At 40.2% G+C, this 249558-nt stretch overlaps 3 protein-coding genes, 1 long non-coding RNA gene and 1 pseudogene across 7 annotated transcripts; 3 read left to right on the top strand and 2 right to left on the bottom strand.

The window, feature by feature from the left end:
* The first annotated feature begins 6187 nt into the window (after positions 1-6187).
* Positions 6188-45617, top strand: PPP2R1B (protein phosphatase 2 scaffold subunit Abeta). Of its 3 annotated transcripts, XM_053924616.1 has the most exons (16): positions 6188-6327; positions 7100-7190; positions 7591-7691; positions 10498-10730; positions 11030-11177; positions 17670-17825; positions 18035-18149; positions 18581-18651; positions 19005-19139; positions 20175-20348; positions 23317-23377; positions 27407-27561; positions 28162-28304; positions 30570-30661; positions 35144-35265; positions 45525-45617. In XM_053924616.1, exons 1-16 carry the CDS (start codon positions 6214-6216, stop codon positions 45615-45617), a joined length of 2004 nt encoding a protein of 667 aa, XP_053780591.1. In that variant the 5' UTR covers positions 6188-6213. The 3 variants fall into 3 exon arrangements, with proteins under 3 accessions (XP_053780591.1, XP_053780590.1, XP_024426554.3); XM_053924615.1 differs by lacking the exons at positions 35144-35265; positions 45525-45617 and adding an exon at positions 31031-33381 and having other exon boundaries at positions 18092-18149; XM_024570786.3 differs by lacking the exons at positions 35144-35265; positions 45525-45617 and adding an exon at positions 31031-33381.
* Positions 42437-167826, bottom strand: SIK2 (salt inducible kinase 2). 2 transcript variants are annotated; one of them, XM_045204055.2, is made up of 16 exons: positions 167563-167826; positions 155239-155355; positions 152436-152499; positions 86638-86799; positions 72205-72329; positions 71753-71876; positions 70157-70377; positions 68450-68602; positions 61361-61525; positions 52309-52537; positions 51530-51814; positions 51221-51384; positions 50379-50489; positions 49585-49676; positions 48344-48978; positions 42437-48258 (listed from the first exon to the last, which is right to left on the bottom strand). In XM_045204055.2, the coding sequence occupies exons 1-15, from the start codon at positions 167695-167697 to the stop codon at positions 48363-48365; spliced, it is 2763 nt and encodes a 920-aa protein (XP_045059990.1). In that variant the 5' UTR covers positions 167698-167826; the 3' UTR covers positions 42437-48258; positions 48344-48362. The 2 variants fall into 2 exon arrangements, with proteins under 2 accessions (XP_045059990.1, XP_024426589.1); XM_024570821.3 differs by having other exon boundaries at positions 42437-48978.
* A 2149-nt stretch (positions 167827-169975) lies between these two features.
* LOC123480804 (uncharacterized) lies at positions 169976-176850 on the top strand. The gene is made up of 3 exons (XR_006656917.1): positions 169976-170435; positions 173808-173909; positions 176634-176850. It is a non-coding gene; the product is annotated as an uncharacterized lncRNA (long non-coding RNA).
* Positions 176851-181457: 4607 nt separating this feature from the next.
* On the bottom strand, positions 181458-188141 carry LOC112314248 (cytochrome b5 pseudogene; annotated as a pseudogene).
* A 19210-nt stretch (positions 188142-207351) lies between these two features.
* Positions 207352-209947, top strand: LOC112314249 (protein scribble homolog). The gene is given in 5 exon segments (XM_071221599.1): positions 207352-207401; positions 207632-208048; positions 208050-208139; positions 208141-208417; positions 209660-209947. Coding segments are annotated over 5 exon segments (1122 nt in total).
* The last annotated feature ends 39611 nt before the right edge of the window (positions 209948-249558 follow it).

The raw sequence follows: 249558 nt of genomic DNA, 5'->3' as shown, positions 1-249558 counted from the left end.
TGGAACATTTTGAGATGTCCTGGGGGTTCTTATGCCTCTCCTCATTTTTCCGAGTTCTTGTTTCTTCATTCTTTTCTGGTTGGATGTTTGTTTCTTCCTTCTGGTCCACACGGTTGATTTGAGTCCCAGTTTCCTTCACAACCACTATTGGTTTCCCTGTACATTTTCCTTTGTTTCTATTTGCATAGGCTTCATTTTTTCATCTACTTTTCGAACAGATTCAACCAATTCTGTGAGCATATTGATAACCAGTGCTTTGAACTGTGCATCCAATAGGTTGGCTATCTCTTCGTCGCTTAGTTGTATTTTTTCTGGAGCTTGGAAGTGTTCTGTCATTTGGGCCATTTTTTTCTCTCTCTTTTTTTTTTTTTTTTTGGTCTTGGTGCTTCTGTTACTTTAAGGGGCGGAGCCTTAGGTGTTCACCGGGGCGGGGTAACGCTGGTCGCTGTGCTGTGATGCTGTATGTGGGGGAGGGGCCGAGAGGGAGCAATGGTGCCTGCCTCGCTCTCCTCCGGATTTCAGTCTTTCACTCTGATACCCACAGTCAATCTGGGCCCCTCTGGTGCTGGTTCCCCAGTGGGTGGGCTTGTGCACACTCTAGGCCCCTGTGGGTCTCTCCAACGACCTCTCCCGTGAGGCTGGGAGTCTCTCCTGCTGCTGCCCCAACCCCCAGGGGCACTTTCAATCAGAGGTTTGAGGCTTTATTTCCCGGAGCTGGAGCCCTGGGTTGTGCAGTCTGCTTCGCTCCCCGTCGTTCGCCCGGTTTATCTGTGTGCGAATGTGGGGCCGTAGGGTGCTATCCACTGCTCTGCCTACCCCGCTCTCCACCACTCTGAGTCCGGCCCTCTCAGTTTATCTGCACAAATGTAGGGTTGTAGGGTCTGCTAGTGCTGGGACTGCCTGCCCCGTTCGTCCCACACTGTGCCAATCTCAGTCCCGCCATGGCCACGTGAGTCCTCTCCACCCCGGTGTCCGTCTCCACCCCTCCTACCGGTCTGGATGAATGTTTATTTTGTATTTCCTTGGTGTTGGACCCCCTTGCCGTTCGATTTTCTGTCAGTTCTGGTTGTGCGAGGAGGCGCAGTGTATCTACCTACGCCGCCATCTTGGTTCTCATGTCGGGATTTTTTTTTTAGGGTTAAAAAAATGTGCATTCTATTTTACAAATATGATATTATACAGCATTTTGGCACTTGCTGTTTAAAATCTTAAGATATTTTAATATTTCCTTTTTAGGGGCAATTATTTCCAAGTATTTTCAGCTTAAATGATATCTTTCAATTTTAAAAAACTGTGTGTATCTCACTTTTCCACTTAACACTCTTAGAAAGGGAGTTTGTTGGGCTGTTTGGCAAGATGCCAGGGGTCTGACCTAAAAACATTGGAATGCATAATAGGTTTCAAAGGCCTGAACTTCTGAGAAAGGTTGCTAAGACTGTTTGATCTGTAGGTTTGTTGTAGCTTAAATCTACCCTTGTGGTTAGAAGTGCTAATTCTGTTCTTGGGGGAGTTGGGGTCCCACACACCGTGAGCTAGGCCTTCAGGTGCTGTGTTTCTGTGTTTGTTTTAGGCACCAGATTCAGTGAGCTCTTGTTAATGAATAACATAACTTCTAACATTTGTGCAGTGTCTTCTGTTTACAAAGAACTTTGCAACCCCCAGAGAGAGAAGTAAGGTAAGAATTACCCCTGTTTTACCAATGAGAAAAACTGGAAGGCCTGGAATCAGGTCTTCTGACTCTAAATCACGCAATCCTTTCATTCTTTCACACTGATCCTCTTGGTTGCCAAAGCTCAATTGATTGGAATGTTTTCTTATCTGCTTCTACTTCCTCAGTAGATAATAACTATTCCTGGCTAATGTTTGAGACCTTACTCTTGTCAGCCACTAATCTAAGCACTGTATATGAATTATTTAATCTTAGAAACCACACTCACAGCCCCACTGTACAGATGCAGAAACCAAGATTCAGAGAGGATAAGTTGTTTGTCCCAAATCACACAACTAGTTGATAGAGCTGGGAGGTCAATCTAGGTCATCCTGACTCTAGTGTATACTCTCTTGACCATTGTATTCACTTCCCTGAATTAGAAATGACTGTCCATTTCTTCGATTGGCTTTTCCCCAGAATTCAAGAATTCAAGCAAAGTTTTGGTCTGGAAATATAGATATGTATGTATACAGTATTCCATACCTATATCATATATAGTATGTATATACATATACTATATATATATTAGCATGGAGGTAGGGGATGAAGCAAGGAGTAGTGATAATACCTGATTATGAGTTCCACAGTTTCTTCTGATTCATTGTGACTCCAGGTAAAGTCTCTTTCTCTCTGTCAGGTATTCTTAGCCATAAAAATGGGATTCAACTTTGGCCACAAAGCAGAAAAGACAAAAAATGTAAAATATTGAGGTGAAATTGAGGGGAAAATATTTGAGTCCCACATTAATGGTGATAATTACTACTTTGTAATGAATTAAATTCAGACCTGATAATCTGCTTACCAGAGTCATCTTACTAAATGGAGATAGTTGGAAAATGCCTGAATGTGCTTATGTCTTCTGTGCTTGAACTGGACCACCCACCGCTTTCCTGATGGTCTTTTCAATGGAACAACACTTCTGGGTCTGCCCTGAGAGAGCCATTTATACACAGGATTCTCTCGTGCGCTGTGAAGGAGAGGCAAGCTCAGTACAAATGAGGCAGTGGCTGGAGAGCACAACAATGATGTCATTCAGCCTTGCTCAGAACTGCCATATTTCTCTGTGGCACTGAGAGCTGTTACAAGCATAGAAGTTGATGGCTGTTGATCCCATCTACCTGTGCTTCTCCACATTCACAGGAACTGGACAAGTCTAACCCTGTCTTCCCTTGATTCACTGAATGAGTGAACTAACTGTATGTGGGTGTCAGAACCCCATGCTTTTGTGCTGAGAATGTCACATTGCTTCCCCTTGGGTTGCCTTAAATCCTTAACCTAATCTCAGCTGTTGCCTCAAGCACCCTCTGGTCATTAGTTTCTTGGGGTGTGTGGGAGAGGCAGAGAGACCACAGGGAGCAATAGGGAAGAGAAGAGGGTATGGAGATAGATCAGTGTCACAGTTCTATACTTGTAGTGCTTAGCTGACTTCCAGGAATCTAGCAAAAGGGGATCATTGTAATCTGGCAAAAATCACAGTCAATCAGGGTGGAGTTGTTTATTGATAAGTAGTCGTGGCTGTCATTTACTCTTTCTGAATGAGACTGTCCCTGAGCAGAAGATGCCTTTTTGTTGACATGGAAATTATTTTTCTAGATGAACTTTTAAAATCAATGACTTTTGAACATCAGTGTATACTAGAATTGCCGGGATGCGTGGTAAAATGTCCCACCCCATTACTGGGGATTCTGATTCACTAGGTCTGGGGTGGAGGCCAGGAATCTGCATTTTAAAACAAGCGTCTTAGGTGATTCAATCAGTGGGCCACACTCCCCAAAGACTGTCTTAGATTTTGTTCCAGTTTCCTTTTGCTCAGCTTTTGAAATGCTGCAGCCTCTTTCAGCTGTCATCTGTTTTAATCACTTTCTTTATTGAAGGATTTATTAGCATCTCCATATTTACTACCTGCTTCATTCTCACATCGTCCTGTACCAGTGAGGAAACCAGAGGTGGTTAGGTCCATTTTACTGGGAGTGAGGGGGTGGGAGCTGGGATTGAGGCATAGAGAGAGGCAGGTCACACTGAGTCACAGACTGAGGTGGGAACTGAAGTTCAGAATTGATGACTCTCAAGCCAGGCAATTTTCTGGGGCCTACTTTCTCAGCTTGTGATTTCATATTTAATCATAGTTATTCCTTAGGTGTCTAATTAATTGTGCTTGGGTAAACAGAGCATATTTGAGTTTTAAACAAAATAGTTTAGCATCAGTGTGGTAATTTTTGTTTAGCATATTGAGGCTCATCTAAGCTTGAGCTAATATCTAGATGATGATATGTATGGAAATGACTTAACGTGCTTCTCTCTGCCCTTAATTATTTCTGAAGACTTTTTACATAAAGTGTAAGGGAACATGTTCCTCTTTCCCATTCCAATATGAATTCTCTCTGATCTTCTAACTGGTTAAGTACTAAATCAAAAAACCTCTTAATCCCCTGTTTCTCAAACTTGAGTAGTATTTGAATCCATTTCTAAAGACAAAAAAAAAAATCTTGAAAACTCTCAGTGTAAATTATTTTTATTACGTTACTTAAATTTATAAAGTAGAAAATGTTTTTCTTTTTAAATCCTAACCTGAGGATATGTTTATTGATTTTAGAGAGGAAGGGGAAGAGAAAGAGAGAAGCATTGATGTGAGAGAGAAACATCCATAGGTAGCTTCCCACAAGCACCCCTCATGGGCATCAGACCGGCAACCTTGGTATGCGCCCTGACTAGGAATTGAACCCACAACACTTTTGGTGCATGGGAAGATGCTCCAACCAACTGAGCCATCTAGCCAGGAAAAAATATAATGTTCTTTTATTTCTAGTTCTCATACAGCTAAAATACCGAAATAGATTTACAAATGAAATCCAAGTGAAACCACAAAACTAATACTATTTATTTTGATATTATAGTGATTTAACATGAAAAATGATGTATTTTGCTGAGATGAAATTATCCCTCATGTTGTGACTATGATATTGCCATCAAAGACTCAGCTTCTTTTGAGTTCAATGGGCCACCAAGTGACCTATGATGCCTCTCTTTTCTCTTACTCTTCTGTTAGTCCCATCATGCCATTTGGCTTTCATTTCATTCATGAAAACAGCATTTTCACTTTAAATCTACCTCTGTTCTTTTCTCATTATCCCAGAACTATAAAAGCAGCACTGAAACACACCTGCAAATGTAGGTACTGAAATAGTGGGGCAACAATGGATTACAAAGTGGTCATTCAAATAATCCAGAATATGCTATGGAAATCCAAAAATTATTGTTAAAATGAAAACAAAATTAAAGAATACATCCATAGACTTAATTTGAGAAATATTTTTCAGGTCCACGGTTTCCAGAACTTTCACTACTATCGAACTACCTATCTAGTTTGTTTCTTCCAGGAACCCCATGTTTGGAGGGAAAAAACCCTCCTAATTGCATTTATTAATAACTTTGCATTTTTATTCATCAGACACACTGAATTTCCATTTTAAAGCTTGTGATCCCCATATATAGTTACCATTCTAAGCTGCTTATAGTCCAAAACAAACAGAAAAGACCGGACATTCTAGTTATCTTGTGCTGTCCTAACAAGGGTAAATAAAAACTTTCCATTAAGTTTTGTAAGAAAGAATTCCATCCCCTCAACTCCTCCCAGTGCTGCCTTGACGACTCTTGGAGATCAGGGAGGCTAGTTTAGCCTTTCTTGTAGAATAGCCACCCCATCCAATTTGGAAGGATTCAAGCTTGCCCTACTTTTGCTTAATTGTTGTACTTCTAAGCATGCTAAAGACCTAAAAAATGGGAGGAAGAAAATACAACAGAAGGCACCATTCCAGTCCCAAACTGAAAAGAAACACCAAAACAAGAGAGCAGCATGTTTTTTAACAGCTTGCATGTAGAAAGCAGAAAAATATTGACTAGGGAGTTTGGACAGCACTGTTCTTCTCTCACCGCCCGCGTTATTTGTCTTACGGAGAAGCCAGATACACAATTCTGGCTCATAGGCCGAAGGAAAGGGTGGAGGGGTTCTTTGGAAGCTTGAGGCTAGTGGGAAAATGAGGCTAGTGGCTCAGGGCCAGGATGAAGGCAGGGGAGGCGCTAATTTTTTTTTCCTCCTGGCCTTGAGCATCCTCTTTGATCCGGTCAGAGAGCACGGATCACTAAAGTAGGTAGGTCCTGACCTCTTCAGACCAACCATGAACCGGAAGAATCCTTGCCCCTGTTTCTTTCGGCAGGGGAGAGGACGTGGGGGCTTCATTCGCTTTCCCAGCCCACCTTTCTTCTGGAGTTCAGGCCTACAGTTCCCGCAACCGCAACCGGGGCCGGGGACAGGCCTCCACCAACCTGGCAGGGCCTCCACTACCCAACCTCCGTGGAGCCTGAACCCCGGCCACAGCCCACCTTGCGTGAGCGCGAGGCGGGGCCAGGGCGCGAGGCGGGGCCAGGGCACGGGGCGGGGCCTGGGCGCGGGGCGGGGCTTGGGCGCGGGGTGGGCGGTGGTGACCAGAAGGAGGAGAAAGAACATGGCGGGCGCGGCGGGGCCTGGTCCTGGCCCAGGGGCAGCTGGCGGAGACGGAGACGATTCGCTATACCCGATCGCGGTTTTAATAGACGAACTCCGCAATGAGGACGTGCAGGTACTGGAGTCTGGCCGGGTAGAGGGGACGGCTCGGTCTGGCGCTTGGTAGGGAAGGATGAAGGCCGGCGTCGAGGTGGGGCAGGTCCGGGGATTGAAAGATCCAGCTCTGGTGGAAACTTGAGGCGGAGGAAGGGAAAGACCGGTGCTCGACCCAGCCCTCCTGGGGATCTCTCCAGCACCCGTCCTCCGACCCGGGCGGTTGTGGGAGAGCTGGCTTCGCATCTGGGCGCATCTTCCGGGAGGTGCGGTGGGCTCCCCGCTTCTGGCGCTGGGCGGGTGGTCCTTGTTGAGGAGCAAGCAGGAAGGTGGCGCGGGGCGGGCGAGGGGCCCTTGGAAGTGGGGGGGAATGAATGCTTTCCTCTCGGCCGGGAAACTGGCCGGGTTTGTTGGGTAGAACTAGGGTGGGATGGCTAAATTAACTAGAGGAGCCGGTGTATCAGCCCTCGTAGAACTTCTCTTTGAAAAGGCAGGAGTTGTAGTCAACCGTTTCCCCAGCTTGCCACCGCCAAAGTTCTCTTTTTAAAATTGTCTCACTTCTTGGATGTTATATTCTCTTTCATTCGTTTCTTTAATGGGCCCTTCAGAGTTTTCTCCTGAGAAATCTTCCTTTGGCTAATGAAGCCATGTTAAACACTGCTCCTGAGTTTCCTCGTAGGATAAAATCTAAATTGAAGGTTTTCCTTATCCTTATCAGTTTGCAACTTTTGCCTTTGGTCTAAATCCCAACTGTTTCTTTAGTTTGTTCTTCTTTTCACTTTCTTTTTTTAAAGCTCCGTCTCAACAGTATTAAGAAGTTATCAACAATTGCTCTAGCACTTGGAGTGGAAAGGACGCGAACTGAACTGCTGCCATTCCTTACAGGTATGTGAATCTTTGTTTAAAGAAAGGCACAGGCATTTCCATTTCCAGTTGCTTTCAAAACTTGGTGTTTTAGAATTTGTTACCCACAGTATTGAGTACTAAATTGAGCCTGATGCTTTTGTGCAAAAGAAGCAGGATGGAGCATATTGTAATGTGATTAGACATATTCAGACATTAACTATTTAGCTAATAGGAGAGTAATTGATATGGCATTATGAGTTTTTAATTCATTCTGTAGAACAGATCCAAGAAGACTGTTGTTGGAGAAGGAAGAAAACACTGTTGGAATAATGAGAGGACCATCTACTTACACATTGATGGAGTGTATTCTTAGTTTTGTTAGAGTGTCTAGCTCTGGGCTAGCTGTCCTTGTTGATGAGTGCTGGTTTGTTATTTCCAGATACAATTTATGATGAAGATGAGGTACTGTTAGCTCTTGCTGAGCAGCTGGGAAATTTCACCGGCCTGGTTGGAGGTCCTGACTTTGCCCACTGTCTGCTGGTGAGTATATTCTGCCTACCCTCCTTTTAGAACTCTTGCAGTGTAAGTGGTTCATTGTTGGGTGCTACGCACATTGCAGCATTTTTTATGCATATTTATTTTTGGAGAGTCCCAATGTTAGCTGTGGAGAGAACAAATAATGTAGGCACTTTGGATTCAAATAACCCATTCTTATTTTTTTCTGGCTATAAATATAAGAACTTCTTCCTCTTGTCTGCCTCTGTAGACTTGTTAGTTTAGAAGTTGGGAGAAGAATGATTTGATTGTTTTTGTTTATGGGTTTTTTTTCCCACTGAAATTGGAAATCTTAATTCCCATCTAGCAATGTCATGACTTTGGAAATGTTTATATACATATATCAGCTTTCTGTCTTTGATTTTAAACATAACCTCTGACTGAATTTGCTGAGTTGTGTTCAATTTGGTTGACAGTTATTAGAGCCTACTGTATCAGGCACTGAAGTTACAATGTTGATGTAGAAGACCACTGTCAATGGAATGAGGTCTCTGTCCTTATGTGTCAACAAATAATTACTGTACAGTGTTAGATGGAAAAATAGAAGCCCATGCAAGGTACACAGGTAATAGAGAGGAGAAGGGGGTTAACCTAGAGTGATGAGGGAAAACCTCTTGGTAGATGATGTCTGAACTAGGTTTTGAAGGGCGACTTCGAATTCAACAGTGGACAAGATAGGGATGTAAGCTTAGAGGCTTAAATATTGTCTATATGATGCTGAGTCTTAATAATTTCTGTCTCTACTTCCAACCTTTCCATGGAACTCCAGATACAGATACGGAAAGATATATATGTATCTACCTGTTTGTCTCTTTCTGTGTCTTCCTGTTATTTTTCTACTTGGATATCAGGCAGGCATTTCAAATTTAACCTGCCTAAAACAGAATTCACTTTTCTCCCTAAAATAGGCCTTTCATGTCATTGTCCCATCTCAGTAAATGGCATCACCACCTACCCAATCGCACAAGCTAAAACCTAGAAGACATTCTTAACTCTTCTTCATTTTCCAGATCTTGGAGATTCCATGTATATTCCAAATTAGTCCAGTTTTTCCATCCCCACTACTACCTAGCTCATCTTTCATCTAGTCTTTGCCCACCACATGATCTGTCCTCTAGATTACTGTGGTAATTTCCTAACTAGTTGCCTTCTACTTGCCTCCTACCCCCACATTTACAAATAACTCTTTACCTCACAGATGGATCACTCCCTGCCATGGCTCTTAGAAGATCATATTCCTACCTTAGCTTGTACCTTAGCTTACAAAGCCTTGCCTTAAGACTGTTGTCCTAGGTATTTTCTCTAATAAAATGTCCTTTTGAGCTTCCTGTGACTGGCTCTCTCTCATTCAGATATCAACTTCAATGTGTCTGCTCAGAGGCCTTCCCTGATCACCCAACCTAGTCACCTCTTACCACATCATCCTACAGTATTTCTCTGCAGAGTACTCATTACCATCTAATTATTTTCTTGATTAGTTGTTGTCTTCCTCCATTATAATATAAACTCCACTAGAGCAAGGTACCTGCCTTCCTGTTTTTTCTCAACTCTCGATGCTAGAATATAACAATAATCCTTTATTGAAAGAGCTTGAACACAGGTTGTGTTGCTGGGGTATAAAGTGTTGGGCTGGCGTAGGCAGGAGTGGTGGTCAGGAGGCTGTAGGAAAATGGCATGGAGAAATGGGCAGAGTTCAGTCCAGAGACAACTCATATGCATTTCTCAGGAATTGGGCCTTATCCTGTAGTAGTGATAGAGGTTATACAATGATACTGCATAGAGAAGGTCAGAAGGGCAGATCATGAAGGACTTTTTCAAGTAAGAAAGCAGTATCTTTTCAAAGGGTTTTTGAAATCCCTCTTATGAAAGCTGAGTTCTACTTTTGTGTATCAAACAATTTTTGAAATGGATTAGTAAGTAGACGTGCTTCTTTCCTTTGACCTATTATAGTTGTTTCACTCTTTTGGTTAGTTTTACATCTGGCTTTTGTAGAACTGACCTAAATTTAGCTCATGGCATATGTTGAATCTGCCTGACCAAATACAAACCCAGAAAGGACGAGGTTCAGAGAACGAGCCACTTCACTTTTTACTGGCCGGTGCCACTTATGGATCTTAGACCAGAACAACCCTTTGGTCTTTTTTGTTTCTAAAGCTGCAAGCAAGGAGTACTACCATGTCTACACTCCTTACTTAATTGTTTCGTTAGAAACCCCTGCTGTATGTCTGGCTCATGGAAAGACTCTGGATGTATTCTGAAAAAAGTGATTTTGTACTGAGCTCTTATAAGTTGGATAAGGTAGTAGTGTAGGGCCAGTGGATAAGGGCTGCTTACATCTCTAGGAATGGTAGATGCCAAAGGCAGTGGACTCAGTGGTCTGATGAGATGTCATTGTGTTATTGTGGTGCCCAGTGTTGGTCACGTTTTTGCACTTACTCTTGAGGAAATATGCATGATCCTGTCTAAATTTGGCTAAGTATCTTTTAAACCTAGTGATTCAGCTCACAATAAATACTAAATACTGTGTTGAGTCTCTTCCACTGTGTCATTTGTAGACACCATCTGGGCATTACCATCTGGGACATGAGATCTTGGCTGTCCTACAGAAGTCGTGTCTTCAGGTTGGACACACCATATGTTATCACTGTGTGAACTGAAAGTAACCATTTGGTGTGATGTAGCTAACATTCTGGTTACATGTACCACCTCCCTTCAGTCACTTTAAAAGGTGATAATCTGTAGATAACCTGATTCAGTAAGTGTTCTTTGGTTTTCCTTTTGGTCTATTCAGCCTCCTTTGGAAAGTCTGGCGACCGTGGAAGAGACTGTGGTTCGCGACAAGGCTGTGGAGTCCCTGAGGCAGATATCCCAGGAGCACACTCCTGTTGCTCTGGAAGCTCATTTTGTTCCTCTGGTGAAACGCCTAGCGAGTGGGGATTGGTTCACTTCTCGCACATCTGCATGTGGTTTGTTCAGCGTTTGCTATCCCAGGGCTTCAAATGCTGTCAAAGCAGAAATTAGACAGTAAGATATGGTATTTTTTTAGTTGTTTGGGATTATTGGGAACTCATAGCTGATAATTTACATAGTACCCTGTTACCAGTGAGTGGCTGATATCAGAATAATAGGATTAATGACATCAATTTTTATTGTCCAGCTGAATACACCAATATTTTATCTTTATTTCTTTCATGATTAGAAGCCTAATCACAATGTTTGGAAGAGGAAACCTCTAAAATACCTTGCTGTGTGTGTGTTTTGTTTGGGGTTGTTTAATCAGTGGTATTTGACAGGAAGTACCTTCATTATTTTATTTGCTCCAGGCACTTCCGTTCCTTGTGCTCAGATGACACACCAATGGTACGCCGAGCTGCTGCTTCCAAATTGGGCGAATTTGCAAAAGTTTTAGAATTAGACAGTGTGAAAAGTGAGATTGTTCCATTGTTCACTAATCTAGCTTCAGATGAACAGGTAAGTTAACTCCATATTTAGAGTACACATATATGTTCCTCTCCTAGTATTTTAAGAATTTCTTTGGGGAGTTTGGTTCTCATGTTAGGATTATTTTTGTAAAATTAATACTTAATTCTGGCATTCATGAAATTTAATATGACCCATTTCAGTGTCTTTATATTTCTTTCTTAACCAGACCATGATTTTCTCTTCTATTGGCATTTGTTATACAAGGGGGAAGCCAGAGGAAATGGGATCTATAATTAAGAAAATCAAGGGTTGTGGTTGGGTAGAGGTGGAAGAGGGTATAGGGGGGATAAATGGTAATGGGAAAGTAAAAATTAAAAATTTAAAACAAAGGAAGGACAAAACTGCATTAAGGGGTAATGTACCTTTGCCCATGGAAGTCAGGATTGTCATATTGGGAGGGTAATGTTTCTTGGAATTTTTTACTTGCAGATAAACAAGCATAATATGTGTTAGGAAAGCTGTTTGACCCTTTGCTCCTCTGTGTGAGTGTATAGGATGATCTCACATAATAGCAGTTTTCAACCCAAGGATCTAGATCTCTTATTGTAGAAATAATAGTAACAACAACAACAACAACAACAAAAGCAGCAGCAGCAGCAAGCACCTAAATAAAGTATGTAATCGTTCTTAGCCTGTGTGAAGTGGTTTATATATATAAGGTAGTTCAGTTCTTACAACAGGTGCATGAGGTAGATACCTCATTTTACATTTTAGGAAACAGGCTCAGAATATTGAAGTAACTTGCTCAAGATTGCCTAGTTAGTGGTGGTGAAGTTGGGATTAGAATCTAGGCAGTTTGGCTCCCGAGTTCATGGCCTTCACAGTGAGGCTGTCCTGTTCTCTGTACGGTGCTTCAGAGGATCAGACCCCAGAGTTCTGTACTATAGCCAGAGTCCTTTTGGGGTTTAATTTGCCTGGTGTCTGCCCTAGAATCATTGCATGTGAACAGGACCAACAGCACCAGGCACATACTGATGAGTCTCATTTTTAGACTCTAAATCTAGAGATGGTAAATTTTACTTCCAAAATGATTTTTAAAAATTATTAAATAACATAGAAAACAGCACAATCTATACAAGTCAATGAATTATTATAAGGTAATGTCATCTTGTAACTGCAGTCTATGAAAGGTAACAGAACTTTGACAGCCACTACCCTAGCCAGAGGCCCTCAACACAACACCCCCTTCACTCCCCACTCGCCACCCCCTTAAAACTAACACTTTACTTTTACTTTTATGGTAACTACACCCTCCTCTGCATTTTTTATTACTCAAATATTATAGTTTAAAACATCACTGTCCACCTGAACTGTAGTGTATACTACCTATTAATTTTAAGTTTTCTAGTAACCACATTTTAAAAAAGTAAAAGAACAGGTGAAAATAATTGTAACGATATATTATATTTAACCCAATATACCCAAATAATTGTCATTATTATTAGCCACTTTTCAGGTGTGGACAGTGGTTACCACATTGCACAGCAGATTTAGGGTCCTCGTTTGGGATTTTGTTGATTATATTTCCTATAGGATAATGTAATATTTTCTTTGTCCTCTGCATTTCCTGCAAAATGGTAGATGAATCTAGAGTTGGGGGTTTGCAAACTTTTTCTATAAAGGACCAGATAGTAAATACAGGGGTGGGCAAAAGTAGGTTTACAGTTGTACTGTGCTGTTCTTTTGAGTTAATAAAACTATTGTAATAATAACCTGCATGTGGTTTTCCATATGAACAACTGTAAACCTCTTTTTGCTCACCTCTGTGTTTTAGGCTTTGTGGGCCAGATAGTCTCTGTTGTTAACTACTCAGCTCTGCTGTTGTAGCACAAAAACACCATAATATGTAAGCTACTGGGCAGTGTTCCAGTAAAACTTTATTTATACAACCTAGCTTTGTCCTAGATTTAGCTGGTGCTTGTCCTACCTCTGATCTAGAGGCTCAGTGAGATTTAGGTTTGATGTTCTTGGGGCAGTAAGATCACTTCATAGTGTGGTGTACTTTTCATCAAGAGGCATGTAATGTCTGGTGGTATTAGCAGCAATTGATGCTGAAAAATATTAAGTGCTTAGTTGTAATAATGTGTATGTGAATTCCTTCCAACCACTGTTAGAATTGATGGTTCTGGCTTACTCATTTGTTAAAAGATAATCAAGCACTTCCTACAAATCAGACAGTGTTCTAGTGTTGGGATTCACTGTTAATTAAGGCATATAAGGACCTTACTGTCATGGAGTTTACAGATAAATAAGCAAAATATCAGGGATAAATGCTATGATGAAAATAGAGTAGGATAATATAATTGGGAGTGATTATAGGGTATTTCTCTAGACCGGCAAGTCAGAGAAGGCCTGTGAAGAGGTGACATAAACTTGAGACGTGAAAGAAAAATGCCAACCATGCCCTTTCCTAGAATGTTAGAGCTCTAGGAAAAGAGAATTCCAGTAAGAGAGGACACATGTGGGTAGTGGTCCTGTGGTAGGGACATAGTGGGTGAGGGGAACTGTGGTAAGAGATGAGGTTGGAGAAGATAGGCAGGGACCTGATCATGGAGGGCCTTTAAGGCAGGGTATAGAGTTGGGTTTTCTTTTCTAGGTGCAATGAGAATACACCTAGATTTTAAGCAGAGGTATGACTTGATGTAATTTACATTTTTAAAAGATCATTCTGGCTTCTTTGAATGATTCTAAGTACAATTCTAACTTTGAATTGTAAAGTTAGGGGGTAAGAGTAGAAACAGGAAGACCAGTTGGGAGGCTTGTTTAATAATCTAGGTAAGATACGATGATGAACTAGGGATATATAGTGAAGATGGAGAGAACCTGGAGATAGGTTTGGAGAGTTAGCAGAGACATGATTGGGTTGGGTGAGGGGAAGAGGCATCAAGAAGATCATGATTTTTGGTGTGAGCAACTGGGTGGGTGGTGGTGTCATTGCTGAGATGGAGAAAATTTGGGGAGGGGCAGGTGTAGGGGAGAAAATCAGTTCTGGAAGAGAAGTAATCGATTAGTTTAACAAATATATATTTGTGTATTTTTCCATAGATGATAGTAGTCCCTTGATTTGGCATCATTTTTGGAATCCAAAAATACCTATAGCTACCACCAAGAACCTAGTTCTGCCTTTTTTAGCCTGTTTATTTGGATAGAGGAGTGTCTTGGGCATATAGTAAGTTATTGTTGATCTATAGTTTTAAAAATTTGTAATATTTTGGAAAGTTTGAGTCACTTATTTTTATATGTGTGCATATATAAACACATATGTATGGTTTTTATATATATAAAAGTACGTAGTTAGGTATAAAATTTTGTCCTGTTTCTCCTGGGTGCTAATATGTTTACATACTTTCACTTTCTGCTTATATATTTATGACTGCCAAGTTTATAGTGTCAACCCCTAATTTCTCATTGACTTGTCTAGTGTATTTCCATTTACTCAAAGGACATAGAGGTATCACATTGACATTTGGCAGTTTACATTTGGAAAGCTGAGTTCATTAGTCCCTTATCTTTCTAATTTTTTCCTGCTGTGCTTTTCTAGGTTTGGCTACCTCAAAGTTATTTTGTTCTTGATCTTCAACTTTTAAATACAACTTTTTAAAAATATATACTGTTTTTTTTTTCTATATTTCTTTCCAAATCATCATCTTATGCCTAAATCCTATTATTGCCACTCCAAATTAAGTATAGACTTCCCCTACCATCTGAAAGTAGAGCATTCCTGTGAAACCTTTTGCGAGCTGAAATGACGTAAACTTAAAGCAAAGAAGAAATTACCTTAGGGATACATCTTACTAACACATGCACAGAGTAAATCAAGATAAAACACAGATGCACATAGAAACAGCTCAAATCTGGCATCTCGATGCTGAGTATGGTTCATGGGAAGGAGCTTGTGGTGCAGTGTGCTCCAAGTGCGCTGCCTCTATGACGGCTCACGCAAAACAAATGCCAAGTGCCATTTCAGCTTTACACCTTTTTTTGTAAAAGCAAAAGTCTTGGACTTCCGGCCAAGATGGAGGCGTAGGTAGACATACTGTGCCTCCTTGCACAACAACAATTTTAAAACAAAAATCAACCAGAACTGACAAAATCGAACTGTATGGAAGTCTGACAACCAAGGAAATAAAGAAGAAACATTCATCCAGACCGGTAGAAGGGGTGGAGATGGGCAGCCGGGGCAGAGAGGACTCAGGGCAAGGTGGTGGCTGGAGGACCCAGCGAGGTGACGGATTGTGGAATGGAGCAGGCCAGGCTGCAGCTTGCAGACCCTACAAGGTGGTGGCTGGCAGACTCTGCGGCCCCACATTCGTGTATAGATAGACCCGGAGGAACAGCAGGGGAGCGAAGCAGACCACACTACCCAGGGCTCCAGCGTGGGGAAATAAAGCCTCAAACCTCTGATTGAAAACACCCCTGGGGGTTGAGGCGGCAGCAGGAGAAACTCCCAGCCTCACAGGAGAGGTAGTTGGAGAGACCCACAGGGGCCTAGAGCATGCACAAGCCCATCCACTTGGGAATCAGCACCAGAGGGGCCCAGCCTGATTGTGCGTAGCGGAGGGAGTAACTGAAATCTGACAGAGAGTGGAGCAAGCGCCAATGCTCCCTCTCAGCCTCTCCCCCACGTCCAGCGTCACAGCACAGCAACGAGCGTTACCCCACCCCAGTGGACACCTAAGGCTCCACCCTTTTACGTAACAGGCACATCAAGACAAAAAAAGGGCCCAAATGAAAGAACAGATCAAAGCTCCAGAAATAATTCAACTAAGCAACGAACAGATAGCCAACCTACCAGATGCACAGTTCAAAACACTGGTAATCAAGAAGCTCACAGAATTGGTTGAATTTGGTTGAAAACTAGATGAAAAAATGAAGGCTATGCCAAGAGAAACAAAAGAAAATGTACAGGGAACCAATAGTGATGGGAAGGAAACTGGGAATCAAATCAATGGTGTGGACCAGAAGGAAGAAAGAAACATCCAACCAGAAAAGAATGAAGAAACAAGAATTCGGAAAAATGAGGAGAGGCTTAGGAACCTCCAGGACATCTTGAAATGTTCCAACATCCGAATTATAGGGGTGCCAGAAGGAGAAGAGGAAGAACAAAAAATTGAAAACTTATTTGAACAAATAATGAAGGAGAACTTCCCCATTGTGGCAAAGGAAATAGACTTCTGGGAAGTCCAGGAAGCTCAGAGTCCCAAAGAAGATGGACCCAAGGAGGAACACACCAAGACACATTATAATTACATTAGCCAAGATGAAACAGAAGGAGAGAATCTTAGAAGCAGCAAGAGAAAAGGACACAGTTACCTACAAAGGGGTTCCCATAAGACTGTCAGCTGATTTCTCCAAAGAGACCTTACAGGCAAGAAGGGGCTGGAAAGAAGCATTTGAAGTCATGAAAGGCAAGGACCTACATCCAAGATTTCTCTATCCAGCAAAGCTATCATTTAGAATGGAAGGGAAGATAAAGTGCTTCTCAGATAGGGTCAAGTTAAAGGAGTTCATCATCACCAAGCCCTTACTATATGAAATGTTAAAGGGATTTATCTAAGAAAAAGAAGATAAAAAATATGAACAAGAAAAATGCCAGCAAACTCACAGTTATTAACATCCATACCTAAAACAAAAACAAAAGCAAACTAATCAAACAACTAGAACAGAAACAGAACCACAGAAATGGAGATCACAGGGAGGGTTATCAACAGGGGAGTGGGAGGTGGGGATGGGGGGGAAAGGTACAGAGAATAAGTAGCATAGATGATAGGTGGAAAATAGACAGGGGGAGGGTAAGAATAGTGTAGGAAATGTAGAAGCCAAAGAACTTACAAGTATGACCCATGGACATGAACTATAGCGGGGGGAATGTGGGAGGGAGGGAGTGGGCAGGATGGAGTGGAGTGAAGGGGGGGACATGGGACAACTGTAATAGCATAATAAATATACTTTTTTTAAAAATCCTTTTCAGATTTCTTTCGGATAGAGAAAACACATTAATCTCGGCCTTTCGTAAAAGCAAAGTTGTATAAATAAACTTCTGAAAAGTGGGGTTACCTATATTTTGAAAACTGAGCTTTCCAATGATTCCTCACCCTTATCTCTTACTGTGTCCTGGTCTGGTATAAACTTGTTCAAGCATAGTTTTTATTTTCATCTCTCAACTTCTTACTATAGGGAGGCTTTGAAGACATTAAAATGTTCCTTTTTCTACTTTAGATTTTCATTTAATTTTTCTTAACAAAAACTCTGAAGTAGCCAATGTAATTAGTTTGCTGTTTACTCATATAATAAATTTCTACTTTGATAGCTTTGATATATCATCCTAGGCAAAGGGAGTAGCTGTTCCAAGACGTAGAATCATGAAGCTGCATGTAGTATGGTTTGTTTGTTTATTTGTTTTTTAATGACACAAGCAGCGCACGTCACCCTGTGACTGTCAGTAAATACTGTCTAATGGAGAGATATTTTTTCCTTTAGGATTCAGTGCGCCTGCTGGCTGTGGAAGCTTGTGTCAGTATTGCCCAGTTACTGTCTCAGGATGACCTGGAGGTTTTGGTGATGCCTGCACTTCGACAAGCAGCGGAAGATAAATCTTGGCGAGTTCGCTATATGGTAGCTGACAAATTTTCAGAGGTAAAGTTATTGCACTGACATTTTTTTAAGTAGTAAAGAAGAAAACCAAGAAACCCAGAAATTTGTTGTCATACCAAAAGTTTCTGAATTAATTCTTATGAATGAGAAGTGTTTGTGGTGAAAATGTATACCTGAAGGTTGTGCTATTGTTTTGTTCATGTTGATTATTTTGTTAGTATGCATTAAAACCTGCACAAACTCTGTTATAGCTCCAGAAAGCTGTGGGTCCTAAAATCACCCTAAATGACCTCATCCCCGCCTTTCAGAACCTACTTAAAGACTGTGAAGCTGAAGTCCGAGCAGCTGCTGCCCATAAAGTAAAAGGTTAAAGAGTCAATTTATGTTGCAGTATGGGTCGTTTATTTTGGTACATTTTTTTATGTCAGTGAATTATGTATGTTCTTTGTTCTAGACTGTGTTTACAAATAAGTAGAGATGATTTCATGGTGTGAAAATGTTACATTATCATATAAAGCTACTCCCATTGTATTTAAAACCAAACAGCCATTACCTTGTGTATGTAAAAAAAAAAAAAAAAAAAGGTTTTTCAGGGTGGATTAGTGGGACACAGTGGTTTATAGATGGACAAAAAAGTCCATGTAGAATAAGAGCCATTTTTCCTTCTTGGAGATTATTTGCTTAAGCGTAAGATATGATTCAACTTGAACTGTTGATAAAATTGGTTAAATTTCTTCATTTGGCTAGTTGTAAATGGCTCTATGTGAGCATTATTTTTTTCTATTTCTATCTTTTAGAACTTTGTGAGAACTTGCCCATTGTGGGAAGAGAAACCATAATTATGAATCAAGTTCTGCCCTATATAAAGGTAAACCTAACTTTAGTTTACTTTTGGTTTTACTTTGCCCTATGTGAGGGCAAGCCTTACCTTGGTTTTTTTGTTTGTTTATTTTACCTTAAGCTCTTTGAGTTTAAAGGTGGACAAGGAATGAATGGGATAGATGTGTTAATGTGGACATTGTTATGTATCACTTATTAGTGCGTTATCAATTGTAAAATGCTCTTCGGTGCATAGGTTTATGTTTTCTGACAGATGATCTGAGGAAACTATCAACTAACAATATTGAAATAATTTGTCTTTTTAAATTCGTTGGGAAATGTTACTGAAATTTCTGTTTGTCTTGCAAAAAGGAAAGCCTTTTAATTTTGATTTTATTTTAGGAATTAGTATCTGATACAAATCAACACGTCAAATCAGCTCTAGCTTCTGTAATTATGGGATTATCTACCATTTTGGGCAAAGAGAATACCATTGAACATCTTCTACCTCTTTTTTTAGCTCAGTTAAAGGATGAGGTGAGTCTGGCTATAAATTCTGTTGCTTGATAGTCAGTGGTTTGGTTTGGTTTTGGTTTGGGGTTTCACTAAAATAGAACCCAAAACAGGGATGATAGAATTTTAAAAAGTAACTTACTTAAAACCAGTGACAGTCCTTGCATTTGAGTATGGGTTGCAAGTTCCCCAGAAAATGGGCACAAGGAGCCATTGATACAGACGTGAAAAATGCCTGTGCATTTTCCTTACCTGATTCTTGCTGATAGGCATTGGTGTCATCTCTTTAAACTTAATGTATCTTTGTTTTAAAAGTTTCTTTCATTTAAATTTAAATAGAATATCAACATTATACTGATAGCTAACACTTACTGAGTAAAACTATATGCCAGGCATGACCATAAATGCTTTGGCATGTGTTATTACATGTATCCTAACAGCAGTCTTATGAGGTAGGTCTTCTTATCCCCATTTTACAGATGAAGAAGCTGAGGCACAGAGACACAAAATAACTCACCCATGGTCTTTTGGCAGATTCAGGATTTGAATGCATGTAATTTGATTTCAGAGCCAGTGCTCTTTACCATCCAATAGACTGTTTATTGAGAATTCTGGTTAAGAACAGTTACATTTTTATCCTTTGAATTATTCGTGTACTTAGTATTCAGTATGTCTTCCAAGACTATACTTCTTTTTTACCGGAGTCAATACTTTCTTATTTTAAACTTAATGGCACTTTTTAAAAAATACTTTATTTATTTACTTTTAGAGAAAGGGGAAGGGAGGGAGAAAGAGGAGGAGAGAAACATTGATGTGCAAGAGATAACATAGATCAATTGCCTCTCGCACACCCTCAACTGGGGCCCTGGCCCGTGCCTTGTGCCTTGAATAGGAATTGAACTGGTGACCTTTCGGTTCGCAGGCTGGCACTCAGTTCACTGAGCCAAGGCTCTTATTTTAAACCTTAGTTAGCAGTTTTTATCTCATCATGACAGTAGGGAAATATTGGGCAGAGAACTTGATTTTTATATGTGTTCTTTGGGGTTTATATTCTTGCAGTGTCCTGAAGTTCGTTTGAATATCATCTCCAATTTGGATTGTGTAAATGAAGTGATTGGAATCCGTCAGCTCTCCCAATCTCTTCTTCCTGCCATAGTGGAATTGGCTGAAGATGCCAAGTGGAGGGTCCGGCTGGCCATCATTGAGTACATGCCACTGCTGGCTGGTCAGCTGGTGAGTATGGTGCCCCATGAAGTGAAGGGTAGATCAAATAGTAGAGCGGATTTACCATGGCAAGTCAGAGGCCCCAGTAACTTGTATGATTATGTTCATTTAGATGCATCTAAGTATGGTAGGTCCTAGTTGCCTGTAGGATGGCTTTTATTTTCCTTAGTGTGTTAACTTCTAACAAAAAGGAATTATAGAAACACATTTTGCCTCATTTCACCTCACCACTATCTAAAAGCAAAGCCATAGAAGAATATAATGTTTCCTGGTATAGAACATGTGTTTTGTGTTATTTAATGTCTCTGTGATTCTTGCTCAGAGCAGCTTCCCCGTTTGCCTGTATGCTGAGCAGTATGTCCCTGGTTACTGCTTTTTCTGCATTCTGGTTAAAGGAGGTTGAAGAATCAGGCTTGACAAGGAGTATTGAAGTTTTTAATGCTGGTAATTTGGCCTTAGTCCACATTATCAAACTGTCTGTCACTCTTTGAGTTTCATTATTTTTACTTTAACTGTTATCATGTTAATTGAAATTTCAATGCTGTATTTTATTGCCACGACTTTTCCTTTCTTCCGTATGTGCACTAGACAGTTGCAGGTTTGCTATACCCTTATCCTGTGGGGAGTGTGTATCGCACAGCGTGTTGTGACTGTTGAAAACTAGTTGGGAAAATAGACAAGTGGTATCTTTTAGGGTAGGGACTGTGTTCAGTGTTTTATTTGCAGTGCCTGCTATAGTGTCTGACATTCATTAGGCACTGGTTTGTTGATTGTTAAATAAATGAATACCTGAGTATTTTTTGAGGAAGCTCATAATATCATGTCAATTTATAGCTAACATAATTGCAGTTTGTTTCCTCTCTTCCACCCCACTTCCATTCCTTTCAGATAGTAGCATATGGGATTTGTTTTTTACTTTCTTGGACCCCTGACTTTGTATTGCTAATTTTGATCTATTTAATTTATGAAATGCATCTTATGTTTTGGCATCATATGTCTTATGAAATTTGAAGTGTCCCAGTCTTCAAAATGGATGTCGGAAATATTAGTATATAGCTAAAAGGGTCAGGTGAACCCTGGCCGGGTAGCTTGGTTAGAGTGTTGTCCCAATACACCAAGGTTGCAGGTTCGATCCCAGGTCAGGACACATACAAGAAACAACCAATGAATGCATAAATAAGTGGAGTGACAAATCGATGTTTCTTTCTCCCTCTCTCTCTCTCTTTTCCTCCCTCTTCCTCTGTCTCTTAAAAAAATAAATCAAAAATAAATAAAAGGGCCAGGCAAGGTCATCTTGTCACCTTTTTTTCCTCTGTTACTCCCAAGTGCTGAGGGTCATCTTCTGTTCTTCACTGGTGACTGTCATGGATCAATCACCTCTCTAGAATGAAAGGCAGCAGTGGCTAACTGGTTGGCTAAAGACTGAAAAATCTGTCCAGAAGGGAGGGTGAATTTTAGTACTATTTTTTTAATCTCTGTTTCTCTAAGATGTGGGAGGTCAGTAAAGGTTGGTGGCTCTGTGGAGGACTGTGGAAGCAAGTAGATGATAGCTGGCTGACTCACACCTTTTAGTCAGGGGTACAGCATTGGTCATGAACATCTTGTTAATACAACTTCAACGTCTTGTTAGTATTATATATTTTATTTTTATTTTTTATCTGTAAAGATTTTTGCATTAGGTAGTCATTTTTAAAATTCTTTCAAGACTTTCCAGATGGCCTGGCTTATGGGCCATGCTGAATAAATGTAAAGTTAAAACACAAAAATTAGGAAATAAAAGTTAAGATTCAAGAAAAAGCCATAATGTGAGATGAAAAAGAAATCTTTGAGTGCTGACATAGTGACCTAAGTGTATGCTGTAAACCTGTTCATGATCTATTATTATTATAAAGCCACTTTTTGTTAAATCACTGCTCTCAGATTACTGAAACTGTATTACATCTCTTTATTTAAAATATATAATCACTGTTCAGGAACTTCTTGGATCCAAAGACCCCAAAAGGGAGGCACCAGGAAAGCATGTGTCACAGCGTTCTCCCACATGGTACAGAATTCCCCCGGTGACAGGTCTGTGCGAATCAGCTCTAGGAGCTGCCTCCACCCTGTGCTGGAGTGGCCACCTGTTGACAGGAAGAGCAAAACTGGGAGAGCCAGTATAGTTCCATCTGTGCCTCTGTGCTGGGCCACGTCACCTGTAGTGTTATGCCGCTTTATTCTCCCGCTGCTCCTCCCGTCATCTTAGAAATACTCTATTTAATTGGGAATATCTCTGTGTTAATATTACTTTTTTCATTCTTAATGATTTATTATGATCTTAACCAAAAGGAAAAAATTTGAGAATGATTAACATTGACAATGAAGTACAAACTGATAGTTAAAAAATAGGCAGGCATTGGGACATAAAGTACAGCAAAGGAAATGTAGTCACTGATATTGTAATAACTGTGTATGGTGTCAGATGGGTCCTGGAAATATTGGGGGGAACACTTTGTAACGCATGATTGTCTAACCACTGTGCTGTACACCTGAAACTAATATAAAATAATAATGAATGTAAACTATAACTTAAAAAAAATTTAACTAAAAAGATAAAGAAAAAAAATCTTATTGACAGGTATTTTCCTGGGTAATTCAGTGTTAGAAATAATGTAGATATTGCTTGGCATACTGTCCGTGCTATATTCTTTCTCCTTATCTGCACTATTGTATCTGGCTCCTGGCCACCCGATTCTCATCCACTTAGCAGAGCCGGGGCCATCTCACTTATGCTTTCTTTGTTTATGATTTCTGTCCAATAAAATAGATTTACAATTTGTAAATCAAACCCCATGGTTTCCTTTTCTGGCTGGTTCATGAATTCAGCTTATTTGGAAGCAAGTATTTATTAGATTTCAGATCACTTCGGTGTACTATGACTAGACCATCTTGATTTCTAAACTTTGGAGAAGTGTATTAACGCAGTCATCTGTTTCCATAGGGTGTGGAATTCTTTGATGAAAAGCTGAATTCTTTGTGTATGGCGTGGCTTGTGGACCATGGTAAGTAAATAAGTTAAAAACAGGTTATTATGGAATGTTCATGTTTTTGCATATATCCCATTTTGCTTATGTATTTATTTTTTAGAAATGAATCCTAATCTGATCAGATACTTTGCCTTCCTAGTGTAGGGATGAAGAAAGACTGATTAAAATCCAGGTAGCTTCCTCTGAACACAACAAGTTGGACATTTCTATTTTCTACCAATATTTTTCTATCTTAAACTTTATTTTCTACATAAATTATCTCTCTGCCCTGTTTCTTAGTCATTCTATTACATTATTTTCATACCATCTCTTTTACACAAATGTGCACTTCTTTCTTATCTCATGGTCTTCTGCTTGGCGATGCCATCTCGGTTGGACAGGGCGTGCAATCAGATGAAAGGCCCATGGGGAAGAAATGGCTCCTTGGCTTGAGTGACATACAGAAGGAGATACACAGTGGCATAGTAAGGAATCAGAGAGGGAGATGTCGGCTGTGAGCTAAGACACAGAGGGCCTAGACTTCTGGTTTTGGTGAAAGACAAGCTTACTGCCTATACCCTTGGCTGCTTGCTGCCACAATAAGAGAGGGTGAACTGTGAGCTGAGGGAGGGGTCAGATGGGACAGCATTTAGAAAATAGGTTTCTCAATACTTTAACTTCTCTTTGCATTTATAATATAATTCACAAAATCCTTTTCTTCAAATGCCACAAACTGTTACAGATGAAACCTGGTGCTGCTGCTTGTCAAAATGTACAAGACAATTGATATTCTGTATAAAACCATTTTACATATTAATTTGTTAGCAGTTGACTTTTTGACAAGGCCTCAGGACCATGTGTCTCCTTTTGTCTTCCAGGAAGTGGTGGGAGGGAAGGGTGCCTTCTGTACCAGTAAGGTCCAGTGTACTAATCAGGCCCCAGATCCAGACTGGCATCTTCAGTGCCGTCTGAAACCTGTTTAGGCCCCGGGCCATGGGAGTTCATAACATAATGTCCTATGAACTTCAGTTCCTATTTTGGTGGATATGGTAGGCATTCTCTTTGAGTTCCGTAGCATCCTATGTGTACTTTATGTATTGGGTGTATCTCTGTTCTTCTGTGGCTACTTATGTCTGGGTATTTGGGAGGAGTGGGAATATTTATATCTGCTTAGATATGTAGGTGGTTTTGTTAAGGGCATATTCGGATCATATGAGAGGTTAGTCACATAGTTAAGAGTGTGAAGAGGAGTGGTTGGAAAACATGTGCAAATCTGGTAAAGGGATATATACGTAGATAATTTCATTGTCTTCAGACTAGATTTTGAAGACTATTTCTTTTTTTCTTATCCTTTAAAGTTACCTTTTTATAGCCTTTTTTCTTTTTAAATGAAATTTAAGTATGGCAAATCATAGTGTTTATGTTACTTCTGGTATATATAACATTAGGAAGAATGACATATCCCAGAAGATTCTATACTTTCTTTGAAAGCTGGCTTTCTACATTTATTTTGAGGAACTTTCAAAGTCCTAATGTTCTATAAAGAATTAGATTCCCAACACCCTTTCTATGTAGGATTGCTTGAAGTAACTTATTCCTTCCTTTTTTCCCTCTGATATTTTTTCTTCCAATTTGGGGGTAGGAGGACCTTGTTTGTTTCTTTGTTTGTTTGAATGGCAGTATACTAAAGTGGGCATCGTTTGAACCAGTGAAATGTCAGCTTTGAAATTGGTCTGTACTTAGTTAATCACATGGAATTTTTGTTGTTTTGTTTTTACATTTTAGATAACTACTATGTATTATTGATCCCTGATCAATGAATTCTTTGGAACTTTTTTCCTCATTATTAAACTGCTAAAAGAATACTGTGAAAATCCCAGAGAAATATAAGGAAGAAAATATCACTCATATCTATTCTTGTGGTTGAGTGGACAATATTGATGGGGGAGGAATTTAGAAGGAGAATGTATTTTTAAACAAATTGTAAATTTAATAAATTTATTTTGAATAAATTATATATGGGCAGGATTTAAGAAGGGGAAATTATTTTGTATAGGCAAGGGGAAAAAATATCAACGTTAGCATGTATAGACTGTGGTAGACGTTTAGAGGGACCTTGCAATTCAGGCAGACCTTGAGGGACGGAAGGAGAGAGGCAAAACAAGGAGAGAAGTCAGGCAGAACTGTGCAGTGGTTTTCTTTTTTTGGCAGTAAGATTGAGGGGAGCTAAGAACATTGTAGGCATCTGGCCAAGTAGAGTTGAGTGCAGTTAGGAAAGTGCAGAATCTTCTGGGGCATGTCATTCTCACTAATGTTAAATATATATCAGAAATAATGTAAATACTTTTTTCTAAAAAGGAATTTCTTTGCTATGATTTGCCATACTTAAGATTCATTTAAAAAGAAAAAAAAATTAGGCCATGAAAAGGTAACATTAAAGGATAAGAAAAAAGAAATAGTCTTCACAAGTGTGTGTGCTGTCTTTGGTTTCCCTGGTGGTGAGATCCCTTCCTATGGTAAGGGCATTAGGAGAAATACCAAACAAATTGAAAAACGGAATAGCAGAAGACGACATCTGTGCTGTGGTTAGCTCCGCCTTTGGGGAGGCGGTGTGGAGGGTGGTTGTGCCAAAGACAAAGACTATGTGCATGTGAAGGGAGAGAATTTGAATTGTGGATAAAACAGTTGACTTGAACTTCTGAGAGAATGCTTCTAGATATTACTGACAGGTTGATTCTCCTACAGACTTCGGTCAAGTGTGTGTTGGTGATGCGTAGTTTCTTGGCTGTGATCTCTTGCCTGTTTTTATTAATGGCGTTGCCTAAAGGGCTCTATGGACTGGTACGAGTTGGCTGTTTCCTGTCTGGAAGCTTTATATAAATTTTCCAGGATTGGGGCTGTGGCTTAGCTATTCTTGCTTATCCTATCACCTAGGTGGGTTGGGCCTACCTGGAGAGAAAAGGAAGAGGAATCAGTACACAGCACCCTAGATTTGTTCTCCAAGTCCCAATTTTGACCTGTATTGGACCTGTGAGATCAAGTAAGCAGCAGCCCTGTCTGTGTTCAATGCTGTATATAGCAACCAGTTGTTGAGAAGATTGTGGCTTTGGCCTTTATTATCTAGTTTTATGATGTATTTGATAAATGATCTTTTAGGGTATTAAATGTTATGGTGGGTAATTTACAGAAGACATTTGGCACGGCTCGACATAAACCTTTTTAAGGGAAAATGGGCAAGATGGTCTGAAATTTTTATTTGCTATTATGTAGGTGACCACAGTGGCCTCTAAACTACCTCCTCGTTGTCTCTCTCCCCTCAGTTGTTCTCCCCATGGCTGGAAGGGTCTTGTCAAAATACCACACTGGTCAGTGGGTGACAACTTTGCTTTAAAAACCCATCTTTCCCCCCCCTCCCCCCACAACATTTCAATGTAGCTTTCAAGATGTTCTGTGTTTTTGGTCTACCCTAACTGTCCAACCTCACGTTTTCCCAGATTGCAGTTCTGTCCTTTATGCCCTAGGTCATTTTTTTTTACCCTTTCCAGGAATTACCATCCTCTTCTCTCTCCTTACACAAATCCTGTCTAATCTACAAGGCCCAGGATAAGGCCTCTCTTCCCCAAAGCCTTTTAGACCTTTCTGTTCTCTCTTCTTTAAACTCCTCCAGCCCTCAGGATTGTTACTACACAATTTCATACTTTATTATAATCAGTCTTTAACATGCGACTTCTTGGAGTACCTTAGTGTATGGCCTTGAGGGGAAGTATCCTATGTATTCCTTCTGTAACATATACTACGTAGTAGGCGGTCATATTTATTAACTAATTAATGGTGCTTATAACAAGCTCCTTTTTCCTTGGACATATTCTACATTTTGAAACTGTAGTAAAACCAAATCAGTGTTGTTATGAGTTGTAGCTGAGCACGTTTGCCAGTGCGGTGTGGCTAAATTTGGAGTGCGTTTGCAGAACTTTGTGTTTGGTTCATCTTTGATGGTGGCGTAAGTAGACTAGCTTATGCTTTCCATGTACGCAGCGTGATAGTGTGCTCTTCCCCTCTCTGCAGTGTACGCCATTCGTGAAGCTGCCACCAACAACCTCATGAAACTGGTGCAGAAGTTTGGTACAGAGTGGGCCCAAAATACCATTGTTCCCAAAGTGTTAGTAATGGCCGATGACCCTAACTATTTGCATAGAATGACCACTTTATTCTGCATTAATGTAAGTGTTGCGTGGCTGTTACTGCTAAGCTCAGGTGTCGAAGCACTTTATTCAGGGCTCTGTTTCTAAATTCTGAATGTATGTGTTTTCTATTTGGAATATATATACATACACACACACATATATATGGATGCACGTGTATATTTTTTTAAAAGACTTTATTTTTAGAGAAGGGGAAGGGAGGGAGAAAGAGAGGGAGACAAACATCGATATGCCAGGGAAACATTGATTGGTTGCCTCTCACATGCCCCCAGCCAGGGCCGTGGCCGGCGACCCAGGCATGTGCCCCCCGGGAATTGAATCTGCAACCTTTTGGTTTGCGGGGTGACACTCAACCCACTGAACCACACCTGTCAGGGCTGAAATACATATTTATACTGATTAATTTGGATAGTTAAGAGGTGAGAAAAAATGTCAGTTTTTCAATTTATGTTAAAATTTACAGTAGTGTTGTCAGTTGAGAATTCTAATCTAATTCTGGGATTTTCTTTTTTTTTTTTTTTGATGCTGCTTTGTATCCATTTAGTGCTCAAATTCAAACATTTTGGGATATTTAAAAATAAAAGTATTTAAAATGTGCCCTCTTATTTCCTTTTCTAGGCATTGTCTGAAGCCTGCGGTCAGGAAATAACCACTAAGCAGATGCTGCCCATTGTATTGAAAATGGCAGGAGACCAAGTGGCAAACGTCCGTTTCAACGTGGCCAAATCTCTACAGAAAATTGGACCAATTCTAGATACTGAGTAAGATTTTTATTTTTTTTTATTTTTGTTGCATTACAGTTGATATTGGTATGTGAGATATCTGAAATTTTATTGCCTATGTTTTGTGCTAGGACTTGCTTGGTATCACGACTTGTATTTAAGTCTTTTATTCATTTTCAGTCTATTCTGGTATATGGTGTAAGTTGGTGGTCTAGTTTCAATTACTTCTTGCATGTACCAGTCCAGTTCCCCCAACACCAGTTTTTCCCCTTTGCCCTCCTCTGCCTAGCCTACTCCCCGCTCCCATAGTCAGTCCCTACACCATTGTCCATGTCCATGGGTGGGTCATTCATACATGTTCTTTGACTAGTCTCTGCCCCTTCATCCCATCCTTATCCCCTGCCTGTCTCCCCTCTGGCCTCTCTCAGTCTGTTCCATGTTTCCATGTCTCTGGTTCTGTTTTGCTTGTTTGTTTGTTTTGTTCATTAGATTCCTCTTATAGGTGAGATCATATGATATTTGTCTTTCACCAGCTGGCTTATTTCACTTAGCATAGTATCTCCATTTCCATCCATGCTGTTGCAAAAGGTAGGAGCTCCTCCTTTCTGCTGCGTAGTAGTCCATCGTGTAAATGTACCACAGCTTTTTGATCCACTCATATACTGATGGGCACTTAAGCTGTTTCTAGCACTTGGCTATTGTAAATAATGCTGCTATGAACATTGGGGTGCATAGGTTCTTTTCATTTGGTGATTCAGGATTCTTAGGTTATACTCCCAGCAGTGGAATTGCTGGGTCAGAAGACAGTTCCATTTTTAATTTTTTTGAGGAAATTCCAAACTGTTTTCCACAGTGGCTGCACCAGTCTTTGTTCCCACCAACAGTGCACTAGGGTTCCCTTTTCTCTGCATCCTGGCCAGCACTTGTTTGCTGATTTGTTTATGATGGCCATTATGTCTGGTGTGAGGTGGTTTCTCACTGTGGTTTTAATTTGCATCTCTGTGATGGCTAGTGATGCTGAGCATCTTTTCATATGTCTCTGGGCCCTCTGTATGTTCCCCTTGGGTCTGTTCCGGTCCTTTGTCCATTTTTTAATTGGTTTGTTTGTCTTCCTGGTATTTAGTCATATACATTCTGTATATATTTTGGAGATTAAATCCTTGCCCGATGTATCACTGGCAAATATGTTCTCCCATACAGTGAGTTCTCTTCATTTTGCTGATGTTTTCTTTAGCCATGCAGAAGCTTTTTATTTTGATGAAGCCCCATTTGTTTATTTTTTTTCTTTTATTTCCCTTGCCCTAATGGATGTATTCGCAAAAATATTGGTATGTAGGATATCTGAAATTTTACTGCCTATGTTTTCTGCTAGGACTTGATTGGTGTCACTACTTGTATTTAAGTCTTTTATCCATTTTGACTTTATTCTGGTATATGGTATAAGATGGTGGTCTAGTTTCATTTACTTTTTGCATGTACCAGTCCAGTTCCCCCAACACCATTTATTGAAGAGACTATTTTTACTCCATTTTATGCTCATGTGCCCTTTGTCAAATATTACTTGACCATATTGATGTGGGTTTATTTCTGGGCTCTTTGTTCTGTTCATTGATCTCTGTGTCCGTTTTTGTGCCAGTACCAGACTGTTTCAATTACAGTGGCCTTGTAATATAGTTTGATGTCAGGTATTGTGATCCCTCCTGCTTTGTTCTTTCTCAAGACTGCTGAGGCTATTCAGGGTCTTTTTTGGCTCCATATAAATTTTTAGAATATTTATTCTAGATCAGTGAAATATGCCATTGGAATTTTAATAGGAATTGCATTGAATCTGTACATACTGAGTAGGATTTTATGTTATTCTTTTTTGTGTGTCTGAATTTTTTTCTTTGCTTAATCCCTTTACCTTTTTCACCCAACTCCCAATCCACTTTCCTTCGGACAGTTGTCAGTGAATATTATTCTCTTTTTAAAAGTAGATTTGAATTTTTACCTTATAGTGGGGCGTAATAACTAAAAATAAATCAGGGATTTTACACTTTACCTAAGGTGTAGGTTTGTTTAAAGAAAATAATAAAGTAGCGTATCTAAGTTTGTAGGGTGTCCACTCATATATGTGTACATCATTGTCCGAAGCTATTTCTGCTGAGAACTTCAGATATTATTTTAGTACTTGTCAAACCTATAGGTATTTTAAAATATTTCTTTTTATTTTAAACTTTAAAAATTACCTTAGAGCATATATACTGTAGTGCGTTTTTCTGACCCAGAAGACTGCCTTTCACAGATAATACTGTTCGATTTTAGTGCTTTGCAGGTGGAAGTTAAGCCGGTACTGCAGAAGTTAGGCCAAGATCAAGACATGGATGTCAAATACTTCGCACAGGAAGCTATAAGTGGTATGTCCTTCTGTATTCTGCCTTGCGGCTTTTGCTTGGTTGACAGGGGTGAGTGATGTTAAGTGGGCAGGGCGATAAGCATGTGGGAGGCAGGGAGGGTGCTGGTGCCCTCTTCTTGGCCCACCATTGAGCAGGCTGTTTTCTCAGTTCCATGTCTAGGCTGGGCAGGAATGTGATTCTTCCTGGTAAGGATAGTTTTTCATTTAGATTTTAAAGGGTAACTTTTTGGTTAGCCTGACAGAGAAGAGAAGCCACGACGAGAAGTCCCTAGTCTCCTGCTTGTGGATCACCGTTGTCGCACTTAATAGTCACGTAGATGGTTCATGAACTTTCTGTGCCACTAACTTGATTTTGTTTGGAATTTTCCAGTGCTTGCGTTGGCATGATGAGGAACAGGAGGGAAAAGACTTTACTAAATTCTTATCAGAGATTTCTAGTCAATGTGTTCTTACACTGGGTGGAGAAACAGTGAACACCTTCAAGACCTCATCCAAGCAAATGGCAACAGCTTACAAGAAATCAAATTTCAGTGACTTGATTCTTTTCTACAGATGAAATGGGATTGTTTTTACTTGTCTTTCTTGTTGCAATAATTATAAACCATTCTTTTTGTTTGTGACCAACTTGTGACACTCAATACAGTCATTTCTTGATTGTCTCCTAGTGATTTATCCGGCACCATCTGGGCTCCTGCATCCTCGCTGTTTCATCAGGCCCTGGCCACTGAATATTCCTTCCCGGGCCCAGATGGGTTCGGACCCAGATGTGAAGTGGCGTGATTCTCTTGGTGTTTACTTATATATGTGTGTCTCTCCATCATTCCAAAGTTAGGTGTACATGGTTTAGAATAAGTTATTTTACAAACCCTCTATTTGGGAGACACTGAGATTTAACTGTAGAGAAAGGCATATTTTCCTGGATAATGATGGTCTTACATGAAAGGAGAATGTGGAAGCTCAGAGTTCATGTTTGGTTGTTTTGTTTTTATTTCCTTGATTTTGACTGTAATCATGTCACTCAGAAACCTGAAGTGCAGATGTGTCTTGCTGCTAACGTGTGATGTTAAAGTCTGACTGAATTTCCATGGCTTACACCACTGTGACTACATTCAAAAATACTCTCTTCCCCACTCCCTGCCCAAGAAAATTAAATTTTAGTGCTTCCTAATAAGCAGTAGTTCTACTGTGTCTTTGTAAGACTGCAGTTTTGTATTTCTAATGAGTGAAGGAACCACTGGTGTAATACCGAGAGGATTTCCTGCTTTTAACCTCATTCTGCTTCCAGCTGTGATAACATCTGGTCCTTGCTACACTGTGCAGTGTGGCTTTCCAAACTGAAGTTTCCTTACTACGTTTTGGTATGGGTGATGCTGGAGTCTTATCATTTGAAATCTTTGTTTTTCTGCTTTTACAGTAAAACCTCATTAATTCCTCTTGGAACTTAAGATGAGTAAGCCAGAGGAAGGATTTCCTGGAGCAAATCAGTAGTATGTAAGGAAGCCTGTTGGGTCTGAACTACTTAAATAATTTTAAAGCTTTCTTTAAAAAGCACCCTTTTACCAGTTGATACTCCAATTACTGATCACTCTTTTCAATTACATTAAAATAGCTTTCATGAGGATTTTTATGAGGCCACACTGGTTTTTTTTTTAGATGTATTCAGTTTAGTCTTTATCCCTAAAATATATACATTTTTATTTCTTGGAGAATTTAAGTATTTTTCCATTTAAATTTATTTACATTGTCACCTACTCAAACTGGCCTTGTCCCTAATGAATTTTAATTAATGAGGTTTTATTGTAGCTTATTTTTCTTAGTGCTTCCTGCTATGTAGTTTGCTTGTTTCCATTTTAGTTTTGGAATTGTTTCTTTTATTCATACCCTCTTTTAAACCCAGTGAGCCCTGTTCTGTTTTTTGAAGTCCTAAAGATGCCTATAAAACTTTGTACGTTAAACCATTACATAAAGCCACGTTTGAGCAAATTACTTTCAAGTTTGTCTTTCTGTAGAAAAACAGAACATTTTACATCAGAAATTGCCTGCATTTAAAACTGTCAAATTACCTTATAGTAACTTTCAATTTTATTATTTTGGGGGCTAAGAATTAAATGTTTTCCTAAGCAAAATTTTTTTATACATTCTTATTTTATATCTTAAAGTATTATGCTGTACACATTTTAATTTTAGTTTCATGGTTCTTTTTTGTTACCTGTAGGTTATGTTCCTCTTTATTGAATTTTATATTTCAGAGACTGTTGTCTTGATTCTTGAAACACATGTGTACAACTGTTAACTTTACTCTTTGATTGGAAATGTGCTTGGTTTGGGGATAGAGTTTTAAATGCCCTGCTGTCTTCCCTGGGAGCCTTGTGCATTGACCTTGTGCCCTAGGACTGTGGCAAAGGGGAGCCCTTTGCTTTTTCAGACATGGGTCAGGGAGCTCAGCAGGGCCCTGCCTTTTTCGATGACTTCCTAGGGACCTCATTGCTTCCTTATGACTTAAACAGTAGGCGGTCTCATTCGTTTCTGCTCAGAGGACTTGTTTTTAGGCTCATAACTTGGTCATTTTCTCCATGGGTTATCTTGGTTTCACTGGCATGTAAGCTCCAGGAGCTCTGAAAGGGCAGAGATTTTTATCTCTGTTTTGTATTCTGCTGTATCACCAGCACCTGGATCAGTGTCTGGTGTACATAGGTGCTCAATAAAAACGTGTTCAATGCATTCCTACAGTCTGTCCTCTGATGTGTTGCGTTCGTGGAACAAGTCATCAGAGGTGCCAGGCTACGTCTCATTCTGTTGACAAAACGAGAGCAGGTTTTACTGCTCTTAAGAAAAATGCTTTATGTGGCCCTTCTCCAGGACCCTGTCTCAGGCAGCAGTTCATTTGGATTGGTGCGAGTGCCCCCAGCATAGATTGCTGTAATGTTTTCGTCCAAGGCAGTTGACATCAGTTATTTGGTTGATTAGGAAAGCGACGCAGTGACAAACATACAAACCTATCAATAAAAATGTCTCATCAACAATAGAATTCACCTCAGTGTTTCTATAATTTGTATGGGGGTTCACTCCTCACAGACTCGAGAGACCAGATCTTATTTCTATGCTGCCAAGGGGGTGTGAACCTGAAGATGCACCCTGTTTCCTAAGAGTAAACAGGTTAATGTGTGGTTTCTTTTTAAAGATTTTATTCATTTTTATTTTTAGAGGAGAAAGGAAGGAGAAAGCAAGGGAGAAACATCAGTGTGTGGTTGCCTCACATGAGCCCCCTACTGGGGACCTGGCCCACAACCCAGGCATGTGCCCTGACTGGGAATCAAACCAGCGACCCTTTGGTTTGCAGGCTGGCACTCAATCCACTGAGCCACAGCAGCCAGGGCAATGTGTGGTTTCTAACAAGGCCTTATTGAAGTAATAATCAGTCCTCAGCTTAAGGAAATATCAGAGCTTGACCACTGTGGTGTGTGGCCCTGGGGGTCTTTGCTGGACAACTTGCCCTGACTCAAAATAGCAGCCTAACCTTTGAGCTGTCCTGTCCAAGTACTCAAGATAACTCATAGACCTCCAGGGGGAAGAGAAATGTCATTGTTGGCACAATGGCTAAGCTATGGCAATGCTTGCTTGTTGCAATTTTGTTTGTTAATATGTGGTCACTGAGTTGCCCGTCAGGTACTTGTCTGTAGAAACCATGTTGGTGCCATCCCCGTGGAGCGGGCAGGGCAGGGTCGCCAAAACGGGTTGGGTGCCTGTCCTGCCCTTCAACTTTTTACTTAAATTCCTCTGACGCTTTTTTTTCATTTTGATACTCTTATCTTAAAACCTCCTGTTTGTCCACTGCTTGGATATAACCCTGGGAGCGGGGGGATGACCTGTTCCCTCCTTTCCCGTGGTTTAACAGATGCAGTGATTGTAGCCTGATGTCATGTAATTTTCCCTCTTGATTTCCTATTCCTGTTTCCATCCAGTTCCTTGCCCCTCTTTCCTGTTCACTCACATGTCTCCAATACTTTTCTGTACCTAGAACAATCCCTCTTTTCCCCATGAGCCTGTTGTGTCCAGGAAATTGCATAATGTTCAGTTGAGATGGAAATCTGGAGGAGGAAGAGAGCTTAATTATTCATTGGGCAGAAAAGCCAAGTCATTTCTTTCTCCAGAGTTGTTCTTTTAATCTGATAACTATCAGTCCTGAATGGATCCAGGTCTTTTGTGTCTGGTTGGGACTCTGTAGGCTGTCGGTGACTGAGAGGTGACTGAGAGTGGAGAAGCATCCAGCTGGTACTGTAGACTGGGTGGAGTGGCACTTTCCTTGGCTCTTGAGGAAAGCACCTTCAGTAAGGTCCTGGGGTCAACCTGCTTTCTCTGCCCAGGGGCCCCGTGCATCCCCACTCAGTGCTGGAACACCTGAGGGCGTCCTGGCTAGGAAGCAAAGGTGGGCACAGGAGGGGTGTGCCCTGGGGAGAAACAGAGTGCTGCTGTCTGTCTCCAGTGGTGGCCCAAAGGCTGAGGAAGCCAGATCTTCCTGTCAAGGGCAGTGAAGAGCCCAACGCCCCTGGGGCTGACAAGAACCGCTTCCTGAGACCCAGGGGGCCTGGAGAGGACACTGGGAAGGTAAGTGCCAGAGACCCCTTGGGCCTGAGTCCTCCCTTCTCATGGACTTAGGTGTGGGCAGAGGACAGCCAGCAGGGCCTGGTGCTGCCGCAGTCTGTGCAGAGAAGTGGTACCTTTAACCCTGTCCCTTAGAGACAGACAGTCAAGTTTTTAGGGCTAAGAGAGGATACAGAGCAGGGCAAAAGTAGGTTTACAGTTGTTTGTATGGGAAAATAATACAATAATTGTAAATAATGATATAAGAATAAATTTTGCATGCCCATGACTGTAAACCTACTTTTCTCCACTTTGCAATTTTAAAGTCTGTTGCCCTGTTTCTTATCTTTTTTTCTGGGGTGGAGTGGACTTTCCAGAGCTCGGTCATTCCTAAGACTTGAGGTCTCTCCCCTTCTGCCTAGTCAGAGCCAGGGAGGCCCATGCAAAGGCCAGAGGGGTGGTTTGGTAGAGTTGCTTATGGGCTGTTTCCACTTATCTCACAGAATGGAGACAGTTCTTATTTGCTACAGTTCCCCTCAGGTCGTCATTTCCATTCAAGGAGAAAGCCATTCCTGTCAATTTTACTGTGTCCAATATTTTGCAAGCCCCATTTGATACCACTCTGGAGAAGGTGTGCAAAAATTCAAATTTAAGCAAAGTTGGTGCCAGCCACTTGTCCTGGGGCTGTTCCTTAGGAGAGCAACTTAAGACCTGCAGATACATTCAGAAAGCAGTATGAGGCGCTTGGCTGCCTCGTGCTGGGTCCGACTGCATTTAGTTCACGTGGAAGGTAATTGGCATTTTCCCACTGCAGTGGGTTTGCTCGGTGAAGATTTTAATGTCAGAAAGTTTGCCTTCCAATCTGTGACTATTCCTTCATGAGAGAGGAAGGAGGAGAGGAACACTGATTTGTTGCTCCACTTACTGGTGCATTCATTGGTTGATTATTGTATGTGCCCTGACCGGGGATTGAACTCACAACCTTGGTGTATCAGGACGATGCTCTGACCAACTGAGCTACTGGGTCAGGGTGGGCTTTGCCTTATTTTATGTAAACTGAGGCAATGAGAACTTCTGTTGTCCAGGCTCTGAACTGCCAGTTTTTATCCTACAATGTTTCTTTCCTGCGTTGCTATGCACCACTGTCCTGGGACCTGGGATGCCAGGAGGGTCGGGGGTGGGCAGCTCTAGGCTCTCCCTGCAGAGGAAGTGCTGGGGTGAGCTCACAGCCTCAGCCAGCCCCTGGGCCCTGACAGATGCCTGAGGGGGTCAGCCCTTCAAGTCCTCAGTCCGTTTCACAGAACTTGGCCTTAGGGAAGATACCTTGGCTGAAGGAGCAGGAGTAATAGTTGTGTTTTTAGGTCTAAACCACAGACTTCTTGGGAAGAAACAAGTTATGTTTTCCTACAAATTCAGGGTCAGCTGGCCGTGCCGTTAAATGTATGGTGTGCCCCTGACCTGAGCAGGGGATGGGTGAGGCCGCCGCCCCATAACAGACTCACTCAGGTCTGCAGGTGGCCTTGCCATGCCACAAGCAGGGGAAACTGTTAGCTGCCATTCTTTGAGCCTCCAGCCTCAGTGACTGTGTGCAGGCACCTTGTCAAGCATTTGGCAAAACCTCACTTAATCCTCACAAAGACTCCAGGTGGTACAGGTGGTGTCAGCTCCATTTTCAATTGGTTGGAATCATATGCAACATCCAGACCCCTCCCCACAACCTTGTGTCTACTCAGGGGTCTGCCTGCAGCACAGGCCCAGCCTCACTAGGCCTATGAGTCTGCAGTTCATTTAACCCAGAAAAACCCCCTGCCCGTGCAGGGCTCCGCATTTGTTTCCCTTAAGGAAAATGACCTGAGGGTGAGATGGGAAGGGTATTATTGGTTGTTGCCAGGCAGAGCCCTGCGTGTCAGGGGCCAGCAGCCAAGTGAGTGATCCAGGAAGTCATCCAATTGCAAACAAGAAATCATTCTTAACCCCTCAGTCACTGTCTGGTGAATAGCAAACTGGCCCAACTGCCCAAATGGGGTCAGAGCGAGCCCTGGCTGCTCAGAGCCCTGGGGAACTGCCCTTAGTTCTTGGCTGGCCTCAGGCCACTGTGGGAGCCATTCAACCTCCCAGGGCTTGGGCCTGCCTCTTGGTCCAACAGCCAATGGCCCTAACAGGTGGGAACCAGTTCTTTTTGGCAAAAGGTGCCTACTTGGTCCCTCACAGACTGGCCCTCGGTGTCTGCAGAGCCATCTCTGCTCTGGATGTTGCATGTATCTGGGGCATTGTGGGCCCCTCGCATACCCTTGTCAACTTGGGGTCACCTCAGCTGCTCCTTCCTGGCACATGGGACTGTCCTCCTGGACAGTGTTTAGGTTGCTCTCTAATGACAGAGCTGCTGGTAGGCCTCTGTTAGGCAAGGGTTAATAGAGATTTGTTTATTGAATCATGAAGTAGCTGTCACATGATTTTAATCAAAACACCATTTCCCTGACAACAGTGATGTCAGTCTTTGTTATTGCAGGAAGGAGCAGCTGTGAGGGATATTCAGTCTCCATGCTGAGCCCAGGTTTAGAGACTGAAGGTTATGATTGAAAAATTTGTTTTTATTGATTTTAGAGAGGAAGGGGGAGGGGGAGAGCGAGAGAGAAACATCAATTTGTTCCACTTACTTATGCACTCTGGTTGCTTTGTGTGTGTGGCCCGACTAGGGACGGAACTGCAACCTTGGTGCACTGGGGCAGTGCCCTAACCAGCGGGCCGCCCAGCCAGGGTGAGACTGATCAGGGGAAGCATCCAAAAATAATGGCTGCAGTCTCGACTCCTGAGGCCACCCTCCTCTTCCTCTTCTCTTTGTCTGGACGGTCCGAGCCCAGCCCTGCACCCTGAGTCTCCACTGAGGCCTCACCTTCTGCACACTGTGCTCTTTCTACCCTTGTCCTACTTCTGATTTTTCAGTTTTCCTCATTTCCCCGAACTCAGAGCGTCTCTGGGGCCTCTAGGATCTCCAGCCTCTGCCTTCTGACATGTCTCCCCACCTTCCCCCCACCCCCATTAACACTTGCTGGTGAACTGCTGTTACAGCTAGCCTGAGGTGGGGGTCACTCTTCGCTCAGGAATCTTGGCTTCTTTTGGAACCAGATTCCTGGAGGAGGAGGGGCTGCTTGTCCTGTCCTTGTATCCTGAAAGCAGATTAAGGGGGCCTGGGTGCTGCCTGAGAGTCTCCAGGGTAATTCTAAGGAGCTTGGCTATGGCAAAGCCAGAGGATTCGGTCTCTTGAACCTAGAAAGACTATATAGGAGGCCTGGGCCCAAGTGAACTGAGGACCGACAATAGATCAAAGCCCAGGGAGATCAGCAGTGGGCCGGTCATGGCCAGCTGGAGTGGGGTCTGCAGGCTCCAGCCTCCTCTTTGCACCTGTTCCACTGTGGGGCCTTGGGGACCAAGCAGCTGTCTGTGCAGAGGAAGACCCCTAGCCCTAGGCCCCCTGACCCTTCTCTACCCAGGAACAGGGCCTAAAAAGGGGAGACAGATGAAAAAGGCCTCTTTGTATGTGCGACTGGATTCCCACGGATGCTCTTGTGTCTGTGACACCCATGGCTGTTGCTGCCAAGTACTCATCACGGAAAATGAAATCTTGGTTAAAGTTCTGGGGTCTTCACCTGGAACTGGTACTCAGAATAGGACAGCCATCCCTTTTTTTAAAAAATATGTTTATTGACTTTAGAGAGAGAGAAAGGGGGAAGAGTGAGAGTGAGAGAAACGGATTGGTTGCCTCCTGTACGTGCAGCCTAGGTATGTGCTCTGACCAGGAATCGAACCCCCAGCCTTTTGATGTAGCGGAGGATTCTCCAACCAACTGAGCCCTACTGGCCAGGGCAGGACAGCCATTCTTGAGTGAGGGAAGAGATTGTACAGGTGCCGAGCAGCCATTTTGTGTGTGCAGTGTTGGGCCAGTTAAGAGTTAAATGAAAGCAAGACAGGTAGAAGTGAGATACTATATGGCAAGCTGTCAAGGGAAGCTGGGGAGTCTTCTGGGTGCTTTCCGGTTTGAAGGCAGTATTATGTCAGGCTGCATCTGAACCTCGCAGTAAACCTAGAAGTTAAGTCAGCCAGTCTGTGTTTCCAAGGGCTGGGGGCACAGTGAGCCCTTGCAATGATTTGCCCAGGGTAGTGGCGGAGCTGGGAGAGGTGCCAGGGTCAGAGGACTCAGTCAGAGGTTCTTTGCTGCCTCCCTGCCTGTTCTTGGCCGAGAATGGGTGGGCACCACCCTGCCTGGAGGGACTTTCTGGCTGGGGTGGCTGCTCCAGGAGGTGGGCTGGGGAAAGCCAGGCCCTGTTCTCTCAGCCTTGTTCCTGGACAGGCCCTCCTTGCCTCTCCCTTTCATTCCTGGGGCCCCCCCAACCTGCCTGTCCCTGCACCCTCACTGTGCTGGCACAGGGCCCCTGCTAGACATTAGGCGTCCGTAATGACCAGAGGGCAGGTCTAGCGGGTCCCAGACCAGACGGAAGAGTTGGCTGAGGCTGTGAACTCCGGATCCTTCACACTCTATGCTTCCAGGAAAGGCCTTGGGGGCTCTCCCTCGGTTCAGTTGTGTGCCTCTCGCCAGTTGTGTTGTGCTGGTGGCCCTGACAGGGCCTTGGACTCATTCTTGAGGGTCAGAGTGCTCAGCCAGGCCTCCTTGTGCAGCTTCTCTGGCCCCATCCTTCTCTCCTTTTTTGGGGGAATCAGGAGAAAGATTGAGTCAGAAACTCTCAAAGCCTGCCTAGTGGGTAGAGTGACTCAGTTCTTCCTTTGAGACTGAATCCCTAATATCTTCTGGGCCCAGCCAGCCCTTGGGGACTCAGCTGTGGCAGGGGGCTGAGGGGGAGAGTCTGCTTCCCATGGTGCGAAGTCCTCCCTCCTTCTCCCTATCTGGGCTCCTGGCTTGGTGGCTCAGCCCTGCACCCAGTCTGCCCAGGCTTCAGCCTCTGCCCTGAGTCAGTCAGGCCTAGGAAAGTCCCCTAGAAACTGAGACAAAGGGAAGTATCAGTACTCCCTAGAGGCACTGGCAACAACGTGTCTAGAGGAATTTTGCTTCTGGTGCGTTGGGACACGGGGACGTCACAGCAGGAGTAGAGTTGAATGGCTGAAGGCACTTAGCAAGCTCCCCCGTCTGCCTGACTTGGCTTTTGGGTTTGGCCTCAGTGATTTGTGGTCATAGCTTCATCCCGGTTGGGGGCAGATATGCCAATGAGGGCTAGTGACTGAAGTGAGGGTCCAATGCTTTCGCTTCACTTAAGACCTGCATCTGTCTCCTAAGGGACATTGCAGAGTAGGAGCCATGCACAATATCCCCTCCCTTTAGAGCTGCTCAGCCTTTTCGTTTCTGTAAGGTGACACCACAGGCTGGGGCTAAACTGAGAAGGGCAGAGCAGTTGTGTAGCCTGTGCAGGTGATTTATTTTGTAGCCATGTGGCACCCAGGATTCAGTGCACAAAGCCCACAACTTCCTGCCAAGGTGTACTGGGGCTGCAGGCACAACTGGGGGAGTGGGGGAAGGGATGGAGCCTCCCCTCCCTTTCCCAGATCCCCACAGAAGGGACTGGGACACTCGGCAGGGAGGGGCCCTGTGAGAATCAGTAACTGACAAGCACGAGGGGTTGCAGTTGGAGACACTGATGCTCTTCTCAGTCAGGGGTTAGAGACCCCTTACCTCGGGGTCCATGGACGGGCCTGAGGGTGCAGGAACCAACCCCTCCCCTGAAAACATCTGTGAAAAGACAGAAAAGTTGTGCATCTGTGCACATTTCTCACTCAGTAAGAGGGGCCAAAGCTTTCATTAGCGTATAAGAGGGACCTTTGAAACCTCCATCTGGGAACTAGCTGGGTGGAAGGGAGCAGGGGGCCAACAATAGGAGCTGGGGGCACTGTCACTCCCCACCGGGGCAGGGCCTGGCCAGGGTGCCGGAGGTGGGCTCCGGACAGCATCACTGCACCCATGGCACCCCCCAAGTGTGGCACTGCCAGCTCTAGTCCTGCAGCCCTGCCCCCCTTCACCCCCCCCCTGCGCTGAGCCCCTGGTTCTGGAAGGCCACAGAACTGAGGTAGGGTTCCGGAGAAGGTAGAGGTCAGGGGCCCTACTGGCTGCTTTGAGTCCTGGCCAGTCTGCTGGCAGGTCTGTTATTTTTGCCTGTACCCTGGGCACTGGGGTTGTTTTGGGCAATACAAAAATGGAGAAATTTGGTGGGAAGGGGGAAAGTTTGCAAAACATCATTACTGAAATTGAGTGCTTTCCTTGAAAAAAGAAGTGCAACTGAATTTCAGTGTTACTGAATTCTTGGATAGCCGAATGGGGGTGCCAGTTGTTTGGGGGCAGGGCTGAGTGCCAGTAAGGGTGCTAGGCCAGAGCAAGTCTCAGAGAGGCTCCGGCTCTGGCTCGCTTCTTACCCTCGCCATTCCTCCCACTCCCACTGCAGCCTGAAGAGGATCCCTGTCTGTGGCCTCAGTTCCACAGCATGGGCTCAGTTGGAATGGTTTGAGTGAAACCAAATCTTAATTGAATTTGCTGCCAGAAAGTAGGATTTAATACTGCCCTTTCACTCAGGGTCTGGCACTAGAACAAGTCCCACACATATGAGCGTGGCCTCGAATGCCTCAGCAACTGGATTCTTCCAGTACCTGAGGGCACTGAGTTGGCCTGTGTCCCTGTGTGGGGGTCCACAGTATGCCCGTAAGTTGAGGCCTTTTGCAGGCCCCACCAATTTGTCATTATGAGTAAGTAGCAGTGTCTTGCTGGCCGCTCGTTCTCAGCCCTTGCCCTGCATCTTGCTTGTCCTCGGGGAGCCTGACATGTCTGAGCCCTCCCGCAGTGAGGCCCTGGCCAGGCTACCTGTGAGAGTCCAGGAGCATCAGGCAGCACCCAGCCCGCCCTGGCCATGTGCAGGGCTGTGGTCAGCTGTGCCTCTGTCAGTATTCCGCAGCAGCTAACGTGTACTGGGCTATTTCAGAGCCAGGTATTATTTACCCTGCTGACGTCAATGAGAACATGCTATCCGGTGCCCTTTTCTGCAGCCTGAGCTGAGCACCGGGGCTCAGGGAACACAGCCACCTGCCAGGCCTTTAAAAACCCACCCTGGCCCGAAGAGGTGAAGGCCCTGTCTCGCTCGCCTGACATTCATATCACCCAGGCTCTTAGAAAATAAGTTGCTTTTATTGTAATTCAAGAGTGTCGGAAATGTAAAAACAGTATATTTTTCTTGCAGAAAATTGCCCCATTTAAATTAATGTTTGATACAAAGATCATTTATTAAACTGCATTTTAGGCTATTTTCTAACATTGAGTGACAGGTTACATTTTGATTTTTTTCACATTGGAACTATTATGATTTGCACTTAAAATACCAAAGCTATTGAACTCACCATTTATTCCTTAGTCATTAAAAGAAAAAAGCACACAGAAACAAAATAACTACAATTAGATTAACTTTATGAAAAGTAACTCTTACAGACCAAACATCCAGCGAAACCACCCTTCTCCCTTCAGAAATAAGCAAATCATCTTGCCCTTTCTACAAAGTGCAAATATCTCTATCACTTTTATTTCTTAAACTGCAGTCCCAAAAGGGAAGCAATCCTCCTTTCCTGTCTGCTGCTTTTCCCCTTCAGAGGTTTTGGGGGACGCAGATTCTTTTACTAGCAGTCGTGGGACGGTATCACCACTTGAATTTCCCTGATTGAGCAAATTTGAACAGATGGGCATCACACAGCCAGTGTCAAGTCCCAGTGACCTGCACCTGCTAATGTAACGTCACTGCAGTCTGGGGTTCTATTTTTCCAGGATGCTATTATTCTTTTTTTAAAGCTCGCTCTACCTACCCACTTTGCCTCTGAGAGGACAAAGTTTCAAAGTATGTTAATTTTTTTAACCATAAAAGTGTCTGATCTGTACTTTTACTGGAAGGGCCTTAAATGTAAAACATCACACCCTTCCTCAGGACCAGGCTGAGTTTGGTCTCTTCTCCCAGCAGCCCCCTTCCTTGGGGTTGAGTCTGTTGGCCTGTAGGGGTGGGCGGGAAGCTGGGAATCTGGTCCCTCCGAAGTTGAGGAAGAGTGTGCCCTTCTAGCATCTATTTCTGTAGGAAGTTACTGTATTGTGTAACTTGGAAAAACTAGACACGTTTGATGTGAACCTACACTTCTGTAATTAACTGGACAATAGATGCATGGCAGTCCGTGGGGGCTGTCTCTCCCTCAGCCTTGTTCACGGGGGAGCCACCTGGAAGCTGCCGTTGTCCCCTGGAGGCAGCTGTCCAGTGGAGAATAAGGTTGAGGGGACAGTGTCACATTCACCTAGTGCTTAGCCAAGATGGAGGCTTTGCATATCTAGCTGTTGCTCATGAAAAGAATTACCTACCACTGATGATGGGAAAGGACATGCGGTAAAAAGCCAGCAAACCCCAGAGCTTGCGCTGGTTCCCCCCTCGCCAGCATGGTGCCCTCAGACAAGTCAGACTTCCTAGAGCCACGGTTTCCTCAGCTACAAACAATGAGGACTCTGTCTGCCCAACCAATTTCGGAGAACTGTGAGGATTAGAAGAGATTATTGTGAAAGTGCTTGGTAAATTCATGTACTAATATAAGCAATGGCCCCTTTGGGACGGGCAAGCTGAGTATCTGGGCAGGAACCGTCAGAATTCTCACCGGCTGAGTACACAGGCCCTGCTGCTGCCTGTTTCTCAATCTGTGCGGTCTTGTGTGCGCACCTCGGTGAAGTGTGCTGAAATCTGCCCACACGAGATGTGGACATGAGATGGTGCTACAACTAGGGTGGCTATAAACGCCCGCAATCAGCTAGGCTACCTTAGTGGGGGAAATGATAAAACCAGTGTGCGAGGGGCACTGTCAGACCAGGGACTCCGGGCCCAAAAGGAGCTCGGTCCATCCCGCTGCCTCCCCGGAGCCACAGTCTGAAAGGAAGGACCCTGAAACCAGGCCCACAGGCCGGGGAGGACCCCACTGCCGAACCTGTCAGAAGGGATACATAAATTAAAAAAAAAGTTCTCCGGGGCCCAGTTTAGAAACAGAGGCAGACAGTGCTGCTCTCGTCTCCCCACATCACTCTGAAGACAAGCTCTTTCAAAATTTCCAGAAGGAACAAAATGATCAAATACCCCTGCCCGTGCAATGACCCCGACTTACTATCTGTTCTCCAGTATTTACCTTTGATGTCCAGGCACAAAGATACCGAGCGGCTCAGGTGGCTTCAGAGGAGGCAGCAGAGGCTGCACAGTTTATGGTACAGATGCAGCCAAGGTCAGCCCCGCTCAGGGGCGGCCAGCTGGTCCCGGGGACCAGTGTTGTTAAATGACCTTATGCATTGTCTCTGGAGGAGGAGGAATGTGAAAAAGTTACCTGGAGTATGAATTTTCTTTAAAGCAATAGGGGACTTATGAAGTATGACTGTCAGTAGACATAGGTTTTTAAATGTAATCCAGAGCTGAGAACTCTGACCCCAACACAGAACCCGATGTTTCAGGACGTGACTGGGGACCAGAGGGCCCCACCAAGGAAGCCATTCACCGCATCATGTTCACACCTGAGCAGCACACACCTATCGGGCTGCTCCAGGCGCCACAGCCCGGACCCCTGACCAGCTGTGATGGGAGGCTGCTGCTTTTTGCCTCTCCTTACTTTCTGGTTGGCTGCCCAATCACTCTAGCTGAGAAGACACCCTTTTTCCCAGCCTTAGCAATTAGGTGGAATTCTTTTCTGAGTCCCCTCTTTAAGGTACTGCTCACAGTGTGGGGGCAGAGTGGGGGGAGCCCAGGGTCACAATGGGTCCTTTCTGCAGCTCAGCTGGCTGGAGGGCGATACTCCCACAAGCCCCCAGAGACCCCGGGGCCTCTGAGGTTAAGGGTGGACTTTAGTCCCAATCCCAGGCTCCTGCCAGTCCCACCTAACCAACTCAGCACACAGTGTAAACACTCAGGAGCTCTTTATTGCTGAGGAAGAAAGGGACTCTCTCTCTTTCCTAGGAGGCAGCCTGATAGGAAAGGGGTTTCATTCCTATCAGAGCAAGTCCCATTTCCTGCTCCTCCCTTTGTGGGACCCAAGTGTTTCTCATGAAATGATAGTTTAGGGTGGTTGGTGAGCCTTCTGCCCCCCCTCTCTGCTCCCAAAGGAGCAAGGGTGACGCAGGCCTGAGAGGGCAGAGCTGGCGAGGGGGCAGCTAGGGATGGTCAGCTCGCTCACCAGGAGTTTGCAAATGGAACACCCACCCCTTTCTATTGTGTTAACCCGCTCTATTTGCCTTACAGGGACCAGCATATCAGTTGCATGTAAATACTAGAGACACACTTGCCCAACTGGAAACTGCAGAACTAGTGCATTTTTCCCGAAGCAGAGACTAATACCCCTGGATTAAAAAAAGAGCACAAACAAAAAATAAAGTACCACACATATTGCACTTTTTGCCGAATGATGAAATTTTTACCCCACGTTCATTTCACTGAAGTCTCTCCAGAGGATCCTGTTTTACAAGATGATAAAGCTAACGATTATCATACAGTAGTGTACACGCTGCTAATGTGAAACAGACTGGAAAGTCATTTCAAAGTAGCCTCTCACAAAAAAGAGTGGTATTAAGCCTTCTTATTAGTGTTACTTTAGTGTTTGTGAAAACTGCCTGGAAGCTTATACAGGTCACTAATTAGGGGACAGAGCAACACAGATGACCAGACAGGGCTGGGAAAACAGCACCTGACTGACCTGACCTACAGAACCAGTCTCCTCTCACCAGCTCACATGTCAGTAAATACAGATGGTCATGGAATTTATTGATTTCTGCTTGAAATGAGAAAGGCAAATAGGAGCTTACAACACAGGTCCAGCCAGACAGGACACGCTATTCCCCAGGTGAGCATCTGAGCCGCCAGTCTGTCCCTAACGCACGTCTGTCTCCAGGTCCTCTGGACTTCCAGCAACCTCGCTGCCGGCCTCAGTGTCTCGCAGCAGCTCCGAGGCTTCCTGGGCTAAAAGGCGTCGGTCTCATTGGCGCAGGCGTCTAAGCCCATCTGTAATTGTGCCTTCCCGTGACTGCGAAATGAGTGGCCCCCATTTTCAACAGGGAAGGCCTGTAAGTTTCATAGACGTTACAGCACTTCAATAGTATGTTTTGGAAAAACATCTTTCATTCTAAATGAATCAAGCTGTTTTAGAACTAGGTATTTGCAAAGACTTAAAACAGATTAGAGATCTTAATGGAAGGATCTCTTACATGAAGTACCTATTTCACGAAATCATCAATCTTAACCATGAGGAGGAATAAGCAATGCACAGAAGGAGCACAATTCATTCTTCCTGGACTGCCACTGTGTGTTCTCAACTCACAAGGATGAGTCCTCCCCAGCACCCTTTCTGGCTAACACCAGGGTCCAGCCCCCGACAGAGCGCCCCTTCAAAGCGTCCGGGCACCAGGTGTGGGGGGGTGCGGCTGGGAGCAAGCACTGCTCAAGGTACCAACGCTGGTGGGGCCTGGGCTAGGGGGCAGAACAGACCTCCAAGACGGCCCATGCTTCTCGCCTGCCTGGACATGTACTACAAAGAGGAAAGGCAACTCAAAGGTGTTCCTAGATGCAGCATCAATGTTGTATCTGTCTCTCTTCTTTGTGCTTTAAGGAAGATGCTTGTGCTTAATGCATCCATCTGCAGATAGGACAAGCCATTCTGAAGGACAGAAATGGCAGTTTTTGTAAATAATACTGAATTTGTCACACTTGTGTGTTATTGTCCAAGTGACAGATTGCTCCTTCTAGGTACACAGTTGACTAGCTGTAGCATCTATTTTTCACTTACTTTGATGGATGAATTGTAATGATTAAGTTTTACTAGTAATATAATGAGTTTGGCAGATGATTTGCTTAAGTGGTTAACACATCTGTGGTTTTTGAATATTGCTGTTAATACTTTAACATTTAATTACAAGTCAAAACTTTAAGGAAATTAAGAATACAATTCCCACATGGTGGAAAACAAACTCTGAAGTGACTTTGGATTTAGCATTGATATAAATGGAAAACTTGGTTTCTACCGAAAAGAAATAATTAAAGCGTGATCTGGGGGAAAAAGGCACGGCACTACCACTTCACACAGGAGATAAAAGTTCATTTTTCTTTTTCTTAAAATTTCTAAGCCCTATATGAAACTGTCCAAATATACAAAGCTCAATAAACTACTAGCAACATATAGTGTGAAGTCAAAGTAGTTATTACACTTTAAAAGAGCCACTAGGTTCTCTAATGACCACCTGCCCAAACCAGAAGTCTCCACCACTGACTTTGTAGGGAGAGCCCGCCTTCCCCTGGCCCAGGGCTGGTGCTCTTGATGGTTTCTCGAGTTTATTGTCCCCAGTCTCCACTACGGGGTGGGGGGTGGGGGAGGAGGGTGTTCCTACAGGGGACATCTTTGGAGCCAAGGACACTCTGAGTCTGTAACCCAGGGCACCTTCTCAAGAGGTGTGCTGCCTGCTCCCACTTGGAGACGACCGCCACTCTCAGGGGTTAGTACCAGCTGGTGTTCAGTGGCGCTTGAAACAAAGCTCACACCCCAGTGCTTTATGATGGTCTTGGGCACAACTTCATCAGCAGCTTTGAACTTATGCTTCAGTGACAAAGTACAAGTTTATTTCCTGCGCATCCGATTTCATTATGTATCCTCGACTTGCCTTTAAGCAACATGTTGTTCCTAGGCTTCAGTGAAAAATACTGCCTTTCTCCCCATATATAACGGCATGCAGTTTCCCTGCATTTACCAAGGTTTCCCTCGATAACTGGTGTAGTTCTGGATAAAACCTAGGTCTGGATGTCTCCTTATAAAAACACTTGTCGGTGTCTCCCGTGAGAATCTGCTCCACTTGACCCAAGGGCATGAGCATCAGCCTACGACTACGTTCCAGCACTTGCCACAGGAAACTACGGTGGGACAGAGGCAGGAAGAAGCAACATCAGCTTGGCCAGGCCCTCTGCTTCCAGTTGGGCAACTTGATTTTTCCCCCTAGGGAGAGGGCAGGAAAATAAGGTTTAAATGTAAAAGGCTGGAATAAAAATAAAAATACACACCCTTCCTACATTCGACCTGCCTCACTTCCTGTGCTGAGTTCAGTTCACCAGGACATAGCCGCTGTGCTGTGGGTCCACGGCCTCCAGCATTTCACAATCAAAGAGTCCAGGGAACTCAGAGAGGGCTAGAGGGTCGTAGCTGGAGGGTGCCTCCTGCAGTCCTGAGCTCCTGGGACAGTCTGGTGCTGCCACCGCGCTCTGCTGGGCTCCATCCACGGGGTACTGACAGGGAGCGGGATAGTCTGGCTCAGGGGAGACGGTGCCTGGCAGCTCACAAGTCTGATAGGAGAACTGTAAGGGTGCTGGGGCAGCTCCCGACTGCTGTGGTGGCGGAGGCGGTGGAGGTGGTGGCGGCGGCTGCTGCTGTAAGTGTGCCTGAGGGCCTGGTGAGGAGGGCAGGGGCTGCAGCTGCATCTCCTGGTACTGGCTGAGGAAGGGGCTGTACTGCATTTGTTCAGAAGCGGGCTCCAGGACGGGGCTCAGGGGCTGGGCCAGGCTGAACGGTGGAGGCTGCTGTGACGGTGATGGCGTCTCCTGGTGGGCCAGGGGCAGCTGCTGACTTGGCTGTGGGTACGAGCTCTCAGCTATCTGCATCTGGTTAAAGTAGGCCTGCAGCTGAGACTGTTTCTGGAGGAAGAGTCGCTTCTGTTGGAGTCTACATAGGCAAAACCAAAAGAAAGAATTTTAAATCTTCAGTGATGGCACTTTTAATGTGAAGCCTGAATCAGTCACTGGCTTCAGTCCTCTCACTTCTCTTTGTGGGGCCGAAGAAAAAAGTGGGCATAGGAACAAATCCTGTCAGCTTTCTTAAACCTCATCTTATGTTTTGTCCCCTAATTCTGATTGGCCCCTCAGTGCAAGAGTGAACACTATCTCGTTTTCTTTAAGACTCTTGAGTTTTTCTCCCCATGAAGCAGTGAGGCCTGAGGGGCAGGAGTTACTGAGAGGGAGGGTGGAGACTTGTTCCACAGTGTCACCCACTCAGCTGGCTCTAGGTCGCAGATTGTGAAAGCTTAGGTCTACTCTTAACTCAAAGGGGAAACGTGAGAAGAAAGGGAAAACAAAGCACATTTAGAGCTGCTATCCCCTGATTGGCCCATATTCCAAAGACACATTAGTGACCATGTCTTAAAGACTGGCTCATGCGTCAAAAACCTATTTTCCTAGAAGAGGCAAACACCAGAGGGAAAGGACACACACCCAGCCTTCTTAAGTCTTCCACAAAAGAAAGTGACTTCTTTGGTCAAAGACCCTCTCTCACCTGTGTTCCTGCAGCTGCTGTTCAAGGCTCCGTGGTGGTTCTTTACAGTAAAGCTGACAGGTGTTCTGGGCTTTTGACAGAAGGCCGGGCTTCTGCAAGAGCAGAAAACGATATAAGCATGACAGTGCATTACCGCCTGGGATGCAGTCATCAGACTGTACCGCTACCGAGAGGGTGACGCCCAGTGTCCCCTCTACAATCAATGTAGAGAGGGAGCGAGAGGGGACTGATGATTCTTGCTCACTGAGACCCTGGTAGAGCTTTGGGGCCAAGAGCTTTGAGTCAGCAAGCCTGGGCTGTCTCAGCTCTAACCTACCGCAGTTTCCATTTCTAAAAGTCCCCTAGGACTGTGAGGTTCGTGGAGATTTTAAAAACAAGGAGAAAAGTGGGGCTAAATATTGGTAACAAAGGCTGCAGCACCTGCTGATTGAATAGGCACCAACGTAGAGAGCTGATATTAAAAATCTGCAGACTTGAGATTTCCATTTTATTTATTATTCATTATGAAGCATAACATTAGAAGCAAGGAAGCCATGTTTCCCTTTCCTACCCCTCTGTGGTGTTATCCTTTCCTGGGGCCTGAGGACAAACCCACCACTAACATAGAGCATAATGCTAAGTCTGAACATGCTTCTAGAAAGTAGAAGTGCACCATCAAACCTACCTGTCCATAAAGAATCAAACTGCTACCCTAAAAACAAACAAACAAAAAACAAGCAAAAGAGGTTTCTGTTGTGCAGAAAGGCCGTTTCTGGGCCAGCACAGTGAGGTGGAGCAGCAAGGGGAGGCCCCACCTGGAGTCTGTGCTGCAGGTATTGGGCTTCCAGGCTCTGCCGCGGGGACAGCTGAGGGTGCACGCTGGTGGGGAGAGCGGAAACACTTTTCTGCTGCTGAGAGACTTCCTCCTGAGGAGCAAGGGGGTGAAGACATTTTCAATCCATGTAGGAGAAAGTTTTAGTTTTTAGTTGAAGCACCTTGGCAAATGTCCAAGAGGAACTCCAACTCTACAAGACAAAATACTCAAAGCTTTACACACCAGGAGGCTGAGGGTTAATCATCATGCAGAACATCTACTCATGGCTTCCCAGCTGTGAACGATCACCCGGTCAGTACCGGAGCAAAGGCTAGGCCACCAGGCGGTCATTACCTGCATATGGGCAATGCTGTAATATCCTTGATGCACTAAAAATAGTGCTCATAATAAAACTTACTGGATAAATAACAATATTTTCTGTATCTTTAGCATAAATAATCCATTTACAATATTTAATAAAGTGATAGCCCATCGAAAGTAGTGGCAATAATCTTCTCATCTGGGTGAAGTTTATTATTAATTTTTGTGTATGCGCCTGGAGGGTAGGGAGTCCCAGGGAGACTCCGAGAGGTAATTCACACAGAAGCTGCCCTGTGAACCACACACAGCCTGACAGTGTCAAGGCCTCCATGTGGTACTGGTCACCTGGGCCAGTGTGCACAGGTCTAACCTGTCAGTGGTTAAGTGGCAGCAACAAGGAAAGTTTTCCAAAAGAACCTTGTTCCAGGATGGGAGTAAATTCTCTAAATGACAAGATGCATCTTCAGACCAAACACTCCTCACACTCACAGAGCCACCGTGGAAAGGGCCTGGGGCACTCACCTGAGGGCAACTGCTAGCCAGGTCTTGGAGCTGAGGAGCAGCTGATGCCAAGTTCGGGTCTGCCTCTGATCCTATTTGTTCATACAGCAACTGTACTTTGTTCAACTCGAGGATTCCTTTGGTTCTAGCCAGATTCTGAAGGTGTTGTCTAAATGCTACAATTCCTGGGAGAAAGTGCAATGACCAAACAATTTAAATAAAACACAAGGCCTTTTAATGACTATAGGTATGGTATCAACATGGCAACAAACCCCTTCAAATCCTACCAGATAAGCATTTCAAAAGCCAGAAGGGAAAGCAGCCAGTTACCTTGGGTAAGGGAGGTATCTGAAGCCCTGCGGCCCTCTCGGAAGCTCACTGGCGACCTGTTGTGGGCCTCTCTTTTTTGGGAGCTCAGAGCCTGCATGGCTGGGTTGGCAGGCCTCAGGCTTATGAAGGGAGATGTCATGCGAGGTGAAGGCTGGTTGGCTAACATGATGTCCTTAAGGGAAGGGTTGTCCTCCAGAAAGTTCAGGTCCCTCTGAACAGACCCCATATCATACTCAGAGTCCACACTGTCAAGGGAGGGGTTGTCACTCATGGAGAAAATTTTTCCTTTAAGAGAAAACAAACAGATGTGACAATAGCCAATAGCAACTTTTTGAACAGGAGATACAAAGCATAGCCAGCTTGAGTTCCCACAGGTACAATGTCCTTAATCTCCAACACATCTTTTCAGAACCTTTTTACTTGTCAGTGTAATCAGCTTTGAAGTCAGTGGAGAGAACACTACAGAACCTGCACCTGCCAGATCTCTGCCACTCCCAAAGTGCCAGGGTCCCTGAGGAGTCACACAGCACTCATGAAGTCTGGGAGTTCGGGGGCAAACTCAGAGACGACTCACTTAACTCTCTGCAGCTGCTGAGCAGGCCCACTCCTCTGGCCTGCTGAATGCTGTCCATGAAGGAAAGGCAGACTGACTTCCACGGGGGAAATCCTCCATTATGGACTTCATTCTAGGAACTGGTTGGTATCACTGCTATTTCTTAGAGATTGGACTGTGAGTTGATGCTGTGAAAACTTAACCTGTGGCTTAACAGATCCCATACCTGAACCAGGCATCATAAACAGCTGATTGGTCACTTCTGACAGAGTGTGCCGCCTCTGCCCGCTGCGTGTGGACTGGAACGCATCAAAGGCCTGACCGGGATCCTCCTCAGCCTCTCCTTCGGTCTCCAACCCTTCATCGATGGAGGTCTCCATCATGTTGCTGGGCAGCGACTGGCACCCCTTCTTCACCAGGACAGGGGGCACCGGGTCCAGCAGACAGCCGTTGACCTAAACGCCAGTGTGAGAGGAAACGATCAGTTGCTGCTCTGATGAGACATTAGAAAAATCCAAAAGGGAAACAATGTCAACACTTGTGGCAAATTAGAAATTAAGTAAAATATATTAAAAACGTACGTATTTGTTACGAATGACCAATGAAGAGGCAAGACAACTATAGCCCTTGGAGACAGAAGCCCATTATGACCCAAACTAGCACTGCCTCCCAGGATTCTCTGAGTCATCGTTATTACAATAAACAATTTTTTTAGTGGTTTTCACATGAATGGAGGGTATATTAGGTTGAGGCCTATGGGTTGTTTTTTAAAAACAAGGGAAATGAAGAAGGGGGAAGATTTTTAAAAATGCACAGCTCAGAGGTAAGAAAAAGGAGTAGTCACCAGCATTCTTCTAATTTTCAACCATGGAGCACACTGAGGTCCTAGACAGACTTTTATGTTTGTAATTAAGTACCTGCCCATTTGATTTAGTCTTTGGTTCTATGTGCCTGAAGAGTGGAAAAAAGAATTCTTATTATTTTTTAAAAAAGTATTTATTTTTAGAGAGGGAAGGGAGGGAGAGAGAGAAGGAGAGAAACATTGATGTAAGAGAGAAATGACGTGCAAGAGATGTATCGACCAGTTGCCTCTTGCACAGCCCCTCACCTGGGGACCTGGCCTGCAATCCAGGCATGTGCCCTGACTAGGAATTGAACCTGTGACCTTTCGGTTCATGGGCCGGCACTCAATCCACTGCCAGTCAGGGTGAAAAAAGAATTCTTTAAACATGGACTGGTACCCCAAAAAGGATTGAAAAAAGTAATTCAACTGGCAGTCAGTGCCTTATATTCCAGAATAACAAATGACACACCACCCCCAAACCCTGCAGAGATTAATGAGACCAGTGCACTTCATCCTCTCTCCTCCAGCGATTCACACAACACCTATAGTTCCTGCCCCACAGGGTGAGCTCAGCACAGCTCCCGAGTGAGAACTCTGGCCTCAAGCAAGGCAGCTGCCCAGTAAGAAACAGCAGACAACAGGGACTTGTGGTTCCCTGTTCCTCTGGCTGGTAAAAGCCCCAATGAGGAAGCAATTATCCACCTCATTACCTTAACTATTCCCCTGTGGAAATCAATCTTTTTTCTCCTATGAATAGCTGCTCAGAAACAGCCAGTCATCAGATGCTGAGTTCTAAGCAGCACTTTCACCTGGAATACACTCGGTAGAGCTATTGTTTCCTTTGGAAGCAGGCGGAGCACATGTGTGTGAGAGGTGATGTGGGACATCCCTGTGCCAGACACAGGGAACTTTCCTCTTAGGGCAACCAATCTGAAGGTGCTGCAAGGCCCTTTATTTGGAGAGGGAGACTTGGGTGATTCAGATCTTTGTTTGGGGGAAGGGTGGTAATTCCATTAAAACCGTTGAGGGGGCTGCAGCCACTCCGTGGGTGAGGTGGCTAATGCATACAGCATTGTAATGGGAGGAGCGGTCATTTAAAAGCAAGAGGGGCAAATGCTTTCTTTCCAGACAAAGACCAGTCTTCCCTATGGCACCAGCAAGAAAACTCTGAAACCCGGCCAGCAACTCTGACCCTCCCCTTGGCCCTTCCCCAGATAAGTTTTCTTTTTTTTACTACATTTAATACTGGTAGTTTTCTTGGAGGAATGAATGGCTGGCTGTTTGGGAACCTATATTCATACCTCTATGTTCCTTAATTGTCACTAAATACAATTTTCTAAGAGTAGCCAAGGATGATTTAGAAATGAATAAAGCAACAGAAAAAAGACTGTTATTAATTATCTATCTTTACACTTACGTCCTACGTCAAAACCTTATATTTCTTGCAGTAGTCTTACAGCCGTGTCCTTTTTTTCTTTTATAGAGAAAAGTTACCTTTTTCTGAGTATTCATAAAACCTCTCAGTCTCTTTAAATATATAATTTTTCCTCAAATTATCTACTATAAGTTTATCTCCTCATCTAAACTATAAGAGGAATTATTATGTCTTTTATTAAAAAAATGTTTGCTGAATTCAATTTCATCCTGGGACGGGTAGAGAACAACGACTGCCTCTCAGATGAGGTCTGATGATGATGTCAGAAAGCACTGTGGAGCCCTGCTTACAGGTGTGAACACCAAGCTGTGATTTCATTTCCTGAACCAGGTGACAATCCTGCCACTCTTCCTTCTCAATTCACTATACCAGGGAACTTGACATAACAAGAGCCTAAATTCAGCTGTACAGTTTTGTGACTGAAATATTGGGCTGGTCTACCTAGGCTGCTGGAAACACAACCTTTTGCTCTAGGAAATAATGTAAATTGCATTATTTACTAACTGTATTACTAACTGTAAATTGCAATAATTCAAAATACAACAATGGTGAAATGTACATTTTTCTAATACATTGTTTTTGTCTTTCCTTAAAGTTCAGTCAGTCACTTCACTTCTAGTAAGAGACTTCCTATACAGGTGAGATTCGGACTCTGAGACCCATTGATAGCACACGCCTGAGCCTACGACAAGACTGGTATGAGTGGCACAGGACACTGGGTAGACTATTACGGACCAAATGTCTGTGTCTCCCTCTAACCCTGGGGGTGTCTACATTTGGAGATGGGGCCTCCGTGGAAGTGTAGTTAAGTGAGGTCTTAAGGGTGGACATCTGATCTAGTAGGATTAATGTCGTTCTAAGAAGAGACACAAGGAAACTCACACTCCCAACACAAGGAAAGGCCATGGAAGGGCATAGTGAGAAGGTCATGCCCTGTAAGCGAAGAGAGCCCTCCTCAGAAATTAAATTGGCCAAAACTTTGATCTTGGACCATGAGAAAATACATGTCTGTTGTTTAAGCCACCTGCCTGCGGTATTTCATCAAGGAAGCCCAAGTAGACCAATGCATAATACTAGCCTCCTGAGTCTGGAGGCTGGGGAAGTGGCTTATTTAATTTGTACCCAAGTGCCTAGCAAGTTTGTCATATATTGAGGAGGTGCTGTAGGCCCAAACCTCAGCTCTACCTCTTATTAGCAAGTTGCTTAACTTCTACAAAATTCAATTTGTTTCACTCGTAAAATTAGTTGTTTGAGATGATTAACTAAAATAACATATATAAAATAACACAGTACCTTAGGTATTCAGTATATTGTATCTATTATTATTTCTTGATGAAAGAGAATGCTTTATAACAATAAAACATTTTAACGCAAGAGACTAAAACCACAATATTTTCTTATAAAGCATTTTTACCATCTTGAGGCAAGTTAAAATAAACAACCAGCCGAAGAAGGAAAGACCTGCATAACCCCAGTACTAGAAATTTCTCCAAAGGAAATAATCGGAAGCACAGTCAAAGACTTAGACATAAGAATATTCACCTGAAGCACTTAGGAGGATGAAAAAAAATTCTGATGTCCAAAAATAGGAGAGTACAAAGTTAAATGAAGGTACATCTAATACAATATATGACATAGAATAGAATTTTATTTTAAAAAGTCTACCTACTTTCTGAGCCACCCTACACTTACCCACACACTCATCTGTCCGCCGATCTATAGCCCCCCTCAGGAACTCTGTCAAAATAGGCTTATACCTGAGGCAGTGGGATTATGGGTAAGTTAATTTTTTTCTTTATACCTCTCTGAATTTTCCATGCATGAGTGTGATTGGCTTAATTTTTTCCAATTATAAATTAAAAAATTCAAATTCAGAAGTAAAAGTGCGTTTTTTTCCCTTTACAAAAGCTTAGAGTTTGGTGTATATCCTTTTGAGACCTTGTCCTATGTATTGTACTACCTCTATACTAGCAAAAGTTATTAAAAATGTAAATAGGCATGAAATACCTTTACTGCATTTGCATTTTCACAGTTCAGACTCACAGCTCCCTTCTCCTACCCAGCTATGTAGGGGGTAATTTGGAAAATCCAGTTATACTGTAATCCCTAATAAAATATTAAAAGTGACTGAAACGTGTGTGTGTAAAAAATTCATGATTCCCGCCCTGACTGACGTGGGCTGGCTGGGTGTCGTCTCACTATGTGAAATGTCGCCAGTTTGATTCCTGGTCAGGGCATAGGCCTGGGTTGTGGGTTCGGTCCCTGGTCAGGGTGCTTAAAGAGGAAACCAATCAATGTTTCTCTCCCTCTCTTTCTCCCTCCTTTCCCCCTCTCTACAAATAAATAAAATCTTTACAGAATTTTCATAATTCCCAAAGAAACCCTCAAAAGAGAAAGACTGACTCTACAGGATGTGTGCACCTGTCCTCCATCTGACCTCCTTATTACCTAGGGGTCTCAGTCACTACTTAGAGTTGGGTAACTTTCTTAGAAAGGTGCCATTTTTTGGAAGCATTCCAAACCAACATTTCAACACAAACCCAGGATTTTACTGACAGCTTTAAGTTGAGGACTTCGGGGCGGGAAGAAGGGAAATCTCTTGAGATGCACAATACCCGTCACCAATTGATAGTAGAAATGAATGAGCAATATGTGCAGTTAGGAAGCACCTCCTAGAAGACAACAAATGGCTGTTACAGTAGTAAACACAGATGAAGCAATATGAAAAACACAGAACAGTACTTCTGTCTGACAAGTTGGTGCGCGTATGCATTTCCTGGTGGGCCCCACGAAAGAGGTACCAGGGAGGGAAAAGGGTAGGCATTTTTTGTTGACATAAACGAAACGGTCCACAAGTAAGACCAGTGGATGTTCACAGCCTAAGCGCCAAAGCCGCTCAGCTAGTGTGGGTGGCCAGTTCTCAAGTGGCACTGCTCTGCCTACAAACGCAAATACACCATCTAGCTACTTACTATCTATATCTCACAAAATCATTCATTTCCTGTCTGTTTCCTAGTTACGGTAACAATCACAAGCTTTAAAAATAGCTCGCCCTATATAACACATCAGACAGCGCCCAATCTGTATTTCAGGCTGATGCCCTCACAGACAAGATTTTAGCAGACTGCAATTTAGTTTTTTCCAAGGGACTTGTATCTTGAAAATAAATAAATTATGTTGTGCCAATTTATGTCTAAATTTCTGGGTGAGAATGTAGTAGCAGCAGTTTGTGAGATTATCGAACATAGGCAACCACAGGAGAGGAAAGAAAAGACCGTCCGCAGGAAGTGGTGTTCTCAGGGGCATGGCCTCTAGCTCCTTCTGTTCAAAAACTTGGCTTAACACCTGTTTGTGACAGACTCGAATCAAGCTGGACTCATTATTTAGCTTCTGACACAGCTATACATCCAGAGCTCCTGATTTCTGATAATAGTACTCACCCTTCTCATCTTGTAGGCTCAAAATACTACTATCAGTTTGTACTCTCCTCTCTGGACCCTGATACTCTGTCAAGTTTCTCTGTATAATCTCATGTGTCATCCCCTTCTCCCCAGTTGCATGAGCATCACCCTCATTCAGGCTTTCACTGCTTCCCCCCACTGGATGGACACAGGTGCCAGCCTTTGTTGTCCTTGTCATCAGACTCTCCCCTAATGAACGCATTCTGTGTACCCTTCCGGGTTAATTTCTGAAGTACAACATGGATCATAGTGTTTCTTTGGTTAAAAAACTTCAACTGTTTCCTACTATTCTGAAAAAGTCCATTAGAAAAAACTCTCTTGATGATACTGAATATACTCGTATACCTAGAATCCAAGCCTACAGAAAAAGCCTGCAGCCCTGGGCTTGCCATTCAAAGCTAAACTACTCATCTTTATTTCATACAACCCCCCTCACAGCCCCTTTCCTCAGACACACTGAACTACTGTTCTGACTTAGATGGACCTAGGCTTTCCCGATGTCTGCTGTTGCTCAGGTTTTCCCATCTACCCAGGTATCACACCCTAGTTTCCATCCAACCAGATTCTGCACACCTTTCAATTGCCGGCTCTGATAGTTAACCCAAAGACTTTCCTGTTCAAAACAGCCAAAATCAACTCCCCTCTGCTTCCTTCTAGTCTTGCAGCACTTTGATTTAATTTATATTTCTTTAAAGGGCCAATTATTCTATAAACCAATAATGAAGGATTAGAAGGAGAAATTAAGAAAATAATCCATTTACAATTAAATGAAAAAGCGTAAAATACCTAGGAGTAAATTTAAACCAAAGAAGTGAAAGACCTGTACTCTGAAAACTGTAAGAAAGAAATTGCCCTGGCCACGTAGCTCAGCTGGTTAGAGCCTCATCCCATACCCAAGGTTGTGGGTGTGAGCCCCAGCCAGGGTACACACAAAAATCAACCAGTGAGTGCATACATAAGTGGGACAACAAATCTATGTCTCTGTCTCTTTCTCTCCCCACTTCCTCTCTTTCTAAAAGTTAATAAAAATTTTTTTGAAAAAAAAAAAAAAAGAAATTGAAGAGGATACAAATAAATGAAGCATATACCATGCTCATGGATTGAAGAATCAGTACTGTTAAAATGTCCTTACTTCCTAAAGCAATACACAGATTAAATGCTTGGTTAAAATCCCTATTCAAACACCAATGGTGGTCTCAGAATTAGAATAGCTAATCCTAAAAGACCTTGCACAGCCAAAGAAACCTTGAGAAAGAACAAAGGGGTCATGCTCCCTGATTAAAAATATTACAAATCTACAAAAATCAAAACAGTATGGTATGGGCACAAAGACATATATAGATCAATGGAACAGAATTGACAGCCCAGAAGTAAATCCAATAAATAAATAAACTGACTTAATGGTCAATTAATCTATGAAAAGGAGGAAAGGATACACAATGGGATAAAGACAATCTCTTCAATAATAGTGTTGTGAAAGCTGGACACACGAAAAAAATGGAACTGGACCACTTTCTTATACCATAAACAAATATAAAATCAAAATGGGTTAAAGATTCAAATGTAAGATCTGAAAGCATGAAACTACTAGAAGAAAATACAGGCAGTCAACTCTTTGACATTGGTCTCAGCAATATCTTGGATGTGTCACCTCAGGCAAGGACAACGACAACAAAAAATAAAGAAATGGGACTACATCAATTTTAAAAAGTTTCTGCACAGTGAAGGAAACTAACAATAAAAGAAAAGACAACCTACTGAATGGGAAAAGATATTTGCCAGTGATATATCTGATAAGGGGTTACTATCCAAAACATGAAGGAACTAAAACAGTTGAACAGGGGGAAAAAAAAAAAAAAAAAAAAAAGACAATCCAATAAAAAATGGACAAAGTACCGGAGGAGACTCTTCTCCACAGAGGACATACAGATGGCCAAAAGATATACAAATGGATGCCCAACATCGCTAATCATCAGGAAAATGCAAATCGAAACTATAGTGAGATACTACACCTGTCAGAATGGCTATCACTAACAAATCAAGAAATAACAAGTGCTGGTGAGGATGTGGAGAAAAGGGAGCCCTCATGCACTGTTGGTGGGATTGTAAACTAGTGGAGACACTATAGAAAACAGTATGAAGGTTCCCCCAAAAATTACAAATAGAGCTGACATATGACTCAGCAATACTACTTCTGGGTGTGTATCTGAAGAAACCCAAAACACTAATTAAAAAAAATATATATATGCACCCCTATGTTCACTGCAGCATTTACAATAGCCAGGGTATAGTAGTAACCTAAGTGTCCATCAAGAGATGAATGAATAAAGAGAATGTGCTATATATAGACAATGGAGTATTATTCAGCAATAAAAGGAATGACACCTTACCACTTGTGGCAACATGGATGTACCTAGAGGGTATTACGCTAAGTGAAATAAGTCAGACAAAGACAAATACGGTATGATTTCGCTCACATGTGGAATCTGTAAAAATCAAAAGTTCAGAAACAAAACAAAACCAACTCACGGATACAAAGAACAAGCTGATGGTTGCCAAAGGGGAGGCAGCTGGTGGAGGAGTGAAAAGAAAAATAAAGGACCAATTATAGTTTATCAATTTATTCAGTACCCGGCACACTGTCTTTAGTTACGCATCATGTCTTTTCTGCTATACTATAAACTTGGAGGCAGAATACACATCTAACTCAACTTTTTATAACCTAAACAGTTTAAAAAGATAGGAACCCAATATTTATTAAGTACCTAAAATTTGGCTGGAACTTCACATACACTATATTACTTAATCCTCACAACAGTCTTATATTATAGAAAAGAAAACAGAGGTTCGAAGAGGTTAGTCACCTTGCCCAAGTTCACACAGGCTAGTACCGAACAAAGTCTACTTTGAACACACTCCAAGACCTGCCCATTTCTATAGCCTTTGTATATCACATGAGACTAAGTATATACAACACATACTAGAAGTAAATGTCCATTAAATGAGAGAAGCTGTCACCTTCCACTTCCTAAAAGCCACCTTTGTGTAGTGTACCAGGAGAAACTCATCTCCTGTAAGCGGGTCCAAACAGGATAAAAAAGACATTTAACTGACTGAAAAGACAGCTTGTCCTCGTGTGGGGGCAGCATATGCGGTGGAAAAAAGGCCATCAACAAAGCCCAATTTAGCACCATACGTATAGTTTTGTTTTCAGAATTACAGTTTGTGTAAAAATATCCAAAACCTATATGGGATCAAGAAACTTGAAGAGAAAAGTACCTGGATAAGGAGAGAGAGGAAAGATTTTGAAAAGTGCACATGAGGCATGACAAGTTAGGTAACAGTTGTGAGGATAAGACTGGGATGAGAGTCACGTTTGGCCCCGAATACTGCCCTCAGGTTCTTGTGCACAAAAACAACACTCCTGAGTGACTTGAGGAAATGACCAAGTTCAATAAAATCCAAGTACAGCACCTGTGGACCAAACTGAAGTCTCCAGCCAAGCTATGAGCTCAGAGTCTTTCAAACATATTCGTACCTTTGGAGTGTCAACACACTCTTCTTCCATAAATGCTGCTTCCGCCTGACAGCTGGATGCTGGAAATGAAAAGGCTTCCACATTGGAGGCCTGTGGGACGAGGGTAGATCGCATCAGGCGCATGTTCGGTGAATGCGTGGTTACTGGGAAACCCACAGTTTGTGCCTGTAAATATGGTTAAGAATAGAGTGTTTGAGAATATTAATATTTTCTATATTAATATGCAAATTTCTTGGATTAAAATAATTCTTCCTGGTACAATTAAAGGATAAACTGTTATTGGAAATTCCAGAAAAGATTTGATGACATATGTACATGGTACAGGTATTGATTTGAAGCAATCTCAGCAACCAATTAATCTAAGGTAGGTTGTACAGAATTCCATGCCTGTTCCATAATGAGGAACATACATTCACAGAGATGACAAGAAAGCTAGTCTTTTTAAGGAGTCTAAGAATATTCTTTTTTTTTTCTTTTTTTACTTTTTTATAAAAAGATTTTATTTTATTTTTAGACAGAGGGGAAGGGAGAGAGAAAGAGAGAGAGAAAAATTTCAATGCATGGTTGCCTCTTGCATGCCCCCTCCTGGGGACCTGGCCTGCAACCCAGGCATGTGCCCTGACTGGGAACCGAACCGGGCAACCCTTTGGTTCGCAGGCCCGCACTCAATCCACTGAGCTACATCAGTCAGGGGTCTGTTCCGCCACACCAATTCAACAAGTCTATATTGTCTATAATCTTAAATAGATTACCCTGGAAAGATATAAAGAAATGTCCTTGCATCTAGGAGCTCAAAATTGAACCAGGGATAGATACATACACCCACAACTAACTATAATACAAGGTACACTGCAGTCAGTGCTACCTCCCTACCTCCCTACCTAATCTGTTTGTCATTGTGTGTGTGTGTGGGGGGTGGGTTAGATGGCATATATTTCTTCGCAGGGGTATGCGTGAAGAGGAAGAAAAAAGCAACAGCCGTTACTTGGAGGTGACAAGAATGCCCTTCTTTCAAGGAAACACACAGCCTGAACACAGCTTGCTGGCCCAGCGGAAAGAGAGATGCTTATTGTTGAGCAGTTTATGTTCCTGAAGTCGACTTACTATAGGAAGTTCCTGATGGTGTTAAGGCCATTCTTCATATCTCTATTGTTAAGAATGCTAAGTTAACAAGCACTACAAACTCTTCTTTAAAAAAAAATCATTTTAAAAAGAATCTTCCTTTCTGACAGTGGGCAAAGATCGATTTTAAAGATGAATCTGTTGGATAATCCTTTCCTCCCCATCTCTTCAAAACCAGAATAATTTATGAGATGCATTTTGAACATAACAGACATAGTAAAACATCTGAGGGTACAACCATCATACTAGTTTCTAAGAGGCAGAGGAATGGCCTATATTTTTTCTGCCATAATCACTTCAATGTGTATAAGGTGGCAAATTTTAAATTCAAACAAATGGAAAAGGAACAAATAGTATGATGATAGCTTCTCCTCTCCCAAGACCTGGGTTTAATTCCTGGCTCCATCACTTAGTAACAGTGCAAACTTCATTAGGTTACTTAACCCCTCTGAATCTCTTCTTCACCAGTAAAAAAAGGCACAGTACCTATTCCACAGTGCAGTTAAGTGTAAAAGGTAACATGTAAAATCCTTCACTCAGTAATGTTAATTCACCCTTTTCCTTTCTAAAGTCTTAAAATGATCACAAAAATTTAACGTAGGAATTAGACTGCAAAGTGAATCTTTGCGATCTACACACTTTTGTTTTCAGACACTAGCTAATGGTTGCCAGTTAAAATTTCAGGTTGATGGTTTTCCACAAGGGGGAGATATGTTAGAAATACACTTGTAGTTGAATATATTTTGAGTATGTTTAGAATATACTTGATATTTGGTATTCCAGTATCATTGGGTATAATGCATGAGATAAAGAATGAAATAGCAATAGCTAAGTATTGGATTATTATATGGATGGTAAAAACAGAAAAAAATACATTGCATACTATTCTGAGTATAATAAAGAAATAGCTTTTCTTATACCATCATTCAGCAGGCTTATATCTTGGGTCACTGTTGAGACTAAATAACTTTTTTTTCCTTTCAAGTATTTCTTTCAAGTCAGTGGAAAAGGGGGGTCAGCTGGCATGCGAAGAGTGCTTTGATCTTAAGTGCAGTACTTTTAAACTGTTTTTAACTGCAGAACATTTCATTGTCAGCGAAGTGAAGAGTTGCTGTATCAATGCAAGTTCAAGAACCTTCTCTACTAAACACAATTTGAAATGTTTTGTTGTTTTTTGTATGTTTAGAATACTGAAATGTTTTTGAACTTAAATAAACAATATTATATTAAACACACACACACACACAAGTCCAGGGAGCAGAGTCCCAAACAAGATAAACCAAACCCAAAGAAGCCCACATCAAAACACATCATAATTAAAATGGGAAAGGTTAAAGACAAAGAGAGAATCTTAAAAGCAGTAAGAGAAAGACAGTTACCTACAAGGGAGCTCCCATAAGACTGTCAGCTGATTTCTCAACAGAAAAGAAATATTTCAGGCCAGAAGGGACTGACACGAAATATTCAAAGAGAGGAAAAGCAAGGACCTATAATCAAGACTTACTGTACCCAGCAAGGCTATCATTTAGAACTGAAGGGGAAATAAAGAATGTCCCAGATAAGAAAAAGTTAAAGGAGTTTATTACCACCAAACCAATATTAAAAGAAATGTTAAAGTGACTTTCTTAGGAAAAAGACAGGAAAAAAAGGGGGGACATAATTATAAAGAATAAAATGGCAATAAATACATAACTTTCAATAATCACTCAGTTTTTTTCTGTCACTTCCAGTTTTTATTTTTATTTTTAAATATATTTTATTGATTATGCTATTGCAACTGTCCCAATTTTCCTCACTTTGCCCCCTTCCATGGCTTAAATGCTCCATTCAAAAACACAGGGTAGCGGCCTTGGCTGCTGTGGATCAGTGGACTGAGTGCCGGCCTATGAACCAAAGGGTTGCAGGTTCGATTCCCAGTCAGGACACATGCCTGGGTTGTGGGGCCAGGTCCCCAGCTGGGGGTGTATGAGAGGCAACCACACATTGATGTTTCTCTCCCTTTTTTCTCCCTCCTTTACCCTCTCTCTAAAAATAAATAAATAAAATCTTAAAAAAAATAGGGTAGCTGAATGGATAAGAAAAAAAGAGCCATATAAATGCTGTCTACAAGTGTGAAAGACACATAGACTGAAAGTAAATGGATGAAAAAGATACTTCATGCAAATAAAAACAAAAAAACAAGCTGGGGTAGCAATACTTATGTCAGAAAAAATAGACTTTAAAATGAAGGACACCTGTCAAAAAAGACAAAGAAGGACATTACATAATGATAAAAGGATCAATCCAACAAGAGGATATAGCCCTTGTAAACATTAATGCACCAAATACAGGAGCACCTAACTATATAAAGCATATCTTGATGGGCATAAAGAGAAAAATCAACAGAGATACAGTCAATACAGTGATAGGAGAAATTAACAACCCAACCGACATCAATGGATAGATCTTCCAGACAGAAAATCAACAAGGAGACAGCGGCCTTAAATGACCCGTTAGACCAGACAGATTTGATATTCTCAGAGCATTTCACTCTGAAGCAGCAGAATATGTTTTTTTTCAAGTGCACATGAGACATTTTCTAGGACAGACCACATGTTAGGACACAAAACAACTCCCAATAAATTTAAGAAGACTGATATCAAAACAAACATCTTCTCCAACCACAATGGTATGAAACTAGAAATTATTCACCAAAAAACAAACAGAAAAACAAATAAACAAAACAACAATAAAAAAACACCATGAAACATACACAAACACATGGAGGCAAAATAACATGTTACTAAACAATGAATTTGTTAACAGTGAAATCAAGGACGAAATCAAGATACTTTGAGGCAAACAGAAATGGAAACACAGCAACCTAAAATCTATGGGACACAGCAAAAGCAGTCCTAACAGGAAAATTCGGAGCAATTTAAAAATTCATAGCAAATTTAGGCCTAGTTCAAGAAACAAGAAAAATTTCAAATAAACATTCTAACTTCACACTTAATGGAACTTAAAGAATAACAAAGCCCAAGCTGAGTAGAAAGAAGGAAACAGTAAAGATTGGAGTACAAATACATGACACAGAGAATGAAAAAAACAAGATCAATGAACAATGAAAAAAACAAGATCAAGATACAAAAGATCAATGAAACCAAGGGCTTGTTTTTTGGATAAACAAGACTGACAAACCTTTAACCAGACTCATCAAGAAAAAAAAAAAAGAGAACCCAAATAAAATTAGAAATGAAAGATGAGAAATAACAACTGATATCACAGAAACACAAAGGATTGTAAGAAAATCATTATACACAACTATATGCCAACAAACTGGACAACCTGGGTGAAATGGATAAATTCTTAGAAACATACAGTCTTCCCAAACTGAATCAGGAAGAATCAGAACACCTGCACAGACCGCTTACAACTAATGAAATTGAAGCAGTAATCAAAACCTCCAAGCAAATAAAAGTCCAGGACCAGCTGGCTTCACAGGTGAATTGTACCAAACACTAACGGAAGGACACCTACTCTTCCAAAAAACTGAAGAGGAGGAAAGACGCCTAAGAACTTTTTACACGGCCAGCATTATCCTAGTTCCTAAACCAGACAAAGACACTTCAGAAAAAGAAAATTATAGGCTAATATCCCTGATGAACATAGATGTAAAAATCCTCAACAAAATATTAGCAAACTGAATTCAAGAATACATTAAAAAGATCATACACTATAATCCAGTGGGATTTATTTCTGGGATGTGAGGCTGGTACAGTATCTGCAAGTCAATTAATGTGATATACTGCAAATAATCCAACAATTTATACGCAACCATAAAACACCTTAAATAGCCACAGCAATCTTGAGAAAGAAGAACAAAATTGGAGTTCTCATGCTACCTCACATCAAACTATTCTAAAAGGCGATAATAATCAAAGAGCATGGTGGCAGCATAAAAACAAATGTATAAATCATTGGAACAGAATACAGCACCCAGAAATAAACCCACACCTATATGGCCAATTCATACATGACAAAGGAGGCAAGAACATACAAGGAGGCAAAGATACTCTTTTCAGCAATTGGTGTTCGGAAAATTGGACAGACACATGCAAAAAAATGAAAAGACCACCTTCTTACACCATATGTAAGCATAAACTCAAAATGAATTAAAGACTGAAAACCATAAAACTCTTTAATCAGGCATCACTCTTCGCAAAATTTTTTCCTGATATATCTCCTTGGGCAAAGGAAACACACACAAAAAATAAACAAATGGGACTACATCAAAATAAAAAGTTATTTTCCAGTAAAGGAAACCATCAACAAAATGAAAAGATAACCCACTGAATAGATGATATTTGCCAATCATACATCTGATGAGGGGTTAATATGCAAAATTTATAAAGAACTCACACAACTTGACACCAAAAACACCCCCAAATAATCCAATTAAAAAATGGGCAAAGGTCCTGAACAGACATTGCTCCAAAGAGGACAGACAGACAGATGGTCAACAGACATATGAAAAGATGCTCAACATTACTTATCATTAGAGAAATGCAAATTAAACCACAATGAGATATCAGCTCACACCTGTCATCAATAAACAAGTGCTGGCAAGGGTGTGGAGAAAAAGGAAGCCTTGTGCACTGTTGGCAGGAAATGCAGATTGGTGGAAAACAGTATGGAGGTTCTTCAAAAAAATTAAAAATGGATCTACTGTATGACCCAGCAATTCTACTTCTGGGTATATATCTGAAGAAACCCAAAACACTAATTCAAAAGAATGTATGAACTCATATGTTCATTTCAGCATTATTTACAATAGTCAAAGTGTGAAAGAAAACTGAAGTAAGTGCCCATAGATGAGTGGATAAAAAAGTGGTGGTACTTATATACAATGGAGTATTACATGGTCATAAAAAAGAATGAAATCTTACCATTTGTGATTGTATGGATGGACCTAGAGGGCATTATGCTAATAAGTAAAATAAATCAGTCAGAGAAAGACAAATACCAAATGATTTCAGTTACAGGTGGAATCTAAGAACAAAATGAATGAACAAACAAAACTGAAACAGATTCATAGACACTGAGAGCAGACTAATGGTTGCCAGAGGGGAGGGGGATTGGGTGAAAAAGATGAAGGGATTAAGAAGTACAAATTCGTAGTTAAAATACAGTTATAGGGATATAAAGTACAGCATAGGAAATATAGTAAATAATATGTAACAACTGTGTATGGTGCCAGACAGGTACTGGAAATATCGGGGGGGGGGGGGCACTTTGTAAAGTATATGATTGTCTAACCACTATGCTGTACACCTGAAACTAATACAAAGTAATACTGAATATAAACTGTAATTCAAAAATTAAAACAACAACAAAATCTTGCCATCTGTAACATGGATGAACCGAGACAGTATTGTGCTGAGTGAAATAAATCAGAGACAGACAAATGCCATAATGCATCACTTATATGTGGAATCTAAAAAACAAAATAAATGAACAAGCAGAACAGAAACAGGCTCACAGATACAGAGAACGTTTTGATCATTTCTACATGGTAAGGGGTAGGGTAAAAAGGTGAGGGGATTTAGAAGTACTAATTGGTGATTACGGACGGTCATGGGGACGTGAAGTACAGTATAGGGAATACAGTCGCTAATACTGTAATAACTATGTATGGTGTCAGGTCAGCAGTAGATTTATTGGGGTGACCCTCTGTAAGTTATACAATGTCTAATCATGGGCTGTACATCTGAAACTAATATAATATTGTATGTCAACTATAATTGCAAAAAAATAGGAAGGCGCTAAAACATTTGAAAAATCTCGTGAATGACAGGTAGAAACTTTAGGGAAAAACAGAGCACAGAGGATGAAATCCTAACCCTTTGTACTACAAGATGAAAAATGTGTCAACCACATGTGAATAGGCACATGCACAGATAAGACTATTGGCTAATGGGGTGTTACCTTAGCAACGGTTTGTTCAGCGATGGTGCTGGGCCGCCGCTGGCGGGCATCGAGCCTCTGCTCCACAGGAAAACTGCTCCTGTGTGATTTCAGGCGTTCCACCAACAAGTAATAAATGGCAGCGAAGTGATTGTAGCTCTTGTTCTGCAAAGACTGAAAAGAGAAAACAAGTGCTGCAGGCCAAGAACCATAAAAACCAATTCAACGATCTATACCTTCCTAAAAAAAGATGGAAGAAATCACGTGTTCTTAAAAGTAGGAATAACAAAGTATGTCTCAAAACGAAAGCTGTTCCAGCGTTTAGAATGACAGATCATTTCGAGTTTCTAGTATTAATTATACAGAGCGTGATACCTTTAAATGACTTGACCGGCCCTTTGACATTAATCAGATCCATTTATTTTTCTGCATTCAGAGAAAATGCCATCACTTCTCACGCAGACACTCCCCAATGCTGTCATATAGTCCCATCTCATAGTTGTAACTAAGGGGTAGTAAGGTCAGTTAGCAACCTGAGCTCAGAGGCTCTAATTCCACAGCTTCAACACAAGTCCAAACCACTGCAAACTGAAGTGAGTGATTAAGGTCTTTGGGGAACTTTCTGTGATTATTTTGGGCCAGGGAATGACACTTGGAGGCTAGATTGAGAGACACTGTGTCTCTGTTCTTAGGCAATTTTTTCCTCTTGTTTTTGCAGTCCTGCCCTCTTGAAACCTTGAAAATAAAGTTGCCTCCCAATTTTTCACATCTCTCATTGGCCAGATTTCCCAGGGTACTAATGAAACAGAGAAACAATTGCTTCTTTGGCTTCTACTTCCACCTGACAGGCTGCTTGTGTGCCGTGCAGTGTAGCTCGGAGGCAGAGCGCTCTCAGCAAAAATCCCAGGCCAGAGGGCCTGTGCTCACAGCTGCCATTCTGTGTGTACTTCATGGACAAGTACAGAAAAACATCACTGGGTGTATGATGAGCAAAGTGGAAAGCCAATCTTGTTTCACTTACAGCTACAAGGAAGGAAAAGGCAGCGCAGTTTGGAGCACTTAATATTCACAAGGGAACATTTAATATTCTTTCTTGTTATGGTTTTTATTTTTAACTATGGTGGAGGTATTAAAATATGTATATTTTGTGAGTATGCTAACCATTAAAGAAATACATAAAGGTGATGAGAAATTTTTCAGGTTCAAGACCTTCTCAGTTTTATGGCCCATAATGCTTCCATATTAGGAATCTACCTGTTTCTGCCTTCTCAGCTTCTCCAGTTCACAAGCTAAATCCAACTGGCTCTCCTAAACCTGAGGCCTACCATTCTTGTTTTCTGCTCAGCCCTCAGCCTTCTTCTTTAGCTGCATACTTAATGTTCTGTATAATCTAATTTATTATCTATATGAAACTTTATGTTTCATCTTAGAGGAAATTTGCTACTTTGTATTTGTCAAGCTTCCATCTTTGTCTTTTCTCAGTCCTATGTAAACACTTCCTGCTGAATTTTTTGCCAGATGGGCCAAAGGCAGAAATTTATACATCGTACAAAAGCAGAAACAAAAAAAGTCTGACATACTCTTTAAGGTCAACTGAACAGTATGCCTAGGTGCTGGGGATGGCCGTGCTGAAATACCAGGATGACAGGTATCATAAGCATAAAATTTCAAGTTACAGAGTACAACAGAATCCTAAAATATTTTTAGTCAAATATCTGATCACTTTACCTCAATGGTTTTCTGTTGATCTATTCCAAGGCTGTGCATCAGTCGCAGAACCTGTTCATTAAACTCCCCAATGGATGGCTCATTTTCTTGTCCTTGTGAATAGAGAACAGGTCTCTGTACAGGAACTTCTATGAGCATCCATTTATGCTCCTTGATCTGAGCTATGGTTAGCCGTTTGGATGGGTCTAAGACCAACATTCTTCGAATAAGGTGCTCGCAATCTATGGAAAACACAATGTTACAGAAGTCACGTAAATCACCTTGCACTTCAGGGTGTTTGCTTGATTCATGTGACTTTGTACAATGGCATTAATCTTTGTATCCTCCACAATGCCCGCTGGCAAGAAGAAGGTCAAATGAATAAATGCATACATGAAGGCTACTTAATATTTGTCAAGTTCACATGGTCAATGTTGACACACAAAATTAACCATTACTGTGAATGAATACTTAAAAAAAAACAACAGGAGGTTGGAAGTCTCTCCAACCTGTGCTAAATGAACCTTTCTACTGAATTCATCAACTGAAAAAATGTCTAGATACAGACTTAGATTTCCATTAAAGAAAAAAAAAAGCCTTCTTCCTAGAATAAGCAGATAATAAATGGATCCTCAGTCACGTCTAAAGCTGATATACTAAGGCTGTGTAAGTGAGGCAAGAGCTCTCCAGTGGACTGCTGCTTTCTCCTTATCGGTGCGGCCGGGGACAATGTACGCGGAACATTGCTTACTTCTGAGTACACTAACACAACTGCCCTGCTGAAACTCTGGGCACTAGCTTATCCCCTCAGCTGACATCACTTTCTTTACCACGGCATAAGCTAACCTTAGGTCACTTGCTATGTGCCAGGCACCATGTTAAGTGCTTTTATAGAGATTAGTTTAATTAATCCTCACAACACCCTTATTAGGAACTATGGTTATTTCTATTTTACAGATTAGGGAAATTGAAGCAGAGAGGAAATATAACTTGCCAAGGTCAGACCACCAGTTAAATGGTGAACTTAGGACTTAAACCTGGCAGTCTGGCTCCAAAATCTACACTCTTAACTACTGGAGTATTATTTCTACTGTTAGTAGGAACAAAAGACTTAAGAATGATAACCAAAAGCTAATCTAAATAGTAAACCTAACTGCTGCCTATGTTATAACCCAATATAAGACCTGTAGGGTTTATGGCAGTTCATCTGAATTCAATGGTTTTACCAATGGTTTTAAAATTTAATTAAAAAGTTTTAATCTTGCAACTTCCTGCCAAAAGATATGGGAAAATCCATTTCAAACTTAGAGCAAAACGGTTGTGAATCTGTTTGTACGAAGAGCTCCTCTAAGTCTAAAATAAGCCTGGGACATTTATAGACTGAGAGTAAATGGGAAGACTTGCTGTTCTTAATCTGGGGAGCTTTCTGTTTTCAGTTAGGGAGGCTGGAACTTTTCTCACCTACATGGAGGGGGCTGCTTATTTCTATGGCTTTTAAAGTAACTCAGTCACTATACTTAGCACCCAAACCCTCAGAAACAAGGAAGCTTTGCCTAGGCATTTCATTTGGAGCACAAATTCTGTATAGCACAATCAGTAAGATGAACAGGTGGTTACCTTCTGACATGAAGTATGGAATCCGGAATCTTCCTTCCAAAACCCTTTGCCTCAAAATAGGAAGAGTTGGCCCATCGAAAGGCAGAGCCCCACAGACAAGGACATAAAGAACGACTCCCATGCTCTGGGGAAGGAAACAACTAGGTCATTTTTCTAGCAAGGACTTCAAATACTTTGTTTTCCTAGATATCCCCATGGCTCTTAAAATGCTACAGATTAAAAAATTCCTGTTTGAATCTACTATTTTCTTAAATTTGGAAAAAAATGAAACTCTGGTTACTACAATAAAGTATCCTACAATAAATATCAAAAGACTTGAATTTAATTATAGTCCAGTGGACAGGAAAGGTACGAACTATACTTGTGTGTAGATACCACGAGCTTCAAAGATGGGCCAGAGCACCAAATGTTATCATTATGCATGCACTTAACACAGCAGAGCAGAGAAATACCCAAATATCCAGCTGTGGTCCTTCATACTGCTGCCCTTCGAAGACTTCGGGGGCTGCGTAAGGGGGGCTGCCGCACCAGGTTGCCAGCAGTTCACCGCTCTTAAAGAAATTTCCGAAACCGAAATCTATTGGAATAGAAATAGATGTTATTTTCATCTATGGTCTCAAACTATGTTGCATTTCTCTGTAACATATTTTATAATATGCTATGTTAATAATGTTACTACTATTTACTTTGTGAGCAATGGAATGACATCTATGTTGTGATGTTTCCTTAGCACTTAGCATAATGACAAGCAGATATTAATTTAAGCATTCAAAACTATTTCTTGAATGAATCAAGTTTTCTTCTCATAGAGAATCAGTAAGAGATTAGAAAAAGACTTTAAATAATGTCTTTAAGGCTTAAAGAAAATCCACTGGTGTGGACAACCAACTTGTATTTGATAATCTTAGAATTTTAATTACTCTATGATTAAGTTATTTGTCTTATATGGTCTATAAGAAAAGAATCAAATGAGTAAAACTCTAAGGTATTTACCTCAATACAACCAAGTGATTGGCTGCCCTTACAGCCATTATCCCGGGGTAGCAAAATAGATAACCTTTTAAGGTAACTGAGTACAGTGTTTCCTAAGTAACAGCTTGCTGAGTGTTGGCCCATACATTCCTGATTTAGGCAGATACCTATCCAAATAGCTCATTAACTGTAGTGGCTATATGGCCCAGTCACAGGCCACTGATCACCAGTATTTACTCATTTAGGGAATGCAGTGGCATTATATTTCAGAACAGCTAATGGCCTTCTCCTATTAGTTGTACTGAATCTACAGCTTTAATATATGGCATGTACTCTGGAAATATTATACTCAGATGCCTTCAATATGCATACAAATTGTAGCAGAATTCAGTGGCCTTTTGGTATAAATGCTAAGTCTTCTCATGTTCTTACTGAAGAAACAAATCCCTATTATTTTGTCAGTTATAGTCACACTGTTTGTTACAGCACTCTCTTCACTGGAGAACACTCCCTTAGTGATAGGAATTGGCTCTGTACCCAGCTAGTGCACAGCCCTGATTGGATAGTGAGCTTTTAAGAGGTGCCCCCAGGGACTGGATCAAGTCTCCAGTGCCAGACTGACTAGCTGTGTGACTCTGGATCAGTCTTTGTGAGCCCAAGTTTCCCCATCTGTGAAGCTGAAATATTAAATGCATGCAGCCAGCAGGCTGTTGTGGGAATCCAATGAGTTAACATAAACTCACAGTCTATTCACACCTTGAGACTCTGGACAGTCCAGTCCGCACCTTAGGCTGAAGCATTCTCTCAGGAAGCTGATGTAAGAGCTGGTGGCGAGCAGGAGTAACAGTGACAATAGTCACGATCCCCAACACTACAGCTTCATGGCAGAGTACAAACTACGAAGTTAGGGAGAACTGGAGCTGATCTCCCATTTTGCCACTTCCTAGCTGTAGGTCTTCTAGGTAAATTATTGGACTTCCCTGAACAGTGGTTTCTGTATCTATAAAGGTGGGGATAACCCACCTACCCAGTTAGAATTCTGTGAGGATGAAATGAGATTAAGCAAGTAAAATTCCTGGAACATATGAGAAATGTCAGCTCCCTTCAGTTTCTGTGAAGCATCACTACCAACTATTGTCTTTCAAAGAGAAAGTTCCTGAGAAAATATACAAGAAGGGTAGGAAAAGTATAGGAAAGCTTAAGGGTTCCAAACAGAAAAGAGGGTACACGTGGGGAAAGCCTTGGACACACTCTAAACCTGGTGGAACAACACTTCGGTCTGTCCTTGGCATCCAGCAGTACAAGGCAATGAGTTTCTCCCCTCACAGTGTGACTGTGCCTCCGTCCTACACTCTGATTCCCCAAAGAGCTGTCAGAGAGGCCTTCTCTTCTCAATTCCACCTCTATGACTAACCACTCATGATACATCATATGTACATATTGATATGTTTCTAATTTTCTAGAAATCCTGTATTCTCAAATGAGTCAAGAACTAGATGTTCAAATAACATTTCGAGAGAAAAATGTTAACTTCACTCACACAGAAAAGCACAAGAAGCTATGGATGTGTGTTTGGAGATCCTGAAATAGGTCCAATAATTGCTGTACTTTAAATCATAATCACAGGATGAGTTTTAGCACATGAAAGTAAGTTGAGGATACGCTCCAAACAGCATTGTACAGTTTTACCATCTCTAACAGCCAATACGGAACTCCTTCATTCTGGACGTCCCTGGACTCTGGTGGAAGGAACTCAAGGAAAGACTGGGACAGGCCTGTCAGGAATGCAGCTGGGCCTCTTTATTGCCCAAGCTCACTCACTGGTACATGTCATAGGCATGAAGAGAACAAGAGCGAGGAAAGCATCATGTGCCTATGGCAACCCAGTCTCAACCTTGGTTTTACATGTCTAGGATGAAGAAAGTGTCCTGTTAACTTTTAAGAAGTGATACTAAGATGATTTTTACTTCTTTTTTTCCCATCAATGTGTGGTTGCCTCTCATGCGCCCTCTACTGGGGACCTGGCCCACAACCCAGGCATGTGCCTAGACTGGGACTTGAACCAGCTACCCTTTGGTTCACAGAATGTTGCTCAATCCACAGAGCCACACCAGCTAGGGCTGTTTTAGATTTTTACTTCTATTTCCTGTAAATAACTAAAGAAAACAGGAACTTGAGCCTGTAGAAACAATAAAACACCAAAAGATAATCAGGTTCATAAAGGCTATTATTAAAGGCATATATGCAGATATCTTCTATAACCTTGCCAAAGCACTTAACATTGTAATCAATCATCTAATATAACAGTTAAGGAAGACTGGAGTCAGGCAGATTTGGAAGAAAATCCTGGGTTTTCCAGTTGGCTGTGTGATCTTGGGTAAATTACTTAACTTCTTGAAGTCTTGGTTTCCTCATTGCAAAATGGGGATAATACCTACGCTTCATAAAGTCACTGTGAGTAACTTACTGTATATTATGCCACTTCTATAAGTAGATATAGATAATGCTTGAGCTACTCAATAGAAGAATAGTAATTCTTCCTCTTATTGTTTTACTTATCCGCCTCCTCCATCAGACTAAACTCCTTGAAAGCAGAGAGGGGAAATGATATATGTCTGAACTCCCAGCACTTAGCACGCTTTCTGTGGACAGCAGCCGTTCAAAAAGGTTTCTGAATGAATACGTTGTCATTGTCTCTTTTAGAAGTGCTTCCTATGTGTCAGAAACTTATCTGAGCTCTCTGAAGATGATTTCTTCTTAATAACTAACTCTATTTGGTATCTTTATTTTAGGAGAAAGTGAGGGTAGAAAGTTAAGGACCTTGCTAGAGGCTATGCTAAGCTGTAGGACTGGAATCGAAACCAAGCCCTCACTGTTAACCATCACCTTTATGTCCTTCTCTGGCACAATGGTATGTAGCTGCTTTTGAGCAAGTTAATAATGGTAAGGTTTAAGAAGTGGCAATGGAAAAGCACTTAAAAATAAAAGCCTTTTTATTTCTTCACAGGAATCTGGATGATTTGTTTCATTCAGTCTGCAGCTTTCTGCCTAAAAGCATACAGAAAAAGGAAGGATGAGCAGGAGGGATGAAATATGAAATGGCACAGCTAGGCAGGATTTGCTTCTTACCACCATGTATTCAAATGGAATGCATTAATGTCTCATCCTACAGACCAAAATCAGCGCATCCTTTCATTAAACATTGGAGTGTGTGTATGTTATCAACCACTGTACGAACACCGAAGAGAGCCTAACCACAACCAAGGAGGATAAAAGACACTCCATTTTCATCTGAGTTTTGGAAGGCATTATGAAAACAATCACTTGAACAAGCATTCTTCTTCCTGCTAGACCCAGGCTCAGCCTGGCCTCGCTGGGAAGGAAACATCCTTCTAGCTTAATTTCTTCTGTAATGCTCTGATCTGCAAGTTAATACCTACAACGAGGGCTGCTATGTGCCTCAGGCATTTTGTTTCCTGTTTCTCTGTCACAAAATTTGTGTCGTGTAATGTTGAATTCACTTTGGTATTATTTAACTTTCAATTCTGAAATACTTTTAGACTTACAGAAGAGCTACAACAATAAAAGAAAATTCCCTATGCCCTTTGCCCAGCTTCCCTTAATGCTAACATTTTATATAACTATAGTAGTTCAATTATCAAAACTAGGAAAGTAGCATTGATTCAATACTATCAACAAACCATGGATTTCACCAATTTCTCTTACTAATGTCCCTTTTGAGTTCAGGATTTCACAATGCATTTAGTTATCATGTCTTCTACAATTTCTAACAGTTCCTCAGTCTTTCCTTCCGTGACAACGAATAGTAATACAGGTCAGGTACATTGTAGATTGTCCCTCAGTTTGCGTTCGGCTGACGTTTTCTCATGATCAGACTGAGACTGTGAATTTTTGGAAGAACATCACAGAGGTGAGGTGCTCTTCCTGGGCATATCATCGGGGGTGCGTGGTATTATGTCTAATTATTGGTGGGGTTAGCTTTAATCTCCTAATTAAGATGGTGTCTATCGGGCTGCCCCACTATAAAGTTACTGCTTTTCCCTCTGTAATCAATATTTTAGAAAAATACATTGAGACTATACATATTCTGTTTCCCCTTAGACTTTCGCCGACTTATTTAAATTGCATTCGTTAGCAGATCTTGATTGCGGCAGTGATTACTGCAGTGTCCTAATGGTGAGCTCCTTTCCCCAATTCCTTCTACACTTATTAATTACAATTCTTCAGGAAAGAGTTGTCTCTTCTTCCCCTTTTATTTATTAAATCATTTACTTATTACTTATAACACTGTCATATTAATATGTCATGAATATTTCTTTTATTGCTTGGGCTGTAATTCAATACCAGTTATATTGTTATTTATTTTGATGTTCAAATAGTTCCAGCTTTGGCCTTTAGGAGCTAATTCAGGCTGGCTCCTATATCCTTTCAACATGCCCCATCTTTTTAAAAATTTCATTTTAAGTATTTCCTTATTTTTTGACACCAGATGACATTCTAGGTTCATTTTATATTTTTCCTGCCCCAGCCAGGAAATCAACCACTTTTCCAAAAGGGCCCAGGTTCCTTTTAACAGAGGAATTGTATTTAGAAACCAAGACTAGGACTTACATGCGCTCATTACAACGGGAATGAGCAAACAGCCAGGAAATACATGTATGAATGCTACTTCATGCGCGCATACATGCTTACATTTATTTTTGTACCTACTATATGTATATGTATTTTTAAAAATCCTTCAGTTCATACTGATACTTTTCATACCAATCCAGGTTTCAGTCTAGCATTATTTTAATACTATTTCTATTCCCACAGGATTGAGCAACTCTGAAAAAGTTTTGAAAGTATAAATAAGTGAGGAAGAAAAAAGTTAGGGAAAGCTCCCTGCAGGTGGAATGAGGAAGTAGGAATGGACATCCTGTAAACTGAAGGGTCGTGGCTTCGATTCCTGGGTCAGGGCACATGCCTAGGTTGTGGGTTTGGTCCCCACTCGGGGGGTGTGTGAGAGGCAACCAACTGATGTTTCTCTCCCTCTCTCTCTCCTTCCCTTCCCCCTTCTCTAAGCATGTCCTTGGGAAAGGATAAAAAAAAAGTTTCTTTCCTCTGTAGTAATTTGTTATTTGGGTAAGAGTAACTGTTTGAATTCTCCCTCAAATTGTTACCAATAGACAGTCTGTCCAGAGACTGGGGAGTCCGTCCCACTGGCCAAGATGGCAGCAGCGGGGAGGTTCTTAAACTGAGAGCACAGAGAGCTGGAAAAATCAATGGATAGGGCACTCACTGGTGCCAAAAGCCAGCAAGATAATTAGACAGAGAAAACTCTTCCCCCCACTTAGGTACCAGATTGGGGGGTGGGACCAGGGCAAGATAAGCACATGCGCCATAGAAGTCAAAATGGCACAGGGGGCGATGCTGGATCAGAGAAGCCACCCAAAGAGTGTGAAAGGTTGGGAAGTTGATTGGTCATTTTGAGAAAGCTCCTGGCCCATCCCACACCCAAGCTAATATAATCGCTGGGGAATAGAGGCTCCTGACTCTCTGGCTGGTGATCTGCATTCTCACCTTGCTCTTGCCTCTTTGCTTCAGGAGGAAGCGCCTCCCTCTCTGTCTGAGGAGAGAGCTCTCCCCAACCCCTCCAACCTGGGATGCCCTCACCAGTGCTTAGCACACTCTCCTGGGAGTACGCAAACTTGTAGCCCTAGGAGCCACATTGTCCATGGCCCGCCAGCTCCACATGCAGGCTCCAGGACAGAGCCTGAAAGAACAGCAGCCAGGAATAAGCTAAGCTGCCTGGATGGGGATGACTATGACTGCTTGTCAGCCACCTGCAGGTTCCTAAGGACTGTACTTTAAAATGGAGCAGAAACTCTGGGCACTGGCATTTGTCTTGGTCTTGCTGAGGATGGCTGGACTTTTTCCATGGCAGAAAGAGGCTTTGAACGGGAATTATCCCAGGTTGCACAGCACCCGAATAAAACCTACTTCCTTCTGCACCACCATCTGCCTTGTGAGTTTGGCTTCTGTGGTGACAGGCAGCTGAAACTCCGTTTTTGTTTGGTTATAATATCGCACCTTGAATTTGTCAGATCAACCAAATTTAAAATATTTCTTGAACATAGAAGGAAGAAGACAAATCTTCCTAAAAAATCTCTTAGCTTCTCAATTTTAAGCAAGTTCAATCTGAAATCATAAGTTTTAGAGACAACTTATTATGTCCTTCAACATGGTCTAATAAAATCCAAATACATTTATGTCATGCCTACTCTGGGCTAAGCATTACACACCTGGCATTTCTGCATTTATTATCTCACTTAATCATAATGACAGCCCTGTGAGGTATGACGGTCCTTACCTTACCAAGGAGGGAACTGAAGCTCAAAGTGGTTAACTGACCTGCCCAAGTATCTATAGCTCCAAGTGGCTTAGCCAGTATTCAAATACAGTCCTTTGAACTCCAAGCCAGGTGTTCTTTTTCACTGTATCACAGATGTTCCAAGAATACCACGAATACCATGAGTCAGAGATATTTAATCTAACTTTAAATAGGAAGCAAAGCTGTCATAAACCCAGGAAAAATCCTTTACATCAAATAGAGAGATTTTCTAATTTATCCCTCTGCCAGCAGACCTTGACAAGTGAGCACTTTCTCTTCTTTACACTATTGATGCTAAGAAACAGCACCCTAATAAGTGAAGGGGAACAATTAGCATGTACACGAAGTAAATGCAAGAAATACATGCCGAGACTCAGTTCAGGAATCTGTATTCATTTTAAGAATGCATGACGCGTTCAACCGAGATATCTTGTCCTTTTCACGTGAAGATGACCCGCACTCCCGTCCCTGTGACACGAGGCATGCACGCCAAGGTTCCCTCCAACAGTAACTCTGAGGTGTCTTTATATTGCCATGTTCGTTCACCTGAGTCCTGTGTGGCCTACAATGTTTATGAAAGAGAGGGTTTGGGGTAGAGTATTTAACCACAAAAAAGGTAAATTACTGTTGACTGACTCTCATGGAAATCAACTTGGCCTCAAAAGTTGAATCCTCTAATTACCTCTTACCTAAATAACTAAGCAGTAACAGACTATGAATATATTTGAAAACAGTTCTAGAACTGCTATTATGTTTTCTGTGTTATATTTTGAAAGTGACTGGTTAACCTGTACCTTCCTGATAACAAAGACCGATTATTATTAGTTGTCACCATTAAATTACACGAATTATCAGTGCTCAAACACCATTAGCAAAGGGCCAGAGTTTTAGGAACAACAGGGCCTTGTACAGACTGAATAAGCTGCTTGCAATGCTTACTGTCTGATGGGAATCAAGCATATTAAAGAATTCTGTGGTGTGTTGGAGTCAAGTAGATCAAACATTAGCATGCATACGAACCATCTGGGGAACCTGCTAAAATGCAGATTCTGATGCAGTAGGTGTAGGGTTCGGCTTGAGATTCTGCATTTCTTACTTTCTTTCTTTCTTTTTTTTAAAGATTTTTATAATTTACTTTTAGAGAGAGGGGAAGCGAGGGAGAGAAACACTGATGTGAGAGAGAAACATCAATCAGTTGCCTCTTCCACATGCCCTGACTGGGGACCGAACCTTCAACCCAGGTACGTGCCCTGACCGGGAATTGAACTGGTGATCTTTTGCTTTGTGGGTGTATGCTCCAGCCAACTGAGCCACACGGGTCAGAGAGCAATTCTGCATTCCTACCGAGTTCCAAAGGGATGGTCATTTTGCTTGTCCCCAAACCACAGTTTGATTAGTCAGGAAACAGAGAATAAGACAGAGGCTTTGAAAAAGATATAGAATATGTTAAACAGTTCGTCACTGTTTATTGTTGCAAAATAATTACTAAATACTTTCAGAATTTTTATTCAAATGACAGACCAGTTATAAGAAGTCATTAGGTAAACTGTCAAACTCATTTTTTAGAAAAGGAAAAAAGCAAGAAGGGGCTGGAAAGAAATATTCAAAGTCATGAAAGGCAAGGACCTACATCCAAGATTACTCTATCCAGCAAAGCTATCATTTAGAATGGAAGGGCAGATAAAGTGTTTCCCAGATAAGGTCAGGTTCAAGGAATTCATCATCACTAAGCCCTTATTATGTGAAATGTTAAAGGGACTTATCTAGAAAAAAGAAGATGATCAAAAACGAACAAAATGACAAAAGACTCACAACTATCAACAACAGAACCTAAAAAAACAAAAACAAAAATGAACTAAGCAAACAATGAGAACCAGAACGGATTCACAGAAATGGAGATCACATGGGGGGTTATCAGTGGGGAGGGGGAGGGGAGAGAGAGGGGGAAAAGGTACAGGGAGTAAGTAGCATAAATGGTAGGTACAAAATAGACAGGGGAAGGTTAAAAATAGTGTGGGAAATAGAGAAGCCAAAGAACTTATATGTATGATCCATGGACATGAACTAAGGTGGGGGAATGATGGTAGAAGGGGGAGTACAGGGTAGAGGGGGAGAAAAGGGGAGAAAAAAAATAGGACAAATATAATAGCATAATTAATAAAATACATTTAATAAAAAGGAAAAAAGCAAACAAAACATTGAAAACTAGTCTTTCAAGCTAAGAAAAGGTAAACAATTTCTCTAGCAATGAATACAGCCAAGGCAAGTTTTAAACTCCAGCAGTGTGTTATACTATTTAATTTGTAATTTAAAAAATCCTCCTACAGAGCAGCAGATGGCTTTAGGGTTAAATTTATCTTTGTTTCCAAAATTACCAGTAGAATTCAGATATGCAGTCTCACTGAAGAGTTACACATCCTTTGAATTATAATAGGAGTGAAGAAGACAATTAAGAGGAAACGAAAGACAGGCGAGTGGTAGAGTTGAAGCTGACCCATTGCACAAACTGAACGGCCGTCAGCCAACGCTGACATCAATGCAGACTTTGTTGCCAACCCGCAAGAAAAGGCCAGCTTCACAGTTGGCTTCCAAACACCAGTCATTCCCTCGCTACCTGACATAAGGGCACAAAAACAATACAGCTAAGATAAAACGTGATCTTGCTGACCAGTATGAGACATCTATTTGTCCAATGAGAGAGTTTAGTGAGCTAAGAAGCAAATAAATTATCTTACTTGGCCCCAAATGGAGTTAGGGATCAGAGATGGGGTAGGGTAGGGGGTTAGGTAGTTTCTTTTCTATAACAAAAGAAAATGAAACAAAACCCTATGAGCTCTCTTCCATATTCTAGGCTTAATGTGCTGCTAAGGCTATGTAGGCTTGAAGGATAAAGACCAGGTCTCATTGTGCTTGCTGAGGCAAAACTGTTTTTACATTTTACCTAATACCAGTGGCAAGAGGATAACAAACGGAAGACTGCTAATAAATACTTTACCAATGAAATCTGTCTCAGTCTCCCCTACTCTTTTTTGGGTCCAGGGCACAGAACTGGAGTTTGACACACAGAAACCCTGTCTCAAGGTATTCTAGTGAGCAGGAAGACTGTTAGAGGCAATACTGGGGGATGTCTGGCCACTCAGAGATCACGGGTCAACTCAGGAAGCACTGGTCTTTGGCTAAGGACAAGGGACTTGCGATGCACAGGTCAGATTAATGAGACTCATTACACATTACTAATGACACTGAAGGTCCCTCAGGAAAAAAACTAATTTGCATCAAGCAGAGATAATTTAGAATATAAATGATAAACTTCCCCTTTTCCTGTGGGATTTGTATTAACAAGACTTTAAGGACCTGATAATTGAAAAGATATACATGGTGAGGGGGGTTATCAAAAATTTCAGGATTTGTTTCACATGGAATCAATTATACATTGAATACAAATAACAACTACTTTAATTGAGTGTTATATGGTTCCAGTAAGAATTTATTTAACAATTAAATAACACTATGTACCAGTGGCTGTTCCAAGTATATTACAAATATTAACCAGTAACCACTATGAGATACGAACTTCCATCATTCCCTCCTTACAAATAAGGAAAATGAGGATAGACATTAGGTAATATGTCCAAGGTCACGCAGCTAGTAAGTGCCAGAACCAGGATTCAAACCCAGATGGCCTAGCTCTAGAGCTCACACTCTTACCTACTACCCTCACTGTCTCTAACATTATCACTAATCCCCACAATGTTCCCAAAGAACAGAGTAATCTCTGCCTAACAGATATGGAAATCTAGGCTCAGTGAGGTTGAGTAATCAGCCCAAGGTCACACAGCCAGAATTTGCACCTGAACTGTCTGATATCAAACTCCACATTCTTTTTGTGAAGCCTTGTTTGAACTGTGATATTTTTGCAAACTTCCTCTAAATAATTCATACATTGGTATCCTTATCTACGTATTTATTGTAAACATCTCAGATTAGGAAAGCTAAAGAATAAAACTAAATGTCCTTTATCTGTTTATTCTCAACATTACACCTAAATAATCATAGCAAAAATAGCTAGGAGGAAACAGTACTTCAATTACTAATACTAATGAAAGCCAGTATTTCTTTGCATTCTGCCCTTTACTCTGGATGTCCTCTCGTATTTTGCAAAGGCTGGAGGGCTCATGATTGAGGCAATGAGCACACACAGGTGTGGATGAGCGCATGGCTCATCAGTGTCTGATGTCTTCACCCACTGGGAGAGCATAAATTAGATGCTGATTTCAAAGCCATGTTTCTGTATTTATTAAAATGAACTGTCATTTTCTATTTTCTAAATAGAGACATTTTAATTTAAACTGAGTTTTGGTTTGCACTTCTCTTCGGTTTCAATATATAAGATGGCTAAAACAGTTCATTTATCCAGCTCATTTAGGAATTAAAAATATCTTCATAAGTAGAATAAAGTATAATTTAAGGGAATAATTTTATATTTTATTCTGGTTCTTGCAATTTTTCCATGTAGCCCCATCTTTCCTAGTTGTGTTCAGATTTCTTAAAATTCAGGAAGAATCCTCTGAAATCAGAAGATGTTTTTAAAGGGAAGCAGGGCCATAACAAAGTTATAAAATCTATGCATAAAAATAAATATCCCAGAGAAATTCTTTAACAGCTAAAGAATTTAGAACACATCTAGGCTTTTTATGGCATACAGAACCCTTCCTGTTCTGGCTCTGCCTACCTGTGCAGACTGTCTTCCTAGCACTTCTCACTGGCACCTACGTCCCTCCGGCTCCATGCTGTAGTGTCCCTACATCCTGAGTTTTCTGGCCTGTCTGCCTTTGCACATCTGCTTGGAGCTGTTCTCCGTACCTCACCCCCTCGACCGCTTCTCACCCTATTGCACTGATGTCTTCTTAAGCAAGTCTTAGCCTTGCTTAAGAAGAAGTCTAACATTTTCTTCCAGGCAGAGTTAGTCTTTCTCCTGCCTTTACAACAATTACCTTTTTGTGTTTTATTTATTTGAAGGTCTGGTTCTGGATTAATTCCTTGAGGTAAGAGCAGAATTGAGCTTTTTTGCATTGCTGTTGTTCTGTCTTGAAATATTTGCATCTCCAGGACTTAGCTCAGGAGCACAGTAGATGCTTAATAAACATTTACTGAAATTTGGGTAAATGGTGGTGAGGATGATAGAAAAAATGTGGGCAAGCAGGTATTTGAATGCTTAGATGCACTGTGTGTGTGTTTATACTTGGGAGGTGTAAAATCAAGGACACCAAATGTAGCAACACAGAAGGATGGAACCCAAAATTTGGTGAGTGAATAAGCCCTGCGGGGTAACCGACAGTAATGCTTGGACCTGACAGCGTGGTTTAGAGGAAGAAACACAGACACTGGTCAGAGACACACAGGTTTGAATTCCAGGTCTGCTTCCTATTATCTGAGTTACCTTGGCAAGTTATTTAATCTTTTTGTATTTCAGCTTTCTCATCTAAAAACTGGCAAGAGCGATGAAGCTCCTAGGGTTGCTGTGAAGATTCAATGGTACAAATACCTAGCAGGGTCTCTGAAAATAGTGAAGGCTCAATAAATGTTAATGGTCATACTAGCCTAGCCAGAGAGCACAACTTTAGGTCTCAGACATTCCACCTGTTTTCTAGATAAAAATGAGGACTTGAAGTTCAGATACTGAAAAACAAAAATAAAAACAGCAAAAGCACACAAAAAATTAGCCCTCTCATAATGACACTGACAACATACTGGGTTTACCTACCCATATGATAGTAGACATATAGCCAGGCAAAACCGAGTATATTTTGTTCCTAAGGTTCTTTGGTTCTATTGGACATTTTCTTTTGAGAAGTTAGTGACAGAGCACTTTGGAATTCCTAAAGCACATGACTCACACCTCTAACCTTTCTCTGCCTCAAAATACTCCCAACACTCCTCTGAGGCACTGTCCTGTGAATTGCTTGTTTTGGTGATAAATGAATGTAAAGGTGAAGCAGGGGTTCCCTTTCTTTCTATAGAGTGAAGGACTTAAAAAAAAACAAGAGTGCTCTCTGAAGAGGGCAATTTCAGGGCAGCGGATGTTTTTAAAGAGAAGTAAACAAAAATTCCAGTGACCTTCATGCATTACAGAAGGTTGGCAAAAAGGAGCGAAATGAATGAAACCAAATGGAAAGGCCAAAAGAAGGAAGGAAAAAAACCCCACAAATGGAAGAAGTGAACACATAAGAAACTAGGGAAGTACTAATACAGTGAATTGCATTTTCAAAACAAAAATGACAGGTCAATATAAATCTTTATATATATAACGGGAATATAATAATTTAACTTTGTCTTATTCAGGCAATACCATTATTTAAAAAAAAAAAATCACAGACTACAGAATAGAAAATCCATTACCTCCCTGTAACACTGGCATTTAAAATTACTAAAATCAAAGTAAATGAAAGTTAAAGCAGAGTAAGCGAAAATTATTTACTTTCTACAAAATGCTCAGGACAGAAACTAATGGGAAATGGTGCAGAAATAAACCTATTAAATGAACAAATCAGAGGCTTTCTTTTTTCCTCAGAGGCTTTTAACTTACATTTTATAATCCAAGGAATTGTTTCCTCTCTAAACTTTCTCCAATGAATATCCAACCTAACTAGCCAAGCAATAATTTCTCGGTTAGCTCCTCTCATCTGGATGTCTCTCTGTTCCTCTTTCCTAAGCCAAGAAGAAAACACCAGTACCTACAATTTTGCTAAACTTCTGTTTCATTCCCCTTACCTTCTTCAAAACCTTAACCAAAATAAACCCCTCTCCATCCAACCCCTAGAACCTCTACTGCTGCTGCCCTAGTTCAGACCCACATTTTCTTTATCGGACTATTGCATTAGATTCCTTATTAATCTTCCTGTCTTTAGTCTTATCCACATCTCCCACCTGACTTTGCTTTCAGAGAGAGACATCTTTCTAATATGCAAATCTCATTGTCATCCCAGTTCTACCCGTCCCCACCCTAAAATTTTCAGTAAGTTAGACTCCCTATGACCTGCGGAATAAACTCTGAAATCTTTTTTATGGCACTCGAGACCCTACATACTCTGATCTTCGCCTACCTGCTCTTCCTGTATCAATCTACACTCCTCCTTTTCTCTGTTCCTGTCTGTAACCTTGCTGCAGCCGCCAGCCACAATTAGGCGCAGGGTACAGTGCCAGCAACCAGCACTGCTGCTCTAGACCTACCAGTCCCGCTCCAACAGCACAGCCCCGGAAATGGACATGGACACAAATCAGGCGAAGATACAAATGAGACACCAGCTGTAGTTCTGCCACTGTGCACATTAATAACGAATCGATTTCCCATATATTGCACCTAGATCTAAGGAAGTGAATAAAATGCACTTGTTTTTTGAGAAAGCTTGATGTCTTCAGTAGATATGCTCCCAAATCTCGGCCTGTAGTTCTGTTTCTGCAAAAACCTAGCAAAATGGCTCACAACTGATCATGTTAGAGCCAGCTGCATCCCAGTTACCTGCTATTTTGATATTCATGTTGTTATCCAGCAGGAGATTTTCAGCTTTGAGGTCCCGGTGCACAATCTTCCGACCGTGACAATAATCAACAGCAGACAGGATTTGCCAGAATTTGCGCCTGGCCTCAGACTCATTTAACCGGCCATGATTAGCAAGATAGTCTGTAAAAGAAGAGAGAATTTAGAATACTTACCAAAATAAAATGACCCCACTATTAGGATTCAGACTTTTTTTTTCTCAGAAAGCTTTTATAATGACTAAAGATTGTTCAAATAACATGCTGTTTTTCAAGTACCTTGCCTTAAGAAAAGTAATTCCAATCACATTTCTCTAGAGTCCAGAAAAACAAAGAGAGTCCAAGACCAGACAAGAGCAAGTGGCATAATATTCACAATACAACTCAAAAGGTCTTTTTTAAAAATATATTTATTGATTATGCTATTACAGTTGTCCCATTCCCCCCCCACTCCACTCCATCCTGCCCACCCTCCTCCCTCCCACATTCCCCCCCCATAGTTCATGTCCATGGGTCATACTTATAAGTTCTTTGGCTTCTACATTTCCTACACTATTCTTACCCTCCCCCTGTCTATTTTCCACCTATCATCTATGCTACTTATTCTCTGTATCTTTCCCCCCCTTTCCCCCTCCCACTCCCTTATTGACAACCCTCATGTTCTAGTTGTTTGCCTAGTTTGCTCTCGTTTTTGTTTTATGTGTGGTCATTAATAACTGTGAGTTTGCTGTCATTTTTACTGTTCCTATTTTTGATCTTCTTTTTCTTAGGTAACTCCCTTTAACATTTCATATAATAAGGGCTTGGTGATGATGAGCTTCTTTAACTTGACCTTATCTGAGAAGCACTTTATGTTCCCTTCCATTCTAAGTGATAGCTTTGCTGGATACAGTAATCTTGGATGTAGGTCCTTGCGTTTAATCTTGGGTAATGGAATTATGATGTGCCTTGGTGTGTTCCTCCTTGGGTCCAGCTTCTTTGGGACTCTCTGAGCTTCCTGGACTTCCCGGAAGTCTATTTCCTTTGCCAGATTAGGGAAGTTCCCCTTCATTATTTGTTCAAGTAAGTTTTCAATTTTTTGTTCTTCCTCTTCTCCTTCTGGCACCCCTATGATTCAGATGTTGGAGAGTTTAAAGTTGTCCCTGAGGTTCCTAAGCCTCTCCTCATTTTTTTTGCATTTTTGTTTCTTCATTCTGTTCTGGTTGAAAGTTTGTTTCTTCCTTCTGGTCCACACCATTGATTTGAGTCCCAGTTTCCTTCTCATCACTATTGGTTCCCTGTACATTTTCCTTTGTTTCTCTTAGCATAGGCTTCATTTTTTCATCTGTTTTTCGAACAGATTCAACCAAGTCTGTGAGCATCTTGATAACCAGTGTTTTGAACTGTGCATCCAATAGGCTGGCTATCTCTTCCTCACTTAGTTGTATTTTTTCTGGAGCTTTGAAGTGTTCTGTCATTTGGGCCATTTTTTTGTTTGTTTGTTTGTCTTGGCGAGTCTGTTACTTTAAGGGGAGGAGCCTTAGGTGTTCACCGGGGCGGGGTAATGCTGGACGCTGTACCTGGGGGAGGGGCCGAGTGGGAGCAATGGTGCCCGCCTCACTCCTCCGGCTTTCAATCTTTCACTCTGATACCCACAATCAAACTGGGCCACTCTGGTGCTGGCTCCCGAGCAAGTGGGCCTGTGCACATTCTAGGCCCCTGTGGGTCTCTCCAACGACCTCTCCCGTGAGGCTGGGAGTCTCTCCTGCTGCCGCCCTAACCCCCAGGGGCGCTTTCAATCAGAGGTTTGAGGCTTTATTTCCCCGAGCTGGAGCCCTGTTGCGTGGTCTGCTTCGCTCCCCGACGTTCGTCAGGTTTATCTGTGTGCGAATGTGGTGCCGCAGGGTGCTACCCGCTGCTCTGCCTGCCCCGTTCTCCGCCACTCTGAGTCCGGCCCTCTGGGTTTATCTGTGCGAATGTGGGGCCGCAGGGTCTGCTAGTGCTCGGACTGCCTGCGCCATTTGTCCCACACTCCGCCAGTCTCAGTCCCGCCACAGCCACGAGAGTCCTCTCCACCCCGGTGCCCGTCTCTGCCCCTCCTACCAGTCTGGATGAATGTTTATTTTCTATTTCCTTGGTGTTGGACCCCCTTGCTGTTCGATTCTCTGTCAGTTCTGGTTGTGCGAGGAGGCGCAGTGTGTCTACCTACGCCGCCGTCTTGGTTCTCCTCAAAAGGTCTTTTGTGCCCAAGAACTCCCTCTGTTCTTTCTTGAAATGTACTGAATATTGAATATTCCTAACCACATTTAAAAATTAAAATTTATGTAAGACAAAGAACAGGAATCAATTCTCTGACACTCCATCACACAAGAGTTCTTTTTTTAAAAAAATCATTTTTATGTAGTTATTATACAAACCACCTGTAACATGAGATATGATGGTTCCTGGAAGTAGCTTAAATAATTCACACTCTGTTCTTTTTTTTGTTGTTGTTAATTATAATATATTGTATTGATTATGCTATTACAGTTGTCCCCTTTTCTCTTCCCTTTATTCCCTTCCACCCTACACTCACCCTTCCACCATCATTCTCCCACCTTAGTTCATGTCCATGAATCATGCATATAAGGTCTTTGGCTTCTCCATTTCCTATACTATTCTTACCCTCCCCCTGTCTATTTTGTACCTACCATTTATGCTATTTACTCCCTGTAACTTTTCCCCCTCTCTCCTCCCTCCCCCTCCCTGCTGATAACCCACTATGTGATCTCTATTTCTGTGAATCTGTTCTGGTTCTCACTGTTCACTTAGTTCATTTTTGTTTTTTGTTTTTTTAGGTTCTGTTGTTGATAGATGTGAGTCTTTTGTCATTTTACTGTTCGTTTTTGATCATCTTCTTTTTCTAGATAAGTCCCTTTAACATTTCATATAATAAGGGCTTAGTGATGATGAACTCCTTGAATCTGACCTTATCTGGGAAACACTTTATCTGCCCTTCCATTCTAAATGATAGCTTTGCTGGATAGAGTAATCTTGGATGTAGGTCCTTGCCTTTCATGACTTTGAATACTTCTCTCCAGCCCCTTCTTGTCTGTAAAGTTTCTTGTGAGAAATCAGCTGATAGTTTTATGGGGACTTCTTCATAGGTAACTGTCTCTTTTTCTCTTGCTGCTTCTAAGATTCTCGCCTTATCTTTAATCTTGGGTAATGTAATTATGATGTGCCTTGGTGTGGGCTTCCTTGGGTTCAACTTCTTTGGGACTTTCTGAACTTCCTGGAAGTCTATTTCCTTTGCCAGATTAGGGAAGTTCTCCTTCATTATGTTTTGAAATAAGTTTTCAATTTCTTGCTCTTCCTCTTCTCCTTCTGGCACCCCTATGATTCAGATGTTGGAGAGTTTAAAGTTGTCCCTGAGGTTCCTAAGCCTCTCCTCATTTTTTTTGCATTTTTGTTTCTTCATTCTGTTCTGGTTGAAAGTTTATTTCTTCCTTCTGCTCCAAATTGTTGATTTGTGTCATGGTTTCCTTCCCTTCACTGTTGGTTCCCTGTACACTTCTCTTCATTTCACTTTGCATAGCCTTCACTTCTTCCTCTATTTTACAACCATACTCAACCATTTTTGTGAGCATCCTGATTACCAGTGTTTGAACTCTGCATCTGATAGGTTGGCTATTTCTTCATTGTTTAACTGTATTTTTTCTGGAGTTTTGATCTGTTCTTTCATTTGAGCCTTATTTTTTGTTTTGGCATGCCTGCTACATAGTAAGGGACAGAGCCTTAGGTATTTGCCAGGGTAGGGCAACCCACTTTGCTGTGTGTGGCACTGCTTGTGGGGACGGGTCTGAGAGGGAACAATACCGCTTGCTCTGCTCTCAGCTGGCTTTTTCCCTGCTTCCCACAAGCAAATTGGGCCCTTTTGGAGCAGATACCCAGGTGGGTGGGTTTGTGTATGTTCTATGACCCTGTGGGTCTCTCCAAGGAACTCTCCTATGAGGCTGGGAGTTTCTCCTGGCACCTCAACCCTCACAGTTTTTTTCAGTCACAGGTTTTGAGGCTTTATTTCCCCCAAGCTGGAACCCTGGGCTGCACGATCTTTCTCACTACCCCATAGTTCCTTCCAGTTTATCAGCAAACAAATGTGGGACCACCCACTCCACTAGCCACCGCCTTGCCGCAAGTCTTCTGCACTGTGGCTGCCCATCTCTGCCCTTCCTACGGGTCTGGATGAATGTTTCTTCTTTAACTCCTTGGTTGTTGGATTTTCATACAGTTCGATTTTCTGGCAGTTCTGGTTATTTATTTATTTATTTTTAAAAAATTTGTTGTTATCCTTTTTTGGTTGTGTGAGAAGGCAAAGTGTATCTCCCTATGCCTCCATCTTGGCTGGAAGTCCACACTCTGTTCTTTTATTCAATGGAGTAATGAAGATCTACCCAAGAATATGGAGACTTGTTCTCGAAACCAAGCACCCTTATGATAGACAATGTTCTCAAAACATATATATACTTTGCAAGATACTTTAGCTACCTTTGTGCAATGTTATAATCTCTATTAAATCAGTTTACCTGAAAATTAATTCTGCATGTTTATATAAATTTAATAAAACTAAATATTCAACTCATACAAGTTTCACCTGAAGATCATAAGGCCTTTGAAATGATCTTTTGAGGGAAAGGGCAAAGTAAATCATGACAGCTTTTCTATTTAATTATTTTCCCAAGTAAGGAAGTGTACAGGTGAATCTATAATCACAGTCACCTTCACACATTTTCTGCTCCAGGCTATGAGGTTTTACTAGTTTTCATATTCCATGCCTTTGGCTCATGTCATCCTCGAATCTACTATAAAGTTTACTGAAGTATGTACAGCCCTTTACAGTTTATAAAGCATGTTCATATTATGGTATCTGACTCAATCTTCCTAAAAACGCCTCTATAACTATTAGTCTAATTCCCATTATTTATTTATTTATTTTTATTGTATATTATTTTAAAGATTTCCTTCATTTATTTCTAGGGAAGGGAAGGGAGGGAGAAAGGGAAATAAACATCAATGTGTGGTTGCCTCTCATGCACCCCCCACCAGGGACCTGGCCTGCAACCCAGGCATGTGTCCTGACTAGGAATTGAACCGGTGACCCTTTGGTTCGCAGACCAGCATTCAATCCACTGAGCCACACCAGCCAGGGCTATACGTTATTTTTTTACTGTATTTTTCCATTACTATTTATTCCCATATAGTCCTCCACCTCCACCCATCCTCCTTCCCCCACACCACAAGGTTGTCCCTGTCCACGAGTTCTCTCTCTTTTTTGCTCTATCCCTCCACCCACTTAAAGCTCCCCTCTAATTCCTATTTTATATTTGAGGAAACTGATGATCAGAGGAAGTAAGTAATCTGGCAGAATTCATTTATTTAGTAAGTGAATGGCTGATGTAGAATTAGTAGCTTTGAAAATTTTTTTACTACATCAAGCTGCTTCTTTATAAGACTCCTCCTGAAATCCTAACCACCCTTTCAAAACCCTCCTCAAATGCCACTTTGATCTTAAACAGCCCCTCATCACTTCGAATAGAAATCACTTCAAATCTCTTCTCTGAACTCCTTGACACTTATAACATACTGCCTCACACTTTAATTATTCACATCCATATCATAAATATCCCAGCATGTGTTCCTGTCTGGATACATACATGGCCCTAGTTCTAACACAATCTGCTTTAGAAAATAAAAGATGCCTTCATTAAAGCTTTCTGAGGATAGGGATCATATCACTTTCCTCTGAACTCCCCACAATGCTTCCACTATGTACAGAACATCTTAGGTGGAGTATTTAAATACTTAAGTACTTAAGATTTTATCATAGATGTTATCATGAACCTTTCCATAACAGCAGTATCAAATTGTGGCATAGCAGTGTTACATTCTACAAGTTATAGCCTTTTAATTTAAGTGGACATTTAGTATATTGTTTTATATCTGCTATAATCACAAACTGAGAGATAATCAATTCATCACATCTTCCCTTTGCCTTTACAGAGGCCACTTCCCTTTGCCTTTACAGTAGCCATTCATAATTCTGAAAGGGAAAAAGGATCACTTAAGAACAAATATGCAAACTTTTCAGTGAAAATGTACAAACTACATTTAAGTAAACTGGCAAGTGGACAGTGTGCTTCCTATTCATAAGAGTAAACCCGAACCTCCTTCTATACTGGATGAACTGGGAAATCCATAAGGAAGTTTTGGACCTTTGGGGCAAACATAAATTAATGGGGGGAATGCAATGTTTTCGGTGGAGGAATCTCTTTTGGCTAGTGAGGCTTTTTCCTACAATTTCACACCACATGCTATTTAAATTGTATCACTAAGTTAGGCAGTTATTTCATAGACAAATGATTTGCTTCCCAGACAGACAAAATTTCTTCCTGTTGAAAATGCTGAGTCAGTATGAATAAGTGGAAAAGATTTTTAAGATTTTGGCAAAACAGAGAGACCTAACAGATCTGATGTGATCAGATCAGGTTAATACATACGGACAAAGAACCCAAACTGTCTCCTACAAAATGAGTCCTGGGAAGCACACATGAATCTATAGCAATTGGTATTTGTTTGAAGCAATCAGTCAAAAACAGGTACCACCACAGTCAAGGGAAAAGAAAAGCTTTAAAGTTTGGCAAGAAGGGTACTGTCTGAAAAACAAAGGCATGGTGCATCCCAAACTAAAACTGCCATGTAAAGTCACAGTCGTCACATGTCAACAAATATACAGCACGCAGTGTGAGAAAAATGGTGACATTTGCATTCCAGAGATCGAGAGACCAACTATTTAAAGAAGTGGTATTTTCACACCTTAAGCAAAAATCTAAGTGAGTATTACGGCTTATCTATTATCTTCCCCATTCTTTAGGATTTCTGCAGGGTAGGCATCCTCCAAAACTATATCATCTGCTGAGAAATCAGCAACAGAAGTAACTGAGGCAAAATCCTGTCTACAAATAAAATCGGTTTAGGTATACATCATCCTCTGTGAAGGGCACGGTTATCAATCCAAGCTCAAGTTAATAAACAAGGACCTCAAGTTAGGATGCAAAAAGCACACTCATCTTTCACTTTAAATTCTTAATTATTATAGGAGAAACTTATGAGTGTCATAGCCCTTCTCTACACTAATTGACTATGTGTGTATTTTCGATGAAATAATATGATTTCCAAAGTTTTTCCCTATGCTTGCATTTTTACTGACTGCTAAGTAAAATGTAATTTTATGCTTGTAGAATTTTATAACAAAACTTTTTTTTAATCCTCACCTGAGGATATGTTTATTTATTTTAGAGAGAGATGAAGGGGGTAGGGGAGAGAGAAACACTAATGTGAGAGAGAAACATTGACTGGTTTCCTCACACATGTGCCCCGACTGGGGATCGAACCCACAGCCTTTTGGTGTATGGGATGATGCTCCACTCAACTGAGCCACCCAGCCAGGGCACAAAACTTTTAAGGTTATGTTTTGTATGTCCTTTTGATTTTCTGGTAACTGGTTTTCATTGTACATTACATTACAAAAGTCATGGTCTGTGACAGATTGGACAATTAAAAAATTGGTCTTTCAATACTGGTAAGTTTGAGAAATACTGGTATACACAAATAAGCAATTACAATATGCTGTGACAAAGGCTAGAACAGAAATAAATATATCCTAATAAACATATTATTTTTGCAGACCATTTTAAATTTTCTTTTTTTAATGAAAGTCTCAAATATATATGAAAGTAGAGAAAATGGTATATAGAATCCCTGAGATTCAGGAGTTCTCAACATTTTGCCATACTGCATCATTTATCCTTTTTTCCTTTTAATTCCTTTTTTTGCTGTAGTAACCTGAAGAAAATCTTGGCATAATTTTGTTTCACCCTACTTTTGTATGCATCTCTCTAAAAACACACACACACATTTTCTTACATAACCACAATACTATTATCACACCTAACACAATCAACAATTTCTTAATTTCATCTAATACACAGTCTGAATTCAAATTTCCTTAGTTGGCTATTGGAATCAGGACCCAAATAAGATGTACATTTCCTAATTATTTTGTCTTTGGAATCCTTTTATTCTGGAACAGTTCCTTACCCCTTTCCTCCCCACTCCTTTTCCAGTGCCACCGACTTGTTGAAGAAACTGGATTGGCCATCCTAAACTCTAAATTTGTTCTTTCCTTCCTCATAATATCATTTAACTTATTCTTCTATCACCTGTATTTCTGATTAATCGGAATTCAAGTATAAAGAATAGAATAGATTCAGGTTTAATTTTTGGGGGGAGGGTGGCAAGAATATGTCACAGGCACATCTATGAGGAAGAATGTAAAATCTGGTTCTCCCACTTTAGGAATGCCAAGATTGGTCAGTGAAGTCTAGGAATGATAGACCTATCCTTCAATTAAAGAGTCTCATCACTCTTTCTCCTAATGTGATTCTACAGCTCAAGTATACATCATAACTTTTAGAGGGCTTGTTAAAGCAGATTACGGGGACCTACCTCCAGAATTTCTGACACATAAGTAGGTGTTGGAAAGGGCGTGAATTTATATATTTTTTAAAAGTTACCCAGGTGATGCTTAAAACGCTGGAACAGGGGCCACACTGTGAGAATCACAGGACGGACTTTAGTATTCATTAGTGGTCATACCTGAATCAATTACTTCACTAGGTGTTGCAAAATTGTGATTTTTCTAATTTTTTTATTCCAGCCACATTAGATGAAACTTTTCTATAAAAAAGAGCTTTTTTTCATCAGTTAGGGCTATTTAGTTATCCTGAAATACAACTACAACAGGTGAGGAAGAATAAATGCTTAAATCTTCCTCCCTAAGAACTAATTTTCAGAGTAAGGGGTTGGTACGCTGGCTACCTCCAATGGGATCTTTTAGGATTTTATGTGTTTTTTTTAAGACTTTTTTCCACCTATATTTAGTTTTCTTTTTTCTCCCTCTTGTGTGATTCTCTTAACTATCAAAATGAGTGCATGGATTCTTACGTATTCAGTTTTAATCAGTTATTATACTTTATTGATGCTCAAAATTTTCCATCTTTCACCAGTGGAAACCCCTTTGCAATGTTTTTGTTTTTTAATATGACCACAGAAATATTCAGTACCTTTATTGCTTTCCAATATAATAAAAATGTCTCGTGCTTATCTTTAATACTTCCTGCCTTAAACCTGGAATCAGTCATTTCTCCAGGAAGCCTCGGTTCTTTTTACTGGGATTGGTACCTAGGTGCTTGGGTGCTTTTTAGTTAATGGGGTGGTACTGCTTCTAAGTCTTTTCAGGATTAGAGCTAGGAAATAAGTACTTAAAAATTTTTTTATGTATTTATTTTTAGAGAGAGGGGAAGGGAAGGAGAAAGAGAGAGAGAGAGAGAAACATGAATGTGTGGTTGCCTCTCACGTATAGCCCCCACTGGGGACCTGGCCTGCAATCCAGGCATGTGCCCTGACTGGGAATTGAACCAGCGACCCTTTGGTTTGTAGGCCTGCACTCAATCCACTGAGCTACACCAGGCAGGGCAGAAATAAGTACTTTTAAAGAGAAAAATAACAATGAATTCATTCCATGTCAAATTTAAAGTTATAGGAATTACTTTTCTTTGGTTTTGTATTTGCGTTTCTTTTTCTCTTACATAAGAGATCCTGGTTCTTAACATTAACATATATTACTTGTTTTATACCACAATTGTTATGAAATATATTAAAAATAGCTATACTAATATTACTATGAATAATAAAATTACTGGATGAAGTTTAAAAGTTAACATTTCTTTGCAATTCTTTTAATGTTGAGATTATACTGTCCTAACAACACACAGTCCAAATACAATGTTTTAAAATTACTTGAAAAGCTATCTCTATGTGGTGTGTTGCCAGAATGATATACTACATTTATGTTTGTTTTTAAATATTAAGGATTATTTTCTTTTTCCTGTTTAACTTTATTTTTGAATATGTAAAACACTTAGCTAATGTTTAATGTGACACCAAAGTTAAAACTATGTGACATCACAAAGTCCAAGAAGTCTGTTCCCATCCCCTGCCGAAAGATAACTTTATTAATTTTTGGTTGACCCTTTCTGTGTTTCATTTTATATGTGAAAATATGTATATATAATTGTATTCTCCCTACTTCTTATAACAACATTTATCCTTTTTTCTCTCCAAATCATAGCAGTACACAGAAATCTTCCACACTTCTTTTATATTACTGCAGACATTACAAGTTAGTAGCATGGTGCTAAGAATAAAGGCTCCAGAGTCAGGCTAGCCTGGGTTCAAATTCTGTCTTAGTACTTGTTAACTATATGACCTTGAGCAAATTACGTAACCTCCACAAACCTACATCTGTTAACCTAAAAATGGAGATAATAATGGAAGCCACCTCACAAAGTTATGTGAAAACTAAATGGAAAAAGAAATTGAAAAATAAAACAAACAAACAAACCCAAAACCTCTTCATGGTGCCTGCCACATATGAGATCAAAAATGTTAGCTGCTGTAATTTCAACCATGATAATTACTGTTCTCATTCCACTGTCAGAAGCTGACTCAGGCTGCCTCCTTTCCTAACTACCACTGATCCACGAGGCCCTAATAATATGGTTTCTATGGGTCACACTCCATTGAAATTGCTTTAAAGTCACCAGTAACGTCCCTAGTCTGAAGCCAATTACCTTTTCTCAGGTCTCACCTTTTATGACCTTCTATTACATTTTACACTTAATTGGTTTTCAAAATAAACATCTTTTCCATTGATTCTGTGTTTATCTAGTTTTCCTCCATCTCCTTCACTAACTGGCTCTTCTTTCTCACCTAACCACATAAAACTACAATAGTATAGTTCTGGGCCTTAGATCTTCTTTTTGTAAACTCCTTCCCTTATAGAATAAATCTAAGTTATCATCTTCTTGTGGATAACCTCCGATCTGCCTTATTTTGAGCTGGATGATGCAGTTCTCTTTCATACTCTCTAATGTACTGCCAGTCTCCTGGGTGACTCTTTAATCAGTCAAGGCATGTCTTACCACTGGTTTGGGGTCTGCTGCTCACAGATTATATTGAGAATCTAATGAAAACTGTATTTACATACAAACACACATATAAAATTTGACAGGCAATTTCCAGGGGGGTCTATAAAATCTTAGGTTTAATCGAGGTTAAGAAATTCTGCCTTGGGGGATTTCATTCATTGATTAGAACTTTTATAAAAATAAATTCCAGATTTACCAAGTGCATTTTGCCTTTCAATAGTTCTCACTGGTACATCTACACAGTTTCTTCTTTTGCTGCTGCAGTGTTATCAAGACTGAGCTCATTGTTCTTTTTATAAACTTCATTACCTATCTTAAGTCACTATAACTAACATCTTAGTCACTTAACCTCAAAAATTCAAGAGTCATCTTCTACCAAACCCTAAATTAAGTATAGTGGAAGCACCAATACACAGGTTTCAAGTTATATAAAGTTTTATATGGTAAAACTAATAAGTGTTTTCATGCTGTATTTATAGGTGTTGATTTCACAGCACAATGCCTAACATATAATAAATGCTCAGTAAATGTTAGCTGCTATCATCATCATCACCACCATCGTCACCTACACCAGCACCTGTGACATTCCTTCTCTCCCCCCAGGGATAAGGGGCAGCTTTCCCAGCATCTTATCAAAGTGGAGAAACCCAGCCAGTTGTGTTTCCTTAAGTTTCAGGGATATCAGAATCTTTGAATGAGTATCTTTAAGCTTAATAGTCTTTAGTTAGAAATTATTAGCATCTCCAAAAGCTGGAGCTGAGTAATAGACCAAAAGATTAATAACTTATGCAATTATTTAGTGTTATGTTAAAATGATTAAATTTATAATTTCATCAATTTGTAATTTGGGAGTAAAAAGGATGATGCCATTTTATTTTATTGTATTTTATTATTCTTTATCCTCACCCAAGGACATGCTTTTGATTTTAGAGAGAGGGGAAGGAAGGGAGAGAAACATTGATGTGAGAGAGAGACACACACACTGATCAGCTGCCTCTCATATGTGTCCCAACCAGGGACAGAACCCACAACCCAGGCATGAGCCCGGACAGGTAATCGAACCTACAACCTTTTGGTTTACAGGACAGTACTACAACCAACTGAGCCACACTGACCAGGACAATGCTATTTTAATATTTTGTGCTTAACTAGCCTTTTAAAAAGGCTAACAAGTAAACAAACAAACAAAACAAAGAACCCCATGCCTCAGATAATTAAATCCTGGTCAAAGGGACCTAATCCACAAATCTGCAAAAACTTCATACTTCTAATCACTAAATTTGATTAGAAATAGTGTTTTTAGGAATATAATCCCTATAAACCTTGAGGCTCCAATAATATTATCAAAATTGGCTCATTTGTCCCCTTCAAAATATTTAGAAGTTCCATTATTTTCAATCTCTAGACTCAAATTTCTACTCATTTTTTCCTCCAACATTTCTTTTTCCTTTAATCAGTATAAAATGTTGCAGTAAAATAAAACTATTTCACTGTAGCTCAGCACTCTGGTCTTTGTCAACTTGGATTGTGCTGGTTCTAATCAATCATTCTTGGATAAAATAAAACAAAGAAAGATCCATTAATAAAATAAAGCCCTGAAAACAGATCCTAGTAAATTAATATCACTTTACACTGTGAACACTAATAAAAATGGATTAGGTATATGATCTATATTAAATTAGGATAACATGAGTTATCCTGATTTTAAGTATTAGATTATAATATTACTTACATTAAATCACATTATACTTGACCTTGAGGCACATTTATAATATGAAACTATACATTTTAAATATTTTGTTTTTCTGTTTGTTTTTATAAGTATGTAATCATTTCAAATTGTGTGCTTGACAAAAATTAAAGGAGACTGTTGTTGCCATATACTCTGGCAATTTAATTGTGCTTTCAGCAATTTTCCTACATGTGACTGCTCACCTCTGTTAGACTCCGAATCAGTTCTCTGAGCTATGTGGAGCTACCGAAGCCACCCACGTCTTCTGAGAAGTGAATGAGTTTTTAGGTATAATACATAGTTTAAAGTGTTGCAAATTATTTATAACTGACTTCTGTGACTATATATTTTCAGCAATAATTAAAAGCAAATATGGTCAAACTTTTCTAATCTTATTTATACCCCTATGTAGAAGCCAATAGGTTGCAATATCTGATGATAGTAACAGATATCAAACAAACAAAAAAGTTTAAAAAGTTTCATATCTTAAAAAAAATACAAAACTAAAATAAATTTCTGATTTCTTTATACCTAAGGAGATTCCAAAAATAAGTCCTACAGTCAAGCCAGATTTGGGATGCTTTTTCTATTTCTCGCTGCTGTGTGACCTTGGACAAGTTATTTAGGTCCCGGATGACTCTGATTTCTCAGTAACAAACCCCAAGTTTTGTTCTTTGTGGGAGGGTTGTACCTTAAACCTCTTCACACATATATTCTAACTTGATGGCAAATAACCCTTTACAACAAGCCATTAACCATTGGCTTCTGTCCATAAACTGTCATTTCTTTACCTTGTTGCAAGAAAATATGCTGCTTGTAGTGTCTAGTAAGAATCTAGTAGTAACACCACAAAGTATATATTAGAAAAAATTTGTATTTCCAATTTTGGAATATTTAATAGGGCAAATCAAGCAAGAAGGTTTATAAAAGTAAACATGTAAGAGAACATGATTTCTGGCTCAGTTTTGAATCAAAATAAAATCAATTACAAAAGAATAAAGAGCACAGTAGTACACACCTGCCTGGACCCTCAACTGTACTGATTCTCTCTAGGTCAGTCTCAGAGCACAACGCTTTCTCCCTCATGGAATCAAATTAGGAAAGAACGTTGAACTCTATTGTGAGTTCAAAGTGTAAGAGTCATCTATTAATTCATTCACTCAACAAATACTTGATGACTTCTTTGTGTTAGTCACTATGCTTGACACTTTGCCCTCATGGAACTTCTATTTGGGCAGAGGCAATGACAATAAATAGAAAAATAAAAATTATAGAGAATAAATGCCAGAGAAACAGGGTGAGCAGCTGGAAAGTATCTGGGGAGGCCACTTTTGACAGGGTGACCAGGAGAAGCCTTTATGAGATGGTACTATTTCAACAGGGGAGAAAAGCGTTCAACGATGTAGCACACGCATGAAACCAAAAGGACACCAAATGAGGCTCACGCATAAAGAGCAAGGAAGAAGAGAAGGCATACGATGAAACTGAATGAGTGGGGGTCAACTCCGGAAGAATACAGAAACCTGAGGAAGGAGTCTGTACTTTAAAATGTTGAGAAACCATTTAATGGTTTTAAGTAGGTGAGAGGCCTGATCTAATTTACATGTTTAAAGCACTTAAAATAATCTGAAACTATGAACTCTATTTTAATAAGCTGTACAATCCCATTAAGCAAAAATTCAAACAAAAGTTTAAGCACCCCTATGGGAATGGTCCTGATAGCTGGTGTGAGAGCCACACGAAGATAAAATTCAGTCCCTAATGCAAACAAATTTACAATACATCTGAGGAAAGAAGGTTAAATAACAAGAACCTTAATCAGCCTTCCAAACGACAATAGAAGAGATGTCACGAGGCAGTACTGGCTTGCAGACATAAGATGAGATACTGTCTGAAGCATCGTAAGCTCTTAATTCCAGAATAGCTTGGTTTTCTTACTGATTTTGATACATGCAGTAACATTTCATTAACTGTCCCAGAACTGTTTTTCAGACAGTGATTTCTTAAAAAAAAAAAAAAAAGGCAAGTGAAAAACCTAGGAAAGTGCCCAGAGTCATATTTAATACTACCAGGTGATGATGTCATCTCGAAGGCATTAAAACATTCCAGCCAATTCCCCAAATAGGTATTTTCATCTTACCTATTTTTATCATCTCTACAGGATCTCAAAATCTGTTGTGAATTATTTCTGAGTAATGACTATGACTGGACTAATAAATGAATCACTCTAAGCTGAACTACTGACGCTGGGTGCTATTTACTCAATTTTTGGTAGTGTTATAATAATATTTATAAATGCAATCTGGTCACACTTCTAACACGTTCTTTACACAAATACACCCAGAGAGCTATTCTGATATGCAAGTATTTCTTAAGAAGGAAAGAAATATAGCCCAAAGAAAAGACCATGGTTTACCAAACCATGCAATTTTTAGGAATTAGGATTGAAGTGCCAAACTTGGTTAATAAGATACTGATGATGAAGGAAGCAAATTTGTTAATTTTTAAAAAATATATTTATTGATTATGCTATTACAGTTGTCCCATTTCTGCCCCTTCACTGAACTCCATCCTGCCCACCCCCTCCCTCCCACATTTCCCCCCCTATAGTTCATGTCCATGGGTCATACTTATAAGTTCTTTGGCTTCTACATTTCCTACACTATTCTTACCCTCCCCCTGTCTATTTTCCACCTATCATTTATGTTATTTATTCTCTGTACCTTTCCCCCTTCTCTCCCCCTCCCAATCCCCTATTGATAACCCTCCATGTGATCTCCATTTCTGTGGTTCTGTTTCTGTTCTAGTTGTTTGCTTAGTTTGCTTTTGTTTTGGTTTTAGGTATGCTTGTTAATAACTGTCAGTTTGCTGTCATTTTTACTGTTCATATTTTTTATCTTCTTTTTCTTAGGTAACTCCCTTTAACATTTCATATAATAAGGGCTTGGTGATGATGAACTCCTTTAACTTGACCTTATCTGAGAAGCACTTTATCTTCCCTTCCATTCTAAATGATAGCTTTGCTGGATAGAGCAATCTTACATGTAGGTCCTTGCCTTTCATGACTTCAAATGCTTCTTTCCAGCCCCTTCTTGCCTGTAAGGTCTCTTTGGAGACATCAGCTGACAGTCTTATGGGAACTCCTCTGTAGGTAACTGTGTCCTTTTCTCTTGCTGCTTCTAAGATTCTCTCCTTCTGTTTCATCTTGGCTAATGGAATTATGATGTGCCTTGGTGTGTTCCTCCTTGGGTCCTGCTTCTTTGGGACTCTCTGAGCTTCCTGGACTTCCTGGAAGTCTATTTCCTTTGCCACAATGGGGAAGTTCTCCTTCATTATTTGTTCAAGTAAGTTTTCAATTTTTTGTTCTTCCTCTTCTCCTTCTGGCACCCCTATAATTCGGATGTCCTGGAGGTTCCTAAGCCTCTCCTCATTTTTCCAAATTCTGGTTTCTTCATTCTTTTCTGGTTGGATGTTTCTTTCTTCCTTCTGGTCCACACCATTGATTTGAGTCCCAGTTTCCTTCCCATCACTATTGGTTCCCTGTACGTTTTCCTTTGTTTCTCTTGGCATAGCCTTCATTTTTTCATCTAGTTTTCAACCAAATTCAACCAATTCTGTGAGCTTCTTGATAACCAGTGTTTTCAACTGTGCATCTGAGAGGTTGGCTATCTGTTTGCTGCTTAGTTGAATTATTTCTGGAGCTTTGAAGTGTTCTGTCATTTGGGCCATTTTTTTTTTTTTGTCTTGGCGCACCTGTTACTTAAAGGGGCGGAGCTTTAGGTGTTCCAGGGGGGTGGGATAACGCTGGTCGCTGTGCTGTGACGTGACGCTGGACGTGGGGGAGGGGCCGAGAGGGAGCAATGGCACCTGCTCCTCTCTGCCAGATCTCAGTCACTCCCTCCGCTACCCACAATCAAATTCGGCCCCTCTGGTGCTGGTTCCCAAGTGGGTGGGCTTGTGCACACTCTAGGCCCCTGTGGGTCTCTCCAACAACCTCTCCTGTGAGGCTGCGAGTCTCTCCTGCTGCTGCTCCAACCCTCACCGGCGTTTTCAATCAGAGGTTTGAGGCTTTATTTCCCCGAGCTGGAGCCCTGGGTTGCTTGGTCTGCTTTGCTCCCCGCCATTTGTTCCGGTTTATCTGTGCGCGAATGTGGGGCCGCAGGGTCTGCTAGTGGTCAGACTGCCTGCCCCTTTTGTCGCCAGTCTGGGTCCCACCACGGCCACGCGAGTCCTCTCCGCCCCGGTGCCCGTCTCTGCCCCTGCTACCGGTCTGGATGTATGTTTCTTTTTTATCTACTTGGTGTCGGACTTCCCTGCCGTTTGATTTTCTGTCAGTTCTGGTTGTGCGAGGAGGCGCAGTGTGTCTACCTACGCTGCTATCTTGGTTCTCCCAAATTTGTTAATTTTAATATTTTGTTTTTTGGATACTTGTACTTTGAAGATATATTTTTAGCAAATAACTGAGATTTAATACATTGTCATCATTCTCTCATACATCAAAGGGCAAATTTATTTTACTTTTTCACTGAGTTCTTCAGGTGAGTTGAGAGAGGCAAACAATGAAGTCAGGCTGGATTGGTTCATTTAGAAATGGCCAGGGAACTCAAGAGTATAGACTAAGCTATGCTGTGTAAGAACAATTTTTCAATAAAGCTGCAAAAACATTTAGTTAAATGGCAAATCAAGTTTCTCAGGTAAACTAGTTCAGGAAAAGTCAAACCCTTTAGTTTATCAGCCAGTGGCCTGACTATCATGTATGTTTCACTATTACACTAAGTAATAGTGACACTGAGAAGTCACTTGTAGGAGGAAGAAGGATAGCAGTGAAAGGGAAGGGCCAGCTGGAAAAACAAAACAAAACACAACCCAAAACAAGACCTTACCTATTTGCTGCTCAGAAATCAAAAAGGACAGTTAGTTTAGTAACAAACTGACAACATAAGGTTGAAATGTTTCTGTGTAGATCGATTATTGTCTCAATTCTTCACTCTCTCCCTGTAATAGGATTATTTATCCATCCCCTATGTTGCATGACTTTGAAATGCCTCCCCGAAGAACAGGTGGTACACATCCTGCCCTACTGCCTTTGGTCTTGGTCAAGGGGAGTATGTGTGGTCTGACTTGATCTATCTTAATCTCTTGTGTTTCTACCATCTATTATGAGAAGAGCATGCCCAGAATGAGAGCCACGTGGCACAGAAATGAACCTAATGTACAGCTTGAAATATAGCCGTCCCAGGGGATGCACAGACAAAAAGACGTATGTTAATGTAAATCACTGAAAAGCATAGAGTTGTTATATAACATTATCACAGCAAAAATATGACTGATAAAGTTTTCAATATTAGAAAAGAGAGGTTTGCTTAGTTATAAAATGAACTATAATTGCACAAAGAATTCTTTTGAACATTTTTGCCACACAATTTAGATATTTTGTGTTACTTATTACATATATATTTGTATTATTTTTACACACCTGGATGACCTCATTAGATATCAAAACAAACCTTACTGGCTTTGAAGACCAACTGGGTGGGAACTTCTCTTATAGACTGTATTAATTATTGGTTCTATTATGTAAGATGATGTAAAAAAGATTAGTTTGACTTTTCTCAGAAGGAGGTCACTTAATCACTTTTTTCAAGCCAGTTGACCCACAATTTAGCACCTAGACTTTCCCACTGCCTCCTATTTCCAGGAAAAGGGGACAACTTATTAGGCAGGGTTCTGAAGAACAAATTACAAATCAGTTCCAAAGGAAGATAAAATAGACAGAAGGGTTAGCTATGGCTAACTCCTAAGTCAAGGAGTAATGCAAGACAGCTCCAAAACAACATGTACTAATGTTGAAAACTGTGGGCTCTATTCTCCCCTCCTTATGCAAATCACCTAATCTTTCCAGGCCTCAGTTTCTAAATGTAGTTACTATAACTTAATGTAACTTCTAAGATTGCTTTTAAATTCAGTATTAATACTTCAATGGATATCAACTTTGTATAAAAATGTGACTTCAAATTTCCCTTTGGTTTATTTATTAAAATTTTTTATTGTGGTAAAATACAAATAACATAAAATCAATCATATTAACTATGTTTAACTGTACAGTTCTCCCTTAGTTTATTTTTATCTCATTTACTTTCCCTGCAATTTCTGGCACAAAAATTGCTAGGGCACTTATTTTAGATATTGGAGAGAAGTTAAAACGTATGGGGTAAAAGCTCTGAAGCTACTACTCATTCAGCGGTGAGGCTGAGAAGACACAATCCTAAGTGGAAAATGACTGCTAGAAGAAGAAAACAGATCAAATCCCAGAGGTGCACAGGAAAGGGAGAAGATAAATGGTTCCAGTTTGGGCAGTATTCAGGATTTAATACAGTCAAGAAAGCCTGCATCTCTAGTTCTGGTAGTTTTAAAAAACAAGATTTGATTGCTAGTAGTAGTGTGCCAAAACAAGTGACAGGGGTCACTTGGAGTACTAAATAAAAGCAGGAACATAAGGACGCTAAGCATGCAACTAATTAATAAATGTTTCTTTTTAACAACAGAACCCCCACCTCCACCCCGTAAATGCTTACGGAGCATGCTCATTCTAAGAATTTAGTGGTGATGGTCCTGAATAGCAGAGGAACAGGTATAGTCACGCAAAGTTTTCTTCTGTGGCCTTTAAAGGATTAATACTCAACAAACGACATGACTTCAGAGAGCTGGTTTGCAGACCCAACTCTTACATTTACTGATGTCTCTAGGTGGTTTACACGGATGGTTTTATTACAGGTGTGGTTAACCAGGAAAGAGATCTGCATGGGTTTCTAGTCATTACTTTAAGAAAACCAAACACATGATTACCATGACTGTTAAACAAAAGTTTAAAATAAAGCACTCTAAGACACAGTTTGGTAGCTTTCTCACTAATCCCCAAATTTTGTTTAAGTCAGAGTTTAAGCTAATAATGGTTGGATCTGCAATTTGGAAAGTGTCTGCATCCTTACGTCAAAGCTCCACATCCACTGAAGTTAAAACATGGCCCTATGGCTTGACAGACATTAGAATTCCTTGTGCTCCCTCTTGCAGGTGGTGGTGTCTAGATTTCAGAGCAAGAGTTTTCTGACTACCTTGTGGTTGTTGCTTAGTTAGCAGTTTTCAATGGTCTCTGACCTATGTTTCCAATCAATCTTTTCCATCCTCTTTGAGCAGAATAAAGAAAGAATTTAACAGTAAACCCATGCTTTCTAGGAATCTGTTAAGACATGCTAAATATAATCATTGTTCACCCATTATAAGAATGTTAACAATAAAGAATAAATTGATTCCTTTATAATTTTTATTGCACACTTAAAAAATTTCTACTCTATGGTTTGCTAAACACTTTAAGCATAGTCAAAGAATAAGTTTAACAGACTTCATAATACTAGGGCATTGTAGAGCTGTGTAATTCCAAGAAGAGCTCAATCAAGCTAGAGCCTTGGGGAGATTCTGAACTTGCCATATTTTTAATTTAAAGTCCACTGTGTGCTAGTATCACCAACAGTTCAAATAGAATACCTTATACCTCAAATATTTGTGGACCATTAAGCTCTCCTATAAAAAGGATGCCTATTAACTAAACAAATTGGAAGAAGCCAGTGAGATATGTGAATACCTTTGGATTTGATCCTTTGAAATCTACAGAATTAAGCAATCAGTGCCAGCATGGATTTATCATTCCCATGCAGTGTGTTTCTGGTCTTTTGTTTCCTAAAGAAAATTTCATCATACAGATAAATCACAAAGACTTGATTCACAGCATTTTATTCTAGAAGAAAACATACACAGTAAAATCTCAGACATCTCTCGTAGCAATATTTTTGCCAGTTTATTTCCTTGGGCAAAGGAAACAAAGGAAAAACTAAACAAATGGGACAATATAAAACTAAAAAGCTTTCACACAGCAAAATAAACCATCAACAGCATGAAAAGGGAATCCATTAAATGGGAGAACATATTCGCCAATGATACATCTGATAAGGGATTAATTTCTAAAATATATAAAAAACCTATATAACTCAACCCCAGCAAGACAAACAACCCAATTAAAAATGGGCAAAGGACCTGAATAGACACTTCTCCAGAGAAGACATTCAGATGGCCAATAGACATATGAAAAGATGCTCAATGTCACTAATCATCAGAGAGATGCAAATTAAAATTAGGATGAGGAATGGACACATGGAAGAGACAGACAGCTGTCGGGGGCGGGGGGGGGGCGGCTAGATGAAAGAAGGTGAATGGATTAACCAAAAAAATACATACATAACACACAGACACAGACAACAGTGTGGTGATAGCCAGAGGGAAAAGGAGAGTGGGGGTAGGTGAAGGTGCGAAAAGGCAGGTGGGGTAATGGGGATGGAAAGAGACTTTGCTTGGGGCAGTGGGCATACCATGCAGTATACAGATGTTTTATTGAGTTGTACAATTGAAACCTGTATGATTTTGCAAACCCAAGACACCCGAATAAATTCAATTAAAAATTTCACAGCATTTTAAGCTACTATAATTAGGTTGCAGTTTGTACCATGAATGAAATGAAGCTTTATCAAATATGAGCAGCTCCAAAACACACAGATAAAAGGTAGAAAAGATACTTTGGGAACTGAGAACACAGAGCAGGGTTCTGAAGTATAGTCTATGATCATGGAGAAAAGGACAGTTAAGTTCAGATATGATGGCAGGGGATTAAGGAAATGATGCATTCAAATGGCAAACCAAAGTTAAGGTCTAAATAACCATCACGTCATTATGGCTGTTAAATTACCATAACCAGAATACTACAAAGTGACTAACATCTTAACTGCTAGTTTACTAAGAAGTTTTCCAATGCAGTTTATTAGGAATTTTTTGGTGGGCAAACATTTCTAATTTTACATGGAGTCCAAATGAAAAATGGTTTTCTTTACAATCATTTTGATGAGACACAGTAATTCCATAAATCCAGAATATCTCTATGTAGAATTATTAATAGCAACTATATTTCTGAGGATTGTCATGTGTTACATACATAGATTCTGAGAGAAATAAATGTACATATGCAAATATATTTCCTCCTACCTCTCCAAACTCTTACCAGTTTAGGTCTATTACACTCAGAATGAGACCTACCTGGAAGTGAAAAAGACCATGTATGTGACTCATAATAAAGGAGTTAACTGTAATTCTTGCTCTCTTTCAAACTTTTGTTTTATAAACTTCCTTCCGATTTACCTGTCAATGATACATCTTTCCCAATCTTCCCAAATTGGGAAAAGGTCATTCTATTCTTAGAGTTAATCTTGAGACCTCTTTCTCTCTCCACATCCAATCCATCAGCAAACCCTGTCCGCTCTAACTTCAGCATATGTGTATAATCTCACCACTTTTCTTTAAAAAAAAATTTTTTTTATTGTTATTCAATTACAGTTGTATGCCTTTTCTCCCCATCCCTCCACCCCACCCCAGCTGAACCCACTTCCCTCCCCCCCTTGATTTTGTCCATGTGTCTTTTATAGTAGTTCCTGTAATCCCCTCTTCCCACTGTCCCCACCCCACTGCCCCCTGGCTATTGTTAGATTGTTCTTAACTTCAATGTCTCTGGTTATATTTTGTTTGCTTTTTTCTTCTATTGCTTATGTTCCAGTTAAAGATGAGATCATATGGTATTTGTCCCTCACCACCTGGCTTATTTCACTTAGCATAATGCTCTCCAGGTCCATCCATGCTGTTGCAAAGGGTATAAGCTCCTTCTTTCTCTCTGCTGCATAGAATTCCATTGTGTAAATATACCATAGTTTTTGGATCCACTCATTTGCTGATGGGCACTTAGGTTGCTTCTAGTACTTGGCTATTGTAAATCGTGCTGCTATGAACATTGGGATGCACAGGTTCTTTTGGATTGGTGTTTCAGGGTTCTTAGGGTATAATCCCAGCAGCGGAATTGCTGGGTCGAAGGGCAGTTCCATTTTTAGTTTTCTGAGGAAATTCCATACTGTTTTCCACAGTGGCCTCACCAGTCTGCATTCCCACCAACAGTGCACTAGGGTTCCCTTTTCTCCGCATCCTCTCCAACATTTGTTTGTGGATTTGTTTATGTTGGCCACTCTGACTGGTGTGAAATGGTACCTCACTGTGGTTTTAATTTGCATCTCTCTGATGGCTAGTGATGCTGAGCATCTTTTCATATGTCTCTGGGTCCTCTGTATGTCTTCCTTGGAGAAGTGTCTGTTCAAGTCCTTTGCCCATTTTTTAATTGGGTTGTTTGTCTTCCTGGAGTGGAGTCGTGTGAGTTCTTTATATATTTTGGAGATCAGGCCCTTGTCTGAGGTATCATTAGCAAATATGTTTTCCCATACTGTTGGTTCTCTTTGTAATTTGGTGCTGTTTTTAGAATCTCACCACTTTTCTTTATCGTCATCATTCCTCCTCTAGTCTAAGCCACCATTATCCCCTGCCTAAACTATTACAATAGCTTCTTAATTGGTTTTCCTACATTTCTCTTTGCCTCCCCGCCTTCTACTCTTGACACAGTAGCCAGAGCCATCTTTAGAAACATCTTTATGCGTTATGTCAGTCCTCTGCTCAGAACCCACTAATGGCTTCCCGTATCACTTAGAGTAAAAGCCAAGTCCTTACCATGGCTGAACAAAGCCATAAGTGATCTAAAACTAAAACCACCTTTGATTTAGCCAAAAACAGTTGACTCAAATGTTATATAATATAAGGGACTTCTGGTCAGGATGGAAGCATAGGTAGACATACTTCACCTCCTTGTGCAACCACAAAAATAATCACAAACCAAATAACACGCAGAATAAATAACATAATAAATAACTCAAAATAAATAACACACAGAACTGACAGAAAATTGAACTGTATGGAAGTCTGACAACCAAGAATTTAAAGAAGCCACAATCATCCAGACAGGTAGGCGGGGTGGAGACGAGAGGGGGCGGAGAGGTGAGGAGACACAGAGCGGAGTGGTGTGGAGAGGCTGCTCTGGTGGAACAGCCCAGGTGGTCCCACATTCGCACACGGTAGATGAAAATCAGGAAGGATACCTTGGGAGTGAGCGGTCCCAGACCCAGGCCAGAACACACAGCCCAGGGTTCCACTGCTGGGAAGATAAATCCCCATAACCTCTGGCTGTAAAAACCGGTGGGGATTGGGCAGCAGAAGAAATTGCTAGATATTCAGGAAACTCTGCTTAAAGGGCCTGCATGATCTTAAAATGTACACAAACACACCCCCTCTGGGATTCAACACCAGGGCAACAGCTGGAAGGGTGCCAGTCACATATGGGGAGTGGGTGAAGTGACTGGAAATGGTGCCAGGTAAACACCCAGAAGCCAGGGCTCCCCTCTTTGAGCCCTCCCCTAACACAGCCACAAAGCAGTGAAGCGGGTTGCTCCACTGTAGCGATTACCTAAGAGTCCACCCCATACAATTTACAGGTACCTTTTACAGGGAATCAAACAGCTCTACCTAATACACAGAAACAAACACAGCGAGGCTGACAAATTGAGGAGATAAAGAAATATGGCCCAACTGAAAGAATAGAACAAACCCCAGAAAAAGAACTAAATGAAATGGAAATAGCTAACTTATCATATGCAGAGTTCAAAACACTGGTGATCAGATGCTCAAAGAACTCATTCAGTGTGGCAACAAAATAAAGAAAGAAGTGAAGATCACACTAAATGAAATAAAGAAAAATCTACAGGGAACCAACAGTGAAGGGAAGGAACCTGGGATTCAAATCAATGATTTGGAACATAAGGAAGAAATAAACTTTCAACCAGAACAGAAAGAAACAAGAATTCAAAAAAAATGAGGATAGTATAACAAGACTTTGGGACATCTCCAAACATGCCAGCATATGAATCATAGGGATGCCAGAAAGCAAAGAGGAAGAGCAAGAAATTGAAAACTTATTTGAAAAAATAATGAAAGAAAATTTTCCTAATTTGGTAAAGGAAATAGACATACAAGTCCAGGAAGCACAGAGTCCCAAACAAGTTGGACCCAAAGAAGACCACACCAAGACATATAATGAAAATGCCAAAGGTTAAAGATAAAGAGAGAATCTTAAAAGCAGCAAGAGAAAAGCAGAGAGCTACCTACAAAAGAGTACTCATAAGACTATCAGCTGATTTCTCGAAAGAAACCTTACAGGCAAGAAGGGACTGGTAAAAAGTATTCCAAGTGATGAAAGGTAAGGACCTACAACCTAGATTACTCTATCTAGCAAAGCTATCATTTAGAATGGAAGGGGAGATAAAGTGCTTCCCAGACAAGGTAAAGCTAAAGGAGTTCATCATCACTAAGCCATTATTACATGAAATGTTAAAGGGACTTATTTAAGAAAAAAAAAAATCAAAACTATGAACATTAGAAAGGCAACCAATTCACAACTATCAACAACTGAATCTAAAAACACATACATACAAACTAAGCAAACAGCCAGAACAGGAACAGAATCATAGGTATGGGGATCATTTGGAGGGTTATTTGCTGGGAGTGGGGAGGGGGAGGATGGGGGAAAACGTACAGGGAATAAGAAGCATAAATGGTAGGTACAAAATAGACGGGGGGATGTTAAAAATAGTATAAGAAATGGAGAAGCCAAAGAACTTATATGTACGACCCATGGACATGAACTAAGGGGAGGGGATGCTGGAGGGAAGGGGAGTACAGGGAAGAGAGGGGCTAAAGGGGAAAAATTGGGAAAACTGTAATAACATAATCAATAAAATATACTTTCAAAAAAGTTATATAATGGAGTGTGACTGGTCATCACCCAGACCTAAGATACGTACTCAAATTTATCAATGCTGGCTATTAAAGAACCACATTTACAAGTTTGCAAGGATATGTGTAGAAGTAAGCTCAGTGCCAAAACCAAGCAACAATCTAAATGTCTGCCAATAGGGGAATGGTTAAATAATATACAGCATATAATCATATAATAGAATGCTATGAAGCTATTAAAAATGTGATGAATTTTTATGTATTTACATGGAAGGATAGCATTCTCTGTCTGTCTGTCTCTCTCACACACACACACACACAGACACCCCTCACTTTAGTAATTCCAAACTGAATGCAGTTCTTCACATATACTTGCATTTGTACAGGCTGTTCCATCTGAACATGTCCACCTTCTTCACTGTACTGATTTCTACTCATTCTTCAAGACTCGTCTCAGAGTAACATCTTCCTAAGGAAGCATTTCCTGACTCCTCTGGCTGGGTAGGACCGGTGCTTAATGTTTGTTGAGTCCATTAAAGAAAAAATATCTAAATTTTCTATATTCTAAAACCTAGCCTGAAACTTCATTCTAAAAATTAAGTTGTATCTACTCTCTCTTGCCCTCACATCCAACGTAATTTGTATGCCACAAGTTCAACCACTGATCTGGAACTATGGTCTTTCCCTAGTGATCTTAAACAACATCTACTTGGAGATGTATGCAGTGAAGAGTAACTTTTTAAACTGCTTTATTGAGAGATAATTAGCACAGCATACAATTGACCCATTGAAATGACACAACACAATGTTTTCTAACATATTCACAGGGAGAATTATATTATTATTTTTAAATTTTTATTGTTTAATTACAGTTGTCTGCATTTTCTCCCCACTACTCCACCCCACTCCAGCCTACCCCACCTCCCTCCCCCGCCTCCACCCTCCCCTTGATTTTGTCCACGTGTCCTTTATAGTAGTTCCTGAAAACCCCTCTCCCCACTGTCCCCTCCCGACTCCCCTCTGGCTATTGTTAGATTGTTCTTAACTTCAGTGTCTCTGGTTATATTTTGTTTCCTTTTTTCTTGTGTTGATTATGTTCCAGTTAAAGGTGAGCTCATGAGAATTATTTTTTTTAACAACATTACAAACAGTCCCCAAGTCTAGAAACCATGTTTGTGATCACCATGAGATGTAATGCAGAGGTGGTTAAAACAAAGTGAATGTTGCATCTTACATAATTGGCTTAAAATATTTCCTTAAGAAAATCCATCTGGGGACCACATTTTGGGCTTTATAGGAATAGGAAAGAAATCTATACTACTCTCAATCTCCTTAAATGTAAAAAAGGAAAGGCATTTCTAGGGCTCAAAAATATATGTTGAGTGAATAAAATTTCCAACTAGTAAATATTTTCAAATGGTTATCATCTAATTCTTTGTATAAAACATGCTTCAAATGGAACTAATTACTTACTGGTTTCCTTTGTAACTTCCTCAATTCTTATTAATGGCACCAGTATTTCCCTCATAGTCATTTCTGACACCTGACTCTCTCCTTCATTCTATCATATTCTCTATGTTTACTTGTAATTTCATCACTGCAAATCACACTCAGGACCCAATTCCCCTCCACTTATTCCGCCCACGAAACTTTCCTAAGTTAGCCTTTTAAGGTTTTGATGCATGTGGTGTGAATTCAAAATCTGTCTCAGTCCAAACTCAGTTCACAACACAAACTGGCTCTACATCATATTAAAAAAATAATACTTTTATTAAGATAGCCTTTAATAAAAATTTTAAAAGATGCCTCTTGAAGGAGACACAGACATCTGCTACAATCTAGTATCTTTCTCCCTAATATTTATTATTGTTATCCACAACTAAATCTAATTTTCCTTATCTCCAAATTCTGATTAGAATGCTAATGTAACCCTGGAGACTCCCTTTTCATCACATAACTTTCAGGGACTGTATTTATTTTTGGCATCGCAAATCAGCCATTCAAACATTTGCTCTCTCTTTTTCTCTCAGGTAGTGTAAAAAGATAATGAATACGTCTTAGAACTTAACAGAGTGTTAATATGTCATGATTATTCTCTGTGATAAGTTCTATATATTTGTATAAGATTTTTCTGCCCTTTGCTATTATTACACCCAGGATTTACTAGCTGGTGTTTTCTGAAATTTACATTCAAGTCCCTATTTTTGGCTTGATTTGGCATCATAAATGTAGATTGATTAAAAAGTTAGGTGAAGCTTTAACTGAGGCATTAGAAATTTATCAATCTGATGTGAAAACCATGAACGTGCCCTAAGACCAAGGAGAAAGAGAACAACAATGACAATGAAAGTGTTTGGATTTTTTTAGTGCTCTGAAAACAAACAACAAAACGAACCAGATTACTGAAATCAGAGGAGGCCAATCAGCCTGCAACTGTATTTGCAAATGTCTGCTGTTGCTGGCAATAGCCTGAATTTAACTCAGCTTTTATGAATCACCTTTAATACACAGAGCATCTTTTTTATCTTTCAGTTACACATATAAGTGCCTACCAATGAACAATTTTTAGGCAATCCAACCTTCCAACCCCACCACAGATTTTAGTTAATTTTATAATAGGTCAGCAAAAACATCAAGAAGCAATACCATGAGTAGAAGAGTCCTTAGGAGAAAGCACACGTTTCTGAAATTGTGTTCCTCTGTAACATCAATTTAACAAAATCCCCATTGACACTATGATGGCTTTGTGCTTGTTCCGCCAAGACAGACCGAAACTCTCGCCCTGCCAAGATCTCCATGAGGTTGTAGGGAGGCAGAGGTGCCAATCTTTTAAATTTTGGAGATTTCCACAGGAAGCAAACAAGAGTGTTGCTTCAGTATCAATTTCAAGAGCCTTTATCCTGTCTCCTGCGTGCCAGTGCAACAGTTACACTCACATTTCTCTGACCCTGCTCTTTTTTGGAACTCTCCAAGGTTCTGACCCTTATTGGTGGTCTAGTGACCCAGAGAGCAACACTTGAAAAACCAAAGTCCATGGAAAACAAGGTAGGCTCAGTGGTTCTCTGCCACTTCTAAATTTTCATTCTAACACCTTACACCCGCTTTGACGATACTCTGATCATTTCATCCCATCCCTGATCTATACCTGCCTCACAGCACTCCTGGTGCATTTCCAAATCCTATAAAACTCCTATAATGTCTGGATTTACTCATTTCCTCCTTGTTTCAACCATTCTCCCAAGTCCACACTTTTAGAAAAAAACACTTCAATTAATTGTGGGAGAAGAGTCAGATTTAACTTAACATCAGTTTGTTTGGTTAGATTTAGAGACAATGAAACTGGAGAAAAACATTTCTCTCAACACTTTATATATTTTATTCCACTTCTTGTTTTCATGGATTCTCAGAAGCTATATGTTATTCTTTGCTCCCCTACAGGTAAGGTGTTTTTCCTCTGGCTTCTTTCAATATTTTTTCTTTATCTTTGATTTTCTGAAGCTCTAATACAATATGCCTAGGCACAGTTTTTTTGGGGGGCATTTATCCTGCGTGGTGTTCCTCAAGCTTCCTGGATATATGGTTTGGTATTTGATATTAATTTGGGGAAATTCTCAGTTATTATTGTTTCAAATATTGCTTCCATGCCTTGCTTGTCCTTCTCCTCCTTCCCCATTACACCTATTATACCCTTTGCACCTGTCAGTTTTTGGATATTCTGTTCCATTATTTCCACTTATTTCTTTCTTTGCTTTTCAGTTTGGAAGTTTCTACTGACATATCTTCAAGCTCAGAGATTCTTTTTTCAGCCCCGTCCAGTATTAGGAAGTTCACCAAACGCTTTCTTCATTTTTGTTAGTGTTTTTGCTCTCTACCTTAGACTCTTTCTTAGAATTTCCAGCTCTGTTTATATTACTCATTTGTTCTTGCATGTTGTTTATTTTTCCATTAGATAGTCCTTAGCATATTAATCATAGTTGTTTTAAATTTTTACTTTTGATATTCCTAACATCCCTGTCTTATTTAAGTCTGATTTTGATGTTTGTTTTTTTTCTCTTTTTAAAAAGATTTTATTTATTTATTTTTAGAGGGGAAGGGAGGAAGAAAGAGAGGGAGAGAAACATCGATGTGTGGTTGCCTCTCGCACTCCCCCCACCAGGGACCTGACTCACAACCCAGGCATGTGCCCCGACTGGGAATCGAACTAATGACCCCTTGCTTCACGGGCTGGCACTCAGTCCACTGAGCCACACCAGCCAGGGCTGCTTTACTTTTCTTATTAGCACTCTTCACCACTTGCCAATTTGTATATTTTTTTCATTTACTGTATTTCTCCCTCTCTTAGGATGTACATAAGCTCCATGAGAAAAAATTGTGATTTTTTCTTCTCTATCATCTAAATCTACAACAGTGTTTGGCATGCACTGGCTCAATATATATTTGTTGAACTTCTGATCTATGTCATTTTCTTCATACCAAATTATTCCAGTAGCTTCCAAACAGGACTTTCTGCTTCCAGTCTCTCTGTCTCTAATTTATCTACCTACTACTAGATTACTCTTATTAAAACACTGCTTTTATACTGCTATTCTCTGCTCAAGAGCACCTCTCTCTGACCCCAGCAGTTCTTTAGTGTGCTGTCAGATTTAATACATGTTATATGAAACGAGAGACTTGGTGATTAAGAAAGTTTGGAAACTACAGGAATAGAGAAGTTTGTATTATTTTACCACAGACATTCTCAGTCTTTAATTTATGAAGATGCAATGTAAATCTTCTGGAGAAGAATTTAATATTTCTCACTGTTTGCAACTATAGAATGAATCCTTCCTCAAGGAGGAGGTCAAGGACTTAGCGTCTGTGAAACACGTTGTAGGAAACATTGGTCTGTAGAGGTATCTAAGACCATTTTCAAAAGTGGCCACAAGGGCTCTAGGTAAAAGTGAAAGAGTGTAGATGTCTTTGGCGCCCTTCCAGTTTCCTTTCCATTTCCCTCTTCCATACTCTGTGGGTTCTCTTTCCTACCAAGAGAGCTTATTAAGCAAAAACAACTCCCCACTCCTAAACTGCAGGTATATGTACTGGCATATATCTTTGACAAGAAGAGCCTTCTGGGCGTCTAACCTACTTTGGTTTTCCTTTTGATCCATAAATAGTCTTGTTTTTCAATCACAGGCTGTAGTCTCACTCTTTTGTCGGCATACTGTGCCAAGCAAAGAGAGAGTATCACAGTGGATACTTAAGAATTTTTAGTAATATTCTTAATAATTAGTTTGTGCAAATTCAGTAAGATTCAGGCTATGCAAAGTAGATACTCCTTACTGGAAATTAATCCTGAAAACCATATTAGATAATGCAGCTTGGATATTAAATCTCTTAGGTTCAGGTTTTGGAAGGAATGTCTTTACTGATACTATCTCACATGGTATGCTCATTGTGTACAAGGGACTTTCTCTAACTTACATTCCAAACTTTGCAAAAATTTAATGTGACTGAATACTGAAGGTTTTTAATGGCAATAGTAGGAAATACTGTTTCACCGAAATCAATACATTCACTACTGAAAATCTCTGAGGAAGACCTGTGTCTATAAGAACTCAGAAAATGATCCAAAAGAGGTATATACCAGTCATGTTTCAGTATATGTAACTGCCATGCCCCTTTGGGAGAGTCCTCACTCACTGCACAAAATAGCTTTTGTTTTATAATGTGTACGTAGTATATGCTACACCTCCCTCTCTGGGTCATAGCTAACTGGGAAAGGGGCACATACCTGGCCCAAAGATAACTGTAGTAAACTGTCTTTCATCCTGATAGAACTTCAAATTTCTTCAGGTAAAATTCCCACAGTACTTATCATTTTAAAGGAAGAGCTTATACACTGATATATTTGGCCATGTATCTTTGAACAGTAGGACTTTTCTGGGTCCCTATCAATATTGACTGTCATTCCTTCCCACCCTCCAGATATAAGACTTAATTGACCACAAAGGAAAATGTCTTCCATCCCAACTCCAGAAATGAGCCTGATTTCATCTCTGTGTAACCCCATCCCCCTCGCCAGTGAGGTATGTCAGAATGACATATTCTGGTGGCTTCTCCTCCTTACCAACAGAGTTCAGTTTATTAACCCAAAGAAATTTCTAACTGCAAATCTGGCCAATGAAACTTGAGGGGAAATCTAGTCATTTCCAGAATAGATTTTTAAGAAAATTTTTCTCACTCCTATGAAAACGCCACAGGAGGAAAGAAATAGTGGTAGCCATTTTACAAAGGATAAAGCTGATCCTGAGGATGGTAGAGTGAAGAAATGCAAAGAGCCCAGGTTTTTGATGGTAGTATTGAGCCTCCAACCAATCAACCCTAAAGGATGCCATTTTTCTGACTTCCTGTTATGGGAGATACTACATTTCCTCATTTTTCTTCAACCTGAGTCAGGTTTTTATTACTTGTAGCTGAAAGATTATGTAATTTATTACAAAGTATCAGAAATGTACTATGACTTGGATTGAATGAGTTGGGTGAATCAGATTCCCCTTCTTGGGAAACACTAGGGCTGAGAGACAAAGAGGGAAACTGTTGTTTAGTGGCAAGGAACGGAACCAAATGAGTATATGGAAACATGGAACTCACCCTGGTTGAGTGGCTCAGTTGGTTTAAGCGTTATCCCATATACCAAAAGGTTGTGGGTTTGATCCCTAGTCAGGGCACATACCTAGGTTGTGGGTTCAATCCCCGGTTGGGCCTGTATGGGAGGCAACCAATCAAAGTTTCTCTCATCACATTAATGTTTCTTTCTCTCTCTCTCCCCCTCCCTCCTTCTCTCCCTTCCTCTCTCTCTAAAATCAATAAATATATCTTCAGGTAAGGATTAAAAAAAACAAGATAAGACAAAATACGGAACTTGCATTAAGCATTATAAAAAGAATACACAGACAAAGGAAGCCAGCTAGAGGAGAGAACAGGGATAGAGAGATGTGCAGCAAAGAGAACCCATTAGAAAGAACATGACTGTTCCTTTAAGAAAAACATTCTTTTTAGCTTTCCAGACATTCCATGATGCCTAGCTAAGGTTTTCTAACCCCAATATTTCCATGAGATATCTCTGTAGCCTTAAACTGCATTCCCCTTCACAAGAGTTAGGCTGAGTGTGTTCTCTGTTACTTAAGAAGCCCTGTCTTAGGACACGTGAGAGTAGATGGAAAGGGGAAAGTAAAATCAGACTAAAATTGTTAAGAGGTCAAAATAACAAACAAGGGATGAAAGAATGGCTCCAATGATGGTAAAATTTAACAAATGAGGTTATAAAGTAAATAAAAAGTGAACAAAATAATTATGTAATCAGTATCAAACAAATTGGCCACTAAGAGAAAATAAGTCATGCAAGTGCCAGAGATGTTCTATACAAGTCCAGCATCAGGCTTTCAAATACTTCTCTGACACATTTTTACCTTTCATTTATTCTTATGTTTTTGGAAAAGAACGACAAGCCTTGACATTTTCTCTCTGCAACTGCTCTCCCATCTGGTGCCTCTTTCTTCCATTCTCCTGTCCTCCATTCCCCAAATTGAGTCCGGCTAATATTACCCCACGTTAGTCCTGAGTACATTTCACTTGGGTTACTGTAATAATTGTCAAGTTAATCAGCATGGCTCTGGGATCTCCCATGTCCAATATAAATTAATCATTGTAAATCAGAACTCTGAATACATCCCTCCTACTTAAAAAATTCTCAATCTCTCTTTCATGTGTCCGGTATTAAGCCCATATAACCCCTTAGCTTAGTTAGCATACAGAATCTTCATAACATATCATTTTAAACCATCTTTTATGCCCTTACTATCCCTTCCAATTACCACCTCCTCCTGCCATCCAACCTTCTTCCCCTATTTGCTCAGTCAAGCTGACCTGCTCTTCTCTCCATATAAACCTCATCATTTTCTAATTCTGTGCTTCAGCTCATGCAGTTACCTTCATCTGCAACTAAATTCTCTTCTACCCTTGCACATAGCACAAAGGAGTAACAGCTTTTTAGAAATTGCTGTATATTCTAATAAAATCAGTATATGGATGATCAGAGTAGATAGATGCTAAGTCACTTTAAGGACTACTTTACCAAAACAGAAAGATAGAATGTGGCCAAAATCAAGAGTTTTACAGCAAGATCAGCAGCAAACTTAGTACTATCCATAGGTATCTGCCCGAGACCAGATCCCTTCAATAGGTCCTTCAGTTCAACTCTAAAGCCATCTCATTTAAAAAAAAAAAAAAAATCCTGCCTTGCTCTTTAAGTTTTGTTATTGTTATATGAATATGTCTCATGAGTCCAATAGCCTTGAAAGCATATAACCACATCTTACTCAACTTACAGTTCTTTATAGCACAAAGAATAGTGCCTTACAAGTAACAGATGCTCAACAAATATTTGCCTAAATTTATTCTTAGATTATTAGAAAACAAAAGGGACAATGAGGTTTCCCTTTCTATCTTTGGGTAAAATAGTAGGAAAGGCCTTATAAAGGGTTTGTATTTCTCTCAAAAAGAGAATCTGAGTTAGCCAAAATCTAGTTTAGAGTATAAAAACACAATTAAAATGTGTAGTAATATCACACTGAATGAGAAACAGAAGTTTCTGAGAAAAGTTGAGTAGGAAATTCAATGAGAATTGAATTGGGCTACTACCTCAGTAGCAACTCAAGTCAGAGTAGCTTAGCATAATTATTTTATTTGTAATGCCAAAATCAGTAACAGTAAAGATCACGTTATGTGTATGGCATAATACAAAACAAAATTTCAGATTAGACATTTCAAAAATGTTAACAAATGCATTTCAGAAACAAATTGAATAGGTTATTTTGCATTGTAAATAATGTGTCCCTGTTTCTTTCCATTTTGAGTTTCTCTAAAAAAATGTTTTTAAATGGAGACAACTACTACGTCAGTTACTCTAGTGGAATGGTAAATAAAAACTGGTGAGTTGTACATCTGGAGAACGGGCAGCAAACTAGCTTGAAGTCATATAACAACCAGGATACAGTACCCTTACATTAAGGCCTATTAGCGTTTGACTACACTGAACAAAATCATCTGCACGTAAGAGCATTTAGGATATTAAACCTTCCTGGTAAATTGAAAAATAATACATTCTCCAAAAAATGAATACTTTGAACTATTAATAACAGAGAAATGGTTAAAAGCAATATAAATGTTTCTGGCTGACTATCTCTGTTCACCGTAGCACAATCTGAGTTCAAAATAATAATCATTAATGTCAGAGACTCAATTCTCTCAATTCCTTAATAAACATTTACAAAGTATTTGTAATATGCTGTGGGCTACGTACTAAAAATATAAACATAAATAAAAAACTTTTTTTTTTTTTGCCTCCAAGGAGTTCAGTCTAGTAGGGGAGACAGACCTAAGAGCATGTAATTATAAAATGGCAAGAATAGCATTGAGAGATGTGTACAAGCCATTATGAGACCACAGAGAGGTAACCTCTGCTTAAGCTACCTGGGATGAGGGACTCGAGAGAGGTATTTTCAGGCCATCGTTCTCTCAGTAACATCCATCACCACTATCATTATCATCATCAAAAAAAGTCTCTGTACACATAGTCAAAAAAGCAGATCACCCGCATAGATTGTAAGCAGTAGTTAACATAAAAAACAGAAATGAAAAAAATTACTAATATCTCTTGACCTATATAAAAAAGTTTAAAATGTCAGATTTTACTAGTAGATAAGGTGAAAAAGAAAGAAGAAAAGAATTCTAAAATTTAAATGTTTAAGTAAAAAAATCTTTAAAAGCTTCTGTCCCATATATCATTTATCATATAGTGTAAGTATATATATTTATATACAAAAGATCTGAAAAATTGCTGCACTGCAGAATAATATTTTAAGTATTCTGAGTAATTTTTCCCTCAAAGGAACCTGTATTTGGAAATCAGATTTCATACTCATAATTATCCTAAAGGGTTTGCATCTATAGTGAAAAAGTCCTTACCTGGGGAGGGAGATTTCACCTCAGGTAAAATATAAAGTCATATTATCCATGAAGCTTTTGTACTATATTCCTCTAAAAGTATGAAACTGATGGGTGTACAGATTCTTAATAAGACACAACAGATGGACATGTTTAGTGAAACATGGATAAAACTGTGGAGAAGAGGCAGTTGATGACAAGCAGAAAAATTACAAATTTGAAAGCTACTTGAGATGCTTGTCTTAGAATTGTAAAATAACATGTAAAAAAGTTACTTTATGCCAACTCAACATAGCACAATATTAAAGCATTTACCTTTGAAATAACTCATAATTGGATTTTGAATGGATATAACTATAAAGAGCATCAAGTGACAAAATCATACAACTAAGTCAAAAAATAAGTAAAGAGGCAGGTAAATACCTATTTTAGCTAAAACAAGACGACAATGGCCAAATACTATTTGAATAATAACGATTCAAATCTTGAAGCATCTTATATTGCAATGAGTAAAAATCTGCAGCATAGGAGAACATAGAACAATCACAGATTTCAACAAGCAAATGAAATAATGTTTAGAAGAGAAAAGGAAATTAGCTACTCTAATCCTGACAACTAGATTTCTTTTTCTTTTTGTTTTTCCATAAGGATTGTCCCATCATTGGAGCCTCTGAGTTTTTTCTCCCCTTTAAACATGCTTATTTTGTACAAAAAATAAGCACTAAAATAACAGAGCAGAAAGTCCTTTACCAGGGAATAATAAGATCATTGTTATGGAGCAAAAAATATTTACTACCATGTACTTGATCACAATCATACTTTACTTAAATAATTTCTATTTTTACTTTCCCAAAGTTTTTTGTTTCAAATTCTTAACAATGCATCCCATCTTATAACTGACTGTAGAATTCTAAGACACACATGCAGGTGCCAAAGTATAGCTAATCAATAAAATGGAATAAAGCAAAAAGAAATCAGCAGGGCATTCAACTTACATAGTTAAGTTGTAAATGGCAGGTAACACACGAGAGAAACAAAGACAGATACGAGAAGGGAAAAAGAGAATTCTTATTTCAGAAACATCCCAGCTTGCCCCACAGTGATCCTAAAGTTACCAGTGGCACATTTTGGTACTGGCACTGAAACTGGATCAAATCTTTCTGATATGATTCTTTGGCATAAATCTGTTGCTAAAACTGACCATTCCTGACTGTTTTAAGTTCTTAGAAAGCTAATTGTTCAAGGCAATTTGCACACTTATGTCTGTATCCAATCTGATCTCCACCGTGTGAGGAAGACAAGTCTTCATTAGACCAGTGTTAGAAGCTTTTTTCAGAAAATGCCAATATCTTTTCCTATTGCCCTTTTGGTTGGATTTTTTTTTAATCTCCTGCAGTGGGAACAATTCTTCTAGTGCAGAGGAAGGATGGTACCAGGCCTGAGGGACAAGTTTTTAAGCATTTCTGAGTTGAGAAGGAACAATGAAAGGCTACTCACTATATAGTTCCCAGAATCATTCAAGAAATGATAACATTTAAATTCAAGCCTGAAGTTATATTTATAATATATACTGTGACTAAAAGATCTCTAAATTGTCTTTTCAGAAATGAAGTAACAATGTCTCTCTTCCTATTACCTCGACAGTTGGATGGTTTCCCGTCTGTCCTGCTCTTGGGGGAGGGGAAAGGTAGTTGGACCCAGGGATGAAGGTCAAGTTCCTGAGCATTCTGTCAGGATTACCGATCAGGAGGGAAGACAGTCTGCTATGTCTTCCTGGAAATTTTCTTGGGGCAACTGGAAAGACTCAGAATTTCAGGCTGGGTTAAACTTCAATGGTTGGGTCATGGAAGCCAAGTCAGGGCATGAAGCTCCTACTTGGATTGTGGGCCGAGGCAGAAAGGTGATGCTCAAGGCTCTCAAATTGCTAAAAGTTGGCCCCAGAAAGGACTCCAGCCCAGTATGGGCCTTTCAAGAGGTTTTTTTGAGATATTTTGACAATTATTAAGGGTATGTATTAGGGACTAGGCTAAGAGATGGGAACACAACTATAAATGAAGAGGATGTCCAGTCTCGAGGACACAGTTTAAGGAAGGCAAGAGACAGAGGAAATAAAATGTTTCAGCATTATGATACACAGATATGAGCAAGGTGTTAATGGAGCAGGATAAATTAGCACCTAACTCTGTTCAATCTACTGGGAACTTCCTTCTTTTCTAAAGCTCTGTCCTAATCTTTCATTTATACTTCAGAGTCCTCCAGGTCCTCTGCATCACCACCACCTGTTTTCCAGTATTATCAGTCCATATGAACTATTCATACTCCTATGATTTCATAAGCATCACTCCTAATATCAGGAATATTTTTCATCCTCCTACCAATCAGTGTTTATTATTTGTCTTTATCTACCCAAACTACATAGCAATATAGTACAGTACAATGGTTCGTACACTTTAGTGTTCATAAGAATCACACTGAGAAGTTTGTTAAAAATGCAGTCCTGATTCCTGTATTCAAGAAGTATGATTCAGCAGGTTTGGTATAGTACCTAGAAATATTTTTATATAGTTAGCCAGTATAATTTTGAGGTCTGCAGTCTACAACACACACTATTGTAATGGTTAAGAGCATGGGTTTTTAAATCAAGACTCACCTGGGTTTGAATCCTCCCCTTTCCACTTATTTACCATGGGCAAACTTATTTTACCACTGAGTCTCCCTTTGCTCATCTATGAGGATGATGATGACACAACTACCTATGGGACAATGGCTTAAATGGGACAACATGTACAAAGCAGTTAGTTGAGTACCTGGCAGTAAGTGTCAGTTTTGGTTATTAGCATTATTAGCACTAATTTCTTTCTTTTTTTTTTTTTTTTAAATTGTATCAATATTGTTTTCTGAACACACTGGTTAAGTAACTAAAATTCAAGTAGAGGTAAAACAAACAAAAACAAGTAAAAATTATGCAAAAATTAAAAATCATGCCTCTAATCAACCAATACATCAACGAAGAGAAAAAATTTAAAAAACCTAAAACATTCCTTGAGACAAAAAGGAAAATAACCTTACTAAACCTGAGATGCATCATAAATAGTTATTTTAAAATTATTTTATTGTTGTTCAATTACAGTTGTCTTCATTTACCCCCCCCCACCCCAGCCATCCTCACCTCCCTCCCCTGCTTCCACCCCACCTTGGTTTTGTCCATGTGTCCTTTATAGTTGTCCCTGAAAACCCTTCCCCCCACTATCCCCTCCCACCTCCCCTCTGGTTACTGTCAGATTGTTCTAAATTTCAATGTCTCTAGTTATATTTTGCTTGCTTGTTTGTTTGTTTTGTTGATTAGGTTCCAATTAACACTAATTTCAAATTTAGCTTTTCTAGGAAAGGTCATCGGAATCTAGTTGATTCTGTCTCTCCAAGCACTTATATCAGTTAGATGCCCTATTACACAAACTGAAGTTACTCTTATTCACATCTAAGTGGTCCATGTTTTTCATAATAACTTGCTTAAAACTGGAGTGACGAGTCAAGGCAGCCCAAAGTCCCAAGATGGTATTAATGACATGCCATTCTGTTGGGGACCACTCTGTGTGGTATTGGGAATTGTAGCCCCTCGCAAGCCAGGCTTTGAATAAGGGCCTGTAGGTCTTGACCGGAATGCTGGGAATGCTGGGAGGCAGGCATGACCCTGAGCTTTCCCGTGGGAAATCAGGCCTAAAGAATGCATTATACCCCTTGAGGCTTGCTTTGCTTCTATAGCCCTGTTGCCAGGACTCTGTTATCTGAATCCAAAACAGAAGGAGTGAACTCCCAATCTCAGGAACCATGCCTTAATGACCCTCTCTTGGCATCAGCATACCAACAGATCCTGACCTGAGGCAGATCTCTGTGTTTCCTCAATTGTTATCTACAGATAATATCTGTTTTCTGTAATTATGGCTTTTAGACATTGATGAGCTTTGCATGCATGCTATATACCCCTGCACATATCTTTCTCAATAAAAGCCTCAGAAGAAAGGACCTTGGGGCTTTTCTCCTCTGAGAGATTAGCCAGCCTTTTCTTCCCAAGCAGACCTTGCATTGGTAGCCTCACTTCATCCGTGACTCCGGGAGACACTGCGGGACAGGGTCCCCGACACTATCTATCACCAGGATTCTTGGCAAAACCGCAGACTAGGAGATTTGATTTTGGGGCTCTACCAATTTCTATCATTCTTCTCCTGCCCCCATCCCCTCCACAAATGAGTAACCCATTTGACTATAAAGATGTTAAAAAGTTAAATTAATTTTGGCCATAGCTCCTTAGCCACCAATTTCCTGTAGATACAGTGTATTAATGACAAGATTTTAGGTTATATGTGTCTTTTTGTGTTAACTCAGGATTTGATTACATTTACAAATAATAATGTACATATAACTATATATACTACACATACATGTTTGTATATAAACAATATTTATTTCTTTTATTACTGTATGTTCTTCAGTATATATTCAATAAATTGGACAGGATTTTAAAGAAACTGTCTAGATGAGATCTTAGAAGCATTCATGCATCATCTTCACTCATAAAGTCATATGGATACATATCTGTATAACAAGGTGACCTTGGCCTCTTGATACAGAGTTTCATTATATAATGCATTTGGAATTGCAAAATATTTCCATTAAAATGATCAACCCACTAAAAGAAAGCTACAGAGCCTGCAAAGTCACCCTGGCCAGAGTAATAGATTTGCTACTGACAAAGCCAAAATCAGAACTTATTATACTGATACAAATTAATCAAATGGAAATATCTGCCATGTTGTAGGTGTTCAATGCATATCTGTTCAATGAATGAATGTACAAAAAATGGTTGCCTTCACACACATCAACTGGACTACAAAGAAGTTTGTTATTTTATCTTAAAAACACTAAAACTAAAAACAAGCAAGTTTCCCTGTTAAGGCTTATCTAATTTCTACAGATCACTAGATTAATAACTAAAATTTAAAGATTTATTATTTGTTATTTATTTTTAAAGAGAGGGGAAGGAAGGGAGAAAGAGAGAGAAATATTGATGTGCGATGGCTGCCTCCCACATGCCCCCAACTGGGGACCTGGCCCATAACCCAGGCATGTGCCCTCACCAGGAACCCAACCAGAGACCTTTAGGTTTACAGAAGGACACCCAGCCCACTGAGCCACACCGGTCAGAGCTAATAACTCCAATTTAAATTACTTTAATTTTAATTTAGTGAATAAACACCAATATGCCATGCAAAAGATATGAAATATTAAGCATTTCAACAAATATGCAGCAAACTACTACATTTCCGTATGTCCTTGAGGCAAGTTAACAATATTATAAATCTAACTTGAATTCAGAAGTGCTCTTAACAAAAGACAAAGAAGGTCCACTAAAAGCAGTAAAGATCAATTTTATTTTTATATGTAAAATCAAAGATAGAAAACTAAGTTATCCTCTACGCTGAAACTCATAAAGAAGTGGCACTATTTCTAGAAAACTGATGCCTACTGAGACCAGCCATATTACTAGGCAAACATAAAAGTAGAGCTTACTTTGGTTTTAGCTCTATTGAATACAACCTTGCTTTAAGCTTTTTATTTTTACTTTCATTTACCTTATTTAATTTTACAAAAAGCATTTTTCCTATTTTAAACATAAATAACTTAGGTAAAAATAAGCAACTCACTTAATTCAAAGAATTTATATTTTGATGTTGAACTCACTGGAGGTCTAAATAGAAAAAATGTAAGAGGTTAAGAGTGATTCCTTAGGATCAACAACATGCAACATTTTTAGATATTGATGACTAACCTTTACTTTCCTGAAACTAATAATTATACCAACGATTTTACAAATCTACTAGAACACTATATTATTACAAATTCTGTAATACGTATACAATAAATATTTTTAAATGACAGGCAAGAAGCATTTCTGGTTTTTAGGGAAATGCTGGTTTCATAAGAGCTTTTTCTTACTAACTTTCAAGAGAGAGGTAAAAAATCTCAGGGTCTTGCCCTGGCTGGTGTGGCTCAAACGGTTGGAGGGTCGTCCTGTAACCGGATGGTTGTGGGTTTGATTCCCAGTCAGGACACATTCCTAGGCTGCAGTTTGATCCTCGATCCCCAGTCCCAGTGCATACAATATCCAGTCTGGGTGTGTATGGGAGTCAACCAATTGATGCTTCTCTCTGTCTCTTGCATCAATATTTCTCTTTCTCCCTTGCCCTCTCTATAAATCAGGAGTGTCAAAATCATTTTCACCAGTGGCCACATCAGCCTCACGGTTGCCTTCAAAGGGCCTAATGTAATTTTAAGACTGTATAAATGTAACTACTTGACTAGAGGAAATGAGCTTGGCGCTGCTGCCAGGCAGAAAGAAACAAGGTGCCGGGCCGGATAAGACAAGGTGGAGGGCCAGATTCCGGCTGCGGGCCTTGTGTTTGCCACCTGTGATCTATAGAATCATGGTCAAACTATAGTTTCAGGCCTATTGAACTGTTTATAGTTAATGTTGAGAAGATACTACTATATTTGCATGTGCCTTGAATTAGTGTCTATTGGTAAATCACTAAATATTTTTCTGCCTCTTTTCATTCCCTAGATAAACTTCTGGATATACAGAGACTTATGAATGATCATAGAATAGTTATTATTATTTTGAAATAAAAAGAGCTATTCTGGAGAAAAGATCTTGTTAGCTATGAAAAAGTGACATTGAAAAAGTACTAGCAGTACCTTCCCTCTGTAATGCCCTCACCCACATCGGGCCATCAGAAGGACTCCCAGTTACACAAAAACAAAAGCAGGTGTAGATGTTAGAACTATATCTGCATTGTCCCTTGTCATTTATAAAATAGTTACATATGTTGGGTTGGCTAAAAAGTTCATTTGGTTTTTTCCTGTAAGATGGCTCTTAGTAGTGGTTAGTTGTTTTAACTTCATTAGAATCAATTTTGTTAGGTTGTATTATGACAGCTGTTATAATACAGCATGTATTTTTAAAAAAACATCAAAACCAGTGAATTTTTGTGTAGCCATTTTAATACTGAAGATGAAAATACACAATGTTTTGAGCATATTATGCTTTATTATTTCAAGAAAAGTAAAAATGCAATTGGAACTCAAAAAAAGATTTGTACAATGTATGGAGAAGGTGTTGTGACTCATAAAAAGTGTCAAAAGTGGTTTGTGAAGTTTTGTACTGGAGATTTCTCGCCGGGCAATGCTCCATGGTCGTGTAGACCAATTGAAGTTGATGGTGTTCAAATCGAGACTTTGAGAACACTCAACGTTGTTATGCCAACAGGGAACAGTCAACGTACTCAAAATATCCAAATCAATAAAGTCACTGTTAAAATGAAAAATGTGTGTTTTTTTGAGAAAATGTGGGTTTTATGGAGAAAAACCATATGGACTTTTTGTCCAACTTAATAAATAATTTGTTACGTACTCACAATAACGATATTATTTAGAATACAGTGGTTACCAACATAAGTGTGTACTGTATTATTTAGCAGATTCAAAGTCAGAGTAGAGACAGACACACAGAATACGTGCAAGGATCAACAAAATGCTGTACTCACAGATGGAGAGACGAGTGCACATAAAAAGGAATGAAACTGCGACAGGGCTCTCACCAGCTGCAGTATGCTGGAATGCAGCAGGCGCTAAAACTCCGGGATCGACGAGCTACATAACATATCAATTCTAAAATGTGTAGGCTGACAGAATTTAGGGAACAATAAAAAAGTATTCATTTTGCTTACTAAAAATTCAAGAACAAAAACACTGACTGGGAGACCATTTAATTGGCAAAGAAAACATATATTCCAACAATAGGACATACTTGTCATAGCCTCCATGTACTTGGATCTTCTCTGAAAGATCTATACTCTAATACATCTTCTGAACTTAACTGCACAGCTGTCTTGAATTTTTCCAAATGAAAATACACTTACTTCTTCCAATAGCAAAAGCTGTGCATAATAATCATTGTGAACAAAAAGTTGAAACAGAAACACACAAAGTACAAATGAAAGCCTCCTAAGTAAGATGGGCCATGAGGGAGGCATAGGCAGATATGGCTTGCCTCTTCGCACAATCACATCAAAATTACAACTAAAATATATAACAACCATCACTCAGGAATGTCAGAAATCGAGCTGAATGGAAGTCTGACAACTATGGAATTAAGGAAACCACATCCGTCCAGACTGGTAGGAGGCGCAGACCTGGAATGGGCTGGTCCCACACCCACATTTGGGAAGGGCATCTCAGGAGTGAGGAGTCTCAGACCCACACCAGCCCCACCAGTCCAGGATTCTAGTACCAGTAAGAAAAATCCCAACAACTTCTGGCTGCAAAACCCAGTGGGGGGTTGAGTTAGTGGAAGAAACTGCTGGAGTTCCAAGCAGTTTCTTAAAGAACCCACATATGAACTCACCTACTCAGACTCGCTCCTTCGGAGCTCCGGCACCAGGCTATCAGCTTGAAAGACAACAGTAGTATACAGGGAGAAACTGAAGTATCTGGCCTCAAGGCAACCAGAGGCCACTGACCCTTTGCTAAACCCTCCCCCCACAGAGCCTGCAAGCTGGTGCCATATCTGAAACTCCATCAAACTCCATCAACCTGGCTAACACTGTTTGACCTGCATTGGAGATTCCCCGAGGCTCTGCCCCAGCCAATTTACAGCCCACCCAAGCTGCTTTTCCGTAAGAATGGCTCGCCTGGCTCCTAAATCCTATCAAACAGGCAACAGCTGGCTCCACTGAGCCCTAGAGGCAGCCAGATTAGATTCACAGCTTAGCTTCCCCTGGGAATCTCCAAGCCCAGCACAAATAGCAGCCATCTCAGATTGCTTTAGAGTTTAGGCAGGGTGAGTTTAGAGTTTAGGCCCCTTGGCCTGCACCATCTGGGAAACTCCAGGGCCAGTGCCCAGTGGGGAACTACAGACCACATCAGAGCACCACCACCCTGCCCCTGCACAGCTGGACCTCCATGAAGGGTGGAAGTTGGTGGTAAGTGGTCACAACCAGTCCTTGCAGCTGACTGGCCTGAGTAAATCCCTCCCATTGATCTGCCAACAGCAACCAAGGCTCAACTACAACAGGAGGGTGTACTCAGCCCTACACAAAAAGGGCACACCTTGAGTACCTAGCTTGGGTGATAGGAGAGGCTGTGACACTGGACCCTATCCGACACCTACTATATTAGGTCACACTACCAAGACAGGGAGTCATAGCAACTCTACACTAATACATAGAAAGAAACACAGGGAGGCTGCCAAACTGAGGAGACAAAGAAACATGGCCCAAATGAAAGAACAGATCAAAACTCCAGAAAAAGGGCTAAATGAAATGGAGATAAGCAATCTATCAGATGCAGAGTTCAAAACACTGGTTATAAGGATGCTCAAGGAACTTAGTGAACTCCACAGCATAAAAAAGATCCAGTCAGAAATGAAGGATACACTAACTGAAATAAAGAACAATTTACAGGGAAACAACAGTAGAGTGGATGAAGCCAAGAATCAAATCAATGATTTGGAACATAAGGAAGTAAAAAACAACCAATCAGAACAACAAGAAGAAAAAGAATCCAAAAAAATGAGGATAGTATAAGCAGCCTCTGGGACAACCTCAAGAGGTCCAACATTCACATCCTAGGGGTGCCAGAAGAAGAAGAGAAAGAGTAAGAAATTGGAAATCTATCTGAAAAAATAGTGACAGAAAACGTCCCTAATCTAGTGAAGGAAATAGACATGCAAGTCGAGGAAGCACAGAGAGTCACAAACAAGAAGGATGCAAAAAGAGGCCCACTCCAAGACACGTCATAATTAAAATGACAAAGGTTAAAAACAGAGAGAATCTTAAAAGCAGCAAGAGAAAAGCAACTATTTACCAGATGGTTGACAGATGGGAGTGGGAGGGGGGAAAATGGGTGAAAATGTGAGGGGATTAAGAAGTACAAGTAAGTAGTTACAGAAAAGCCACAGGGATGTAAGGTACAGTATAGGAAATGGAGTAGCCAAGGAACTTATACACATGACCCATGGACATGAACAATGGTAGGGGGGATTGCCTGGGGGAGTGAGTGGGGGGGCACTGGGTAGAGGGGGGTAAAAGAGGAAAAATCAGGACCACTGTAATAGCATAATCAATAAAATATATATTTTTTTTAAAAAGAAAGCCTCCTAAGCATCCCATCCCTCAAACCTATCACTATGTAGCTCAATTCATATTTTCTAAATTATCTTATATCTATGAAAATATGTATACATAATAAAATATAAATGTGTATATAAATGTATTTGTAATTTAAGTATATCATATCAATATAAACCAATCATATAAAATGCTTTAAATACTATATAATAAATAGTAGTAATATACTTGAAAACCTAAATGCAATCGTATCACACACACTACTCTGCAATTTACCTTTTCTATCTATTAACAATTTATCTCTTAACTTTACAGATTCCCTAATTCCAAGGGTAATTCTTTTACAGCTACATTTGATTCAGAAAGAGAAATTTCATTTACTAAATGATACAAATAGAATAAATCATTAAGACTCTAGATTATTTTCACCTACAAATCCTAAAGAAAGTAAAATAAAAATGTTTCATTACACAAAAGGAATATTTTGACTGTATCTAACACATAGTTTTGACTAATCGTATCTGACATAAATCTAGTATTCAAATGAAAAAACCTGATTGATGAAAACTTCATTTGTCACATGTCCAGAAGGCAATCTGTAACAAAAGCCTCAATGTTTGGCCAAGCAATTTCACTTCTAATCATTTATGTTATAGAAATAAATAAGAACATGTTCAAAGAGTTAGTTTCAAGGATGTTCATGATAATGTTGCTTAAATAGTAGAAAAAAATATAAATGTCCACCTACAAAGAATTGGTTAAATATATTATGCCATTTTTAACTGATGAACTATTACAGAGTGATTTAAAATAATCTTACAGGAATATATTTATTGGCTTTAAAATAAGATAAACACCTATTATGATTTAATCATTCCATTCCTAGGAATTTAAGAGAAAAGTAAACACAGATTTATACATGAATATTTACAGAAATTTTATTTGTAACAGCCAGAAACTGGAAACAACCCAAACACCCATCAATAGGTGAACGGATGAACACATTGTGGTATATTCAAACAAGGGAGTACAACCCAGCTTTAAAGCAAATAAACTACTACGGCCAAGATGGAGGCATAAGTAGAAACTCTTTGCTTCCTTGAACAACCAAAAGGAGAAAAACAACCAATCTAAAATCAATAAACAACCAGAAGCACCAGAAAATCAAACTGCATGGAACTCTGACAACCAAGGAATTAAAAGAAAAAATCAACCAGAACAACCAGACGAGTAAGGTGAGGACTGTGCAGGCCAGGCAGCTCAGAAAAACCGAGGTGAGGCGGCAGAGTGGGAGGTGGGCTGGCTGAAGGAGAAACTGAGATTCAGAGCTCACTGTGGACTATGGTGGGGGGTTGCCCTGGTGGGAGAAACTCCCAGTCTCACAGCAGAGTCCTTGGAAGATGCCTTAGAGACGAGCAGGTGAGCTGCAATGTTCCCTCTCTGGCCCTTCCCCCCACCCAGGCAGTGTGGCAGCACAGCAAGGAGGGTTGCCCTGCCCCAGTTAAAACGTAAGGCCCTGCCCCCTTACAACTTATCAGGTGCACCAAGACCAAGAAATTGGCCCAAATGAAAGAACAGAGGAAAACCTCAGAGAAAGAACTAAGTGATGAGGAGATAGCCAACCTATCTGATGGAGAATTTAAAGTCCTGGTAACCAAAATGCTCACAGATCTTACTGAGCTTGGTCAAAAAATGAAAAAACAAATTAAAGACACCCAAAATGAAATAAAGCAAAATATTCAGGGAACCAACAGTGATAGGAAGGAAACCAGGAATCAAAGCAACGATTTGGAACAAAAGGAAAATATAAACATCCTACCAGACAAGAATGAAGAAACAAGAATTCAAAAAAGTGAAGAGAGACTTACAAACCCTCTGGGACAACCTGAAATGTTCCAATATCTGAATTACAGGGGTGCCAAAAGGAGAAGAGGAAGACCAAGAAATTGAAAACTTATTTGAACAAATAATGAAGGAAAACTTCCCCCATCTGGCGAAGGAAATAGACTTCCAAGAAGTCCAGGAAGCCCAGAGAGTCCCAAAGAAGTTGGACCCAAAGAGGAACACAACAAGGCACATCATTAAGCTACCCAAGATTAAAGATAAGGAGAGAATCTTAAAAGCAGCAGGAGAAAAGGAGACAGTTACCTACAAAGGAGTTCCCATAAGGCTATCAGCTGATTTCTCAAAAGAAACTTTGCAGGCAAGAAGGGGCTGGAAAGAAGTATTCAAAGTCATGAAAGGCAAGGACCTACATCCAAGATTGCTCTATCCAGCAAAGCTATCATTTAGAATGGAAGGGCAGATAAAGTGCTTCCCAGATAAGGTCAAGTTCAAGGAGTTCATCATCACCAAGCCCTTATTATATGAAATGTTAAAGGGATTTATCTAAGAAAAAGAAGATCAAAACTATGAACAGTAAAGTGACAACAAACTCACAACTATCAACAAATGAGCCTAAAAGAAAAGACAAACGACAAACACAAAAACTAAGCAAACAAGTAGAACAGGAAGAGAATCAGAGAAATGGGCATCACATGGACAGATTTCAGTAGGGAGGGGGAAGGGAGGAATAGGGGGAAAAGGTACAGAGAAGAAGAAGCATAATTAGTAGGCATAAAATGGACAGAGATAAAAAAATACTTAAAAAAAACAAACTACCGATATATGCAATACAGATGAATCTGAAAATAATTATGCTGAGTGAAAGAAAGCAGACAAACATGAGAGTGCGAGTCTGTCAAGAAAAAGTCCGGCCATTGTTAATATAATGAGAGCAGTTTGCGCTATATCAGTGTAACCTGGCAGCCAAAGAGAGTGGACTGGAACGTGCATGTGTGAACAATGACAACTTCACTGCACTAGTCAGTGGGGGCAGTAGATGCCATTGAGTGAGCATGTGTACTGTGTGGCTGTCACAGTCAAAATGACTGAGCAAGGGGAGCAACGAATCTGCATCAAATTTGCACTAAGCTTGAATATTTCTCCACAGAAACTATTCATATGATTAAGAAGGAGGCAGCTATGGGCAACTGGTGATTAGCAGCTTTATCACTACAGCACGCCCACTCCTGCTTCATCACATCTCATGCAGGGTTTTTTTTTGGCAAAACATCAAATTACCCAGGTGACTCAGCCCTCAGAATTCTGGCTTTTCTCAAAACTAAAATCACCTTCAAAAGGGAAGAGATTCCAGACCATCGATGAGATTTAGGAAAATATGATGGGGCAGCTGATGGCGACTGGGAGAACTGTATGCGGTCCCATGGAACCTCTGAAGGGGACTGAGGCTTCATTGTCCTCTGTACAATGTTTCTTGTATTTTCTTCACTAAATGTCTCTATTTTTCATACTGCATGACTGGATATCTTCTGGACAGACCTCATATCCACTATATAATTTAATCTATACAAAATTATAGAATTCTAGAAGCTAATCTATAGTGACAGAAAGCAGATCAGTGGTTGCCTAGGGATGAGGAACGGGTGGGAGGGGAAGACTGCAAAGGGATGTAAGAAAACTTATGGGGGTGGTGGACCCATTCATTATCTTAATTGTGGTGATGGTTTCATGGGTTAATACATATGACTAAATTTTTCAGTTGGAGAGTCTACTTGTATAGTTTACTGACTGTCAACTTTTCCTTCATAAAGCTGTCAGGTAACATGCACACCAATACACCTACCCACCCACTATTCATATGCTATCATCCCACTGTTTTGTTTGAAATATAAAACATAAATGGGGAAATGCCTAAAACATAAACTTGCAGTTTAGTGAAGTATTATACACACACACAGAACCCCTACTAAGGTCAAGGAACAGAACATTTCTAGCTCCCCAGAAGCACCTTCCTCACATTCCCCCTCCTAATCACAGCTTACTTCCTCTATGCAGAGGTAACTCTACATTGACTTTTATGGTATCTCTTTGTCTTTTAAAAATAATTTTATTGTTTAAGTATGTATAGCTTAGTTTTTGCATATTTTTGGATTTTACATAAATAGAATATTTCTGTGTCTGTTTTCTTCTCTCAACACATATTTTTAAGAATCATTTCTAGCGTAGTATGTACCTTTGTTTTCTGTTGCTGTATAGTATTCCATTATGTGAATATATTACAATGTATTTATCTATTTTATGGTTGGTGGACATTTTGGTGTTTCCAGTTTGGGACTATTAAAAACAATACTGTTATGAACATTCTTTTAGGTGCATCTTAGTTTTTGTAAGTACATGAAATAGAGTACAATTTCTAAGTCACAGGATATATATTTTTGACTTTACTTAATAATTTACACACTACCAATAGTATATGAGAGTTCCTATAGCTCCATATCCATGTATCTTCATAGCACTTATTGCTACCTGAAAATTTGTTCACTTTCACTTATTTAATGTCCATTTTTCCCCAGTGTACATTGTAACCTCCATACGAGCAAGGACTTTGCCTACCTTGCCCACTATTTTAGGCCTAGAATCTAGAACAATGACTGGAACAGTGCTTTTCTGGAACAGTGCTTGACACACATCAGAGGCTGACCAAATATTTATTGAATTACTAAATGAATAAATGAAAATTCCAGCCCATTAGTAATTTCAGCCAGGGCTAAGCAGAAAGACAACTGGCCTTGCTCAGTGACTCCCCAAATACTTGTTATATAATAAAAATGGATATATAAATATAATAACTATCATGATTCCAAATATGCAAAACTATACAAAGAATAAAAGTGAAAGAAACCAAACCACAACTTAGAAATATTTGTCTTAGTGGCACTAAAGGGTCTTATTTTCTCTTATCCCCACTTTCCCCTTTTACAGGTTTTCCAAAATTTCTTCAATAAATTTCACTTTTTTTAAAAAAGGTAAAAATATATAATAGTAATAAAAAAGAATGAACTACTGACATATACATATATAATAACAAGGATGAATCTCACAGATAAAAAGGTCAAGTAAAAGAAGTAGACACAAAGGAAGAGTACTCCATTTATCTGAAATTTAGAAACAGGCAGAACTAGTGTGTGGTGACAGAGATAAGACTCGTGGTTACTCCTGTGGCGATACTGATTGGGTGGAAGCACGAGGGAGCTTTCCAGGGTGATGGAAATGTTCTGTGTCCTGTCCTAGGAGATGGTTATTTAAGAGGGTACATATGTAGAAAATTCATCAAGCTATAAACTTGATACTTGTGTACTTTAGTGTACATAAATTATACGTCAATACCAAAAACAGGGAAAAACATGTAAATGAAGAAGAGATAGGAAGAATAAAAATGATTTTTTTATTTCTAACTTTTTGCAACCATGCTAATTGTATTCCAGTTAAAATAAGTAATAGAGGTTCAGAAAGCTTTTAAGGGTGTTAATCAAGAAAGCAGTACTAGATTTGTAAATCAAATTTCTCAGACCATGTGGAAGCAAAGCCTTCTTGTGATAGTTTCTGAGTCTTGTAACTTTCCTCTTCTTCAGAGTCCTTCATTGTTTGCAGCATGAGACACTGTACATTTAAAGTATGTTTGGAAATAAACTAATAGGTAAATGTGTAGCAGAGCTTTTCCCACTCTAAGCAAATGTGAATTTTTTGAAATCTGTAAAAAATAATACTGAAAATGAGATATATGCCACATCTAATATGTTAGAAAACAATTTTCCCTTTTTCGCAGTTCCTGTTGGGAAAATAAGATTTTCTATATTTGACAGTGTGGCAGACACTAAATACAGGGGTGGGCAAATGTAGGTTTCCAGTTGTTCGTATGGTAAGTAATACAATAATTAATAATGAAAGAATAAACTCTGTTTTTCACATACTCACAACTGTAAACCTACTTTTTCCAATCCCTGTATAATGCCTAACCATAATGCTGATGGTTTTTTTTTTTGTCATTCTTCTAAGGTACTGCTTACTTTTTGTGAATCAATAAAATCAATATTCGAAAATTATTAGTCCATTATCACATTCTTACTGAAAAATAAAATCTGTTCATACATTTGTAATGATTGCCTAACCACTCTATATTTAAAAACATAATATACCTTAAAAGTGAACCAAGTCCTACCTAATTCATTCAACTACTGAGTGCCTTCTACGTACCAGACGCTCTACAGCAGGGTGTGAAACTCATTTTCACCAGCGGCCACATCAGCCTCGTGGCTGCCTTCAAAGGGCTGAACGTAATTTTAGGACTGTGTAAATGTCACTACTCCTTATCTAGGGGCAAGGAGCTTGGCGCTGCCGCTGGATAGAACCAAGGTGCCAGCCAGGCTGGATAAAACAAAGTGGAGGGCCGGATTCGGCCCACAGGCCTTGTGTTTGCCACCTGTGCTCTATAGGATACTGTAGATAAAGAAAATGAGTTAGATATGGATCCAGCCATAGAGATCACAGAGGAAGAGAAGAAAGATACATAAACTAGTAATGGTACAACAGTCAAAACCATGAGAATGTGAATGAATTAGCTATAGACTAAACTGACAACTGTGCATAGGATAGATAAGGGAAATACCAGAGGCAACAGAGCATATGCAATGCTAATCGTGATCTAGAAGTTAATGAGGGACTAGATTAGGGTTAAGGCAATAGAAATATAAAATAAAGAGCACAAATGATCTACAACACATAAAATCAAGCTAAAGAGGAAAACCACAGGCTAAGATTCAACATGGATCTTCAGAGGTAATACAGACACAAAAAATGGCGACAGGACTATCAGATGGTCCATGCCCAAAGGCGGAATATGGGAACAGAAGAGGGCCAAGTGGCAATCAACTGCATTTTTAGTTGGAATACCACATTAATTGCAGCTAAATAAAATCATCCCCTGCATAACACCTCTGTCAGTGAGAGAGGGTGTACGACCCCAGGAGGGAGTAATGAACATAAGATCTTAGAAAGACAGGGCAGTGTTCTGGGTGGCTAGTGACCCCTAGAAAGAAAGAAAAGTTAATAATCACCAGTAGATCAGCCACCAAAATATTTAGCTCAGAAATATTTTCTACTTGCTCTTTTACTGTCATGGAAAATTGAGTGAAAATTCCAATGGCAGGTCTTAGCCCTCACCCAAGCAGGCTGCATAAAGAGAGGGAGGAGAGAATCTAGCAATGAATTTCAATTATAAAGATGCATACACAATTAAAGAATGAGCAAACGCTCAAGGAATGGAAATACCATTTAAAGCAGAAAGATCAACAAATGAGTGAACATATCCTAAGAAAGGGTTAAAATATAATCACAATATGATTGTAAAATAACTATGTTAACTTCCACTTCTAATCATAATGTAGTAAGTGGAACCAGATGTACCCTTTATTTAAAACAACTAGAAAACTGGAAAAAATATATAAAACAACTGTGTTCAGACACTGGACAATAGGCAACATAGACTATGATCCCTAAGAGAGGGGAAACGAATGAAGGAGCCCTCCAATCTCCTGGCTTTTGTCCAGAGGCACATTCCAGAGATCTCAAGCAGAACACAGCTAACGTCTTGTTGAGTGGAGGAGACAGAAATGGAGAGTTCAAGAAACCTGAGTTTTCTAAAGATGTGGAACAAAGTTCTGGAGAGGAGGGAGCTAAACAGAAAAAAGAAGTTCACAATTTTTCATGGGGCTGCCATTAAGTCTTTACTGAACACTAAGGCATGTGTGCACAGGATGAAATTCTGTAAGGCTGGGAAAAGAATGACTAAGGTGCTTTGAGCTGAATGGTCTCCAGAGTTCACATGGGGCTGAGAATCATTCAAATTTCCACCAGCCAAAGTGGAGAGTTCTCATTGATCATTCAAGGCATTCAGTAAAAACCTTAAAAGGACCACACCTTAGGGCTAAATTATCTATAGTGTAAAGGTTATACACTAACACCTACCCTATCAAAATTTGAAAGGATCAAACAGAACTATAAATAATTGCCTGATAGAGCTCAACACTCTTTAAAAGAAGACAACAAAATCCAGAAACTTGAAAATGTAAACATCACAATGATAGCATCCAGTAATAATTTTTTTTTAAAAGAAGTATTAGACATACCAAGAAGCGGGAAAATGTAACCTAAAATCCAGGAGAAAAGACAACAGAAACAGACCCAGAAATGACAGATAGAATTATGAGACAATGACATGAAAAGAGTTATTATAACTATGTTCAAATATTTAAAGAAAAACAAAGTGATAAGAAAAAAGGAACATCTAGAGATAAATACATACATTTAATATCATCCCCCCAAGAAGGGGATATAGCACATCTAAGAAAAAGAAAGAGAGAACAGTAAATGGGAAAAGGAATCCAAGAGAACTTGTGATCAAAAAATCTAACTACGGAAATACGAACCTCAACTGACTTGAGAAAACTGAAGCCTCTGTAAAGGAAAATGCCTTTAATCAATATAACTAACAGGAAAACCCCACAAAGACAGGAACTGTTGGCACAAGGAACTCTAAGAGTTGGTGCGAGTAAAGCTAAAACAAGGGTAGTCAGTTGAAATAATTGAATCCCCAGATCTCATCTCTCCTCCTATGTAATTGGGTGAGTGCCCTAACTTCTACTCCAGAAGAAATCAGAGGCTTATTAGTCTCCTGAGAGACTAAAACAGAGAGTTTCTAGATTTAAGGACTCTGGGCATAGTTGAGGACAGGGATAGCACATGGAAAACAGGGGGATTAAGTAAACACCCATATTGGATACTGACATACCTCAGCTTTCCTTACCCAAGAGGCCAAAACTATGGCAAAACCAGGCTTTTACCTTCTGGGTGGAAGACTAGAAGAATCTTCTCCTGGAACTCTATTAACTCAAGAATAAAGGTACAAACATCAGGAATCTCCAATAAAAGAACACAATCGGATCACCCCTACAGTAAAACTCACAGCTGACAAATCCCATCTACTGGCTCTTGGTCTCTTATTCTTAACGAGGAACTGACAACCAAACATGCCCGGTAATCATCTAAAAAAACCTGCTAACATAAACACACAGATTAAAACATACACGCTAACAGAAAACAATCAACTCAGAGGAAAAAAGACACTACATCAAGAGAAAAAAAACATAACAAAATTACTGTTGTCCTCAGAGAGCTAAGACACTGTAAAATCATCACATAAAAATGAGTTATTTTAAAATGAACAATAAGGGAACAAAACTAATTCATAGATATTAAAAATATGATTGCAAAATAAAAGCTGTAGAAAAACCATGAAGTCTCCCAAAAAGTAGCACAAAAAGAAAAAGACATGGAAAAGAGGAGAACTAAAAAAAAAACCAAAAAATTAAAGGGATAGTCCAGGAAGGTCAATATCTGAATAACAGGCATTTGTGAAAGAGAAGATGATGAAAATTAGGGAAGGAAACCATCAACTAAGTAATTCTAGACAATTTCCTAGAACAAAAGGATATGAGTTTCCAGATTAAGCGGGCCCACCAATAGCCCAGCACCATGAAGCAAAGCAGACCTACACCAAGGCACATCATTGTGAAATTTCAGAACACTGGGGACAAAGGAAAAAATCTTACAAGTTCACAGTCAGAAACAATAATTCACAGCAAAGGATCAGGAATTGGATCAGTTTAAGCTTTTCAAAAGTAATCCTGTAAATACAAGACAATAAAACAATGTTTCATTATTCTGAAGAGAAATTATTTCCAACTTAAAATTCTATTCTAAGACCAACTATTAAGTATTAGAGTAAACATGCAAGACCTCAATGCATGTAAGGCCTTAAAAAAATGTACTCTGATGCATTCTTTCTTTGGGTTTCTACACAAATGTAGGCTCTCCTTGACCACCTTTTATAAAGGAACCAATCTTCATTCTCTTCCAGGCTTTCACATCCACCTTCTCTGAAACACTGGCATAATACATTTTCTTTTAATCCTTCTAACATGAAACGTTCTCACTAAAATATAAACTCCAAGAGGGCAAGGACTCTGTGTTCATTGATGTGTTTTGAGCACCTAGGATCATGTCTGGTATACAACAGACCCTCAATACACAATGTATTGCTTTCATAGAAATAAATAATTTATGAAAGTAGACAATGGAGCAATAGCACAATCATCTATTCATGTGTGAGGATAAAATGCAGGCATTTTCAGAAACACAAAGTCTTACTCTGAGATCTCTTTCTGAAAGCAGAAAGAATATTCTCCAAAAGGGGAAGAAAAGATTATTCCCTAATGTGGACTATGGTTTTCTGATTTTATCCTAAGTAGGAAATCCATCCCTCTTACCACCTTAATTAGCAGATAAAATCTATCTCTGGTTCTCCTTTTCCACAAAGAAGTAGCTCCCTCTTAATTAATTCAATCTTATTGAAATTCCTTAATAGTATGAATCACTTAATGGAAATTCATCCTGAGAGAAACAGAAAACACAGACTTCCAAAAGTTTCACATGATAGAATTCGGCTGGGTATGGTTAGGGCCAAGATCAGAACAGCTGATGCTTCTCTCTCCCCCTTCACTTGTAGCCTAGCTGCAGTTCCAGCTGCCAGTCATGGGAGAAGCTCACTGCTCACAGCACAGAATGTCAGCTTTGAACCCCAACAGAGGCAGGCTGCCAATAATCAGTAGGAGATAGCTGAAATTAAAATAGAAGTTAACGGAATAACCGGACTGCTTTTTAAAATGTGTCTAAACAATTAAGGCTTGTTATGCTTACATTTCCAGATATATGAAGCTTAAAAATATATTTAGTCATCCCTGACAAATCCATCTCATTCATCAAATATTCACAAAATTTGTTTCCTGAGATTTACAGACGTCAACTTTTTAGACCTAGAAAATTGACTATGATTTTTTCTATTGCAGTGGACAAGTCATTCATTAATTTTAAATCCAAAGCACTAGTTATAGTATCAAGCACATTACTTAATAAACCCAAACAATCCCCTCATTTTTAGAAGACACTGAGGTTCACAAACATGTGGCTAGCTAGCTCCAGAGGTTTATATTAGACGTTAGAACTAGGACTAGCACACAGATCTCACTCTAGACTTTTCTTTTAACGTCTGACCCAAATCAAACAAAGGTGTGGGGGAGAGCATCAAGAAGACTTTGAATCATGAATCATGCTGGCTCTTTCATGTAGTTACTAGTTTCCCTAAAAGTTAAACCAAAAGATTTACAAATAATGCAATTAGATCTGACCTCTTCAAAGGTAACTATTTTACATGCAGCTAATAAAAATTTAAAAGATCCCAAATTTTATATCCAAGGACAGTCTAATTTAATCTGCATGAATTCAACATCTGCATATCCCTTTGGAAGCATACACGAATTTAATCTTTCTGCACTGACATCTACCATCCTCAGACATGTGAAAGCAACGTTCACCTATACATCTGCATGGTAGATTATGCTCAGTTCCTAAAGCTCGTACAAGGTGTGATGGGAATGTGACTGGAAAGGTATATAGGGGCTGCATTATAATACCAATTCTATACTGAAGGCAGTGGGGAACCACAGAAATATTTTATGTACAAAATTGACAAGAATCAGATCTGCACTTTTAAAAATTATTATGTTTTTTATCCTTACCTGAAGACATTTTTTTCATTGCTTTTTAGAGAGAGAAACATCAATGTGATAGAGAGGCACTGACTGGTGGCCTCCCATATGCACCTGGACCAGGGATCGAACCCTCAACCTAGGTATGTGCCCTCATTGGAAATTGAACCCACAACCTTTTGGTTACAGGATGACGCTCCAACCAACTAATAAGCCACACCAGCCAGGGCAGATCTGCATTTTAGAAAGACCATTTTGACAGTTGGGGTCCCCCTGGCTACATATACCCTGTTACAACATGAAAGATGGTCTAGAAAAGGGGCAAAACTGGAGGCAAAGAAACTTTAGGCTGCTTGGTAAAGTAATTCAAGTGAGAAGTGACGAGGGTCCAAACTAAAGGAATGATGTAACGAACTGGAGAAGTGAGTATGGATTTAAGCAGTACTACAATTGGGACCCTGGTTAAGAATTAAAAACCTAAAGAACTAACACCTAAATTAGAGTCATAGTGGTGTTATAAATGAGTAAAACCCTCAAAGTTTACTTTAACTCATAAAAGGCAAATAAACAACTTTTCTAACATTACCTTCATGCTGTTAAGATAGTAACCAAAGACCACAGAAATTAAACTAGATTCTCCGAGTAACCAAGTGTCTAAAGGTATTTTGGCTAAAACAAAGCCCCTTTATAGTCACCACAGCCAGCATTCTAGTATGTTACTGTTGAAAGGGAAAGACAGGAAATGAATCAATAAACCTCAGGCACATGCTTGGGCTGGAAAGACTCAGTGTATCAAGGAGCAGAAATCTGAAAACAAAGGCCCTGGGTAATTTAATTAACAGGCCGGAAATGGCTGACTGCCGGTTTAATTGTTTGAATAGTGCCCAAATTGTCTGATGAGGTGACCACCCCAAGATTTTTGCACCATTTACTGCCTATTACCACATGGACAACGATGGGAAATAGTTCTAAAGAATGAAGGAATCTTAAATCATTTTTATTAATCATACCTATGGTTCCAAAAGAAAATTTTAGAGTTAAAACCTTATATAGGGGAAGGCCAAAGTGGGTTTATAACTGTTCAAATGGAAAATAATACAACAATTAATGAATAACAATACAAGAATGAACTCTGTGTTTCACATACTCACAACTGTAAACCTGCTTTTGCTCATCCCTGTGTTTATAAATAACCTAAGGCTCTTTTTAGCAAATTCATTTCCCATTACATGTTCCATGCTACCAGGTCAGGAAAATAATACTCTTCAGAGATGAGCACCAAACGCTATACAAAAGCTGGAAAACAAAAATTACTCAGATTAAATGTATATGTCCTTGCCCTGGTCTAGTGGCTCAGTTGCTTGGAGTGTTGTCCTATACACCAAAGGGGTGTGGGTTCGATTCCTGGTCAGGGCGCATACCTAGATTGTGGGTTTGATCCCCTGGTTAGGGCCCATAGGGGAGGCAACTGATTGTTTTTCTCTTACACTGATGTTTCTCTCCCCCCCGCTCTCTCTAAAAGTCGATAAACACATTCTTGAATAAGGATTAAAAGAAAAATAAATGGATATGCCCTTATTTACCATTATACTAGGGCAGCATGGAGCTGGAAGAAAAAATGTTAAGTGTTGGGTGGTAACTACCAGTAAGTACTCAACAACTGCTCAGTATACTAGAGTAAGCCAATTTTCTTCCCTGATTTAGTTTGCATTTCCTCATTCGTGTTTATCTCTGGAAGTGTAAACCAACAGAAGAGTCCTTTCAAAAACTGAACAAAGAAAGGAGCACCTCATTACTTAACCTGGCAGTGTTCTTCTGTTGGTTTCACTAAGTAAATAAGGGGTATTAGGCCAAAGTAGACTATGACATCATTCATTCAACAGGTGTTTATAAAAAGCTGTGTATTATGCTAAGTCCTCAACAGAAGCTTATAGTCTAGTAGAGATAAAAAGATACACATGAAGACTTTAAATAACAATGAAAGGCAGTATATAGAGAAATTCTAAAATGAGTTGTGCAGGAAAGAGAACTACAATGCTCTTATGGGAGGAAATCAGTGTGGACAGAATTAATTGAGAAAGACTATTGAAGAGCTGGAACTTCAGGTAGGCCTCTTAAGAAGGGAAGATTTGAATATGCAGAGAGTAAAGGGCTTTCTAGGTCTCTAGATAAACAGGAGCACAGATATGCAATCAAAAGTATACATTTTCTATTTTGAAAACAAATAGTATGGAGATCAGCCTAGTTAGGGTTTTTGTGATCAGATTAGATTTGGTCATTAGATTTGGTAAGAAGTCCACTGGCCAGTTTCCAAAGTACTGAAGACGGGCTCAGGTGCTTTCTGTGTCCATTATCCATCATAGCGGACAAAACTATTACATGTTTTGTCTATTTGTAGTTTTAATGATAACATTAATGATATCTATCAATTTAACTCAATTCACTGACATGCTTAAGGGGATGCAGGGAGGCCAGAGAATCCTTTGGGTAGAAGAAACAGTACTGTACCAAGTCACTAAGAGAAAAACCTTGTTAAATTCAAAGAACTTTAAGGGGACACATTAAACAGTATAGTGGAGTCGTTAAGAGCTCAGCCTTTGAAGTCAGACTAAGGCTTAAGCCTTGGTTATGCCACTTACAGCCTTCCTTGCTGTGTGATTTGGGCAAACTGTTTAATCTCTGTGCCTCAGTTTCCTCGGTGTAAACCAAGATATTAACAGTCCCTATCTTGTAAGGGTTTTGAGAAGACAAGATAACACAGCATGTATACAGGAGTTAGCATAATGCCCAGCATATTGTAAATGTTCAAGAAATGACAACCTTTAGAGTTATTGTATTTAAGGCCAGGTACATTTGTAGAGGGTAATCATCCTTGCTGGCCTTGTTAAGAATCCTGGACTTTATTCGAAAAAGATTGGAAGCCCTTGAAACAGTCTTAATCAGATTTTTGTTTTTTAAAACATGGCTTATGTAGTACTTCTTATAAGAAACCCCAAAGGACAAATTTACTCCCAAAAAAAGTTTTGTTTTCTTCGAGGGATATGTACCTTTCTTTCTCTGAGATAAAACTCTGCAAATGACTACATATTCTTTCACTGTTACAGCATAAAGCTTAGAGCCATATCTGAAGCTCCTGCGCCCTTACTGCCTGCACACTTGTGTTCCCTTCCCCCACCTTTCGTGATTGTCTGCTACTGTTCCATGTATTTTCTGAATCACTCCTTTATTCTTACTTGTATTTTAGAATTATTGTTTCTGTATCATTCTCCTTCCAAGGTGCGTCAGCCATCTACGGAATAAAACGCAATCTAACTACCAAACAAAAATGAAGGGCATACACAGCACAGCCTCGTATGCCTCAGTCCTGCACTGCAGATGCAGTCCCAGCACGTCGCCCACTCACTCTCTTGCAGTAAACCTAGTCCGATGGAGCAAGAAAACCAGATGGCACAGGAAACCTCTCTCTATACAGAGAGCCGCCGAGGAGAGTGGAAAGACCTAAGGCCCTTCCTGAATTCACGGGGCAGTTAGGGCGGTCAGTGCCAGCCTCAGAAGAGGACCTGCAAGTGTCAAGGTCCTGGGAAGTTATGTACAGAATCAGGTTGGAGTTTTTATTTTATATACAAGAATGTTTTTTTCCTAAATGTACTTCACCTTCATAACCTTCCTGCTCCACTGTTCTATTTCTTCAGCTCATAAAACCACTCCCTTTGTTGCTTCACTTACATCCCTCCTGAACTTGGACCTCACTCACTGTCAGCCATTTCAACTCTCACCTCTTTGGCCACAGGAGTTGCTGTGTCCTTCTGTCCTAGGTGCATCTGTCCTTCTACCATTCCAATCCCCAACCTGGGCCATTCAGATGATCTACTTTTTCTCCTCCTGGGTTGGAAAGCACTGCTGACCGTGAGTAATAAACTCCCTCACTGCTAATCATCAATGCTTTATTCATCCCTTGACTAACATATGAGCACCACCGGCTGCTCTAAACCTTTTCCCTCTCAATACAGTGTCCAATGTACTGCCCCTCCCTGATGTCTCATCTGCTACATTACGGAATGAATCAAATCTGTTCTATGTGAACAAATGCATCTTCGTTCTGTTTCACTCCAAAGTGTCTCTGTAGCAGAGTGCTACTTGGTTTTCAGGATACTACTGCATTCTCTTGGTTGTCTTCTCTGACTCCTTTGTTGGTTTCTCCTCTCTTCCCAAACGTTTAATGTTTGAGTGCCTCAGGGATCAGATACCTTCCCTAATTATACTTACTACCTAGGTGGTGCCCATCTGTCAAAAAATCCCGATTCAACTTTCCAGATGTCGTAAGTCTGACCACTTAGCACTAGATGCGGTACTACTACCCTGGTCTAAGCCATCATCATCTCTTATGTGGACAAAGCCTCCTACCTGGTTTCCCTGTTTCCACCCTAGCTTACTACAATTTATTCTCAACACAGAAGCCAGAAGGGTGCTTTTAAAATGTTAAATTAGAGGCAATCACTTCTGTGTTCAAACACCAATAATGGTTCCCCAATTTTATTCAAGGCAAGAGACAAAGTCCTTCCAATGGCCTGCAAAGCCCCCAAATCTGCCCTCCATTTACCTTTCTGACTTCATCTCCTATTATTCTTCCTCCTTGCTCACTCTTGCTCTTCCCTCATGCTTGCCTCTCTCCAGCTGTACTGACCTCCCTGTTATTCCTTGAAAAGACCAAACATACTGCTGCCTCAGGACCTTTCACTTCCCTCTCCCTGGATTACCCTCTTTCCCCCATAGCTATCTGATTGAGCTTTCTAATCTTTGCTCAAACATCAGTGAGGCCTCCCCGGCCACTCTGCTAAATATTGTAATCAACTTCCCCACCCCTCATGCCCCTTTCCTTGCTTTATTATTTCCACAGCACATATTGCCATAAATATACTATATAATATTATTTTGTTCACTGTCTCTCTTCCCACACTAGTACGTATAGTTTATGAGAACAGGAATTTTTTTCTGATTTCTTTGTTGTGGTATTCTTACTATACAGAATAGTGTATGACACCTGGTTGGTTTTCAATAAAGATTTCCTGAAAGACTGACTGACTGAATGAGTGAGTAAATGTAAAAAAGAAAAGGAAAAAAAGAGAAAGAACAAAAAGAAAGAAGAAAGGGGGAAAAAAAAAAAGAAACTTGTCCAAAGCAATGCAACAATTACTACAGTGTAGCGAGCATTATAAACAATTGTGGTATAGCAGAGTCTGCTTGGCTTCAAAGCCCATACCATTCTATTATAACAATAGTTAAGAAGCTTCTAGTTGAAAGAAATATCTTAAGAATATAAGTAAGCTCAATAAGCAGTATCATAAAAAAGAAAAAAAATAAGTAAAATAGGTAAGCCAACTGTCTTCCTTAAAATACAATTAGAAAATAATTGAATCAAAACTATTTAAACTCGACTGTAAATAATACATTTTTTCAAAACTATAAAGTATATATAATTCCTTCTTTTAAAAATAACTATAATTAAAGATAATTTTTGAGGACTGGAGGCTTCTGTTTTCAAAGGCTTCTGGATGAAGTAATGGGAACTGAATTTACCTTCCTGCCTGAAACACCCCCCTCTTCCAACAAACAAACAAACCAAAAACAGACAAAAATATATAACATTTGTTTATAAAACACTGAATATCAGGCAAAAAAGGAGAGTGATCCTTGGCAGACAGGAGATAAATGAGGTGAGACCAATGAGTGCCTTGAGAAAGTGTGCAGGCCACCACATAGTGAGGGGGAGCCCAGGCTGAGCCAGCAAAGTCCCTGAGTTGAAGAAGACAGAGCTGAGAGTCTAGAAAGAACAAAGCCAATAGAGGCTACAAAACAGAGTACCCCAGAGAAGCGAGAGCTACATGCAAAGAGGACACTGAAGATCTGCACAGGGACCCCCTTCAGTGTTCAGGAGTGTACTGATTTGTACACGTGTGTGAGAAAACTACCTGAGGCCAAAGAAAGAACAGTATGAGAGGATTAGATAGAGTAGTTCCTGGTACCAGGAATAGTGCCTGTTCCTACAGGCCAGGCTAGAAAAAAACCCCAAATCCAGAATTTATGGGGCATTGAGTAACGTACTCCAAAGTGGGAAATAACTAGACTGAGCACTGCTCCAATCATAACCAACCAAACAAACAAAAACCCCCACCCAAATGGATCAAACTGTTTCCAAATAGCTTAACTACATATCAGGACAAAAGTCACGATGTGTTATAGAAATACAAAAATACGTGGCAACCAAAAAGGTAAAACTGACAATATCTGCCATCCAGTCAAAGACTAGCAGGCATGTAAAAAAGCGAGAAAATATAATCAAAACTGAGGAGAAATATCAATAATTTAAAACTGATCCAAAACTGATAGAGATGCCAGAATTAGGAGACATGGACATTAAATTAATACATAACCATTCTCTATGTTCAGAGCCCACTAAAAATGTAGATGTTAAAAAAAGGCCCTAGTCAAGTTTATAGAGCTGAAAATGACAATGTCTGAGATGAAAAAAAAACTGGATGAGATAAATGGCAGATTAGGCATTGTAGAAGAAAGGATTAGTAAATTTAAGACATAGAAATAGCAGCTATCGAAAAAAAATGAAATAAAGAGAAACAGGAATTTTTAAAATAGAAAAGTGCATCAGTGAGCTGTGGGACAATTTCAAGAAGCCTACTATGTGTATAATTGGGGTCTCTGAAGAAGAGGAGAGAGGGGTGAGCCAGAAAAAGAGTTAAGAAAATAATGGCTGAAAAATTTTTGAATTTGATGGAAACTGTATATTCACAAATCCAAGAAGTTCAGTGAACACCAAACATAAGAATCATGAAGAAAACCACACAAAGGCACATCATAATCAAATTGTTAAAATCAGTGGTAAACAGAAAATCTTAAAAGTAGCCAGAGAAAGGACATTGCATACAGAGGAATAAAAAGATGACAGCAGATTTCTTGTCAGAAATAATGCAAATGAGAAGACAGTGGAGCAACATCTTTTAAGTACTGAAGAAAAAAAGTCAACCTACAAATATATACCCAGTATAATATCTTTCAAAAATAGACAAAATAAGATTATTTCAGACATATGAAAGCTGAAAGATTTCATCACCAACTGACCTGTACTCAAGAAATGGTAAAGAAAATCCTTCAAGCAGAAGAAAAATAAAACCAAATGAAATGAATGTATGTATACAAGGGAACACAGAGATGTGGCAATGATAACTCCACTGCTAAATATGTAAGATTCAAAAAAATACTGAAATCTCTTTAAAACATAATTGACTTTTTAAACAAAAATAACAACACTATACTTTATAAAATACATATAAGAGAAAGTATGACAGGGAAAGGCAAAACAGAAGTATATTATTGCAAGGTTCTCATACTATATTGAAGTGCTGCATATTACTTGACGGCAGACTCTAAGTTAAACACCTGTATATGGATGTTCATTGCAATTCACATGTAATAGCCCAAAACTGAAACCAACCCAAATATCTATCAACACATGAATGAATAAGCAAATTGGGGCATATTAATAAAATAGGATCTACTAATAATAGAGAGAAATGACATGTTGATACATACAACGAAATGGATGAATCTTAAAATAATTACACTGGGAGAAAGAAACCAGACATAAGAGCACGTGCTGCATGACTACATTTATAAAGAACTCTGGAAGACACAAACTAATATACTGAGTCGGAAACCAGATCAATGACGGCCTGGTGGTGAGCTGGGCGAGACAGATTACAAAGGGCACACAAAAGCTTTTGAGAATGATGGATATCTTGATGGTGGTGATGGTTTATTCACACACATAAAACTTATCAAATTGTATACCTTAAAATATGTGCAATTTATAAAGTTGTTTAAAAAATAATTTTGGAGTTAAATTTAGGTTAAAAACCAAAAATATTTAGACTACCTACACTCTTTTGGCTCCACAGAACAAAAATAAAAGCTAGAATAAAATATTCATAATTTTTAAGGGTAAGAATGGATCACAGAAACCAACTACTCAAATAATTTATTAGAGGTAAAAGAACAGGGTCCCAGAAAAGTACAGTGACTTGGCCAAGGTCTGACAGCTAGAGTTAAGGGCCTACTACACTGTTTCAGATCCACGATGGCAGGGACCGTGTCACTCAGATTTCCACCATATCCTTTACACCTACTACAATGCCCGGGATATAGTAAGAGCTCAATAAATATTTGTTAAAAAGGAGGGTAAAAATGACAATAAAAGGAAAGGATATCTCCCTTGCAATATGAATGAAAGTTTCTCCCTACAATCGATTCTCCACTCTCTTTAACACAGATGAGAACATTAAGCAGTACCTTTAATATCATAAATATAAGAGAATAAATTACATTTCATATTTTTAGCTTACTGGATATTTTATTATATTCTAATGATTAAAAATGTCTAATTCATGTTACCAACTCTTAAAAAGGGAGAATAGAAAATACTCCATTCATGAAGATTAGTGACATTTTCAAATTTTAAAAAGTTAAGGAAAAGTACTTACCAAAAATTTCTCCATTTTTGGCATATTCTGTCACAAGGTACAACATGTTTTTGGTCTCCATCACCTATTGATAAATAATTCCATATTAGTCTGACAGGAAAGAATTGCAATTTACCACAACATTCTATAGAGTTACTTAGTTTAAAACTACTAATAAAAAGTGTCAAAGTTATGAACAATTCAGAAGCTGGCCAAGTTTACAAGACACAATATCCTGATGTTAATGCTTCGTGAAAAATCCAGATCTTTGCTCTTCCAAGGGTGTCCATGGACCGGCAGCAGGGCACTGCCCAGGGGGTCTGTCAGAAGTGTAGGCTCTCAGCCTCCACCCCAGAGCTCCTGATGCAGAATTTGCATGTTAACAAAATCCCCAGGTGATTATTATGCACATTCAAGTTTGAAAAATATTAATATCGGTAACAGGAGTTGTGAAGATCAACTTTTTACCACCTCTCCCTGACTTTTCTAGCCCTGTGTTATATGGAAGACTGCAATCAAGAAAAGAATCATAAAATACAGCTCAGTTTATCTGGTCTAGAGACTACCTAATCTGGCACAATGTGACAGTCCTCCTACTATAGTTTAATACTGTAACATAGTATTATTATTTTGAAACATTGTTCAAAAGCTTCTTCATTAACTCCACTGCTATATATACTTTTATTTAAATTAGTTTTCCTAGGTTCAGAAAAGAAGTCTGTTATTATCATAAACTTGACTTTTCAAACTAAACTGGACTGGAAGGCAATGAATTTATAGATTCAAAAGGAGTGAATTTTAGATTGCTTCTCTGTAACACTATTGCTTTATGTACTGGCACACGCTAATAGTATAAAATTGAACTTCTATCTATTGAAAAGCTGAAGCAAATTGTCTCTGACATGTAGGTATAGGACTATTGCCTATCAGACCAAAAAACTAAGAGCTACCTATAATTTGTGTCTAAACAAGTCAAACAGTAAATCAGTTTAACTGATTATTTAGTTCAAATAAACACAGAATTATCATGTGCAGCCTGGAGGTTTTAACCTCAGTTTGTCTTACGGTTCATCAGGGACTTCTAGGAATGTGATTATTATCTTGTAAGTATCCTCTTTAGAAAGTAAAAGAAAAAAAAAGCTTAAGGAGAGAAATACTCTGGTATAAATTTGACCTAAGAGGTCCTTTATAGTTTCAGAGTTTCAGGAATTGTTTTGAGCGGCACACCACAGTGTCTCATTTTTAGCTAATGGTAACTCTGATGGTCCCCACACCCTTTTAATTGCAAATTTCTATCAATAATAAGTTGTTTAGCCAAATATAGATATGTGTGTGCATATGCATGCACGTGTGTATATAAATAGATATGTATATGTATTTACGAATATATACATAAAGAGACACAAATTACATACTTGGGCCACTGTATAAATACATTATGTACATTAAAAATGAGCAAAAAGGGAAAAGGACTTATGGACATGGACAATAATGTGGTGATTGTGTGGGGGAGGAGGGTATGAGGGGACTAAATGGTAATGGAAAAAAATACAGTAAGAAAATGCACACAAGAAGATAAATTTAAAAATAAACAGAATTAGAAGTTCTAATATTTTCTTAAACCCCAATGGACACTTATGCTAACCCATTTCAGTGCACACTAGCATTTCAGTGGTAGTACCAGGTGTCTGCGAGGGGGGAAAAAAGGCCCTGACTTATAAACCAAATTCTTTGGTGTATATATACCTACAATCACTGATGCTGAGCTTCTAACATGATGTTAATCAGCTTGCAAAATTTCTGAAAATTAATAATCAGCTCTCAGCAGCCAGTACAGGCTGAGCCCAGCATACCACCAGATGAATACATCATACTTGGGAGATTAAAATCATAGGCTAGCATACTGTAATATTTTAGTTTAAAACTAGTTTCCCGATATAAAATATTCTATGTATTAATGAATAAAAATATTACAAATATTTGGTATTGTGTTACCATTCCTGAACATGAATTACTTTTTAAAATCTGAGAAAATCTTCCTTTTAAAAAACATGGCTTACACTTAAAATGGATACAGTTTCATTTTACAAAACTATATCTTAATAAAGTTGCTTTTTAAAAAATGGTTCATTTACTTTATCTGATAAAACCACCCAAACAAAATATAAGATTTGGCTCCAGGTATTACAAAACATGTCACTAAGTAACATACCATTTTTGGCCTTTGTATTTCTTAAAACAATAACAGTATAGTTTTTAAATAAGTAAAACTCCCATGCCCTCATTAATGGTACCACCACCCAAACCCAGCAGGTTTAAGCACGGTATCACAAATACACAACTCACAGCTTTTCAAATAAATAACTTACAGTCTAAGAGACAACTTAAAATTAAGCTACTAGTAGTTTTTACTTTCCTAATTTTTAATTTAAATATAGAAAAAGATGGGTGTACTCAGCTTAATAAAAGCATGACATTATCCTTTTTTAAAACACTGAAAAAACTGCCCTGGCTGGTGTGGCTCAGTGGATTGAGTGCCGGTCTTTGAACCAAAGAGTCGTAGGTTCAATCCCGAGATCAAGGCACATGCTTGGGTTGCGGGCCAGGTCCCTAATAGGGAGCATGTGAGAGGTAACCACACATTGATGTTTCCCTCTCTTTCTCCCTCCCTTTCCCTCTGTCTAAAAATAAATAAAAATCTTAAAAAAAATCGAAAAAACTAATATAAAAGAGAAATGATGATGCAAAATAGAGAAATGAATGGGACATGCAAAATAAAGAAATGAATGTGAGAAGCATGGAAAGTTGTAGGGCTAAATCATACCTGATAAAGTTTGATTATGTGAGGATGGTCTAACATTTTCATTATTTGTACTTCCCGGTAGATTTTCTCAAGGTTCACAGCATCCAGCTGAGATTTATCTATAATTTTTATCGCCACCTGCAACCCACACACAAATAAATACAATTAGTACACAACGGTTAACATTTTCTAGTTAGAAACTTTTTAATAAATGACATCTGAGACTTTGCCTGTAGGTTCCTACGATGATGATAGCTAGTTTAAATTCAATGCTCATTCGTTCACTCAACAAATATTTCTTAAACATCTACCATGTGTAAGACACGGTGGTAGATTTTGTTTGGGAGTGTCTTCAGTGTGCTATGAAGAATAACCCTGCAGAGGTACTGTAGTGAAACACATTCCTCTTTCAATACTAATGCAATGCCTTTTTACTCTATTTACACATTAAAGAAATAAAATCTCAGCAGTTTCAACTAGTTACCCCACTGCAAAGTACCTATAAATAAATGATCAGCCAAGTAGAGGACAATTTCTACTGTAATAGAATAAAATTTTTCCAGAAAAGTGATAGGTTCCAAAGAATATAGAACTATCTTTTTGGTAAAAAGCTAAATATGAAGTATCAAAATCCATCTACCTGCAAAGATACCAATTGGCTTAAATTTTGTTTTCAAAATCAAAGTGCAAAAACTCAAATGTTAGGAATTATACTAAACTTTGACTTCCTTAAAGGACTGGTTTTTAAAAATGTGGCCTCTGCCTGTCCTACCCAGACTGGAATCCAAACCACTCCAGGGTTCATGACTTGAAGGTGAATAACTAGGTAATCAGAAAGCAACAATCATGTACTTTTCTTTCATGCAACCAAGAGAACCTAACTTCTAAAAATTATTAGATAGTTGGTTGAAAAATAAGCCATCTGATTTAAATAAAATTTTTAAATAGACAACACCCAAATTTAATTATAGTCTCTTAAATGTACTTCGTATTCTATATATGTGTTCTGAACATAGTTCAGTTTTATGTTGTTTGAGGGTAATTTTTAATATCAATGATTGTACATGCTGTAATAGCTCAAGATTCTTAAAAGGTACCCAAGAAGATAGGGCTCAGCTTACCAATTCCCTCAGACTCCTGTTTATATTAGGTTGGCCAAAAAGTCCATATGGTTTTTTCCGTAAAAGACATATTTTTCATTTTCATCAGTAACTTTATTGATTTGGATATTTTGAGTATGTCAGCTATCTCCTTTGTGGTATAATGTTGATTATTCTCAATCAATATCTCAATTTGACTGTTACCAACTTCAACTGGTCTATCCGACCATGGAGCATTGTCCAGTGAGAAATCTCTAGCATGAAACTTCACAAGCTACTTTTGACACATTTCCATCAGTCACAACACCTCCATATTCTGCACGAAGCTTTTCTTTGCATTTCAGTTGTGTTTTTATCTTTCTTGAAATAGTAAAGTATAATATGCCAAAAATATTGCTTATTTTCTTCCATCTTTAATGTTAAAAAGGCTACACAAAAATTCACCCACTTTGATGTTTTCAAAAAAACTTCATGCTTATATGACAGCTGTCACAATACTTATCTAACAAAATTGTTTTTGAATGAAGTTAAAGACAACTAAGTGTTACTAGAGCCATCTTATGGTCAATGCAATACAATTAGTTTTTAATTCTTTCCTTATGGCTACTCTGCCCTTTGCTATCATCTCTATTGTGAGGTTTATTTCTTACCTTTCTCTATTTCTAATTTCCTGTCAAGGCTTGTTTCCTGATTAAATTAACTGCAACCTACAGAAGAACTCAAGTTCCCAAAGAAATCAGATTACTAAATATAATGTATAAAATTAAAATTCTGCCTAAGAAGAAAGGGCATAGCTTCTTTGTTAGGCAGTAAAGTACATGGGCTTTATGGTGCCTATTTTTATTATGTTTGTTAGTATTTTGCTTCTGTAATCAAAATATTCTAGAAAGTAAAAAGTGCTAAACTTTGCTAGAAATGAGCAGTCGTTATCACCTGAGCACAGTATTTTCATTTACTTTGGGTAAAAGTTGGTAGATAAAAAGATAAGTGTATACTTGAATCTCCTCAATATTCCTTAGGAAGGTTCCCATGGGCATATTTGGAAGAAAATGTGTTGCCCTACAATTTCTGGAGTGCATCCAGACGCCAGTAACCCCTCTCCACCAAAAAAGCTTTAAAAACAAAATGGGTCACAACCATCTAATAAATAGAAAAAGAATTGGAGTGAAAAGAATCATGTTTTTTAAAATTGCAGCATGATTACTGTCATTAAGAAAATTTGAATTATATATAATATATTGAGTATTGTGTCTAATGATAAAGAAAAAGTCTGGATATTAAATACCAATTAAAGCAAGGTATTACCAAAGGATAGCTCCTCTTTTATATGCTTTTGGAACCTTGGCTTCAAATAACAAAAAAAGTGAAAAATATATAAATTATCTAATTAAATTTTAACAAGCTATAAACCTCATTTAACTTTTCTTAGCCAAAAAAATCTCAAATGACAAAACATAGTTCCCTTCTCAATTTTACCTTAGGTCACAGACTGCATATATATGGACCACAAGTTTACATGTTTATATTTCTATCATGTTACCCCTTGTTTGTAAGTCTGCTGTAAGATTAGGAAAAGGTAAAGCACTAAAGAAAAACTAAGAGCATATGTTAGCATGCTCCTTGCTTATAATAGTGGGATTAACAAGTAGTCCCCAAAAGTAATGATTCAAATACAATAGTTTATTTCTTGCTCAGGTAGCAAAGCTGGATACGTAAAAAGTTAGTAGGTGGCCCTCCTCCATGAAGGCACACAAGGTTCAAGGAGGCCTACTACCTTTAATGGGTGGCTTCCAGGGTTAACCTGAAGGTTGTCTCCATTCCAGAGAAACAGAAAACTTGGAAGACCCCTCATAAGAGGTTTTTATGGCACACATTATTTGTTTACTCTGTTAATAAGAACTCAGTCACATGACCACACCTAAATGCCAGAAGGGCCAAGAAACAGTCCAGTTTGTAGGTCCAGGAAGAAGAGGAAACAGTGGATTTTGGGTGATCAGCTAGCAGTCCCTGCCATACTCTTCCAGGTAATTTCTTAACAATGGGACTCTTTACCAACTACTTCTCAGACATATAATGATGATGACCTTCACAACTGCACATCACTACTTAACAAAATACTTCAGCATATCTTAACAAAGATTATCTCATCTGTTTCTCAACTTTGTATAGTAAATGTAACAAGCAGTACACCCATGAGTTGATAAAACTGAGTTTCAAAGATACTACATAATTTACAAAGGTCCTAAAGCTGAAGTGAATTAATGGGAAACAACCGCAGGCCTTCTAACTACAAGTTCAATTTTTTCACTATTGAAAGAGCCAATCATTCATTTACTCAACACCTGTTGTGTGCACAGGATTATGCCTGGGATACAAAAAATGAGATCTAATTCTTACCCTGAAGGAACTTAATAGCTCTGTGAGAACAAACAGAACATATTTTGGAAAACAAATTCCATCAACAAAGTTCTGCATTTTGGGATTTCCTCAATGGGGTACAAAAGTCCCAACTCACAAAAGAATTGTATTCCAATAGTTCATTTTGAAACTATGAACTTAAGATTTCTGGGAACTTACTCTCTGCATCTCTTCATTCCAAACATAGTTCCTAAGACAAAATCTGCATGGTAGTAACAAAGTCAAGCAAGGGACTCTGTAAACTGAAGGACCCATTTTTTGTTGTTATTCATCTAAATTACTCAACTTTCTAAATCCCAATTATGCATGCATTATCTTTAAAATAACCTTCAGTGAATTTATTGGAGATAGAAAAATTACTTCTGTGAGGGTTCGAAAGGAAAGTTTCCTATACAAATTTGGAGGGTATATTGGATGAAATGATTACTATCAAGCTAAATCCCATGTAAAGTAGCAACACTGAATATTGTAACCTCAGAAATAGGAAAATGTGAATTAAAAACAAAATACCTAATATGTCCATTATATCTCAACAGATACTATTTTCACTTACAGTATTCACAAAGATCAAAAAATAAACACCCTTGTGAGCTCAGGATCAACCGGATGGTCACTTTTTATGTGTTGCTGCTAGTTGTGTAAAATAGGTTATAATTCTTCTGGAAGGAAACTTGATAATACCAAGAACCTTAAAAACTGTCCATCTCATTTAACCTAATGATTCTACTTCTGATAATTACTTGACGAGATCGGGCACGTTCAGGGGGGTATGGCCGTACACTGATAATTATTTAAAGAAATAATCTGAAATAATGATAAATATTTTTGTGTAAATATATTCAATAGAGTATTATTTATAACATTAAAAATGGAAGCAGTAACTGCGGAATAATTACATAAGTTAGGTTAAGTTTATGACTTAATACAGCTATTGAAGTGGTTTCTTTTAATGGAAAAATGCTTACACTAAAATGTTAAATTAAAAACAGGCTATCAGCACAGTCTTAACAAGAAAAAAGACCAGAAAAAACTAGTTATAAATATAATGAAATGTTATTAGTGGGTGGAAAAAATCATGGATTATTATACATTTTTGTATTATATTTTTCTGTGCATTTTTCTTCAATGAGCATGAATACTTTTCTAATGAGAAAAAAGGAAAAGGAAATGGAGTTATTATATTTATCAAATACGCTAATTTCTCCATCTGTGAAATATTAGTCATTGTCATTTTCTTATTTTCTGAATTCTCTATTAAATGGGTATATCATAAGATTTGAATATTAGTTATGACTATATACATAGAAATGTTTTCAATAATGTTAAGTAAAAACCAATACATATAAAAGTAACAACTATGTAAAAATACAAGTTTGCACAGAAGACCAAGAATTAAATGTAAAAGCAGAAATCAAATAGTGGTTAAGGTGGTAGATAAAAAGAATATTTTCATTTTTCAAAACAATTTAATGGTAATATTACCCTTTTTGAAGTATTACAGAAACAATTATCTCACTTCTCATTAAAGAAATATTCATCTGAAAGAAGCCACACATACAAAAGTGGTTTTGAGGAACTTTATAAGGAAGTTATCCATAAGAGCTATTCTTCTAGTAACCAATCAGGAGGGATTAACATTTTTGCTCTTTCAGGTAACATCTGCTTCAGTGTTATTTACTACTAATTCTACACTGTCCCTCTGAAGTACCAAGCAGACTTATCCTTACCGTACAATTAGATTTCTGAAGTTAAAAAATAAACACACTTCTAAAGTTTATATGTCAAATCACGTGGGGAATCAGAACATTATTTGATTGAAAAGTGAATGTGACTGAGCAGTCTATAATGAAAGGGTTTCTGAGAGTATAAGTCAGTAGTAAAAATGACATGGAGTTCTCTAATTACCTACCCTTTAAGAATAAATAAATTAGTCTCTTTTTCCAATTTAAAATTTGACTTTTACAAATTTATATAATAAAACAAATCCTCATTAAGATTTAATGTGATTATTATAGTGGTAAGTGAAACCAATTGGAGTAAAGGTAAATGTTACTATACTTTTATATGCATAAAAATAGAACTGAGAATTTTTAAGACTATAAAAGAAATGAGTATAAATAATCTCCTATCTTAACAATTATTTAAACAAATCTACAAAAAGAACAACTCAATTAAAAAATGGGCCAGCGCTGGCTGGGCGGCTCAGTGGGTTGGAGCACTGGCCTGCGCACCAAAAGGTTGCAGGCTGACCCCTGGTGGGGGCGCGTACCTACATTACGGGTCCCAGCCCTAGGTTGGGGTGGGTATGGGAGGCAACCAACTGATGTTTCTCTTAAATTGATGTCTCTCTCTCCACCCCACTTCCTCTCTCTCTAAAAATCAACAAACGTATCCTTGGGTGAGGATTAAAAAAAAAAAAAAAACCGAGGGCCCAAGAACAAACAAGCAATTCATAAAAGAAATGTAATTATCGCATGAAACTGTGTAATCAAAATAATCAAAGAAATGCAAATTAGAATATATTATTTTATTCCATCAAACTGGAAAAGATTAAAGAATCATAGTATTGGAAAATATGCATTCTTCCTGGTGAAAATTAGTACTCTTTTTTTGGAAGGTAATTTGGTATCTCATGTCATAAGATACGGATGTAAGGACATATATACATTGATCCATTGATCAACTGAGAGAGGGGAAGGAGATTATTTTAAAGGGGAGGGAGAAAGAGAGGGAGAGAAACATAGATGTGCCAGGGAAACACTCATCAGCTGCCTCTCAGACCCCCAACCAGGGACATGGCCTGCAACCCAGACATGAGCCCGGACTGGAATTGAACCAAAGACGTCTCAGTTTGCAGGACAAGGTCCAACCCAGGGCAGCACATACTTCTTGACCCCAGAATTTCCATTACTACGTTAATACCCTAAGAAAATAATAAGATAGGTACATAAACATGTACATACAAGAATGCCCTCTGAAGTATTATTTTTGAAAGAGAAACAAGAGAAGTAATCTAAATGTTCAATAACAGGAAATTGATAACTATAATACAGATAGTTATATACAAGGATAGTATTTAACCATGCTTTAGGCAGTTTATTTAAAACTTGGGGAAATGTTACTAACACATTAACTTAAAAACACAGATTATATGTATAGATGACATTGATTTTACTATCTATAAAGAGAATATATGTGAATAATTAAGAGGATAAGGACTGAATTGATGGTAGAATTAAGAATGTTTATTTTTTTACTTTTAGCTTTTCAACAATGTCTACAATAAATAAGCAATGTCTACAATTCCTTTTGTTTAACCAACTTTAGCATCATTTTTTAGTTTAATTCATCCAAGATTCATCTCTTAACCTGTTTAAAGCATTTTTAAATGTTTTTTAAAACATATTTTCTGATGACACTCTCAAATGTAATTGCCTTTCTCTTTGAACAATCTCAAACTGGATACACGTGCTGTTTCTCTTTGAAGGGTGAAAATGCATTCTCCACAAATGTTCTGTTTAAAGGAACTTCTACATAAATACCATATGAAAAATATGGAGGTGGAAGGTTGAAGAAGTACTAAGTACACTAAAGAGGAAAGAAAAATATCTTAATGAGTTTCTGGAATCCATTTGGCTCCAAGGAAATGAATCTGTCATCAGTAGTGGGTCACAAATCAAAGGTCATCATGTGAATCCAAGAATCCAGGCCAGTTTCAGTATTTCCAAAAAAAATGTTTTCTTAATTGCCTGATACTGAGATAGAATTTCCCAGTGGAATTAAAATCAGAACACATTAAACTCTGTTAAAGTTTAAAATTTCTACAGAATATGAACATTTACACAACTCTTATTTTGCATGTTTTTCTCCCCCAACTCCTCTAAAAGATCAGAGCACTCTGAACAGAATAATTTGCCAAATATTACCTGCCTGGGTGCCAAGAAACTTAGAGAACAATTTCGAATAAAGCATATGTATTCCATAATAAGTAAAATCTTTATTTCAACAAAGACCATAAACAGGCCTAGATACAAGTATTGGCAAGTAAATTATTTGGTAGCAAATCCTTCTGTTGCACATAGTACAGCCGCTTTTTGAAATCTAGACTATTCACAGGATAAGATCAATACCAAGATTACAAAGAGGAGTCAAAATTTAAAGTAAAATATAGAATTCAATTGTATTAAATAAGCCCTCTTCTTCAAGAAATATTTCAATCAGGGTATAATATACCCTTCGCTTGCTTCTACTGTTGCCCCCAAAATGTAACTTTGATACTTTATTTGGAAAGCTTTAAAAGTACTTATATTTTAAGATAGTAGTTAAAGAGTTATGTCTAAATATAAAAGCCCCCAAATGCAAACAGAAAGCTTTCCAGTGAACCAAAGCAGAGTTCAGAATGTTCTTGCTATCAGTTTTGTGTCCCAGGTTCTTTTAAGGATAAGTCGTCAGCACCTGGATGCCATTTTAATAAGGTAATTTTCAGAACCTCTGTGAAGTATCTTTAATATTCCATGAACCACACGTTTATGTGTTCTTTAGCTAAGTAACACTTAGTTAGCATGATATTGAGGAAAACTCAATCATCTGTCAAAGGTCTGAAAATAGCTAATGATAGTTATCTCTGCATAGTGATATTATGGGTAATTTTCTTCATTTATCTATACTTGAAAATTTCTCAATAAACATGATAAATTTGATAAAAACATTTTACCCTTTAATATAAAAGTAACCTTCTCACTTGGTAATTTTCCTTCTAGGAATTTACCATTTCCTCCTCCCTGAAAAAATTTAAAATGCAGACAAAGAGCTATATATACAAAAATGATTCGCTGACAATTATTTATTTTAAGTCAACACTAGAAACTGTATAATGTTTCTATATATGAAACTGTTAAGTAAAATGGAATTCATCTGTAAGGTAGAACACTGAAGCTACTAAAAATGTTTTATAAAGTTACATATAATAAAAAAAAGTTACATATAATAAGCAAAATGCTCAGGCTGTAAGTGGAAAAAGATATACAATTTATATAGGTATACCTATATGATCACATCTATGGAAAAAATGCATTAAAAAAGATGACTAGAGGGAAATATGCTGTAACGTTAAGAACTATTTATTCCTATTGGTGAAGAAATTATATATGTTTTTGTGTACTATTCTTTATATATTTTCTACATTAAGACTATATTTCTTTAACAGTCAGAAAACAAGAATGTTTAAGGGCACAAATGACTTTTCTGAAATTTTACTTAACAGACAAAAAAAATTAGCCATGTAATCAAAGGAAAAAGTTCTTTGCTAGTATAGTACTACAAAAGAAAACACTACTCAAGGACACTTACAGCATAGCAAACTAGCAACCACTATTGCCTAAAATAGTTTAACAGTTTAAATGCTTTTATTCATTTCCCATTATGAGAATTTCATAAAATTAGCTACTCTAATTCATAAACCACAAACCCATATTACAAAGCTTTTATGAAATATTTTATTAGAAAGCTGGATTCTACCACTACCTGCTTTCCCTTTTGTGTGCAAAATTTACACAGAGGTCTAACATGAGAATACCGCTTCAGATTATGACGTTCTTATATTTCTTAATGTTCACCTATTTGATAGATTAAGCCAAAATGAACATCTCTTTTACCTACTAATTATTTTTTCCTAAAAGGCAAACAGTCTTGGATCTCCCAAACTCTGTAGAAAACATTATTTTTGAATGATACAGAACAAGAGATGGAGAAGAGCCCATTAAAAATAAAAGGGTACATGGATGGGGTGGGGGGGAATGGTGGGGAGAAAATGCAGACAATTGTAATTGAACAACAATAAAATAATTAAAAAAATAAAAGGGTACAATTATTCATGACATTGATGTTTAACCTAAGCACTAAAATTTGCCTTGGTTGCAAATTTGGGAATAAAAGACCTCTAAGCTTTAAAACACACAAACATAGTGATGTTAAAGTACACTATATTGAAAAATCTTTTATACACAGTAATATAATGTTATTTTGCTGATATTGTTCTTTATACATTTTCACTGTAATTACTGTACTGTGTTCAGCAATGAGAACCTAAAATAATCTTTAAAAACTTGCAAGTTTCCACTAGCCATTTTATTTATATTTGAAGTAGTTGTTTTTATTAAAGACATAAAAATACAGTGAATGAACAAATACTTATTTTAAAAAACCCTCATTAATAATAGTATACTTTAAGAAACACTTGTATCTGTGCCCTAGCTCAACAATTCTAAGTCCAAATTACCATAAAAGGACACAGCAACTTTACAAAACTTGAATCTGCAGGAAATTTTCTCTTCCTTAATTACCCTGCAATTTCACTCACCTTTAATATCTCCACTTTAATACCTCCAAATCACACCAAATTACCACAAACACATTCACCTATGTTAAATGCACACTTAAAAAAAATTTTTATCCTCACCTGAAGATTTTTTTAAAAAATTGCCTTTAGAGAGAGGAAGGGAGAGAGAAACATCAATGAGAGGGAGAAGAATCAATTGGTTGCCTTCTGTACCTGAAGTAGGGATCAAACCCTCAACCTAGGTATATGCCCTGACTGGGAATCCAACTAGCAGCCTTTTGGTTACAGGAGGACGCTCCAGCCAACTGAGCCACACTGGCCAGGGCCATACCATTTATTTTTATATCTTATGGAAACCTTTAGAAAAGCACAAAGGAGATGGGCTCTATGGACTAGAAATTTAGCTTTTAAGATTTTATTTTATTTTATTTTTATGCTTTTAAGATTTTAAACACATATACGACACATACAATTCAGGATCTGGGTGCTTTCATCATCTGACCTGTGCCTTCAATGACAAATTGATCTCACTCCATCTGATAGTCAAACCACGATACTACTCCCCAGTGCCCCCTAGTTCTACAAGAAATACCAGTTTAAAACGGACATCTTTTGCACTGTCAAGCTCAACAGAAAGTGTCCGTCACTATTAACCCCACTTAAGCAGTCCTTAAGTAGATATTGTATTACCTAAATTTCACCTAGTAAACAACAGCTGACTTAATTAAATCTCGCTACTAATACCGATAAGAGCTGATGAGACAAAGTGTTATGAACATCATGATGGGTTTGGAATTCAACCATTATTTATATTTGTATATATATCTGTAGGAGCTCTCTGTAACATGCAATTTGTTTGATTCTTAGCCAGCCACTAAGCAAAGACCCATAAAAAATACATATTAAAAATGCCTTCTTTTCACATAATTTAAGGGGAAATGATGTATCAGTAGGCTATGGTTCCTTGGAAGAATGGAACCAATCTCTTCATTTAAAAAAAATGCTGGGATCAGATTAAATAATCTCATTATATCACATTATTTAGCATTACAAACAATCTAAATTGCTAACACTGAGAAATTTGTTGAGAAGAAAACCTATGATCTTGGTCCTGATGCTAAAAAATGTTCTATTTGGGTTACTTCAGGATCAGTAAGGGAGAGTGAAAAATGAAGATGACACAGTAACACATACCCCTTCTTTTTGGAAATGGGCTCCGCAAAACAAAGTTAAGCAAAACTTGTAAGAAAAACAGCTATGAAAATCACTCAAATTTTAAAATGCCCTCTACCATACACTGCTCTTCAGGAAAGTAAAAAGGCCCTATGTTATTCCACAAACTTTAGTACATCCACACTAATATAAAGGAAAAACTGAAAAGGGTGAAAACTGGAAAAAACAAACTGAAAAAGAATGCAATTCCAGAACAACTACAAAGAGGCAGAATGGAGTATGTCAAAAACACAAGGTTTTATTCTAAATAATGGTTTTGTTTATACTGTTTTTTTTCTAAAGTATTTAATTTGCACCTCTAAAAGTAAGAGACCCTGAGAGCAGCTTGAGGCAGTGGAAGGAAAGGGTTGGGGGTGGGTAGGTAAGAACAGAGACTTGTGAGAAAATATGTGCAGTGCATTAGAATGTGCAAAGGAGGTGGGGGTCGATGCTGAATTCACCGTCGGGAAGCAGTTGAGGGCTTTAAGAGTACGGAGCGTTATCTGCTGCGGGTTAAAGATCGCGTATTCACAGCCAGAAGGCACACCTGGTAAAGGGACAACCCAGGATAAGAAAGACCAACCCACCAACCGTGCAAATGCATAGATGACCATTTTAACCAGCTCCATTGTCTGGAGTGTCAAATGAAAATGCCTCAGGCACCAGATCAAGCTAGCATGACACCAAATCAGAGACATTGTCGGGCGAAAGGAGGGAGAGAAGGTGGACAGAGGCCGTCCGCGCATTTTCAGTCATGGGGGTCCCTTCCTCGTGGGGCCGTGGGGGGCGCCGAGGTCAAGGGAAACATGCGATGCCCCATCTCCGGTTTCCGAGCGCAGGCTGTCCCCACCAAAGGGCTGGCGACGTCTCTCACCGCGCAGCCCAGGAGCACCGAGACTTCCCCTCCTACCCCACCCCCAGCTGAACGCAGGGAAGACGCGGAACTTGGGCTCCCGAGCGGAGGCCACAGACCAGGTCACGGCCAGGGTGGAAAGCTCTGGACGAAATTCCGCGTGGCCACTGGGGGTGGCGTAGGGAAGGCAAAGCCCCGGCCGGTCGAGCTTCCAGTGGGACGGCACTGGGGTCCAAGTGACCGGGCCCCAACCCCCTCGGAGCTCACCCATCCCCTGCACCTCCTGGGTCCTCACAGTCCCAGGCCCTCTCGCCTCAGCTAGTGACCCGGCCTCTCGGGTCTCCCCGCTGCAGCCGCCCCTCTCGGTAACCAGTTCCTCTCCCAAACCCTCGCCTCGGACGCTCCAGCCGAGCCCCGGGCCGCACCTCCGTCTTGGTGATCCGGTGCCGCCCCAGCTTCACCACCGCGAAGTTGCCCTTGCCCAGCGTGCCCTCGATGTCGTAGAACCCCACCCGGACCGGCCCGCGCTGCAAGTGCCTCGGGCCATCCGCCATGACCATGCTGGGCCCAGCTGCTAGACACCGCTGACTGGAGCGCGGGCTGGCGGGCGGACTGCGCGGCTGAGCTCCGGCAAACGCCGCTGGGCAAGCTCCTCCGCTTCGTCCGTCCAGCTCTGCAGGGCCCAGCCAGGCGCGCGCCGCTGCTGACGTGCGCCGACGTCAGGGGGCAGCGGCAGGGGGCGGGGGCGGGGGCGGGACCAGGCCTAGATTGGTCACCATGGCGACCGGAGCAGCGCCGATGTCGCGGCGGGAGGGAGGCAGGGTAGAGGCTATGAGGGAAGACAGGGGGGGCCTGAACTTCGCGTTCCTTCCGGGCTCCGGCTCTCTACGCTCTGATTGCCGCTCTGCCAGGGGCGGGGGTGACCCCGGCCTTCCTGGTTCCTCGGCCTCCCAGCGGAAGGCCAAGAGCGAGCCCTGGTGGACGGAGAGGATGGGTGCAGCGACCGGGACCCGTCTGCTGTCTCCTTCCCCCTGCTCCGGCGTTTTCGGCCGAACCCCTGGAACTTCCCGCCAAAACCTCTCACCCGTGTCTACAGGGTGTCCTAAATTTGGCACCGGCAGAGAACTGTGGCTGAGCAATGCATTCCTCACAGGCTCCCTTCTTTCTATCCCTTTCCCATTTTGTTTCCATATAAATGCCTCCACTGTTTGATATTTCTGAGGAATCATGCTGACAGCATCACGGTCACTTACAGATTAACAGAAAGCGTTGAAGAGACCCTAGAGAGCTTAACGCAGGGATCTATAAGCTCAACTGGGCTTCGGAGCCTCAACCCCTCTAAAACGTATGTAAATTTTTGCTTACTTGAGCTTGTCTCTGGGGAGTTGGGGCTATAGTTGTGGTTTTGTTTTTGTTTTGTTTTGTTTTTTATCAGATTTCCAAACGTGTCGTTAACCCCGAAAAGATTAAGAAATATGTACTTATCGATTCCAATTTCTTTTCAGACGAGGAATCAAGCTCCAGGGAATAAAGGGAATTGCCAAGGTCACTCAGGTGATGCTACTACCTAGAGTTAGGACTGCACATCACAACAGTCTTCAATATGGTGACCCAAGGAAACGGTTACAGTGTTACTTAATATTTTGAAATATATTACGTGCCTCCAAATCTTGGTTTCTAAATGCCATTCTCCACTGAACGGAATCAAACTCTTTGGAGAAATGGCTGATTACAAACCAGAGAAAGGGAAAGTATTAAATGCCCTTGAAAATCTTGCGCAAGAAAGCAAGGTTTTCAAAGAATGATGAGGACGTGTCAAAAGGAAATAGGACATGGGGATGTAAAGTACAGCATAATAAATATAGTTAATAATGTAATGAATTGTGCCAGTGGGATACTGGAAGTATCGGGGGAACACTTTGTAAAGTATATGATTGTCTAACCACTGTGCTGTACACCTGAAAGTAATACAAAATAGCTAATGTAAACTGTAACTGAAAAAATTTAAAAATATATAAACACATAGTCTAGGAAAAAGATTAAAAGGATATATCAAAATTAATAATAAACAGTAATTATTTCTGGAAAAAAAGGAAATAGGAGCGAGCTTGACTGTACCTCCACTTAAGTGTGGGACAACTTGAACATCATGAGTGAATAATGATAGAAATGGATTATAATAACGAATTTTTTAAAGAATCTACATTTTATTATTATTATTTTTTTGTTTTATTTTATATTCTTTGTTTAAGATCTACTGGCTGTTGAGCCCTCCATGCTCACTGTTTCTGCCCTTCACTCCCCCAAGCAATACCTTATTCTACTGTGAGTTAAGTTGTTTGCAAAAGTGAGGAGGGAAGTGGTGGGAGGCATTAAAACTGATGATATTTCTGGATTGATGGGAGCAGTTTATTAGGGTTCATCTAACTAGGCCAGAAAGAACTTACATATGTACCCCAGTTTTTAAAAAACTGTTCCCATATATATTTTGCCTGTTAGATTAATGTGTTTTAATTGCTCTGGGGGTTCTTTTGGAACTCTGAGGAAAGCTGCTTACTTACTCAAGAACCACAAAACGCACACAGAGACCCACTAGAGCTAACCAACCCCTTCTTTAAAGTATGTCTTTTGAGCAGAAATTAAGATTCATTTCTATCTGATTATTGTTCTCAGTTAACCAGGCCAACTACCTACTTATACAATCTGGGAGTAAGATTTGATTTGGGGCCAGGATGAAGGAAATGGCCAGGAGAACCAAAATATTTTTGGCACACAAGAGTTCAGTGTGAGTTTGCAGAGTTTTGAGTTTAGAGAAAGGGAAACCAGAGAATGGGGAGAGGTAGTAGGGTCTGTGCCTTGAATATACCTTGCCTGCTTGGAAATGCCACTTGGTGTGCCACTGCGTATCGTGGTAGGCTGTAAATGTAATTCTGAAGAAATACATGTGGACTGTTAGAGTATTGCAAACTTGGAATCCATGAATCAATCCAAAAGATCTATTTCTCACTCTCTGGTTTCAACTCTGTATGTCTCTTCTGTGCTTTTGCTTTAATTAAATATTAGCTAAATACATTTTAACAGTTGTATCATCCAACTCCTGCTTTCCTCTACTCTCTCTCCTTATTTTTCATCTTCTTTCCTCTCCCCCCACTCCCCGCCCTAGCATTTATACACACACCACCACCATCATCACAACCACCCTCAGGAAAAAGAATAGAAGATAAGAGGGAGAAGGAGAAGAAAAGAGAGACTTCATACAATTTCCATCTTTTTCATCTCTGGTTTTAATATCATTGAGGTGAGTGCTGCAATCACCAGATTTCCTATTTGCTTGACCTTTAAAATGTAACACCCCCAGCTAATGCTGTGAGTATAATGCTGTTTACCATTGATTTAAAAATGTTAAGATAATGCTTCAGAAGGCAAAAGGGTATGCACATAGAAATAATTAAGGAAGATTACAAGAGACTGATGTAACAATTAATTCTATAGCATACTTAGGATAAAATGGACTTAGAACAAAAATGTGAAATGAGAATAGTTACCGAAGAGGTAATGAAAGAGTAATTTGAAATGTGAGCCAAGAAAATTTCATGGCTCACAGGGCTGTCTGTACATACTCTGATGAAGCAGAAAGCCCATGAACTTGAAAAACAGGTATGTACCATATGTTTCCTTGATCATGAACAATGTGTACACTTTCACATTTTTATCATCTCTGGACTGAATGAAAGTAAATACACAAGGAGGCTTAGACCTGGATTTAGATTTAGTTCAAATTGAATATTGGTGAATTCTTTATTAGGTAACTTTGCTTAAGAAAAAAAAAAACAGGTTACAAAGCTAGAATGAATACTTTGCTTTTTATATTACAAAAGGCAGAAAGTACATGAGAAAATCAAAATCACAGACTCATGCCATTACAAGTGCTTCTTCGTATTATTAAATATGGGTATTTCTGAAACATGCACTAATTTATCAAGTTAATGATCACGTGGATGCCACTGTGTGTAAGATACTATTATGAAAATAAACTACAGGATTAAGGTAATTTAAAGAAAACTTTAGTTCTTATAAAAGATGGGTAACCATGCCCTGGTTTTAATTCTTTTACATTTAGGTTTAGTTGTGGTGGACCTCCTTTAAATGAAGAACATATGATCCTCTCTAAACTTTGAAAATAATTTCAAAATTTTTGAATGTCTTCCCAGATGACAGATTTTCTTAGGATCTTAAATTTGAAAAGTATCTTAGTGTCATATGAGTTCATCTTCCCATCTGACAGAGGAATCTCTAGACATTTGACAGATGGTGTCAAGCCTTGTTTTACTTGTACAAACGAAGCTCTATGCATCATTACACATCTCACGTGTAGTATATGTGAGACAGTTCCTATCACGAGAAAATGCTTCCTCATACTCACTTCACAGCTGCTTCTTTCTGACTCTTGTCCATAGCTTTGGTTATTTTTCCTGGTGCAAGACATTACATATAAGTAGACACACATCTATGTCATATTCTTTCTTCAGTTCTCCAAGCACAATGTTCCCAAATTCACTGTCAAGCTGGCTGTTAATAGTTTTCTATCCTTTTTTTGTGCTTATCTGGTCTCTGGTTTGTCAGTGTCTTTCTTAAAATATTGTTCCCCAGACTGAATGCAGTAGCCCAGATGTAGTCTAAGGAGTGCTGAATACTGGCCATTGACCAGTCCCTCCTTTGATTCAGACACTTCACTCATTTTAATTCAGCCAAAAATTGTGCTAATTTTCTTCTTAGAAGCCACAGCAGATGATTAAGATTAAGGCCCACTAAAACCCCTGGGTCTTTCAAAATAACAATTATTGTTATCATTTTCTTTTATAAATGGAAATTTTGATAGTTAAAATATTACAGTGTTGATTTTGCTCATTGTTCCAGATAATAGAATCATTTTGATTCTTCACTCTACCATCTATCATGGGAACTAATCTTTAGTTCTCCGAGCCATCCACAAATTCCACCAGCACACCTTCTGTATCTTTATTGTAGTCATTATTTATTTTTTTTAATCATCTCACCTAGTACAAGAGTGTGGCTCATTGTAGTTTCATGACTGGATTGGTATACTGGTAAATAGGGCAAAACCTAGGCCAGATTTTAAAGTTTGCCATTAGACATCTGCCAGGTTGATTTCCAACAATTTATTGGTCAACACTCATTTAATTTGACCTGGTTTTTCATATAACTGTGAGTTCCAGGAAGATAAGTCTATGATGCAGAGATAAGATTTTAAAGAGGGCATGCGATACCAGTGTTTCAACGTACAACATGAGGTACTTTTTTCTCAGTTACTTTCCCTTTAGTTCATTTCTTTATAATACTGGGGTATTCTCCTAATCTCCCTCAACTCCACTGGGTTGTGAACTTTTTTGGGTGAGATCTTAGTCTTTTTTGAAATTCCTAAACTTTTTAGCAGAATGCAAAATACAGTTTTGTTTTTCATTTATTGCATTCATGTGCTAGGCACCATGGTAGACCCCAGGCATGCAAACATGAATAAGGCACAGCCCCTGTCCTTGAGAATTTAAGGTTTAGAGTGGGAGCTCTAAAGTCTGACTGCTTAGGTGTGAGCTGTGGCTCTACTACTTACTAGCAGGTGACCTTAGGAAAGTTGCTTTATCTTTCTCTGTCTCAGTTTCTTATCTGTTAAATAGTGCTAATGGCGCCTACTTCAGAGGATTATCATGAGGAGGATAGACGAATAAACGAATATTATAATGTAAACTGGTGAGAGCTAAGATAAGAGGTTTCCACGGGGATCTCAGAGGAGAGGCAATTAGCTCAATTTAAAGGTTCACATTAGAGGCTTCTAAAACATGAAACTTGAGTGGAATTATAAAGGTATAATAAGAGTTAGCCAGGTGAAAAAAGATTTTATGAGCATTTGAAAGAAACAGCACGAACAATTGTTATGAAGATATGAAGGGTCATGATGTACTCAAGTAACTACCATCAGTTGTGAACGTGGAAACTCAATAATGAGTGTCCACAGATAAAACAGAAAGATATATGGCACCATGTCGTGGAGGTCTTCTTCCCCTTCCAGCCAGACTGCTGCTTCTAAGCCCCCCCGCCTCCTCCCACCAAAGAGAAATTCTGAAGTTGCAGCTTGCTCGGAAGCTGCTGAAGCAATGGATTCCATCTGGCAGTGATGTGATGTGAGGGACGAGAGAGAGATGTCAAAGATTGCTTCCAGGTTTTTGATAGAAGTGAACAAACGCCATCAATTACTGAGAGCTTGCCATGTGCCAATCACTCTTCTGGACACTGAACGTAAAAAGTAGGTGAAATACAGACCCAGCCCTCAAAGAGCATTTAATATATTTTATTCAGACATTTAGTGCTTAATTCTCTAATATATATAAAGATATTGTGAAAGACTATTAAATAACTAGAAATCAATATATATTATATCTGTGTACTGGAACAAAATGAGTTGTGCTAGGAGTGAAATTTCTGCATTGCCATTTACAAGCTCTAGATACACAATTGTAGAACTTGGTGGAGAGATCTAGGCTGAAAATTTAGAGATTGATAGTACTGATAAGTTGATGTCAAGGATGTGGGTGGCAGTGGGACTATCAACAGTGAAGATGACATTTTGGCTATTTATTACCTTCTGCTAATCTAGGAGTCGGTTACAGCTCAGGGAGATAAACCCACAGATTCATGGGAGGCACGGTATTGAATTTTTGCCATTGTGACTCAACTCTGAATGGAATAAACTTTACAAGTAAGTAAATAGTCATTCTTTTCTAATCTTCAGTCTTGGAAAGTGTGTTATATTAGGAAACCCGAAACCTTATTAGCTATTAATTTACTAGTGGACCTGTTCCTTTTGGTTCTGTAGGTATATTCTGGGAGCCCTGAGTATGTAAATTTTGTTTTTTTATATAATTATATCCAATTTTGGTGACTTAATTTTAACCCAGTTTTAGCAGATACTTTTAGATTGGTGAAGTGTGTGTTGAACTTAAATTTCTTATACTTGTAACTATAAAAATTATTTTAAAATTTGCATTTATTTTTGGTTTCCAAGACTGAGGAATATATTTATTTGCTTAGTTCACTGGCCTAAAGATAATAAATACAAAAACAAGCCAATAAATAACTCCCCACTCTCTCCCATGCCCCCCTCAAAAGTTAAGAAGACAGAATCCTATAGCGTTTGTTCAGCATTCACAGAAGTGGGCAAATAAAGAGAAGCATCCCCTCCCTACCAAGGAAGAGAGGCCAGAGCAATAAAAGTAGAATGGAAAGGGAAAAAATATTTTAAAAAATCAAGAGAAAGAAAGTTTAAAGGAGGAAAATTTAAAGAAGGGGGGAGTACTTTCAATCATTGAAAAGATGTCAAGCAAGATAAAGATGAAAAGAATTAATTGGATTTAGGCATGAAGAAATAATTAATGGTCTTTGCAGAGGAATTCAGAATACCCAGGGCAGAAGGCAAACTCGAGTGAGGGGGAAGGAGTGAGGAAAAGTGAGAGTAGACCATTCTTTGAAGAAAGTTTTCAATGAAATACTGAAGATAGAAGGGGGTATAGCATCAGGAGAGGTCTCTGTGTGTGTGCGTTTTAATTGATAGATAGTTGAGCATTTTTAAAAAGAGCTAGAAGAGGGAAAGATTGAAATAGAGATACTCAGAAGTCATCTATAAAGAACATAAAATCTAGACCACAAGGGACTCTATAGTCAGGAGGTGAGATGCCTCCTTTACTTTGATGTGGATGGAGGAAGGAAGCAAGGGCAGCTTTGGATGCAGGTAAGCTGGGACCTTGCAGTATAGGAAGTTCACCCTTGGCATCAGTTTACTCTGTGAAGTTGGAAACAGGTTGTCCACAGTGTGAGAGTAGAGGAATAGGAGGCTTTAGATGACTTGTGAAGGTTTGAAAATCTATGAGAATGGGAGAGGAAATTGATTAGGACACATAGAAAACTTGCTGAGCAATAAGAAGTTCCAAGAAGGTTCAACTGAGGCAGGAAAACTATGAATTGGTAGAAATACCATTTTACATGGTCATGGGACTTTTGCAGCAAGGTTTGGTAGGCTGGATATCATACTGATACAGGGTTGGAGTTTGCTGGGTGGACTCTACAGAATGTCAAAGGGGCAAGGGAGTTGAGGGTTCGGCAAGAAAATTACTGAAAACAAGTACCATGTAGTCTGGATAAGGAAGAGGTAAAAATAAGAAGAGGCAGGGAGACTGACAGGAAAATGAAAGGTTCAAGAGTCTGGAGCATAGATGAGATGAGAGCAGGGCCAAAAAAGATCTTGAGAAGGTGTCATGTCCATGCTGGTATATTTGAGTTAGATATTATTTTAGGTGATGATAAGTCCTCAGAACGGGTGATTAAAGTAAAGAGGAGTTGCCTGCCTCTTCCCCTACTGTATTCCTACTTAGGACAATGCGTGGAACATAATAAATTTTCAATATATGTTTGTTCTAAAAATGAATAAAAGTGCTTTGTTTTCTGCTTTCTAGTATATTATACCAATCCCCCTCTTCCTCACATGGTTCATTAGTTAAATGTAGTTATGGTAAATTCTCAAAAGTACTGTGTGCTCTGAGATTGTATAACATGGGGTCCTGATCTAGTCTGGAGGGTGGGGGTCAAGAAGTTTTCCCAAGGAAGTGATATTTCAGGTGAGATCTGAGAAATCAGTAGGTGTAAGCAAGAGGATGAGATGTGGGGAGAGCCTTACCAGCGAAAGTAAAAGGATTTCTGAATATCTTGAGGTGGAAAGAAGCTGAAAAGGTTGCAACTGAACAACAATGGAGGTAAAAGGATGGGCAGAAGGGATATGCTAGGACTGTATTACATAGGTCCCATAGATACTACATCATGAAGTACATTTTCACCCATTAGACCTGAAAGGGGAAATGCTGACTTATAACTGTTGTTAGCTTATAAGCATTAATAGGAATTATAGTATTATATAAATGTCTGATTCCACACAGTGAAATTTGAAATCTGAAAGATTATATGTGTCTAAATGTTTCTTCCAGCAACTTCCCACTTCCTTTCTACAAAGCCTTATTCCTTCGGATTAAATAAAGCAAATGCGATAGTCTTCCAAAAACCACTATCAAAATGCACTTTGGTTACCTGCTGAAAGTCTCTAGGCCTCCTTCCTCTCTGCTATTCTAATTTTTTCCCATAGCTTCATAATTGGATTAATTAGGTATTTGCATAGGGAAAAGATAAGCATTGATTAATGAAATTCCAAGAAAGCAAGGAACAGCACAGAGACGTTAGGCTGATGATGGGAAAGGGGGCTCAGGTAGGTAAGTACTATAATGGAGATTTTGAATCTTGGTTTGTCCTGGTACAGCTAAGGTCCCAGGGGATACTTGTTTCACAGTTTTGTCTAATATAAACCTATGTAAAATCTCCAATTTTGCCAAGATAGAGAATTACCATGGGCTGGCTGCTGACCCCAAGATCAATCTTGCAGGAACTACAGAAGAAAATCATCATGAAACTAGGAAATAATGGGAAAGAAGAAAAACAGGAAATCCTGAGGAGAGTTAAGCCTGTTTTAAACTGTGCTCTCTCTGTGTGTGTACATCTGAAGGGCAAGAGACTTCTATGGAGATTGTCAACAGAGGTTCAGGCTGCTGGTATAAGCGTCCTCAAGGATAACAATCAGGGAGGAAGGGAAGCTAGAGTGTGGAAAACTGGTGAGGATTGACTGACCTTGATCATTTACTCACTCCCATCTCCCAACTCCCTCCAGCCTTTAGGGCTAGTGAATTGTTAGCTAGGAGTATCTCCTTCTTATGCCTGCTTCTACAAGGATGGTAGGGGGTGGGCCTCATGGTAGGGCCCTGACTTGAAGAATTTCTTGGTGGCATGATATCCAGCCTGAGCAATTAATTATGGTAGACTGGTGCTCAGAACTCTCCACCTTAGGGTTATCTCTTCCCCTCTCCTTGATCTCACTGGATGTTCACCCAGAATGGGCTTTGCCCTTTGGTTTTCTTCCATACCAAATGCTCAGACAGAATAGCTGATGTTATCAGAGAAATTACATGTTCACAGGCTGAAGTAATGAGACATTTCAATGTACAACTACTTCAAAAGAAAGTGAACCACCTGGATTATAGATGCCACCAGAAGCAAATATGTTAAATCTGATGGTTAACAAATATAAAAATAATAAATAACTGATACAGAAATCATAAAAGTCAAGAGGAAATACGAGGCATGAAAAATATGTCATAGTAGAGATAACACAACACATAAGATAGAGTAGACATGGCTAAGGTACAAATTAGTGAGCTGAAAGATGGAGCTCTTTGAGAATGAAGCAGGGAAGAATAAAAAAAAGAATATATAAAATAGATGAAAAAGATTGAATTGGAATACAAATTTCAACTTACAGATAATAGAAGTGTCAGGAAGAGGAAAAAATAAAAATGGACAAGAAGAACTATTTAAAGAAATGGAAATAAATTTCCCAGAATTAAAGAGGAAAGCCATAGCTGGTGTGGCTCAGTGGGTTGAGTGCCAGCCTGTGAACCAGTTAGGGCATGCACCTGGGTTGTGGGCCAGGTCCCTAGTTTGGGGCATGCGACAGGCACACGATGTATCTCCCACACATCAATATTTTTCTCCCTCTCATTCTCCCTCCATTCCCTGTCTCTGAAAATAAATAAAACCTTTAAAAGAAGAGGAAAGACCTCATATTTATTTATGTAGTATTAAACTAGAGCAATAAGAAGAAATGGACCCTAGTAATATTATAATGAAATTAAAGCTTTTACAGGCAAACGTAAAATTCTAGGAGTTTCTAGAGAGAAAGAGCTAATGAAACAAAACTCATCAGGATCTCAGACTTTTCAAGTGCTCTTACTGCCAAGAAGACAATGGTAACATTTTAAAGTATTGAAAATCCAAGAGAACTTTCAGCCTAGATTTATATCCAACTAAATTTTTATTTAAATGTGAGGGTATAATGAAAATATTTTTAGGCATATAAGGCCTCAAAACGTTAGTCACACAAAAACCCACATTGAAAATAGTTTTGGAAAAGGTACTCAAATAAGAAAATCCAGGAAATGGACTTTCAGCTAAGATAGAGGCATAGGTAGACACACTGTGACTCCTTGCACAACCAAAAGAAGGACAACAACAATTTTAAAAACAACCCCCCCCCCCGAATGGCCAGAAAATCTAACTGTATGGAAGTCTGACAACCAAGGAGTTAAAGAAATATTCATCCAGACCTGTAGGAGGGGCGAAGACAGGCAGCTGGGTGGAGAAGACTCATGGCAAGGTGGCAGCTGGTGGACTAAGCAGTGTCACATTTGTGTGTGGATAAACTGGGAGGGACAACTGGGGAGCGAGACAGACCACACAACCCAGGGTTCCAGCTTGGGGAAATGAATCCTTAAAACCTCTGACTGAAAAAAACCTGCAGGGGTTGTGGCAGAGGGAGAAACTCCCAGCCTCACAGGAGAGTTCGTTTGAGAGACCCAAAGGGTTCTAGAATGTACACAAACCCACCCACCTAGGATTCAGCACCAGAAGGGCCCAGTTTGCTTGTGAGTAGTGGAGGAAGTGACTGAAAGCTTCTGAGAGCCTAGCAAGTGCCATTATTCCCTTTTGGATCCCTCTCCACCCTCCCTCCCCCACAGCACCACAAAACAACCACATAGGTTGCCCTACCCTGGCCAGTACCTAAGGCTCCGCCCCTTATTATGTAACAGGTGCAAGGAGACAAAAAAAAACCAAAAAAACCCCCAAAACACCCAAATGAAAGGACAGATCAAAACTCCAGAAAAAATACAACTAAGTGATGAAGAGATAGCCAACCTATCAGGTACACAGTTCAAAACACTGGTAATCAGGATGCTCGCAGAAATGGTTGAGTATGGTCCAAAATAGAGGAAGAAATGAAGGCTATGAAAAGTGAAATAAAGAAAAATGTATAGGGAACCAACAGTGACAGGAAGGAAACCAGGACTCAATAGTTTGGACCAGAAGGAAGAAATAAACATTCCACCAGAACAGAATGAAGAAAGAAGAATTCAAAAAAATCAGGAGAGTCTTAGGAAATTCTGGCACAACTTTAAACATTCCAACATCTGAATCAGAGGTGCCAGAAGGAGAAAAGAAAGACCAAGAAATTGAAAACTTATTTTAAAACATAATGAAGGAGAACTTCCCTAATCTGGCAAAGGAAATAAGACTTCCAGGAAGTCCAGAGAGCTTAGAAAGTCCCAAAGGATTTGGGCCCAAGGAAGCACACACCAAGGCACATCATAATTACATTACTGAAGATTAAAGATAAGGAAAGAATCTTAAAAGCAGCAAGAAAAAAGGAGACAGTTACCTACAAAGGAGTGCTCATAAGACTGTCAGCTGATTTCTCAAAAGAAACCTTGCAGGCAAGAAGGGTCTGGAAATAAGTTTTCAAAGTTATGAAAGGCAAGGACCTACATCCAAGATTGCTCTATCCAGCAAAGCTATCATTTAGATTGGAAGGGCAGATAAAGTGCTTCCCAGATAAGGTCAAGTTAAAGGAGTTCACCATCACCCAGCCCTTATTATATGAAATGTTAAAGGGACTTATCTAAGAAAAGGAAGATCAAAACTGTGAACCGTAAAATGACAACAAACAACCATCAACAAACAAACCTAAAAAAAAAACAAAAACGAACTAAGCACACAATGAGAACAGGAACAGAATCACAGAAATGGAGATCACATGGAGGGTTATCAGCAGGGAGGGGGAGGGAGAATGGGGGAAAAGGTACAGGGAACAAGAAGTATAAATGGTAGGTGGAAAATAGGGGGAGGTTAAGAATAGTGTAAGAAATGTAGAAGCCAAGGAACATACATGTATGACCCATGGACATGAACTAAGGGGAGGGGAATGCAGGTGAGAGGTGGGGATACAGGGTGGAGGGGAATAAAGGGGGTAAAATGGGACAACTGTAATAGCATAATCAATAAATATATTTTATTTATTGTATTTAATTTTAATTTTATTTATTTATTTTTGCTCCAGGCATGTGTTTATTGAGATCTGAATCAAGGATTCCTCTGCAGGGCATTTTCCCATGGGATACAGCACCTGTCCCTATCCCCAACATTGACTCTAGCTGTAACTTTCAGTGACAAAAAAGGCAAAGGGGACACATGTCAATGGTTATAAAAATTTATACTCTGTGATAATAAAACAATCCCTTTCCAATGTGTCAGTGATTTCTGAAGAACTCCGGCACTTGGTGGCAGCCAGCATGCCTGTGGACACTTGCACAATCATAGCTAACTCCTGAGCACTGACGGCCACAGATTCGACCCCAGGCTTCCACAGTGGAAAAGGCAAGGGGCAGAGAAAGTGGTCAAAGGTGAGTGACTCAGTCCTCCTGGCCGCGCCACCATCCCCATGCTCACCACCAACAGCTCAGTGTCTTCAAAACTCAGATTCCAGATGCCCCACCATCTCTTTCAAATGAGTGTTTTAATGGGTTGGGACATCAGCATTTCCTTATAAGAACATACAAACAGTTTTTGCCTCCGAATGAGCGATTTTTAAAATTGAGAACCTATATAACCAAAAATTTGTCCACAATGGTATTTTTGCGCTGGGAGAAGAGACCATTGTAATGTCCTCTCCCGGCTCAGAAGTTTGTCTGCCTGTCTGTTGCTGGTGCTTTTTAATCAAAGAAGAGATGCAGTCTCTTTTCTATGTCCTATAGGCCCTTTTCTCTTTTGACCATCTATTTCAGGAAGAACAATGTTTTAGAAATCCTTACACTATCATTTCCAGGGCCTTTCTTAATTTCCTTGAAAAAGAAACTAAATTGGAAACATACAATACCAAGTTACTCAGCTAGGTATTCCCTTCCTCAGGCCATATAGACCACGTCCACCTGAATGACCAGCCCATTAAACTACTCGCTAAGCAACTGAAGATTTTAAACATTAAAGGCAGTTATATACCCAATCGACAGGCACACATGGTGTTATATTTGAAAAGCCAGACATATTTCTAGAAGATCGTGCCTATGCCTACAGTAACTAAATGACGTAGCCACAGAACAGCAAAATAAAGCTGATGAAGAAAAAAGCACCCCGCGAAAGTTCGAGAGCAGAGAGAAGAGAAGAGTTCCTTTGGGTTTATTTTGTGTCTCGTGTGGGAGGAAGGGAAACAGGCTTGTTAAAATTACTTTTCAGGTGAAGGTTTCTGTCAGTTGAAGCAGTGGACTCGGGTCTCATTCTTCCCGATCCAAAGCTGTCTGTCCTCTCATTGGCTTCTGAGGATGCGTTAGTCTTCCGCCGTGTAGAAGTGGTACATCAGGCCCACAGCCATCGCTGAGACGGCTGGGATGGCCCAGTTGGTCCACCAGCTATAATTAGAGTCAACTGTAGTGATGAGAATATCCGTGGGCTTCTGTATCTTTGCCCTGTCATCTCGATGCACTTCCCCGATGATGTATGTTTTGGACAACTCTCTGGCATCCGTAGAGTGCCCGATGTCCTCGAAGTTCTTGGTAGCATCGTCCCCAGCTTGTTCCCGTAAGACTTCTTCCCCACTGGGATGCTCCTCCAAAAATTTGGTCAAATCGTACACTTTGTTATGCAGGATAAGCCAGGTGCTCTTGCTGTGGTTGTGCTTCTGGATCTCTTCAAAGGTGTAGTACGTGACGGCCTTATCTGACGCCCCAGCCACTTCGGAAGGCAGAGAGCTGCACACCCTACACACACCACTGGAACCGGGCTGAGCACAGCAGGCGTCTCCAAGAGCCAAGGCCGAGGTATCCAATAAATATATTTTTTTAAAAAAGAAAGAAAACCCTGTAAATGATAGTAGAGATGTATGAAGTAAACATAGTCATACACCTGGATAAAGTTTGTTGTTATTTTTCAAAAACTAGCAAGAACCCAACGAAAAGCAAATGAGGAAGTATGTCTACAATAACTTAGACTTAAATGCTACACAGTAGCAAAAGGTGGTGTCTTTAAGTTAGACATTTTAAATATAGAAAAATAAAACAGGATACCTAAACAAAGTAGAGGAAAGGAGATGGCAGATTAATGGGGAATGGAGAAACTCTTCCATAAATGGATTTACTTAAAAAAAAAAAAGTTCTTTCTATGGGAAAAGGATAGCAGGAATACATAAAGGTTTCCTCAAATTAATAAGGAAATTATAAATAATCCAAAAGAAAATGAACAAGAAATAGGAATTTCACAAAGAATAAAACACATATATTGATAAAATATTTTGAGATGGTTAATTATTGATTAGGAAGGGCAAGTTAAAATCACAATGAAATACCAATTTATACCCATTAAATCGGCAAAAACCACAAAGTGTGACAATGCCAAGTCTTGGAGAAGATGTGAGTCAACAGAGTTTCTTATACAAACTCTTGGGAGTGAAAATGGGCATGACCACTTTGGAAAGTTTGTCTTTATCTCAATGTTGAACATTTCTGTATCCTATAACTCAGCAATTCTACTTCTGGGTATACACCCCAGAAAAAGTATATACATTAGGAGACATAAACAAGAATGTTTCCTGCAGCACTTACTGTTCTCTTACTGTTAGTAGGAGAAATACCTAAAACAATCCAAATACTTATTCATAGGAAATGGAAAAGTAAATTGTGGTACCTTTATACAATGGCACATTATATAGCAAAATAAATAGCTACAAGCAAAAATATGAATAATCTGAGCAATATAATCTTTAAAAAAGGAAGTTCCTAAAGATTATATGGAGCTTCCCACTCTATAATATTAAAGAAAGTCAAACAATATAATTTTTGGGAATATAAGCATGTGATAAATCTATAATTTCAAATGCAAACTTTAATAACAACTGCAAGATTCAAAGAAGGGGGAACAGAGGAATAGATTAGGAAGAAGCCCATAGGTGGATGTAAATGGTTCTTAATGTACTAATTCTTGTATTGGGTGATTGTTCATAATTCTTTATATTAATAATAAGAAACAAATCCACAAGTGAGTACATGGTATATATAAACAGGAACAAAGAGGGCCTTGCTTAGACCAATGATGGGAGTGTGTCATGAGTCCAGGATAATCCAATTCTGTGCACTTGGCCGGGAAACAAAGAGCAACAACCACTGCCCACCATGTTTTGCTTTTATTATTAGTTATTAATCCACACAACTATCTTGATTTTGGTTACTAATATAATCCCTTTTTTTACAGATGAATCAAATCTTAGTGAATTAACATAACTTGCTTGAGTCCATGAAGCTAGCGTGTGATATCATCTAGAATTTGAAGTCTCTTGTTGGACTCTATGGCCCATCCCTTAACAACTGGGTTAGGGTCCTGGTTACTAAGGCTATTTCACTCACTACAATACCAACCAAGAGCGGTTGTTCTGCTGAAGGTAACAATATCCAGATATGTGAATGTAAGAATTTGCCTAAAATTTAATTTTTTGCCACACAAGTATGCCGCGGCAAGTTGAGGAATTCGCACATGCGTGTCATAACAGAAAAGCTGTAATAAAATAAAGTCACATATCATGTCATTGAGTAATAAGAATCTGAATGCAAGAAAGCTCAAGTAAGAAATGTCAAACACTATTGGATTAAGAGTAGAATGTAACGAATCACTCTTAATCCAACAGTATGTGACATTTCTTACTTGAGCTTTCTTGTACTCTAACAAGCGAAATAGAAACAGACTCATAGATAAGAGAGCAGGCTGACAGCTCTGAGTGGAGTTTGAGGGGATTGGAGGGATCAAGCAAAAAAACCTCAGAGACAGATGTGGTGACTGCAAGGGGGCGGGGGGTGGGAGGAAGTGGAAGTGGGTATAGAGGGGATAAATGGTCATGGGAAAAAATACAATACATTTTTTTTTTAAAAAGTAATTCATTCCTCTATTCTGCATAATGTTCTTTTTGCAAGAATATAAAGATATAGAGAGAGTGTTCGCGAAACCTTTTCAGTGGTTGTAAATTTGCTCTACACCTAATTTATTCTACTTTGTGACCTCTTTCTGGTTTCTTATTTCTTTAAAGAACACAATTTGAAGCTTATGCCCCCTCTGCTGGTTAGCTACATTTTGTCAGAAATGTCTTTCTAAATAGCATTCATCTACCCCTGTGAGTAAAGATAATTTGATTCTTTTATAGTGCCCTGATTTTTTCTGGAGGGTAGAGTTGATGGTAAGAAAGAGAGAGGAGTATGTATTTTTTGTGAAGAGACAGAATGTCCTCATTAACCTGATTTGTGGGCAGATGCCATATACCGATTTGTACAAAAACTTTGGGGGAAGAATAGTGGAGATATGGAGGTCAGATTGAGAGACAATATCTACAGCCTTTGCTTTACAGCTAAAAAAACCTATTAATTTTCTTCATTCCATCATCAAATTAAATTTATTATGTACTCTCTCAGATGTCTGTCTTTTTGGGTGTGTCTCTACCCCATTTTTTCTGAAGTTGGTGTTCTCTTTTCCTTCCTGTGTTTATGTGCCAAATCCATTCATCAGAGTAAAATGAGGACCTCTGAGGGCAGAAATCACATTTAATTTTCTGTCAGGTTCAACCCCCAATTCCCAAATAGTTTATACCTCATGGTAAACAACAATTATGCTACTTAGCTACCCCTTTCAAATTGCCATGTTAAGAACAGAAAACATCCCTATCCAGCAGCCCAAGGAAATACAAACCAAAAGGATCAAAGAAAATACTGACCACTCCCCAGAAGACTAAATACAGTAATTTTTTGTGCCCATAATCACTGGCCAGAAACATTTCAGGATATGTTGGTTCTAAGATGTGTAAGTTCAATAATCAAGTTCAGAAAACATCTATTAAAATGACTTCCCTTTTCCTACACTCCTGAACCTCCAAATCCTTAAATACTAAAGAAAGTGAAACAATATTTTAAAAAATTCTTTTCAACTCATGTAATACTTGACCATAAAACCTTGATAAAAATAGGAGCAACTCTGAGCCTAAAGAAGTTAGGTACAAAGGCAGTAAGTTTCTGCAGGTGGGGAGCCAGGAGCCCTGGGTTCTGGTCTTGGTTTCACCAGGTTCTAGCTAGTTATTCATTAGATAGCCACTTCAGTTCAGCTTGTGCCTCAGTTTCCTTATATGTAAAGTGGCAATAATCCTATCTACTTTCTATGCTAACTTCACTGGGTAGGCAGGTAATGTCTGGGAAATCACTCTGTAAACTCTTCGTTTCTACGTTCTCTTCTCTGTAGCCTTTCCACAGCAGAGTAGAGGGGGTCATGTCACATTCACTCTTTCTACATCCATATATGTAGATGCATCCATATACTGAAAACGTCCGACTGTCCTTGGTCTGGGGCAAATGAGGCCGGCCCTGGCTTTAGAGGGCCTTCAATATCACGACATACCCCACCTCTGTATCCACTCACTTCATCCCTTGCCCCCAAATTCCTAAAGAGTACATGGCCCCATCTTTCACTTGGATATTCAGCATTGACATAACATGGCCATAAACCGAAATATCTACTTTTTACAAATTCTTACCCAAGGATATACATTTTTTATTGATTTTAGAGAAAGAGGACAGGGGGAGAAAGAGAGAGAGAGAAGAGGAAGAAGAAACATCCATGAGGGAGAGAAACATTGATCACTTGACTCCTTTATAAGCTCCAATGGGGATTAAACCTGCAAGGTAGGTATGTGCCCTGGGGGAGGATTGAACCTGCACCCCTTTGGTGCATGGGATGGCACTACAACCAACTGAGCTACTGGTCGGTGCTAAATATCCACTTTTATAACTAACACTGTGTAAGCCCCAGGAAAACATTTTCCCACATCACTTGCCCTATGTCATCAAAACAGAAGATGGCTGCCTCTGACTGCCATAAAGGTCTGTGGGTTGTGCTCCCCCCAAAGACACTGCTTTCAAGTGTGGAGAGCATTTGAGTGATGGGAGTGCTTAGAAAAAAGACTAATTTACCATTTTTTCAAGTCTTATCCTTCAACAAGAACAAATACAGCTTTCCATATTCAATTATTTATCTCCAGTAGGGCCGAGTTTTACTTCATGTTCACAAATTCAGGGTGGTTCCACAACTGTTGCAAGTGGTGGTTGACGAATATTTTGCAAACTTTCAAGTAATTTATAGTCCTCCTGAATTGTATATGTGAAGATCTAACTAAAACGCTCAGGAAGCATGATGCCAATTCTTTGCTTTGGCAGCTAGAAGGACAATAAATTCTGGAAAAGGAACTGTTTTATTTCCATAAACCATTTAACAACATTTCATTAAAATTTCAAAAATTAAATTAAAAAAGTTTTATTTTATTTTTGTTTATTTATTTTTTGATTTTTCTTTATCTTTTAATCTGCCTATTCTTTAGCCAAATAGCACACAGGCTGTTTTTCAATTCATAATATAGATATGGTGTTCATGAAAATGAATCAAAATTCTATTTGTAACATTTGCTACAATATACTATAATATATTAAATGAAATTAAAATTGAAGTCTGCAAAAATACTTTTGATTTTTCACATTTTTATATTGAAAAAGTTTTTTTTGTTCATGACAATAACTATTACTATATGTACTATGATTTCCCCTTACTTTCTTTTTTTTTAAAGTTTTATTTTAAATGTTGACATTTGTTAATTTTAATTTATATTTTCCTTTTAATTTCAGTAGATGCTTCTGAATATTTTAGAAGAGACATAACTTGTTTGACAATATATAGAAGGAATTTTACATACTTGTTTTTTACATTTAGCTTACATTTTTTATGAATATAACATTTCATATGGTTTGAATACACATGCATTTTAATTTCATATCTTTATTTGCTGGTAAAACAGCAATTATGTGAAAATCTTCATAACAACAGCTTAATTAGTGATTTCGCTAAAGTAAAATTGAGAAAAGCAGTAGCTATTCTGTAACTACTGGTAGAATGAGTAGGTGCAATGGAAATTTAAAAAACATTTAACCACATTTATGAGTATGAATTCTACCCCAGAGCAATAAAAATCTATTATATAAGTGTTTGTCAACGGGGGCTTCTCAAGTGTGGGTTCGAGATGTGCCATGACCGAAGAGGGGGAGGGATTTCTCAAAGTCTTTACTAAGCATGCTGTATCTGCTGTAAAACCAATTTTCCCTTTCATGCTTTTATTTTGATAAGAAAACAGAGTAGGTGGAGACTTAGACAAATATTTTAGGTAAACACAGGACTTTGGAGAAATATTTATTTACTGAAGATTGTGTTAGGCCACTTTCCCAGGGATGTGCATTTATCACGTGATGTGTGTGTGTGTCTAGTGTGCTTTTGGCACCCTTCTCATATTTCAACAGAAAAGTTTAAAGAGCACTGAAAGAGATAATAAACAACTGACTATTGAACAAGATTAATATACTTAGGGAGGGATTGACAGAATCCTTTAAAAATCCTTTATTTGAAGAGGAGTGACGCATTGCACTATGTTGCCAGCTTAATCGATTGTATTTGTGTGTGGCACTAACGAGACCAAGTCATTAATTCTGTTCCTGAGTACACTAGTTAACTGAACTCTTTTTCTTTGCTGAGATGGCCCTAAGTCGGCCAACCTAGTATGTAATTACGTGGCTACTGGCAAAAGTGAAGGAGAGAATATAGAAGGCACAGTACAACCTAAATGTTTTGAAAAAACAACTAAAATTTTTTCCACTAAAACTGGATAAGTAGTGCTTCTTTTTATTTTTAGGTGGGTTTTTTTGAGAGAGAGGGGAAGGGAGGGAGAAAGAGAGGAAAAGAAACATCAATGTGGGAGAGAGAAACGTCCATTAGTTACCTTGCCTAGCCTTCTGGTTCACAGGCTGGCGCTCAGTGCACTGAGCCACACCAGCCAGGGCACGTTGTGCTTCTCACATGCATATCTGTGCTCTGAATCCTCAGTCCCACTGAGGTACTGTGAAATCCTTAGTGAGTTGCATTCTTCTTTCTGCTCCTCTCTGCTGGCCATATTGTCGCAGTTCTGCAACAGAAGAGTGGTCATTACTAGGGAGAAGAGTCATACAAAAAAAGGAAAGAAACAAGAATGTTAGGAGTTAGGTGGCCTAATCCTGGTTCGACCTAGGGAGATAAGTTGTTGTGGAATTTGGAGCAGGTTCGCTGAATTTTGCTAGGTTCCCTTTTTCTCATTTATTATTGAGAGTTTTGGTCATGAGATGATTTGTAAGGTTTCTTCTAATTCTAATGTCCTGGATTCTTTTTGAACAATTTCCTGCAAAGTTCTTTTGTTTTGTAATTCCCTAAAGTGCAAACTTTATGAGATTTTAAAAAAAGGCTTGATCACATAGCTTTCAAGAGTTCTGTTAGGGTCGATATGTTTCCAAGCTTCTCAAAATATAAAGATTATACCTATAATTCTGATTTGAACTGGAAGTATCATTATGGATGAATCAAGTGTATTAAAAAAATTTCCTAGCTCTGCCCATTATAAAGGCCTAGAAACAGAGACCAAACCAGGAGCAACAAGCACTCCTAGCACCCAGATTAAGGTCTCTGTATTCTAGTTTTCTCTAAAAGGATCAAGGCATGTAATGGATGCTGTGGTGTGTCACCCAGATCCCCCTTTCAGGATGAAGGTCTCATTCTCCCTGATGCTGGGAACACCGGTGGCTTCTGGTTCTCTGTAGAGTCACTATCTAGTCATTGCCCTAACCAGGATTTCTCAACAGCAGCACCACTGTTATTTGGACTGGATAATTCCTTGTTGTTGAGGGCTTTCCTGTGCATTAGATGTCTAGCAGAATTCCTGGCTTCTACTCATTATATACCAATAGTACCCCACCACTGGTTGTGACAACCAAAAATATCTCCAGACATTGACAAATACCCTGTGGGGGACAAAGTTGCCTTGATTGAAAACCACTGCCTAAAACGAAGAGAGCCACTTCATTCAAGGTTATCCCTTCCTTCCCAGGGGCATCCCACATTCAGTAACTGGTTAGTGTAGGTTATAAAGGTCAGGCTCTCTTGCCTCACAGCAGGACAACTTGAAGGGATAAACCCTCTCCAGCCTTGCCGTGGTGTTGGGAACTACCCTGCCTGGCTTTGGTTTTGGGCAATCAGGCCTAAGAAAAGAATGCATAAAATTCTGTGAAACCTACTTTGTTAAGGATACCCTCAATTTAAACGATAAGGGTCCAAGCATAAAATGAGTTTGTTTCCCAAAGTTTTATGGGCCTTTAGCTATATGACCCTGACTCAAAATAAGCCCTCAGAGTTCTTTGAATGTTCTCTATTGTTTGATCATTACTGCCTGACAATGACTGAGCTTTATGTATATATATACCCTGTATTCCTATGCAAATTAAACCCAATAAAAGCCCTTTGAGGAACAGGCTCAAGGCCCTTCTCCTTTGAGAGATCGGCCACCTTTGCTCCCCAAGCAGATTATGTTTTGGAAGACTTATTCTCATCCTAGAGGGATGGGAGGCCCTGTGAGTAGAGCCCCCCCCCAGGCCCCCCCCCCCCACCCCGTGGGATTGGCTGTGAGTGCATTGTAGTTCAACTTCTTCCCCTGCCCAGGCCTACCTTTGTCACTCCCACAGGTATGATCCTGAAGGTAATCCCCAGTAAACTTCTTGCATGTAAATATTTAACTTAGAGTCTTTCCTCAAGGAACCTAACCTGAGACAGGGCTCCTGTAGAAATTGCTGATTCCTTGTCTGAAATAAGAAATATACCAAGTAAGCCTGGAATCTTGTGGTACCAGAAAGCAAAGCTATAAAAGAGTACCAGGGTCACGCCAAAAGGATTTAGCAGTCAATTTAGATAAGCTCTCACTGGTCAAAGATGGTCAAATTTAACATTAATAATGATAATAGCTCAATGAATTGATGCTTAAATTCATTTAAAAAAATTTGAGTCCAATTAGCCACCAGGAGTCCTTCTTAATAGGTATCTTCTTCCTCAGGGTCAACAGAAGAAAACATACAGGGCAGAGTCCAGAAAAGTTCCAATGTGGCTGTTTCCATTGTCCTCTCCCCACAGAGTTGTGCGCACCATTACTTTCCTAGAGTCAATCAATGTATGTCAGTATACACAGATTATTGCTGATCAGGGAAGCTCACCAGAGCCTTCCCGTCCAGAGTTTTTATTTGGTTGACAGCCCAGCCCTTCTGAAGTTGAACTGATTGGGTGTGAGTTAAGGCCCCAGGCAAACAAAAGCATTCTTATGGGGAGGGGCATGATTTTCCAAAGGATTAGATATTACCTCCCAGAAACCAAAGCCTTTTTTTAGACAATATTAAATTTTTACTACACATTTTGCAAAACAAAAACAAAAAAAATCCACATTGACCTTGAATCTGTTTAAGCCTTTAGGTGCAACTAACAATTTACAGGAAATATAAAGGATAGAGAATGTGTTGAGTGACACCCTAGGGATGCAGCCCAGAAATCCAGTTTATGGGAAACTCTACAGGACAATCAACCTGATGTTTACAAAAAATGAAAAGGAAAAAGGATAAGAAAGAGAAACCTATAGATTAGAGTGGACTTTAAAGACATATTGCTCAATTGCAATGTGTCTTATTTGGATCCTGATTCAAATAGAGAAGCTGAAAATATTTATAAGAAATTGGGTAAATGTGAATGCTCATTGGATATTTGATGATATTAAGGAACTGTAATTTGCATGTGATAATTGTTATGGTCATGTTTATAGAATAAGAAGAGTCTTTATTTCCTGAAGATACATACTGGAATATTTGCAGATGAAATGACATGCCTGGCATTTGTTTCCAAATATCCTGGGGACCAGTTGGTAGTGGGTGAGGTTTGGAGTGGAATAAGACTGATTATGTGTTATAAGAAAGCAAAAAATTTAAGTTGTGTTAGTTCATGTGTTCATTTGTGTTACTTAAAAAAAATGTAAATGGAGCCCTGACTGATGTGGCCCAGTGGGTTGGGCATCATAGTGCAAATGAAAAGGTCACCAGTTCTATTCTCAGTCAGGGCACATGCCTGGATTGTGGGCCAGTTCCCCTGTTGAGGGTGTAGGAGAGGCAACCAATGTATGTTTCTCTGGCACATCAATGTTTCTCTCCCTCTCACGCTTCCTCTGTACCCCTCTCTCTAGCAATAAATAAATAAAAATCTTTTAAGAAAGTAAAAAATGCACAGCTGTAAATGGGTATGTAGAATGGCTTGTAGAGCACAAGTGACCTTCACTGGGCCTTTCTTTTCTGCTAAGGTGCTTGCATTATAACAGACTGTTCTTAGTCACCCATCTTTCAGTCTTCTCTGTCCCTTTGAGAGAACAGAAAGTGGTAACTTTGATTGAAGTTGGAACTAATATGCATAGTAGTTGAAGCTATGCAGTCAGTTGAAAGAGATACAGATGTATATGTTTGTAAGAAAATGGATATATTTTATCTATTTTCAAGGGAAATTTTGCAATTTTATTAAGATGATAAATTTAATGTGGATAAACATCTCATAATCTGGTAAACTCAATGTTTTAAAATTAAAAGCTTCATATTTTGCATTTAACTATATGTTTACTTTTATATGTCTAAAATATGCCTATGATTGAATATTAAAATTATTAAGCAAAAGGAGCTTATAAATGATGAAGAAGAGAAAGTTAGGTATTTCAGAAGAATATTGAGCTTGAGTATCCCGTTTGTTCTGAACAAGAAATACCAAAAAGTTATTCTATGCCTAGCTAACAGAGATTTCAGGTGTCACTATAATATACTTATAGGAGAGCCTGTTAACATTTTGTGAAAAATTTTTTGGTTATGCACTTAAATAATTTTTTTAAACAAAAGTCTACTTCTGAAAAGGCTACAATTCCTAATACTTACTGTTATTTGATGGTATGTATTTCCACTATATTCGTGACTGTCACAGCTTCTTGTGTTTAGGCATCTATGATATATGCTTTCATCTTTGTCTCTTCTGACAACTGTTTATATTGGCTTATACAAATTCAACCCCAAATTCTAAATGAGAAAACTGCACAGATGTCTTTTACAACCAAACTATCTTTGAGGTTTCTCAGACAGCTTCTGGACAGCACCAAAGATTTACTTTCTGATTTTGTGAAAGGAGGAATGCTGGAAGTCATTAGAAGCACCTTGTATTATATTCTCTGTATTCTGAGAGCTGTGTGACAAATCCTCAGTGTGGGAGGATCTGACAAGTCAACTTCCCTAGATCAATTGTATACAAGGCATACAAGTAAGGTGTTGTTAATATCAAAATGAACATGTTTTAGTAATTGTGTGTCTTCAGGATGGTTAGAGTATACTCATGTTCATGTGCAAAGACTGGCATGATAACTGTCAGCAAAAATTTATTCATAGTTTTCTCTTTTCAAATGCCTATGCCAATTAGTTATATTAAAATATACACTTAATAGGATGAATTAAAAAGCCCTGGAGATGTGTCAATACCCTAGTTGTCCATACTGTGCTGCTATTTTCAGGGCAATTGTTGATTAAATTCTCACAAAATATTTATGCATTTTGTCTAACTTTTCTTATTGTAGGTATTGTTAGTTATTATAGCACATTAACCCAAATCATTCAGTCCTGTCATCAATAGGTGGTTCTTTTTTTCCTTAACAATTGCCTAAACACCAGTAATGGAGTCTTCTGGAAGAAACATCAAAAGAATTATACCTTTTTCTGTTAAAAAAAAAAAGAATTATAACCTCAGTAAAGGCCCAAAGCAAGTACTCTCAACTATTGATACTCAATGGAATACACCAGTAGGTACAGGCTCTTCGGTATAAGCTGATGTCACCAAGCACACAGTTGTATGGTGTGACTAAAGATTTCCAGAAACTACTTTTTAATCAAAAAGGAGATGACTTTGCGATAGTATTGGGTAGGCCAAAAAGTTTGTTTAGTTTTTTCCATATGATAGCTCCAATAGTGCTTAGTTGGCTTTCACTTCATTTGAAACAATTTTGTTAGATTGTATTGTGACTTCTCATATCAACATGCATTTAAAAAAATTACCAAAATTGGTGAATATTTGTGCAGCCATTTTAATATTGAAGGTAGAAGAGAATATACAACATTTTTGGCATATTATGCTTTATTATTTTAAGAAAGGTAAAAATGTAACCGAAATACAAAAAGAAAATTTGCGCAGTGTATACTAATTGACTGTCAAAGTGGTTTGTGAAGTTTCTTAATACCAATGACATTTTGGCCAAATAATTTTTTGCTCTGGGGCCGTCTTAAGCATTAGGAGATGATTAGCAGCAGCCCTGGCCTCTACCCACTAGAAACCAACAGCAGGAGATAACTGACATACTCAAAATGTCCAAATCAATAAAGTTATTGGTGAAAATGAAAAATGTGTCTTTTACTGTTTTGGGAATGCAGACTGGTGCAGCCACTGTGGAAAACAGTATGGAATTTCCTCAGAAAACTAAAAATGAAACTACCTTTTGACCTGGCAATTCCACTGCTGGGATTACACACTAAGAACCCCGAAAAACACTAACCCATAAGAACTTATGCACCCCAATGTTCATAGCAGCACAATTTACAATAGCCAAGTGCTGGAAAAAGCCTAAATGCCCATCAGTAAATGAATGGATCAAAAAACTATGGTACATTTACACAATGGAATACTACACAGCAGAAAGAAAGAAGGAGCTTATACCCTTGCAACAGCATGGATGGAACTGGAGAGCATTATGCTAAGTGAAATAAGCCATGTGGTGAAATGCAAATACCATATGATCTCACCTATAAGTGGAAACTAATGAACATAACAAACAAGCGAGCAAAATAGAGCCAGAGACATGGAAATGAACAAACTGACAGTGACCAGAGAGGAGGATGGAGAGGGATAATGGGGGAGATAAGGGAAAGGGTCAAATCAAGGAAAATGTATAAAGGACCCATGGACAAAGAAAATGGGAGGGAGGATTGAATGTGGGATGTGAGGGTTGGGTAGGGCAGGGGAGGGTAATGGGGAAAAATGGGGACAACTATAATTAAACAACAATAAAAAATTTTTAAAAAGAATTGCTGGGCCTTAAGGATATTTATCATTTCTTTATCAAGAAACATATTACTTTCATCAAATAAATGCTTTATTGTCATATAATTCCAAACAATAACAAAAATTCATTTATAAAATCTACACCCTTTTCTTGATAATCCAAATAAAATGCACTTGTTATTTCATAAAAAAAGAAAAGAAAAATGTGTCTTTTATTTTATGGAAAAAATTAAACGGACTTTTTGGCCAACCCAATAGATGACCAATGACACCAAGATTAGAAAAACAGGAATTAATTATCAAGGAATGAAGGAAATTAAGGTGAAAAATTTGTTTGTGGCTACCGTTCTATATTCTGTTGATACCAGAACACTCCTTGATTTCTTCCAGGCTTATCACTAATTCTTGATTTGATAAGCTAGCTCTGTATAAAGTGGAACAAAACACCCTTTAAATGGTATCTTACTGCAACTGATGTCTCAAAATTCAGAAAACAAATTCTATAAAATATCTTAGGAAATGGACTGAAGCTAGTAAATCAAGAGTAAAATTAAAGAAAAATTATTTTTTTAATTATAAACATTTTATTCTTAAAATTGAGTATAATTGATATGTAACATTAGATTGGTTTCAGATGTACAACATAATGATTCAGTACTCACCTATATTGCAAAATATTCACTAAGAGAAATGACTCTGAGGAAAATAGTGATATATTTATTGGTTTAGAAAAAATTATACAGAACAATAGTTGTTACTATACAAAATAACCATTTATTGCTTCCCTTTACTTTTTCATGGCCATTTCATCATTTACATAGCTTCAAAACAAATCTCTCTTTTTCCTATTGAGGTATATTTGGATAAAAAATTGTATTTAACAGAGACCATGCCAGAGATGTCACATTCAAAAACAGCTCTTATTTAATTAGGATGAACTTACTATTAGGAAAGAAGGACTGCACCTCATATGTGGAAACACTGCCTACAGAATCCTCCCAGAAAACTTACCATCTCCATGCTCTATGGCTAGTATAATTTCAGCCTTACTGCTAATAAAGAATGCTACTTCCGGACAGACCTGAAACACTGGCAAACTTGGGGATCTCAGGGAAGGAGGAACACCCCAGTTGTATAGCTGCTGCAGGAAAAGCTTGGTTGGTAGAGGCAAACTGGATGCCTTTGTTCCTAGACTTGGGAAGACAAATGGATAACCACAATTCAAATACTTCTGTAACGCTGATATCAAAGTATGACCAGGGGCTTTATGAAGCTTCTAGACAGAAGTTAATTTGGCAACCAATGGTATCATATAGCTTTAGCTTTTTTAAAACCACACAATAAGGAAATCTGTTTATTAATTAATACCCTTTTGTGCCTCTTATGTAAATTAAATGGGCCAAATGGAAAAAACCCACCAAGTTAATGATATAAATAAGAAAATTGTAGAACAAACATATATGGTCAAGTCTGTTTTTAAGGGGCAGGAACTGGCCAGAAGAAGGGGCAAAGCAAGTGTGAATGATACTTGCCCTGCTTCCATTTTGACTTAGCACCTAATTTATCACAGCCATAAAAAGACAAATAAAACTAATGAAAAACCTCCAAAAATACTTGGCATTCTTAAGTAAACTAAAAAAAAAGAGATAGAAACACCTAGTTTAATAACTAGTCTCTAAATGAAGACCTGAGCACTTCTTGCGAGCTGCTAACAACTTTATTCCTGATTGTTGCAATATGATATCTACAGATGGATGACAACCCTTGAAATATAATTATGTGAGGAACAAAGCACTATACTGGCAACTTTTCATTTTTTTTTCTCTCAAGACCTGCTCTGTTCTTTGTTTGGAGAGCCCAGTTGTTCTCAAGTACAGTATCTCTGGGAAAGTAGAGAACGTTATAAATTCTTTTCTCAGTGGTTTTGTGTCTGAGTTATCCCTTCACAATTGGTAATTGTTGAAGCTGGGTGAGAGGTATTTCAGGTCCTTTTACTCTTCTCTCCAATTTTGTATACAGTCGTCCCTTGGCATCTGCAGGGGATTGGTTCCTGGACCCCTAGGAACTCTGTTTCATATACTCATTACTGTAAACCTACTTTTGCCCACCCCTGTGTTCAAGGCTATTGCAACAAAGGAGAAAGGCCAGAGCTCAGTCTGAGATCACCTTCATGGAAACTAAAGGCAAGGAGGTTTTTAAGTGCTAAGGAGAGGTTGATCTGTGGGAAGGGGTGTGTCTAACACATTGCATTGTCCCCAAGTTTGCAATGGTTTTCCTCTGTGTTTGCTATTTAGTACCCATCAAAGTTAGGTTTCCATCCTTCTATGGAGAAATATCTCCCATAGATATATTTTTTATGTCCCTCCCAGGCTGCCTTGGCTGTCACTTCAGGTGTCACCCAAGTAGGATCTGGATGATATGGGCACCTCTGTTCTCAGAAGCTCTCTTTCCCTCTTCCCTCCAGTGTTAACAAAGAAAATGGCAGGAGGTGCCACAGGCACAGATCCCAAAGTTGCCTCCTCATGCAGGGGTTGCTAGGCTAGGACTCTGCTCCCCAGAGTTTCCCCAATGCTGGGTGTAACACCCATGCTGTTCAGTTTAGTCCCTAACAGCTGTGGGACCTGGCCAAGGAGAAGGGATCCCTGCCTGAATATGCATTGTTCACAATACCCAAAAAGTGGAAACAACCGAAATGTGGATAATCCAAAAGTGGGTAACAAATGTCTATCAATTGAAAAGTAGATAAGCTGTATATATACAATGGAATAATATTCAGTAATGAAAAATAGATGAAATACTGATCCATGCTACACCATAGATGGACCTTGAAAACATTATGCTAAGTGAGAGAAACCAGACACTAAAGGCCTCACACGGCATCATTTAATTTATATAAAATGTTCAAAAGAGGCCAATACATAGAAATAGAGGACTTAGGGGAAATGTGATTGTCTCCTAATGAGTAAGGTATTTGGAAGTTGGGGGAGACACAAGGCTGCTAAAATGAATTGTAGTGATGTTGCACAGTTCTGTGAATATACTTAAAACTTCACACCTTAAAGTGTGACTGGTACTGTATGTCAATTATATCTCAATAAAACTTTTGTAATAATGAAAGGTTATATTGTGTATCATCAAAATATAAAGCAATATCTCAGATGGGAGTAAAGAATCTTATCACGCATTTTAAAGGGTCTGAAGTAGGGCCATGAAAACCCAGAGGAATTCCCTTAGTTAATGTTCTAGGCACCACGACATACTGAATTATTCAGGAGGATTTTCATGTTGTAATTAAAAGAATACACCTAAAGTTTAAAATAATATTCACAAGTGTCAGAAAAGAGTTATCATGACTCAGGGGGAGGGTAATACAGGGGAGATATCAAATGGACAATAATTGTAAGAACTCAGATCATATGGATTGACACACTGAATATGAAAACAGACCCAAATTTATTTTTGCATTTCCCCCCAAATGATGGCAAAAATAAAGCAGCCATGCCCTGGCCAGTGTGGCTCAGTTAGTTGGAGCATCATCCTGTAACCAAAAGTATTCAGGTTTGATTCCCTGACAGGTTGTGGCTTCATTCTCTGGTCTGGGAGTGTAGAGGAGGCAACCAACTGATGTTTCCCTCAGACATTGATGTTTCTCTCTCTCCCTTCCTCTCTCCCCCCCTCCCTAAAAAGCAATGAAAAAAAAATGTCTTCAGGTAAAGATTAAAAAAATTGTAAAAAAAGTAAAGCAGCCCAATTGATAATCTCTTTCAAATGTACCACTATGTGAAACATCAAAATATTAAGAAATAAATATTTTGCAATCATGAAGGATGGAATCTTCCAGATTCCAAGTTTGAAAATGAAGAACATCTGAAGATTCCATTTCACAGTCATTGGAGTGACTCTCCTTCTTGTGGTTGGAATGGAGACAATAAGTGACAGGTATCTCAAGGATAAAACTTATAAGAATCCAATAGTGTTTTTAAATGGCTATGTGTCAAGCCTGAATATAACCCTAAACTATATATAAGATCATAGACTTAAATATGGATCAGCCGAAACTATAGGCAAAGTAAGGAATGATCATGAAAATTTCTTTTTTAAAAATTTATTTATTTATTTATATTTATTTAATTGTTGTTCAAGTAGTTGTCTCCATTTAACCCTCACCATTCTCCCCCTCCCCAGCCATCCCCACTCCCCACCCTTAATCCTACCCCTCTTTGGTTTTGTCCATGTGTCCTTTGTACATGTTCCTGAAAACCCTTTCCCCTTTCCCCACCATTATCCCCTCCCACCTCCCCTCTGGTTATTTTCAGTATGTTTTTAATTTCAAAGTATCTGGTAATATTTTGCTTTCTTGTTTGTTTTGTTGATTAGGTTCCAGTTATAGGTGAGATCATATGGTATTTGTCTTTCACTGATTGGCTTATTTCACTTAGCATAATGCTCTCCAGTTCCATCCATGCTATCACAAAGGGTAGGGGTTTAGGGCTTCCTTCCTTCCTTCCTTCCTTCCTGCTGCATAGTATTCCATCATGTAAATGTACTATAGTTTTTTGATCCATTCATTTACTGATGGGCACTTAGGTTGCTTCCAGCACTTGGCTATTGTAAATTGTGCTGCTATGAACATTGGGGTGCATAGGTCCTTTTGGATTGGTGTTTCAGGGTTCTTAGAGTATAATCCCAGCAGTGGAATCACTGGCTCAAAAGGCAGTTCCAGTTTTAGATTTCTGAGGAAATACAATTCTGTTTTCCACAGTGGCTGTACAAGTCTGCATTCCTACCAACAGTGTGCTAGGGTACCCTTTTCTCCACATCCTCTCCAGAACTCATTGTTTGTTGATTTGTTTATGATGGCCATTCTGACTGGTGTGAAGTGGTATCTCATTGTGGTTTTAATTTGCATCTCTCTGATGGCTAGTGATGCTGAACACCTTTTCATATGTCTCTGGGCCCTCTGTATGTCCTCCTTGGATAAGTACCTGTTCAGGTCCTTTGCCCATTTTTTAATTGGGTTTTTTGTCTACCTAAAGTGCAGTCGTGTGAGTTCTTTATATATTTTGGAGATCAAACCCTTGTCTGAGGTATCATTGGCAAATATGTTTTCCCATACAGTTGGTTCTCTTTTCATTTAATGCTGTTTTCTTTAGCTGTGTAGAAGCTTTTTATTTTGATGAGGTCCCATTTGTTTATTCTTTCCTTTATGTCCCTTGCTCTAGGGGACATATCGGTGAAAATATTGCTGTATGGAATATCTAGATTTTCCTGCCTATGTTCTTCTGTAAGACTTTTATGGTGTCACGACTTATATTTAAGTCTTTTAAGTGTTAAAAGACATTTAAGACTTTTACCTTGAATTTATTTTTGTGTATAGTGCAAGTTGGTGATTGAATTTCATTTTTTTTGCATGTAGCTGTCCTGCTCTCCCAACAGCATTTGTTGAAGAAGCTATTTTTACCTCATTTTATGCTTCCGTCCCCTTTGTTGACTATTAATTGACCATAGAGACTTGGGTTTATTTCTGGGCTCTCTAATCTGTTCCATTGGTCTATGTGTCTGTTCTTATGCCAGTACCAGGCAGTTTTGATTACAGTGGCCTTGTAATACAGTTTGATATCAGGTATTGTGATCCCTCCTACTTAGGTCTTCTTTCTCAAAATTGCTGCAGCTATTCAGGGTCATTTAAGGTTCCATAGAAATTTTTGAAGTGTTTGTTCTATATCTGTGAAATATGCCATTGGTACTTTAATAGGGATTGTGTTGAATCTATAAATTGCTTTGGGTAATATGGACATTTTGTTGATGTTATTCTTCCAATTCATGAACACTGTATATGCTTCCATTTGTTTTTGTCTTCCTTAATTTCTTTCTTCAGTGTTGTGTAGTTTTCTGAGTACAGGTCTTTTACCTCCTGGGTTAGGCTTATTCCTGGGTATTTTATTTTTCTTGTTGCTATATCAAATGGGATTCTTTTCCTGATTTCTGCTTCTGATGTTTCATTGTTGGTATACAAAAATGCCTTTGATTTCTGGATATTACTTTGTATCCTGCTGTTTTCCCAAATTCATTTATTAGGTCGAGTAGTTTTTTGGTGGAATCTATAGGATTTTCTATGTACACTATCATGTCATCTGCAAACAATGACAGTTTTGTTTCCTCCTTTCCAATTTGGATGCCTTTTATTTCCTTTTCTTGTCTGATTGCTGTGGCTAAAACTTCCAATACTATGTTGAATAGAAGTGATGAAAGTGGACAAACTCGTCTTGTTCCTGATCTTAGTGGGAAAGATTTTAGTTTTTGCCCATTGAGTATGATGTTGGCTGTAGGTCTCTCATATATGGCCTTTATTATGTTGAAGAATGCTCCCTCTATTCCCACTTTGCTGAGTGTTTTTATCATAAATGGGTGTTGTACCTTATCAAGTACTTATTTCACATCTATTGATGTAATCATGTGATTTTTGTCTTTCCTTTTGTTTATGTGATATGTTATATTTATTGATTTGTGAATATTGTACCATCCTTGCATCCCTGGGATGAATCCCACTTGGTTATGGTGTATGATCTTTTTAATGTATTGCTGGATGCAATTTGCCAATATTTTGTTGAAGACTGATCATGAAAATTTCAATGCTGTGTGTAGTGATACTTCCCAGGTGTGTGTTTATTAAAATTCATCAAGCTTTACTGTACCTTCCAGGAGTAACCAAAACAAGTATAAAGACATCCTGGATATGTCCAAAAAATAAAAGGTGTGTACTTGTTCTTCATACCAATCTTTGTCCAACCCTCATTCACAGGACTATCACCTGGCACAATACAGTCCCCTTGTCCTGCACTGCTCAGCCTGAGGGGCCAGTGCCACCCAAGACCCAGCTACTTAGCCAGGTGATACCTTCAACCTCCTGGTCTTCCACCTGACACTGAAGCTTAGGATGGAGGGGCAGGGATTGAAAACTGGATATATTGGGTATTGTTATTAGACTCTGGGTCTTATTTAATGTTCTGTTTTAGCTGAATTTTCTGACATTGCTCAAGGGGCGAGGGTACTGTCCCATTACTGCCAGGTGCATGTGGACACCCAGGTTGTCCACTTGGCCTTTATTAACCCCTGAGTGTGAGGTTCTCCTTACTGTTGGAGATTGGGGGGAAGGAGTTCCAGCTCCCAATCAGGGCTTCAGTGATGCCTCGGTGGTAGGGCCCATCATGAGTGCTCACATGTGACTTCCCTGACACCGCGGTCCCTCATTGCTACTGCATGGTGGAGAAAGCCTCCTCTGACACCACCCCAGTAAGGAGAGGGTGCACCTCCTTTTTACTGCTGGGTGCGGGGTGGAAGTGCAGGCTCTCCCCAAACTTGACTGACTCCAAGGAGTGGAGGAATGGCTTTCTTGGTATCCAGCAGGGGAGAAAAGTCCTGGCTTCCTACTGAGCCTTCTCTGATACCACCACCATCTGCATCCCCCAGGGCAGAAGGGGACTGGGAGGCCTCATTACAACCCACGCCTGCTCATCCTGCCCTTTGGGACTCTGAATGCCACCTCATGCCCATCTAATGTGCTGAGGATGTTGGCAGGGGAGGGTTCTGCCAACCAGAGGTGGGGGTAAGGATAGTAACCTTCTGGGACTCTGAACGTGGGTAAAGACCATTGCCAAGCCCAGAAAATGCAAGCATGTCTGCCCCTTACCATATTGGAATTTGGGAAGCCCAGCTGAACTCCCCAAACACTGACCTGATTGAGTGTCCCTGGGTTGTCTCTTTACTGTCTCTCCCTTTACTCAATAAGTAGATCTGCAGCTGGATGGGCATTCTTTTTCTCACCACTGTGTGCTTTGAACAGGTGACCTCATCTCTCTGAGCCTTAGTTTCCTCAGCTGTAAAATTGGGATGACAATAATACCACTTTCAAAGTTTTTTCAGTATTTAATGAGAAAGTGAAAAAGGCCCTCAGCTAAGGGGGATGCTAGTTGCTGTTCTCCACACCTCCCACCCCCTCATCCTAACAGAGATTCCTGCCTGGTCTGACAGTCCCCAGCCTGCTGGTTGGTTGGGGTTGAGCAGGGAGAAAGGTTAAAGTCACAGCTAGAACGAGCAAGATATAGTCTCTGAGCCCCTGGAGAAATCACTGGCCTTCTCTGAGCCTCAGTTTCCCCATCTGTGGAAGAGAGAGGCTGCACTGGAAAATAAGAGACAGCAGTATCTGGTACATTTATGGAGTGCTATATCTGCTTCCACACTTACCTGCTTCCCAACAACCCTTGGGGGCCTCCAGTGTCATCAACAGCCCCACTGTACAAAAATCGAATGTGAAAAGTCACACAGCTAGTAGTGATTCTTGGCTTGAACCCCACTCTCGTGTCGGAGTAGCTTGGTCCTCTTAGGGCACTGAGCTAACTTTGGAGGGGCTTCTTCTTGTCCTTTCCACCTCCTTTCCTGCTTCCACTGGGAGGTGCTTCCTGCAAGGAGCAGCTGCTACCCCACCTCCCTCAGACTCAGCACAAAAGGCAATGACAAGCCTAGTGCTCTATCTCCACCCAGTCTGGAAATTCACTGGGAAAACACATGAGAGTGTGTCTGGGTGGGAGGGCATTCTTGGAGACTGTGCTGCCTCTCTGGGCTTGCAGCCCAACAGCCACAGAATGAGACTTAGTTCCTTCAGTAATCTGAGCAACTACTGTGTGCCTGACACTGACAGAGGACATAGGGGTAGAGAGGAAGAAGTGGGAGACATCTCTGCCCACAAAGAACTCGATCCAAATCACAGAAGCCCCTACGTATTGGGGGTTTATTATGTGGTTGTTTCCTTAATTCTCACAACCAAGCTATTGGTGCTATTATTATCCCCAGGTGAATTTCTGGAGAATGAGGTTCAGGAGGAAAGTGATTTGTCTGAGGTCACACAGTTAGTAATGGTTATGAGCTGAGAATTAGAAACATTTTCTTTGAATCAGACAATTTGTTTTTAGGTATTGATCTTCTAAAGACAAAACAGTGCTTATATTCAAGCATATTTAGTTTGCTATTTATTTTGTAGTTTCAATCATCGTTCTTTTTCACTACTGTTTGCCTCGTATATCTTCCAACATTTTAATCAGACACGTTTATGTATACTTTTGTTTAGGTATGTTATTTATAATTTATCCAATTTGGATGAAGCCTTTGTACTCTCAGGTAAAGTGCACTTAAATTTAGTATAAGTACTGTTATCCATGTAGTTATTTTTTCTATATTTTGCTATTTGTCCTGGTAGTTTTATGCTTTTACTCTTTCTTTTTTTCTTTTGAATTAGCTCTATATAATTACTACTTTTGGAATTTGTATGATTGATTATACTGTGGGGGGGCTTGGTCTGCAGAGCCCCCCCATCTGCCCCAGATGAGAATAAGTCTACCAAGCCATGATCTGCTTGGGGAGGAGAGGTGGTTGATCTCTCAAAGGAGAAGGCCTGGAGCCTTTTCCTCAATGGGCTTTTATTGGGTATAATTTGCATAGGAATACAGGGCGTGTATGTAAAGCTCATCAATCATTGTCAGGCAGTGATGATCAAACAGTAGATAACATTCAAAGAACTCTGGGGGCTTATTTTGAGTCAGGGCCAAATAGCTAAAGGGCCATAAAACTTTGGAGAACAAATTCATTTCATGCTTGGACACTTATCATTTAAATTGAGGGTATTAGCAAAGTAGGTTTCATAGGATTTTATGCATTCTTTCTTAGGCCTGATTGCCCCAGGGAACCCACCCTTTCCAGCACAGAGCTGCACCCACCTCTGGCATTGTTTCAGGCTTAAGTCAGGCGGGGAAGTAAGTCAGCCAAGAGATTAGGAGTTTTATTGCAGACAGAATGAGGACTCAGGCTATGTCAAAGCTGAGGGGTGAGGGTCCATCACCCCTTTTTTCTATAGTCCCCCAAGTCTTTCCCTGAAGCCCCCCTACGTGACCGTGCCTGTCTTAGGTTGTCCCTCCCTTGAGGAATCTTACTGGTCATTGGCTAACCAGTCATCTGCCCGGGGCCAAGCAGGGTGAAGTAAAACAGGGCAGAGGTGGGGCCCCTACAAGGAAGATAAGCTTTGTCTCCTTAATGGCTTATGGCATCAAGGTCTTTTTACTCAGCCTTAGCCACAGGGGATTACAACTTCTGAAACCAGGCAGGGCGGTTCCCAACATTATACTATATGGAATTCATACATCTTATCATTACTTAAATTACTCTTAAAATTTGAATATGCAAAGTTAATGTAAAGTACAAAGTAATCAACATACTTACCTTACTTTGAATAAAGAATCTTTCAAATCTGGTCATCATCCTGTGCACCTTACATGTGACTTTTGCCTAATACTTTTCTTCTAACTTGTTTTTTAAAAATTTTTATTTGGGAAATATTTCATTTCTGCCTACTCATACATTTACCAACATTGTTGTTTATTCTGACATCTCAAACTTTTATTCTGAAATCATTCTCCTTCAGTTATTTAATTACCTTAGTTTGTCTCTGAAAAATCATTTTCATTTTCATTGTTATTTGAATAAATTTTGATAAGTACATAATTCTATACTTCAGGTCTTTCTTATCATTCCCTTTGTTTTTCTAAACTTGCAACTCAACATACCTGTAGCTGGATTTTAAATTTATTCATATTCCATGACTTTCATCCTGTCTCCTAAGGCTGATCAATCATGTTTTTATCAAATCTAACAAGTTCTTTACTGTTATTACGTCAAATATTTTACCTCCTCCATTCTCTCCATTTTTCCCTTGGAATAAAGTTAGATTATCAGACCTTCCAATTCTGTGTTTCACATTGTTTAACTGCTTTATTTGAATATTTTATTTCTTTGTATATCTGAGCTGGGAAAATATGTCAGATCTACCTTCCATTTCTGTTTCTTTCTTCACCTATCTCTAATCTGGTATAACTTGTTAAATGAGTATTTAATTTTAACTTTTATATTTTTTATTTCTAGTAGTTCTGATAGTAGTAGTTCTGTTACAGAACACACCTGAGTGTGGGGGATGATATACTATTACCAAAAGGACCCTTCCCGCTTTTTCTCCAGGGGTTCCTGCCACCTACTAGGTTCACTTTGCCCACCGCCAGAGGAAAGATGTCTCTCAATGCCAGAGATTGGTGAAAAGGAAATGAATTATTTAAAAGTTATACAGACTTAGAGTAATGATTTAATGTCTTCATTAAAATACTAAAGTTCTTTAGAATACCCACAAAGGCACAGAGTCTTTCCTTCTCCCCTTTGCCCACTCCAGGGTACCGTATCTCAGGAAAAGAAGTAGAAGTCCATGGTTCAGGCAGCCCCTCTGGTCTGGCACCATCTGCTGTGTCACTGCCGGCTTTTGTCATCTCCAGTTAATCCAGAGCCATGTAGCACCTTCTCATGGCCCACCAGCAAGAGTCCTTTCTCCCCTTTTCTTCCAGGCAAAGTCTCTCCTGCTGCCTAAGCCACGTGGCAAAAGGGAGCATCCCAAAGCCACGTGGTCCTAACTCTCGCCCAAGCTGTGTGGTCCTCCCTAGTATGGCTGCCCAGCCTGGGTTTAAATACCGGTGCGAATCTTCCTCTGCAGCCCCATTTTTGACTCCTCCTACAATGAGTTACACCTGCTAGCGTTCCTGTATTCTTTCAGCTCTACCGGGCTGCCATAGTAAGTCCGGGCAAGCATGGCCCCATGGCATGGAGCCAATCATCTCCAAGCTCTCACGCAGCCACTGTAACCAGGGGGAGTTGCTTCCCAGTTACATCCTGGGTTGAAGTCACTTCCATCCCCCTGGCTCAAAGCATGGCCACACCTATTTAACATATCTATGAAACCAGTTAAAGGTTATAGATATGTTAAATGACCATGCCAGAGGTTAGCTGCAAAGCTGTTGCTGTGCAAAACAGCTTTCAGTGGCCCTGCTCCATGTGTCCCATCCCCCAGCTCAGACTGGTGGGGGTGAGGACATCATATATAGTTTTTTCTCTAATATTTCCTGAACACCCTGAGTTCTGGACCCCATTACAAATCCCTATTTGCGCCCCAACCCTTGGCTGTACCCTGTTACAGTTCTGGTTTCCTTTTATAATGTCCTTTCAAAAATCTGGATATTATGATTCTTTGTTTCTAATTCTATGCTTAGTTTTTAAATATTTAAAGATATTTATGATTCTAACAATTATAGAATCTCAAGTGCTTGGATATCTAACGTGACACCAGAATATAGCTGAATTTCTACTTATTTGAACATCCATGTGCTCTTATCCTCTCCAGTTATCTGGAACTTATATTTAGTGGGTTCCACATCTCATTTCCTTCTTTTTATTACTTTGCTTTATAAAATAGTATGTATTACAGATGTACATTTTGTAAAAGCATGATTCAACTCATATTTGGACATGTTTCTATGGAAGAGAAAAGCAAACTAATTATTTGCTTTTAATATCACAAGTGACTAAATTAATCATAGGTCTTAATAAACGTAGTCATGTATCAGCACTTAATTTAGATGATCACATTGCTGTCCTGAAATAAAATTAGGATCTTCTTACTAAGGAAGAATGGGAAATGGAGGAAGGGGAAAGCCACCAGTATAACCTCCTCTGCTGTGTTATTGAGTCCTCATTTTCTGTATGTGTGAGGGTTCCTGAAAAGGGCAGTACACATGCTCAATGAATGTGGATAAAATCATGGAGAATTAAAGTTGAACAAGTGGATAAAGGAGTTGACAATAAAATTCAATGTAGTTTTTTTAAAAATTACTTTATTGTTGTTCAATTAGAGTTGTCCGCATTTACCCCCCACCATTCCCTCCCCCCGCCCCCCCCCCCTTGGTTTTGTCCATGTGTCCTTCACAGTTGTTCCTGAAAACCCTTCCCCTCCATTATCCCCTCCCACCTCCCCTCTGGTTACTGTCAGATTGTTCTTAATTTCAGTGTCTCTGGTTATATTTAGCTTGCTTTTTTCTTTTGTTGATTAGGTTCCTGTTAAAGGTGAGATCATATACTTCCCCAAGAGTTATGCTTTTTGTGTGCTCAGGACATTCTCCTGTCTGTATCTAAGGATTCAGAGTGAGTGCTAGACAGTGCTGCCTTGGGCAGTACTGGTCATTAGGTTCAGAGAGTGTGAATATCAACAGGCCCTTGCAGCAATCTGGGGCTTTCCAGTGCTGTGAAGTAGTGACTCTAGAAGTCCAGATGCAATGGCTGCACTTGGGTATAGAGGTGTGATAGAGGTAGATAGAGGTACAAGGTACTCAGCTACCTTGTCTGCAACCATGAGTTAATGCTGAGATTTTCATAACATGTTTGAAGCATAGTTTCTTTCTTTCTTTCTTTCTTTCTTTCTTTCTTTCTTTCTTTCTTTCTTTCTTTCTTTCTTTCTTTCTTTTAATTAAAGTATTATATATGCATGGAAAAAATCTTTAATGTCATGATCAAATAGCTGTATAAATTTGCACAAACTGTATAATCATTCTCTAGGTTAAAATTAAAAAAAAGACAAAAGTCAAAATATGTTATTGGAAGCAGGCTCCAGTTCTGGACCCAGGATAACCTGCTACCCCAGCAGCCCCCTCCCAGTCTGGAGGTTCTGGGGCAGTGGAACAGCCCTTTTGAGAGCTGCAGCTACATCCTGTTCAGTCCCATTAGTGTCATCAATTTTCTGATGATGCCCAGGAGGCTGCTGCCAAGAAGCAGAGCCTGCAGTGTCAGGCGAGCCTCCCCCAGTGAGCTCAAGGTTATGAAGATGGGTGTGGAAGAGTGTTGGAACAAAGCCTTCTGTAGGTTCCAACCTGGGCCTCCCCTGCCCCCAGAGAAGAGACTGAGTGTGGATTCTGGACTGAGCGAGGACTCACACCTGTCCACCACACAGCCCTGGAGGGTGAGCCTGAGGACCCTTCACTGAGGCAGAAGGGCTGAGCCTGCAGGAAGCCCCACTGGCTGTCCAGGAGGAGGCTGAAGAGGAGACTGATGAGGAGCCCACAGTGAGAATCAGAGGAAATGCTGCTGCAGCCTCCAAAGGAAGATGGGAAAGTGAGAATGGGCTGCTGGAGGCCTCTGACACCTGCAGGGAAGCAGCGGCTGGAGGCACCCCACTACCAGCAATACTTCGAGGTCTCCAAGCTGCACTCACCCGAGGCTGTCACGGTCCTGCGGCAGAGGATGAAGCCAGACAGCAAGGGCCCAGGAAGGCCTGGGTGTGGGGAACCGTTCCAAGCGTGGGAAATGTGGCTCAGCCCCGACTCGGAAAAGCCAGTGGGGAGCGAGGTTGGCGGGCAGGACCCATGTCCATGGATAGGTTCTCCAGTGGGAAATCAGGCCTGCATTGTACCTAGGCTGCTATGAGACTTGCTCTTGCTAAAACTCCCTCACCCTGAATTGAGGCAGCAAATGTTTACCGAGTATCTTCATCTTCCTAAAATCTGTGCTAAACCACCCAAGTATGGAGTGTGAGCAACTTCCCCCTTGAGCTGTAACATCCTTCTCTTTGAAGTAATTAGCAGTGTCCTGTCCTTTGTCCTCCTTAAAAGGTAATCACCTATGGCGAACCTGCGCGTAGTAAATGAGGATGGCCTTCGATGTAAAGTGCCCAGAAAAACAATAAAAGCATGTCAAGGGGTGGGTCAGGGGTCCTCTCTTTAACTTGGAGAGCGGCCACGCAGCCCCTTTTTCTCCACAGGATTTCTGTAGTCTGTGTGTATATGTATTTGAATATAGCAACCACAACGGATCCTGCTGGCCAGGATCCGTGTCACCTGGGCATGGCACAAAATCTGCACACACCCTGGGTTCCTGGGGCAAGGAGGAGGAGAAGGAGGAAAAGGAAGAGACTGTGGCTTCTGTGCCCTCTGTTAAGGCCAATGGACTACTGATAGAGCTCCCTGGCATTGAGGAAGAAGAGCTGACATGGAAGAGTGGCAGACGGGGTTAAGGAGAAGGGTGGGCATTAGTATCGCTGGCTGCCAGGGCTCCGCCTACTTTAATGGTGTGAAGAGGGCACAATTATCCCTCGGTTTTCTGAGGTGGGCCCCCTGCAGCCCCGGCTGTAGTTCAAGTGGCCGAACTGGAGTGGCCTTGACAAACACCAAGCACCACCAGGCTTGGGGAGGTCCTGCAGGGGGTGGGCGCCACAGTGCAGATGCAGCTGTGGCGGGGAGCACTTGGCGGAGCCAGAGAACACGGTCACTGTCAAACCTACATGGCCACAGGATGACTACCACCTGGGGGAGTGGAGGTTTGGCTGCTAGCCCTTGCCCCATGACCCTGCTCGAGACCTCCGGACCCCTCTGGCAGCACTACGTGGGCTGCCCGGTGTGCTGAGAGAAGGGGCTGGGCGTCATCATCTCAGCAACCCTACTAGGCTGGCAACCCGGGCATCTCCCCACTGAGGGTGGGGCTGCCAACCAGGCGGGCATTTTGCAGGTCAGCGAGCTGCAGCTCAACGAAGTGGATATGACCATGCCAGACACGACCATGCTGTTTCCCTGCTGACCTTGCCTTCTCTCCAAGGTGAGCCCTTCCCGAACCCCATGCACCGCGGGAGCCACTGGGAGCAATGGCCACCTGTGTTTGTGGCTGCTGCTACAAAAGGTGAACCAGCAGGGCCCACTCCCCCTCACGCACTGCAAGGCTGTGCAGGTGCTGCACAAAGTGGGCGACACCCTCACCATGCTTGTTTGTGAGGGCTTCAATGCCAGTACCACCCCCGTCTCCTCTGAGGTGTCCCCGGACGTCACTGTCAACACCTTTGGAGCAGGCTTCAGTGGCAGGAACATCTGTAAAGCATCTCACCTCTAACAAGAGCTGAGCCGCCAGGGCCCCAATGAGAGAAAGAGCTTTAACTGACCCCGCAGTGCTGACCAGAGACCACGGCCAGGACCTAGAGAGCCTGAGGCTGAACTGCCACGCCCCTCGCTGGCAGCACGCAGAGGGTACCAACAGGGGAGGCTGGAGGGAAGATGGCCTAGGCCGCTTGCTCTCCCTGGCCACCTGCATCCCTCTCCAAGCCCTCCTCCATGAGCTGCCCTCCGATGTGAAGTGGACCTAGAAGAAGATGCAGGAGGAGGACAAGGCCAGAAAGCTGCAGCAGAAGAGGACGCTGGTGCTGCAGGAGGCTGCGCACTGAGGATTGCCTTGGAGGGGGAGGCTCCCAACAAAGAGGAGCTGGAGAAGGGGCCACCCTACACCAGCCCGGGCCTTGCAACAGGGTTCGACCCCTTGTACCCTGTGCCCTGGGAAGCAGTGCCTCCGGATGCCAAAGCTGAGCGGTGCCATCCTATCTGGCTCTGCATGCAGAACCCGGACCTGCTTGTGAGTGAGCTGGCGGGCCCTGAACGCCGAGGAGCAAGCCCATTTTACAGGCCAGCATTATCCTACTTCCAAAACCAGGTAAATTCATCACAAAGAAAGAAAATTATGGGTCAATCTCCTTGATGAATTGAGGGGTCAAACGTTAAGTATGCTTCACTCCCAGCCTGTGATGGCTGTCACTTCAGGTGTCACCCCAAGGGAAGTGAGTGGTATAAGCCATCAAAATGGAGGTTCAGCTGCCTGCCAGCAACAAAAGCCAAACTTGTGAGGTTGGTGCTAGTGCAAAAGGAAAGAGGTGTTATTTAGGTGCAGCAGGACCTGGGAGAATGAGGGACTCCCCTCCCAAAGACCCTCTCATATTCTTGCTCAAGCCAAAAGTTATTATAGGGATAGGGAGGGGAGGGCTTTTTTCCTACCCAATTAACTTGCTAGCTTTGGGCTGCGTGGGCCCTATCCATTCATCTGTCTAGCTTTTGGCCCATAGTATTAAAAACCTCTCTCTGCTGCCATCTTGTGCAGTGGGGGAGACATCGCAGCCCTCACTGACTATGCTAACATGGGCACTTATGATCTTAGCGGCTCTCCCACTTTTCATGGCCCTCAAGTCAACTCCACCAACCCTCAGCAGATCAGGAAGTACCCGAGGGCATGGGGTGGATCTGCAACATTACTGGCCCTGAGTCCTGGGGCATCTTCTGCAAGTGGCCCTCTGTGTGCACCCCTGCTCGGAGAATCATAAGGAGCATGCAGATTCTTGCGTGGCCCACCCAACCCCACAACTGGCAGTTCCAAGTATATCCTAGTAACAGGTCCAACTGGTTAGCTCTTGTCTTTCAACAGTGTTGATGGCAGCTGGAGGAGCTTGCTGGGATCCTGCTCTTTTTTCTTTCTGTTTGAGGAGAGATCTCACTCAAGCACCCAATGGGCTGTTACCTGGGCAGACTCTACCCCCACCCCCCAGCTTGGGTACCCAGGGTCCAGCACTGAGCTCACCATGCCTACAACTTTCCATTGGTTCACCTGCAGCACCCAGTTGTCCATGTACCTCCATCAACTCCAAGGCCATCCTGCACTAAGTACCTGCCTATTTGGCCACCATGTTGTATCCCAGCATCCCTGAGACTGTGTTTCAGGATCCTGCAGACCCTCTGCTTTTTCCTGAGGATCCTTACCTCAATATGCAGGGTTGCCATCGGAGGGCCTGTGGATAAAACAGAAAAGAGATGACTGAGCAGGAGGAAGACCCCACAGTCCTAGAGAGGCAGGCCAATTAGGGAAGGGGCTCTGATGGCTCTGGGGAAGCACAGTCTGCTATCAGGCCCCTGGGGGACTGGGAAAGCCTCTCTTCCTTCATGCCCAGGCCTGGGCCTCAGAGAATCCTCCACATGCAGAGCCCAGAAGACAGATGCCACAGGAGATCCCAGGCCTCCATGAGGAACCCCCAAAGAAACATTATGCCAGCTCCTACAACTCCACTCGAGGTTTCCTGTCAGTGCACAGGAGGAGGCATCCGGCCACTTGCCGTGCCAGGCTTCCCCAGAGGTTCACAAAGACAGTGAGCCATCAGGGCCCTCAGGCTCCCTCCTCAGCTGCCGTGTTTTCCCAAAGGAAGAGCCAGCCTGAAAAGGAACAATATGGCACCAGAGGGCAGCAATGATCCCCGAGGAATTGTTCACCTGCCTGTGACAGTTCTAGGCCTTGAAAACCCAGAGTGCCTCTGCTGCCGCACAGGTGAGGAGCATCTCTGAAGCTGCCACCACTTCCTGAGCTGGGTTACAGAGTCACGGCCAAAGACATTGATGCAGAGAAGGAGGCACTGTGGCAGCACATCAACAGTGCTCTGTGGGATGGGATGGAGGCTATCTCAGGCTTTGGTATTCCACAGCCTCTGAGGTCTTCCTCGCTGCCTGCTGCAGGGACTGCTCCTGTCACTACTCCTAGCACCCCTTCATCCACCAGCTTGCCAGTCACCTCTGCAGGGAGTGCCAGCCACTCAGCACTGTGAGGGAAGTGTGGGCCAGAACTCCCATAAGTGCTCTCAAAAGAGCACCCTGATAACAAGCACAGGCCCCAACCCTCACACCAACCCTGTGTTTGGAGACATTGCTACCCCCACCTTAAGTCCCATCTTCAGAGGTGCACCCAAGCATAACCCTCTTCCTTCCACCAAAGGCTCACCACCACCACCAACAAGGTGGCCTCTAGTGGGGTGACCATCCTGGCCTCCACCCCCTTAGTCCTTGATTAAGTTCATTTCCAGGTATTTAGTTCTTTTAGATGCTATTGAAAATGAAATTCCTTTTAATTTCCTTTATGGATGGTCATTGCTGGTATATAGAAACATAACTGATGTTTGTATGTTGATCTTATGACCTACAAATTTGCTCATTGTGTTTGTTGTTACCACTAGTAGATTTACGGTGGACTCTGCGAGAATATATAGCTAAGGATTCACGCCATCTGTGATACAATTTTACTTTTTCCTTTCAGATTTGGATGCCATTTCTTTCTTTTTCTTGTCTAATTGCTCTGGCTAGAAGGTCAGTACAATATTGAACAGCAGTGGTGGAAATGGGCATCCTTGTTTTGTGCCTGTTCTTAGTGGGAAAGTTTTCAGTCTTTCAAGATTGATTACATTGTTTTCTGTGGGGTTTTCATAGGTTATTTTTATTATGTTAAGGAAGTTTCTGTCTATTCATGTATTTCTCAGTGCTCTTATCACGAAAGGGTGTTAGATTTTGGAAAATGCCCTTTCTGTGTTTATTGATGGGATCAATAATTACTTTCATTCCATTACTATGTATTATATGGATTGATTTTCTTAAATTGACCTCTTCTTGCAATCGTGGGATACATCCTACTTGCTAATGGTATATAATCCTTTTTTATGTGCTTCAGATTCAGTTTGTTAGTATTTTGTTGAGAAGTTTTTCATCTATATTCATAAAGGGTATTGGAGATTATAATTTTCCTGTTGGTGTCTTTATCTGGCCTTGGTATAAAAGAAATACGGGCCTCATCAAATGAGTTAGGAAGAGTTCCCTTCTATTCTGTTTTGGAAGAGTTTGAGAAATATTGCAGTTAATTCTTCTTAAGTGTTTGATAGTGTTCTTGAAGTCTTTTTTCTTTCTCTTTTTAATCCTCACTCAAGGATTTTTTTTTTAATTGCTTTTTAGAAAGAGAGGAAGGGAGAGAGAAAGAAGCATAGATTGATTGCTGCCCATACACACCCTGACCTGGGAACAAACCCACAGCCTTTCAGTTATGGGATGATGCTCCAACAAACTGACCCACACCAGCCAGGGCTCAAGTCTTTTCTTTTTAATGTGTTTACTGATCCTGTATCCAATACGTTTTGGTACGCTGTGTCTTTATTTTCCTTGGTCTCTAAGCTCTTCCAGCATATTTAAGACAGTTGTTTAAAGTTTGATTGACTATGCTATCATCTGAACTTTCTCAGGAACTGTTTCAGTCAGTACATTTATTCCTAAGAATGGGCCATACTTTCCCAATTTCTTTCCTAATTTGCTAATGCCTTATGATTTTCTTCTTGAAAGTGGGATATTTTACTATTATAATGTACTGTGGAAATCAGATTTTCCCCTTGTCCAGAGTTTGACTTTTTTGTTATTGATGAAGGCTATAGTAATTCATCTGTTTCATGTGTTTGTTCAACTGTTTTTGCAGAGAATGTATTTCTTGCTGTGAGTGGTCACTGTTCCTTAACTTACGTTCAGGGAGTGTTTTGACAGAGACTTCCTTGAATACCAGAGCCAGAAAGAAAGAGAGTAAACTGTAGTCTTTGCAGGTTGGTTGTGTTAGGACTCTCCCTCAACACGTAGCCAGGCTTGAAATGAACCTAGGGACCAGCTCAAAGTGAAAACTGTGTCTTTAAAGGTAATTTTTGAGCAAGCAGCTTACCCTGGGTATGCGCGTGCTTTTTTAAGGTTCCCAAAGATATGGGTGATTTTGAATGCTCTAATTTCCAGAAAAAGCCCTCTCCCCAACTTTCCCTCCTAGGAATTAGGCAACCTGTCCCAGGGAGCCAAGGGTTGTTTGGCCAGCTTAATGATTTCAAGCAATGCCTGCAGATTTTCCAGCCTTCAGGCAGCTCTCAGACAGGCTTAGAACAAACGTACGCAATAATAGCAAATAAGGTCTGTTCTGCTTTCTCCAGAACTACAGTCCAGTGTCCCCCATTAGGAATTGGGGAATACTAAGGCCAAGCTGGGGAGGAGTAGGGCAAGGGCAACTAAAATCACCGCAAAGTTTTTCTTCAGTTTTATTTTTAAAAGAATTTTAAAGATTTTATTTGTTTATATTTAGAGAAGAGAAGGGTGGGAGAAGGAGAGAAACATCAATGTGTGGTTGCTTCCTGTACGCCCCCTACTGGGGACCTGGTCTACAACCCAGGCAGGTGCCCTGACTGGGAATTGAACCTGATGATCCTTTGGTTTGCAGTACGGCACTTGATCCACGGAGTCACACCAGCCAGAGCTTTACGTTTTTTTAAAAAAAAAATATATATATTTACTGATTATGCTATTACAGTTGTCCCATTTCCCCCCCTTCAGTCCACTCCATCCTGCCCACCCCCTCCCTCCCACATTCCCCCCCTATAGTTCATGTCCATGGGTCATACTTATAAGTTCTTTGGCTTCTACATTTCCTATACTATTCTCAACCTCTCCCTGTCTATTTTCTACCTGACATTTATGCTACTTATTCTCTGTATCTTTCCCCCCTCTCTCTCCCTCCCACTCCTCTCTTGATAACCCTCCATGTGATCTCCATTTCTGTGGTTCTGTTCCTGTTCTAGTTGTATGCTTAGTTTGCTTTTGTTTTTGTTTTAGGTGTGGTTGTTAATAACTGTGAGTTTGCTGTCATTTTTACTGTTCCTATTTTTTATCTTCTTTTTCTTAGATAAATCCCTTTAACATTTCATGTAAGGGCTTGGTGATGATGAACTCCTTGAACTTGACCTTATCTGGGAAGCACTTTATCTGCCCTTCCATTCTAAATGATAGCTTTGCTGGATACAGTAATCTTGGATGTAGGTCCTTGCCTTTCGTGACTTCAAATACTTATTTCTAGCCCCTTCTTGCCTGTAAGGTCTCTTTTGAGAAATCAGCTGACAGTCTTATGGGAACTCCTTTGTAGGTAACTGTGTCCTTTTCTCTTGCTGCTTCTAAGATTCTGTCCTTCTGTTTCATCTTGGGTAATGTAATTATGATGTGCCTTGGTGTGTCCCTCCTTGGGTCCAGCTTCTTTGGGACTCTCTGAGCTTCCTGGACTTCCTGGAAGTCTATTTCCTTTGCCAGATTAGGGAAGTTCTCCTTCATTATTTGTTCAAATAAGTTTTCAATTTTTTGTTCTTCCTCTTCTCCTCTGGTACCCCTATAATTCGGATGTTGGAACATTTCCAGATGTCCTGGAGGTTCCTAAGCCTCTCCTCATTTTTTTGAATTCTTGTTTCTTCATTCTTTTCTGGTTGGATGTTTCTTTCTTTCTTCTGGTCCATACCGTTGATTTGAGTCCCAGTTTCCTTCGCCTCACTATTGGTTCCCTGTACATTTTCCTTTCTCTTAGCATAGCCTTCATTTTTTCATCTAATTTGAGACCAAATTCAAGCAATTCTGTGAGCTTCCTGATTACCAGTGTTTTGAACTGTGCATCTGATAGGTTGGCTATGTCTTCGTTGCTTAGTTGTATTTTTTCTGGAGCTTTGATCTGTTCTTTCATTTGGGCCATTTTTTTTGTCTTGGCATGCCTGTTATGTAAAGGGGTGGAGCCTTAGGTGTCCACTGGGGCGGGGTAACGCTGGTCACTGTGCTGTGACGCTGGACGTGGGGGAGGGGCCAAGAGGGAGCAATGGCACTTGCTCCACTCTCTGCCAGATTTCAGTCACTCCCTCTGCTACCCACAATCAGGCTGGGCCCCTCTGGTGCTGATTCCCGAGTGGGTGGGCTTGTGCATGCTCTAGGCCCCTGTGGGTCTCTCCAACAAACTCTCCTGTGAGGCTGAGAGTTTCTCCTGCTGCCATCTCAGCCCCCACAGTTGTTTTCAACCAGAGGTTTGAGGCTTTATTTCCCCATGCTGGAGCCCTGGGTCGCGTGGTCTGCTTTGCTCCCCAGCCATTCCTCCTGGTCTATTTTTGTGTGAATGTGGGGCTGCAGGGTCTGCCAGCCACCACCTTGTGGGGGCTGCTAGCTTCAGCCTGGCCTGCCCCGTTCCACAATCCACCACCTTGCTGGGTCCACTAGCTGCCACCTTGCCACGAGTCCTCTCTGCCCCAGCTGCTCATCTCCACCCCTCCTACCAGTCTGGATGAATATTTTTTTCTTTATCTCCTTGGTTGTTGGGCTTCCACACAGTTCAATTTTCTGTCAGTTCTGGTTGTTTTTTGTCTTTAAATTGTTGTTGTCCTTCTTTTGGTTGTGCAAGGAGGCACAGTGTGTCTACCTACGCCTTCATCTTGGCCAGAAGCTGACTTTACAGTTTTAAATTTGCCTTTTTCTTGATTAAGCATTTGCTTGATTTCTGTAAACCTTTGTTCATAGAGTTCTAACAAAGTACTGACAATTCTTGAAAAAAAATTACTGTTTAACACGAATGATTTTTATTTTATACTATCATTGGAGATCTTTTCATGACAGGCTGCAGAGCTGCTTCATTCTTTATTAAGATTTTTTAAATTTTATTTTTTGATTACAGTTGACATGCAATATTGTGTTAATTTCACATAGTACAATGTCAGGGTCAGACATTTATATGAGGGGGGGCCCCAAAATACCTGGAGTTATCTTCTGGACAGTGTCCCCATGTAGTACAGTGTCTCCTGTTAGGTAGGTGTTCTAGGAACCCCTCTGTACCAGCTTGCATTGTTGTGAGAGGCTGCATTCGGCTTCAGTGAGTTTTTCTGAAGACTTTTTCAATGCATTCATGGTGGGTGATTTATGAGCACATCTGCCCACACTGTGCTGAGTGTTCAGCAGTTTCTGACCCCAAAATGGCATGACCCCTTGCTCCACATACCCTATTCACCCAAGCTTGCCCTAAGCGACGTTTTTTTTGTTTGTTTCCCCAGAAGAAACATGCCCTCAAAGAGAAATGTTTTGCTGATGTGGAAGAGGTAAAGCAAAAAATGGCAGAAGCACTGAAAGGCATCAAAATTAACAAGTTCAAAAAATGTAATGAGCAGTGGAAAAATGTCTCAATCATCACATGGAGAGTACTTTAAAAGTGACCGAAGTTCAAACATGTAAGAATAAATACACAATATTTTATAAATAAATTCCATTTTGGGGGTCCCCCCTCATATATCTTATGAAATGATCATCCTGATAGATCTAGTACCCACCTGACACCACATACAGTTATTACAATGTTATTGACTATTTTTCCTATGCTGTACCTTACATCCTCATGGCTGCTTTTATAACTGGAATCTGTACTTCCTAATTCCTTTCACCTTTTTCACCCATTCCCCTGTTCCCACTTCCATCTGGCGACCACCAATTTGTTTTCTGTATCTATGAGTTTGTTTCTGTTGGTGAGATTGTAAATTGGTGCAGCTACTATGGAAAACAGTATGGAGGTTCCTCAAAAAATTCAAAATAGAACTACCCATATGACATAGCAATTCCACTTCTAGATATTTACCTGCAAAAATCCAAAAAAGATATGTACACCACTATGTTCATTGCTGAGATGTGGAAGCAACCTAAATGTCCAACGATAGATGACTGGATTAAGAAGGGGTGGTACATACACACAGGAATATTACTCAGCCATAAAGAAAAATGAAATTTTGCTATTTGTGACAACATGGATAAACCTAAAGGGTATTATGTTAAAGTCAGACAGAAAAGGCAAATACCATATGATTTAAATGATATGTGGAATAAAAAAAATAAATGAAGAAATAAAACAGAAGCACACTCCTACCTGTGCTTGCTCTTCAGTGCTTCTGTCAGGGGAAACAGGAGCTGCCTACTCCACCATTTTGATGATGCCACTTTTCTTCATTGGCTTTGAGGGATTGATTGTATGTGAAAGTGACTTTTATGTCAAGTCATATCAGAATTAGAACTGCTGAATAAAAATGATGTTTGCATGAGTTTATATCAAAGTAGGTTCCTAGACCTTAACTGTTTTTTTCCCTATATTAGACCTTGTCGTTTTATGGATGTGTCATTACGTAGCTTCTTCCTTTGTTGTGACCTACAAAGCTGGGTTTGCAGCACAGCAGTGACTTACTGTAAGGATGCTTTAGAAAATCGTCTTCATGTTATTGTTGCTACACTTATACTTCTTGTGGATGATCAGACGGAGGTTCAGGAACAGATAATTTTATAAATCACCTTCAAAATGGTATTTGAAATACATGTATAAAGTATTCTTGCAAACAGCTGAGTGTTTTATGTGTCCTTGGTATAATTAATAATTGTAGTGAAAGTATTTTTTGAAAAATGTTTGGAAAACCATGCTCAATGAATTAATTTTTGTAACTATTTATTTACTGAACACATAGTAATTTTGATTTAATAAATAACCTGATAACTTCTGTCTCTTATGGTAAAGTGTAGAGGTAGTCAGAACTATGGGAAGCAGTTTGCACCACTCTAATGGCGTGTGAGACGTTAATTACATGAAATGTTTCAGCAATGTTGGCATTTTTATACCTCAGTGACCACCCTGTAGAAGAACTTTAACTGTTCCTTTGAATTATTGGAAAGCATGGAAACAGTAATAGCTGGGTACCTTAGAAGTAATTGGCATATTTTATGTGCATTAGGTTAGCACAGTTGTTATCTTTTATTACAATGAGTTCGATTATTTTACTTTAAAATATAATTAAGCCATTTCTCCCTTTTTTTCTTTTTTTAAAGATTGATTTTATTTATTTATTTTTAGAGACAGGGGAAGTGAGAGACAAAGAGAGGGAGAGAAACATTGATTAGATTGCTTCTCCTGTGTTCCCCAACGTCTAGGATTGAACTCGACTGGGAATCGAACAGGCATCCCTTTGTTTTGTGGGATGACGCCCAGCCAACCAAGCCGCACCAGTCAGGGCCCTTTTTTTTTTTCTTTTTAAATATGTTTGGATATTATTATATGAGCAGAGTCTCAGTCCCTTATCCTGAACCCACTGAAGTTGAGTCTGCATTTAACAAGATACCAAGATTATCTGTATACTTTTCAGTTTGAGAAGAACTGATATAATTGGAGAGTCTCACATTTTAATGAACATCAGAATCACTTGGGGGAGGTGGCAAAACCTACTAGTTCCTGTATTACTTCCTAGAGGTCCTGATTGAGTAGTCTGTGCAGGGCCTAGGAATCCACATGCTGGAGAAATTCCAAGTGATTATGGTTTGGTGGTCCATGGACCACTGAAAAATGCTGTTCTAACCTGTACCCCCTCTCATTGTATCTGCTTACACACCTCTAAAGACAGGGAGCTCACCACCTTGCAGATAGCCAAGTACATTGTGGGACAGCTGTCAGTGACATGCTATTCTCATGTAATCTGAGCAAGCCTACGACTCACCAACCTGAGGACACAAAGAGAGTGATTTTAAAGTTTAATGCCTTCATGTATAACTGGAGGGCTTCAGCCATGCCTCCTCCCCAGTCTCCCCGAGATTTCTTGAGGATAAATATATAGATATTGCTTTATTCAGTTTTCTGCAAGAATGCACAACATTCCCTTCAGCAGTCCTTGCTTTTTCCAACAATGCTGGGGCCTTTTCCTCAGGGGGAAAAAAATGCTCCCCCTGCCAATTTCCATATAAGGAGAATCTCTGAGGCATCACCCACTTTGCAACTGGCCAGACTCTGAATCCTAGTTGTCTGAGTTTGCTTAACCTGGGTTACTTTAGAAGTCAGAACTCTTTCTGAAAGTGTCAGAAACTGACTTCAAACTGGTTCAAGTAAAAAGGAAAATCTGCTGACAGAAATCAGAAATGGAGATCCTAGATGGTGGATGAGTAAGTGGAAGCTACACTAACCTCCTCCCAGGACCAATCTGGAATTACAAGTAAATTATAGATAAATCATCTGGAATACGCAACTGAACACTAGCTGAAGAGAATCCTTATAACCATGGACAGACAGGAGAAACCACTTCACCAATGTGACTGGTACGGAGTGCTTGAGAGGGCTGGCTGGGCACCCACAGGTGGCAGCTGAAGATCTGGAGGGATATTTCAGCAGCTGGGGGATCATCCTGAAAAGTGTGGGTGAAAACCGAAAGCTGGGCTCCCCAGCGTACAGCACCAGAGCCGGGAAGGAACCCAGATAACATCCAGCTATGAAATGCAGCAGGGTTTCTGCCTGCCAGGGAGAGACAGCTGGAGACTCAGAGAGCCTCTGAAAGGGTCAATGCACAAAATGTCATTTGCAGCCACTTGTCCTAGGCTCCAGCAGAGGGAAGGCAGAGTGGACTAGAGATGCTTGAGGAGACTCTGGGTTTGGTGGCTCTGGGGAGAGAACTGAAGGAACAGCTGCCAGGATCTCTGTGTTGAGTCATTCCCTATACTGCAGAAACCATCTTTCTCAGGCAAAGCATTCTTCTCCAAGTGGCATCAGCCTGAGGGGAAGCAATAGCCCTGCCCTGTGGAGATTAAACTGGGCTGCAGATCACAACTTGATTAGTTTATCAGATGATCAGCTTGATGACTGATTAGTTTAACAGACTAAGGCAGAAAATTCAAAGAAGCAGCCAAAATAGGAAGACAAAGTAACAGACCCCAAGTGAAAGAACAAGAGAATTCTCCAGGAGAAGAACTAAGTGAAATGGAGGCAAGCAATTTATCAGATAGAGTTTAGAATAATGATTATAAGGATTTCAACAGCACCAAAAAAGGACATAAAAACTATTAGAAAGAACCAGTCAGAAATAAAGAATGCAATATCTAAAATAAACAATACACTGGAAGGAATAGACAGTTGTTTAGATGAAGCAGAGGACTGCATCAGTGATTTGGAAGACAAGGTAGAAAAAAACACCCAGGCAGAGCAAGAAAAAGAAAAAGAATTTTAAAAAATGAGAAGCACTTAGGAAACATTTTGGACAACATGAAGCAAACGACATTCGTATCATGGAAATACCAGAAGGGGAAGTGAGTAAACAAGGGATTGAGAACCTATTTGCAGAAATAATGACCGAAAACTTCCTTAATCTGGTGAAGGAAACAGACACAGAAGTCCAGGAAGCTCAGAGAATCCCGAACAAGTTGGACTGAAAGAGGCCTACACTGAGACACATCATAATTAAAATGACAAGGCTTAAAGACAAGGAGAGAATCCTAAAAGCCAAAAGAGAAAAGCAGATAGTTACCAACGAGGAAACACCAATTACACTATCATCTGATTACTCATCAGAAATATTTCAAGCCAGAAGGGAATTGTGTGAAATATTCAAGATGAAGAAAAGCAAGGACCTACAACCAAGGCTACTTTACCCAGCGAGACTATCATTTAAAATTGAAGGAGAAATAAGGAGGTTCCCAGACAAGAAAAAGCTAAAGGAGTTTGTTAATATCAAACCAGCACTGCAACAAATGTTAAAGAGCTTGCTTTAAGAAGAATAAGAAAAAGAGAAAGGAAAAAAAAAAACCAGGGGAAAATAGTCAAACAAAAAAATGGCAGTACATATATATCTATCAATAATCACCTTAAATGTAAATGGCTTAAATGCTCCAACCAAAAGACATAGGGGAGCTGAATGGATAAGAAAACAAGACCCATATATATGCTGCCTCCAAGATACCCATCTCAGATCAAAAGATACACAGAGACTAAAAGTAAAGGGGTGAAAAAAGATATTTCATGCAAATCGAAAAGAAAAAAAAGCTGAGGTAGCAGTACTGATGTCCAAGAAAACAGACTTTAAAACCAAGGCTATATTAAGAGACAAAGAAGGACACTATATAATGATAAAGGGAGCAATCCAATAAGAGGATATATCCCTAGTAAACATTTATGCACCCAACATAGGTGCACTTAAATATATAAAGCAAATCTTGATGGACAGAAATGGAGAGATTGACAGAAATACAGTCATAGTCAGCGATTTTAACACCCCATTGACTTCAATTGGATGGATCTTCCAGGCAGAAATCAACAAGGAGACAGTGGCCTTAAATGACACACTAGACCAGGGGTGTCAAACTCATTTTCACGGAGGGCCACAGCAGCCTCATGGTTGCCTTCAAAGGGCCAAATGTAATCTCAGGACTGTATAAATGTAATTACTCCTTAACAGTTAAGCAAGAGCTTGGTGCTGCTGCAGGGTAGAAACAAGGTGCTGGGCCAGATAAAACACAGTGGAGGGCCAGATTCAGTCTGTGGGCCTTGCGTTTGCCACCTGTGCACTAGATGAAATGGATTTAATTGATATCTTCAGAACATTTCACCCCAAAACAGCAGAATATACATACTTTTCAAGTGCACATGGAACATTTTCTAGGATAGACCACATGTTAGGACACAAAACAAGTCTCGATAAATTTAAGAAGATTGAAATCATACCAAGAATCTTCTCTGAACACAATGCTATAAAGCTAGAAATCAATCATAAAAACACTGAAAAACACACAAAGACATGGAAGCTAAATAATATGTTATTAAACAATGAATGGGTCAACAATGAGATCAGGGAAGAAATCAAAAGATACCTTGAAATACATGAAAATGAGGACACAGCAATCCACAATCTATGGGACACTGGGACAGCAATCCTAAGAGGGAAATTCATAGCATTATAGACCTATCTCAAAAAAACAAGAAAAAGCTCAAACAAACAATTTACACACTTAAAGGAACTTGAAAAAGCACAACAAACAAAGCCCAGAGTAGAAGGAAGGAAGTAATAAAGATCAGAGCAGAAATAAACTAAGTAGAGTCTAAAAAATACAAAAAAGATCAATGAATCCAAGAGCTGGTTCTTTGAAGAGATAAAGAGGATTGACAAACCTTGAACTAGACTCATCAAGAAAAAAAGAGAAAGGACCCAAGTAAATAAAATCAGGAATGAAAGGGGAGAAATAACAACTGATACCAAAAAAACACAAAGGACAGTAAGAAAACATTGTGAACAACTGTATGCCAACAAACTGGACAACCCGGATGAAATGGATAAATTCCTAGAAACATACAACCTTCCAAAACTAAATCAGGAAGAATCAGAGAATCTGAATAGACAGATTATACCTAGAGAAATTGAAGCAGTAATAATAATAATAAAAAAACTCCCTACAAACAAAAACCCTGGACTGGATGGCTTCACAGGGGAATTTTACTAAACACTCTGAGAAGAACTAACACCTCTGCTTCTTGAACTATTTCATAAAATTCAAGATGAAGGAAGCCTCCCAAACTCATTTTACATAACCAGCATTATCCTAATTCCAAAACCAGATAAAAACACTACAAAGAAAGAAAATTATAGGCCACAATCTCTGATGAACATAGGTGCAAAAATCCTCAAACAAATATCAGCAAACCAAATACAGAAATGCATCAGAAAGAATTTACACTATGATCAAATGGGATTTATTCTGGGAATACAAGGTTGGTACAACATTTACCACATAAATAAAATGAAGGATAAAACCCACATGATCATATTAATAGATGCAGAAAAAACATTTGATAAAATCCAGCACTCATTTATGATAAAAACTCTCAGCAAAGTAGGAATAGAGGGAATGTGCCTCAACATAATAAAGCACATATATAACAAACTCACTGGCAGCATCATTCTCAATGGGAAAAAACTGCAAATGTTCCTCTTGAGATCAGGAACAAGACAGGGATGTCCACTTTCACCTCACTTATCAACATAATATTGGAAGTCCTAGCCACAGCAATCAGACAAAAAGAAGAAATAAAAGGCATCCAAATTGGAAAGGAAGTAGTAAAACTGTCTTTATTCACAGATGACATGATTCTGTACATAGAGAACCCCAAAGATTCCACCAAGAAACTACTGGAACTGATAAATGAATTCAGCAAAGTAGCAGGATACAAAATTAATATCCAGAAGTCATTTGCATTTTTATACACTAATAATGAACTAACAGAAAGGGAAATCAAGAAAACAATCTTATTCACACTTGCTTCAAAAAGATAAAGTGCCTAGGAATAAACCTAACCAATGATGTAAAAGACCTGTACTTGGAAAATTATAAAACACCAAAGAAAGAAATTGAAGAAGATACAAATAAGTGGAAGCACATACCATGTTCATGGATAAGAAGAGTTAACATCATTAAAATGTCCATACTACCCAAAGCAATCTACAAATTCAATGTAACTCCTGTTAAGATTCCAATGACACATTTCACAGAACTAGAACAAATATTTCAAAAACTTATATGGAACCATGAAAGGCTCCACATAGCAACAGTGATCCTGAGAAAGAAGAACAAGTTAGAGGAATCATGCTACCTAATATCAAACTGTACCATAAGGCCATAGTAATGAAAAAAGCATGGTACTGGCATAAAAACAGACTCATAGATCAATGGAACAGAATAGAGAGCCCAGAAATAAACTCACATCTTTATAGTCAATTAATATTTGGAAGCAGGCACATACAATGGGCTAAAGATAGTTTATTCAATAAATGGTGTTGGGAAAATTGGACAGATATGTGCAGAAAAATGAAACTACACCACCTTCTTACACCACACATAAGAATAAATTCAAAATAGAACAAAGACTTAAATGTTAGACCCGAAACCATAACAATCCCAGAAGAAAACATAGGCAGAAAAATCTTGGACATTACTTGTAGCAATTTTTTATTGGCTATATCTCCCCAAAGAAAACAAAAGAAAAAATACACAAACAGGATTACATCAAACTAAAAAGATTTGCACAGCAAAGAAAATCATCAACAAAATAAAAAGAAAACCCACAGAATGGGAGAACATATTTGCTGATACATCTGATAATGGGTTAATATCCAAAATTTACAAAGCGCTTATGAGACTCAACACCAAAAAAACAACCTAATAAAAAAATGGGCAAAGGACTTGAATAGATAATTCTCTAAAGAGGACATTCAGATAGCCGATAGACATATGAAAAGATGCAAATGAAAACCACAATGAAATACCATCTCATACCAGTCAGAGTGGCTATCGTGAATAAATCAACATACAAGTGCTGGTGAGGATGTGGAGAAAGGGGGACCTTTTTGCACTGTTGGTGGGAATGTAGACTGGTGCAGCCTCTGTGGAAAGCAGTATGGAGATACCTTAAAAAATTGAGAATGGATCTGCCTTTTGACCCAGCAATCCCACTTCTGGGAATATATCCGAAGGAACCCAAACACTAATTCAAAAGACCACAAGCACCCCTATATTCATTTCAGTACCTAATGCAGGGCATGGCATGGAGCAGGCATTGGGTATTTATGGAACCCAAATGGAAGAGCCTCCTGGAGGAAGGAATGGGCACTGAGGTAGATCTTGAATGATATCATCACGTGTGGCTTATTCCTTATGGTGGTTGGGAGCCCAGGTTATGTAGCCATGCAGCTGAGGTTCAAATGCCACCTCCACAGTTCCTAACACTGTGACCTGGGCTAGAGATGGAATCAATCTGTGCCTCAGTTTCTCCACCTATAAGATGGGGATAATAATAAGTGCCTGCTTCATAGGGTTGTGGTGAGAATTAAATGAATTAAGTTATGTAAGCTCCAGGAACAGATCCCTGGCAAATACATGTGTTGCATAAGTGTTGGCCATTGTATCTCATCATCATCATCATCACCATTCTGTTGTTAATCATGGCAAGTGCACAGACTGTGGAAGGTCCAGGGTTCTCTCTGGGAGTTAAAGACAAGGTGATAGCCCTGGCCAGGTAGCTAAAGTTGGTTAAAACATTATCCTGATACGCCAAGGTTGCGGGTTTGATCCCCAGTGAGAGCACATACAAGAATCAATCAATGACTGCATAAGTAAGTGGAACAACAAATCAATGTTTCTCTCCTCCTCTCTTTTTCTCTTCCTTCCTCTCTTTTAATATATATATATATATATATATTTTAAAAAATTATGAGATGACAGGGGACAGCTAGAGGGCAGGGCACAGTCCAAACAGTCACAAGCCAGCATTTTGCAAGTGCCCAGGGTGGAGGAGGTGAAGGGTGGCAGATTGGTAGGCATTTCTATAAAGGTGCAGGGCCATCTTTGGAAGGAAACTGGGTGTATCTATGTAGTTACTGACTTGCCAGGGCCTCTTACCCAGCTGAAGTTTGAACAAGAGTTTCACCTCTCCCATTCTCTTTCTCTCTTGGCATGGATTGGAAGCATTTAGAAGCAGAGTGAGCCCACAGAGTCACCAGTCCCTTTCTCCCTGCCCTTTCTCTGCCTCCAGCCTGTGAATTAAATACCTTGGATTGTAGCAGAAAAGGTGGTCTCAACCTGACCAAGGTTGAGAAAGGTGACAGGACCTCCCCAAGGTGACAGAGCTATTAAGCAGTCAAGCCAGCAAGTGACTACATCCCTCTGAGTCAAACCTTCCTTACCTGGAAATGTGGGATGATGAGAACTAACTGGGTTCAATAAGAGTATGGACAGCACTTGGGAGACTTAGTAAAACAAGGTAAGGAGGGTGACTGCAGACACCTGTCTACCATGAGGACTCACCTGTCAGCCCTGGTCAATCACATGATTGTTCCTCCAGACTTGCCTTGCAATGCTGTACATGGGCTGATGTCCGGGTTCTGGGAGCAGTACCTTCAGGTGAGTTTCTCCACATTAAGTATTAGAGAGGTTTCCATAATTTAAAACAATTTTTTTAAAGCAGCCTGTTTGTTATTGGGTGATTTTTTGCTTAGTATTTCATATTTAATCTAAGTTGTTCTTTTTCCATAGGCTGATCCTTATTTAAAATGAGCTATTCTTAATACAATGGGAGAAGACTTTTTTTCCCCTGTAAATGAAGTATTTCCACAGTTTCTTGCTGATAATGATCACCAAGTTCGCATGTTGGCTGCAGAGTCAATCAATAGGTAATGAGTCAGGTATTTATGAATGTCTGGCTGCTGCAGATATCAATGCCATGTCTAGCATAGCCATAGGTTACTAGTTGTGACATTAAAAATAGCTAACACAGCCCTGACCGGTGTGGCTCAGTTGGTTGGGTGTCATCCCACAAAGCGAAGGGTCACCAGTTCCATTCCCGGTCAGGTCACATGCCTGGGTTGCAGGTTTGGTCCCAAGTCAGGGCGCATACAAGAGGCAGCCAATCGGTGTTTCTCTCCCTCTTTTTCTCCCTCCCTTCCTCTCTCTTTAACAACAAACAAAATATTTAAAAGTTAGTTAATAACTGTATGTCAACTATAATTAAAAATAAATTGAAAAAATAAAAAAATAGCTAAGTTATTAAGCATATACTGTATGACTGACTTTCATGTTTTCTCTTAATTCTGACAACTCTATCACTTAGATACTATTATTTTCTCCAATTTATAAATGAAAAGTCTCTGGCTTAGATGGTATGTAAGGCTCTGCTTGGATCTCTCTGTGGTGGGGCAGAGACTGCAGAGCGGGGTGCGTCTTGTCATCTAAGGAATAGATCCACCTGCTTTTGGGGACTCAAGGATGTTGTAACATCTTCAGGTTCTGCGTACACAGATTGAAGGCCCCTTCCTCTTCTTGAGAGTTCCAAGACCCATAGCTTGCTTCTGCCCATTGGATTAAGGAGAATGGAAAATGCACATGCTCGCCTGGAAGGAAGAAACAATAGACCAGTCACTAAGCATTTTTAAAGCATCAGCTGTGTGCTCAGTCTGGCATGAGATGCTGTGAGTATCCAGTGAGAAGGAATTTATAATCCAGTTGGATCTACTTAAAATGCTGCTAAGTTAGCTAAGCATCTAGCTTAGAGTAGCTAAGAGTAGCTAAGTTAGAGGGAGACAGCTGGACCAAGAAAAATGCACTGCATGTTCAAAACTCTATCCTACCTCTCTCTGTCCTAGGACCTGAGATTCTAGCATTTGTATATTTCATCTGGAGATAGATTTCTGAGATTTTCTTATTAGAAAACACATGTCCCTAAAAGGAAAATGTTTATGTTAGAAAAAAGTTTCACAGTCAAATAGTTCTGGAAACAAGAGTAAACAGCTTTCTGTATCCTGCAGGACTTCTTAGAAACTTGACTATTCTAACATGCTTGCCACTGTCAGGAAATTGGGGTCGTGTGGGAGGCATATGGAACACTCCCTCAGATGTATTTGGCCACAGAAACCTTTGTTGGAAAAGTACCTCCTTGGCTTGTGGAAGATGGAATTCACTTTGAGAAACACTAGTTTAATTGCTGCAAAGAGCAGGCATTTGGAGGAAATGGATGGGCCTAGTGACACTGGCAGCTGGGCGCCTTTCCATCTAGGCCCCAGGGAGGTCAAGCCGGTGAGCACCTGGGTCAGGTTTGCTCCCATACATTGGGGGAAGGTGCTATTCTGTGTATTGATCTGGGATCATCGGAGACTTGGTGAGAAAAACAAACTGGTTCCTGAATCTGGACAAGCAGAAAGGTTGTTTTATGTTTTTGCCAAAAATAGTTGTTTTTCTAAATTACAGGGGGAATGCTTACTTACTGTAACAATTCAAAAAATGAAGAATGCAAGTGTATGGAATACACATTTTTTATTTTTTAAATTTTTATCTTTTTTTTGACTGTGAAAACAGATTTTATTCAGCACTATTGCAAAAGGGGAAGGAGACTTCAGAATTGAACTTTCTTTACTGAAAGCTGTTGATTTATGGTCAATGAGCAGAGTGAGGGGGGCCAATGGATGGAAAAGTACTAATATCAAAGGTAGAGGGTTCTTGCTGAAAACAGGCCAAAGATTTATACGTCAAAAGTAGGTGACAAGGAACTTGATCACATACCATGGTAGAGATTCTCACTACGTGTACAGGAAGATTCTTGTTACAACTGGGCTAGGGAGGTTGAGGACAGCACCCCAGGATGAGGCCTCATCAGGAAGAGGGCTCAGAGGAGTATGTCTAAATTTGACTCTCAAGAAGAAATCTTTTAGAATAAAAAATTTTTAAATATTATTTCTCTGACATGCTTCTGTAGTTCTGATTCTGTTAATTAAAAGTGAGGCATTATATTTAAAGTGACCAACTTCCTGTAAGTCAAGGATGACTTTCATATCTCTAGGTGAAATACTGAATATTAGACCTGTTGCACTTCACCTATGGGTGGACCATAGTTTATTCAAATCTTTCCCTAATGAGAGACATCTGGCCTCTCTCTTTCTAAAAAAGTTATTTTAAACAATGCTATAGTTGAAAACTTTATAAGCACATTCCTTTCTGTACTAGTGCTTTTATTTTGGGAGTAGATTCCTAGAAATAAAATTGATTGATGTGTACTTAAAATTTAAATAGATGTGCCACCTTACTTTCTCATAAGGTCATGGTGTTTATAATCCCAGGAGTCTATGAGTGCACATTTCCTGAGGAGTTTAAAAGATTTATAGACTTCCGGGCTCCACTCCAGCTTTACTAATTTAGTATCTCTGGGAGCAGAGCCCAAAGATTTATATTTTTGAAAGTTCCCGAAATACTTCTAGTGATCTCCCTAATTTGGGAGGCACTAGTTCAAGGACAAATTGGTTGAAACAATAAATTAGTCAAAAATGAATATTTTTTCATGTAATGTTTTTGCAACCCTTTTACAACCTGTTTGACCATGTTCTCACTGTTTTTGGTCGCACTGTTCCATTAGGGAAGATTGAGGTGCAGTAATCAACAGTCCCCACTATTTCAGTTGGTTGACACCACAGGGATATATTTTTTGCTCATTTAACAGTCCTGGGCAATCCTGCTGAGTGGGTATCTCCCCACCCTCCAGAGGGGTCTTTCAATCTGGTGGCCCCACCATCCTCCAGGGACTCATGTCATCTACCTCCAAGCAGCAGAGGGGAAGTGGAGAGTGTGAGGGGACTACACCTGCTTCTTCAAAGCCCTGGTGGAAATGCCTTACATCACTTCTTCTACATCCCAGTGGTCAGAACCCAGTCAGATGGCCACACCTAACTAGGATAAGCTGGGAAATGGAGTCCAGCTATGGACTCCAAGAAAAAAAAGACATAGATTTTTGATGAAGAGTTCACAGCCTCAGCCACAAATTAGTTCTCTGATTTTGAAACAGCTTTGAGAAGGCTATCTACATAATAGGAACCAAAATTCCCAACAGGGACCAAAGAATGGCTGGTTTTGCCCTTGTGGTTGGATTTATCTAAGACTAGCATTAATATGTGAAATATGCTTTTAATTTTGAAATGTGAAGTAAGTAGTGAGAAGAAACAGGACCCCAGTGCCCTTCAGAGTAGCCTTCCAGCAGTCACTGGCACTTTACACACACATGCACTGCACACAGGTAGGACCTGCTGGTCCCCCAGCTTGACTACCTGTAACTACAAAGTCTTTGCCTGAAAATGAATTTTTAAAAAAGGGAAGAGAAAATCTGCTCCACAATAAGACAAATAGTTGTTAAAGTCATCTCAATGTGTCCCAAATTTATTAGTATATGCAGATGAGCTACAGCTGTTCATTGTGGATTAATTTGCTCTAAAACAATTTTCTTAAAGCTTAGTCAAGATTAGAAACTCTAAGATAATATTCCAAATAAATTCAGTAAACAAAGTTGACTGAAAATTAAGTAGAAATATAAGTTCATTATACACTGGCCTTTATTTTTATTTTTTAACAAAAATACGTTCATATTAGATATGATCTGTATGTTGTTTTTTTCCACTTAACAATACACGTCTTTTTGTGTAAGTTCTCACAGATGCATCTCTTGCCCTTTTTACTCTGTGTGGTATCCCCATGTAGGGGTGTACTGTTCCCTGACAGGTGGGCAGTTGATGGGTTCTCAGGGCTTAGCTCTTCCATATCATATCATAGTTGATATTGGGTACATATGGCTTTGCTCATTCGTGCCAGGATTTGTAAGGCTAAGTCTGAAAAGCTGCTGGGTCACAGAGTCCACCCCTGGTATTCTGTTGACCAAACCCTTTGCTCTCCCCTTTCCCTCAACCACAGAGTTACAAGGAGCAGGAGTTGCTGCACTTTTTCTACTATAGGGCTTCTAGCCCAAGATCCACAAGGCCATGTGACCCTTCCTACTGGGTCACTACCAGTTTGGGATGACAGAAACAGAAAGGAAGGAGGTTGGTTACCCCTGATGGACAGTGGGGTCTTTGGCAAAAAGCAAGCCAGGTACTGTGGGGCTATGGGAGCTCTGGTTCCATGTTGGACCAAGGTCAGTTAGGGAGATATGGGGAAGCCAGAAATCTCAAGGGAAGTGCTATCCAATAGAAATAACACAAAATTCAAAGATGTCATTTTTTAAAATAAGAATTTTATTTTGAGATAATTGTAGATTCACATACAGTTGTTAGAAATAATACAGAGAGGTTTCCATTGAAGATGCAGGTATAGGTAGATACACTGTGCCTCCTCACACAACCAAAAGAAGGACAACAACAAATTTAAAAACAAAAAACAACCAGAACTGCCAGAAAATTGAACTGTATGAAAGTCCACCAAAGAGTTAAAGAAGAAACATTCATCCATACTGGTAGGAGGGGTGGAGATGGGTAGCTGGGGTGGAGAGAACTCGCAGCAAGGCAGCGGCTGAAGGACCTGGGCAGGCAAGACAGCAGCTTGCAGACCCGGCAGACCTGTATTTGTGTGTGGATAAACCGGGAGGAATAACTGGGGAGTAAGACAGACCACATAACCCAGGGTTCCAGCATGGGGAAATAAAGCCTCAAAACCTCTGACTGAAAAGATCTGTGGGGGTTGAGGTGGTGGGAGAAACTCCCAGCCTCACAGGAGAGTTCATTGGAGAGACCCACAGGGTCCTATAACATACACAAACCTACCCACCAGAAGGGCCCAATTTGCTTGTGGGTAACAGATGAAGTTACTCAAAGCTAGCTGAGAGCTGAGCAAGTGGCATTGTTCCCTCTCTAGTCTCTCCCCCATATACAGCGTCACAATGCAGCAAAGTGGGTTGCCCCACTCGGGCAAATGCCTAAGGCTCTGCCCCTTACTACATAAAAGGCAAGCCAAGACAAAAAAGAAAAAAGAAAACAAAAAGGCTTAAATGAAACAACAGATCAAAGCTCCAGAAAAAATACAACTAAGATATGAAGAGAGATAGCCAACCTATCAGATGCAGAGTTCAAAACACTGGTAATCAGGATGCTCACAGAAATGATTGAGTATGGTTGCAAAATTGAGGAAAAAGTGCAGGCTATGCAAAGTGAAATAAAGAAAAATATACAGGGAACTAACAGTGAAGGGAAGGGAACTGGGAGTCAAATCAATGATTTGGAGCAGAAGGAAGAAGTAAACATTCAACCAGAATAGAATGAAGAAAGAATTCAAAAAAATGAGCAGACATTAAGGAACTCTGGGACAACTTTAAATATTCCAACATCCAAATTATAGGGGTGCCAGAAGGAGAAGAGGAAGAGCAAGAAATTGAAAACTTACTTGAAAAAATAATGAAGGAAACTTCCCCAATCTGGCAAAGGAAATAGACTTGCAGGAAGTCCAGGAAGCTCAGAGAGTCCCAAAGAAGTTTGACCCAAGGAAGCACATACCAAGGAACATCATAATTACATTACCCAAGATTAAAGATAAGGAGAGAATCTTAAAAGTAGCAAGAGAAAAGGAGTCGGTTACCTACAAAGGAGTTCCCCGAAGACTATCAACTGATTTCTCAAAAGAAACCTTATAGGCAAGAAGGGGCTGGGAAGAAGTATTCAAAGTCATGAAAGGCAAGAACCTATGACTTAGATTACTCTATCCAGCAAAGCTATCATTTAGAATGGAAGGGCAGATAAAGTGCTTCCCAGATAAGGTCAAGTTGAAAGAGTTCATCATCACCAAGCCCTTATTATATGAAGTGTTAAAGGGACTTATCTAAGAAGAAGGAAAGAAGAAGAAGAAGAAGAAGAAGAAGAAGAAGAAGAAGAAGAAGAAGAAGAAGAAGAAGAAGATCAAAACTATGAACAGTAAAATGACAACAAACTCACAACTATCAAAGACTGAACCTAAAAAACAAAAACAAACTAAGCAAACAACTAGAACAGGAACAAAATCACAGAAATGGAAGTCACATGGAGGGTTATCAGTGTGGGGGGGGAAGGAGGAGGATGGGGAAAAGGAACAGGGAATAAGTAGCATAAATGGTAGGTACAAAATAGAGAAGGGCAGGTTAAGAATTGTATAGGAAATGGAGAAACCAAAGAACTTATATGTATGACCCATGGACATGAACTAAGGGAGGGGAAGCTGGTGAGAAGGGAGTGCAAGGCAGAGGGGAATACAGGAGAGAAAAAAATGGGACAAAGGTAATAGCACAATCAATAAAATACACTTAAAAAAAGAAATAATGCAGAGAGATGTCATGTATCCTTTTTCCAGTTTCCTGCAATGGCAACATCTTGCAGAACTATAGAACAACCTCAGAACCAGGGTGTTGCCATTGGTACAGTATTGCAATCTTGTTTCGATGTCCAGATTTACTTGTACTCATTTGTGTGTGTGTGTGTGTGTTTAGTTCTCTACAATTTTGTCACACATGTAGGGTTGTGTGTCACCAACACTGTGAACGTACTGAATGCTTCTTGTGCTAAAGGGTCCTCTTGCCTCCCACTCACCCCTGTCCCTAACTCCTAGAAACCACTAATATATTCTCTATTTCTATAATTTTGTCATTTCAAGAATGTCGTATCAATGGAATCAGACAGTATTTAACCTTTTGGAATTGACTTTTTTCACTCAGCATAATTCTCTGATGATCCGTCCAACTTGTGTGTATCAATAGTTGATTCTTTTTATGGCTGAGTAGTGCTCCACGGCATGGGTGCCCCACAGTGTGTTTCTTTCTCCACCTGTTGATGGATTGGTGAGTTGTTTCCAGGTTTTTTAGCTCTTACAAATAAAGGTGCAATGAACATTTGTGTACAGGTGTCATGTGAGCATAAATTGTCATTTCTCTGGGATAAATTCTCAAGGCTATATTTGCTGGGTCATATGGTTATAGGGCCATTTGCAGAACAAATTAAAAAAGAATTTTTATCCTCACCTGAGGACATTTTTTCATTGCTTTTAGGTAGAGATGAAGGGAGAGAAACGTCAATACGAGAGAGAAGCATTGATTGGTTTCCTCCCGCCCTCGCCCAGACTGGGGATTAAAACTGCTACCTAGATATATGTGCCCTGACCCAGAATTGAACCCACAACCTTTTGGTTACAGGGAACACTCCAAACAAATGAGTCACATTGGCCAGGGCCAAATTTTAAAATTTTTGATGAGGTTCAGTTTATCGATTTTTTTCTCTATGGATTTTGTTTTCGGTGTCAAGTCTAAAAATGTTTTGCCCTAAATTCTGAAGATTTTTTCCTATTTTTTTTCCTAAAAGTTTTTAGTATTACTTTTTCCATTTAAATCTGTGATACATTTTGAGTTCATTTTGCATGCAATGTGTTATTTAGGTCAAAGTTCATCTTTTGCCTATGATGTCCAGTTGCTCCAGCAACGTTTGTTGAAAAGGCTATCCTTCCTCCATTAAATTGGTTTTGCATCTTTGTCAAAAATCAGTGGGGCATATGAGTGTGGGTCTATTTCTGGATTCTCTATTCTGTTCCCTGAATATATGCTACACAATAATTAGTAATTTTCAGCCAATACCACACTGTGATTTTAAGTGTTTTAGCAGTTTTTTAAATGTAAAAAGAAACGGGTACAATTAATATTTTACAATTATTACTTTGAAATAATTATATTCACAAGTAGTTGCAAAAACAATATAGAGGTCCTGTGTACCCATAACCTGGCTTTGCCCAGTGGAAATGTGGAACTGTAGTGCCCCATGAAACCCGGAGATTAACACCAACACAATACCACTAACTAGATTATGGACCTTACTAGGATTTCCATCAGTCTTTGCATCTACTCGTGTGTGTGTCATTTCATCAAAGTGACATAAATTTTAATAATGTACTTTATTTAATCCAGTATATCTAATATGTTATCTTTTCAGCATGTGTTGATATAAAAGTTATTAATGAGGTATTTTACAATCTTTTATTCACAGTAAATTTTCAAAACCTGGTGGTATTTTATACTTCGTATCCATATATCCTCTGTGCTATTATTTACTAAATATTTGTCTTTAAAAATTGACTCACTTAAAAATGTATATAACTTATTTAATAAGTTATTTTATATCCCTGCCATCAATAGAAAAGCAATATGACTTACCATATAAAAGGAAGCTGTAAAAATAAGTAGAATATCAAAAAATGATATAATTCTGTTCTACTTAGACCTGGGAGCCTGTCTGAGGCCTACTTTCTTTTTGTTAAAAAGGGAGGGTACACGGTGGCACCAGACTGGCCTTCTCCCTAATAAGAAAAGTTGAAGGAGAGCTTAAAATGGAAACTTTCTCACACTGTGGTTCCATATGATGAAGCCTGTGCCCATGAACTGTCTAAGTTACCTTGGTGCCCATGTGAGGCCTCTCCATGCTTCACCCCATGCCTGGTGGGTTCCTGTGCTCCGGACTGGGGACCCAAAGCTGCATTAGATGAAGTCCTTGCCAATTGAGTGGGGTTGTGTAGAGTTAGGTGGAGGCAAACCCAGAGGCTGTAAGATTATGCAGGAGGTACCTACGCTGGGTAGAAGTCTACCTGAATTCTCTGAAGGAATTGCTTTCCAGTCAAGGAGGGTGAGGAAGGGCCTTAGGAAGAGGTGACAACACAGCAAATCCCTAGAGAAGGCTCTTGCATATGGAGAGGTGTGTGTGTCTGTGCGGTTTTGTGGGGAAGGGTAGAAGGGCATGATGGAGGTGGGTGGCAGGAACATAAAGGACAAGGGGAGTGGGAGCAGCAACGAGAGGTGGGGCTGGAGAGGAAACAAGGATGAAGGCTGCTGAGTGGTGGATGGTAAGAGGGGCCAGGCTGGGGCAGGGAGGACACGGGAAGGAGGCTGCTGAGGTCATCTAGGTGTAGGGTCATGGAGGTCTAGCCTAGGATGGCAGTGGAAATGGGGAGGTGGGTTTGGATTAATCCGCAGGAGGTTGATGGGAGGGATCCGCTCAGGACAAGCCCTTGAGCAGGATAAACCCAGAAGCTCTTTCTGGAAGCCCTGAGGAGCTAAAGGGTTTTCTGCCCGTCCCAACTCGGGCAAGGGGCAATTTCCCTGCCCACTCTCTTCCACATCCTTGCACCAGCTTGTGTGCTCCATCTGTGCCCAGAGGTCTGGTGGATTCAACACCTGAGTTACCTGGGCTGTGTAACACAGAAACAACTGAAACTCCTCTCCTCTCTGGTGAAATCCCACAAGGCAAATTTTTGAAATCTGTGGCTCTTCTCTGAGGCCACTGCTGTAAGTAAAGGATGTGGTCAGATTTGTTCATCTTTTTTATCCTCAGCACCCAGCCCCATGGTGGGCATGTGGGAGGCCCTCAGTAATTATGGTGGGTGAGTGGATGGATGGACGAACAGAACATCTTGGTCATCTTGTATCCCATATGCCTAGCCTGGTGCCTAGCACATAGTAGGTGCTTGTCCGATTAAATAAGTAATTGAATGAATGAATGGGGAAGGAGAGAAGGAAGGTAATAAAGAAGGAAGAAACAGTCTTCTTACTTCAGTATCCCCAAGGCTTAGTATACTGCCTGGTACAGAGTAGGAGCTCAACAAATATTTGAATTTGTGTAGGAAGGAAGGAAAGAAGGAAGAAAGAAGGGGAAGGGGAGGGAAGGGAAGAATGGAAGGATGGACTGAAAGAAGGAAGTAGCCTTGCTTACTTTTGTGTATCCCCAGGGCCTAGTCAGTGCCTGGCACATAGTAGGTGCTCAGTTCATGTATATTGGCTGTTACTCAATGAATGCTAAATGGGTGTTTCCAGGGCCCAGGTTCCCAGGTCAGAGCCACCCTCTTTCCTATGGGACTGGCTCTCCCCATGGGTCTCAGCACTGCTAGACAAAGGCTGAATGGCTGGGCTGTGAGGCAGTCATGAGGCAGAGGGGGTGGGGGGCCCATGTGGCTGCCCTGGCCAGCCTGGATGGTCACCTGCTCTGGATGATGCACCAGGGCTCCACCATCAGCGATGAAGTATTGGGCAGCTTATCTCAGAGAGTGGAGGGAGGGGTGTAAAAGCCAGGATCTGCTCCATCAGGCTGTGGTAGGAATGGTGAAGCTGGGTGTCTGGGACCTTGGAACAGAGTTGCACCTCTAGTTTTTGGGTAGAAGGTGACTTTAGAGTCTGACAGACCTGAGATTGAACTCTAGCTTTACTATTTCCTAGCTCTGGGGCCTTGGTTTCCTCATCTATCAAATGGTAATAATCATTTAGAGGGGAGGTTTGTGTGCAGCTTAAACAAGATAGTGTATATAAAGTACCTAGTACAAGGCTAGACTTCCATTTATTCAACAGATGCTTACTGAGTGCTTACCATGTGCTAGGTACTGTCAGGAGTGTCCTGGAATGTCAGGAATACTTCAGTGACCGAGTCAGACATGTCTGTTTTCACAGAATTTCCAATGTAGTGGCCCAAAGCTAAAGTTATTTCTCTTCACTAGTGATGTACCAGCCATCAATTGCCACAATAATTGCATAAAAAACAACCCCCAAAGGTCAATGACTTTCAACAACACACATTTACTTTCACTCATGAATCTGTGGGTCAGCAGGGCAGTTCGACTCTGAAGGTGAACTAAAAGTTTTGTTGATCTTCACGGGGCTCTCACAGGCCTGGGGTGACTCAGCTCTGCTCCATGTCTCATCCTCCAGCAGGCTGACCTGGCTATGTTAGAGTGAATGCAGATCATAAAGACAGATATAGACAAGCTCTTTTTCAATCTCTGCCATGGCGACTTGGCTAACATCCCATTGGCCAAAGCAGGTCTTGTGGCCAAGCCTTGCATCAGAGTAGGCAGGAAGTAAAAGTTAGAGGGCAAAAAGCACATTTACAGAGAAGGCAGTAAAAAATTGGGTCATTTATATAATCCATTAGTCTGAGTCAAACTAAAACATTAGCCAGAAGTCTCAAGCACAGTGCAGTTATGCAGTTAAAGATGGGTTTTCTGGTTGCAGGGTTGGGAGGTGGAAGCCCAGAGGCTGGTGTGGCTTCAGGGAACGGGGGCTCAGACTCTCCCACCCCTTTCATTTACAGATAGAAACCTGAGGCCTTGAGAAGGGACTTGCTCAAGTCAGGAACAGAGAGAAAACTAGACTTCCTAACTCCCAGCCCAGCCCAGCAGCTCCTCCTGAGCTTAGTGGAGTTGCCCTGAGCCAGGATGATGCAACCTCACCCATGCTCCTTCCTGCCTCTTTTTCTCTTAATCCTTCTGGAGCTGCAGTTCCAGCCACCAGACCGTCAGCCTGCATAGCAACTCCAGCAGCGGCACCCAGGTGACCTCCCTGCCCAGCTGCCTCTTCAACCCAGAGTAATGGACTTGGATGTCCATCATCTACAGGTCACGTATGGTTTATTTATTTTAGCTTTTATAGTAGCATTAAAGACTGAGATTTTTACACAAGTAACATATGAATCTATCTCCCTGTAAAAAAATTAAAATATTGCAGAGAAAGCTAACTTTGGCCTTGACCATCCTTGATCTCCACCTGCCCTCCCTAGAAATAACACTGCTATTATCAGTTTTCTGTGTATCCCTCCAGACCCTTATACATACCTTTACATACACAGACATATGTAGACAATATTCAGAAAATATATTGCAAGACTTGGTAATCCTAAAATTTCTACATAAATACCACTGTATGTATTGTTCCACAACTTTCCATTTCATTCATTGAAAAGGGATGTTAAGTCAATCTTACTCAATATTAAAGAAAAAAGCCAACTGCAAAATGTGTATACTATGTCACTTTTTGTGTAAAAAGAAGAAATATTAATATGTATGTGTATTTGCATCTGTTTTCAAAACAATGAAAAGATAAACCAGAAACTAATCAAAATGGTTACCTATAGAGTGGGGGTATGGAAAGAAGCTACATTTCCCTGGATATACCTTCTTTTCCAGTATTGACTTTGTAGTTAGGTAAAAAAAAAATTTTATGTGAGAGAACCAAGATGGCGGCGTAGGTAGACACACTGAGCCTCCTCGCATAACCAGAACTGACAGAAAATCGAACAGCAAGGAAGTCCGACACCAAGGAAATAAAAAATAAACATTCATCCAGACCGGTAGGAGGGACGGAGACGGGCAGCCTGGGCGGAGAGGACTCGCGTTGCTGTGGCAGGACCGAGACTGGCGGAGTGTGGGAGTGGGACGAACGGGGCAGGCAGTCTGACCACTGGCAGACCCGAGGGCCCCACGTTCGCGCACAGATAAACTGGACAAACGGTGGGGAGTGAAGCAGACCGACCAACACAGGGCTCCAGCGCAGGGAAATAAAGCCTCAAACCTCTGATTGAAAATGCTCGTGGGGGTTGGGGTGGCAGCAGGAGAGACTCCCAGCCTCACAGGAGAGGTCCTTGGAGAGACCCACAGGGGCCTAGGGCGTGCACAAGCCCACCCACTCGGGAACCAGCACCAGAGGGGCCCAGTTTGATTGTGGGGCCCAGTTTGATTGTGAGTAGTGGAGGGAGTGACTGACATCCGGCAGAGAGGAGCAGGTGCCATTGCTCCCTCTCGGCCCCTCCCCCACGTACAGCGTCACAGCACAGCGACCAGCATTACCCCACCCCGGTGAACACCTAAGGCTCCGCCCCTTTAAGTAACAGACGCGCCAAGACCAAAAAAAAAAAAAAAAAATGGCCCAAATGACAGAACATTTCAAAGCTCCAGAAAAAATACAACTAAATGAGGAAGAGATAGCCAACCTATCAGATGCACAGTTGAAAACACTGGTTATCAAGATGCTCACAGAATTGGTTGAATTTGTTCGAAAACCAGATGAAAAAATGAAGCCTATGCTAAGAGAAACAAAGGAAAATGTACAGGGAACCAATAGTGAGGCGAAGGAAACTGGGACTCAAATCAATGGTGTGGACCAGAAGGAAGAAAGAAACATCCAACCAGAAAAGAATGAAGAAACAAGAATTCGGAAAAATGAGGAGAGGCTTAGGAACCTCCAGGACATCTTGAAACGTTCCAACATCTGAATTATAGGGGTGCCAGAAGGAGAAGAGGAAGAAAAAAAACTTGAAAACTTATTTGAACAAATAATGAAGGAGAACTTCCCTAATCTGGCAAAGGAAATCGACTTCCAGGAAGTCCAGGAAGCTCAGAGAGTCCCAAAGAAGCTGGACCCAAGGAGGAACACACCAAGGCACATCATAATTACATTACCCAAGATTAAGCAGAAGGAGAGAATCTTAGAAGCAGCAAGAGATAAGGACACAGTTACCTACAAAGGAGTTCCCATAAGACTGTCAGCTGATTTCTCCAAAGAGACCTTACAGGCAAGAAGGGGCTGGCAAGAAGTATTCCAAGTCATGAAAGGCAAGGGCCTACATCCAAGATTACTGTATCCAGCAAAGCTATCATTTAGAATGGAAGGGAAGATAAAGTGCTTCTCAGATAAGGTCAAGTTAAAGAAGTTCATCATCACCAAGCACTTATTATATGAAATGTTAAAGGGACTTATCTAAGAAAAAGAAGATCAAAAATATGAACAGTAAGAATGACAGCAAACTCACAGTTATTAACGACCACACCTAAAACAAGAACAAGAGCAAACTAGGCAAACAACTAGAACAGGAACAGAACCATAGAGGTGGAGATCACATGGAGGGTTGTCAATAGGGGAGTGGGCAGGGGAGAGGGGGGGAAGGTACAGAGAATAAGTAGCATAGATGATAGGTGGAAAATAGACAGGGGGAGGGTAAGAATAGTGTAGGAAATGTAGAAGCCAAAGAACTTATAAGTATGACCCATGGACATGAACTATAGGGGGGGAATGTGGGAGGGAGGGGGTGGGCAGGATGGAGTGGAGTGAGGGGGGCGGGAAATGGGAGAACTGTAATAGCATAATCAATAAATATATTAAAAAATTTTATGTAATTTAGAGCAATTTATTAAAAAAGAAATTAAAAGACAGAAACATTTGACACTAACAGTAAATCAAGTTGATGACATAGCCACAAAGAGAAAAAATATTTTAAGTGACATGATCTTCTATGGTCTGCCCTTGATGGGCTATGGCCTAAGGACACATAGAACCAGAGTAAATCTTTTGAGATGTGTTCTGGAGCCTTTTCCACAGTCTTTAATGTACAGTTAACCCTGGAACCACATGGGACTTAACTGTGCAGGTCCACTTCTTTGTGGATTTTTTTCAATAAATATTATAGTACTGTAAGTGTATTTTTTCTTATAGTTTTCTCAACAACATTTTCTTTTCTCTAGGTTATTTATTGTAAGAATACAGTATATAATACATATAATTTACAAAATGAAATAATCTGTTTATGTTGTTTGTCAGGCCAGTCAACAGCAGGCTATTCATAGCTAAGTTTTGGGGGAGCCAAAAGTTATACTTGGAGTTTTTACTGCTTGGGTAGTATATGTCCCAACCCCCACATTCTTCAAGGGACAACTACTTTTGAAAACTGATCCATAATAGTCAACCACAGGATATAATATGCTTTGTTTAGTCTGTTTCTTATGTAGTTAACTAATATTTTAGTTTTAAAAATCATGTGCACATGATTTTCTATGATGAAAGGTATATTCCTCCCATTTAAATTCCTTAGTAATCCCTCCACAGAGTCAATTGCAGTGCTTCCTTGTTTCCTTCTGGATTGTTCTATGCATTATAATGCATACTGGTCACTTTTCTATTCTTTACAAATGGGAGCATGTATTACACCTTGTTCTGCCTCACTCTTTTTACTGACTGTATAGTATTCCATTATATGCGTGTTCTATATATATTTTTAATTCTCACCTGGGGATATGTTTATTGATTTTAGAGAGAGGAAGGGAGTGAGAGGAGGAGAGGGGGAATGAGGGAGGGAGGGAGCGAGAGAAACATCAATTGGTTGCCCCTGCACGCACTCGAACTGGGGATCAACCAGGGATTGAACCTGCAACCCAGGCATGTGCCCTGACCAGGGATCGAACCTGCAACCCTTTGGTATACAGGATGACACTCTAACTAACTGAACCACCCAGCCAGGGCGCATGTTCCATATTTGAACCAATTCCCTGTTGATGAATACTTAGGTTACTGCTGGCAGCAGCACCACAGTTCCATCCAGCCCATTTGTCTTTGTGTGCCTTGTGTGCCAGTGTTTGGGTCTCTGGATGAAGTCAAGCAAGTGGAGGCAGAAGGTAGGCTGAAGGAGAAACAGCCCAAGGTCCCCATTGGGAACCTGGTGAATTGCACCTGTTCCTGGATTCTGGCCATCCTTCCCCCACAATTTCTCCTCCGGCCGCCTGGAACAGTTGAACTCCAGCCTGCGTATGGACAGGCATGGGTGCCCAGCAGAGTGCCTCCCTGGTGATTCGACCCAGGGGCAGCAGTGTGGATGACGGGCAGAGCAGCAAGGCCACCACTTCCTGGGACGAGGCCCCCTGTGAGGAGCTGGCTACGCAGGACAGCCAGGAGAGCAGGGATGTGGCTCTACCTGAGAAGGAGCGCACCCTGATGGAGGGCTGGGGAGGCAGTGCAGGGGAGAGGCGTAGCCAGGCGGATAGTGAGGACAACCTCTCAGAGGACTCTGAGGCGGAAAGTCTCTTCCCTGCCTTGGCTTCTCTGGCCCTGAGCACTTCTGGCAGGAAGGAGTGCTCAGGGCCAGAGGAGTCCTCTGTTGTCTCCCAGTAGTGTCATCTACTTGCTACGTCTCTAGAATTCTCCTTCACTCAGTTTTCTACAGCTGCAGTAGGGAGGGAGTGTACCACAAACCTCAGTTATCCAGATGAGCTCTGGATCATTGCATTTCCCCACCATGGAGGGTTCACTGTGGAAACCCATTTGGGGGAGAAGATGCTCTAATGCTTGAAGAATATAGGCTTTGCAGTCAAACAGTGCTGGATTCAAAGTGACTAGCTTAGACAGGTCACTTTATCTTTCTGAGCCTCAGTTTCCCTCTCTATGTTCCTCAGTTGTTTTCAAGATTACTGAGTCAGGTCCTCTGTACCTAGCACATAGTGAGCACTCAATCAACAGCAGCCTTGATGATAAGCACCTTGTCTTAAACTCAGGTCCAGTATCTTTTAAATATTAGAGTTTGCTTTCTTGCAAACAGAAAGTCCAAGTCAGAAGAGGTCAACTGCAAGGGAGGTTTCCCAAGCTCTGTGCGTTCACTTTCCTTTAAACAACTTGTTATTTCTACCACAGATACACATGCCATAGTGGAAAGAGTCAAACACTCAGGCAAGGCTGGATACAAACACCAGAAGTTGTCTGTCTCACCTGTCCCCAGATAGCCCTCCCCAGAGTCAAGAGTAGTCACTTATTCCACCCAAATTATCTGCTGAGCAGGGACAGGTCAGTGTTGATCAAACCTGCACACACACAGTTCCTCTGCTTGCAGAATGTCGCAGCAGGAAACTTACACCCCACCTTATTTGCTTAGCCTATTCTACAGACGGGAAAAACTGAGGCTTCTGATGCTGAAATGACAGAGTCCAGGTCTCCTAGCTCCTGGCCTGAGCTCTGTCTGCTGCAGCAGGACAGAAGCTCAGAACGCTGCTGGCCTGGGGTTTTCCCAGAGGGTGAGCAGCACCATGAGCTCTGTGGCTGATTCTCTTGCCATGCGTGTGTGTGTTGGTGTCTTGGCAGAACTTGTCTATGATGATGTCTTCTCCACCTGGGAAGCTGAACACATGTTGTCTGCCCATTACATACAGTTCATCTCACTGGCTCTGGTGGAGGTCTACCATGACACCATCTTGGAGAGCAACATGGGTTTTGTAGACATCACCAAATTCTCTAATGGTACCCACATGACCAGGGTCCCACCTGAGGGGTGTGGGCTTCTAGAGGACCCCTTCCTGGGGCCTCAGGAGGAATGGAGATTTACTGAGACTGACAGACAGTGAAGGGGATGGGGAGAGTTTCTGCCCACTTTTTGTATTTGTGTCTTGTTTTAATGCTACTTTTAAATTTATTGATTTTAGAGAGAGAGGAAGGAGAGAGAGACATCGATTTGTTGTTCCACTTATTTGTACATTCATTGGTTGATTTGTGTATGTGCCCTGACTGGGGATCAAACCCGCAACCTTGTCATATCAGGATGACCCTCTAACCAACTGAGCTACCTAGACAGGACTTGTATCTATTTCTAAATGGCTGAGTTGACTTCTTGTAATGCCGAAGACGTATTTTTCTCAGGTATCTGGCAGAAGGTACACAGGTGTTGAAATCAGACCCGGGGCAAACTCTGGCTCTGCCACTAACCAGCTGTGCCTGTGGACAAGTCACTTCCCCTCTCTCCAAAAATCTGCTTTCTCACCTGTGAAATGGGGTGATAGTCTCTGCTTTAGAGGATTGAAGTGTGTAGGAAAAGGAGGCAGGAAGGCAGTTGAAGTAGCATGAAAAAGGCATGGCCTTGGAAATCAGGTAAGGTACGGATTCTGATCCCAGCTCTGTCACTCAATAGTTGGGGGGACCTTGGGCAAGCGACTTCATGTCTCTGGGCTTCAGATTCTGGGGGGATAAAATGGTGCTAACACCTCAGTCACAGAGATGTCAGGAGACTTATATGAATAAAGCCCATCACATGATACCTGGCCCTTATGAGGGATCTCATAGCTGAAAGCTGTTGTTATTATCATATTTTTTTAACTAAAGATGATTTTGAAAAAAAAAGAAGAAGAAAAGAGCCGTCTGTAACCTTCCCCTGGGAACATTATTATTTTTAAAATAGCTTTTTTTTGTTTTCAAATAATTATAGATGTTTAGAAAAGTTACAAAGATAATACAAAGTGTTCCTGATATTCTTCACCCAGCTACCCCAATGTTTATATGGTAGCTGATCCCAGTACACTCTTTGCAACTAAGAAATTAGCATCGATACTTTACTAGTAACTAAACTACAGACTATTTGACTTCACCTAGTTTTTACTCCATGTCCTTTTTCTGCTCCAGGATCCAACCCAGGAAAACACATTGCATTTAGTGGGTTCATTAAAATTTTTTTTCCATTTAGACTTTTCCAGTCATGTATACTTTTTATGTTATCACCATTACAGAATCCAGTTGTATCTAGTTTTTCTTTCACTTATAGTTTTAAAACTGTCTTCTATACAATCAGTTTTCAAGACTGTAGAATACACCTCAAGTCACTGTTTAAAACTTATTGAACCATCCCCTGCTACTGGGCATCTAGGCTGTCTCCGGTTTGAGAGTGTAATTAAGAACCCAAAGCAATTCTGTCACTTGTAGAAGTTCTCAAACTCTCTCAGTTCATGGCACCTCAGGCCAAAAGTGCCACTTAACAAGTAATTAGCTTCAAACCACTTAATAAGTACTTATCCCCTAACAACCTAGTAGCCATTTGAAAAAAATAATATGCATAAGTCAAAAGAAAACTAAACTTTTATTTCATTCTTAAGTAAGTACAATTACTAATGGGATGTGTGCAAAGCACCTGTTGGACTTTGCATAGCTTCTCAAATGTTGGAATCAGGTTGGACACCACCATCTTCACTTCCTATGCCACAGAGATTTTCACGTGATACTTGCTTTTTATTACAGCAGCTGCTTGCTGAAACTCTAGCTGTGCAAAGTTATAAAGTTGTTGATAGGAAGGTAATATCACTCATGCTAGTATTCAACAGATGTGGAGTATCGCTGTGTTTCCCTCAAAATTTTCCTGAGTTCACAGTGGCGCTCTGAGGTACCTTGGCACCTAGTTTGGGAACCATGGTCTTACTGCCTTTTTCCTCTGCTAAATGATTTCTTTATAATACATGCATAAGTTTTTAGGATTATTCTCCTTTAAAGATCTGATCATTTTGTGTGGCTCTTGATAAAATTACTATTTTTTCTTTCCATCCTTTCCTCCCCTTCTGTTGCTTCTTGCCTTCCATTCTTTTAAGCTTCTCCTATATGCCTGGTATTGCTTTTTTGAAAAGTTCCCAGTCATTGTATTTGTAGGAGGGGGACAGGAAGACCTAATATTTTTAAGTGCACCCTGAACCAACATCGTCTCACTAGATCTCACAGTAACCATGTGAAGTAGGTACTGTTACAATCCACACTTTACAGATAAAGAAACTGAGCTCCAGAGGTGCCAGCCTCCCCCACGGTCTCTGCTTCCAGAGCTGCTCTGGGGATGAAGTCTGAGGACAATGATGGGGATGCCTCAGTAACCCGTCTGGGGGCTGGAAGTGTGTCCTGAGGATGGACACAGAAGGAGGCTCGTGAGACACTGGCTTCTGCTCTTTCAGAAACGGCTGAGTGACACAACACCAAGCAGGTCCTGGAGCTGGCCGGGAGCTCTGTACAAGGTGCTGATTCTGACCTAGAACAGGTGAGAGCCACCTCACCCAGGCAGCGTCACCTGAGCTGCCATCTGTCTGTCCTGACCACTTTTCCTTCCGGCCACCCCAGGAGTGAGGTCCTGGTGTCCATGAGTATGGACTTCTGTGCAAAGAGAAACTGCCCGACTTTGGTGGCCAGGCAGCTGGGGTCAAGGTGTTGCCCCTTGGGTTCAGCCTTGCATTTTGCTGTTCGACCAAAGCTTGTCCATGTCTGGGATTCCTCCCTCATGGGAATCCCTCATGGGATGGAAAGAACATCTTTGTTTGAGGTCTCCAGAGTGGTGTCCTCTCTCTTCTTCTCTCTCCCTTCTCTCCAAACTGTCTTCTTAGAGGAGACCCGGGGAAGGAATTCTTTGTAAAGTGGTGGAGAGGTCTGTGGGGCTCCCTTTGTATTCTGAAAGGGCCTTTGGAGAAGCTTCAGAACACGGCTGGAAGATTGGCCTGGAGGAGGGTTTCTGCACCTTGGCACTACTGGCATTTGGGTTGGGTCATTCTTTGGGGGGGTGGTTCCTGTGTATTGTGGGATGTTGAGCAGCATCTCTGGCCTCTATCTGCTAGATGCCAGTAGCACCCTCCTCCCTACTCCAGTTGTTAACAACCCAGAATGTTCCTAGAGGTTGCCATATGTCCCCATTTGAGATCCACTGGCTTAAAGGAGAGGCTACCACAACCCATTCTCTTCCTACCTAAGCTGCCTGTGTCCTGAGGCTCCCTCCCATTTAGAAAGGGCACATGAGAGTCTTTCACATATCTTCCCTTGAGATTTGGGATTACATTTGCTGTATTCTCTCTTTTTTTTTCTTCACTTTACCCTGGAAGAGACTTCTTTCCTTTTTTTCAAGAAAGGCGTCTTCCTGGAGGGCAGTGGAATCCGACAAGTGTCTGCAGGTGTGAGACAGTATGAGGCTCTTCTGGGTCTGGCCTAGAACCCCCTGCGTAAAGCAGAGTCTACATCCCCATCCTCTCCCCATAGGGAAGACCTTGCCTCTCCTTCCACACACTGGGTCTGGCTCCCCAGAAGCTCAGAGTGCACGTGTTGGTAAAACCACGTGGTCAGGAAGGCCAGCTTTTCCCCAACTGCCCTTGCTCACTCAGGATGAAGGAAGAAGAGGAAGACACAGGTCAGCCAGGGTAGATGTGAGTGTGTGGTGTGGTATGTGTGTGTGTGTGTGTGTGTGTGTGTGTATGTTTTCCTTGGGTAACATCTGCTGGTGAACTGGCACTAGGATCACAGTAGGTCTGGTATTGGTCCCCTCCATGTCTTCACACAAAGGGTTGCCAATCCACAAACATCCTAAGTTAGGAGTTCACCTGCCCACCTGTCCTTTAGGGAAGCAGTCCTACCAACTCAATTCTGAATTGGGAGAAACAGAGTTAGGGAGAACTGCTCTTCCCAAGAATGGCAGGTAGGATTTTGGAGATGGGAGGAGACATGTGAAATGCATTGGAGTATTCACAGAATACTCAGTATTCACAGTATTCACAGGGGTGCATTAGTCCTCCTGCACTGAGCAAACCAGGACCTGGGAAATCCCTGCCCTGCATGCTGGTGAAGGCTCTCCCCTTGGCCACAGCACCTTCAGCTACTTCTGAATCCTTACCTTCTCCCAAGTGGGGCCTCTTGGACAGGATGGACAAGGTCCGGACAACCCATGCTTCCGAGGGGCATATATCTCCTCACCCTGGTTCCCCAACTTCCCTAGATGGAAAAAATGCAAAAGGTGCCCTCCCCCAGAGAAAAGTGTATTTTGCCACACAGCTGTCATTACAGAGAATGTTATGTTAGCATGACCCAGCTCCTAGACCTTGACACAGTACAGCATAAGATTTGTCCTCTGCCTTCTCTTGTGCTGTTCCAGAGACACGTCCGTGGTTATGGTTTGGAATAACTCCTATTTATTCAGGTTGCTGTGCTTATTCAGGTCTCTGTATGTTGTGTGTGTCCCATATCCAGGAGTCATTCTACCTATGTAATGCCCTCCTTTTCTCAATGTTGCCATCATATCTTGTGACTGTTTACTGAAGAGTTGTATCTATCTATCTATCTATCTATCTATCTATCTATCTATCTATAGAAAAATATATAAAGAGAGAAATGTGTGAGTTTGGAGGAATGTTTTTTTTTTTTTTTAATTTGAAAGAAGGAAATGTTTGTTTCTAAAGACTCTGTCCTTCCATTCCCACCCCAGTGATTGACTCCCAGTTGGGGAGATTGTTACAATAGCTGCTTGGTCTTTCCCCAGAAAGTTCAACACAGGCAAATCACTTCTCATTCCTTGTATCAGTTAGTTCTTCCAATGAGTAATGCCGCACAACAAACCATCCCAAATCTAGGAGCTTAAAATAGACATTTATTTGGCTTGTGATTTTGTGTGTCAGCATTATGGGCTGTGTTCAGCTGGGAGGTTGTTCTGGTCTCAGCTGGACTGCTTCTCGTGTCTGTGATCAACTGGCTAGTTGGGCAACTTGGCTTCTAACACTTGGCTGGCTGTTGCCTAGAGCAGGGGGTGAGACTGGACCATGTGTCTCTTGTCCTCCAGTCAGCTAGCTCAGGCTTGTTTACATGTTCAT

This window comes from Desmodus rotundus, chromosome 5, assembly GCF_022682495.2.
Source record: "Desmodus rotundus isolate HL8 chromosome 5, HLdesRot8A.1, whole genome shotgun sequence".
NCBI lineage: Eukaryota > Metazoa > Chordata > Mammalia > Chiroptera > Phyllostomidae > Desmodus > Desmodus rotundus.
This window is presented reverse-complemented; position numbering and strand designations above follow the sequence as displayed.

Coding starts and splice junctions, on each gene's coding strand:
- PPP2R1B (XM_053924616.1), top strand. CDS start 6,214: ATGGCGGGCGCGGCGGGGCCTGGTCCTGGCCCAGGGGCAGCTGGCGGA. Junction 7,692..10,497: donor ACTTTGCCCACTGTCTGCTG/GTGAGTATATTC, acceptor TGGTCTATTCAG/CCTCCTTTGGAAAGTCTGGC. Junction 30,662..35,143: donor CGCACAGGAAGCTATAAGTG/GTATGTCCTTCT, acceptor GTCTGTCTCCAG/TGGTGGCCCAAAGGCTGAGG.
- SIK2 (XM_024570821.3), bottom strand. CDS start 167,697: ATGGTCATGGCGGATGGCCCGAGGCACTTGCAGCGCGGGCCGGTCCGG. Junction 70,378..71,752: donor TCCATACTTCATGTCAGAAG/GTAACCACCTGT, acceptor TGTTTTCCATAG/ATTGCGAGCACCTTATTCGA. Junction 52,538..61,360: donor AGTGTGTTGACACTCCAAAG/GTACGAATATGT, acceptor ACTGGCGTTTAG/GTCAACGGCTGTCTGCTGGA.